This window comes from Lipophrys pholis, assembly GCF_963383615.2.
Source record: "Lipophrys pholis genome assembly, chromosome: 6".
In the NCBI taxonomy this organism is placed as follows: domain Eukaryota; kingdom Metazoa; phylum Chordata; class Actinopteri; order Blenniiformes; family Blenniidae; genus Lipophrys; species Lipophrys pholis.
The window spans coordinates 27,076,460-27,364,817 of NC_137629.1; the positions used below are offsets into that span (position 1 = coordinate 27,076,460).

General features: G+C 40.0%; 1 protein-coding gene across 1 annotated transcript; it reads right to left on the bottom strand.

The window, feature by feature from the left end:
- Positions 1-47,615: 47,615 nt before the first annotated feature.
- On the bottom strand, positions 47,616-172,516 carry pcdh11 (protocadherin 11). Its single transcript, XM_080466032.1, has 7 exons — positions 171,697-172,516; positions 165,460-166,038; positions 157,096-159,603; positions 121,172-121,231; positions 95,533-95,568; positions 89,658-89,856; positions 47,616-48,521 (listed from the first exon to the last, which is right to left on the bottom strand). Exons 2-7 carry the CDS (start codon positions 165,997-165,999, stop codon positions 48,058-48,060), a joined length of 3,807 nt encoding a protein of 1,268 aa, XP_080322158.1. The 5' UTR covers positions 166,000-166,038; positions 171,697-172,516; the 3' UTR covers positions 47,616-48,057.
- Positions 172,517-288,358: the final 115,842 nt, after the last annotated feature.

Genomic DNA, 288,358 nt, shown 5'->3' on the forward strand with positions numbered 1-288,358 from the left:
GCCGAGCCAAGCTGCCTGCTCTTTCCTGTTCGGAAGCAAGAATATTTTCATTATCAAAAAGTCACTGCACTATAGACACGATAACTAGTATTGGTTCTGCGCTGCCACTTCATCCGCCAGTATGAATGACACGAGCAAACACAAACGTGTGACTGGCAAGCAATAAAGGTGCGGTGATCAATCAGCCTCGTGAGTGCTTCCAAATAAAAAAAAATAATTGTTTTACATTCTTTAGAAATAAAAATAAGTAAAGAAGCTGCTGACTTGATTGGTGTTTACATCGCTGTCCACCAGTCTCTGATATTGGCTTGCTGAAATGTTGTTGACTTCTATTACAGCCGAGTTTCATTCAGTTTCAAGATGTTTGAGGGTGCTCTTGCATACACTGCTCATTCCAAATCCCCCGTGACATTTGTATGGACTTCAAATCGGACTTTTTTCTGACTGAAAGGAGGAGGCCATTCCATAATCCTCTATTTTTTATTTTTTTTCCTCTTTGACTCATTCCTTGGTGAATATGCAAGCGCTGCTTAGGATCATTATCCCGTTGAAAGGTCTGCTTCCGTTTCAACTTCAACTTTCGGAAAGATGCCTTCAAATTATCCTCAAACACTCTTTGATATGATGCAGAATTCATGACTTTAAGCTGCCCGGTCCCTGCGGCAGAGCAGCAAACCTCAAACGACAGCATTCCCACCACCATCGCTCGCTGTTTTGCACATGGTTCTTCTCCTAAAAAGCTGTCTGTGGTCTGCACCAAACACATCCACCGTCACTGTGGCCAAACAACTTGATGTTTGGCCACAGTGACGGTAATTGAGTCATCTCAACAAGATGGACCGCTCCAAAAAGGCCGACTCCGTGCCTTTTCAATCACTGTAAAACTGTAGTTATGCTAAAATGTTCTTTTTGGATGAGAAATTCCTTCTTCTGATACGGATCTTCAAATTTTTTGCAGTCTTGTTTGCTTGTTGTAAACACATTCACTTCAGGAGTAAGTGTTTCCTGTTGACCTTGTGATGAATTCCTGTAGTTTGGGACTTTTTTTGTTCTAATCAAATGGTCTCAGTTTGACTTCACTTTACAGATCGTCCCTAATCTCGTCCAAATGTAAATAGTTTGGTTTTATTTCCCACAAGAGAAGAATATATTATATCAAATGTTTTCAAACCCACCCACTTCCAAACTCATATTTTACAGCCTCAGAGACGTCTTGGTGTTGACACTTAACACTTAACACGACTGCGAAGAGACCCTCCGACTTTAAATGTCAGCGATTTATCCAAGACCAGGTTCCACCTGTCGCTCCCCGGAGAGCTTCTTACCACTCACCCAGTCACCTTCTCTTCACCCTCATTTTCTAAATTTGTCCATTTGAAAATGAGGCAAGCCTCGAGGTCATCATCAGTTTGTCGAATTTATGAAATAGTGTCGTTGAAATTTGTGTTTAAACTTTTTCCCTGAAATATCCAAAAGGAATCAACACACACAATAAAACAATATATCATTTTTTTTCTTCACTGGATTTTACAACACTTGTTGCATATCCCCTGCAGTTGTTTATATGTTCACGTCAACAATTAGTATACAGTCTTTACATTTTGATTTGGTACTTTGCGGCTGATAAAATGGCTAAATATCTAATACCAATGATTGTGTCATACCACAGAAACTGTATGATTGTACAGAATGACACATTAACAGTATTAATATTTACCATATTCAATTGTGTGCTAACTTTATTCAATATTGTAAATATGATGTGTCATCACAGGTTACTTGAGGTCAAAATATCGCTGCATTCAACTGAGTGGACACCAGACTGTTTTTCTCTCCACACCGCTGTTTCCTGGGGTTCAAATATCGACCACGAAAGGTATTAGATTTCAATATTTTTAAGTTGACTGTTGACTGACTGATGGTATTATTTCATTAATGATTTAGCACTGAACTTTGCATTGTGCTGACACCAGAGATGGGGTAGCTAAGCTGTGAATTAAGCCCCAAATCCCTTTGATTCCCCCTGGCTGGCAGTCTGCTCATCACCATTACTTATTCACCAGAATTGAAAAGAAAATAAAAAAAATAAAAAATAATAAATAAATAAGGGACTTCCAGTGGGGTAACAGCCCTCCACATACACTATATCCTCCAAGTCCTACCTGCCTGTTATAATCCTGCATAATGGAAAAGTGGAATGTCACCTTGTGTGAGAGGCAGCTGATATCTCTCAGCGAGCAGAGAAAAAAAGTCATTTAGCACAAGTGCAGATCACATTTAATTAGACGAGAGGATTTAAATTGCCATGCATCAAACACTGCGGATGACCAAAACGGAGAGAACTTGGGCCACGGGCCAGATTCCATGAGCTCTTCCATAACCCATCAAAATCCCCTGAGCTACGGGGGTCAATAAGTCAGAACACAGCCGCCTTAATTAACAATGACCATAGCTCGGAGCTGGCTGGAATTTCAATGCAGGCCGACTGCAATCTAGTAAAAATAAAAAAATAAAAAAAATATGGGGGAAATTTACAAATTAGCGACATGCTGCACCGAATTTCCACGATTGTGTTGTTCAGTGTGAGATTTAATACGGAACGTCTGTCCAGGAATGTACCATCAAAAATCCCCGTGTGGGGAACATCATCAGAGGATTATACTGCAGTAACTCATTACACATGCAAGATTGATATCTCCATGAGGCATCTCAGATAAAAATGAGTTTGATGTTTCTGGAGCTCTAATGACTCCGGTCCACGTATGGCGGGGTAATTTTTTGATACATGTGAACCCGTCAGGTTGGGTGAATATTTTCACCATTTAGCTGCCACCTATTGTTGAGGAGTGATTTCACTTTCATTATGCTTCACGGGGACATCAATAATAGCCACACAGCTGTCAGAGTCCATTAAGACACATCTACATAAGGATGGGAGCAAATATTCATGGGCATATCAGTTTTCCGGGAAGCGCTCGGTGAGATGGATTGGAATGACACAAAGATGAACTCCCTTTTGAATCCATTGTGAGACAGGAACTGCCACATTGGCTCAAGGTAAAATATCACCCACGCATGCACACACATATTGAACGGCATCCACTTGTACACACATACACACCTTCTCCCTCACAGAAACTTATCTTCAGGAGATGTTGACCAGAAACACAGCTCATCGATTTTCTAGATAGTTTTTTTTTTTCTTTCTCTTCTTCTTCTCCTTCTTTTGGCAATGATAAATTCCAATTTCATGTGTTGTCATCTGCAAATACAAAACCTTTAAAGTAATTAGAAAAATTGCAAAAATTGGCATTTTTTTTCTTCTTCATTTTTATTTTATTATACCAGTCTGCAATGGACTGCATTTTAATAATGTTGTTTTCTCTGCTTGGGAGGTAGTTAATTTCACTTTAATCCTATGTCGTGTCAGTATTGTTATCATCAGTCGTTGCCTCATTATCCAGCAAGCAAGCCGGCGTGACAGGTTAGTGCGGCAGCAAGCAAATAAATAAATAAATAAATAAATAAATAAATAAAGAATACATACACCAATTTATTTGCTCAGGTGAGTATATAAAGCACTTCCCCCTGGCAAACATATTTAGATTCAAAACACAGATGTGCTAGTGGTGAACAGTAGCAACAATTTATATGCTGCTTTTTTTTTTTTTTCAAACTACTTTTGCATTCCCCCGTTTTACATTAAATGTCCTCTCCCTCTCTGTATTTTCTGCGTTCCCCTGACAGATTAGGGAACCTTACTATGTCCAGTCTAATTATAATACAATGCCAGTTTAGGAAAACACTCAGCGGATACTACAGAGAGACGAATTGATGTGACACTTTGCATTAAGCATTTATTGCTTATTCCCTCTTTCAAAAGCTGGAGCTCTGACAGCACACAGTCACCGGCTGGGGCGGAGCGGTGCCCCTGTGGCGGCCGACGGTGTTGCTCTGCATATAAGTGTGGCAGAGGTACTGCGACCAGATTTTATTCGACCAAGAGATGCGGGAAAGCATTTTCAAATTACTGAAATCTTTGTGACAGATTTCACCTGAGATCTTCACAACGCGCTTGTAGCTTCGGTCTCTTTGGGGCTTGTTGAAAAGGACCCAGATGCCATTGCTGCAGGAGTGTGAAAGATTTGCGGAGCGGTGACGTTGCTCCCCGTTTCCTGGCACACACCAAGCAAGTGGACCAAGCGGTGTGTCATGTCTAAAGGGAAAGGGAACGAAGGAGAAACCAACTAAAAGTCCCCAGAGTTTATGAAAATTGCAGCTGAATATTTGGAGTTTAGACACCATCGTCACAAATTCTAATAATCACAATATCACAGATAAAAATCCGATATTTACCAGTCAAAAGCCATTGCCAAATTATTTCAAAGCTTCAGTCATTCTAAGCACTTCAGCCAGTGCAACAGAGGAGGTAAACACTTTATTCCTTCATAAATCACCCACGTTTATTTGCCTGTTGACAAGATATCTCAAAAACTAATGAGCCGATCTTCTTGAAAATTGGTTCACATGTGAATTTTATTCAAAGGAAGAAGGCATTACATTTTGGTGGTGATTCAGATCAACATTACTTGTTACAAATGTTCATTTCACTATATAGTGTTACATGCCTGTCACTTTAAATGACAAGTCGTGGCTTTGGTTTTGGGAAGTGTAGTTGGTCTCCCTGTCTCCCTCCATCCAACTCCACATCAGAATTCGGCCCGACAGACAGCCTGTTGTTACCAGCAGACATCAACCACAAGTTAGTGAGTGAAGCTCCATAATAAGCCAGGCCTCTCAACTACGGTTCAGGTGATAACGCGGTACGAAAGAGAACAAGATTGTTTTATCTTGTGTTCTTTCAAATTGTGAAATCAAATCATGGGCTCACCAAACTTAATAGACAAATAAAGGCAGTTGATCTGGATGTGGAATAGGTGTCATTTCCCTGCGTCCATGTCGACCCTTGGCGGAGGTCAGAAATCTCCAATGACTCTTGTTGTTTCTGTTATCGTCACTGGGATATGCGCATTTTCTTCATTTCTCCCTTAAAATAACCCAAAAATGTGTTGATTGGTTACAACTGGAGGGATATTAACTGTGTATATTTTATGCTGTAGTAGCCAATCAACACCTTGGTGGTGGTGGTGGTGGGGGGGGTGCAGTTAAAATCCCGGTTGCGACAATATCCGGCATCCAGCTGTGAAACTGGCCAAGTTTGTGGTGCAAGTTGCAATGACTCTGTGGTGACCCTTGTAAAAAGGAATTGTACAAAGTGAGCAGCTGAATAAACTGGATATGTTATCAATTTACAAGACTGTTTTTCTTTTTTGGTGCTATAAATTTGTGAAATCCTATTTTCGCAAAATGATGTCTATTCATCGGGGAAGAAAAGTTATTCTCTGTTATGGCAGTCAAGCTGAAGAACCTAATTGGTCTTACAAAATGTGATTCTTTAGTAGTACAAGCTGCAAAATGCTGTCATGAACAAAAAAGACACACGTAAGGTAAAGTGAAAATTCCCCCCAGCGTCGTGACAGTGCAGCCATCCAACTTGTTAGGCTCTTATTCAACCAACTCCCAGTATCGTTTTGTCACTCTTCTCAGTGTCCTCAAACAGGTCATTTCACTGTTTGGAAACATTTAAGACTTCCAAGTTTCTTTCAATTCGACTTCTTAAAGACAAGGGAAATTAAAGTGTATTGATTGAGATACATAAGCTGTGTAATGTGGCTCTGACTTTTGATACAGGTAAGTTAGGAAATGGTGCATCTCTCTGACAAGCAGCCACGTTAACAACAAACAGTCTGGTCTCACTTTTTGCTTATGCCAGCTTTAAATGTGTGCCATATAGCTTTATAAAAAAAAAAAGAAAAAAGAAATTTAAACATTAAACATTCAACCATCCACTGTGTATGACTGAAGAGGATATGTCCTTATGGGTAGGGATTTCCACACTTCACCAGCTGGTTGCTTTTCATTTATTGCCTATTATCTATGCAAGCAGTTATCTGGCAAACAAGAATGTGTTTTCTTTTGTCACTTTAAGCATCACATGATAGCTAATCAAACCTTAATTATTGGAACTGTGAAGTGTCAGCACTGACAGTACAGTACATCTAGAAAAGAAGTTTCTGTAAGTATGAAAAAATAAATAAAAAAAGGATAACAAGACAAGCACAAAGAATTTTTCATTTCGTATAGTGCTTTGTACATTTAATGGGAATTTGATTTTGGAATACAATGAGAAAATGGAGTTACCATGCTCCGACATTAAGGCCTTGATTGTTCCATAGCCCCCTGCGGTATCTACATAACGAGTACAAACTGCTTGATGGTCTAATGATTACCACATATTGCTTCGCATATATAGGACCTCGATTAAAACACACATGCGGGTTTACATGCTCTTGCATTAATATCTAAAGGCTGAACTCAACGACTTTCCCATGCAAACGCCCAAATCGTAGAAAAAGAAAGAAAAAAAAACCACACACAAAAAGAAACGTCTCTTTCAGTATTGCTCAGACTGAAATCCCAGATGAAGCAGTATCGTTACAGTGACCGAACATCCCAGCCCACATCCAGGTGTCCCTGGAAGCACTGGTATTGACCATCACAACAGTGCCGGGGCGGGAACAAGCTTCCCTGTGGGGCCCAGATGAGTAAGGAGCTGTCAAGCTTGGCTCCCCTAAGTGTTAATAGACCCCCTGCCTGCACCTATCTCCAGGTCTGCGTCTACCCTTGAGCCGAGTTCTCCAAAGCTCTGGCTCCTACTTTCTACATTAACCGCCGCCTCTTTTCCAACTCACACGCGAAGTGCCAGATAAAACAAGTGGCGCAGAAATTGTAGCCAGCTCTTTGTTCATCTTCATTGCACCGCACGCTAGCTATGACACATATACTGCGTTAATAATAAATAAATTAATACGTCTGAATAGCAGTTTGGCAAGCTCGGACCTTTTTCAAAATGTGTCACGCATATATGAAACATATAATAAATACGGACTATCTGTTGATTATTTAATTAAAGATAGGGGGTCACTGATTAGGATTACGGTGTAATGACTGCAACCAAATATAATGTAATAGTTATTAAATAAACTACTTGTTACCTATATAGATGTATTAATAAGAAGCCATGATGCTTTTTTTAATATTATCTTGTATTGGTAGCAGCCTAAACATGCAGCGTTCACGGAGTAATAAGAATCTAGCTGTACGTTTTAAACACTGTTTAGTGTCTGTTATCCTACTGAGTCAGAACTAATGTTGTACAAACGCATTTAATAGGTGAAACAGAGAGTGACTTTTATCGTGTAGATGTGCCAGTAAAAACCACCGGTATAGTATTTATTACTGTTTGTTATTGTCTGTCCGAGCCCCGAATTTGCCCTTTCTTTATTTAAACCAGCGGACCAGTTTTTAATTTTACTAGAAAATGACAGCCACCCCCAACAAAAACCCCCCAAAAAAAGAAAGAAGGAAGCAGCCTCGGTGAGAAAGGAACAAAGGAACTAATCTCTATCAAAGCAGACTGTTTTGATGCTGATGCTGAAGCTTAGTTTTTTTTTTTTTTTTTCTTCGTGGTGAAACTGGGTCACCAGTGAATTGTATCCACCTGTTAGCTGCATGTGTTTCTCCCTACGTCAGGCTGCACGGTATTAGGTGAACGTGCAATATGAGTTTTCATAAATACACTGTTAATTTTCTTGTGCTTTGAGATCTCTTTTTGTAACTAATTTACACCAGCTGTGACTGAGCATTTTTTTTTTTTTTAATTTCATGTGCATCTGCAGGGTTTCGGAAGCAGAGCTTCGTGTTGAATATGCAGTTTTTGGTTGATTTTCCTTTGTTTTGTGTTTATTTCTGCCCTTAGGCCAAAAGATATGAAATTAGATTTTTAATTAGTTAATCAACCAATTTAATTGCAGTAAATCATGCTTTTATTTATATTTAAAACCCTTTTAAAATTGGCAAAGCGTGAGTGGCTGGACATATAATTCATCGCAGTTGAGTCATTCATTTGCGATATCTGTATTTTGTAAATTGACATCACAATAATGATATTTTTGATATATTGTGCAGCCCTACTCAAAATGGTCATGAGGTTACGATGCTTTTTACTAAGTATCAAGAAATTCCTGTACTTAGTAGTACAATTTTATGAAAACAAAGAAATGTTGTTAAAGGTATATTTATAGCAGGTGTGTCAAAACCATTTTAGTTCAGGTGTCAAGTATAGTCTAATTTCTTCTTGAGTTGGCCAGACCATTAAAATAGTGCCATAATAATCTAAATTAAGGTTTATCTTTGTTGTGGCACACAGTGTACATGAGGAAAATGTCTATTTTCCCAAAGCCAAATTATTACTACAACAAATGACTGTAATCTCAACATGGAGCCAATTTTAATGAAACCTTAAAACTGTTCCAGAAAGAGGGATTAAAATACCTATTTTTTGCTTTGTTTACAAATGGGTGTCTAAAAGTTCATGAGAATGTTTAAAAGTGCTTATATGTATTTAATTTCATTCATTTTGTAAAAGAAACGTTAAATATTTGAGAGCTATCTTTCTAAAGAAATGTATGCGGTCACGAAGGCCGGTTACTTCACGTTGATTGGACACTGAGTGCGTGCAGGTGAGTGCGTGAGGCGCACGCGCAAGCGTTTGCCTAATTGGCAAGCAAGCACACCTGTGTGAGGAGGCGACGGAGCACGGAAGTCCATCTCTTAAGCAAAGTTTTGAGAAGTTGTGCACTAAAGTGAGTGTATTAACTTGTGTCTCTGGATTACTGGAAAATTAATCTGCAAAAGTACATATTTCTGGAACTTTAGCACAAAGTTTCAGGGCATTTTGGACTGAAACAGCTGCTCGTTTGACAAGTGAGCAGAGCCGCAGCTGATCCGTGTGACTGTTTGACCCGTTGTTGGATCGTTTTCGAACAGAAAAACAAGACACATTTACTAGATAGAGACACCCTGGATGCTCACAGCTCCTCTGGATACCTGCTGGACACCTGCTGGACACGACACCACCTGCATCCTGCTTCCTTACTCCAAACCCAATGCCGACGGAGGAGTAATGTTTGGACCTCACATCCATGGAAAAGGTACTGCTTGGTTCTCTGCTTCTGTTCTCTGCTTCTGGTTCTTGGTTCTCTTTTGCTCTTGCTTGTTTGCAGATCGAGTCATATTTGGTTTCTATGCTCTCAAAGGAAAAGGCCTGCAACAGGGTCGATTTTGATTTCCAGCGCCTTATTCTGGTTTTGTGTTGAAATTGTTTAAAAGTGAAAATTACTTTGGTAAATGGATTCCACTGTTTTACTTGAGCAGGCCCAGAATACTTTACTTTATTAGTCACATTCACACAGCAATGGAGGTAGTTGCCATGCAAGGCACCTCATCCATCGGGCATTATTTTGGGTTTAGTGTCTTATACATCATACGTAATATTCAGCAAAACCCAATAGTGATAAAGTTGTTTCCTAGTGTTTACATATTATTGTAGTAATTTAATAACATCATACAGTGAGTCAATGACTTATGTTTTGGACTTGAACTGCTTCAATTTGAAAAACACTGAAAGAATGAGTTCTAAAAGTTTGGTTATTTGTTTATATGTATATCTATATACAGTTTATAGTATTTATGTATGATTGCTGTTGGTCATTTACAGTCTTCTGTTCTCTATAATCTGTAATCTATTTCTCCAATCATCACTACAAAGATAATATATACACCAAACATATCAAGATCACATTTAAATTTTTGTTAAATCTTTTTACATTAATGACCAGTTATTCCATTTTGGATTTTTTTCAAAATTTTTGGGCTATGCACTTTTGTTCAGGTTTTATTCCATTCTATTTTGGAACAATTCATGTCGTCGTTACATATCAGGACCCCTTTTCTACTAACTTAGGTGGTAGTCGGGCTACAGGTGTCTCAGCTCGGGTCTCAGTGTTATTTTGTCTGCTACTCTCAGGTAAATTATTAAATAAATCAATGTTTGAGATGGGCGATCGGGGAAATGTATATCACGATTTTATGGGTTAATTTCCCATTGTGGAAGTTGCATTGTGCCCTTTGCTGTTGCGTTGTGGCTTTTGCTATTGCGTTGACCCTTCTGGGCCACTGTGCCATTCCATAAAATATTGGAGAATACACAATTGAGGAAACGATCAAAAAAATTGAAAAGCGCAGCAACTTTCATCTCGAGAGGCATCACAATCCTCGATATTAGAGGTTGTGTTTTAGTAAAGACCTTGCCATAAAATCTCACAATCAGTAACACTTGCATTTCTTAAACGTAATTACTTTTATTGGTTTCAGGACAAGTTCAGCAAAGCCACTGTAAGATGTTGAGGTAATGGCAGGATTTCGCCGCAGGGATACTACCTTTTCCCAAATTATAAAGCTTTTCTGACTGAAGAACACATCATTTAATCTCATTGATGTTAAGGTGAAGGTAATACTTCTAGTAATTAAGTTTGTTCTGAGATTCTGGGTTTCTTATCCCCACACATCCTTCATTACTTAATACTTGGCCTTAACTTCAGCCAAATTTCTTCCCTGCCGTACCTTCATTACAAGGACCTCATTTCCCCTTCCCTGCCACCTCACTACAGACACCGATTTAAACAAAGGATTGCAGTAGTAATTGGAAGAGTGGCTCATACTTTGGTCTTCAAAACTGTGAAAATCTTACAGTTCCATTGCTTAAATTCATACCGACCTGACAGCCTTGTTCATAGCAGCGGGAGGAAATGTCTGCTCAACTCAATCAAAAGATGTCAAGTGTGAAAAATAATCTGGAAGGGAAATTACTGAATTAAAGCTGCACTGGCCAGAAGTGCTTTGGGAGAAATACTGCAAAACCAATACAAGACAGGGAAGCTTTAGTTTTTGGTTAATGTGGGCGTCTGATGAGGGTTTTCTTCTTTTCATTTCTTTTCATTATTTCTTTTTTTTTTTTTTGGACTAGTTACAAACTCGGTGTGACTTTGAAAAATAGGAGTGTCTGAGACTTTTCCTATTCAAATGTATTATACTATATAATACATTTGAATTACAACAAATGTTTTTAAAAGCTGCCTTGTTCATTTTAGTGATTCAACACTTAAGAGTGATTCTACATTTAGTCCCAATATTTTTTTCAAACTGAATTCTCATATTTACTCTTTTTTTTTTTTAATTTATTTATTTTTTTAATCAATTTAAATGTTGGTGATATAGCTGTGAGCTAAAAGTTAGTGGAATACCTTTCATCTAATTAAATAGAAGGCCTGTGGAAACGGTAGATTTTCTATGATAGATTTTGGTTCTGGCTCCTGGACTTTCCCTCCTGCTGTCTGACCGGTGCATTAATGTGAGATGGTTTTCACCTGGTGGCTGTGGTATACATCGGACTTCTTTTTCTGTGTGTTCTTTGTCTTGTGTTTCTGCGTGGCTTGTGTTCTTGTGTCTCAGTGTTTGTTTATGTGATCTCCCAGTTTTGTGTTTTGGGGAATTTTGTTCTTTTTGGATTCTTGCTCTTAATGAGCGTTTGGCCAACTGAGTTCTCCTTTCAGGAAACCCTGACATCGGTACTTCAATGATAGTGGAGGGACCAAGTAAAAAATGGAATACAATGAAATGGACTGAGCAGAAAAAAAAGGTTAGAATAGAACCTTTATTTTTTTTGCCGTTTGCAATGTCACATATTGTAGTCAAACAGGGTACAGGTAGAAAGATTAGTTGCTCGATGGACTGATAGATAAACTTTAGATGTAATTTCTTAAGCCAAGGTCCCACCACGTCTTACTTTTGTATTTCTATGAGTTCATCAGCTTTACCAACCATTTTCAACCGGTCTCCTGGTAAATGCCTTTGAAACTCTGCTGCCTTGAGATGGACAAGTGCAAAGACACAAGTGACAATAGGAAATGTAAAGGGTAAAATGTTTCCATGACAACAGAGAATGGCTTTGATACCGCTTGGCATTGGATGATAGAGATAAAGAGTCTGCATGGATTTGCATCTCAGTCCTGCACTTTGCGAATAGGCCTGCCATTAGAATTCTCATCATCCATGCTGAATCATTCAGACCTGTCGAATATGAACTTAAACATTTTCCATCTCTTGAGTTTTGACTGAAGAATAGGGTGACACTTGGGAATAATCACATTTTACAAGGAAAAAAAAAAAAAAAAAGTCTTGCGTTTCCAGCAAACAGTGCCTGTAGCCGAGGATATTGACATTGACTGTATCTGTAGTGTCTGGAATCCATTACTGATATGCCCTCTTTTTGACAAAAATGAAAAATAACCTTCTTACCAAATTCATTTAAAATGTATATTGCCTTTAACTCGCCTTATCTGGAGTCACGGCAAGTGATTTCTCTCTTTTCATTCGTGGAAAGAAAAACATGGCATGCAGTGTTGAGATGTAAGAGTGTCTGCCACAACTGGAGAGTCGGGCTGTCAGGGTACATTATTACAAGCCTTATTGGTTCCCTGATTTTCATTTAATCTGCCTCCGAAATGCATTATTGCTCACCTTTTATGATCTCATATTGTTTTATTGAACATGCACTGGGCTTCTCTGGAAGAGTTCGTTTTTATGGTAATGCAGTAAATTCCACTCTTTTAAGATGAAATCTCAAATTACTTCATAAAGTTGGGGTCTGATCCCACTGAGGCGAGTGGCTAAATTTGGAAAATGTTGTGTGATGAGCTGTATTTTAACGACTCGCTCAATGAATGTAATGGCCAGCTCTGCTATTGTGCCTTATATGCAAAAGTAATTTTTTATTTATTTATTTTTTACAGCAAAGAATGGAAAGGAAAAAGACCAAATCTGTGCAATATGATTTTCACTCTCTTATTCTTATAACTCCTTAGGTAGAGTTCCAGTGTTGTGACAGAACTGCTGTTTGAACCAAACAACTTAAGAAGAATCTTTAATAAACCTAAGGGAAATTGTTGTGCCACACAATGCTTCTCCTTTCATTAACAACTTATTATAAAAAGCAAGATATGAGAAATGAGAGTGCAAATAAACGCACAGATGGCTGAATATAAATATAATAAATCAAGTATGTCATAATTAAACGCAGAGTATCAGGGCATAACAATGTGTAAGGTACATTAATACGCTTGGGGTGAAATGGGAACAGGAGAAAACCCTAACTGACCCCATTGTGATGGTAACAATAGAAGCACCATGATATGGACCACCAGATACCTGAAGTTTGACAAAAACTTTAAGCAGAGCGTCCAATGAGCTCGGCTGTTATCAGGCCAGACGGGAACACGTTATATTTCACTGCATTAAACATCACATCATACTTGATGTCAAACGAATGAAAGTGAAGTTTGTCATGATATTTATATTGTGCGAAATGTTTAGTCGTAACATGTTTGAGAAACACACATAAAATTTTCCAGTGGCAATAAAAAAAGATTGTTAGTCTGTATATGAACAGCATCTAATGGAAATGAGATATTTCTAAAGTAAAGTGGTATTGATGCATTGCCATATTGATGATACTTAAATATTCGAGTGCGTTAAAGCATAATGAGGAGTAGAAAGGCCGTAACATTCATGATCAACACTGATAACAAATACAAATATTGCACATGAAGATGAACCAGCGGAAAACACAATTCCTCACATTGAGAGCCAGTGGTGATGAAACACATTGTTACACGTGACACTGAACGCACCATTGCATTTTCATTAATGCTACAGAAAGATTTCCACCCACAGCGCCTGTGTTGTTTTGGCATCGTTTAACATTTACTTTGCTTCGTAATAGATGTCAGATGCTGCCAGCACGCTCAACTGTGTTTCAGCTGTTTTTGTTTAGTTAGTAAATCTTTTTTTTTTTTTTTTAATAACTAATAGCGTGCAGTGTGTTCTCTTGAGTAACTATACTCTAGATTTTGATAGTACTGAAAGGAACGCCTCCACTTGAAAAGTAACTATTGAGTACTCCATTGACAATTTCACTTAACAAACTAACTTAACAAAACCAATCAAGCAAAGCATTGACTTTTCACACCAAGTTGTGAAAATGAAAAATTTAGACTTTTTGAATAATCTGAAAAAAGGAAAAAGATCAGGAAATACTTAATATAGCATAATTTATTGTTTTTAATGTTTTTACTTCATCAAAGTTATGTATCAACGTACCCTGTAAAGCCATTCTTGTCTAATTGCTTTGTAGCCCCAACTAGTGGCAGTGACCTGCATGACAGTGAAGCAGAACTTTTTACATTGGGTGGGGGGGGGGGGGGGGGGAACAAAACAGTAATAATTCTGCTACCAACTATGGCGGACGCAGGCACTCAATTGTTTATCTGACGAGTAAGTGACGTGTATTCCAGTTATGATGGTGCACTTTCTTTTTTTCTAAATTGTTACTCAGCTATTTCTATTGTTTCGAGTGAGAATACCCGATGTGGCTTTGCTTTCACTTCAGAGACGCGATGACACTGAAAAAACCCAAAACAAAGTGGTTATCTTGTGCTGGCTTGACATATCGCAGAGCATGCAAACATTAAGTACAAAGGTTACTACGATGTGTGTGGGGTTTTTTGAAAGAGTGGGATGGGCCGATGACATTTCATCTAATGTCATAAATGAACACGTTCCAAATTTTGATGATGACAGTTCTGTAAATGACAGTGGTTAATACGTGAGAGGGCATCCTCGGCAAGAACAGGGTTTTTGTGGCGTCGGCAGCTCAGGCGACAGGCCGCCCATATTATCATCAATGATACGTTTTATCCGCCGTGAGAGGACTTGAAGAACGATGGAAATAAGATAAACACCTACCTCTCTTAAGAACATGTTACAAACCAAGGTTATAAGGTACATTTTAGTCTGGGACGTTTATAATCAGTTAATGTTTGAAAGGAATTATTACATTAATTTAAAGGCAATAATAGAGTTTCATTTTAATAAGTGAATAGTTTTGCCAATTACTTGGACACTAATTTTCTTCGAACATTTGAATTCGATGGGGATAATTACCTTTTCTAGTTTGACATGTTAGGCTTTGCATTTGAATTTTCGAAACAAGTCACACGACAATGACGTACAATTAAGCACTGTAAGATTGTTAACAAATTATTTTGCAGCCACTTCACGTTCTAAATTAAATTTGTGTAGCAAGAGAAAGATAACTCTTTGGCAATTTAACAAAATACATATTACAAGCTGTACACATTCGGTGGAGTGAATAAGTGCATAAAACTTCTCTTTTCTTCTTACGTGCATGCTATTTATGACCAGTGCAATAACTAGTCATGTTACATGCAGACACACTGATATTTCACTGTAATCTTAACTCATAAATTAGCACATTTCTTATAACGTGTGACACATAAAGCCACAGAAAAACATCGTATTTGTGTAAACCTAAAGCAAAGAACGCCGTTTTACGGATAAGCAAGAGCAATAGCTGTATGCTAAAATAGGTAGTTTTGTCGGGTGCTGTGGATCCAAACACATGTTCGGCTTGAAAGGAGAGAGAGAGAGAGAGAGAGAGAGCACAAACACAAAATGGAAAGGAAAGCATGAGAAATATCACTAACAAGCTCTCTGCTTTCCACAAGAATTGGCATGGAACCAATAAAGTGTGGTGGCTGTTTGTAGTTTATGGAAATTATCAGCTTAACTGGAGCACATCTTTGACCAAAGTGCTCGCCTGAAACTACACATTATTTAACAGCGTATTAACCACAAATTGTGAGTCAGCATCATTTGGGATGCATTAATATTTCTGTCACTTGTGAAATGCACCAGTTCATTAGCCTGACGGTGCTCTGAGATAAGTTTAAAAAAAAATGCTACGGTTCATTCAGCCAAAAGGGATATCCACCTGATTTCAGGGGACTGAAACTGGATCTGGAGCAATCTAAAACATCCCAGTCTACATCTACAATATGTCGACAACCAGTGTGTGGGTTTCCAACTAATTTACCAGTAGTAATGTTATGGTCCTCTGCTGGAATCCTCTGTTGACCTTGAGATACCTTGTCTAAATGCAAATACAAGTAATATACATATGTTTCCATTTCACAGCATCTAAAACTTGATATTTCCAAGCATAAGATGCTCCATATCTTAATCACTTCTCCTGATGTCTGCAAGAACTACTAAAGGGATGCCATTTACATGGGTTTGGCAGAGACCTCCTGTTGGTTTTTAGTGAGACATATTCATTGCAACTATTCCTCAGCTTCCCAGTGCTGGAGGAATTCTTCACAGTGAAAAGAGTCATATGGACGTATAAATCAAAAAGTGCATTCTCAACTGATAAAGAGGAAGATAAATAGGCTCAATCCAATAATGCCTGTGGAAGGGGCTGTGAGCTTGAGGCATTCAAAGGCAGCCCACCCTCTTCAATAAGCCATGAGCAGATGAATGGACTGTTCTCCCATTCCAGGCTGATCGGTGCTGACAAACTATAGATCACCTGTGAGGGAGCAGCACCCTATTTCACCAGGAGTTGTCTCACTCTATTCCTCAGCCACAGGAATCACTCCAGCCAAGACAAAACGGCAACTCCAGCCCTTTGTGGACTTTGTGATTTCCACCCCCCACAGCCACTTTAGGACTAATAGAAGCCACTTTTTGTGGATACAGCAACAACGGTGCCAGGGTCAGGCTTATGCGGCTTAAACCCTGAATGTTTTTGGCGAGCTATAAATCTATCACTGTTCATCACTTGCAGCATTTTTTATTCCAAGCCTCGATCATGGCTGCATTGGAATCAATGAGTTTTAAGTCACATTGCCACAGTGAGGCTCGGACAGAATGAAAAACAGAAGCTCCGCTCCAGTATTTTTGCCTGGCTCTCCTGGAACACCAGCTGGGAGACTCTCCTGCAGGCAGCGTTCACAGTATGCCCCGTCTTTCAGTCTAATCTTAAATGTGTAAAAGTCAAATAAGTAAACGATGTGAACTGTATTAATATTAGAAGTGTGTGTTCAGCAGTTCCCTTTTATAGCAGATCAATGCGAGTTGCACAGCAGACCTGGTTAGCTTTGATGCTGGATGCCCTTCCTCCTGCGACAGGGATTTTAACACTCAAAACATAAATATAAAGCAGAAACGAATGCACAACAAGCACGCAAAATGAGATGTGTGCCACCATCTAAAACTTAATTCAGTGTTTGTAGGTAAAGGCTTTGTAGATTAAAGAGGCTTCCAGTAAATATTTCCATCAGAGCAATATTTGTGACGCCTGTGTTTTGTTTTCTGCCCCGTCGTCACATCTGCACTTATTTGGGAAGCTCCAATCTGAATTGGCTCTTTGTTGTTGCGTCTGTGTGCTAATTGGAGGGAAGGTGCGGTACTGAGGGAGCAGCTCCATCACTGATCTCAGCTGTTTTATGTTGGGCATTGCTCTTTGTCTGCATGGGAGGCGAGAGCCCAGCGATTAAAAGAAGCAGCACGCGCTGAGGCTGTAGCCAAATTACACTGATTTACAGTATATGAATCCCAGATGTATCTTACAGTGTAGAACATTTGACAAATGATGTAATGAGCCCACGCCCACAGTGGCTTTTACATTCAAAAACATCTCATTACGGACAGGGAGAAGTGTGTATCCCTCACCACGGCAAAGGACAGCTGCTTTAGTAGTTACTGGAGCATGTGAATGATGAAAATAGCTTGGGAACTACAGGCAATGCTGACCTTATCAATTGAATAAATTGCATGATTTATATCCTGTTAATATATCCTTCAAACTCATTTTTAATACATCTTTTATCGCCCGGGGCAAGACTGAGTTTCTTTGATCCTCTGCAAGTCTGTGCATAAAGGATCATAAGGAATTGTGCCATTAGGATTAGGGGAACAGCTTCTTTTATCAATTACATCAAAGTTTCAGCTGGTGCCCATTAAATGCATGCTCAGACCGACACAGTCTCACAGATACACATCCGCACCATTTCATTCTCTGGACATCCAAAAGATTGTTGGTAAAAATAAGGAGCGCATTTTTTATTTTTTTTTGTACTCGACTTGACTCCGTGTCTGCATAGTAATCAGCTTGTAAATTTGGGTTGAATCACAAGTCAATCCTCAAAGCATCATGCTTGTTAGACCCATGGGCTTGAGGCGAGAAGCTTGGAAGAAAGCCAGGGGCATTTATAAAACACTGTTCCATCCAAAGACGGGATGAAAGCTCACTTTTAACTCTTGCTCTGCTAGCAGTGTTAAAAGTGCACTGCTATGACTGTGCTTTGTGCAAACATGCTGAAACATACACCAGTTGTATGATAGTAATGATAATAAGCAGCGGGGAATGTTTTGTTATGCCCAAATAGTGTCAAGACTCTTATGAGCAACAGGAAATTCTACTTTTATGTAGAAAATGAATAGCAATGAAAAGAAAACCGAGCTCACCCCAAAATAGAAAATATATTTAGTTATTTACGATAATTAGAGGGGAAAAAGTTGAATTAGCATTCAGCCGTGGAAGGTAAAAAGCACAACCTCTACAATGCCCTTGTGAGACAGTAAATTTTATGATCGAGCCCCCTGTGTTGGGCATTCGCTGAATAAAATCCCTCATGACTTGTTATGTGGCAGCAAAGAGGAGATGGATCACCCGCTCAAAGCAGATGTTGTCGCCACACACGGGGTCCTCTGAAAACAATGTGATCCTCCAGGACTAACTAAAGCACATGCAGAGGCAGACACAAATAAAAGTCAGACTCGCGCGCACTGATCTTAATATATTACACAGACTTACCTCCAGGTTGTGGGCCATGCTCATACCCGCCCAGATGCACCAATATGCTCCTTTCATATATTTTTTACAATACACCGACACCCCAATGCAGGTGGAGATGCTCCACTGGATTCCGAGGACATACAAAGCACACAACGCCCAGGCTTTATTTGTTTGCGTTTTATTCTCGGAGCTGCTGTAGCAGAGAGGAAATCACACTGAGAACAGCTGCCAATAAATGCAGTGTGCCCTGTCGTGTTTATTTTTAGGATTAAAAGGTTGAGGTCGCACTATGTCACGGACGTAAAGTTCCTGTAAAATAAATAGATCCTATAAACCGGTAATTTGATATTAGCGATACCATTATCTGGATCATGATTTTTTTAATATATTCATACTAACAACTTCACATATCTACAGGCTCAGCCAGTGTTGTGTAACATATTCAATGTATGATGGAACTCGTCGATCCAGGCTGTGTTTACAAAGATTCATAGCGAAAAAGTGTTATTTAGTTCCAATGTCGAATGCCACTTGTTTGTTGGAGGCATATTTTGGATCATAAATGCCACACAAAGCTAAGACTTAAAAATCACGCACACTTGAAAATCCTGGTAAACCTAGGAGCTTCTTCCTAATGATGAGGAAGCACACCAGGGACCTTTTTTTTCTCCTTTTTGATACCCATTTTGCTCAAGAAATTCAAATGCTTGCATGTTTTCTAAGTCACCATCGTCATGGGAATAGAAACGGAGAACATTCATACACCGAGCTAAATGCCAACCTGCTTCCCCTGGGTAAATGACTCCTGGTGTTTCAAGTAAAAGGTGTGTAACAGACCCAAGTTGGACCAAAGCTAAAAGTTGATGGCAGTCAGCTTACAAAACCAAAAAAAAAAAAAGGCACCCCAACATCCAACATTTCGTTCAAAACGCTCCATTCATATTTAATGTGTCATTAGAATATTAGCCTTGCTGTCTCAGTGTTTATTCTGTACAAACAGAGATGTAATATGAGCCCACAAGATGTAAGCTTGCACTGCAACAGTAATCGTGTAATTTTAGGTGAAAGTCCAGCTCTCTTCAGCAGCAAGGACAATGTCACAAACTCTTTTTTTTGTCTCTTTTGTCTGATCTGTAAATGAGAGACAATTTGCATTACGTGCCATTGGTAAAGGGATTAGGAGACATGATTTATGCTTGGGAGACATTTATCGTTCAAAGCAAATGAGTTTCTTTTCTCAGAGGAACAATGGAGGACTGTCTGACTCCTCCCTTTATCTTTTTGAACAAAAAGGGCTCACCAAGCTAGGAGTCAGGGTCCATGTAATTCAGACTCTTGATTAAGCCACTTCTCCTAATTTTACATTAGCCTTGCTCTCTATTCCCCCAGTTATGAGCATTAATCACAGTTACACAAGCCCATCAGCAGCCATAACAATCTGATGGTTACTTTTTATTACTGGTTTTTGAAGAGACTGGCCTTAAAAATGTGACGTCTTTGTCTTTGAAATAGTAAGACATTTTGGGAAAAGCCAAAGTAAAGAGGAAAAAGGGTTTTGTGTCCTTTAATCTTCTCTCTCTTTGTCCACTCAGCCATTTACAGAACATGCACTGAAGGTGCCTTTCCTTTCTCTGGGGAAAAAAAAAAAGAAGCTTGCTGTTTATTACTGTTCCTTTTGAAAATGATTTGTTGGAATTGGTTACTGACACAGCTCCAGGATATTTTGTCCTTAACATCCCACGTCACAAATATTTTTCCCCCCCCCACCACCTCCTCTACTAGAGTGCACACCTACACCACTGAAAAGACGTACTGTAACTCCAGTTTGATCCTCAAGACCAATAGTATCTGACTGACGGTGTTGAATGAACTGTTTCCTCCTGTGTACAATACATTAAGTGTTTTCACAGTTGCGAGACGTTTGTCCATGGATGAGCCCAGGGGAACGTCAGAGTCAAAGAAGTCAATATGATTGGCATGACTTTCAACCTTGGTGGTGTAGCTTGGCGGTGAAGTGGGGGGCTAGGGGGGTTGTTGGCTCTTAACACATGGCATAGTACTCAGCCAGGGAGATTAATGGTTCTGACTGCATCAGCCCCATGACAGGGGATCAGAGGATGTAATTGGGTTGAGCCCAAATATGGGCATTCTTGACAGCTGCTCATAGCAGGAGCCAATCACAAGCTCTCATCTGTGCCATGCTTCCAGTTGTTCATCACCTTAGGTAAAGATACTCAAATGTCTGACGTGCCGAAGATGCTGTTATGAGACCTTGATCTTGATTACTCATCTTACTTTTGAAGAAGTCCTTTCCAAAATCAAAATCAAACATGTATTATTTCAGACTCTTAACAACAGCAAGTCAGAGAATGAACCACTTATGGAAACATTATGACATGGAGTGTGAATTGTAACTTGGATCTTTCTTTTCTTTTTTTTTTTTTTTAACATGTAAAACCTATTTCTGATTCAATCGTCCACACTTCATTGAAATGATTGTCTAACATTTTGTTTTGGTAGCAGCGGTGTCTCGGTTAGCAGTCCTCCCTCGTTGCGTCCCTGGCACAAGTCTGGGTTTGGTTTGAGGGTCACCGTGTGTGCTGTTCGCATGTTCCCAGTCAATCTGTCCAAAGAATACCCCATCATCACCACCGATAACCGAGATCGGCTTCAGCATCCTGGAACCTGGATTTGCACAAAGCTGAAAATTGATTAATGCATGTTTTCATTAAACCTCAATCAAATGTCAAGTTGGTCGAGGTGGTATGGCTGAATTATAAACACGTTATTGCTGCATTCTAATGTATGACCTATTTTTTCATTGTTTGGACAAAAGACAAAAAAGCTTGCAGCACAGTTTTATGATAGAGGTTGGCATTCATACCTTAAAATAATATAAATTAGTTTGTTTCTGTGCATTTTCTGTGTTTGCATGCTCTACCTTTGCATGCATGGGTTTTTGTCTGGGTCCAAATATGTGCTTTTGAGGTTAATTGCTGACTCTGAGTTGGCATACGCATGTACATGGTTGCTTGTCTTTCTGTGTTGCTTTAGCAACCTTTCCAGGGTATTCCTTGCCTTTCTTCATTGTCGTTTGACCACTGAAGTGGAGAAAATGTGAATCAAGGAGAGTTTAGGTTAGGGTAGAATAATATGTATAGCTTCAAAAGTAATGCCAGCAGATGCAACGTACTTTTCTATATTCATATTGGCACATTAGTGACATTTTCTTTTTGTGCAATTATTACCTTATGTAAAATTAGGTAATAATCTCCATCTCAAAACTAGCCAACTTGAAAAGAGCCGGTCCTGCTCTTTTGACATTGTCGTGCTCCCCTAATTCTTGCAAAGTCCCCTCTGTGATCCCAGCTGTAGCAAGGAAGAAATCATGTAAATTTATTGGTGACATTGAGATGGTTCTTTGCTATTCAAATGAGGCCTGCCTCATCCGACGCTAAACTGAACCGCGTATTGGCTTGTAGCGGTAACCTCCTCGCAAACAGCTGTGACCCCATGCAGGAAGTCAGACATCCCACTTCCTGTGGCAAGCTGTGCCACTGGCTCTCTTGGCCGAGGATGGCTTTCTAATTGGTGTCCTCTCACCCCGTTACTTTGAGATGCTCTTGCCTGACAGGTCCTGGCAGCAGGAGGAGATGTCCTTGGGGGGGTAAAAAAAAAAGTCAGATCTGAGAAAATGCCAGAGCACAACATTTTAAAAAATGTCCCTCAAAGTCTTTTCAGAAAGTAAACTAAGGAGGTTTTTTATTAGTAGTAGGGAACAATGGGAAAAAGAATCCATGTGGGCTTGTCGCATGTGACAAGATATTGGTGCTTGCAAGATGCTTTGTGTGAACATCTTTGTTGTGGTGCCCGAGTGCCGACTGGTTTAAAGGATGGCACTCAGTCTATCAAATCTTCTTTGTATAAAAGAGTGAGTGGAAGAGTATGTATTGTGAATTGTTGATTGATAGAACCCATCCAAGGATTTAGCAAGGTGAATATTAAATGTGGAAGAATTGGTTGTGTTGAAGTTGGAGAATAAAGGGAAAAAAATCCTTTCATCCTGAAATATTTGAAAGCAAAGTATTCATTTCAGATTTTTCTACAGAAATTGCAAAGTTAAATGTTGAATAACAGATAAAAGGATATGTGAATGGTGTACAAGTAACTTTAGAAAAATATGATGGAAAGTAAACTAGAAATAATACACGGCACATATATACATTATTTCTAAACTGAATAAAATCCATACAATAGATATTTTGTGAGAGTGTCTAAACTCGGACTCAAAGCGTATATACATATAACAACAAACATATGTACAGCGTCACCGCGTACTTTCAGACGAAATCGACTGACTGACTGGTCCGATTTTTCTTGTTAACTTCCGCATTCCGCGACGAGTATTTGGGAGTATTTTATTTGCTCAGGTGTACTGTTTTTCATGATCAATGAACCCTGTTTACACCAATAAACTGCATCAAATAACTTGTTTTTATTATGGACCAAGGACCTAATTTAAAGGATAGAGCCAAACATGCACTGATGCCGTTACAGTAAATCTGATCTTATTATATGTTCAACTAATATAGTCACAATGTAATGGGCAATGATTAGTAAGTCATTGTGACTTTACTCAACTGACTTGATAGTTTATATGAGATAGTTTAAGAATGATCAATTCAGTGTTTTACTTGATTTTTTTGAAATTAAAAGTATGCTGTGCAGTATCTGAGTGACGTCAAGGTCCTGCTGATTGACTGATCAACTCTGTGCAGTAGGTTAAATATCTGCCACTGATTATAGTAAACCTGGTTGCCAAAAAAGCCTTCTTAATAGCCTAAAACCCCAGAGCTTCCGGGGGGATTTGCCCCCTGGAACCCCCAACAGGGTGCTGCCCCTGTACCCGGTCCGGGAGCCCGAACACCCAGCCTAACTTACCTCCACGTTGTCAGAAAATCCTAGTGAGAGCCCTGGTGTACCAGCAGTTTTCTATAAATCCAGCTGTGGGTGTTGTAAGTAGGATTAAACACATGGGGTGAAAGGTGTAATCCCACTGCAAAACAACTCTTGTTGAGCTGTTTTTGCCAATTTCCATGCTTATTCCTTTCATTCACACCGTAATCTTTAAAATATCAATCAAAGGCCCATTTATAAGCTCAATTTTAAATTACAGTTTGTACGTGAACTTTATCATTCTGTTAATTTACATCCCAGCCATTGTTTCTCCATCAGTGATTTTTTAATTTTACCCTCAACTCCGAGCGAGTCTAATTTGTTTCTAATTTGGTGTCTGTTTCAATAAAAGGACAATAAATTAAAGGTAATTAACGATCAACCCTTTCTGATGATGTTGGATGAGATATCACTGTCCCGATGCTTTACAGGTGTTTGGAATAACTTAGTGGCATGGGCACTGAAAATAGCTCAGTCTTCTGCAACTCATTTGCATAAAGATGGTATGGGTATGCTTGTTTATGTGTTAAACTGCCCTTCCCCTTTACATTTCGTCTCTCTGACAGGTCTAATGAGAGGGGAAACAGGCACATGTCTTCATTGCAAACCGATGTTTATTAGTATTCCTATGACCAGAAGCAGAGTTATGCCTTTATCAATTTGACAAAGCTATGCATTTTTCTATATATAGTTTAATGCACTAATGATGATCGAATGTGCCTTTGCCGTTATTTCCAGAAAGTTAAAAAAAATTTCCAGTCCTGGAAATCATAACAAGCAAATATGATAATAAGAATAGTGAAGCCAGGCCTGATGTGGTATGATATGATGTGCTTTCAGCATTATATATGTGTATATTTGAATATAATGACCAGCCAGTATGCTCAAAATATCTGGTGCTGCTTAATTGGCTGTTCTGGTTGCATTAAGCTGTATACATCAAAGAAACAAATACTACCCACATAAACACAGGCAAGGGTCACTTCCTTCATGATTCTTTCATTATACTTTTGACTTCAGGTTCATTTCTGGATCATGCACCCTCCAGCAGTTCTTTGATGATGTTTTTGCTATATTGAGTGTCTGGTGTAGGAAAGATAACCATCTGCAGCTAAATGTCAGAAAGATCAAGGAGTCGGCGATGGATTTCCAACAGACCGCGGATATACAGACACGTCATCATTTAAGGTGAAGAGGTGGCGATGTTCTGCACACACAAGTAAGTGTGTATGCAATCAAACTAGGCTTATTTTGATTCTGCATTAAGAATCTACAATAAGTAACAGACCACTAATCGTGCTTTTCCAGATGTCAAGCTCAGGATGTTGTCCTCTCTCCTTCCAAATGTAAAAATTAGGGTCAGAGGTTTAAATACAAATCATACATTTGAGAAAAAAAATGACATTATTTTTATACGGATCTAAAGGAGATCAGGATTGAATAGCCAAATATGTAATTTTCTAAGCTCACATGCTCACCTGAGCCACACTCACCTAAAACTTTATACCAGTCGCTCTCCCATCATGTTTGAGATTTGATCTATATTGTGGGCCAATTTGATTTATCACAACTTGGCATTCAATGATTACAGTATAGTTGAGGATCTCCTGCAAAAGACTATCACACTATCACATGGTGAACAATGTGTTTTATAAATAAATTGACGGGACTGACTTAAAAGAAATTCCCATAACTCATGTGACGAGCTCGGAGATAAATCAAAATCTGGGTTTTTTTCGGTCCCGCCCTCCCATGCCTCTCCCTGTTTTTCTCTTTATAATACATTACCTGATTTCCGACATTATTCCCCTCACATATCTTATTGGCATTTATAAAATTATTGCCCCCTGCTCACACTGCGCCTTTATATATGATAGGCACAAAGACATCTTGATTCGTCCCCGTTGGAAAATTGGGTCTGACTACAGCTCCTCCTCATGCTTATGATGACAATATAACCTATCCTCTAATGGCTTGGAGGATGCTGTTGTGAAACTTGCCTGTTTATGCATACCAAGCCACAGCTAAAATTGTCTGTTATGTATCTTGTGTATATTTAAATGATGTAGTTTTGTTCTACTTTGATTTATTCTGTTGCTATTTTCCGCTGTGAAGTTGCGCCCGCCCCCATGGCAATTATTAAAATTCCATTTCCCATTGCTATTGACAAAACACAATATTTCACCTCAAATGTCTGCGGCCCATATGGAATTGAACTGCATAGGTAAAGATACTGCAGTAAGAGTTAATAGAATAGAAGAATCCTGAGAGTGGAGCATGCACATCGCTGATATCCATGGTTTTGATATGGAGTACACTAGCTGTGCTTTCAGACTTTATCTGATGGTGCACAGAGGAAAGAAGCACTATCTATATTGTTAAAGCCAAAGCCTGTGGGCATCAAACATCGAAATGTCAGAGTTGGGCTAAATTCAAAGGATAAATTATTCATATGGCCCTAGTAAATGCTGTGCATGAGGTCACCATCGGGCCTCACAAGCAAAGGAGAACTTGACAGGGAGCAGCACACAAGTAGTCTTCCAACCCCTGTTAGAAAGAGGGGGGGGTCATCACTGAAGCAGCTGTTCAAGCAAGCAGGGGAAGTGACCTGCTCAGTAAACCATAAACAACTGTGAAGAATATGCAAAAAAGGCTTCTGCACTGTACGCCGAGTTGGATTTGGCAAGATAGCGTGCTCACCTTGGGGAGGTGATGAATTGAGATGAGAGAGGCATGCCAAGTCAAACGCACTGATGTCAGTGCAGATTTAAGGAAGCGTTTGATCCTGCTGATGTACCAAACACCATGACAGGAGTCTTTGCCACTACCCATCAGATGGCATGAAAAACAATCTGGGGTCAAATGAGAAAACAACATTTTTGATTGGGTTTCACTGCGGGTATGTAACGACAGCAAAAGAAACCTTCAAATGTTGCTCTTTTCTCCTGACTTAATTTAGATAAATAAAAGTTCAGATGATTACAGGCAGAACTGGCAACATATTTGATGTTACAGGGCAGCTATTGAAGGGTAATTATGCAGATATTTGAGGACTTTTAAAGGATGACGCATCTGTTTAGAAAGGAAAAGCAGCAAATTTTAACTGGAATCCATGAAACTTCGATATATATTGGGGAATATTTAGATTATCTATATGGCCATAGAGATGACTAAAACAGTTTCTCACTGCAGATTGTATAATTTGATCAGATTCATCCTAATTGAAAACAAACCATTAAAAATATGTTTAAAATGCACAGATAGTTTGGAGCCTTTTTTCATTGATCCAATCCATATATGTCTTTTATTTAAGAGCAGCAACAGACATTTTTCTTTCTAGTTATTCATCCCTTATTCACATACTGTCTTCACATACCATTCACATGCAGAAAACGATGTTCCTCAGAAGACAGAAAAAAAACCCTACTGAGCCAATTAATCCCTAAAGACAAAAGCAACCTCTTAACATCTTGCGAGATCTTCTTCTTTCAAAAACACAGTTTGCTATATTTCTACTGCATCTCTGTGGCAGAGACAAGGAAACCAATGCTGACCTTCATTTAGACAATAGAATGACAATACCAAGGGGGGATAAGAAAGTGAAGCGGGGGGGAGAAAAAAGAAAAATCAATAGCTCATTTTCTGCTTTTTTGTATAGGGATTCTGATGTTTGCCGAGATAAAGGTCGACAAGCCTGAGAGATCTTTTGCAGCGTCTCAACTTCACAACCATGAAATTGCTATTGTCTCCACGGCAATTTAAAACCGAAAAATCTGATTTTGCCCCTATAGCCTCTAATGCGCAATATGGAAATACCTCTCTCTGTGGACTTTTGTGCATTGTCTTAATTCCCTTGCAGAAAAAACAAAAAAGTATGGCGTCACAATACCTGTTGTCCCCGTAATACATTATATTAAACAAATAAACTAAGGGCCTTTTTTTTTTCTTCAAAATTATACTTTTAATGTGGCCAGTCAATCACAGGACTAACACAGAAATACAGGCAATAACACAATTGGTCAGTCATAGAAATGACTTCACTTTAAGTTGAGTGAATAATATAATTTAGAGGAGCCATTCGATTTAACAAACATGTTTGGAATATGAGAGGAAAACAGTAACTGGAGAAGGGACGGGAGCAGGCACAGGCAGAAGATGCAACCACCAGCAAAAACCAGCCGGAAATCAAATTCATGGTGTTTTTGCTGTGAGTCAACCGTGCAAACCACTTTACAGTCGTCGGTATTCCTGAAACCATCTGCAGATGGTGCAGATTATATGAAAAACATGTTAGAGAATTCAATAAAAAAGATTAAATTCAGTAGTGATCAGGAGATGATACGAGTTAACATAATCCAGTGGTATTACAACGGAGATGGATCACAGCAAAATATATAGGCATCAGCTGGTAAGGTGTGGCTAAGCTTTATACATCACACAGGATACATGAAGCAACACATGCAGAGGAGTGAAAACAGCTTGTACGGGTGGACCACCAGATGTTTAAGTCTGATATCATGAAATTATGACTGATGAGGGGATGTCCGGGAAGCAAAGCTACGGACTCAAGTGAAACAGTTTGCTCCTTGGCTGACGGGATGCTGTGCGATTAGAAACGTATACAAATCTGTTCTGTGATCACAACAAGAAGAGATTGAAGTTGCGCAAGGGATAACTGCAGCGACTCGATTTTAACGTCATCAACTGAAAACAAAGGACACTGCGACCGAGAACCGCCGTTATTTAATTAAGGGAAAGTTAATTAAAGCGAAGCTTTCAAACCCACATAAAGCAAAGTAATATATACATGTTTACAAAATGCACCAAAGCCACAAATCACCCAGAAAGAATTTGCTTTCTCGCTTATTGGAAATCCTCACTAAAAAGGTTCGGTAACAACGCTCATCAACCTAATGTCAAAATAAATTCCTCGCTCCCCATTTAGACCGAGCTGTCCATTCTTCATCAGATGTTCCCCGTTGTGTGTTCTCACAATAATTTGTAGGTTCTTACGATGCTGTGATTATGTCCACAGGAGACTTCCACATTCATCCACCCTTCATCATTTGCCCTATTCAAAGAGAACAAATGTCAAGTTCACAGCTTCTGGTAGTCAAGATGTCTCTTCCCAGCTGGTTGGGCATGTTGAAATGGTTCACAAATATCTAACCCGACCTGTTTCAGCCAACCATTCACTGGATGACAGAGGCACTTATAAACATGGTTGGAAACGTGCACTCGATTGCCATTTCCGACGGTCAACTTGTACAACGTAATGCGATCCTGTACAATATCTCTGCCAGAAATTCCGTTTGCTCAAAGGAAACAACAATTTTTGTTTGAGATTGAATTTAACGCCCTGTTGTGGGGTAGTGTATCGGATACTTTATTGGGTGAGCATATGCAGCGATTCGTTTCCAGTTTGTGTCAGAACTGCAAACTCCCTTTGATTTGCCCGAGCAGCAGGGATAAGACGGCTCCTGGTTCGAAAATGCCGGCTCACGTGACCTTTCTGAAGGCAGATTGCACGGTCTTGCTGAGCCTGCATTAGTTTTCTCTGTGTATTGCTGCTTTCTTACAATCCAATGACATGCTTGTGCGGTTGATTGGTAATTCTAATTTGGGTGGGTGTGTGTGTGTGCGTGGGTGCTTGTCTGTCTGTCTTAGCACTCTCTGTGATGGACACTCAACCTGTCCAGGCCATACTCTGCATCTGTTTGCTGCAATCTGCTACAGCCTCCCATAAACCAGATTGTGTAACGGACATACACAATTTCAACATTAGATACTGAATACAGTACTGGGGAAAAATTTGATTTCACTGTTTTCTGAATGGGGGAAGAAATTGTCATCTATCTTATCCTCTTGAAGATGCTCAGTTTATTCTATTTCTTAGTCCTTAAGGGACTGATGTATGGTTAATGCTCATGTTCTCACAACAACCATACATCAGTTACGGTTGCTGCTGCAGAAGCGAGCCAATAGGCAGTCAGCCAAAGGTTTATAAATTTTCCTACAATATACATTTAGGAGTTACCTCTAAAAGCTGATAAAATGGTACAAGCACAAAAAATGTAACTTATTCTTAATAATCTCCCAAAATGACGCCACATTTAAAATCCACATAGTCCTAAAATGTATAAGATAATGCGGCAGGCTGAACCTGTAGCTGTAAACCACCTGTTGTATGAGATTATTTGTGACATTGATGGCATAAGGACTGGAACCAGATAACAGATGCTTCCATCTAACCAGTCTGCTGGGCTACTAATGAATCACAAAGTCCTTGAATGCTAAGTGGCATTTGAGAAGTCTCAGGGTATGCTTGTTTTTTTGTTTTTTTTCTTTCTTTCTTAGTCAGACTGGTTTTCTCAGTGCACCTGTACTATGGCAGTTAAATGCCTCTCCAGTGCCTGTCTAGTTTGTGGAAAGGGATTTCATTATGTAAATCGGGAGATTTTAACCAATTAGATATTTTATAGAGATTTACCATATCCACAATCACATATCGGTACAATGTAGTCATATGCACTTAGAGAAAACTTCCAAGCTGATTTTCTGTCAATCATGTTGCCGACCTATCAATGAGAGTGACTTGTGGATTGCTGCAGGTCCTTTATCTGAATAAGCAGCATCCTTTTGCCCCTTACAATTGACTTGCACACATCAGCTGTTGTCTGCTGTGATCAATTACCACAGATAAAAGTGACAAGGCTACTGCACCTTTACAGTGAAGCATTTCCTGTGCAAGCCTCAATCCAAGGAGTGATGGGATGTCTCTGTCAGCAAATCTATCTCTTGAAATTCAGGCCTCTCAGCTGTGACACGTGCTCAAACAGCAACAGAGATGTGACTACGGCATGGAAGAGAGGTGTCAGTTATTGAATGACCCCCTCGTATATTGGTGGAAAAGAATGAGGTGTCAGAACAAAAGTGGTAATAGACTGGAATACATTAAATGATGTGGAGAGTCCATCCAGCTGGAACCAATTCTGTCCGTTTCTTTAAAGCTCAGTTGCCTGAGAATCAGCGGTGGGGAGCGCGTACCTGCGTGTGGCTTAGGGGATTACGAGATGGAAGCAGGGGAGATGAAAAATGAAATGTAAACAAAACCTGTGTGAGTTCAAAAATTTCTGTTATTTTAAATCTGTGTTTGGGTGTAGAATGACAAAGAAAAAAAAAAAGCGACAAATCTTAAAAATTTCACCTCAGTAAACCTGATTACAAATTCATGTTGCAAACACTGAATAGTATTTGGTGTGACTAAATTATTATTTACACAGTTACCTTTATTTCATAATTGTTCTTAATAGATGTTTTCTTTGACTACAAACGTGTCAGTAATTTAGCACAATTCATAAGCTCGACACTTCAAAGTGCTGCTGTGAAAGGGGAGAAATGCTTTCATCCCTTTTTCAAAGCCTTAAAAAATGGCATCACTTTATTATCTTGAGCATTTGCATGTTGACGCTACACCTAAGCTTCACTGCATCATCGTTATGGTAACATAATGCCTCTTGTGAATCTTATTTGTTTGACATTTCGAATGATTTCAAAGTACAACCCTCCCCCCCCCCCTTTTCTATCTTTCTCTCTCACACACACACACACACACACACACACACACACACACACACACACACACACACACACACACACACACACACACACACACACACACACACACACACACACACACACACACACACACACACACACACACAGAGATATTCTCGTACTTCAACACCCTCATCTCCACTCTACTAAATCTCATAGCATCGGCTATGAAAGCTGCTGGGATCTGCTATTTTGTTCTCTTTGGGATTGCTGCCTCTTCCCACTTGATCCAAACAGTCAGCTTAGGGAGCTTGTGGCACACAAGTGCAGAAGTTGCCAAGGAGCTGTCACAGAGATGTCCGCACAAAGGATTTCTGCAGCAGACTAGTGGAGTTTGATACACAGAACAGCACTTTCTCTCCACATTTGAATGTACATCGCAGTGGTGGTGGGGGGGGTGGGGGTCCAATTGCAGCCATAGGTAGTGTTGAATTTTATACCTCCAACCCACTTCACCAATATGACAGCTTGAAAAATAAATGTATGCCAGTGAGTTACAGGATGCATCTAGGTAGCACTGTCAAGAGGAGTCTGTTATAATGTAAACGCAAATAGGAAAAAAAATCAATATATGGTGGCATGCAAATACAAATTTATGTTGATTCAAACGGCAACATGTCCACTTTGTATTTGTCAAGCTACTATTTCAGATGTGATAAAATGAAAAGCAATAGAACAGCAGCACATCGAGACAGTATTTTATTTATTTTTTAAATACTGAAATTCATGAAATGTCCACTCTAAACAAATATGCACTCTTTCTCTCTATTTGATTTTATCGCTATTTTCGGTCTACTTTTTTCTCCCGTTATTAATGATAACACGGCCCCGGTAATTGCTGTTTATGTTGTTCCCGCTATTATGTCCTGATGATTACTGCCACACCAGTGCCATTTACTGTGGACAGTTTGGGTTTAAGTGTTGAAAAACTCCAGAGTGAATCTTCAGCCGCTGTCCATCTAATGGCATCAGAGGCTGGAGCGAGCCCCGGACCACAGACAGCACTCAATCAGTCTGAGCCTTCAAACTGACCTTGCTCTGCAATCATCTAGCTACAGGGGATTAGGCAATCACTCAAACTACCTGGAAAGAACTGTTTGTTCACATCCCGCTGCCTCCATCATATCACAGATATACGTCAAAGCCTCTTTTATTTTTTTCTTCTTCTTCCTCTTCTTTTAACCCTTTGGCCTTGTCAATAACTCTCTGATTAGGACGCCGCCCCCGCGTTTCATACAGACACATTTTCAGAGCCAATTCGTCCATTATCGGTGACATTTCTTTTTTGGGGGATACACGTGCCCATGCACACCTAATTGGGTATTGTTTCTTGATGATATCTATTATACAATCAGTATAATGAGGAGCTGCACTTGAGATATTCAGTGTTGCAGTAACAGCAAGTTTTCTCCTTGTATTGTGTCTCTTTAATTCCCCCTTTGTTGTTTTTTGTATTCTAAAGGATCTTAATTGTTTACAAATGTATTGCCATTGAGGAAGAAAGACATCAAGGTCCCCGCTTCACCCTGACACAACCATCACTAAATGTTTGGCGTGTATAATTGTAATGTTTGGTGTCTGTGATTACTATATTTCACTAAAAACACTCAAAATGCAGCTAAATGAATGAAAAATGGATAAGGTTAAAATCCTCGATAAATACGCTGTTTCTAGGAAGCCGCCGTTCTTCTGGCACCAGCATTTGACATGCACAGTGATGTAGAACTACAGGCTGTCTTCGCTTGATGTCTGGACTCTGCCTCTGGGTAGCAAATTAGTTTGCAGCTCACAAACAAGAGCGACTCTTTCTCAATATGTACCGCAATGAGCTACACTTCCGACACCAAAAAATAGCAAACCAAAATAAGTGGAAAGCACGCTATGGATTGAAAGTATAGTTTGCAGGGCGAGTCAAATACTTAGCCATGTTTGTGTGAGTATAAGGCTGAAGAGACGCAGCGGAGTGGGGCCAGGCTATGGCTGCTGGCGACCATCCAGAAACCAGGCTTGAAGTTGGAGCGGCCTTTGGTCACATTGCAAACCAACACCAACAGAAACCGACTCATTATTCTACATTTACTTTCAGAGTCGGCACGTTTTGATTGATGCTTTTTGCCATCTGCGACTCGGGAACCTGTGCAACCGTTGGAGTCATTTTGCATGATCACATGATCAGAGGAAGTGCCTTTCATTAGTTTTGCCCCCTCCGGACCAGGTGCAACCAACACAGTGCCGGCAGGCACCTGTTCGTCTGCACCAGCGTTGTTATTAGCCTGCAGGACATTTTGTAAATGGAGTAGTTTGTACAAAAAAATGATTTGAAACTGAATTCTTTTAAGAAGTTTCTAGCAAAAAGCAATTTGTATTACAGAAGGAGCTTTTAGATTCATAAAAGCTTGAGGACACCTGCTCTAGACAATATCATCCATCACTGTTTGCATATTGAATGCTTACTACAGAAGAGGGGAGCGGGAGGATTTGTATCGCAAGTAAACTTGCCATGTGTGCTACTCAAATTAGGCATTGACGACAACTCAATCAGTTACACTGGAAGTCAAATCGTTTGAAATCTCTATCAGCTTCATCTTTGGTTTCTTGAATGCGAATTACATTTGACGGGGAAAAACCAAGATCTGTGTATGTCAGAACTGACATGTGGCTATCACGCTAACACTTAATTAGCAGGGAAAAGCGTGGCTGGGCTTTTGATTAAGTCCTTTCATTAAAGCATTTGCTCACTTGTTGCAGCGATCAGCGAGGGATTACTGAATGGCAGAATGAAACCACATCAGGGCCAAGCGCATAGCAACACTGCAGCTCCATGAAGCGATGCAGCATCAAGAGCGACTGACACTGTGATATGACAAAGGGCGATGTTAAAATAGATTAAGTGCTTTCATAGCAACGCAATAGTTTACTTTTCTTTTTTGGAATATTATTTTCTTAAAACAAATTTTTATTTTTTTGGCCTGCCAGAGTTTTTCCATTAGAACGGAGTGTCACTTAGGAGGTAAAGTGAACTTGCAGTTCCCATCAAAACACTCAATGATAAATGTCATGAAGACTGCGATGCATATTCATTAGACTCTGATACCAGCTGTTGGAAAGGGACACCTAGAGTACCTCAACTCAATGTCAAGGCTATGCAGAAATGCTAATGCATGTGGTAATCATTTCTTCATGAACTACGAGTCGAGTTCATTATTTAAGTGTATCAACATGGCCACCTTCTTTGATAATTTCCTCGTATGCTTTGAATTATCTCCCAAATATATTCCTATTTCAGAAATGTATGGAATAACATATTTTCTGGAATGACTTTAATACATTAAGCTACAATAACTTTTGAATGCAATGCTGGCGGACTCAAGGGAATGGACTTAATGTTCTAATTCACATGACTAATTCTATGTGAAATGATAAACTTTTCTTCTTCTTCACCACAAAACTTTCAGGACTTCTTTTCTTCAAAATAAATCCGAGATGTGAGGAACCAAGGTTGGGCAAGGCAAAGTCATGTCAGAACAGACAGGGGAAGTCACCCAGAAAAAGATGACACCAGTCAACCCCCATGTTGTCAAATCTACTAAATAAACTTGGACTCTAAGTGGGACTTGCCATGATGTCAGTTATATAAATGTTGCGAACCCATGCACGCCCGCTTGCACGCACGCACACTGCAGTTCTTAGCCACAGTTTTCTTTTTTTTTTTTTTCCCCCCCGCACTCACCAAGTCATTCTTGGTTGATCATTCACTCATTCAATCAGACCTCCTTTTCTCTCTCACTCATTTTCCCTGCCACTGTTAATCACTGACTCACTCATTCCTTCTGTTATTCACTGAGTCCTACCATTCACTTGTCCAGTTCTTCACCCATCCTGCCATTTGCTTATTTTCGGGCACTTTCTACTTTTTGTATTTAATGTCGCGATTTGTGTTTAGTGTAAAACCAAACTGTTTTTATTTCAGATGTACTTTATGTAAATTGCTTTAATTTAATTGAATTCCACATGAAAATAAAAGCATTGGAAAGTGGAGATGCGTTTAAACGCAATTCTGTGTAGAAAATAACAATAATGGTTAAAACATTGCCGGAGTGATTGACATGCATTGGGCATCACAAGTGATGATATGTTCTTGTCTTGGCGGCTTACACGGCTCAGTGAACTGTTTTTCTTTTGATCTCTCGTAAATTTCTTTGGAAAAAGTTTAAACTGATTTGCCAGGTTTTTTTTTCTGCTGTGAAGTCGCTATATTACACACTCAGTAGGGCACTGTAAATTAAAGCAACAGCCAGACACCTTTAATTGGACTCATTTTCCATTGATGACAAAGCTGCTGTCTTTTTTGTTTTTTTTTCAACAACTGCTCAAAAAGAAGAAGAATAATACTCACATTGGCACAAGATATGGTGTGTATGCATAAGTCATTGGAATCGGGTCTATGCGTGTGTGATGTGAGCGAGCCAGATATCAAGTGACTATTCAACTCAAGATGCAAAACATTGCCTCTGCTCGTCCCTGGGTTAGCTGCTAAATGTCAACGTGTTGCTACAAATGAGAAGGATTTGCTGGCGGTCATTTTCAATCTCGCTGCGGCGTCACTCTCATCATCTCTCTAGTGTTCGCCATAATAAAGCCTTGTTCCAGGGGTAAGAAGCTCCATCCTGCTCGTGCTTTACGGGATACTTCCTGCATCCAATTACGGGCCCATATTGGCGTCATTTTCCCACAGTGCTGCATTTGCATTCTGTATGAGACAGGTGACGCCGGGTGTCAGTCATTAATCATGGCGCAATGAGGGCTGTCAGAGCATTGTCATGCTTGTCAAATGTCTGCTCTCTAAACTCCCTCCGGTTATCAAATCCAGATCTCTGACCCACCTGCATAGCTTGACAGAGCTGGAGGTGACCTCTTTTGAGAAGGTAAAAAGGGTGGCGGGGGAAGCGGAGGGCTTGTGTGTGTTTTATCTGCCTCTCTGTCCCCCCCCCCCCCCCCCCCCCCCATGTCATTCTCTCTGCGTATTTGTGTGTGTACGTGTGTGTTTTTATTAGAAGGAGGGCATTTGTGGATTTTGTTGTCTAAAATCTCAATTAGCTAATCGCTGTTTTTTGTTGCTGGAGTTTTCGGGCTTTTTGCAGGCGATTTAAAAACATAATGGCCGAACCGAGTTTTAACAGAGGCTGGTGACCGTGTGCAAACATAAAGAAGGAGATAGATTAGATAGTACTAAACAATGCTAATTCAGCTGTGGCAAAGCAGGGGCGGAAAAAAAGAGAAAAATGTTGGTTTTCTGGTGACACTAAATCCATGCCAGGAACACCAGATTTGAGACGATGTTTGCTCTATTTGAATTGGCTTTATGTCACCTCTTCTTTTCGGTCACTTCAAATAACACCTTGATGTCCATTATCTGCACACATAATTGCTATATTGATTTTCCTTGTTGCTTCTTTCTTTTCATCCCGCCGTGCTTTCACTTGCCATTGTGCAAAAGATGTTCTTGAGAGAAAAGGTTGATTGCTTAGAATAACATTGCTTTGAAAGGATTAACCATAACGGTGCTGTTGCGTATTTGATGCAAAAATTTATATTGCAGGACGTTGGCATTTATTTAAGCACACTGGAGTATCTGAACAGGTGAGATAGACGGATAGAAGGCATAAGCTAAGTAGACAGTGTTGCAGGGTATACTATCTTACTCATTATCAGTTTGCTAATCTCGCAACAATACAACAACAAATAAAACCCCCAACCATGGAAATTGATTATATATTCAAACCACAAACACAACACAGCCTGCGTCAACACTGTTGTTTTGTTTGATCTCCCGGATTTCAAAGAGGAGGGAGAGGCATCCTACCATCGGATAGACTCTGACAATAAACTCCATGGAGGAAGAGCTTCGGGGACTTGCTGCCTTAACTGCAGGAAAGCTGCGTGTGTGCCGAACATGAACAGGCTTGTCAGGCGCCGTGGCTGCCCTATGATACTGTCTTTAGATTCACACAAAGAACTCGCAGCAAAAGCACTTTTACTGATGTACTTGCATACGGCAAAAAGGACACAATGTTAAGTTCTTTGCATGACCTCTCAGTGAGCCAACAGTACAGTACATTCAGTCTATACATTCATCGACTGTTTTTTTCACTGGGGCAGGAAAATCCTGAAAGAGAGTAGTTAGTTGTTCATGACATTAGGGCCACCGACTAGATAATGCTGTTTATACACACAATTGCTGCCGAGATGCTACTTTCTTAGTTGTGAAGCAGTTTCTTTTTCGATTGGAACTGTAAGCTATTAGTTTTAAAAATATATATATATTTTTGACGTCGAATTACAGATCAATCTAGAAAGGGCACTAGGCAGAGCGCACATCTTCGCCAATGTTTGTGGAGCCGAATTAGCGTTGCTGGCATTATAGCCGTTAGCTCATATCAATGCTAAGGAGGTAGGTCAGATAGCCACATCACTGTGTGAAACACTATGCAGTGAGCGTATCCATGGCAACAGGCGCTGATCTCCTTTGATCTCCTCCATGAGGTGCCTTTGTCCATCCGCTTTGTATGGGTGATTTTTTTCTGCTGTTATTTATTCAAAAACGTTTAGCCATTAACGTCCCAAAATCTAATTTATTGGCCCTTTGATAATGACAAATCATCCCTGAAAATGTCCTGCAATACGAGTGAGCCTCTGTATTGTATTTAGAGGTGACTGAAAACTAGATATTAGTATATTAATATGTTGTCATTTCTCGGCTCATTTGCCTCAGGTACTGTTAAGTTAGTTTAAAAAAGTTAAGTTGGGTCCCTTGGTAGTTGAATTCCACAATTCCCTTACTTTTAGTCCACAGAGGTCAAATTTTAAATTTTTTTTCTCAAAATCCCCCCAAAACCAAAAACTTTTCTTTTGATATTGTGTTAAGCATGCTGACTGCACTTAGCTGATAACCACATTGAATATGAAATGCTTAACAATGGGAATCGGTTTCATAACCAAGATAACTTTTTTTTTTTTCAGCACAAGTAGTTTGAGTTCCCATAAGGTCTTAAAAAGTCTTAAAAGTATCAAATTTACAAATTTTTTAGAGTTGTGCTCTACTTGACAAAATTGACAATAAAAATCCGCTGATGGCTCAGTGTGCCGAGTTAAAGCCACTCCTCTTTCTCCTCCTTCACCGTTCTGATATTAAAATCCCTCGTCAGGTGCGGCGTGTCCACGAGAGCGTGCGGGGCAGTGCGTGACATCGATCTACACACTGCCGTGTGCCGCCGTATGACTTCTGAGCATGTCGCATGTAGCACGGCTCGGAGTGACATGCTGCAACTGATTGGTGAGTACCGGCAGCATTCTCTAATCTGATTGGTTAATGTCTATGTGGGCCTGCAGCGTGAGGGCCGATGAGCCAATCAGAGGCAGAGGAGGGCGAGTCATTGCAAAGTTTGGCTAACTGCTAAATAACACCATTTTGTGACAATGAGCAAATATTATAGACTGATTTTCACTAAATGGTCGTTTCTAGGCTGATTTTAAAGAAGCCAAAACTGAGCATGTACCCACTTCTCCAGGATCAATACCCGACTGAATGGGTCTTATATGATTATTAATGAAACTGCGAGATAGTTTGTACTTTTTATTAAGTCTTCAGAACAACGACTGTCTGAATGATAAGCAGGCTACTTAGACTGTTTAGCAGTAGTGTTTTAAGAAATGGGATTATTTTATTGATATACAATATCTGTATTTATAAACTTTTTTTTTATGGTTTCCATTTGTCATGGTACAGATGAGCTTTCATGTTTTGGCTCCTGAGTTGTATTCAAAATAAAATGAACACAAATAAATAGCAACTATTTGATTTTTAATCAGTCGTTGATTAATCGGAAAATTAGTTGAAAGATTAATCGTTACAAAAGTAACCGTTGGGGGCAGCACTCAAGTTTTGTTGCCATCACAATTTTTTTTGCTCTATATTGTGTTTAGATGTGTCTATGAAATGTCCAAGCTGCAAAGAAAGTAACATTAGTGTGCCGGGTCAAATTAGAAACCAACTTGCTCTGACTGTGAAAAATGCTTTGAAATGGGCAATAAAATCTAAGTAGTTTTAAAAAGCTCTTCAAAGTCTTAAATTCAACTTGTTGAAACCTACAAGAACCCTGTATATTTTATGAGCTGCCGACAAAATGGCAAGTTATCACTGACTACTAAACACACTATCAAATAGTTGTATCGTTAAAAAACCTAAGAAGGATCTAAGTAAAAAAAAAACATCAGCACATCAGTGATCCATTTTAATGACAATAAAATCCCCAGTCTTTAACTGTGATTCTTGGATCCCAGAAAGAGTTTGGATATCATCGTTTGTCTCCCATCTCTTAATGATCACCTAAAATACTTTCAAATAACTCTCCATAAATGAATATGCTAATAAGATTTGGTATCCTCCAATCAGCTGTTCATAAGTGAATGATTAGTATTTGAAACGATAACCCGCATTGCTGCATACGTTTTATCTCGCTGTATAGTCCACTGTCTCCTCCCTCTAATTGCTCTCTAATGGCAGCGAGATGGGCAAACTGGCATGGCTGCGGTTCTCTAATGTCCAAGAGAACAAGGTCACTGTTAATTACTACCAATTACCCCAAATTTTGACTAATCATTGGGGTCTTCTACGGTGGCAGTGAAGAGCCCTGTGCTGACCCCCTTTCAAAATATCCCCATAAATACTCAGCCGAGATTGGACTGGATGTGGTAATTCAGAGGGCCAGGCCATAGAGTTAATGTCCGTGTCATGGTGCTCAGTCCATTCGGGTGACTTTTTGTGCCTCACGAATAGAGACACTGTAAACATGGGCTGAGCGACTTCTGCCGGGGAACCTGCACTTTTGGTCATTCTGCCCCTAAAATATGAAAGTGGCAAAGACGGAGCCGTGCAGGTTTTCTGACTCTTTGTCTGTTGTCACTGGAGATCTGCCTGTTCGTGGCGCTTTGAGGACTCGGCTCCCTCCCGTCCTTGTTTATGTATTTATGTCACACAGAAAAATGGAAAAGAGTTTGTGCAAGGTCCCGAGAGTAATTTCAGCAAAGTGTCCCTAAAGGTTGAGCTGAGATGGGAGAGAAAGTCTTCGAGACCTCTGCCCTCTTTGTGCCGAATACCCCACAGAAACATGTGGAGCATGAGGGAGTAGATGCTGTTAGTGTTTCTGAAAGTCACCGCAGGCAGAGGAATCTGAAATATCTCATCACTGCTCTGCTTTTTTTTCTTTTTTTTTTTTTTTTCTTGATTCTTATTTCCTCTCTTTTATGTAACATAGATTTCTTCCAGATGAAATTAAGCACCTACTGTTCTCCTGGAGATTGTTTTTTTTCTCAGTGTAGTCAGGTAATGATCAAATAATGATAGAAACATGGTTATGTGTGCTTTGAGACCCGTCTTGATTTGAACTATGTTTAAGATTTATTTCTAAGGTTTGTGGAATCCGCTCTACTATAAAGAATTGTTCACTTCCACAGCAGAATAATATTCGATCTTAACCCACCCTGAGAGAGGCTCTCTTCTCTCGACTAAAATCCTTTATTTTATCTATACATGAGTCTATTTTCAGGTGTCCAGCATGCATTCCTGTACGTGAAAAACTTTTATTTTGTCTTTCTAATACAAAGAGCTGCAGTTCCAGCCGTGTGGCCGAGCTGAAATATTTGTGTATGTGTGTGTATGTGTACACAGTTGTCCCTTGGATGTCGTTGGCATGTCTCTGATGCAATTTTCACAAGTATGAATAATTCACTAGATATTATTCCAAAGGTCATCTTATAGTAATTAGTACCCTGCTGTTGACTAAACAGCCTCTGGGTACCTGATGGTCAGTTTAATTACAATTTGAAATGAGTATAGTATTTGACAATCTCTATATGTTCTCTTGACACTGCAACAGATGACACCTTGAAAACTAAGTAGGATACAATAAGTTGGGCTTGTTAGCAGATGGGAATAGTGTGTGTGTGGCGGTGTGTGTGTGCATGCGTGTGTGTGTGTTGTTGGAATCACAAAGTCCTTTCCGTTCAAATATGCAGCAATTACTGGAAATGCAGATCGGTGTCATAGGATGTGTGTTTTGACAGTGTGGACATCCTTGGGTCTGTCACTGTCTCGTTATTAGCCAATTACCATAGAAAACTAATGGGGCAGGTCACAGCAGCCTCTTAAAGGGAGCAGGGACAGAACATATGCTGGCGATGCGGCAAGATGACACAGTCCAGCAAGGCTTTGCCGTGTAACGGGCTCCAGTGACACGGCTCTTTGTGTCACACAAGTTTAGGAGTCGGCGCCACGAGATGCTGTCATGTCCTGTTGTTGTGAACATCAACCCCTGCGCTGCACTGTATGCCTGAGGTTTCCTCTCTGAGGGCTTGTACGTATTCATAAAAGAACAGTGGATAACGCATTAAGCTGAAAGGGCCGGAAGGAAGGAAACATTGCCCAGGGGATTGTTGAGGCTTTCCAAGAGTTGGTGTCTGAGGCATCAAAGCTCTCAAGGATGGACGAATGGATGGAGAGAAGGATTGACGGATGGGTTTTACACACACACACACACACACACACACACACACACACACACACACACACACACACACACACACACACACACACACACACACACACACACACACACACACACACACACACACACACACACACACACACACACACACACACACACACTGTGTTCGTGTGTATATATGTGAAGATATTCCAAATCAGCAGAGGTAAAGTGCTCTAAATCACTTCACAGCTGTCATGCTGAGCAACAATAGCACTTGAGTAAACTGATTCCTTTCCCTGTGCTCAAACTTGCTTCAGAAAAAACCCATAAAGCTTTAATATTGTATTGTATTGTCTCAGTTCAGGCCGTGGGCTACTTCAGTTTATGACGTGTCCTGATATGATGGTTCTGAACTGGCTGGTAAGTAAAGTCGTGACCGTATAATTTGAGGCACATTACCTTATATTCTAAATAATATTTAAAATTAAAGAATCTATTCTTGAACATGCTGCTCTTCCAATGAAAAGCAGTGGAGCATTTAAGACTTTTAGCATTCAGTAATTTTGTGAGTTATGAAGCGCCATAAAATCCACAGTGAGTGTAAATTATATTAACATGAACAGTATGCAATTTATCTTATGGGTTTCATAATAGTATAGATGCCACATTCCTGTTACAATGAAAGGAGGATACATATACATGTACAGAAATAATTAAATGACATGTGATGCCACTGTAATCAACATCTGTATTTTAATTGTGAACCCAGTTTGACAGGAGCCATTTGCGAGGAAAGTGTCACCTCATATATTTCCCATGGATTCTGCTGAGCTTTTAATCAGCTTGCAGCTCATTGTTTGGGTTTCCTGCTTCAACTTCACCTTGCACTCATTAATACTCAAACAGTTTTGTGAGGTTTTTTTATGTGCATTCGGTATGTCTAGATGTGTACACCAATGAACAGCAAGTTCAGCGAATGCCCCTATCTATTAATGTGAGATCAGTGTCCCGTGCATTGTGATTTCCTTGGTCTGCAAACTCTTGCATTTATCGTTATTGTTACTGAAGCATTTCCTCAGCTGGCTCGCCACCACTTTTGTTTGCAGACTTAATTATGGGATGTTTTCTGTGTTGTACCTCAAAGTTTCTCTTGTTTCTCTCTCTCTCTGTCTTTTAAAAAAAAAAAAAAGTATTTTCTACCATTTGCTGTAACGTTCCAGTGTATTTAAGAACTACTTCAGCCAGCGCATCCAACTCCAGATTGTTGAGCCAAGTGGAAGATCAGCACTCCATTCAATCATTCCATGGTGGCTGCAAGCAAACGAACACAGAATTGATGCAGTTTCCAGGAGATTGTTCTCATGTTAACAGCCTAATGCATACAAAACTCTCATTTGAATGCACCTGTTTGCATTTTTTCCCAGTAAATCACTAGTAAAATGCACAGGAAGTGAAAGTGCAATCTATTGCATGAACGTGCAATTTAGTGTGCTTTATGGGGGGACCTTCATCATTGGGGCTATTTTATTTTTATTTAAATGATTCTCAGTTGAGAAGATGCTTCACAATCATGCCAGAAGCAACCATTTTCTTGGAATAATAACGTTGTGATAACTTTGATGTTCAGGGTGCAATTTGTGGGCTGATGGTGAGATAGACCCTCTTCTGGTAGTAAAACTACACCAAGAAATACCAGACCAAAGAAAACGTCAAATCCGTTTAAAATCACAAAGTATTGCAGAGCTTTCACATGCTCTGCATTGAAAAGGACACCTGTGGGTTTGTTTCACACCAAGAGGTGAAGGTCGACTATCGGGTGATTTCAAAAGAAAGATCAGAAAAGAGGCGTTGCAACTGCTGCATCTGTAACGTTTGTTCGCATTACTTCATTGCATTTATTGTATGTAGTTTTATAAGGTTGTACATTTTTGTTTCAATGAAATCAAAATTTTTTTTTTATAGTTACTGTCTCCTATGCGTGTGATTGAGTGTGTGATCTTATTTCGTACCTGTTATCACTGAAATACTGTGCTTTCATTTGTCATTATGAGAACAATGCTCTCCAAAAAGAAACCAAAAAAAAGTTTAAACCAACATTGATGGACATTAAAGGACAAGCATGATCCACTCCTTTTTTTTTTTTTCAGGACTCAATATTTAATGGCTCAAGTAAAATTCAATGACAAGAAAAATCACCATATGGAAGGTCTTTTTTTTTTTTTTTTTTTTTTTTTTTTTCTCATTGATTTGGGTGAGATATCTTACAAAGGCATGACAACACAGACTGTATAGCTTTAACTGACCAATACAGATTTGCTGGCAAGCACTGAAGCCACCTCTCCAAGCAAACTTGACCCGACTCACTGATGACTAATTTACAAGCATATACTTAAGTCTTTTATCATATTTTGATATAGTTTTTGTACAAGATACACATTTGTTTACATAAAATATTCTGGCAAGGTGCATGCCAGTGTACACACCCACGCATTCAATGCGCACACACACGCGCGCGCGCACACACACACACACACATGCAAGGAAAAACACGCATACCCTCCTGCTCACATACAAGTTCACCTAAAAACACATTCAGACACACTCATCAACATTATGCATATTTAGCCATTTACAATACAACAGAGATTGTCATCTCATCAGTTCTCATGTTATCCCTTTTTCCTTTAAAAGAACATTGTGACTTCCCGTGTATAATCTGTAGCCTTTATTCTTCACTGTATGTGTCTCTGCAGTTTACGACCATTATGATTAGTTCTTCGGGGTACTGCTATGTACAGTTAAACTCCAGTTACCTAATAGTATAAATATCCAATATTTGTATGTATGCAGAGGCATAAGTGGTATGCACATTTGACAAGGTTTGAACGTGTACACTGTGAAACATTTGCTTTGTTCCGTAAGACGGACAAACGGGTAGGGAAGTAAACATCGTTACTGACACTGATTCTAAATGATGGATGCATGAGCCACATAGTCAAGTGTAAAAATGCCTCGTGGAAGTCCAAACAGTTCATGCAATTCATGACGTGGGCTGACATGGCAATCGTGACACACATTTTGAATAGAACAGTTCAGAAAACGAGGCGGAATGCTTACTTGTTTGTATAATATCGGCTATATTTCTGTTATTGGGCAGAGGGACGGGAAAATCTTAAAGTAACCGTGAGAGCAGAATCATGCAAAGTGAACACCTGTGATAAATCTGAAGGTTTTTTTTCTTTTTTTCTTTCAGTTTTTTGTTTTGCACTGTGTTTTTGAACTATGACAAACTTTGGACAAAGAGTATTGACTAAGAGAAATTTCAGTTAAAAGAGGAGACGACATTCATATGGTATTCTCTTTGTATGGAAAGATAAAATGACAGAAAAAAATATTGAAGAACATACAAACACAATAATAATATTGAAAAAAACAAAATGGGAAAAAAAGTTCAAATCAGTATAAAAAAAATAACATCCTCCTGGTGTACATTCATGCAGTTTAATACTCTTCCATCAATACATGTCTTTCATATAACGTTGCTGATGCAGAACACGGGGGTGATGTCAGTAAGTGAAAACATGGTCAGGGTTACAGATGGGTAATATTGTGCTTACTGTACACATGGAATGGAATGGAGTATGTGGAAATGTGACAGTGAATCAATCATCTCAACATATTACACAGATACTCTCTCCCATCAAGATTCGAGGACAGACACAGTGTCATATTCATAGACACTCACCCAGCATTTAATATCTGTCCTTATTTTAACAAATGAATGGGAAAATGTCTTTTAAGCTGAATGTTTTTTTTTTTTTTTTTCTTTTTCTGTTTTACTTGAAGCGTTCAGCCGAGGATCTAATTACCGTGCTCACACACATAGCTGCAGACAGAAACTGATGGGACCTTTGAGAATTTAGGCCACTTTTGGATGACATTTTATGAGCCAACTGTTGGATTTGACAGAGTGATAAAATTTCAATTTTCAGTGACACCATGATGTATGTTCCCTTTGAAGAGCTGCCTTTGATTAAAAATGTATTGTTTATTCTGTGGTGGGGTGCGACGTCTGCTGTAAAACAATAAAACGAGATGAAAAGAGATGGAGAGGGAAAAAAAACCCAGCCAAATTATTCTTAAATGAGCTTAAATTAGATTCTCTGAGACATTTTTCACGAAAGGATGTTTATCTGGGGGTTTATTTAAGTTGCTTGTTTCTGAATTGAATTCATTTTCATAATTGACTGGGGTGGAAATTGAATTGCACCTCTCTTTGTCCTTGACACACTGTTCCTTAAAGTGATCATTTTACTCAGTCCCAGATAAATCCTCTTTATAATGATAAGAGTCCTGATCCGAGAGAATAGGTGTTTCAGCTAAGAGCATCCAAACACAATTTGCCTTGGACCTTCCCTTGAGAATACAACATGCATTATAGATTTAGGCCTGTTCCCAATTTGCAAGATGGTGCAAGAAAATGAATCGCATGAATCATATACCTGATGATGTGGACACCTGGCTTAGATGTTACTGGAAAGAAAAATGGATATCAGCAAAGTCACTTATTGCTGTGGCAATAGATTATACTGCACCCAATCTGTTACAGCGGCAAGTTCGTCTGAAGTAGTTATTATCAGAACAATTTACACAGTCAGGCAGTGATTCAGTGTGTTTATGGAAACCATGTGAGAGACGGCCTGCAGGGAGAGCCTCCCCAACACTGACTGCCAATGTCTGTTTTTATAATAACTGCAAAAAAAAATAACATTAACATCAATAATTCAGTTAGACCCAGGGTCTTGAAGGAATTTTCTCACCCTGATCTTGTGTTGACTCAATTTTTCCTTGAATTTAATTCTTGTGTTGTGTGTTTAACACGTAGAAAGAAAAAAATGTATATAATGGAAACTTTGCAACTGGGCTGTATGAAAACATAAAATAATAATGAATTGGAGCAATATAAGTGATAATTGTCAAAGAAGCATGTGAAGGATTTATTTTTTATTTTTTTAGTTCTTGTATTACCTCCTGTGAACAAGCATATGGTATTTCTGGACTGTCGATACAATTATTCCAAACCACAATTTCGGTCGCAAGACAAAGTAATTACACTGAGATTTCATAATTGGCTCCGAAGCTGTTATTACTTAAATGTTACTGCGCAACATAATGTGTAGCTATAGAAACAAAAGAAGTTGAGCAACGGTTACAGTCCCAGCGCAAATCTGCCTGTGCCTTTAAAGGCTGAGCTATGCAGATAAATGCTAGGAGTGAACATGGTGTTAAAAGCCGGCTGGGATTGAACAATTACAACATGGAAAACATATTGCAGACGCGTATCTGGAATCATATTCCAATTAATTGTGTGTGTGTATATATATATATATATATCATTTTTTTTGTTTTGTTTTTTTCTGTGCCCTTCTCCATGGTGAAAATGTAGAATGCAAAAGATTAGGATGCGGTGCCGTCTACCGTTGGCCTAGTTGTTTTGTAGATTTTTTATTATTTTTTTTTTTTTTATCCTTCCGCAGTCCCCTGACCAAAATAGACTTCTGAAACAAGTTCAGGCAAGACAAAAGAAACATCTTCTACCACCAAAGGAGTTTGTGCCACGTGTTATACAGAGCAATACTTCACAAGAACTTAAACAGAAACAGCATCCACCCAGAGCTCATAATTAACATTTAGCAAAATTTAGCTCACTCGACACAAAGTACCGCATTTGCATTTTTTATTTTATTTTTTTTCCTTTTCTGCGCAAGGAAATGGTCATTCAGGGACACAGATCCACAAAGCTTGAACCCAAACGGCTTAAAGGTCCATTCTGAGCACTGAACATCAAAATGAAAGCAAAGTCACCTATTTTTTTTTTTTTCTTTTTTTCTGTGAATATTCTACTTTGGTATAGAACTACCTTTTGTATATTACACATGGGTCGCTGCTATGTTAAGACTTGCGTTTCCTTCCAAATGCTTAAGCTGTCAGACACACTGCTGATGATTTTGTCTGAGTAACATCCCCTCGGTTTGATCCTTTTCCACACGTCTTCATTAGTAAAACTAGGCTTGAGCTGGTCGAGGAAATTCAAATTATGCATACTTCCACACGGACGCATACACACTGATCATAAAGTCATAAACCATCTTTAGATGGTGTCACATGTACATCAGGCCAATGAAGATCTGTCTTTTGCCCTTACAACTGGTGCTCGTGTAAGAAAGAGCCGCTGCCCCCACCAGTGGGTGTTTGCTGCCCGGGAGAGGAGAAGCTTGCCAGCGGGATGACCTTGACGGGGTCCTCCTTCTTACTACTGCAGTGTCTATCCAGAGTGTTGTAGAACTGCGGACGGTTGATCCCTTTGTCCAGCTCGTCTTTTTTGGGCACAGACCTGCCCAGGGTATGACGGCCATCCATAACCCCCATGCTGACCATGTTAGCTTTTACTCCCCGAGCACAGCTTTGCTGGAAGCCAAAAGAGGCGAGGGTAGGACTGAGGGCGGCGGTGACGGGGGTGGAGGTGGGGCTGTTGCTGCCAGGACCCTGGAACTGGGCCAGGGCCGGGGGCATCCAGCAGCTATCGGAGTGGCCCAGTATTAGACACTCCTGGGTACAGGTCTCGGAGGCCTCAGCCAAAGCTTTCTGCAGATTCACCTCGATGGCTGTGAAAGGGAGGGAGAAAGAGGGAAAGAAACAGATTTAGCACAACAGGTCAGAACATGCAAAAAGGTGTTGTTGAAATGCAATGATTTTACAACAAGGTGATTTAAAAGCACACATTGAACTCATGAATCATAATCCAAACAGAAGAAAGTTGTCATCTTATCAGTTGTTGACCCACAAAATGTCAGCCTTTTAGCAAAATGAAAGTCGGTGATAAATGTTTCATTTCATCTTCTAATGAGAAAAACAGCAGCAGAGCATTTAATTTCCATTGGTATTCCCATGACTCTGTCTGTTTACCTACAATATGCAATGAATTCCCAGTAGCTTAATTAGAGTTTGAAAAAATATGTCTTGCTGTTTGTGCCTTAGATTGACATTACGGTCTTAAATATTTAATGAACATCTTAACAAAGTAGTGTTTATTTTAGTCACTGTCAAGGTGGCACACCTTAAACCCTTTGATCTTCAGGAATCCTAAATAAGTCTCGTGAAGGAGGAAAACTTAAATACAAAGCACTGGGGGGGGACCCTACTGCCATTGTCCCAGGATCTTGCCAGCATCATTAACATATTCATGTAGCATCAACGCACATTGCAGCAGCATTTACTTTGCATGCATAGGACAGAGAGAAAAAAAATCTAAAAGCTGAATGAAGAGGCGAGCGGGCAAGGTTAGGCACTCAAACTATCTTATCTCATTATCCCTGTACTGACAACACATGTGGAATGAGTCTGAGATGAGGCCTCGGCATTGAGCCTTTGCGATATAGCCTGTCATGTTGGATAATTAGAATGTGAAACAGCGTGCACCAAAGCAACCCTGCGCCTGCAGTGTTATGTTTCCGAAGCCATGCAAAGCAAAGGAGGGTCCTCATTCAAACATCACATCACTCCTCTAGGCCTCAGCATCAAGCTGTCATGTAGAAATTATTTAGCATATTTGCATAAGTAAGAATGCTATAAATAATTAAGCAGTCTAAGACCCTAGTACACGGGAGCAAGTATTTCTTTCACACACAGTTCAGCCACTACATTGCCCTTTCGATAGCCATCTGCTAAAATCTCCACAATCTTGTTCATTTTTTTTTTGTTGCTTTCCATAAAATGAAAATAAATCTTCTGATTACACCATCTTAGTGTGGGCTATTCAGCTTCCCAAAACTATCTAGATTGTTCCCCAACGGTCCAGTGAACACTCTATTTTTGTATTTCTGTAGTACCAAGGATTGAATACCACGGCATCAACTTTAATGATGAGAGCAATGTCTGAAAATGAATCGCCGGGTATAAATTGTGAGGATATATTTGGAGTGCCCACGTGGAGTCAAATCTGTCCTCTCCATATTGAACTGAGCTGTGGAGCCGGAGTGTATAAATCCCCTGGGCGGTAAATGTGTCACCTTTCAGAGGGTCACTAACTTCATTAAGGCAAAAATGGATGCCGCTTTCTCATTCTCTGAGCTAGCACAATAGGGCCGAGCCAAGTCTTGGCCGTGCCCCGACTCAATCTTTCTCCAAGTGTTTTCCGTCGTCGGTGGGACTGTTTCAGGATGCTGATGTGTTTATTGAGGTAATGTAATTAGCATAAATGTCCTATTACCCAAGCATGCACCCAGACACACAAACAAATGTTGCTTGTGTTTCTTTGTCCTCCTCAGATTTAATTGATCCACAACAGCCAAAGGTGACGCTGTCTTTAACGCGGCTCACATTACGAATGAAAGAGGATCTGTGGCCCTGTGCCTCTGCACAGCTTCAATTCATAGAAGCTCTGTGTCAACAGCCTTCAATGCCGACAAATTTCATATGAAATATATCCCAACCAGCCTCTCCGAAAGACATGGGCCTGTACTATTTTCTATTCCAGCGGGATAGTTCGGATAGGCGTCGGGCTTGGGAGGGAGGGAGCGCGGCGTGAGTGATGTCGCTGACAGCTCTCGAAGCTTTCGTCAGCTAGAGGTATGCCGCAGCCTGCTTGTGATGCCGCTGTCTTTTGTATTCAGGGGAAACAACTGTACCCCACGGAGCTTTCGGTAGAAATCACACATCACTGACGCCACAGATCCCCCGATGCTGTGAACGCTCCTCTCCACGTTCCTTTCAAGGAAATTTGAATGGCAGACAAGTGGGGATAATGGCAAACAATGGGGTGTAATAGACGGCATGACGGAGATCAGACCCACTGTTCTCATTTGGAGATGATTCATTGTCACTGCGCAGTGATGATGATTGAAAAAGAAAAAATAAATCTTAATACCTGAGTCACTGCAGAGAATCAACTGAACATCTTGAGTTCAGCCACAATTCAAAACTTGTGCACAAGTTAAATGATCTTCAACTCGAGTTGAAAACTGTCTGTTTGCAGTCTTTTATTCTATTGTAAGGTCGTGTTATATCTTCAAAGGCAGATTGCATTTACGCACACAGAATCTGTTTTTCGGCTTTACAAGATATGTATGAAGAACTTTCTCATGTTTGCTTTTGAGCATTTGCCTGAATAGCTCTTGTGTCGCCACACAGTCAGCTTATATCCATGGAGCTTTGCTGCCCTGCTGGTCGGTCGGATGGAGAAATATCAGCACATCGGAGTATAGGGTTTCTGATTAGCCAGTATTACTTAATGACGAGGCTATTTCCCAGAGGTTTTAACCTGAACTGAAAAAAAATATGGGATTTTTATATATATATATATATTTTTTTAATTGCAACACACTTCTGTACTTCTCCATACTTGTACTCGCTGCTACCGTTTCTTGGCTCCTCGTTGATCGTATGGTCATAAGCAAGGTCAATACCAGCGGAAGCCTACGGCGGTCTTGTTTTGCAACATCAACACATCCAATGGCCAGCCGCAGATCGAACACCACTGCATCCACCTCGAGCTGACCTTCTCGTTTATGTGGTCAAACCTTACGCCCTCTATGAACATTAAACATATGTAACAAGTATGTTGGTTTTTTTTGTGTGCTCTCAGTAAAACAGAAGGCTAGTACAAGGTGAAATGGACAAATAGAGTGTAGTGTGGTGTGGCCACGTTTTTAGAAACATCTTGTGATAAAATACAGTCCAGTTCAATATCACAACAAAAAAGATCTCAATTAAAAGTAAATATCATTACTTTCGAAAATGTAGAGTATATGACCAAACTGCTGTACTATATCACATAGGAGCGGTCGTCTCCTAATAGGAAGGTTGCAGGGTCGATTCCCGTCTCTGGCTGTCCAAATGCCGAAGTGTCCTTGAGCAAGACACCGCACCCAAATTGCTCCCGATTGATTCGGCGCCTTGAGTGGTGACTGGCTCCATTAGAGTGTGAACGTGTGTGTGAATGGGTGAATGTAACTAACGGTGTAAAGCACTTTGGAACTGCTCAAGTAGTTGAAAAGCGCTATACAAGTGAAATTCATTTACCTTTTTTTTTTTTTTTTTTTTTTACCATAGAATTGTTCAGGGGTAAGCCCGTGAAGTAGTCAGTGAGTGTTTTTATAGACACTCATGTTCCTCCCATAAAAATACAAGTTGACTGGCCGCTCTACAGCATACAGTTGATCTTCCACCCACTTGTTCAAATGCATTTTTCAGTCGGCAGGGTTGCAGGTGACAGAGTGATAATAATGCCATTCGCAGTACAGCTTTAACACGTAACCATCACGGACATGAAATGTTTGGATAATTGAAGCACTTAACCCGCATGCATGGCACATCAATGTTTTCCCTACTGTGATAACTACAGGATAACCCCTATGCTGGTTACATTTGTTGTGTTTATGACCTGGTATAATCCTGTTTTGATCTTAAAACAGCTTATAATTTGTAAATAATGGAAACGGTTTTAAGCCCAAGCTACTGAACTCTGAGTTGAATGGTTGATTTACACAGTACAATGACAATTGGTAACATTTTGGGAGCACTGTGACACCGTCATACCTCGACATGCTATATCCTCAATTTTCAGAAGTTTTCAAAGCAACTATTTTGCTAATTAAATATTTGGCATTTTGTGCATTTAGTGTGTTGTGTGTGTGTGTGTGTGTGTTCGCGTGCGCGTGAAATCTCCTCATCTCAACTACGAGTGTTGACAGATGAGACAAAAGCACTCGTGCACACTCAGGTCCAGGATGCATATTAGCCAGCTGACTGGGGCTTTTCAGTACAATGGTATGAGATATTTAACATGACAGTTGATGATATTTACTGACAGAGGTTGTTACATCTTGATGAGCTTCACATTAAGGTCTGCACACATACCACAATTCAACTCATTATTTCAGCATGCACAAACTCATTATTGCTAATTAAAAGGATAATTGCATGCATCTAGGACATTAAATTCGTTGAGCAGCCATCAGGAAGGTGGACTAGGCCCCTGACTCATCCTACTGTGTTAATTGGTACAGTCTTTTTTTTTTTTTTTTTTTGCCTGAAACCTCCGTGCATCTAACTCATGTATTGTCAAATGAAAAATAACATCTTGCACACTACTCTCATTAAAACCTGCATGGTCATGAGTACATCTAAATAATCATATTTCTATTCTTCTTTTCTGTTTATTGTCCCTGTGGGTTGTTACAAGATGCAAAGTAGTTATAATTTTACCTCCAATGGTTTTTTTTTTACTCAATCAATGCCGTGATAAAGCCAAATGCAGTCATAGATATTGGAGAATTTAAGGGCTTATGGAACAAAAATCAGCTATCAAAAGCAGCATTACCGGGTGCACTGCCTCTCCATGTCGGTTAATTTGAGATCAGGTTTAATTGTGCCAGTTAATAAAAGAGGCTCAGAAAAAGTTGCCCTTGTTTTTTTTTTTTTTCCTTTTTTCTTTTTCATCAAGAGTTTCAGGATGTTATGAAGTAGTACAAGTGATGCTGCTATGAAATGTGAAAAAAATTGCATTGGTGCTATTATCATATTATGCTTTCTGGTTTGATAGGGATGAAAAAGAGAGAGAGGGGGGAAAAAACCAGAGGGTACACAAGCACACGTCCTTTCTCTGGAGGGAAACCAATAGATAAAAATACAAGAATATGAAAGAATCTTTCAAACAAATAGAATTTTACTTGAAATAATTGGGTTTGTAATTACCCAGACTTTATCACTTCACTTGGCCTTATGCCCACTCCAAACGTAAAATCTGGATAAGCAAATGGATGGTCATTAATAATAATAGCGCTATTAAGACGCCTTGGTGTTGCTCTGAAGAGAGAGACGCCGTTGCTTTCATCGCGGCTCTGGCAATCATCATTTGAAGGGGAAACGGTTGTCTCACTTACACAGAATTACAAATACACGGCATCTCACTTACATGCTGGTTGCATCTCACCGCCCTCCCTGTTTTCCGGAGGCCCATAAATATGATGCACACTTGTGAGTGATTCATGATATTGATGATGTGCACTCAAACATGGACTCCCGTTGTATTCCAGAAAGAGTTTTCTGAAGGGGAAAACATTGCATACCTGTAAGTTCTGCACTTAAATGACTTTGGTAATGAAATAAGGATATGCATGCTCTGAGAGGTCTGTGGCCCTGGGCGATAAAGCCTGCATATATGACAATCGCACTGAAAATGAAATTTTCAGTGCACGTCAGTCTCAAATGCTATTTGCTTTCTTTACTTTTCTCTGGAAGAGGTGCAGTATAATCCCCGGTGAAGGCAATAAGAGCTGTCATTGTCACTGCTGCCAAGGGCATGGAGGATGAAGTAAATATTCTATTGTAGCCATAAAAACTTGGCATGAGCTTTGGAAGGCAGATCAGGTGTGACACAGAGGTCAGCGGTGTCATGTAGGAGGATGACGTGCATTAAGATCTATGAAATGTGCTGAGGTAAACATTTTGTCCTGGCCTCTTTAGAACTGTATTTAAAAACAATTTTCTCATCGAATGTGTGATAAAAGCCAGGCTGCCTCTATACAACTTGCCTTTACCCACTGGCCATTCTCATCAGTGATTATAAGGCTTAAAAACTGCCCGCCAATGGATGTTAATGAGCGCCTTCGACAATAGAAGGGTGGATTTCTCCCCTGAAACATAAATTTCGAGCAATTCTTTGTAGCGGCGATACAAAGTAAGATATAAGAAACGCCACAGCCTTTGCTCACCCTTTTTACTTCTGAAACAAATTGTGCCCGATGTAATGAATGGCCTTTTTTAAAAAGAGACAATGTGACGCAGATAAGAAGCCAGCGAGGTTGTCTATATATACTCTAGACTAATTACTTTTGATGCATTTACTGAGACGCCGCTGACAACGGTGAGTCTCTGAGCCACATACGTATTTATCAGCACTTGTGGGACCTATACAGTTTCTCGCCTGTAATCCATCTAGCCTTGTCTTCTCTCGACCCCTTTTGCTTTCCTAGTGTTTGACCCATTGTAACAGAAAGTAATTGCAGGCAGAAAACAACATCTAATGATTACTTTATCTGGGAGTCTGAGAGAGAGTGAAAAGTCACAGACAGGTACTTTCAACAAAAGGAGGAGGCCCTTTTTGTTCCCGACACACAATTTCAGACAACAAAGAATATTATTGACTTGGCAGAGATTAGAACACCAAAACAAATAACAAAGCACAGCGAGAGGACAAAGTGCACAAAGAGAGAAAGGATCTCTTGAACAACCAAGTGCCAAACACTTGCTTCTTTCTTTTTGTTGCCATTGATTAAAAGTATGTTGTAGGCTGAAGCACCAATTTCTCCCCCGAGATAATCCAACACACACACACCGAATGTACAGGCTTAATTTAATGTAAATTTATTTATTTCCAAGTCACCTTTGTTGTCAGGGAGACAAAGAGAAGAAAACATCTAAATTTCCATTGTGGCCAAGCATGAAATGTTTACAAATAAAAAAAAAAAAAAAAAGGGCAAACCTCGACATCAACCACCACAATTGTGTGATTTCCATCAGCAGAGAGCACAGTTGGGAGGCAGAACACAGAAACAGTTTTCTTACACTTGACTTTTTGTGTGTGACATTGGTTGATTACATCTCCTTCATTATGTCTGGACCGCTATTGGGCCTCCCCACCCGAGGACAAGATGCCGGTGTCACCATCAACACAATCAGGCCTGGCCAAATACCCAGCGTGGGCCAGATAGATGAGAGGTGCAAACACCATAACAATCTGCAATCAGCGCTCATCACCACAATGACACATGGAGGAGGAGGCACAGAGCTGCTGTGGGGGGTGGAAACACAAGAACTGCTTGTGTAGGTGTACACACACACACACATAGACTCACTCATACATACACTGATGCTCTCCGCATTAAATCTCACACAAGGTTATCCATTTGTTCTTTTTTTTTTTTTTTTTTCTTTTGTAAATCAGTTTTTTTGCAGGTGCTTTGTAAGACCGCAACTATACTGTGCAGCTGTGTTGTTACAGACAAGGAAGCAATACATAAATGTATATTTATAAGGCCAAAAAAATAAATAATCCACCTTAAAATTCATTGCACATCGATGAATGCCTGGAAATTTCCATATAGTGCAGATATTGTGAGGTCTGGGAAATGAGAATAATGAGTGAGAGGAAGTGAAAATATTTTAGAGGGATTAACAAACAAAAGGAGAATTGGCTGATTAGGTGGGACCTGACGTGGCAGTCTGATATTTGCAAAGAGATTGGATTGTTCCAGCAGGGATACTATCTAAACAATGATGATTTTTAGGAAATGACTTTGATGTAAATATGTAAATGTCACTCATAACGGTCTTAGCCCTCTTTTTGAAATCAAATTAGAAGCTTATTTCTGGCATAAGCAGGTCTTCAGAGAATAAAAACCTGTTGCACCGAGAGACGGTAACAACTGGATATTTGCAGACAATGAGCAATAAGAACGATCCCCTTGGTTCATATGATGGAGACTATAGAGACACAGTGTACAGCAGCTACCAACACGTAACATCCTGTGTCATGTAACAAGCGAATTCATCACACTGACCCATTGCCCCCAATTATTATGGAAAACAAGAATGAATCAAATTAACATTGAAGAAGCTCTCGGAGCCGGCGGCCTGTCTGTATAGCCGGCGGATACAGCAGGAGGAGAGGAGGGTAATAAACAAGGTGCCACTGTATATCCTATATATCTTGCAGTCATTGATGATTAGCTCTGTTTTCCCTTAGCCATACATTACTGTTATTGCCTCCACGGCCAGGCAGATAGAAAGTGGATACAAAGGCATCGTGAAGCCCATCTTTCAACTGATAACTGGCAGGCTGAAAACCACTCAGCACTGGCGGCAGCATGGATCCAGAGCATGAGTAATCTGGGCATGGCGAAAATTGTAATCTCTTATGTGACAGTGCTGAAAGGGGACCTGATGTACAGTTTTTGTGTTTTTTGTAGATATATTTTTTTTTCCTGGGATGTTAGTTTATTGTACAGTGAGATTTCTGTGTTAAATCATTCAGTGTTTCCATAAATAAAAAGGCTCTCTTCAGATGTCAACAGCCCGGGTCCCGGAGTTCTGTCCTGCTTGGCAATCCTGAAAGTGTGTAATCTGTGTACGGTGTCGGTGTCAGAGGCAGACACTCATGCAATCCCTTTTGGCTTTTCTTCTCCTTCACCCTCTTCAAAATATTTTAGCAGACAGCTTAGGCATGAATGCAGACTGTATACGGTATTAGTCACACTCATTAGTGATGAGCAAACTTACATTTGCAATATCAATGTGTAGCGTAGCATGGTAAAGGTTTTAATATGAGGGGCAGACTCTCTCCAGATCCCCCCTGAGCATGTACACTTTAAAGGTTTTCCTTTTCCAAAGCACCACAGACCCTCCTCCGGGGACAACTATTAATTTTTCACTGAAACCTCCCCTGAATAATGAATTCTGTCCTATTTATATGCTGTGATAAGTCCACTGAATGTCTAAAAAGGGGTTATCGTGAAAAGGGTAAGGCTTTCAGAGAAAGACCTGTTCCTGCTTAACATGTTTAATTCATCCGCGTCGCCATGTTCTTGAAAGCAGAAGAAAAGTCATATAATGTATCTCTGGCAAACATGAAAGAAGACACAAGCGGCACATTCAATAAATCACAGCTTTACTTTTACTGTTTTGAAGTTGCCTGTCACAATCCTCCACCAGCCGTTGAAAGTTCAGATGTATGCGTTTTACTCCTCTAGGCCCCGGCTGACAGATACGCTCCCGCTAAAATCACAGAGGTACTCAGTGGCTCGTGTTAATGTTTCTGTCACGATGCACTTTATTTGGGGTGTGTGGAGTGCAGACATTGTCAACTAACATTCATAACGGAGAGAGTGACGGATTCAGACACACGATGGGAGGGAGCGAGTTAGTGTGTGCAAAATGGCTGTTACTGAAACATAGGCATGGGGGGGGGGGGGATACGTGTGAAGTTAAGTCCATAAATAATGCAATAAAAACTGGGGCATACTTCAAAATCTGTGAGGAAAGAAACAACTGCTCAGGGAGAAAAACATTTTTGATACTTAAAATACTTTGATACTTAAAATAACTGTTGCAGTTGTGACTTCATTACTCCGAGATAGAAGACGCCTCATTTTACTGCTGTTTGCATCCGCACTCTAAGCAAACCAAACCATTCATTACAGTTTCCCTGTCAGACCAAATAACCATAAGGCTCCACATGAAAAAATAAAATAGAACTCCTTCGCTCACGTAAACACAATTAATTGGCATCGCATACAGTATTACCGGTATCACACAGTGCTGCTGACATAAATGAGCTGCTGCACTCTGTAAATGTGTGTGGTGATCTCATTTTAAAATTAAACCACCATTACATTTGATCAAAATATAAACCGTTCTAACTTTATACTTCATATTCAACTGTGACACTTCAAATTTCCACACATTTGCCAATTAATGATAATCATAATGGCCAATTCAGTGTCATAACATAATTTTTTCAATTCTTATTATTTATTGTTTTTAATGTAATATTGTTTTCTTCAGAGAAAGTAAACCTGTTGGTCTCAGTTTTTAACGCCGCTTCCATTTATATGGCAGCCTTACCTTTTCACTTTGGCTTTGGAAGAATCGTATCAAGGGGGGAAAAAAACAAAACAAAAGTTTTATAATGAAATAAAAGGCCAAAAGCAGAAAGTGGGCTCACTGATTATATTCTGTCTGCGGTGATGAGAAGAAAGCTCCGGTGGTTACAGCTGTCCAAAGAGCTGGAGACAGTGAAAATAGCCACGCAACAACTTTGCACCACAGAGACCGCCAGCAACCCAATGACCTCAATGTCTTTTATACTCTTTAGCCCCGAGCGCTAACTATCAGACATAAACACCCAGCATCTTTGATTTTTGTGTGCCTGTCATGCCCCGAGGACATCTGTACACATATTTTATCCCATGGTGCCAACCTCTTTGTGTCAGTTGTTGCGTCCTCTTCTAGCACAACACACACACACACCCACACACCCACCCTCATGAACAGGCGGCGGTGGTGTCACATTTCTTCTGCCTGGCGTTTAGTATCCGTTCTGCTGTTGACATGTCTTAGCAGAGCTGAGCAGTGGCATGGAGAGGCAGGAAATTTACAATAGAAAAGACTGAAGGGACAAATAAAAAAAACACAACAACTTGTCACTAAAACCACGTCACTAAAATGTCTGGGTTTTGTAGAATTGTGGTAGAAAATTGCTGCCACCATCGCTGCTGCTATGATGACATCACTACAGCCAATTTCACCCTGCACTTTGTTTCACTCACACACACAGTAGCTTAAAATAGAGACTGGCTGTAGCTCTATGTAATGCAGTGTGTAAAGGCACCAATACCCATCTCTATGATAATTTCCTATTCACCACGAGCAAAGACAGCAACACTGATACAATTCATTTCCTCTTTATTAACTGGTGCGGAAATGTTGGGCGCAGCAGAAGTGACTTTTGAAGTCTTTCAGGGTTGAAGGGTGGTCGAGTTTGTTTTACGGGTGGGAGGAGAGAGCGACCAGTATGGAATAGATGATTTTCACAGCCGTGTATTCAGAATAAAGCGTCTGGCAGATATGGTAGCATCGGTTTCCTTGAACATCCGCTGACCTCTTGACTTTTGAAGAGACACGCCGAGTAAAAGTCCATCAGAGTCAAGCAAATACACGCGTTTGTTAGAAAAATAAAAGCCTCACCCCTTTCTCTCAACCTTTGGCAAAGCTACCGTATCCTTTATATTTTTGGTGCTGCTTGTTTGAGTCTCACGCGTGACGTCCGTTGTCGAGTCCAGTCAATCACAGTGACATCCAATGCACTAAAATTGATGACTTGTCACTTTTATCTTGAGTTGATGTCCTTTATATTTTTCCTCCTTCCCGACTCTTCCTCTTTCATTGCTAATTATTTCAACCTATCAGGTAGACGGTTTCAATTTCAATTAAATCTCATCTTGTCGCCTGACCTTGGGGTGGAAAACAGGGTTTGCTCTGTCGGCCCTGAATAGTTCCTCTGGCAGTTATGGGTGCCATTTAAGATTTAAACTCAATTTGAGCCTGGCATTGGTGAATACACGATGAGAGGCAACTGTGGTCAGTATATGTATTCTGGTAGGGCACTTAATGTGGTAATTGAGAAGGGCCCAATTAAAGCTTCAAGGCATAACTGACGTCTCCAGCACACCCTGGAAGGGACAGATTTATAACCATATGTTGCTAATCATGCTGTCTGGTGGGCTGTGAATCTTCATATGTGAATGTTAACATTAGGTGAGGGGAAATATGCACTTTGAGTTTGGGTTATACCTTTAACAAAGCAGTATATTTAAATAATAGTAATTGCAGGTGCGTTGAATTCTTAATAAATCTTAAAAAAAAACACCTTCTTGAAAGACAGATTTCACAAAGTAGCTCTACAAAGTGATTGGAGAGCCTGCTGGAAAAAGTAAGAGGGGGCACCATGTATGTAAAAAAAACAAAACAAAAAAAACAATTATGTGATATTGACAGCAAGCGCAATCAAAGGCTCCCCTGCCAGACTCAATGAGGTGCCAATCAAGTGAGTGTGTCTGCCTCACGTTACTGCTGCTGCCGCCGCTGCCTTTCATTTCAGAGTCTGAGGAGATTCTGCCGTAGTGAATCATCAGTCAATAGTTCAGAGCTGATGGTTAATGCTGATTGATGACATTCAATCCCCCACCACCCCCACCCCTCCCAAACATTCCCACCACCCACTCAACAGTGGTTCTCGTCTGCAATAAACCGTACAGGGTACACACCAAAATCAGGAGAGGGAATAAGCCAGCGGGTATTTCTAATTATTATTATTGTTGTTATCAGAGCAGAGTATAAGTCTTGTTTTGATACATATTGTTCCAAACTATAGCCTTAAAGTCCCTGTCACTAGGTTTTGAAAGCGTCATTGTTTATCTTTCAAGAAACAAGTTGCTCATCAAATGTTACCAAAGGTCGCATGTGATTGATTTAGGCCCTAATTAAAATGATTATTAAAATAAGTGATTAAGCACGGCAGGCTTCCTCATCATTGTCCCGTAAAAGCACGTGGATCAATATGCCATTCAAAGAACACCCGCTAAAACAATGTGCGGAGATTGAGGAACAATTGAGCACACGCATGTAATTAAAGCGATTCTATCAAAGATGACATTTCTATCATCACAATACTGATCGGAGCTCCTCACTTCCCTCCACTCATGGCAGCCTGCTCATAACCTGAAATAATAGAACAAGATCCGTTCTCCGCTGAGAAAAGGAAAAAAAAAAAGAGGATCCTAATGTGAATTTATGTGAAACATGACAATAGTAACCTGTAACAGGCACTTTCTAACCCAGAAATGTCAAGCAGGAGGAGGAACTCAAAGCAAAACACAGGTATGATATTGAATTGGCTCGGAGTGTCACCCTCGAAAGAAAATCAAAAAGATTCTGTCTCCCTCTCCTTCTGTGTCTACTGTGTCTCTAACCTCCTACTTTGTTTTGCTCTGACTGTTTGTCTTTATATTTTTCCCCAGATTGTACTCTGATCTTGAGATAATGGCAGAGTATTGTGCTTTATTAAAGCACGTTAGAGTTTGGGGACCATCCACTGCTATCTGTCCACACAACAAGAAGCAGGCATTGGGGGATACAAAGTAAAAATAGACCTTATGCTACACATCATCTGATGATGGCTTCATACCGCGGGGTCTGCTGCGTTTGTAGCTTCACCTCTCTTCAGCTCTGCTCCCACACATCGTATTACAGTTGGAATCAAGGATGGTAGCTATCCATCTCTTTGAGAAGTCTAACAAACTCGTTTAATGTTTTGCGCACTTGTGGCCCCGTCAATTCTATTCATAAATCATTATAGAAAGGTAATCAGAATTCATGCTTCATATTAAGTTGGAAGACACTGCACAATGCGTGCTGCATTATTGTTTGAGAGACCTTCAAACAAACTGAACTGTTTGGAAAAACCTCTACAATTTGTTGAGTGGTTAGATTAAATCTCCTTTATTTTGATTACTCTTTTAAACAGAAATAGTTTTTTTTAGAAAGTAAAGTTGGACAAAAAACATTTAAAGTGGTTTTACAAGCTGGTATTTCTTAATATTTCCATTTGAATTTGTATTTGTTGTTATTGATAAACAGATTTAGAGTGTTTCTCTGAGTTTATTGGTGATAATTTAATCCTTGACCTGTAGTAATAATAAATAGGCTGTCAATCCAGAGTTGCTGGAGGTAAACAGTTACAAAAAGAGAGAGGAAAAAGAAACTTGAAACACTCACCCATCAAAACAATTATCAAAAGCTCAAGTGCTATAAGGAACAAATCAGGGAGATTTGCCATTAATACCAACCCCCTTTCTACTCCTCAGTCAGTCTACACTTCTCAGTGAACACAACAAAGAAGTGTAAACTCCACTGGCAGAAGAAGAAAGCGCATTAATTTTTCAACCTGAAAACTGTAAACTGAAAATACCTGTGAAGTGGATAATTCTGTCTGGGGGAGACATGTATTTTCCCCTTCGTTGTGTCAACACAACTTCTTTTGAGGTGTGCAGCGATGTCTGTGTAGGCCTGATAAGTCTCTTATTCTTAGCGAAGAGTAATTTGCAAAATGCAGACGGCTGTACACAGACTCTCCACATTGTTAATTAAATCATTCTGCCTTTGATGTTTTCTCAGGTTTTAATGGGAATATAACCAAATTAAACAGGATGCTGTCTTCCCTTGTTGTGAAAAGAATGATCCTTGGATGCTACATCAATTATTGAAGCCGAAATACTGTAAATAAATTAAATTAACCATAAATAAACTGCATTCTTTCCTGCTGTGAATAAAGTATTGTTTTCCTCTCCAAAGCTGTCAAACCACTGGCATGTGAAGGCAAGCATACATTATATCCGTTTTCCCATTTTATCGAACAATCACGAGTCGCATATCTGTATAAAGCGTAAAAACACATGTGCGTCTGAGACAAATGACATGATGCATTTGCTTTACACCGTATTCTTGTAGGACTTGAATCAACAACTCTGTGACAGCCTTCGTATAATATAGCAGCTCCCACAACCTGGACGTGCTCCCACACGCTTTTAAAATTTCAATATATTTTCCGTAAAACATTTTTTTTTTTGTGTTTTGCCTCTTGTGAGTTAAATTTCCACATATTCCTCTCTGAATAAAGTTTTTTTTTTTTTTTTTTTTTTTAATAGGTCACACATGGCTCAAAGCTTAATGATTAACATTATATTCATCAGAATACACCTCTCAGCCTTTTCCCTCCTCCTACAACCTGTCTTTGAATGTAATCAATAAAGATGAGTTTCCTTCCATAAAAAATTCAAACACTCAATCACAAGTTCGTCAGTGGAAAGGTCGGGCAATAAAAGATTTTGTTTCAGAGGGGAGAAGAAAAAAAAACAACCCCAAAACTGTTTAATTAGTTTCTTCTGTGCAAAACGTGGTCGCTAAACAGCAGCCTTGCCGAAAAGTATGATACAATCCATTCAGTTTAGTCAATAACTTCCTGGGCCACAAATATGCTGCAAGTATAACATGGTGACCTTTGCACTAATCAATCTACAAACGCTTTGTGTCTAAAGAGTCTGCAACTCAGGCGGTGAGAGTGCGTTCCAAGTAGGGTCAAGCTGATAACAGAATACAGCCCCTGAGGTGCTAATGGCAGGCTGATTATCTGAATGGTTTGTGTTTTTACTCCGACCTCTAATTACTTCCAAGGCTAGTCTTTGAAAAAGCAATTATGAGCTGGGCCAAAATGTACATCTCACTTTAACGGTTCAATGCTGTTATTATTTATTTGCTCCAGTTTGCAGAATGTCTGCAATATGTAGGGCACAAAATAAAAGAATTAATATCCTTGTACAGTGTGCCTCAGTCCGCATGTCCCATTCAAATTAAACGCCTTTAATAATTGAACCCAATAGTAATTAAATGTACTCGGCTCAAAATGTACATTTGCGGTCGCCTCTGCAAATCCAGTAATAATACATACATAATACATGCAACAAGAAATATGCAGATCGAATATAAAGTATACAAGCTTTAGTCAATCAGAAATATCAAGCACAAAGTATCATAACAGTCTTGTCCAATCTCTTCTGATTTATTTGCTTTTGGCCGCCAGTAGAGGGCGTATAGTCTCCCTCAGTGTTTCATTTTAATGTCTGGGTGTTTTACAAAATAAAAATAAACAAAGTTACCCAAGACCTCTGTAATACTGTTAAGCCCTCTGATGTGGTCTGTGGTACTTTCAGAGGTCTGTGTTGTGATGCATCCAGCCTGCAACATATCTTAGTTTGACTCTGCACAAACAGTTAAACCCACAGTGAAGAGATGTACAGCCTCTGCCTTTTGTCTTCGCTCAACAATATGTATACAATTGATTTATCTTTTTTTTTTTTTTTACTGGCGTTGTTCTTGAACAACAAAAAGAAGGGGGGAGGGGGAGGGGTAGTGCATACTATCAGTTATAAGACACATGCAATGAGTGGCAGTCAGCACATGGACGGAGAAGTTCAGCGGTGCAGGTGCTCTGAGTGAGGGTGAATGAATCACTTAAAAGATGGCTTGTGTGATTGCGAAGGTCTGAGGCACTAGCTTAAGTGATATGTCCTGCTCCAGTCTCACCACAGATGTCCAAAGGCAACTTGACAGTGTGGCCCCACAGACGGGCCCAAGATTAATGATTTGTGACAGCTCCAACAAGCCAGGATATGAACAGTCATCCTGCAGCCATTACATAAGTAGAAACAGCTGTTGTTTCGACAGAGGCTTTGATTTCTTACTGTAGCGGCTCCTCATAGAAGTGTGGCAGTAGAGGGGACCCCCCTGTCACATTCGAAATAAGCTGAGCAATTTAGTGGAGGTAGCAGGATTTTGCAGGCAACAAGCGGCTGGCTGCAATTTCAGTGGAAGAGGACAAAGAAAATTACTGATGTCCGTTCTCACTCGCAAAACAAAAAAGAAAAAAGTCCTCGCACAACTAAGACACCAATGAAAATAACAAGTTGCATTCATGCAGTTTATATTGGCAGCTTTGGGGGTTGCTGCCAATGCCTTTTGTGTAGTTATAACAGCCTGAGTTATGTTTGGCGGTAATTCTGCTGCTCACACTGTTTTGTGATTAGCACGGGCATGAATGGAGCGAGATTAAACCCGGTTGGAAAATATAGTTAAGAAACTGCAATTGGATACAACATTATTCTTTTTGTGGGTGATTCTGAGAACACTGCCTCGTTCCGCCACAATAGGATTTAGATGGTGCCATTGTGATGAAAGCCTGTTTTGAATCCTTGTGAATGTATAGTACATGACATACCACTTTGTTTCAGTGGGACAAAAGGCAGGCTCGGGCTTGGCATGTGCTTCTGACACCTTCTGCTTTCTATTTTTCTAAGTCTTTTCTTTCGAGATCACCCCCAAAGAGCCATACAGAGGGGCTCTGAATGGATGAAAACAGTTGAGATTGCTTTGTGTTGCAGGTACAAATGCCAGTTTGAGTCCTTTTGAATGGGTATCTAATTTAGTTTTGTTACATCACCATCATTCTTTTTTTTTATTTTTTATTTTTTTTTCTCCCTGTCAGACGTTATTCAGTTATAGCAATTCAGAAAGAAGCACCACTATGTACCACCACGCTGAATGCACATTTTCCAGAAAAGCTACACGTCATGACGACAATTAATGACTTCTACACAGTCACGTCTTGGACAATTTCTCATCGCATTTGCGAGACGTCATTGTCTGGGTTTGCATGTCTGCATGCGCTGTCCTTGCTTAGGATTCAGCAGATGGAACCATGGGATGGAGGTTATCAGCCATCCCATTCCCCTCTGGACTGTAATTCGTTGTCGACAATGTGCTTTGGACCCTAAAGGCCTGCCATCTGCTTACTTTCGCTCCTTCCAAAGGTGAGAAATTTCAAACTCCCACCTGGTTGATGTTTTCACCTGACATGCCACCTATTACAGATTGTGTTAAAAAGCATTCTTTTCAAATGCAATAAAGTTACACTTATATATTCATTGAGAAATCATAATTGGCTGTGTCAAATATTAAGGATGGTGATTTTTGTTTTTAAACTTGTCCTTTGACAATATCAATGCATAAATTCAAAATCCAACATAAAAGAAAAAAAAAAAAAAAGTCCAGCAGTGATTAAGAGATTATACATTTAGAGAAAATGCTACAAGATTAAGTCAAAGATAATGAATTAGTCTTATGATATTAAGATCTCAGTGTAATTTTTTGACTTGTCAATCTGCAATGGTGTGTTTTTTAGTCTGTATCTCCCATTCAAGTTTAAAAGTGAAATACTATCGTGATATCAGCCACCAAAACCTAAATGAGCCTGGAGCGAGAATACAGGAAAAGCTCGTTATCTGAAAGCCTTAAAAAGCCAAGTAATGTTAACCTATTGTGGTAATTTGGTTTAACACAAGTACATTTCTAAAACAGGACTTAAATTAAGTGAGTGGCACGTTGAAATTGTTCACTCACATTCACTTTATGTTTGCCCACTCATTCATATATTGCATGTTTTCCTCTGTGGTCACAGATTTGCTCACAGAGGAGCGAGAGGCTTGGAAGGCACGTCTTGTAGTTTCTGAATCATCACTGTGTTCGAGGCTTATGTTTTGACACACAAGCCTTTTTTAATCCCTGGTCAAATCAAACTGCCGAGTCGATGTGACTAACTTTCTCCTCACTGTGTTTATTACAGTGGGCACATTTGAAGCTGGTCACAGGTGGGTTGCAAAGCATTAGAATCCAATGTTTTACTGAAAACCTTTGATCTTTTTGGACTTTTCTTCATTTGATAAATACATGTTGCTCTTGAATAATGAATGCTATTCCTCCAAACAATGTGGTAACTTGGCTTACTGGGAACTTCGTTATGCTGCTATAACCCTTATTTATTGCTATTTAAATAGCCTTTTCTCAATTGGCTGTCTCAAACTGGAAGTCAGAAACTGCACACGTCTGTAGCTCCTGGTTATCTCATATCTTTCCAGTTAACTTTCAGATTTAAGCTGCTTAAGCTGATTTGAAATATGTAGAAAACAGAAAGGTGACTTCGCAGATACACTGTGTCCCACGGGTCTCTTTACACTTAGATATTGAGCTCTTATCCCGAGCTTCCTGCATTGCTCTCTATACATCATCAAATTGATCTAGTGAGAGAGATTTAAGCCTCCGCTCAGAGACAGAAATCTCGTTCCAAGGTCAGATAGTGGGAGGCAAAGGTCATGGGTCACCTGTTCATTCACACCTGCCCTTGATGCATCCCCAGCCAAACTCCCCGAGGACCCGGGAGATTCCTCTTCTGCTGATGAGTTAAACCTGCTTGAGCCATAGAAATCCACAGGATTTCTATCGGCCTTGTCTGCTGCAGTGTAGGACAGCAATCGTACCGCTGAGCTACATCAATCAATATCCACATAACATGGGCACGGCATGCAGCTGCTGATGTGGCCAAACCATGACGCCCGAAGTTTGCCCAAAGTTCACCTCGCAAAAACTCTGAGTAATTCATCATGAAATGGATTATTCCAAGAAACTTTGACTCTGCATGGACACAGGGATTCCTCAGGAGGCATAATCTCATTACACTAAATCATTCATTTCCTTGATGCAGAGATAGGGGGAGTGCTGAACTGTGTTGCTATACAGTATGATTCAGGGTTGCTAAGTATAGTGCATGCCGAGCCCATAGAAGCTGTGGACAGAAGGTATCCCCTGGGCGCTCAGAGAAATGCTACGTATGAAATGGAGCGGCAAACTTTCTCTTTTTTGAAATGGGGCATTATGTATGCATGTGAGGATGTTTGTTAAAACCCCTTGTCTGCTGTCAGGCTTCGCCTCCTTTCCTCTAAGCTCGGAGTAGGAAACGTAAGCTGTTTACAAATACAGTATGACAGGTTGGATACTGCTAACTTAAGTTTTCATGTCAAAACCTGTCAGTGACATTTAACAAGAAGAAAAAGCACGTCAGATATAAAAGGCTCCCGGAAAAAAAAAAAAAGAGAGACAAACCAGCTGACATGTGGATGAAAATAGCGGTTAACCTGGGATATACAGAAGTTTATCTGCTCAAAATTTAAAGCTCTCAGTTCTATATGGGACACACAGCACAGGACATAGTACATTTATTGTTTTCTATGGTACTACCGTGTCAATGTGATCATTTCAATGCATAACAAGGACTTCCAACAAGGACCTTTCAGAGTTTTGCGTGCGGCTGAATAGTGTAATATACTGTATGTGTCCGGCTGTAAGTTAATATTGCAAATACTACAGTTTCTTTGATTTCATTCATGTTTGTCGTCCTCCTATAGCAGAATGTATACAGGAAAAATATTGAGTTTCAGGTGAAAATGGCTTCGGGCTGTTTTGAGTTCAACTGGGAATAGAAATTTCTTCTTTTTTTTTTTTCAAGGGCAGTGTGCAATCATGGAGCTGTGTTATTCCCTATGATTGCCAGACCACTGGCAAAATGCCCCCCCCCCCCCCCCCCCCCCCCCCCCCCAACACACACACACACACACACACACACTGTTGCACAAGTGACTTCACAACATCAACAAAATATTCAGGGAGAAGATCAGAGCGAAGAGACATCAGACGCCAAAGTCCAGGTGATATTACCATTTTGAGCATCAATCTGGCCTTTTCTACAGCCCAGCAGGCTCCTTCGCACTATGGATTAGCAAAGTCTGTTGTCAAGGTAACATGATGTGTATATAAATGGCAAAAAAATAATAATTAAGAGGCTTTTAGAGGTACTAGAACGTCTCAATGTGATATTGTAGCAAAACAGGTCACTGTAGGAAAGGAAAGAAGGGATTCCGGCTTCAACGAGCCGGAACATGGATGTCCTGTTGTATAAAACATAATGTTGTATCTAGTGTTATTGCTCATTTTTACTCTTCATTGTTGTGATAAAAAGATAAAAAAATCAGACTCACACATTTCCCCTTTGCGTTCCTGAATTTCTACAAACATCTTGTTCAGGTGACAGATTACTTCATTTAATTAAGTGAGCATAATTCATAATTCTCCTCTGTGCGTGTGCGTTGCATTTTGCTTGCTTGTAAAGTTTGGAGGAGGTTGATGGGAAACCACAATAAAAGAGAAACTTCAAAGCGATTAACTCATCGGCTTTGGATAATAATGAAACATTGTGTTACTGCATTATTTCTTCCTCCTGTTACAGTATGAAAAATCTGAGGACAATATGAAGAGTAATCTCATCACATTTTCTGCTTCCAACTCGACTTCTTTTTTATTTTTAGTAGGCTTTTATTAGGAAGAATTCAATTCGCCGTGTACTCGCTGACAGTTCCTGAACTAGACTGTGGCTTTAGTCGAACTCCCATAACCGAGCCCGAGATCAGAAGCTCTTGTTCTTCCTCCACTGCAAGCAACAGTGAGAAGTCACGGAGCAAGTCGGGCGAGATCATGAACTCAACTGCAAGGAGAAATATTTGTTTTCCATTATAACTTATAGCGGCTGCCAAGTTTGTTATTCAGGAACCCTGCGAACAGCTTATGAAGGCAAAGGATATTAGAAAGTGATACAAATGTGCCTGGACTGTGGGTGTACTATGGCTTGGAGCTTGTTAAAAGGGCCCGGTCAAGTTATGTCAGATTTTAACAACCATTCGCACAGATTGGCCTCGCCGGCATTCTGAAGGCCCATAAAGCCTGATTCATCACCCCTACCGCTTGCAGAGGGCACGCAGAAGGCAGGGAAAGAGCAGCTCTCAGGTATGCTAAAGTCATCCATGATGGAATCTGTCAACTCTGCAAATGGCTCCCTTTCGCCCTGCTGCCTCGTGCATTTTATCAGCTGAAGGAGTCGATGACAGAAAGTCTATTGAACTCTTGACTGTCTCTCCATACAAATTATTTCTTTCTGTTGAGCAAAAATTTGTGTTAGGACAGCGCCGGAGTCGAATTCAGGCCTGTGCTTGATATCACAGATATGACCCAAGTAGCTGATACGATTCAAAAGTCTCAGAGCCATTGTTTGCTGGGAGGATCCCCATTTACCAGCTCAGCTCTTCTTCTTCTTCACCTTCCCTCTAGTAATCGTAATTATATTGGGAAATTCTGTTTGTTACATGGCGGCTGACAACCCTTGAGAGTGAAAAACACAATTTAATAATTTGCTGCTGCCGACACATCTTCAAACACAGCAGGATTTGGGGGCAGAAGACGACGGGTGGGCTTTAGAAGAATTATGAATGCTATTGGATCATTTCTTGAGTGGCAGATAACAAGCTCAGACCCCCAGTGAGGTTTTTTTTTTTTTCTCCCCCAGATGGATTTTGAATACTTAATGCTAGTTAACGTCCCCATTTATCTGTTTACCCTTGTTGTTCAAAAGCATTAACCAATTGCAAATGTGGAAATAAGATTGAGCACAACACAGTGCAATTCATTATCAATTGATTTTCAAAGCATTTTTTTCTATGATTTTGTGAATCAATAAGCGATTTCTGCATATGTTTTCAAATATGCATGGACTATAAAACATTTATTCTGTCCCCTAAAAGCTATTCCATTTTTGTGCCAGATTTAAACTGCAGATAGTCTGAAATGTCTTGCAAGACTGTATACTGTATGAAGAAAGGCCCTGAAAAGGTAGAGTAGCCCGAGGATTTCTATTTCCCTGAAAAGTCTACCCCTGTTTTTCTGTGGTGGATAATGCAGTGTGGAGTGTGGATCTGGGCGCACCGGCTGCTGGGCTGCCTCCTTGCATTTTGTTTCCCTCCACTCGTCCAATTTCATATTGATGAGCTCTGCAGCGATTCAAATTGCATGTCTTCTTTAAACATTTAACTAGCAAAGAGAGCAATCACAGTCTTTGCTCAAATCCGCCCTGTGTTGAAAAATGCAAATGCTGTGAAAGAAAAAAATCACCCAGTCGGTACCTGAGGAAGTCCAGATTTTCCACCAAATAACAATGGGCTTTGTGTTACGTGCGCGACCTGGACACTTGCTTGAAACTGCAACTGCTCCATGCATTGGGACCTTTTGTAATCCAACATCCACCGAAGAGCAATTCTATAACTGAATTGTAATGTAAATATCCGTTTCAGTATAAACTTACAACTTGCTCTACAAGAATTTGCAAAATTGCTTTTGCATAGCTCCCTATTGACACTGTTCAAAAATGAAGAAGTCTTCCCTACAATCTATGGGTCACATGAGCGCTCACTTTATTGTACGTTAGATGCGACATCATTATTCCCTCATTAAAGCAGAAAAAAAACCAAATGACTAATAGATTTTCTCCAGAGTGCTCTGATGTGCTCGGGCTGACTGAGCCACTCCCACCGAAAGCTGAACAGGTTCAAGGTACAGTCGCAGTCTCACAGTCGACACACCAGACACGTGCTTTTGCTTTTAGGCTAAATGAGCAAAAAACTTGCTTGGTTAACTGTGAGCAGCAATTTTTTCGCAAATCATATCAAAGGAAGTAAATTGGTGAAATAACTAAATTGGTAAGTTCTGTTTTTTTTTTTTTTTTTATGTTGTCTTTTTTTATTAAATTTTTTTCAAAGCCTGGCTTGTATAATGCCCATTCTGGATGCGCCTAAGGAAGCTGCTTATAAATGATAATCCGGGGAGGAAGGGAGAATCTCCACAGACCTGCCTCAAGCCTGCTTTCAACCCTAATAAGAAATATTATACAGTCTACCAAAGAAACTCTTCCTCTACCTTTTCTAGCCTCTTCTTTTATTTAAATTCAGCAAGTACCCAAATAAAACAAAGCACCTGTCAATTTTAATAAATAAAAATTGTCTTTTTTGACAATTTCACACAGTACAACATAGCTGTAAAATGTATATTGTTATTCTGGTTAAATATTTCCGAATATTCTTTTTATTTCTACAATCCAGGCAACAATGGACTTACGATTATACAAGTTTAATTTCTCATTGTGCATGTTGCCTCTTTTTTTTTTTACCCATCAAGTGAAATGTAACTTTCTTCAGTGGGTTATGAGATTATACGAGATCAACAAAATGTCTAAAAAGTTGTTGTGGTCCTCGATGTGCCTCCTGAAGATCCGAGGCTTTTCTTCCCACCAAAACCAAATCCCAAATCAGTGCAGCACAGTGGAGCACTCTGTCTGACTTCCAGCTATATACGTGAGCCTGCCTCGGGCAGACTGTGGGACTCCACAACAATGCAGCAAAAGCTTCACACTGGGTCAGATTAGATTGAAAGTGTTTTTTTTGTTTGTTTTGGCTTCTTGTTTTCATGTCTGTATATGTGCAGAGTGGAAACATCTTTATAGCTCTAAACACGATGGAAGTAGTTTGGGTGGTCCGATGGATTCAGCCGCTAGTGACTGCTGATGACTTGTGGAAAAACCAATGTTAATATTAACAACATCCTCTCCTGCTCTCCACCGTTACCTTCAGGGGTCGCCCCAGCAGATCGTCGGCCTCCATTTCACCCGAGCTGCCTCCTCTACTGTTACGACTATCTGTTACTCTATATCGATGAGTCTTCTCTGAGATTTGCCTGAACCTAAGCAAACGGCGACTGTTTTGCATCTTTCACAACTATTTATCTCTGCAGACATTAGCAACACCTGCCGCTACTCTCTTGTGGCCCCATCTGTTAATTTGCAGGTGTCAGAGGTTTGGTTTGAGGACAAATTAATGCTGAGAACGGTGTAAAATCCCTTGTGTGCGCAAGTGGGAGTCAGTGGGAATAGGTTTATTTGGTCTTTTGTTTGAGCAAGTGTTGTATCTTATCGATGCTCCACAAATAAGACCTAAGTATTTCATTAGATTTATTGGAGATGCTACTGTTCTTCTATTTGGTGATCATTTAGGTATAATTTAGTTTTTGTTATAAAGTAATACTGAAAACTAGCACGTCTCTTTCGCATGGCGACATGATCCCGAACAGAACTCTGTTATGGATGATTGTCTGTTGCCTGCCGACTAATCATAAGGTTTTAAAAGTATGAAGCGATACTTAAAAATTGCAATGAATATGACTGTTTTTCTTGTTTGAGTTCTCCAGGGGGAGAAGAATGGACAGCAGGTGCCTGACACCTTATGGTCAGTGATATTTTGTGAAATTACCTGGTCGGCATGAACCCTTGGTTTAAACACATTGCTTTGTCAATATCCATCAGGGGCGAAATCCTTATAGTACATGCAGTGTTCAACGACTCCTTTAAAGACGGCCTCTCTTGTGGCGTATATGTCAATTTGTCTGGTGATTTATTCCGCCGAGTGAGCTGGTATCACCTAACTCATTCAGGTAGACGGTGTATGTGTGTTTGGGTGAGTCATAGAGGGACAAAGAAAGAGAAAGAGAGCGAGACAGACTATGCAATACAATCATACTTGGCCTGCATCCACTCACGCTGTAATGGGAAAGCAGCGTACAAGCATAACTCTCATGAGAAAACAAGGAAAGATGAGAAAATAAGTGGGTCAAGCACCAGGCGTGAGGGGCAGGACTGGCAAAGAGGACCCCACTGAAATCAATGCACTTCTCCAGGCCTGCTTTGGTGGGATATCGAACAACAGGAAAGTGTGCTTTGGTGGTAAATGACGGGCTAAAAGCTGGAGGTGCCCTATCTGAGTTTGATTATCTCCTTCCCAAGGCATTCTCTGTCATCGTATCTTGTGAGCTCAGTGTCATAATAGTTGTGTATTTTTGCTGTTACAGTAAATGCTCCTCAAATCGCCGGCCATTATCACACTTCCGAACGAGTCACAACGCATCACAAGTCTTCTGGTGTTAATGAAGCTAATTGCGTGTGTCGGCTCTCCCGACAGTCACAAGCTGACCTTCGCGGTCATCACAACGGAAATAATGAAAGAAATATATCACAAGTGTTACGTGCAGTTTTGTGTTCATTAGTTTTCTAATGCAGGCGGAGCTGATCAGTGAATGATGGCACCTGCAAGAGGCTGGCAGAGACATCTTTTTGTTCGTTTGGCCTCTTCATTATGAGAATCGTTTGTTTCAGAGCAAATATATTAGATGAAGCCCTGTCTCGTGTCCCTCTTGTGTTGCAGCTCACGAGCCAGCTTGAACAAAATGAAAGAAAAAACTATGATGTAACTCATTACTGTGGAACCCAATCATCCTGGTTTTTTTTCCTAAACTGATTTGGGCTTATTGTGAATTTAAAGAATAATAGAATATATTTGGTTAACAAAAAATTAGATCCCTTTGAGGAAAATTGGCAATGTCCTCGAAAGACCGCACTTTGGTGGTCATTAGGTAGTCAGGAAAGAGTAGTTAGTTGCAGCCCACAGAATGATCAGTTACTATTAAAAGCGGCCTCATCAATTTTAAAACTGTCCCGCACAAATGCAGCCAATTTAGAAAATGAAGCCAGTTATTCATGGAGGCAAAGGGAACCGAGCAAAGAATGTGGAGGGTAAAACACAAGTGACCTTTTCCATCAGACCGATGTTTATTTGATGGATGTTTTGATATTCTAATAGGTTACACTCATCTAATTCAATTGCTGCTTTTGTTTTATAAAAGCCTGCTGAAGGAAACAAGGATGTAAGTAAAGCTTTTAAGTTGATCATTTTCGGTTCCGTTTCAGTTCCCAAGTTTCCCCAACTAAATTTCCAGAACTGACTTTTAGAACTGTGTTTTTAGAATGGGGTTAAGTCCATTGTATGGTTTGAGATGTGAAAATACTGAATTTGGATTGGTCTATGACATAATTAGCTATCTATCCATCCATTTTTCTCTTTCTTTCTTTTTGCATCTTTTCATCCAACATATGTTTGTGGTGCGCTGGAGCTGGTCCCAGCTGACTATGTATAAGAGCAGGGTACACCCTAAACAGGTTACCGCTCCACCACAGAGACGCATATATCTGCCCACTGTATGTCAGTGCTGGATAACAATAAGCCAATAGTCAGTAACAAAGAAAGAAAAATCATGTAACTGGAGCACAGAAAGAAAATTGTGTTTTTCCCTGACATATCTTCACATAGAGCGTGAATACAAACTTCAGATGTGTTTTTTTAAAATTGTAATAAATCAATGATTAAGACAGCGAACCTTTGATGAAATCTTTTCTTTACAGCAAACAAAAAAAGATTCAATTTGATATTAACAATGCCCATAAAATATTGTTTCTTTAGGCCTTTTGAGCAAGCCTGATGATACAACAGTTATTTCTCTTCATCGTGACTTCCAGTAGTTGTGGTAATTATGCTGATGTTAACAGAGAAGGTCACATGATGGAGGTCATCCAGTATCGAAATGCACATTGGGTGGTTGGAAGGATCAAACCGTAACCTCAGCAATATAATCAGAGCTTAGGACTTGTGTGAAAATCTTTATCTTTGCAGATGTCAGGTAAACCTGCTTCGTAGCCATATATGTATTAGCATCAGTATATTAGTATAGGCATTTGCGAGGGTTGTTTTTGGTCGTTGCTTTTAAAGTGTGTGGAAAAATACGGTCATAAGAGTCAGTAGTAAAAGATGTATTTTGTTGAATCTGTACCAAAATGTTGAGTCTCCACACAAGATGCCAGTTCATAAGCAAATGAGTAGATTACAGAGAGCTGAGTCACTTCTTTCATATCGTCATGACAGGGGAAAGTTAATGGTATAAGCTTTAAGAGAAGAGAGTCCAGACAGCAAGGGATAAACAACACAGCAGAATGGATTTATCAGATAGAGACTTCCTCACAAAAAGACATTAAAAGTATCTGCACCCAAATGCTTAAAGAGTTTAAGTTAACATTGATCAGAGAAAGAAACGTTTACTTTCTGACGTATAAAAGCAACTATAGAATATGGATCTTTTAATATAGGAGGATATACTAAACGAACAATGTCCATCAATAAAATCTGCAAATTATAGACTTTTCCCAAATGTTATGTGTTCACATAAAAAAAACATACATTAAATCACTCTGCAATTACATTAATTGTTCAAATTTAAACTTCCAGTTCAATGGGTTATGAACTGTGATGCTCTGTGTTTAGCAGAATTGCTGTGAGGGTCTGATAATGACCTCAAATTTGCCAACACTGCACTTATCTGTAATTGTTTACATAACCTGGCTGCTGGTGGCTTTGGTGACATGTTGAAACCCTTTTGAGCTTTTGGCTCAATTACCAGAGGTGCTGCTGTGGGAAATTACAAAGTGCCCTATCACAAAACCCTCTTCAGACAGGCAGCATTTTTGTTGATAAAAGAGGATCAACATATGGAATCCTTTATGCACACAACATAAAATTGGCCATAATTGGAGCCACTTTAAATACAAAATGGGACACTTTCTGAGGACAAGCCAGTAATGATGAAATCGCCGGGCTCTTGAGCTTGTCTCTCTTTCTCTCTCTGGTGGTGTATGTGTCCTTCTTTCCTGTTTTTCTTTCTGTCCTGAATATTACGCTATAAATGCTCCATGAAGTTTCAGCTACTGTCAACCTTTCATATAGACTTTTGCAATTGCAATTCATTATTTATTTTTTTTATTTTTTTATTCCAACAGCCACACAATTAGCCATCAATGGTTTTTGGCATTCTTGCCCTTGAGCTACTGCAAAATTGACATAAATTATTCAAATAAAAACAGACATATAATAGAAGTTGTCCACAGTCCTCAGGGGAAAATTCAACATTTCAATGTCACGTCTTCTTTATATAGTGAATCAGTGTGATTTTAGTAAATGCTCGCATGTGATATAAATCACTATGGGTCTAGATCAGGAGGGGAGAGGGGGGGAAGAAAAAAAAAAAAAATCCCATTTACAAATTGTGTCCTCGTTTGTTAGTGGCACAGCACCTCAATTACCCAGTGAGCAGGTTTTTATTTATTCATGCAGACAAAGTCACGTATTCATGAGGATTAACCCAAAACTCGCTCATAGACTGGCAGGCACAGATTGCATATTTTACCATATGAGGAATAGCTGACGCGTGTACCCTCCGAAGATTGAGAGAAAGCATGAGAGATACAGGACCAGCAGAGAGAGCTTGTGGGTCACTGCGTGGTCAGTTTCACTAAGTTCATTCTGGTTTGAGTTTTTTAGGAATATACAGTATAAAGAGGTATTATGAATAATATGTTTGCAGTGATGAGTGTACTTGCTCGAGAGGAGTGAAGGAGCATATGGTACTATAGCAGAAAACGGCAAATGTAAGTAACCTAAATTTCTGCCAAACTACTTCTTTTTTTTTTCTCCTCTTTGAAATGGGCCTGGTGTCAGAAAATATGCAAACCATTTAAAAAGATGCATTGCCTTAACCAATCCAAAAACAACATTCACAACTACATTCGCAAATTAACCTAGAAACAAAACAGACAATATGAGCCTCCATTCCCGTAACCCCCCTCCCCCCCCAAAAAAAGAAAAAATTAAGTGTTACTCTGCATGCCAACAAAATACATTCTCCTCAGATCAAATGTACTCTCTCCGGAAAATATCAAATCATCCTAATAGCCAAACTTCTCTTCAGAAATTGTTAGGGAAATCCTCTGTCCCCTGTCATATTACCCACATTTATCAGGATGCAGCATAGCCATTACGTCTGGAGGTTTATCAAATTATCTGCTCGCAGAATGGCCGAAAAGGGACACATTACAACCAGCCGACTTTGTCTGAGCTGCTGCAAAGCAATATTCCGGGATGCAGCAGCAACCAAAAGCAAATTATGGTGAACATAACACAGAGTTCAGTGGAGCGTTACCAGAATGGATGGCCCTATCCCGATTCTCTATCTGTTGGGACAGATGTCGCGAAGTCCATGTGACTCGTGAGGTGGACGGCCCTGTAAGCAATGGCAGATGCTCCAAAGGTAAGACAGATGGATTTTTGCCGGGCTTTTGTCAAAGTACGCACCATTTTCATTTAGGAAAAAAAATGAATATTAATCATTTACAACATGGCGATAATAATTGTTATGCTTCGCTGCAAATGATTAAAGAAGTACAAAAGTATTCCTTCTCGAAAGTTATGCGAAAAACAGATCGGCCTAAGTACTTTTCGGGCTTGGAAAAGAATTATCTGCGCAACACAGAAACTAACATGTATTTAAAAAAAAAAAGAAAGAAGAAAAAAGACTTTATAAAGGTGATGCAGTTTATACCTATCGTTGAGATTTGTTTGTCTTGAACCATGAGGATGGAGCACAAAAGAGTAAGTCAGCTGCCCTGAACAATCAACGAAACAATATAACACAAGAAAAAGGCATCCATTCACTACTTTTGCGTGCGATTGTTTTTTTTTTTGTTTTGTTTTTTTCTCTCTGCATCTCTCCATTGTGGACATGTGGGTGTATAAATATATTAAAGTAAATGAATGCCTGCTTTAGAGCACACAGGCGTGTGTCTGCTGCACATGTGCGCGTATGCCTGTTGTATTTAAACCCTGGCAGCTGCAAACAAGTAACCCAAAACACAGTATTTCACAAACACCCGGCCTCCTAATACACTGTGATATCAAGCTCCCATTGTCGGGTAATTGCTGCTGATGGAAAGAAAAAGAACAATATTTCATTCAGCACAATCTGTGGTAAACTGAAATCGATTAGGCTGAATACTGTGATTAAAATGTGATCGGATCACTGGCGATCAACACCGACAACAAACATGGAACGGAGCTCCTTTTTTTTTTGAACAGACAAAGCGACTGCGGTTTATTTATTTTTTTGTTCATTGTAACCGGGGTAATGACACGCTATTGATCTTTTCTTTAAGATTGAGAGCAAAACTGTAACTTTGTAAGTGTTTCATGGTATTTTTTTGGGGGGAAAATCGCAGTAACATAAAGTGAAATCTGGCTGTTGGAAAAACCCTGAGAGGCTTCTTTTTTGTTTTTGGCTGGACTTTAGGACGGCTCTTCTGTTGGGCTGCTGCGTTTGTGTTTGATCTCCTGCAGCAGGAGATCCACATTGAAGAAATATCTGCGATGGAGAGTTTCAAAGACCCTCAGGTTGTCAGTGGTGGTGCTTTGTGCTTGACCCCTCAGTTCTTATCTCCAGCGGTACAACGTGGGAGGCTTTTAAAGCGACATGCAGATCAAGGTGAATCTGTATGCATGTGCTTATGTATGCATGTTTTCTTTGTGTGCCTGGTGTGTGAAACGTCCGCGTGTACTGTGCCTCTGAGAAGAAAATCGTGATTGATCAAGTCACCAAACACCACATAATAATTTTTTTCTAAACAATAAGCAAATACACAGAAGAAGAGGGAAAGTAGGTCAGGGTTTAAGCTTAAAGTATGATGAAGTTGGACTTTAAAAAGGAGTGGATTTTTTTTTTCCTGCCATCCTAAGAAACCCTTTTCAGAAATTCTCAACTTATTCATTAAAATGGACAATTAGGAAACACTGAGTTCCATTTACCAGGACATGAATGCTACACATGTGCGGTCTGACAGTATGTTTAATATCAGACATCAAGTCTTTTTATTCCTTAATATGTTGGAATGGTCAACTTTAAAAAGAAAAAAAAGAAAGATTTTGTGATTGCGTGTCCTGCAGGCCAAAATTCAGCTATGATTCAACATTTATGAGAAGAAAAATTGGTACAAGAGAAGAATTTCTTTTCTGTGTTATATGGATTTGTATTCCCTGGATTGTTCTTTATCCCACATGAAATAGAAGTCAGCATGAGACCCCATGGCACCTCTATCCACACCGCCATGTGTTGCATTAAGGTTGTATTATAGCATGGACCAGTGACTCCCAGATGCGACAGCAGGGCTGATCATCAATTATTATACCTCAGTGGATCAAAATGAGCATATCTGCTCATTCCAACATCCCCAGTGCTGGCCCGGGGCGAACAAGCTATAGCTCAGCGCTCCTCCAGCCACTCGTCCACCATCCCCTCTGCGCCTGCAAGCGAAGCAACACCAGCCGGAGCCCTCAAAAAGGCAGTGGGACATGCCTCGAGACAACATCTGCCTCCCCTTGGTGACCTGCCGAGTTAAGCCAACTGCAGAATCAAGAGCACGTTCACAGAGGTCCCTGATTTTATCATAACAAAGACATTGCTGCCGCGAGTGCCTGTAACTGGCTTCAGGAGATGTTTGAGTCTATTTTCTGCTAACACTCTGAACTCACTCTGCCTAACACCGTGTGTCTTTGACTCACTACTCCTTTTTTCCCTCTCTTTCTATTCCATCTCAAATGAAAACTGAGGGTTACATCCAAAGAGCTCAGATTTGCGTCTGTAAAGAGATCAGCCACTACTCTCACGAAAAAGAAGATAAATATTTTAGATGCTGTGAGAACAGTAAGGAAAATAAAACTTTGAAAGAGAAAATATATATAAGTTGCACACCATGGTATTGTTTTTTTTATTTTTTTTTATTAGTTTTTCTTTTTTTAGCTTCTTTCGGATTCACAGTCATTTCATTATTTGCATTGTAAAAAATAACTGTGTAGAACGGGAGGATATTTCACAAACTCCCTGTAATTGTGTGACGTGTTTGTCCCCGTTCGTGCGGCACGTTCACAATCAATTCAGGGCAAAAAAAATTTTTTGCTCTCATAAGAGCTCTGAATTAGTTAGCATCAAGGAGCCACGGCATGACAGATGTTTGACACTTGAAATCCGGCGGGACCCCTGGCTGAATGGAACTGGGACAAATCAATGCAATCACGCAGGTGTCTGGGGGAAATGGGGACAAAGGGACACAGTCTATCCGCCGTCTTGCAACAGCCACTGGCAAGGATTTTGAGCACCAGGTCTGCTTCCGCATGCATGGATTGGCAGACAGCTGACTGACCTCACGAGCGCTACATTTGCCTTGAGGTCCCCGCAGATGCCTCGCAAAGAGCTCGGGCAGAACTGCAGCACAAACTTGACCGCCGTGGATGTGATGAATGCCGCGACTTTCTTGCCGAGGAGGGTGCACAGCAGTCGGGGTTTATGTGTTCAGTGTCAAGCCCCCTCCAAAGCCCTCTGTCATTTTCTGTTAGGCCGAACATGTCCTAGAGGGCCTACCTGAAGATCTACTCCCTCAGCATGTCTCATTTTAAAACCTCAATCTCTTCCTGCTTTCATTCCTTCTGCACTCGTGCACCACAGCTCCCCCTTCCTTCTCTCGCCGCACTCCCACTCCATTTGTCAGCATTACCAACCAGAGAGCGGTTTCTAAAGTGATCCATTTGTTCATGAATACTAATTCATCAACCAGTCAGTTTATACATTGATCGATTGGGGATAGGGCTCTATACAGCGCAGCGGGAGTAATCCTCTTCATGCCTGCACATTCAACACTCGGATTAAGTGACAGTAGTAACTATGGATGCAGATTAAAAAGAAACTGACTGTAACCTGCATACTTTATAATATTTCAACCGATTGATTTAACTGCTGGTAACTTCATCAGAATTCAAGAGCGTGTGTATGTGTGTGAACTGTTATGCATGAGATTTATTGCGATTTTATGCCTGTGCTTGTGAAATTAATGATTTCACGGGAAAATATTACATTTCTTGTGAATGACACATTTTAGCTGAAATATGCTAATATGTGAAATATGGACAGATGGCATCATAGTTGTAGCCGTCTGTCATCATATCATTGATGTCATTGCAGCAATACCGCAGCTATCACTGTAAATTGAATCTCATCAAATCTGCAGTTTATCTCGTAGTGTTTTGTTATTGGAAAATAAGGCAGAGAAAAGCAGCAATATAATTTCCTATTGGTCGCAGAACGCCATTCTCTCTCGTTCATGTTGCGCCTTCTCGTCTGTCAGCAAAATTTGTAACATTCAATCGGCCCTGATATATTAATCATCGTGCTCTTTTTAGGACAATGAAGCTTTAAGATGGCTTCGCCATATGTTTCTGGCCCGACGTGCTGTGCTGCAGCATATCAGGACAACCCCGGTCAATAACATTAAAGGCTGAGAGAGTCGGTGAAAATACAACCCCTGTGATGCTGTGGTCTGCTCAGCCTTCAGGAGACATATTGATGCACAGTTATTTTGGTCAATAAGTCCTTCTGAGTAGAGGCCATCCTTATCCTTGAGACCGACTGTATGTGAAAAATGAGAAAGGGATGAGACCATGCATTCTAATGTGTCGATGGCACAATATTTTAACGGAAGGAAGGGGGAAGAAGACAAGAAGAAGTGCAGGGAGGGAGAAAGAGAGCGGGGGGAGAAAATGAAGGGATGGAGATGCACTTCCTCTCACCCCATCTTTGCCTCACTAATGCAGTTGTTAACAATAAAGCATATCATTGGTTGTATTGAAATACAACACCTCCAAGCAAAAGCATAATGGCCATATTGAAATACTACACAGTCTGACCTCTAAGATCGAGGCAGAATTTACAGACAAACATAAAATCCCAAATGAGGAAATTTTGTATTCACGCATTTCATATTCACAGATGTTACCATTTCTCGCTGAGTGAACGGCAAAGAAAAAAAAAAAGCCTCATTTCAAATATATAGATGTGTCATCAGTGTGTGTTGGCAAGACAATGTAGATGAAATGGGATATATTCATAATGTAGTTTGTACATCGTGTGTGTGTGGTAGAGTTGGTGGGAGGTAAAGAAACGGCTTAAGTAGCAGGCAAATATGTTAATACTGGCTCAAGCTCTGCAGCTAAAAATAAAAAGGATTGGGATTTTTGTAAAGGCTATCTATAACAAATGATCTTGAATAAAACATCAGCACATCTATATTTTATGGCTTCCATGTTTTCCTGCTGCCTCTGAAGAGAGTGAAAGTTTCTGCTTTTCCAGCCAGGTGTATCTTTTCACGTTGCCACACTGTGGATTCTGGAAGGTTCCAGGTCTGTGGTACTAGTTCGACAAAGTTTTAAAGTTCAAATAACGTATTACAAGAGGCAGAAGGTTGTTCTGTTTCAACTATAAGAAAAAAGGTAGAAAGAATGGTATCTGATTTATAGTTGGGGTTTTTTTTTTGGTACCATCTTCCCAACACACTATTGGCATCCAGTGACTTGCTTTTCAAGTTTTTAATTTCACAATTGTTTGTAGTTTGTGGATGATTCATGTTTGACATTTCTGGGATCAAATCGACTATATGCAAGGGAGGACTCAACCTGTTCACAGCTCTCCAGCAAAACGCTTCACAGGGTTAATATGCAGTCCGAGCCATTTTCTAGTTTAGGAATCACAGAGTCAGTGAAATGGAACAAAGTGAATTGCTGGCCGGGGCCTTTGAGCCTCTATCCCTGTTTGAAGTCTCTGTCTGGCCGTGCTGAGTTCAGAATATATTGTCCAGAGATACAATCAAACTTGGCAGCTATCGATCCTTTCCCAAACCATACACAAGACTTACTGAACATAACAACTTAGGAGCACCGATTTTAATACTTCAGGCCTTTAAAGAACTGTAGTCACAGTACTGCAGACTGAATTTGAAAGGGCAACATATAGATAGATGGATGGACACGGTGAATTCTGACAACATGACTGTTTATTCATTCATTCAACAATTAAACGTGTTTATTGGTGACTGTAGATGGGAGTGTGTGTGTGTGTGTGTGTGTGTGTGTGTGTGTGTGTGTGTGTGTGTGTGTGTGTGTGTGTGTGTGTGTGTGTGTGTGTGTGTGTGTGTGTGTGTGTGTGTGTGTGTGTGTGTGTGTGTGTGTGTGTGTGTGTGTGTGTGTGTGTGTGTGTGTGTGTGTGTGTGTGTGTGTGTGTGTGTGTGTGTGTGTGTGTGTGTGTGTGTGTGTGTGTGTGTGTGTGTGTGTGTGTGTGTGTGTGTGCCCCCTGTGATTTACTGGTAACCTGCCTTCATTCATAGTCAGCTGGGGTTGCCTTCAGCCCCCATTACTCTTGGTTGGATTAAGCAGCATAGACATTAGATGGAATGTCTAAGTTAAGTTTCAGCTCTGTTTTGTACAAATCTACAGACTTCCCAATGAATTTACTGACTCTTACACTAATCAAGCCATGACAGAGATTAGACAGGTTTGAGTGTTTCAGTCCCGTCCCGATCAGTTGTACATAATTGCATCTAAAAGCCCCCATCTCCTCAACTTCCCAAAAGTCTCTGGCAGGACAACAAAGTCAAGGTCTTAATACTCTGGAAAAGAAGGTTTCTAACATGACACTTTTCAGTTGTTTGAAGGAGAGTGAGGAGAGATTTTGGCGAGCTGAGTTGACTCCTCCAGATCAATAGCTTGTCTCTCTCTCTCTAAGACAACTGGTGTGGCATTTGAACCAGATAAAACAAGGGTTTCCCTCCACCTCACCTCTGAGAACACAGCACTCCCACCAAATCCCAGTCGGTTGAGAAGGATACAGATGAGTCCATTTAAATCCCCTTCTTACTCCAGACCCCCGGCGGTTGAAAAAGAAAGGGGGGGGGGGGGGGGGGTAAAATAATCTTAAAAGGAAAGGTCCAATCTATGTAGGTTAATATTCACTGTTGCTTCATTTAGCTCTGTTGCAGGCCCACTGGGGCAGCTGTAAAAAGTTCTGGGAGCCTAAAGGCACAAAGGCTTTTATTTATTTATATGAGGGAGAATATATAGCAGAAGGCAAACTGGTGCAAATGATGTGGAAAAAAAAAAAAAAAAAGGAGTTTGAAGAAGTTGTCTGGTACGTTGTGGGATAACTGTGAGCAAAGGAATCGGCTGCATTACCATTTTATGTGCAGCATGAATTAAATATGCACACCGCTGCCAGAATAACTCTGATAACATGACAATATGTGAGGTCATGACGTGAAATGAATGAGAACGACTTCCTCCCATCCTTCAAACCACCAGCTACGTACCCTTAAGCAAGGCACTTGATTCTTAATTACACGAGCGAAGCTGCTCATTTGTCAGCAGCAGATGATGAGATGGGCTGGCATAAGTAAAAGGTTGCACTGGCAGATATTCAGTGTTGCATTGCAATGAAAGAGAATGAATGCTCAGCCAACCATGCACAGACGAAAGTATAAAAAAAAAGAAAAAAAAAAAGCCCATCAGTCTTACAACAGTTCATCATCTTTGTAACCTGTGGTCAGCCAATTATCTGGCTCTTGCTACAATATTGGACTTTTAACTCTCTGAACAAGGGTCCTCTTCTCCCTCGCATGTCAGCTTAGTCTTTCCCCCTGGTCGCTGATGACATTGTAACACTAATTACAGCTAATTGTTCTATGCTGAATGGATTTAGTCACATTGCAAATGATATGCCATTGGTCAGTGTCACAATGTTTCCACAGAAAAATTCAACAGGGAATGGAAATTTGCACAAATGAATGTAATTAAGAAGCACATTCATTACTTCTAATTGCATATGAGAACCCTCAAAGTGAAACTGAGATTGGACTCATATGAATAATTAATGCAGCTAACTGTACTGAAACACTACAACATTGTTGCTGTCACATAATGCTGTGCCAAACTATTGACATGAGCGATAAGATGCGGTGTTTTATGATGCAGAGTTCCGATCCCGTTCGGCAAACTTTTGGTGATGAAATCTTTTTTTATTTGTTGGCAGATTGTCTTCACATGACTGAATTCTAATCTGAGCCCAGTCTCTGAATTGTCGGCCAGACACACTGAGCAGAGTTAGAGGTTAGAAAAGTATTAAAAATTCAAGTGGTACCAACGTGGTTGGCACACTAGATCAAGTCAAGTGGCCTTTTCCAAAGACAAGAAAAGGGCAGTTGTAAATCAGCCAACTGGAAACTCTGTCTGAGAGCCATTATGAAAATTTTGGAAACTACAGAAATCAAAGAGTTGTGCATGTAACCCGCCGAAAGCATGAACTCTGCAATCCTTTAATCTGATTATTCGTCTGCTGGCATCAGGGGTTGTATAATGTGCAATAAAATGCATACAAATGCACAAAAAGAAATGAAATATATATATATAAAGCATACAATTTGTTATTCGAAGGAAGCGATTCTCTTTTTTATAAAAAGTCTGTAAATGTATAATACAGCATATGCTTTTTAAAACTATAATCTTATTACGCTCGCAGTATTTAAAAAGGATTGGCTTATTTTAATAGCAGATTTAGATCTTAGACAGACGAGGTGTAAGCTGGTCATTTTGAAAGCCATATGCCAGAGATTAAGATAGAGTTCTCTATCGTGGAGCTTTTTCATGTGTCTTCCAAAGACTAATGCCCGACGTCCGAACTGCCTTGAGTGAGCTGCTTGTAAGTGGGCAAAAGCACCGGCCCCTAAATCCCTCAACTCCGACACGACAACAGGCCAAAGAAATAAGTATATTACGAATCATCCAGGGAACAAAATTGTGTATTGTTTGAAACACGTGAAGGATTTGGACTCGGGGATTTGCTCCCACTTTGCTGCACTTTGTCTGGGGGCTTAACATTGTTTGCAACAGGAAGATTCCCATCATTCTGTAAAATCCACTGGGGACAAATTCAGAACAACTATTTGTCATTATTATTATTACTATTATAACCACAAGTGCATTTAAAAAGGACCCAAAAGTAGGACGGGACCCAAAATCTAAGCCAAGATGAGTCAAGAGTGACATTTTTATCTACTTTTAGTATTCCATGTAAAACAAGTGCGCGCTCAGTGGTTCCTGGAAATGTCCGACACAGTCGATGCCCAAAGGGTGGACCTCAGTAAATCTACGCTGGAAAACCTAATATTTCACAGCACTGAGTCACAATGAAGGAGAATGTCAGCTGAAACACTGATGTGCATCCTAATTATCGGAGGGAAGTGGCACATGGCATGCCATTGAAAATACACTTGAAACCACTAAGAATGTGTAATCTATTCGTGGAGACAGACAAGGAACTATCCAAACCTTTGGAACAATGTGTGACAAGAAAGCTGACAGCGCAAGACGGATGGCAGGGTGGCGACGTAAGCCTGGAAGGGGTGGCAAGAGCCCATAAAATGAACAGCCACCTAACTCATAAATAATAGAAGCATAAAATGTCATATGAACTTTATTTCAAGAGATGGTGGCCTAATAAAGATGCAGGTTTAAAGAGGAGTTGAGAAATTAATTGTCATAAGAAGGCCACATGGCTTGCCTTTGGCGAAGACAATTATTCAGTTCAAGTTGACATTCAGGTCCGAGCTGAGCCACCTTTTACGAAACACCACTGCTTTTGACTTTTGAATCCCCTCCCGACGTTAGTATCTCCCTATCGCTCAGCTCTATTTCTCCCTCTTCACTTGGAGTCATTCCATCACCTCGCTCCTCTTTCCTCTTTTCCTTGTTCTTTCTGCTTTACAAATTGAGACGGCATGATAAGAGATTACCACCGCCATGCCAGCCTGGTGCTCATTGATAAAACCATATCTAATCCATCTCAGGGCCCCTCTGTCACCAACGCACTCATCTCTGAGACCGTCGGCGTGCTCGGGATGCTGCTTTCTCTTTCACCGGAGTCGCACAGAGTCAAAAGTTTACCTGACTTAACTTCTGGTGGGAGGAAAATAAAGACTCACGATGACACGAATGACTTTTACTTCGCCTTGAAATGACGTGTGAGTGCAAGCGTGTGGCAACTCAGTCGAATCTAAGAGCAAATGTTCACATGATTTAGTAGAATGATGCAAATATTCAATCTAAAGCAAAGAATTTAACATCAGAAAGGGGTAACAGAGTGAGTCATTGTATCATTTTTCATATAAGGTGTAGACTACCCTTGAAAATTGTTGCAATGTTTTTATCTTATATAAAAAAACAACACATTCACTTTAATATGATTTGGGGTGTTACGGTGACAAGAGACGATTACGAGGGAGAGTGTGGTCAAATAACTTAAAATGGATTTTCTAATATCCAGCTACTAGTCTGAGGTATTATAGACAACCTCGTGTGACTTTTAATGCAGCAATTTGTAAAAGTACACATGCATTTATTATATTAGCATGGTCCTCTATCTAAAACTAATGCACTTCAATAAATATTACCCCAGAGGGAAAGTGGGTAATAAGTGCAGTATTTGAGTAAGTTTATGAAGTATGAGATGTTTATGTCTCTGAATATTAATGAATTGATGAGCAATTGCTTCTGTATGTGAATGAATCACATATATGAATCACTGCTGTCGCCCTGGTGAATACATTAAAGTGAACAGCTGGGGAAGGAACGGTTTGATCATCAGAAGTGGGCATTAGTGTGAGTGTGTGTGCTCACAGATGGGTGCATGTGTGAGAAGGGAATATGGAGCGGTCTGTGGTAAAATATAACCCCCAAAAAAATTTAAAATAAAGAAAGCTGTTTTGTAAATATTGCATTGAAAAGAAGCTTTCATGTTGTAAATTAAAAGCGAAAACACAAGAGGTATCAAAGAAGAAAAATACAAAGAGGGGCAGACCTCTGCATGTAAATTAGCAGGAAGCCATCACCGGGATGTCACCCATTTTGTCTAATGTCGAACAAAGGCTTTCGCAATCACACCCACACTGACACCCTAGCCTTGGACCCGTCAGCCCAGCTGCTGGGGAGGCGCCAAGAACTGTTGTCTCACTTACAGCAGTGACACAGTGGCTACGCTGCACGTAGGTGTATGCAAAGCAATCTATTTTTCCCCGTCCTGTGGATTCAAGCCGCGGCATACGGAACAAAATAAAGAAGTACACTTGTTGTTTTTTTTGGGGGGCGGGTGACAGGTAATGCACAGTAACGGCTAAAGCAATCTCAGCAATGATGCATACGGGACACAGAGGGAGTGAAGGTCTGCACCCATGCTGTCTGCATTATAGTATGATGCAGAGTTGCCTCCAGAAAATAACATCCGATTCACCGGGACGACAATATGCTGCCGGAATAGGGTTGGGTTGGTGACAAGGACACATTGATGGGGGACTGAGAATAGCCTTGTTCATGTCGTGTATTTTCTTGGCAATATAACTAGTATGCAGAATTTGTATCCGCGCCAGAACAAAAAGAACAGTCAAGGAACATTCATCTGTGCTGTACTCTCGCACTATTTTTCTGCTCAAGAAGTTGTTTTAGTTTGAGGAAAGAAGTGTTGAAAATGCAAGAGGAGGGAGTTGTGTATCCCTTCGTTCAATTAAGCTTTTTATGGAGGAAATCATTGGGCAGTAAGCCATGTTGTGACAGCTGTCTTGTGAATCATTAAAAAAAAAAAAAATTCTGAAACAGATTTCCAACTTCAGAGGTACAAAACTGCAGTCTTAACAAAATAAATTTTCGATAATGAAGGCGCCATTGTGCATATTACACCCTCAACATAATCCTGCACTTCTATGACGGATTTGCCGCTTGTTTTGATCAAGCCACTTTATTTGAATATCTGAAATGACTAAAACTGTTTTTGATTTAATCTCAACACAAAGAAACTGTCAACTGTGGCTGATGGAAGGAAGGCGATTCCTGTCTGAGCTGTGAAAGCCGCCTCCCTGGTTGACTTCTCGTACAACAAAGTGCTTGTACGTGTCTCAAGAATGATTTCTCCAAAGCAGCATGTATGGCAGATCTAATTTCATGTGTAACCAGCCTGTTTCCAGTTATCTGACAGTAAAGGGACGCTTGTTAAGTGTTTTGCAAGGCTGTGTTGTTGCAACCACAATCACAGCTGTAATCCCAGTAAATCACTTTGCCGTCTCAAATCGCAGATGGCCACTTGTAAATGATGCTGTCAACCTTAAAAAGCCGCAATGGAAAAAGAAATATTATTGAAATGAAATATTTGCCCGCTGTCTGAGCAGAGCAGGATTCGGTACTCACTGGATTCAGGGTCTGAGTTTCCGTCTCCCTCGGTGCGGCTGTTCGGTGACGTTTGCTCGTAGTACTCCTCGTGGGGGAAGCTAAGGGGAAGAGGCTGGGTGGTACTGGTTGCGCTGTTTGGCTTCGGGTCCCCCAGCCCGCTGTCACTGCAGCTCTCCTGGGACCCGTCTGGAAGATGGAAGGTCACGCGGCGCTGGGTCTGGAGGAAACCAACACACAAGCAGTGCTTCTATTAGAATCATATTTGCCTATATTTTTCCTCTCATGAGCAAAATTGAAACAATAAATACAACAAAGACAAGAAAAAAAAAAAACCCAAAGCAATCGAGCTCGTCAGCTGACCGATTAAAAACAGGCAGTGGGGTCATTTGTTTAAGAAGTGGTCCGTTATAACTCCCTGACTGTAAAGACAAACTCTTTGCAACTTAGATCAAACGTCAACATTTGCTGTGGTTCATTTTCATATTATATGCTATATGTTAACTTGGTCATACATTATAACATTTTCATCTTCGGGGCATGAGCTGTAGTTTCAATGAATATTTTACTCACGGCGAGTTTTCTCCAGAGAAACAATTAGAACAAATCTTAGAAGCGTTGCTATTGAATCTTTTAAAATGTAATCCATCAAAGCACCACGCACTACAATCAACACGGCTTTCCATTATTGTGAGATTAGACAATTCTTAGATAATTATATCTCCACTCTTTTGAAACTTAAACTGCCAACATGGTGACATCCCGGCACCTCATAAAGTTGTGTTTTTTTCTATTCTGTTCTTATGTAGTTGATAGACCACGCTGTTGTACATTTTCTTCATGAGGCTATTGTGAATTCCAACATGTGACCCTTCGTCTTCGTCAAGAAACATTTAATGATCATAAAAAGAATTGTTTACATGAAGCTTGTTACGCACGTATAACTTGCTGGTAAACTTTGCCTGTGTTGCTGAGGAAGTCCTGGAAATGATTGAGCTATAAGTATATACCTCTCCTGGTTATAAGAAGTATTTGTGCTAAACCCTGTTCGAGGTTGTTTCTTTTCTTTGAGAAACTCCTGCTGCATTAGCACTGACAAACAAAATTGATTAGCATATTCCTAAGTGGCTGACGGTAATGTTTGTTTATGAGCTAATGTGTACAGTGAGGTGGCGTTTAAGAGAAACATTCCTTCCGAGTGTTGCACGACGGCGACTGCATCCATCATCCTCACTCTGCATTAGCAGAACAATACGTCTAAATCGCATCCTATCATTAGAGGGACTAATTGAGACAGTGGCCTCATAACCCAAAAATGTTTCTGGTCTGTTGAGTCTTGTGATTTACTTTTCAGATAATAAAGTAACTGTGACGTTTGTAATTGGACTTCCCTGATTCGCATCCCGATAATAGATGGGACGGGTATTATCAGGTTGAACTCCGTCCTCGATCTCTTTCTCAGCCATTTCAGACACAAACGGAGTGGAAGTGTGTGCATGGAGGCTGGGACTTTGATCCGTAAAGTCTCCGGGATCACAGCGGAGTGAGCGTTACAGATGTTTATGTTGCAATCTTCCTTTCAGAGCAACATGCATCCTGGATGTGGCGACGCCTGCTAACATGTTTGCTGGTTCTTCAAAGAGAAAGCCACACGGTTGCAAACAGCCACATTGTCAAGCACACTGGGTAATTTGTAGGCATCTTTTTCTTTTTTTTTTTTCTTTTTTCCTTCTCATTTTTTCCTTTCATTTAAAAAATATCTTCTCCTTGCAGTTCGACGAAGAGACAAAGAAGTGAGGAGTGAAGAGATCTGACTGAGCTTTGAGGTAAGACTGGTAAAAACAGAACACGGTTCTCGGTGATACAGACCACGGCTTGAATTTATGCCTTCACATGATTCCCTGTGTAACATCATACTGCATCACACTGTATGGAGGCATAAAACGCATAAAATATAATTACGCCCTCAGCTTTGGTTATTGCTGTGAATTTTATTCAGCCCATTATTCAAACTGATAAGATTTTCTTTTCTTTTTTTTCTTTTTTTTTTTTTTTAACAAGAGCAAATACAACTGGTGCACAAATGACTATCTTGATTTCCAACATCACTATAGCAACGAAAGCAATATGCATGTCCTGAATTAAAAACATCATTAACACATGCTCCTTTAAGCTCAGGGGGAGGGTGACGTCTCTGTGCGCGAATATTTTTCCTTCGCCACTCCAGTGCATAGATAAAGCACTTATTGTTCCTCGATAAAACCCCCCCAAAATACTAAAAGAGCGGAAAAGAAAGAAGAAAAAAAGTGGAGTAAAATAAAGTCTGGCTCTAATGAAGGACAAACTGCCAAAAAGCAAGTGCACAAAAAGCTCCATTTAACAACTATCAGAGAGGGTTGACTAACCTAAATCCACACAATTAGCACCCTGAAAGCACAACTGAGTGGTTTTCAATGCTGTGATGTTGAAACAGCCAGCTAAATATTCTATTTACTTGATTCATCTACATCCTGAGGCCACAACTCTGTGTACTTGTGTGAGTGAACGCTGGTATGGAGACAGATGAGAAATAGAGGGAGAAAACAAAAACAAGATAACACACACACACACATACACACACACACACACACACACACACACACACACACACACACACACACACACACAACACACACACACACACACACACACACACACACAGCCTTGAACTCTTGTATGAAATTACAACTCCAAAACCAAAGGTTTTTGTTGCCTGCTGTTTCTATTAGAAAAATAAGGGAGGAAAATGCATTTGTCGCACTGCATGCACTGCGGTAATGTCTCAACCACATAAAAATACTCCTTAGAATTAATCTTGTTTTATACGCACGTGGTGTGCCATGCTCTGCTGGCAAACTATGACAGATATTAAAAGTTCTACACAAGCATGGGATGTTTTCCTCACTCTCTCATGATTTTATTCATTTTCCAAGACAGAGACGAATACCTTGTTGGCAAAAATTGTATAGCGCCGTGTGCCATGTTTGCCCACGGCTTTCAAGTAGTCTAAATATCTACTTGTTCTCAAACAGCGTTGGCAGCTGTTTCTCAAATTACTGGAGGATGCATGCAAAAGCAGCGTCCAGGTTCCAGCAAAAGAAAGAGCCCACTTACGGGAGGCTGGCAGCGCTACAAAAAGCATGCTTCCTCTCCACATGATTCTAATTATTGGAAACTTGCTCCAACAACGGTATCCAGAATCTATTAGAACAAACAGCTGCCTGTGACAATTAGAACGTAATCATTTTGCATAAGGGAGTGTCTTCATTTTACACTGCTGTTTATTCAAGCCATTCAACTTGATGCCAGATGTTGAGAAAAGACTAATTTGATTTTACCGTTTAGAGTTGAAATATTAATGATACTTAAAATACAATGAATGAACTTTGAAAAAGAAAAGACAAAGTTGTGCCTTCACTGGTGATGACTAATGTGAATAAAACATTGACGCCTAAAGACAAACATGACAAACAGAAACAAACATTCACTAAAGAGTCAAGGTGAGTGTTTTGCTAAGCATTATCACTTATTTAAAGAAGCTGCCAGAAATCCATAAAGCAAAGACAAGCTGCGGTAAGAGATATCAAGACCAAACAAGCCCGTTCAGCCAGATAAAACACTGCCTTGAGAAGTATGTACACAGAGATAAAATGAACAGGAGACATGCATGCCAAGTTCTACCATATAACAAGCCAGAAAATCCCAAACCCTCCCTCTGGTAACCGCCCAGATGGGGCCGGATCTGCGGGTTACTGGATTAGAACTCTGTTATATTTAGATATAAAGGACGGGAGGCCAAGTGGCTACCACCTAGTCCCTTTGCAGACTCCAACTCGTTGTGGTTTTATTACTATATACTGTATACCTTTCCACCCAACAAAAATCCTCTCAAAAATAGCAAAGGAGCCACTGCTTGCACAGAGGAGGACTTTGCTGACAACCAGCTCACTTTGAGTGATAAACAGGGACCACTTTGGAGTGAATCAGGGGAGATTGGCTCTGCCGTTTCAGATAAGGATCCCGCTCGCGGGCACACCTAGACCTGCATAAATCTGCTCAGAGGAGATGGCGATTTTGTCATGTTGCACATGTCTTATGTTAGAGAGAGAGAGAGAGAGAGAGAGAGAGAGAGAGAGAGAGAGAGAGAGAGAGAGAGGAGAGAGAGAGAGAGAGAGAGAGAGAGAGAGAGAGAGAGAGAGAGAGAGAGAGAGAGAGAGAGAGAGAGAGAGAGAGAGAGAGAGAGAGAGAGAGAGAGAGAGAGAGAGAGAGAGAGAGAGAGAGAGAGAGAGAGAGAGAGAGAGAGAGAGAGAGAGAAATACGTCGATGGAAAGATATAAAAAAAATGCTGTCCCACATGCCTGTGTTCAAGTTGATGTCAAGATTGTACAAAATTCACAAACAGTTCATTTTTCTGCTGTTTCAGTGCGGCCTTTCAAAACTGCCTCTGCGTGTGCGATGATGAGTTTAGCGGGAACATGCAAGAAGGAGGTGATTGCTGCGAGTAGGCTGACTGATCACTGTTTTTTGTTTTTTTTTGACAAATCAGATGAATTTTGATCAATCTCATCCGTTTATTGACTCATTTGCTGGCTGACAATCCTCATGTACAGCGTGACCAAAGTCAAAGCAAAGCAGAGTCCTGCTGAAGTGTAGTCATAGTCTGTTCAGTGCTAGAAATTGAAGAACTTGACATTTATACCGTAATTATCTCCTTATCTCAAGAGTCTTCGGCAATTCCTATACATCTATATATAAATCTAGATTTTTATCAATCAATTATTGCTGTTGGTAAATCCTCACCTCCTCCAAAACTGATTAAGATTAAATCTGATTGAATTAGAACTAATTATATGATCTTAGGGTTTTTAGATTGTGTGCTTGTCTGTCTCATGAAAAAACAAAAAAAATAAATGTTTCTCCTTGATCTAAGGACTTATCAGCAGTATTTGTTGAGCGCTTTACAAATCTTGCTATATATTTGATGTGACTTAAATCTGGATGAACTCTGTTTGACATCAGTCTGTCTGCAATCATCAAAAAGCAAATAGATGTTAATCTCACTGCTTTATCCAGGATACTCTCACATTCACACCTATAGGGGCAATTTAGGGTCACCCATTAACCCCAACTCGTATTTTTAGACTGTGGAAGGACAGCGGAGTACTCTGAGGAAACCCATGCATGCACAGGGAGAACATGCAGGCGCCACACATTTAGTTATATAAGCAGAAGTATCACCAAGCTTCTCGCACAATGACATTCCAGAGTTGCAGAGTTTCATACAGAGTCAGATGATGAATGGAATCAAGTGAAAGCACCTTTCGCTCGATGGATTTATTGTTCCTGGGTGTCGGCAGCCCATTCTAGTCTGCGCGCTAGTCGAGCTCCGCGTCTTTAAAAGATTACCATCTAAAATATCATGCAAGCACATTTAAAGAAATCCAACAACTTGTAGTAGCACCATGTAACGTGCTGCTTTTAATGAGATGTAAACGCTCATTGCCTCTAGTCAAAGCCATGCTTTCTGTCGTACAACATCATTATCGTCTCGACTATCTTGAGCGCCAGGGTTGCCCAGTTGTGCGGACAGCAACATTGCGACAATACAAAAGCAATCATTATTCCTCCGGAGTTTTAAAATTGTTAAACGGGGTGAATGTGCTCCGCAGATACTTGAGTGTCATAATCGAGTAATAATGTGTTTACTGGTTTTGTTGTGTCGTTCGGATTACAAGCACATGCCTCCTAGGTCTATTTTCTGTAAAATACTTTCAGGGATCAAGCGGGAGTGGCGCTTTGATGGCGGGTGTAAGGATGAACATGCGGGAAAGAGCAAAGAAGAAACTGTAAGACTTACATTCACAGAGGTTATCTTGCCAAGTTGACAGGCCTCCTGCAAGGACAGAAGAACAGTCATTTCACATCACTGACTGTAGCTCTGCAGAGGATTTGCAATGGAAATGCATATTTGGATGTAACAAAAAGAAACTGTGCTGGAAACTTATTTTAGTCTTCTCAGAGTCAGTCAGAGTTCATAATTGACAACCTCATAGATTTGGGAGTTTAGAGTCTTTTTTTGGGGGTTGGAATGGAGAAGAAAGATACATATTGATTTCTAGCTCAGATACAGAATTTGAACAGCACTCTCCCATGCTCAATGGGCTCACCACCAAACTGGGCTGCAGAGTACACACCCTCGCCTCAGAAATGTAAAGAATAGGGCAAACCTGACATCCTGACAACACAAGCCATACAACTGACACTTTGATAAAGATGTTTTCTCTGCATGTCAGGGAGGAAAGTGAACAGAATATCAAATCAAGCATCAAAAATTAACAATAAACAGCGACAAGCTTCTAAATTGGGAACAAAAGACACCCGCAAGCCTGCAAAATAGCATCCTCCCTCTGGGGACTGAGATAACTCACAGAGAGATAAGAGTATTTAATTTTTAATCACCAATTTTGTTTTCTTTGTACTGTGTATAATAATCTGAGTACGTGACTTTATTTGCAAAGAAAATAGAAGAAATCTGGCAGTGAGGAGGCACTTAGACAGAAGAGAAGAAGAGAGGACTGCTGGGGTGGAACGGTAAAACAATGAACAGGAAACAAGTTCATGTCAACAGATTATCCTGCCATAATTGTTCACCAAGGGATGTTGCCACTGACTGAGCAATAGAGCCGTGCACCACAAGCTTTCCCCAAAAACAAAACATTTATTCACGGTGGACAGCTGAGTTGAATTTTCAAAAACGTTTTAAGTATTATAACTCATAATTCATCTCACAACCAGAACATCCCCAGTTTGAGGTACGAGGACTGGGAGAGTTTAAAAAAAAAATGAATTTCCGCTGCATAAGTGCTCTAGTTGCACATCCGGTTGAGTCTTGACTCTGGTTTGTGTCTCTGCTGCAGCAGGTAGGACATCCTGCATGGGAGCTAGTGAATCTAGAGCAAGTTTGTGAAAGAGAGCAGCTGAATGAACATTCACATTCGCACTCTATTTTGAAAAGGATCACTTGTAGTGACTAACACAGCTAAATAATGACAGAACTGTGCGGTTCATACCAGGTCTGCACTGTTTTTTTGTTTTTTTTGTTTTTTTTTAAGTCTTCCACCTCAGTTTTATGATTCGACATCCAACAAATTCACTGTTTTGTCTTTCTTTTACCACCCATCATCCTGTTTTACCGGGAACCACCATGGGCAGATGTTTCGCCACAGACAACAAACTCTGATAAAGCCATTACATCAGGTAGAGAACAGACAAAGATATCAGCAGGGTGATTAAATTTAGCAGATAAATAGCCAGATATTTCCCACAGGAGTTAGTGGAGACCAAAAGAGAGCTAATAGAGTAAACATTTGCTCAGTTACCCAGATGGACAGTAAGAATAACATTCATTGAATGACCATGTTGCTTTGTGTCTGACGTGCAAACAACAAACTTGGGTTTCAGAACTCTTATCAGGTCTGATTTGTCCGCATTGTGTTTATTTAAAACGCCTTATGCTGTGACAAACTTTTGAAGAAACAGTTTAATGAGCTTTAGGAAGAGATTATGGGCAATAATGAGAGTGGAAAAGACCGAGTCAGCTGAAATGTCCTGCCTCGTGTTGTTATGAATCAAGAAAACTCAACTCTTGAATCTTCGAGGGTTGGGGTTACAACACGTGTGGTAAAATATCTTGCTCAAGGACACAATATCGCTAACCCTCTGGCCCTCAATTTTTTTTTAACCTTTAACCTATGCTCTGATCTGTTGACCACTAAAACAAAAACATAAAGTCACTTTCACGCCCCAAAAAAAGGAAGGAAAAAAAAAAGCTGCCTGAATAAGTCTCTAAAAACACTTGTGTGTCTCTGAACTGCTGCCCGTTTGTAGAATCCACACTGTTTTTCTCGCCTAATCATAGCACATCATTTGTAGTACTCGCACCTAAAATCGCAATGATAATTGGGAACAAGGGGCACAATTTGTATTTCTTGGGAAAACACACCTTACTTATCAAATTAATGCAAATTATAGAAAGTTTTGTCAGTCCTGCTTTTTTTTTTTTTTTTTTGCTTGCTGAGGCTCACCGACATTTGTCAGGTCTGTCTGTCGACTTACTCATTTGCATCTAATGACTGGTCACTTAAAGCAGAATCTCACTTGAGGCGACCGTCAGGCAGTTGTTTCTTCTCCAAGTAATGTTTTATTCAGCACCTCGTGACACATACTTCAAGTCGCGAGACCCTGCCAACCAATTAAATATATGATAATGTACATGTGGGATCTGAGAAGGTGACCTGTATGGTTGTTTCATATTTAGATGACATTCAAAACAGTAGTCGAACATCTGATTGCGAGAGACCATAAGCGTGTGAGTTTCTTTTCAACTCCTCGGTATGGATTGGTCAGTGACCTCCTCTCAGTATGCACGCCTCTCAAACTAGCAGTTTCAAAGCATTCACATGCGAGCCTGGGAGAGAGAGTTATGCTTAAGATAAGTGCATTTGTTGGTGAACCACATCAAAGTACAGAGGGGTGTCTTAGCGAGCAAAGGCAGTGGAGCTCGAACTCAGCCTTTGATCACCCCAGGCACTCGGATCATTAAAATATCGGATAAATAATTGATTAAAACTACCAGACCTTATTGTGCTCTGTTTCTGTATCCAAATGCATCCCAATTTTGAGACACAGTGTCGGCAGAATGAATAAAAAGTGAACACCGGTGAAGGGAAGGGAGCATGCGGTGAATATTTTAGCAGCGTGCGGCATTTTGAAAACTATTCATACTAATTCAAGTATCCGATAATGTTACAGCATGTCCGGTGGACTGACCGCAGTACAGTGCTCCAGTTCCCCATAACTGATGTACATTATGAGCTGGAGACATGTGAAGTGCTGCAACACTCCCTCCTCGACACTAAAGGGAATGAGCTCTGGTATGCCTGGTTGCTACAGAGGGAGAGGGACTGAGTAAAAATCAAAAGGCACAGACAGAAGGTAGGAAAGAGTCATTCCAGTTGTGCGTAGGTGACTGGTGGGCAGCTAATATTACATTTACTGCAGAAACTGGGCCTGCGGTGTGTAAAAAAATAAAAAGACAATGAGTCCTCTGTGTACATATCATGGATATTAAAAAAGACACATTTCTCTGTGCTGAGGAGTTTTTGTGGGATGGTAAATCGGTTTCCCTGGGTACATGTACATATACATTCAGAATATCCTTTCAGTTTCAACTGAGATCACCTGGTCAGTGGAAGAGTTTTCACCCATACATCTGGTATCCATTTTGTGCCCCACTCATTCTCTGAAGATATGTTGCAAGGTTAGTATTCATAGTGAATGCTATATCTAATTATCCATACTATACACAAACAACCAGTATTCTTAACATATAGTGAGAATCGACATGATGTAGGGCCTTATTTATTGAAGATTTGCATGTATGAAAAGGAGAACTAACTCGATCTTGGACACACACACACACACACACACACACACACACACATGTCCACATTCAATACACACAAAGAAGCTGATCTTGAAATATGTACCAGGGATTGTGTCTAATAAATGTGCAAAATACTTGGAGATGTTGATGCTAATAGAATAATGTACAGCACACAATGCCATTAACTATGTCTGAAAATATTTGTGTTATTAGTGCTGTTTTATTGTGTTTGAAAAGCAGATGCCACTCAGCCCAGCCTTCATATGCTGTCATTGTTGTTAGAGGTATTTCCTTTGCTGGCCTCCAAGACTTTTGTTTGCAAACTTTATTATAGGGTATTTTCTGTTTTCTTTGTCCTTGGAATCATATTTGAATCTCTTCTTTTGCTCATTCTGTCCTCCAGATTTCATATTGCGTCTTCTTTTTTTCGCCAATGTCTTATTTATTTGCTGTACGTTTGGAAGCATTGAAACGAATATGGAAACATCACTTCTCAATGCAAATTGAATCGTCAGGTCAACTGGTTCAGTTTACTTTGAGATGCATAGACCGAAATGATACCATTTCCAGCACATTGTTCTCATGTGAACAAGGCCTAGTGAATCAAGTCTGAGCTGATCATGGTAAAAGGAGAAACTACAATGTCTTTGTGTAAGCGTATACACTTTATAATAGATATAAGCAATTCACTCCACAGTAATGAAAATATTATTCACACATGCAACATGGAGGAGAAGATGTAATCCAGTTTGAGTAAACACCTAAAACATCACTGGAGTCATAGTTTGATAGTGGACATAAAGTAAAATGATTCATTTTATAAAATCAATATTTACAATAAAAGATAGTAACAGACAGTAGCCCATATAGAAGCTGACTAACTGGTCTTCATAGAGGGGGCCGAGAATTTTGCATCCAAATTATTAAACATTGTAGTGTTGCTTTAGATTTATTTTTATCAATAACACTGAAAACATACAGTCCACACCATGTCTCAACGAAGGAATCTTTACGACAGACTCCTTTAACATAGAAGTAGCAGTTAGGATTTTATTAAACTGTGTAGAATTTCTTGCGTTAAGCTGTAACGCACTCATTCAACTCGATGTCTTTGGAGCTGTTTATTTAACACAAAACACTTATGTTTACCTCTATACTAAGTTAAAGGTCACAACTCATTACAGTCGATGTGTACTGCTGATACATTTAAACAACAAAATGAATGCCTTTTTCATTTGATAACAATGACGGGTGTAAAGGTGAGTTTTACACTGACTGTTAATAAATACTGACTTACAGAAATCACATCATTTGACAAAGTTTGGCGATTACTTTTCATTCATAAGAGGACAGAAACATTTGGCCTTGAGGTGCTTTTCTTTGTCCTAACTACCTACATATATATTTGTGGAGTTAGACAGTGTTTGTGTGATTCTGTGGTCCACACCAAATTTGAAAAGGAGAAAAAGTAAACACTTGCGTCAAGTTCACTCCTCACCCGTCTTAGATACCGCTTTTGACAGTTCAGGGTCACAGGAGGCTATAGTCATTCCAAAGCTGACCATGGGTGAAGGCAGTCCCTCACAGGACAAACAGAGGAAGAGACAACCGCACGCACTCACACCCACAGGCAATTTATGGCCACCAATTAAACTCACGTTTTTTGGCCTGTGAGGGGGGAAAATACTTCACTTCTTCACAGTGTTAAATACAACAAAAGCCAAACTAAAACCGCTGCTTTGACCTTTATTTGAGGATGTAATTACAACAACGCAGTGTGCTGTGCTGAATTTAACTGTTAGAAACTCATCTACAACCCATTGAATGGTCAAAGGCATCAAAACTCTGATTGACACCTTTCTGCACGTCAGTTACGACAAACATTACACCGTGTACTATGTTTGGTCCGTTAATAACTTATTGATCCATGCTGCATTCGGCTGAATCTACCAGAGTATGTTTGCAAGTGGATCGAGAACGCAGACTTCAGTGCCCACCAAGGTGGTCGTGCTCACACTTCAACCTAAGAACTGAACTACGCTAGTCCAACAGTTGCACTGGTGTTCATTTTAACTGGACCAAACATCCAAACAAATGTCAACAACACCCTTAAACGTTCATCCTACTTTGGCACCTTACTTCATAAATGACTCCCACAGTCATGACTAAAACCAGTGGAGCTCAGACTAAACATAAATACATGTTTATTGTGCCAAGGCTTTTTCAGGGAGAGAGGAACAATTATGTATGGTTCTTATGTAATGAGAAGACACTGGATAATGATCCTTATACAAATCCACATAAAGTTATGAATATAACAATTCAATATACATCAAAACAAATCGTTTGTGCCAAAGTATGAAACTAACCAGAGTTGGTGTTTCCACAGACGAGGATTGTTCAACACGCAGTTCTACTAATCAAATCAGTCTCTTAAATTCCAGCACCTTGTTATTGCAATCTTTTTTTCTTCTACTGTTTAGCGAGATGACACAAAGGTCCCAGCTCAGTTGTGACCCAAACAAGCTCCCAGTAAGGCTCCATTAGCCAGACCTTCAAAGTAAACAAAATAAATAAATAAAATGTAGCAACAAGCTGTCTTACTTCAATTTGTGAAAATTGTTTTAAAGGGTATATGATCTGATAACTTCAGGCTACACTGAAAGCCTTAAAGCCCCTCATCCCCGGGGTCCTCATGCTTCTAATAGTTTAACACTAATGAGATCTGCTGCTCCCATCTCTACAGCCTCCCACATAACGCTTTATTTCATAGTGTAAATACCTTTGGAGGTGGGAAAAGGCACAGAGCAAGGCAGAGAGGCAGCCGACATCCTCGCTGACCATAGTGTCCTAACTTGTCAGAATTGCTGTTGCATATTTGCCATTTGTTTTGACTTCCAGTCAGGGTTCATTGGCAGAACAGTCTGCTGCAGCTCAGCTCATCGTCCTGCATAAAGTCTGTGAATATAATGATCAAGAAGGACTTGGCAGGACTGCAGTCTCAAAAAATGCCAGGGAACTGACCCAAACTACTACTTAAGCTGTTTGGAGATGTTCAGGGATGAGCATGTGGCCTTCTATCAAGCGCTCTCCCCCGCGTGTGAGACACGTGTCTGAATTCATCAATAGGGGGCAAAAACAAATCGACAACCGCCTTGCCGCCGCAGCACAAACACACACGTGCAGACATATGCGGGCATAATACAGATACTCACGGTGGAAAACTTGCGATGTGTGGTGCCATCTGCTCATGTGTGCGTACACAAGAGACGTTCATGCCTCAGCCAAGAAACAACGAGCGGAGTTCAAGTTTACGTCGCCCATATATATTTCTGGTGAAGGCAGCTTGTCTTGGGCAGTGTGATAAAACTGTTAGAAAACAAAACACCTCCTCATCAAAAGGAGCTAATAAAGTCTTCAATATACTTAAGTGTAGTCTTGGATAAATAGAATACCCATTTACCTCTGCATTGGTGTTCAGTTGTCCAAAGTGTATTGATGTACTTATTGACATTCAATAAAGGGAAACCCTCTCAGCAAACCACAGAGAGTGGTGTAAATCCCGTAAATTTCTTGAGTGTGCACAAGTAGCAACTTTCCTTTAACGCAATTACGAAACGGCAACGATGTGACTGCGTGTTCAAACCGGTTGTGGTTTACACATCGACATCATGTTGCCTTTTCATCAGCTTCTTCTTCTTATTATTATTATTAAGTGGTATGTTTATGTGTGTTTTCCCCTGGACAATCCCCCTTCTCGCTCCACTCTTAGTGAGGTATTGATCTTCCCAGTGTACCAGCCCCTCCTCATTTCATTAGGCGCACTGCTGTTAATTACTCCACACTCTAACCTTTTGCTGTTTCATTTGGACCAACAAATTGGGTGAATTAAAAAAGGGGATGTAGGCAGAAGAAGGGCGAGAGAAAGAAAAAATAAGCCGAGCAGCTGTTCACGGTGTCCTCCCTCCCTTTCTTTGGCGTTTGTGTCACAATCCCAAGCGGCATAATAATTAAAAAAGTTCATCAATGTTCTCTTTGCTCATCAAATTATGCAAAAAGAGGCTACTCCATTAATTGTTGCAGCGGATTCATTTATGAAAACCGTATGAGCTAGCATGGCTGTTGAGGGAGTTGCTAAATTATGCTTCCCCCCCCCCTCCCCCAAATTCTTGAGGTATTTGTAAAAGGTGTCCTCAGATTCAAGCAGAATGATCATTAAAACACATTTTATTCATATATGCACATTTATTTATACGAGTGTCATGTGACATCCTCGACGATCTTTTAAATTTTGTTTCACACTGAATTAAAATGCGCCACCCTGCTCTACTGACACACCAATTTGTCTTCTTAGGGAAGGTATTAAAAGAGTATAATATGACACATCGCCGCAAAGTTATAATTAGACTTCATTTAATACCTTATGTCACTAGATTACATGCGCAGTGCATGGCATCTAAAGCATAGTTAAATCGCAGGGGATCCAATTGATTAACCATATGAGGCCGGAAACCAGATGATGAGGATGATGGTATGAATCCATGTTAAATCAATATAGTCACTTCCTACACATTGAGGGATTATTGACAGAAATTACCACCAGCTGGGGTTATGGACTTACAACACGCATTCAGGTGGGGCGGAGGGGGGCGGCACGCGCGAAGGTTCCCAAATGTGTTTATACGTACAAGTGAGTCGAAAACCTTTCACTACGGTGAGTGCTTTCAGTAATAACCTGCTTTAAAGTGGGACAGTGTTTCAAGACGGATACATTACCCACCCAGCAAGTGACATTTATAGGATCTTTTGGATCCATCAAATGAGAGATGCCCTTTTCTCAAGGTTGAGTACATTCTTGTTGAAAAGATTTTCCATGATGCAGGAGGAGCCATTCGGAGAACTCCCTTTGGCTGAGATAATAACTTCATCATAATTAGCTTGTGGTGCTCAGGAGTGTTGAATTGTCGGCTGCAGTGGGATCTGGTCTGATTTATTGCTTGATTTAATTACGTATCAAAATTCAATTAGACACCCTTTCAACCAAATTCAAAGTGAGTTTTGTCAAGCTGTCCCTTGAAATCAGGTGCAGCTTGAAGGACATCCTTCATAACGCAGCGACATCGAACTTGACAATTATCTCTTCCCAAAAAATCAGTCATGTGTGAAGAAAGAAAGAAAAAGGAACAAAGAAAGGAAACTATATATATTTTCTTTCTTAACGGTTCATGCTAACAACAAACTTATCTTTTATCCAAAACAAACATTTATCCACATTAATGTGGCCCTTCTTCAGCCAGCTATTGAGACGAACTCCTTGACATTGTCCGAGAAGAGAGCCGATGTTGAGAACAGCCAGCAAGATCCCAGACTAACATACACGTTACGCTAATATGGTATTTTACGCTGGAAGTGCTTCGGTGAAGGGAAAATAATACTTTATGTCGGGCGACTGTTCCATCTTTGGTTTTTGTACTCAGATTCTCCATCGAGAGGGCCAATGAGCTGTTTACCATCTTTATTATCCAGTTGCGCATGATCTGCACTAAGTCTACTTGGACAAACTGCTTGAAACGCAATGCCAGAGACGTATCATGGATTTAAAGTCATTCTGCACTGCAAATGGGCTAATTGTGCTAAAATGTTTAATTTGATTAATCACTATATATATATATATATATATATATATATATATATATTTTTTTTTATGATTTATTTTTTAAACTGCCATTACTTTTCTTACATCTCAAGTGACATCAAACAGCATCAAATAGTGTGAAACAGACCTTGATTCAGTCGTGATGTGAGGAGGGTTGCAGGTACTTTACCAAGTGAAGATACATGACAAAATGCTCTTTGAGGTCGACTACGGCTGAGGAGGAAGTGTCTGGCTTTCTTTACCCACATCACTCACTGCCTGCTCACCCACTTTTGCTCCAAACTGCACTTGGGGGGGGGGGGGAATAAAATAAAAAGGGGGGAGCTGTTTTGAATATGTGTCACACCAACCTCCAAGAGCTACATTGATCTTTACTACTATGCAAATTTTGGATGTCATGGTGTCTATCCTAAGAAGCCAAGGATGGGGATGAATATTTCAGCCGGAGGTCTCTACGTGAGGAGCAGTCCTTTACCAGTATTGTAAATACATCCATTGACTTTATATCAGGTACACCTAATACATGTGGGAGCCTTCTTTGACCAGTCCCTGTTTTTTTTTTTTTTAAAGCATTAAAACAAACATAGTGCAACAGATGTTATGTTGGGATTTTGATCTGGACCAACTTGACAGCAGAGTTTTTACAGGTTTTTTTTCCAGTGGCACAACATCCCACTTCACCTCAACGCCGAAGTGTTTTATTAGACTGTGATCTGGGGACTGTACAGACCACTGGAGTAAAGTAAAGTAATTTCCTGGAACCACCTCGAGACAATGACACATTATCTTGCGAGAAAACTCCCCTTTAAAAAAAAAAAAAAAAAAACTGAACGAAGGGTTACACCTGGTCAGCAATAATGTTAGCTGTATTTATAGAGGCAGGTCCATCATAAATATCCCAGGCACTGGCAGACACAAGGCATTTTTCTACTCTCAGGCTTCCATTTGTTTCCTGCAATATCAAGTATTCATTGCAGTTCAGAAATAAACACATTGTCCTGTCTTACCACCAACAGTCAGTGTTCCACCCACAACATGTTCACCTTGGTTAATGTTAAAACATGCAGGCATTTTGCTCTGGGTTTATCACACCCATACAATATTTGTCGTATTTAGGACAGCACTCTAAGGTATAGCAACCAAAAACAATTGTTGCTGCTGTGGTAAGCTGAAGCAATGTCCATTTACACATATTCCTATTATTTTGGCTGGAACCTGTTGCAGGAAGATAGTTTCATAGTCAATCCCAAAACAGTAGCCATGTGTCTCCACCTGCCATTGGCTGTTAAATTTGCATTTGGTGCGAGTAAAGCAACAACATCTGTGGGCTGTTACAGTCATACTTATTGTTTTCTTTGTAAAATCAAGAACTGGCAGACAGCCAGTCATCTGCTAACTGGAAGCATGTATGCGAGGGGATGCGCCACTGATTCATTCTGATTAACACATTCCACCTACTCTACCTTGACATGACTTAATTCTTGTCTTGTTTGTGATAGCATGTCAGCTGTAGCTGTCACAATGCGTGATGATGATCGCACTTATGCATGACAACACCCAGACCTTTACAAGTGACAATCTTTGCATTATGAATACAGCACTGTGGACAGGAGGAAATTAAGATTTTCCACTTGGCTGAGATGCTGCTGTTGCAGACATTAACCATACGAACAGACAGGCTGCAGGTATGGTTCTGGAGACACTAGACCCTTAACCGTTTTGTTTTGTGCACCCAAATTATGCACCATGTTTTGCTGAGAGGTATTTGGCATCAAATAAGCAACTGAGCTAAATGGCAAAAAATATTCTCGCCCTCATTTTCTTTTTGTATATTTCCGATACAGCTTAGAAGTAGGTTGTCATTCCCAAGGTGTTGAAGCCCTTTGCCTTCTCAGAGATATGCACTAGATGCCGTGGGAATTGTTTAGAAATGGCATCAGAACTACTTAATGAGATTAAGAAAAGGTTATGGTTCAGTCTGGCATTGAAAGGTTGTGATATTTCAGTAGGTAACACACAGTAATACACCCCCTCCACCCCCAACACACACACACACACACACATGCAGAATAAATGTGGGTGAATGTGAACACATTTTATTGGGATGCCACGTTGGCAAGTATTTTGATTCAAGAATTTCTCTCTGGGGATGATAAAGTATTTCTATTCTATTCTATTTTATTCTATTCTATTCTATTCTATATTATGTGGACTGTGGCTTTAAGACTACTGGACATAATCGAACTAAGAACGTTACCTCTTACTATTACCTGAACACTACAGCCGAATGACAATAGCGTGAGGTGGACAACTGTCCAGTATGTCTTTTCATCCTCTTTGTCAGATTAAGTTGTGGCAGAGCACTTCTACCAGTAGGGTATATCAAAATTACATCTAGAAATTTATTGAAAATGACTCACTCCAACACTGTAATTTAAATACAGTAGAACAACATGTCTGAATGTATCACCTTAAATAGATTTTATAATACAGTATTTATAAAGTCTGGTGTAAATGTTATCAAAATGATCATCCTGTAATCATCTGTTATGCTAATAATCATAGATTTTTGGAAATTGCTGCATGGGTTGCTACAAATGGGTACATGACCTTTATCTTACAGGGATTTGTAAGATAGTTAAACTTTTGTATGCTGTTTAGAGTTTCAGTCACATTGATTGCATCTCTTCTGAATGCTGCTGCAATAATATGTTATGTGCAAATCAGAGCCCGAGCATCTCATCTCCTTTCACATATGCACTTGCTATCCAGATTTCCACATTTGTGACGTAAGAAAATATGCAATATGTCAAGGACAATCTGCATCAATTCAAAAAAGAAAAAAAAAAAGAAATACTCATAATGACAAAGCAGGTGCAGTTTTTGACGGGACTGAAGTTAAACACACTGTAAATACTGGTGACACACGTGTGCTGCCTACATATGTAGCTGGCCAGCAGCTGCATTTCTGCAACCTGTCTGCTTGTACGATGAGTCACAAAGGCTCGACTCACTGTCTCTGGGACGAATTTGCATTAATAGGAAAGTGCATCCAACAAAGTGGTCACTAAGTGTGCTGTCGGTGAAAAAAACATGGATGACACGGTGGAAAGCCCTACTGATGTGTCAAAACTTTATTTCATCGAGACTCAGCCTTCTGTGAATCATTCATCTGTTTGATCTCGCTCCCACTGAAACGCTTGACAGTTGTCTTCATTGAGATTGGCGGCTTCATTGTCCATAGATTGTGATGTGCAGCGACACGCTGAATTTTAAAGCCCGTGTTTGCAGCAATGAGCCTGAATCATTGTCAGTGGCAAACATGAAGAGCAGTGATGCGACTGATTAATGATCCCTGCAACGTTTATGGAACTGATCTCCTCGAAAGTGCGAGTTGCCACTGTCTTTAATTTGAACACAGTTGAAAGCCAAATGGTTCGCTGTAAGGCCATTCAGCAGATGTCATGTGGCCTCACGCTCAATCTTCACTTATTACCACAGGCGCATGGGATTTGACAAAGAAGCTTGTGAAACATTAATTCAGAGGACTGTGGCCTTGTTAATAATTTCAAAAAGAACCCAAGAACAAGGAGTGGTAGCACGTTACTAATGTCTCTAAGAATAATAGTATCGTATCGGATGAAATGTTGACAGGTCCCGTTTCACAAAGACTTCATCTGCTGCGATACAAGTTACATGTAATCTGATCACTACACAGGAATCCATTCCTGTCTCAAGAGATCAAATTTAGCATCATGATAACTGTGTTATTTGTAGTAGAAATCCACTTATTGCTAGTAAAAGAAACCTTGCTCTTACCTGCAGACTAAATCACAACAGTAACATATGAATATATCGCTGTCTGGTCGACTGAGGGCAAACTTCCAGTCAATTCCCAGTTTTATATATAAATAGGCCTTTTATTATTACATCATGGTGACCATTTTTCAATGACAACCTAAACATTTTTATTCTCAAATACAAATAAGCCCAATATTAGTTCTCAATAACCTTAAAAAACGCTGGCGCAGCGATCATTGATGTCATTTTAACTCCAATACAAGAGTCCTGATTGTATTTTTCACACCTCATAAATGCCTTTTCCAAGTGCTGAGCATTACTGTCAAGTGAGAAAGAGTGTGAATGTCAGAAGGTTTTTTTTTTTTTTTTTGTATTTTCTTTTTTATATTGTAAATGAGTTTTTTTTTTTTTTTTTTGTCCTTTGTGATTCTTTGTCATAATTTTCTTTTACCACCAAGAAAACAGCTTGAAATAGTACAGGTCATAAAAGCTGAGGCAATGTGTTTACTTCTTCCAGTCAAATAGTAATAAAAGCTAAAGAACAGGCAGCTCAATAAACATTTTTTTAAGGAACACAACTGTGTTAGAAAAAGAGAAATTGCAGCATTATTACAGTAAAATCCAGTGCGGCTACCCATCAATTCACAAACAAAGGCTGTCCATCACAGAGTCCTGTATGGCCACACATGTATTACTTTGTCCATTTTGGTTAAAATAGTAACTATTGCCCTTGGTAAGGATAATGTATTGCTAAAGTTTTGGGGTATAAAACAACCGCTGCACTGGCGTTACAGTAGAATCCATCACCACATGTCACAATACTATAGCACTGAGTGAACAATACAATGAAATGTATCAAATAACGATGACTGACAAAGATATACATAGTGATTTGTATTCCATTTTCTCCATTAAATATCAACATCTTAAAGGAAAACTAGCGGCTTTAATCGAGAGTAATAAAAGTGCTTCCACCATCTGTGTTATTAACTATCCACATCCACTTCCTCAACAGAAGAAGTCTTTAAGACTGGACTACATAATGGCACCCAAGGTTAACGAGCAACATGTGACTCAACTGGAAACCATTCAACTACAGACATTAGTCCAAATATCACTTAAAAAGATGTAGATCAACACTATCAAAAACATTACTGGAGGAATAAAGCCTGTTTTTCCCCTCACACCCATAAAGCTCAATACTAAACTATTTTGCATGGCAAGTGTTTTCAACCAATGCCAAGTTCATTATTGTTTTTAAGCTAATCTACAGCAACATTAAACGCAAATAAACCACCATTATAATTTTTAGTTGTTAAACACCACTGCCTCTCCTACCATATTTCTTTTTTCTTTCAGTTTTTAGAAGTCAAGTATCCCTTGACATCGTAAATACTTTATCAAGTTCAGCGGTTTTTTTTTTTCTTTCTTTTCTGCCTTCTACCTTCTCCATACACTGTCAATACTTGAGAGGGAACACCGGCAATCCTTCTCACGGCGCTGGCAGCACAGTCTTGATAAAACAGAGACAAGGTTCAAAGTCATATCCCCATTTGCTCCATGCATAGCTTCCTCAAATATGTTGATGTCAGTTTTTTTGTTTGGCGGAGCAGACACTTAGAAGGGTGCCACCGACGCGAGTCAAGAGCTGCCGAGCACAGAGCTGTCTCTCCTCCCTAGTCTGGCTGACTCAATCGGGGTCCATCACCATCACCAAAACAAACTTCTCCCCGCTGCCAGGGTGATTTTCATCCTCTTCCACCACTGAGCACCGGCCATATTAATATCATTGTAAAAGGCAAATGTGTGCTCCAGGAGGCCAGTCCCATGCGCTTTTTTTTCCACACCTCTCGCTGTTTCTCTGGCCACAGCCAAGAGCATTAACATATGTTCTCGCGGCGCACAGTGTTACTCTGCATTGGTAAATGCCTTATTACAGCAAGACTCGATCTGTGCTCCTCCATTTAATATCCATAAGTAGTAAAACACCGCCATATCTGCCCACTCAAAACAGTAGGGATGTGTCTCAGATGACAGGGGGTGCTCCTTAACATTTAGTCAGAGGACCCCTTTGTCAAATTGATATTCCACCCACTCACAGTAATAGCGGGTGGTAATAATGACAAATAAAGGCAATATTGCTACTGCATGGTACATACTGAGTGTAATAAGGTCATCTGCTGGTTATGTTTTTACTCCTGTATATATGCCTTTTTAGCATGCAGAGTCAAATTCTCTCAGTATGACTTGCATCTCTAAAGACTATGCCTGTGTGAAATATGCAGAGGGTGAGTAACATATCCTGAGCGATGCAGCTTGTTCTAGCCTACAGAGTTTGCACACTTCCAATCATCTCCGAGTTGTAATGCCCTCTATCTACTGTATTGGGTCACTTTTCTCTTCGTCTGAAGTACCGGGGAATAACTGAAAAAGTTGGATGTTAAATGTAAATATGAGTAGGATGCAGTGATTTACAAATCTCACAATTTATTTCCAATAGGATACTAACAACATATCAGATGTAGAAACCAAGATTATCAATTAATGTAAAATATTAGCTGATTTTGAATGTTATAGCAGCAACACCTCTGGTAAAGGTTTGTTTTTGAGCAGAAAATCCTGCTGTCTTCTCTCGGCCAAACTTTGAAATGGTTTGAGGCTAAATGCAAGAAAGTTCAGTGGTCGGATGATTCAAAATTAGAAATAATTTTTGTAAAATGTGAACGGAGATGTAGCTTACGTATCTGGAAAAGCACAGTCGATGCTGAAAAGTCAAACAGGCTCATCCGGACGTCTCCTTCAGGACAGGTCTTGCTTATTTCAGCCTGACAATGCTGTGCTACATACGGCATCAATCACCGCAGCGTTAAGAATCCACATCTACAACTTTAACCCATAGAAAACATTCAGTGCTTTGTCAAGCAAAAAAAATTAATAAATAAATAAAAATTCCAGCAAAGGTCAGACACTGTTAAGGAATATTTCTCTCTCAAAACTCCCAACTGCTGGTGTCCTCACCTCCCTGAAGTTTACAGACAGTTATTAAAAGATACTACAGGATGGTAAAAAATGGCACTTTCTCAACTTTGACATCTGTCATGTGTGATTTCAATCAATGTGTGGGCATGTACTAGTTATGTGCAAATCACGATAACCTTTTCACTGCGTAGAACAATAACGAAATGGCATGCAAGAAAAATGCCCGACATATTGGCGTGAATTACAAATGCAGCTTGATTAACACCTACAACCAGTGTTGCTTGTATGATGACTATAAAATGTGAGACTGAAGAATAGACAATGCACCCACTATGCTATCTGTGAATGCAGCTTGCTGGTGATTATATTAACTGCTGAGTATTATGTGTCGAGTATAATGTGTCTGCCGAAACTCAAAATGGTCACTGAGATCATTTAGCACTGCGATCATGGGCTCCTAAGCACTCATTTTTAATTTCTAATTTCAGCAATCTACATTCTTTGTGCCGGAGACGCAGTCGTGCCGTGTTGATCTGCGGACGTATTCTGAAAAGATACGAGTACAGCAAACACTACAGAGAACTTGTCTTGTCCTCCACAAAGAACCGAGGGCTGGCATCCATGTCATCACACTGCACTGATTTATAATGGTAGGGTGAAAAAAAAATAAGAGACCAGGATACATCACTGAATCATGAAGGCTTTGAATAATACTTTGCTCATGAATAAAATCATTAAAACAACCTGCTTTTTTTTTTTTTTTTTTTTTTTTTTAACTTGGACCATAACCGTGAATTTTGAGCCATTTTTTTTTTTTGATTAATGCCTCATCGATAAATTAAACATATTACAGTTTGAGGGATTTCTGCTTATACATTTATTTCTGTTTTTTTTTTTTTTTTCTTTCTTGGGTATTTATTATTTAATTCCAGCTTTGACAAACCCGATTACCTGAGGACACAAGTTCTGTTTGCTTTAACTTTTGCGATCTATTACCCAGACAATCTAGTTTGCACCATTGTGGAAACTAATGAAGCCTCAAAGGCTTTGCTTAAGTCATTAAACATGAAAATCTAACTACACAGTTTTCCATCTAATGGCAAACAATTACGTGACAACATTTTGGCCAGGTTGTTGCTTTAGATTTGCTGTTAGAAAACACCACTAAACTTAGCACACCCTTGTGCAATACCACTAAACTGTTAAATGATTAAAAATTGCATCATCTCGGACTAATTGCGGAATAAAGCAAAATAGGTTTGTGATAAGAGACATTGCATCCAGATGCACCAGTGATTACATCTGTGACCATCCCTGCAAATGTTTGATTGGTTCAGATTGCTGCAACAAAAGTGATATCATTCATATTTCTGAGTCCATTTAAAGCGTGCGAGTAAAGCAGCGTTCTCAGTGTTTGAAATGTGGCACAGTACGGAACAGCATGAATAGATTAAAAAAAGAAAAAAAAAATGAGATTGACACTTTTCATATCAATGGAAAGGAATAGGAAGTGGGAGGCAGATATAAAACCAATAACGTGAGGTGCAATGGCTGTTCCAAAAATAATGAAGCCACATAACATTTTCTATCCATGCACAGATGCATTAATGAGTAAGTGGTTCTGATTGCGCGGAAGGATTATTCATGGGAACTGCTGTTTAAGTGGAGCCCAGATAGCGTAAAGAACACCATGAAGTGAGTCTGGGTGGACAGTGTCCAACAGGAAAAGCATTAATAAATGGCATCAAACTGCTTGTGAGAACAAATACTCTTTAGTAATTGCAGACATACAGGAATGGTTCAGGTATTTTCAAGTACGATATGTTTCTCTAGTCTTTTGTATATATATATATTTTCCGTACCACTTTACTCCACAGCTTGAATATCCGTAGTTGTGTGACGTTTTCATGTTCTCCCTGCACATGTGTGGGTATTCTCCGCAATGGGAGATCACAATCCCAAAACAGGGGTTTGAGGTGACTCCACAATTGTTTGTTCGTGTGCGTGTGACTGTGATGCTAAAAATGGAGTTGTTTAATTACATAGTAGTGCATATTACTTAAGAAGCTGCAAATGTTTAAGATCACATTCGTAGGTGTAGTCGTAGTTCTTCAATCAAGTTGTAAAAGTGATTATTGGAGCATCTGTAAATGAGGCCATTTTGTTTTTTTCTCTTCCTGCACTGCAATAATCCTGACTGGAGTGCAAAATAGTCCCCCTCACTTGCATTTAAACGTCGGAAACTGTTTTGCATGCTCTTTTTTCTTTTTTTTTTTTCTTTTTTTGTCAGCAGATGAGAGCACATTCCTGACTATAATACCATCTGTCACGATGTGAAGATCTTTCAAGTGGCTTTGCACGTGCTATGACTTCCAGTCAGTTATGTTAATGTTTCAGTTCAGGGGGGAAAAAAAACCGGATAAAAAAATTGTGGAATTTTTCTTTTATATTGCGCCCTCCACAAATGTAGAGTTTTGTTTAATTTGTGTCAACTATTGCAATCACCTTAATTGGAGTGGCTATATGGCCCATTGTGATAAAGAAGGGTAGCAACAAAGCCTCATCAAAAATAGTATGATTCATGCCCAGGGGCATTAAATCTGCCGTGATGTATAAAGGTGGACATAAAATGATGTGAACAATAAATAAATCTCACTAATTAATGGCACACTGACTTCTGTTGCGATGGGGTTTGGCTTCAGGACCTGTTTTAACTTTGAAAGAGAACACAGTCTATAGCTATTCTGTTATTCAGCGTTCCATATTGGATAACTTTTATTGACAGTAGACATACATATGACAACTATTTCAAAATATTTTCGCAGCTTAGCTTTTACTGTCAATGGCTGCATTTTCACATATCTGTTTTCTTTCCCTGCTGTTATTAAAAACTCTAATATTCCTTCTATAACCTCTACAGTGATGGTTCAGAGTTACAGTGAAAGTAGCTGAAGGTAACGACAAAGACATTGTAATGGAGTTTCATAAATAATGTCGGAAAGGCAAGACCTTTTTTTTCCCATTTCAAATATAGAAGTCCTTCCAAATCTGATAGTGTTTTTTTTTTCTTTTTCTCCCCTATAACATACAGCCTTGTTATAACGATTTACTTAAAATTTTAAAACACATCTCTTTCTGAAAATAAATTTTTCCATTTTTTTTTTGATTCTACTACGATGTAGGGTTTAATATGGGACACTTAGGACATTTCGGACATTCGGTGACTATTATATGCCATTTCAAGGTTTTGTAGAACTGTAAAATGTGACATTTCTGAACGATTATTCTAAAAGACAGATTTATTTGTAAACCGTATCACCCTGGTTAATTCATGCCAACTTTAAAATGTTGCAAAAAGTCAGCCCTCGAAATTGCCTTCGACGCCACACATTGTTTTCAATGACCATCCTGTAAAGGGTTAAATGAAACAGTGCGATGACTTCTGCCGGCTCTGCAGTTGCCTCACAACAAGAAGATCCACATTGTAATAAAGCATGATGTTTGTTTGGTTCACGTGTACAATGGGGATGTAGAGTTGTGTAGCGGTCAGTGCTTTCCACTGATATTGACGTTGGAGAGCTTTCTGTGCGTGGTTTGCATGTTCTCCCTGTGCATGGGTTCTCACACAGTCCAAACACATTTGAGGTTAATTGGGGCCCCCTACATTTTCCTGTGGGTTTGAACGTGACCGTGTGTGATTGTCTGTCTGTGTTTACTCTATCTGAACTAGTGACCTGCTCAGTGTGTTTCTACAGTCGGCTGGGATGAGCCGCAGCAACGCCAGACCCCCCAATTTGATAAAACAACACCGGGTGGAAGATGTGATGGGCGGAATATGTTATTTCAGAATTTATTGGTCAAACAAACAGAGAAGTTGGAAAAATTACAAAGAAAGTTATTCAAATATTGACCCAAAAAGTTCAAGATCTCCCCTTGGATTTCCAATTTGCTTCATTGCGTTCGTGGCGGATGGTGCAAGTTGACACTGTTTGCATTTCATCTCATTTGTTTTACATCTGTCATTCTCCTATCTACACCCAGTTTTATATTTAATATGTTCGCTTCCCTGAGATTGGAAATTTATTATAATGGATGTGTGCTTATTCAGATTACTGCGGAGGCATTTCATTAATCAGAATTGGAAGAAAATTACTTATACTATTCCTCTGGGAAAAGTGTTGGCGGTTCGGCTGCGGAGAGGAACTCCTTAACTTAAGTTACAACTCCATACCTGTGTTGTTCACTGCTTGAAAAATAATCAAACAATATAAAACATCTATTCATTTTCAAAACCAATTGAACATGTTAGCAACTACAGCACAATAACAAATTACCGGTAAATGTCTTTTTGTTTTGATTAAAGCTTCAATTGTTCATCAAACTTGATTCATATCCTATGATGTTTTTAAAACATTTTAGGTTTTGGCCATTTTATGAACGCAGTCCAGATACTCTTCCTATGGTACTCGTGAAAACCATATAACACCTGGAGTTGGATCTATGAAGCCACATTTTGCCTGCCTTAAAAATAGCCAGAATCATGGTTGACTCTAGGGTTTGGTATAATCCGCCGGTCAGGCTAAGATGCTTATACATTAGCAATCTAGGGGACCAGGCAGCTGGACTGGAGTCCTAGAGCACACAATGACTTCCCATTAATAGGTTGGGGAGCATCAGGAGAGCCCACCCTGAGCAGAGATTTCCACATGGATATGGCCTGTGGCACAGGGGTACCTGCCCCAAGCCAGCTGCACTGATTTGACAAATGATTCTATATCAAAGGCCTCTGCACTGATTTGGGTGGTAATTGATTGGAGGTGAGGCCCTCAAATCCCTGATTGGTTTAGCTGGATGTGGGGGGGAGTTATGCGGTGGCAAGTCAGAGGAAAGGACAGCCAGCAAGAGAGAAGGAGAGAGCACAGACCAGGAGAAGTGGGAAATGTACTGCTGAACTCTGCTTTATTTGCACTTTGAGAGAATTCAGAATGAAATTTATGAGATATGCAGTTTCTTCACGCAAGTATTATTTTATGGAACAGCCCATGTCACCTCATTGTTTTCTTTTTTTTCTAATCCACTGCTGTCAGAATATCCTAACATGCCCATGTGTCTATGATGATTAGATTTAACCATTGGAAAGATGAATTTGGTGAGAAATGAAATATTATTGATTTGTTTCACAAGGTGTGGTATGAAGCAGATATACGAGCACTGCTAGTAAGCTGAGCGGGAAGCATGGATTATATATTCTTTTTTTTTGTTGTTGTTTTTTTCAATTTCCTGAGACTTTTTGATGCCTTTCTCTCCGGTTGTGAGAATCGTGTGACGAGGGACAACATCAAACACAAAGATGAATTTTATTTTTAATTTATATATCATGTCTCTTCCCAGAAGGAACACCTAAACCTCATAAACAAATATAAAGACTGCATGAGGATGCATATTAAAAATTGATTATCGTTCTACAACTGTACTAACGCAAACATCTTTTACCCGTCTGAAAGCAAGAATCCAAAGTCTTGAAATGTGACTGAAGAAATGGAGATTTAAAAGTACAAGATTGTTTTCAAGAGTAGATTGTTCATATCACTTTATTTTTCTTACCAAACAGCCTGAACCAAGATATGTACTGTATCATATTTATTCAATTCATGTGACATTCCATGTGTGACTTTAAGAAAGTGTAAATATTTAAAGTGTCTGCATAATGCCACTGCGCTGTGACCAGTTTGAGGTTACCCATCCATTCATGTATACAGAAAGCTGTGTTGCGTGTTCCTGGATAAGCCAGGATACTGCAGAAGCCTGTTAATGCAGCTGTGACAATGGTGATACAGCCCTACTGCCCTTATTACATGGCAGGCTCGCTGCACCGCATACCTTTTGCCATTTGACACAGACATGTGGTGCTTGCTAGTGACAGATGCTGCACAGTTCTGGTCCCAGAGGTCACAAATGACCTTTTGGATTGTCTTTTCTCAGTCACAAAGCATTATTTGTGTGACGACGGCCACCAATGCAACCCCAGGCACTCTGATGGAGCCGTGGGTTGTTGCTGCTTGTCGTCTGAGATCACATTTACTTCAAATGAATTGCGCGTGTCTACGGGTGTGTGTGTGTGTGTGTGTGTGAGAGAAAGGGGTGGAGTGAGTGAATGTGTTGGTCTGTGCAAAGGCGTGAGTGTGGACCTGCTTGTCCAGGAAGATGCCTCAGTGGCCACCCATAGTCTGCTTCGTGGCTATAACTAAGCCTAATTGCTGCATGACTAGCCTTATGTTTGGACGCCGGGGGGGGATTTCATTTTATTGTACAGAATGAATCATCATCAAGATGTGCTTATTTAGTGGCCTTTCCTCTGCTTGAAATTGGTGCCGCACACAGGATCCCTCAAAGGTCTGGTGTGTTAGATTTAGGAAGACTCACTGGCAGGGATTGTCATGGCGTTGGTATTTATATTTTGCATATTCTTTCATGTTTCCGTGCATTCCTTGTCAGTATTGCTTTAGTTTAGTCCCTGTCTGTGTTCAGGTCAGTTTGTTTTTGGTCCTCGCTCACCACCTCATGTCACATACAGTATATATGCCTTTCCCAGGCTGCTCTGGTGTATAGTTAATCTTTGCAACCATGGCTATCTGTTTTATCGCTTCTTGGTCAGGTAATTAATTTGGGCTTTGGATATTCCTCATTTTAGTGGGAAGCCATTTGTTTTTCCGCTGTTTAACATTAAAACGGGCCTTTCGGTTTGGAAAGCTGCTCATGATTTTGGGTCCTCTCTACCAACAAGAATGAAATAAATAACTCCCGTAGAAATCGTACATTTATTCGAAATATATTTTTCATGTATTGCGATTTTTGCGACCACCTTAGGTTGTACTCATGCAAAATAGTGTTCACTCAGCTAATTGCAAACTTCTATCTCAGTGCAATATTCCACCGTTGCTTCATATATTTCATCAATGAAAATTGTTCTGTATCCAAGTCAAAGTGCTTTCAGAAGCAAAAATGTGCCGAGCACGTTCATCGCTCAACTTCTACAATGTTATGTGACACTTGGCGAGAGGGATACTCTTCCGTGGAATATAAACCTGTAAAATGTGTGAAAAATAAAACTGTGAAATGGTATGCTGGAGTTGCACAGCTTTAGTTTACCATAGTAATTTCAGAGCTGGCAGGAACAAGGTGCAGTACAGGCCCCGTAGTGTCAGAGGTGCTTGATCCCCACCCCCATCTCTTGCCCTCTCCATCTGTCACCTATTTAGATTATACTGTTCGCACTGACACATACATGCTCATGACCACATGTGCACACATTCTTACACACAAAAGCAAGCAACCACAATAGCCAGAACGCTGTCTTATTACATGACAAGAAACACGTAAGCAGCGGCGTACTATACATTTTGTCAAAAGTACCTCTCTGTTTACCAGCTGTGTTACAAATGTATTCCAACAGTTGTTGTAGTGAAACATGGCTTTCTGCACCCCTGTTCACGGTTTATTCTTATCCTGTTGTGCCGTAATGAGACACTGTTATTCATACTGTGGTTTCAGATGAAAAACCTCGTGAAAAACTGACACAATTTTCTACCGCCTGAAGCCTAATGTCAGAAATATGATCTTACCCTCACCTCTTACCCCGAATGCCGTACTGTAATGATGCTCTGAGGTGAGCCCACTCATCAATTATTCACATAATGCAAGATTTTCACTCTTTATCTTTGTGCCAGCTAGAAAAGATCATTTAGGAAAAAAATAAAAGATAAAAAAAAGGAACTGTAGGAAAGGAAAAAGCTCCAAGATTTTTTTGGCAAATGAATATGAAGGTTTGCGGTGGACAGACAATGCTCTTGATGTGAGTTATAATTGTAGTTTAACAATGTGTGGACCTCTGGGATATTCACTATGCAATATATGGCCTTTAGACCAGGATCACTATGGAAACCAAAGGCCCTGAACGACCTGCAGTGCCCACCCACTTGGACAGCCGTTAATCATCTTCGCTCAGATCCTGGCACTGCAGAATTTGGCCAATGTGTCAAGAAGCAATTATATATACTTAGTGCTCGGGCACCCGATCTCCTCCCTCCCCTCTCTTTCCTCGCTCTCACACTCTCACACTCTTAATATAATCACAGAGTAGTCAGTTTAAAAGCCCTCTGTTCATTTCACTATCTATCTGGGGGATGCACACAATGCAGATGAGGCGAACTTTAAAAAAGACAGAGGATATTCTATTCTGAGAGCCATTATAATCAGAATATTCTTTACATATAAATCATATCCCGCCATTTACTCATTTTACCAGCCTCCTGAGCTGACTGACATACTAAATTACCCCAGCTGGCCCATTGCATTCGCTGCACATATTGGGCTGGTGTGGATCATGGAGACTAATGTGAGCTGACTAGAGGGAGATTATGTTCCGCTGCTAACAGCTACAACGTGAATAACACTATCCTGCAAACCCACGGTGTTCCCCACATTACATCAGCCCTGATCAGCTGAGTGAAAATCTGAGAGGAAGTCAGAGAAAAAAACTAATGAGACAAAACTATGACAGGCAGTCATAACAGGCCTCAGAGAGAAGCCTATAGAAAGAGACCTATGGAAAGTCAGAGGCTCTCGTCTTAAATATACTGCAGCAGCCCAGTTTCCTTTACTGGAAACTGTCAACAAACTGTACTTTCTAATCAAGCACACTCTAAATCTGAAAAGCTCAGGTGGGAATTGAAGAAAAAGCTGTATTTATGTCCTGGAAGAAATGGAAACTAAGGCTGATTGCCGTCCTTGTAATTTTACTATGGACAAGCTAACAGAAGGGGGATCACATTTTGTTATTATTTACTGTCCTACCACTGGCTGCACATTTCAATGCCACTAAAGTCATTTTGGACAGCTCGCTGTGCATTAGGGATGTGGAGCGGTGTTCGGCTTTGAACAGTTGATGACAGGCTGTCAGACAGCTTGCATGCATTGGGCTGCTTTTTACCAAGATCCACTTTTGCAATAAGCCACTCTCCACCATACCGACCATTCATCCAGAAAAGGACAGAGGCATTTTTGACACGTTTGGTGCTAAGTGAACTGAAATTGTGTGAATTTCACTACATAGCACATTATCACATTTGCAAGAGGAATGCACCAGCGTAGGGGTTGAAAGGGGAGAGTTACTTCAGTCAGTGTGCAGAGATGACTTGAGAGTGAAGTGAAGACTTTGACTGTGCATGTACAGGACTAATTAGCAGTGAATAAATCTGCCCTTCTCGCCTCATGTCAGATAAATCTCCAATGATTAACAGAGTACATAGATGAAGAGCCAAAAAGATGTGGAACCGTTGTATTTGAAATGAAAACATTTTACTTAACAATCTCTAACGGAAGAATTAATTGGTACGTCCTTTGGCAAATACCTCTGCAATGATGGGATGAACCGATCATCAGGTACATGAAAACGCGAGAGGGATCAGAGTGTGATATAGAACTAATGCACAACAACTGAAAAATGCAAATAGACACACAAACCCAAACTGATAAATCCATTACGTTTGGAAAAGTATCAGCAATTATTCCCCATAATGTTGTTTATCCTTTGCCTGAGAGCGAGCTGGAGCTTACCTTATGAGGACAAATGGGGGGCGGTGAGTTAAAAGACTTCTCCGGCGTCTGGCTCGGGTTCTACAAGAAAAACACATTATCGGGGACATGTTTTCTGTAGAGGGCATCTCACAACAAATCTTCAGTGACAGAAGTTACAGCTTATTTCTGGTCCTTGCTATTAGCATTTTTTCAATATATTTTAGCGGGGTTAAGTGAATCACAACTCCCACCCTTTGCCACCCGCTAATCCAAGACCACAGCTTTTGCTGACAGTAATATTTTAAATCTTTATCTTGACAGCATCATCTTATCGAGCATCGTGTGTGTGTGGGAATAGTGATGCATTTTGTTTTGTTTTCCAGTTTCCCCTTCTTTCCATCCCTCCACAAAGATGATAAATCCTTCTTTGTCAGAAACATATGCTCAGACTTTTGCATACACGCCTGGTTGTGTTTTTTGAGGTTAAATGATTATCACGTTGTTAATACACCAATACATCACTCAGATACAAGAAAACACCATTAAAAGCAGACACAAGGTAAGTCAACAAGCCAACAGCAGATGGTCCCGCTGCTTGTGATTATGCAAAGATCCAAAGTATTTGCATACTCACAATGCCATCATAAAAAAAAAAACCTAAAACACAAAGCCATCTTGAGCTGACCTCAGTGAGAATTGAAAAGAGCAATGGCTGAGGCAAACCCAGCAGGGAGGTGGATGGGCTCTGCAAACTTCTCTGGGAATGTACCAAGGGCCAGCCTCCTGGGAAGGCCCTGTTGATTTTCAAGCAGGTGCTTTCAGTTTTGTCCTCATATCCAATTATGTGCCTGTGGTATGTCTGATGCTTCATGACACTATTAATGGCTGCCTTATGGTATCACCAGGACAGATGAGACTCTCGGCTCTCCAGACTACTAACATCTATATTTCATTGCTACGTAGAAGGAGGAGGACACCTCTCTGGCCAAGGAGGGAGAGAGAGAGAGAGAGAGGGGGCGAGAGAGAGAGCGAGAGAGGGGCTTTCACTGTAGCATAAACACCGACTCATGAAATATAAATGAATAAATGGGTCTAGCTGAGACGATGGAATTAGCAGACAAAATTTTCCCTACAGATTGAGTAGGCAATACAACCATGATATCTTAATTGATGTGACAAATAAACATGAATTATTTTCTTTGGGGATAGGAGCGGGAAATGGAAGCCGCTCCTCTGGTTTTTCCAGCGCGGATGAAATCCAAATGACCTTGATTCAAAACACAGACATCACAACTGTGAATCCTGCACTTTATCAGATATTCTTGATATTCTTATTTAAAAAAAATATATATATATATAGTTCACTGAATTATTACTCGCTGAATTAATGACATTGTTATCTGAAGCATTTTACAGTGCACAAACGACTCTACACAGGGCAATCATTAAAGGTGTATCCAAGAAGAACAATAAAAATGAAAAAAATACATTTCAAGTGCAATCTGAAACCTTCACACCACTGAAATAGTGAAAAACCGATCAAATGTGAAATCAAAGCACAAAATCATATAAAACTAAAGTAATTAATTAGCAGAAATTTGATGTTTAGATTTCTCTTGTCTGTTTAGAATTGCATGTAAGCAAAAGCCATTCTCACAACTATGCTTGGTGTTTTAGTTTTATTTGTAGAAAATAGCTTGTTCAAGCTTGATGCCCATCATACCGGAGATTGAATGTTGTTCTTTTCTTCTCGCACATATGCACAAACCCACACACTAACACAAACACATCAAGCAATAATCATCGCGTTTTGTTTTTCTTTTTATTTCAACATAATCTCTTCTTATTCTTATACTAGAGGAAAACACCACTTTCCATTTAGGCTGTGGCCTTTTGTCACAGCGTAATGCACACATGCAACAGGTAATTATTAATCATTAGTGCTTCATCCGGGTGGAAAACACGCAGCTTTTGTGACAGCTCGCAGCTTATCGCCACATTTTTGCAGAAGACAGAACCGGGTGTATTCTGGTGGGAATTCAATCAGTGAAAGAAGACCAGCTGTCATGATCCAACTCACCTTCAGCATGGGACATTTTGCATCTGATAAAGAAATACTATTGACAAGGCTTGCAACAGAAGGCTTTGGATTACACCGCATATTGATGTTTTTGTCTTTTCAGAGTGCTCAGGGTGGTGGGTGTAATCTGATGAGACCCAGGGAGCACAATGCTATGATATGTAACAAAAATTATTTTCAGAGGAAATGGAAAGATAACTGAAACATGATGTTTCTTTATCTGATTTCTCGGAGACATGCTGATTTAGTAAAAAAAAAAAATAATCATTTACTGCTTTGCCTTTTGTTTTTTTGTTTAGTATAAATCACATGTCTGAAAATGTGTTATTATAACACACATATATGTATAAATATAACCAGCCAAATTGCTTGGAAGAATTATCAGGACAAACTTGTGCTGTGTTTTTATGCGCCAGATGAAGTCGAAAGCAAGTCTATTCACATTCTACAAAGCAACCTCCCCAACAAACTCAGAAAAACACAAGAGTACTATTGAGTTGTGAGTGGACGGGGACTTGTGGCACATTTGTGTTTCCAGTCCCATTAGATCAGACCTCCATTTTCTGTGCTCACAAGGAGGCTTTTTACTGTCCTCCTCCCAGCCTCCCTCAAACGGACTGTGCCACATTTAGCGAACTGTATTTCTACCATTTAGTTGCTGCTCTTCCAGCTCTGTGTGCCACCCTGACATTGTTTCCACAACCCACTTACAACCACCACCACCACCACCCACCACCTCCACCCCCAATAAAATATAGTTCCCTCACTAGGATTAAAGGAGCAATGTAGTTCAAGGATTATCAAATGCCTTTGATCATGTGACTGCCATGTTTTTGATCTGCTGCACATAGCACCAAATATATTCTCTTTTTCTTGCCTTCTGTCTCTATCCCTCTCCGTGGATTTCCCCTGGCTTGCTGGTTTTCTGCACTGTGAGAACAGTTCTTGACAGGCAGTGAAAGAGGAGAATATAACAAGCTTAAGACATATTTATTTGTAATATTTTGATGGAGGAGATCACGCTTCCATGGCTTATCATTCTACATATGTAAGTGCTACACCAGATGAAGATGGGTTAGTGCTTTATTTCCACCAGTACTATCATTCACGTGGATGTGAGTTTTTATGTTATCCTAAATTATATGTCATTGCTTATTTTTCACGGGCGCCCACTGAACATTTAGGGCCTTCCTGGTTTTGAGGCAATGACACAGATGTTTGGAGTATAAAGAAAGCCCCCTAAAGATTATTTGCCTTTCAAACAGGAAGTGAGGTTTCAGATTCCTTTATCTCCCACTGCAACCCGAACTGCACCCCACTGCTGTTCATTAGCAATTTCTCAGCCTGGGGCAATTTTGCAATGTTTCAATTCCTGCATTATTATTATTTAGTGGCTGACTTGGACATGCAATCAAAGGGACACGCAATATGTGCAACACTTGTATCGCAAAGCATTGCCTCTTCCGTGATGCCCAGGCTGAAACGTATAATTGTGAGCCAGGGGATCCGTGGCTCAAATTTAGTCAGCATACCTCAAAAAATGTGCTTCATCCTCATTGTACAATCACCTCCTATTAATGTCATTGCCAAGGCAGAAACGGAACATATCAAAACAATTATTTTGATGTGGCTTCAAGGAACGCAGCATTTCAATGTGAATGGCACTCGAACCTTGAATCATTATGAGGCGTGGTTTCAGGCAAAAAAAAGCCCATCAAAAAATGATTGAATATCATTTTAATGGGTAGAAACCTACAAGGCTCTCATACTGTCTACCTGCCATGTTATTAGATAGGCTGTGTCAGTCAAGCTGAGGAACACAGAATCAACATACAGACAGGATGACAAGACATAAGCATACTGCCTTCCATCTTCCTCCCAGCCTGGCATGTTTATCCAGTCTGTGAGCTTAGTGCGGTACTGTGCATATGCATACAGAATGATGAAGGTTCAGAAACTAGAGCCTGAAGGAAGCTGCACATATAGCACAAGAGCTTTGAAACCGTGCCAGGGTGGGCCTCATTTGCAAAGCAATTGGACAACAAAAGTAAAATGCTCTGCAACCTCAAACCAAATTCTCGAGATGCCAACTGGTAAGGCTTTGGAGTTTGCAGAGAGAGGGAATTCAAGAGGGTTACAACCAGTGTCTTGTGCGTGTGCGTCTGACATGGCTTATTTGCAGACCTAGCATTGCACCAGTGCAATGTCATGATTGCTTTGGCACAGAAAGGGGTCCCTATTTGCATGAAGGGGAGTCCTGAAAGCACACAGGAGCTTGCCTTTGACCAAGGTGCCAACAAGCCTGGAGAAAAACAATGTAATTACAACCTGCGAATCTGCTGTGTTTAAAACAAATCCAGAACGACCAAATACAACGAAACAAGTTCGTTTTCCAAGTAGATGCCACAGAAAAATGTGGCGATGGTTAAATGTGCTGGATTATTTTTTATTTTGAAATCAGATTCTGGCTGCAGAGCCGACTGAATTTAATTAGATTCATTATTTCATGTCTGAATAGGTTTCATGCAAAACTCAGAGTGCATTGTATTCTCCTCAGGTAGACTGTAATTCCGTGCAGCTTCAGCATTAAACCAGCCGCCACTAGTCACCCCATTGCCATTCCTCAGTCAGCAGATGTCTTTTTTATTTCTCTCCTTGTGCTCGTGAGCTGTGTGTCTGCTACCAGATTGTTTTTACAAATGCAATATTGCTGTGGATTAACTAGAGCAGGATTTCATTCTATGTGGGTTTGTGATAATCTGAAATATGTTGTGGAAGCTTAATATTGTTTTTATTGCCTATAGACCTCTGCTGTTGTGACTCTGCATTAAGAGATTTCCGCTTCACAACTATGATACCTGCAGAAAAAGGACAGGAGACCAGAAGTCCACAAGCTGATTTCAAACTGAATGGCAAAGCTGCTTTAAAGTAGTGAATATATGACCCGCGTACCACATTTGGCGACTAGACAGAGGTTTGTGTATCAAGAAAAACATGCAATATTTGTGTCTTAGAGGGCAAAATGACTCATTTACAAATCCTGCTTCTACTGTCACTGAAGTTCAAGCTTCATCTCACTTCAAAACACATAGCCCAACAATAAGCAGTGTTATTTGATGGCTGCAATCTGTTTGTGATGAGGGAAAATATGGAAATGATCAGTTGTTGGAACAGTGATTAAGAAATGCATTCTGAATCAATAATTCATCAGCCAGAAGCCCATTAACATCTAATATCAAAATCGAGTCTTGTAATTTTTCCATTTTCGGCCGTAAAGACAGAGGTCTCTTTTGGATTCAATTGGATGCAATTACAATGTACATTGACAACATTGTGAATATTACATCTGTGTGTAAATCATGAACAAATCATATACAATCATTGTTGTGCTGTCGCTTTTCGAGGGGCGGTTTGATACAAATTGAGGCCACGAGACGAGAGACTGCAAAGCTCTCTAATCCAGTAATATTTTGGGTGACTTTCTAAAGTAAATACTTTGGCATTGTCTTGATGAGAGAGCCTCGCCTCATTTAAGTGTCTTTGGGATGTGGATCAGTCCACATGGTGGGAGTCAGACTTGTACACTTGACCATATAATGTGGCACGCTTGTCGAAACCCGGAATACATTTCTCTCTTCAAAGTATATTTCTTGGCCTGCACTCGTCACTCACTCCCTCTAACCAATTTGTCATTCTAAGCCCAGACTCGCTGCTGCCAGCGCCCGGATGATAGCAGTGGGCCTTTCTGATCCAGGCAGTGGCTAGGGAGCAGGCCAAGTGTTACACGCGCCACCCTGGGACACCAAGCAGGCGCTTCTGCCGGCTGATGCACGCCTCCACGGCCGAGAAGAACAGGCTTTGCAGATGCTTTCAATTCGACACAGAGTGGGGCTCATCTACTTTGTGTGAACATTCGCTTTGTGTTTGTGTACCACATATGTGCTTCTCTCTGTCTTTTCTGAGCAAGTGTGCATGAGCATGCACACGTTTGTCAGAGAGCTTAAGAGTGGCCTGTCTGAGAGTTTCTTTTTAAATATGACTGTTTATGCATACGTCTATAAGTCTACGTGTCAATGCATTAGATCCCGCTCATTAAAATATGCAGAATTATGCAGATTTTGTTTCATTTTCAGTTTTGCAACTTCAGTATTTTCGACGTTGACCTGTACTACTACTTCAGCGCGGTCCTTTAGAAGTCAGTCTAGTCGCTGTTTTTCTGCACTGGGAACAACACTGCCGTCGTCACTTCATTATTCCCGTTTTAAACAACCATTACTGCCCTCATTCAACTGCTCAGATGCGGCTTCACTGTTCAGCTTATCAGCAACAGTCAACCAATTTATTACTGCAGTTCTCTCTCTAGTTGGGTGAGCAGAGCTCTAAGTGTATTCTGAATAACATTAGCCACAGATTGTTATTGACTTATTCTCATGGTCAGGAGAAACTTTTTTGATAAATGGATAGAAATGACATCTTATCCAGTTCAGTAGGTTTTAGTGCATGTGTTATAACATTGAAAAATCACCGAGCAGCGTTCTTTCTCTCTTTAAACAAGAGTGTGTCAGAATCGCTACTAAATTCATATATATGTTTAGAACATAAAAAAATGGAACAACTTGGCAATAAAACTGACAAGCATATGCAAATCATGCTGGGTTTTTTTTCAATAAGAGACACGGTTCTCTGTTATGATGAGCAGTTTACTTTCCCTTTGGCAGATATGCTCAATCGCAACCTTTCACACCCTCATGTTTTTATGTTGCTGGCTTTTTTAGCTGTGTTTAGGATTAAACTATGCATGGCTAATTGTATTTCAACAGGAGAAGATGTATTTATCTTGGCACATAGATTGTCACCCACCATTTTGCACCCAACAATCAACTCCCTGTAAATAGAGCCCTTCATTTGTCTGAGAATTGAGAACCTAAGTTGCTCATCGAATGCCCAGCCCAGGCTTTCTGGTTGGAGTTTGATACCCATCTCACGAAGCGACAGCCGCCTTTTATCTGTCTGTGAGTGCGATTCAGTATTTGATTGGGAATGAACCTAGAAAGCTCCAATCAGTTTGCCCTTGTATGAGCACAGTTAACATGTGTGCGACTGCTCCTTGAACACTGATGGCAGCGGCATGGGCGATTAAGGCCCGAGTCCAATCAAACCAGCTGTATGGCCCCCCAAACCCCCCACCCCCACCCATTGCGGTGGTCGTGCCAGCCATGTGTTCCACACTTCGAGCAGGCAGAGGGGCCTTGACCAAACTCCCAGTCTGGGGAGTTACGGCCACACATGAACCAAGACATGTGGGCAGATTGGGGTTTTAGTGATACACACATTTTGCCAGAGACAGAGCTGCTATGCAAGCAGAAATAATCTCATTTCTTGCAATAACCCTCAGCGGAGACCTTTTATGGCACGCAGCAGTAGGCTGATGTAACATTCAGGGGTAAAACAGGAGGCATGGCTCCAATTTTTCCTTGGTGGAATAATGTAATTAGGGACTGATGATCAAGGACTCCAAAGAGTTGTAATTTTGATTTCTGCTCCATCCAGGAAATACAGTATATCATCTAAATAACTTTGCAATGCCAAATGGTGATCCGACTAATTCTGGTGTCTACCTCCCCAATCAGTAATCAAAGCCCACTCCACACTGATATCCAAAAGACAATGGCGTTTACTCAAACCAAAGCCCAACCTAAAATGGAACCCTAACTGCAATCTCTCTTCCACTTATTCAGTCAGTTGTGATGGTTCATTAACAGAGTGCATATTTAGGAGTGGATACTAGGATTCATTTTTATTTTCAAAGACACCTCGACAGCAAAACAAATATTGCAAACAAAGTTCTGTTTTTAAACTTTTAACACATTTATTATATAGAGCAGCACCTACATGATTAAAAAGACTAAACATAGAAGTACAGAGTTATGGTTTATTTATTTATTTATTTATTTATTCAACCCTCAGACAATAAGCTCCTGTCACTTACACTTAAATACTGTTTTAAAGACAAGGTTAAAAACAACGATCAGTCTGTAATTTTGCAATAGTGCATTATGTCTTTTTGTCAGTTGCAACAGCTTTTGTTTCGAGTGAGAATAAAATAAAATAAAATGTTCTCCCTCTTTTGAATTATGCTATTCTCCACATTCCATAATCAGGTGTAGATGACTTGTCCTCGGGGTGGTCGCAATAATCATTCTTGCTTTGTTTTGGAGCCACATCAAACCTCTCAACTCAAATCATTTGCTCTCAATGACACGTCAAACCATCAACAGGCTATCGAACAAGGCCTTCTAGACACCTATTAGAGCCATTGATGGCGAAGTCAGAGGTTATGACCATGGGATGGAGAGGATATTTGTGTCTCCCACTCCACATTACCAGTATCTTTGGAAAAAGCTTTATAGATTTGGACAGCAGAGAAGGCAGGCTTTATCAGCACCAACACAGAGGAACACATTAAGAGATCACAACCCCAAAGGTCAATTGTGGCTGTGGGCAGTGCTTTGTTATGGTGCCCTCGCTGTTTATGCTGCACCAGAGCCAAGTGACACATGTGAAAACAAGTAATGATAGGGGATGGTTCCTGTGCATCCTACACTTTAGAAGCCGTCACACTTCGCAAAAATTGCACATTATTTCTGATCCTTAATCGACAAGGTTTTACAAGGTATATTATCTTTTCGGTATACGTTATTTCTTTTGCAAAAGATAGTGAGAGTGCTATATGTATATACCCTTTTGACTTGTGTTTCAAAATGAATGACAGGTAAATTACTGACATAGAAGTGTGTGTGTGTGTGTGTGTGTGTGTGTGTGTGTGTGTGTGTGTGTGTGTGTGTGTGTGTGTGTGTGTGTGTGTGTGTGTGTGTGTGTGTGTGTGTGTGTGTGTGTGTGTGTGTGTGTGTGTGTGTGTGTGTGTGTGTGTGTGTGTGTGTGTGTGTGTGTGTGTGTGTGTGTGTGTGTGTGTGTGTGTGTGTGTGTGTGTGTGTGTGTGTGTGTGTGTGTGTGTGTGTGCGTGTGTGTGTGTGACACACAGAAAGGCCTCTGATTGACCCCGGATTTATTCCAGCAGATGAAAGCAACCCCAAACATTCAGCCGGTGTTTATTAAAAAACTACCTTCAACATAAAGAGGAACACTGCCCCCCTCCGCCCCCCCCTACACACACAGAGCACCACATAATAAAATCTGTCTGGATTAAATGGAGAAACCAGAGGAACCAGGTCAGCTTGAGCTAGTCCACAAAAAGATCTGTGCTCAGTTCTCCAAGATGCTTTCAAACTCTGCAAGTTCTTCCTACCGAGAAGAACTGATGCTGATCTGAAAGCCTGATACTGCTTACTCTTAACTTTCAGAGTCTTGTTTTTTTTTCAAAAGCACTTTTGTACACGCACGCACCGAGAAACAAATGTGACAAATCTTTAATCCCTCACAAGACAACAATAATAATAATAATGATAATAATAATAATAATAATGTAATCCTTGTTCCTACATGCAGCAATTTTCTGAAAATACAGTTTTGGGAGCCAGAGAGATTCTATTCAGAAGAAAAGCAATAGGGAGTGATTTAAATAATACACAGCAATTAAAACAAGACACACTGTCCAATCCCCCCTACTGTGCTAATCTTCTCTGATACAGATGTAGCTATTGTGTACAGAAAAATGCCTTCTCATTTTACTGTATCGGTGCTGTATCTCCGTGAAATGATTCACGCTCACGTTTTCCCCGAGGGTTTCTTCCGAAAAATTACAATGGATTATTCTCAGTAGCCAGTAGGTACAACCAGTGATCTGACTATCTGCCATTGAAAATGCACAAGATTCCAGTTTTTTGAAATAAGTTTAAAACATGTTTGGAAGAAAGGCAAAGCAAAATATGGCTGCAACAGCTGCTGCAGAGCCGCTGTAGACTAAATGCAGCACAGATGAAAGATGATGGGTGCCTTTTCATTCCTGGACTTCACAAGTGTCTAAGAGCAGACACACACACACACACACACACACACACACACACGCGCGCAGGCGCTCACAAAGCGAAACACAACCAAAACTGAAAAAACATGCAAGACTTTCTACTGCAAAAAAAAAAAAAAAAAAAGAAATGTGAAAAGGATTGACTCATTCTCCACTATGGAAATTGTTTACGACCGCGATTAACGACAGTGAATAATAATAATGAATATTAAACATGTTCATGATTGTCGTCTTGCCATCTGGATATAGTCCTGTAATGTTAATTATTATGGTAATCTTTGAAACAGTGATAACTACAGATGAACAAAAGTGCACGTATGAGGCACATTGTTCTCATCAATATTGCGTGTTTTTTATTTTTTCATCTTTTTGATTATTTATCTCGGTATTTCTGTTCTATACTTCTTTTTGTCTTTTATTCTCTGGATTTTCTGTTTGAAAGGCCGTCTCTAAATCCAATACAGTTTCTCGCAGCGTGAGGCAGCTTCAAAGAGCTGCTCCGTGGTCAGGCACGTCGATCCTCTCACCCACCTCCTGGTTGTTTAAGAGAGCAAAAGCACAGCGGTGCAGTTTCTTAAACACACAGATCCACCCAAGCACCAACAGAGGGACCGCTGTTTGGCAAAAGAGCCTCTCTTTCTCTCCCTCTCTCTCCCTCTCCCTCTCCCTCTCTCTCCCCCTGTGTCTCTCGCTCTTCCTCTATCTCTCCTCACTTTGGACTCTGACACTCTCCCCACTCTCTTTACCATCCTCCTCCATAGACCTCATTATACCCTGATACTCCTCTCTCTTGCTCTCTCTCTCCCTCTCTCTCTCTCTCCCCCATCTCACTGTGCTGCTCCCTCATTGTACAATTTATCTTTTATTCCTTCTCTCACACTCACTCCATCTGTCAGGTACCTCACTTTCTCCATCTTGCTACCATCATTTACCGTTCCTCCATCCCCAGCTACTTCGGCTGTCCTCACTCTTCACCCGGCACTCCATCCCGGTGTCCTGTGCCTCCTCTCTATTTTTGCTGCAACTCAATCCCTACCGCCGCCTCCGCCTTACACCTCGCTCTTGATGTAGAGTGATTGATGCCAAGCTCAGGCTCTGGGCCATCCTTCCTACCACACGGCCAGGGACATCACACTGAACCCAGAGGGGATGCCATTACCTCAGACAGGGAGTTGGAGTGGATGGTAAGCTATGGAAGAGGGTTTGGTGAACAAGTTGTGCCCACCCAGGTCTGAGCAGAGGCGGGCTTGGGGGGGGCCCTTGGTGGGGAGCACGAATTGGTACACTGGAGTGCTCATTATGGCTCTGTAGGGACTGTCCTGCGGGGCAATCTACTGCGTGGCTGTGGAGCTCATTACACCAGGCAGCCACGGCGCTCAAGGCACCCAGAAGCAGCAGGGCTTGCTGCAAGGAGGTGAAAAAAAAAAAGAAAATGGGGGGAGGGCTACCCAGATTACCCTTAATCAGAGGCACCTGTAGACAGTCGGCGCCTCCCTCTTCATTCGCTTCCACGAAGCCCCTATACCCTTCCCGATGTGCACATGCACTTGTTCCTGCTGCAGTAATTACTGCAATTGCTTCACTTGACTTTCATTCCCGAGCACGGAGTTGCACAGTTTGCCTTCTAATGAGAAACCCGAGCCACGATCCAGAGGTGTTATTTATTTATTTAATTATTTATTCAGCGCAGCATGTATAATGTCAATTATTTAAATTAGTGTGATTTTAGCACACCGCGCTCCGCTCAGCTCTCCCCGCTGTGCGTTATCCGCACTCAACTCACATCACCCTTCTGATAATGGTAGATGGAGAGTTAATTAAAATTTAATATGACATGTGCACCAAAATATATAAATTTGAGTCAAATAAACTAGTACTAAGCATGAAACACCCAAAAATGGTTATGTCCATTAAGAAAATCTAAGGAATTTCGACGGTAAATATATACTAACGTCAAACTAAACATGCAATCACTTTTTGGGTTTATTTTAAATCGGGTGCAGTGGATCTGACGTTGTTCTTATCAGCAGTTAAAATGATATTATATCACACTCACCCAGTGGATCACTTTCCCTCCACCTACAACCTCATGCAAAACCAATCGCAGCATACCCAGAGAACAATGAAAAGTTCTTTTTGCCTATTTGCATAAAAAGTCTTGCTGTCAGTTGTTTGGGCAAATGTCTGTTTCTAAAGATGACACAACAAACAAGTGTTGACTTTGATGTGAGTTAGAGGGTGCTGGGTAAAGTCTGTTTTAAGTGCTGCCGAGATGTACAGTGGGGATTAATAAAAAAAAAAAAAAAAACGAGAACAATGTGATGTGCATGACTGAACCACTTTTGTGATTCTCCCCTCACTTGCACACCTCCCTTCAGGTGCCGAGACGCTCTTTGAAACCAACTGTCAAGCTGTTGTCTGTGCAGGCAGCATACAAAGAGTTTATCCAAAACCTGCACTTTATGTTTCCTAAGTACTCGGATGAATATGCGGCTCTGCTTTTCTTAGTGAAATCATCTGTGACGTGTTTAGAACAGCGCTGATCATCCTTTATCGGTGTTGTATGTTTTCAAACAAGCATCATGTGAACTGTAATTATTCCGCGGCATCCCCCCCCCCCCCCCCCCCCAAAAAAAAGAAAAAAGGAGAGCTGTTATTCAAGCAATATTCAAACAGTCATGCATGCTGCGGGGGAAAATACGACTTGATATTGAAATGCTTAAATCAATTTTTAAATTACATTATTATACATCGCTTATTGGGTATTAGGAATTATAACAACACAACAGCACAAACCTTTAAACTCCACCCACATTTCTCTATCATGTCAAACCACAAAATCTGCCGTAATTAAGTTATTACGCCCACTTATAAAGCGGTTTGCTGAATTTCTGACTTCAGCCCACTGTATGCAGGTTTAGGCTTATTTTGGTTGGTTGTTTCCTTGTTATTCCTTTCGATACCGTGTTTTTTTTTTTCAGCCTGTGTTTGAATCAGTAGAGCGTATTTAGCAGGAACACAGCTTTGTGGCAAGATAGTCTGTGGTTTGCTGTATGTTGTGCGTGTAAACAATATGTGGGAATATTTTTGTCGCAAAGGAAACTGCTTATTGACACACACATATCTGAAGAGTTTAGTCACTAATCACTAAGCAATGTGGCCTCATTATTTCAGCCTGATGAGCTGCCACACCTGACAGAAATATGCCATGAATAACAAAAACAAACGGTTTGTGTTGAGAGGCTGATCATCTCATTCCCTCGGTGCCCAGTAAGAAGACTTACTTCATGGGCAACACAATAGCTGCACCATTGGGGGAAAAAAAATAAAAAAAATCTGGTTCAAAGCAGTTGTCTAACACGCTGGAATAAAGTGGCGAGATGTTCACAAAACATCCAGTTTTATACATGTTTTATCTCCGAGTTTAGTTGATGAAATGGAACCGCCACACATTTTGTTTTGCCTGAAGTGGAAAGGCAAAAGGTGAAACGAAGAAGCAAAAGCAGGAAATAGAAGAAAGAAAAAAATGTTCCTTTCAACATGGAATGATGTATTTTCAATCTCTGTCATGGACACAAATCAAAATCCCACAAGTTTTATGAAAGATGCCGCCCCGCGAGCCTTCATTTGTACTTCTTTATTCTGTTTGTAGTTCTGCAACTCTCGAAACTAAAAGCTAAGAGCTCATGACAGAGTTACTGGAACGAAATTGTCACAAATTCCTGCTACTTACAAGATGATGGATTACATTCATCAGCGCGAGGCCTCTAATCTAATCTGGAGCTGCACTCATCAAACTCCGAGGAGGAGGTGTGCTGATCTGGGATCACTAAATATGTCCTTGTTTTTCTTCCATTTTCGACATGATCTGAAGCAAAATGTGATGTTAGATCAGCATGAGCACTTTGGAAATAATAGTCTTGATCTTATTTGTGTTGTGATGAAAGAGCTATAAAAGACACTATCGTTTGTGCACGTCCATTCAACACACTCCCAACTTCTGATACTGCGACAGAGTGAGAGTTCCCAGCAGATAAACCAGGTGATAGATAGATAGATAGATAGATAGATAGATATATGTGCTTGGAGATTCTAATAAAACATGACTGCAATCTGCTTTTCACTTGCAGCAGAAGTCTGCCATTAGGACACTTTTTGGCTTTCCCTCTCCTCTGCCCACACATAATGACACACTTGAGTTGTTAAGCCTGCCGTTCTGAATAGACCCGGGCCACAGTCCCCATACAAAATGACAGTGGAATGTTAACTGCAGTGTAGTGTATTTCTTTTCCTTGGCCTGCCAGTACATTTGTTTTCATTAGACAGGATTGGTCAGCAGTCTGGGCCCTTGTGCCCAGTAATGGAGCGTACGATTGCAGGCCCATTATAGACTCCCAGTGAAATAAATGATATATTGATCTTAAATATTCAATGCTCCCGTGTCTCTCAGAACAGCTGTTACTGCCACTAAACAGAAATCTTGTTACGCATCAATATATATACAGTGTATATATATATATATATATATATATATCTCCAGCAAAAGTGGTTCTATATCCGCATGTTGGAGCTTTTCACAGCTTTTCTTAAAATATCAGGACCTTAAATACCAAAGTAAATGGCCTCGTGAAGCAATCATGGGTAATGTAAAGCACTAATGAAAACAAACTGTATGCAGAGGTGCAACACTGAGCATTAATGAAATTACAGCGCTGGAGCTCAGCAGAGTCCTGCCTGTATTGTGAAGTGAAACAGAACCGGACAGGGAAGCAACTGATGCATGCAAGTCACAGTCACAATTACTATTTCATTAAGGAGCTGCTACCATTGGCAGGCGTTCTCTGGCAATGTTGCGGGGAGGCTGGCATGCTACCGGAAGGGGGGGCGGACGGATCCGAGGAGGAAGGGGGAGCTATGGGTGGGAGGAAACATGCTTTAATTTGGGTCATCTCCCAGTCTGCACGAGGTCGGGTGACAGAGCCTCCTCTGCACCTAATCTGAAAGCACATATGCTGTAATGGGTATCCACCTGATTTAATTGCCCTAATTATTCTTGAAACAAGAAGGAAGGAGAGAGAGAAAAACAAAAATGATGAAAAAGAAAGTGCTCTTGCGTGTTGGTCGTACGACTTTTATCAGTAGCATACTTGCATTTAAGTGGATGGAGGCTACCTGTCAAGATGACAGGGTAGCCCTTAATTGCAGTAAAAGGGGGAACATGCACAAGCTTTGAAGAGAGCAGGAAGGGGACCTGGGGGGGGGGGGTTGTTTCTAGATCTGAAGCAGCCTGGTGTCATGAGTCAATGCTGGCTCAAAGGCCACACTGCACCAAGCTGAAAAGCTCTCATTGGATCTCATGGCAACTTTTCTCACCTAGCCAAAACAACAACAGCAACAATAATAAAATAACAACAGAAATGTCTAATCATATGAAAAATAAAACAAATGGAAATACATTTCTTGTCCAAGGTGATCTGTTTTGTTTTGTTGTACTATATTTCAGCAAAACATAAGTTGTCCCACAATAAATAGAAAATCCAGTTAAAACAGTCGCTGTCTTTGGCTTTGTTTCACAAATTGCTCGAGGGTGGACTATTAATATATATAAAAACATTTCATACCCAGAATCATATTTGGTATGGTGAAAAAAAACAATAAGAGAACTGTGTCTAAAATGCCAGTACAAGGACAACAAAAGGGTAATTATGGAGCAACTAATTGCACAAATAGCTGGAATTATGGTTCATTACTGTTTATTTTCCAATTGCCTTCAGTTAGCCTGACCACCTCAACCATCACAAAACTGTGGCTGATGGTAGCTAATTTTCGCAGGTGTTATACTGCACTTTATTCATCTCACTTTATGTGTAACTGGTTATGTTAATAGGATTTCAACTCAATTTATTCAAGTGCTGATCAATGGCATGCAATCTCGGCACTTCATGCATTATGTATTTTAATGGAACTCTCCTGCTTTATGGCTGAATGGCTAAAGGTTAACAGTCCCAATAGGTGGGACTCCCTGAAGACTAATCTGAACTTCAAACACAGCTTTGGCTTTTGTTTTTTTTTTCCCCCTTTATCTTTTTTTTTTTTTTCACTTCACAAGGCAAAAGGCACACAACAACAGAAAAGTTGTTTTTTATCACCACTTCTTATGGCTCATTGAGAGAAAGAAGCAATTTATTGCCCACATCCCTTGCTCATATTAATGTGATTATAAATGCCCGTGGACATTTTACTCTCTGTAGGAAGTGAGGCAGAAAAAAGGAGGAGTTAGAGGTTGGGGAATTAGTAAGAAGAGTGCTGCTGCTGCTGCTGCTGCTGCTGAGGAGGGGCCAGGGGATAGTGGTGGTGGGGGGAGAGAGTGGGGGGTTATGAGAGGAGTGTGTAGGTGGGGTGGAAGTGAAAATGAGAAGAGGGGAGGCAGTCGGATAGTACAAGTGGGACATACAATCTCAGACTAACAACCGACATTGATATGTCACAGTTTCTATAATTATGCCACTTTAACTGGCATTTCGATATTAAAAATGAGTAATTTCACCGGTGAGATCTTAAGGCTTGTTCTCTTCAGTTTAATATGAAAAACATCGGCGCGTCTCTGAGGGCCCTTGTCTCTCTCCGCTGCCACTCCCTGCTCAATAAAACTGGCATGCTATTCCCAAGATGAGAGTCCCGGTGGACTGCGTGAGGACTGTGAGGTAAAAACCCCTCCAGTCCCTACTAAATCTAGAAGCTGAAGACAGAATGTGCTCCAGACATATCCTGTGAGGGTCACTTGGCAGTTCTCACCTTATTGTCTTCTCAGTCATCAAGATTTGCCTGTGGCTTTACGGAAAATGATGTTGAGCTGCCTGTGACTTTCTTTCTTTCTTTCTTTTTTTTGTGGAAACTGTACATTTTAACGTGTCCTTTTTGTCACCTTGCCAGAGAGAGGCTGTGTGGAGAGAGTTTATTGTGCGTACCATGGAATAAAGGAATTGATAGATGAAAAACAAACTGAAAAGTAAGCAATGCGATTGATGGTTTGAAAGTAGTTAAGCTTGGATCAGTGGTTATTTGGAAGTTATTGAATGATAAAGGACCAAAAATGCAATCTGGCTTTTTCAAGGCTTAAATGGACAAGTGCTGCAGCAGGCTTCACAGCTGGCCTACCTAAGTATGGATTGCACTGCTGGGACGTTTTACCCTATTGTTAGGTAAACAAGCATGAATGCATGAATCAATTCAGAACAAGTTAATGAGTGCGAATCTGACTTGTGCAATCAAAATTTGGCCGCATTAGCTGCCATTATCATCCTGTCATTGTTTTAGTTTCACGTGGATGAAAGTGGATTAATGGTAAGATGTATGATTGCTTAGGGAATAGGGGTATTTGGTGAGGCGAGTGGAGGCTTAAAGCTGTCAGAAAATCACTTAGTCGGCAAAAGATTCCAGTCAGAAACATGACGTATAACCTGTAAAGAAGCACTTGCCCTCAACACAGCCCGAGCTGGGGCCAGCCATTTTAACTGGCGCCATCAGTCTCCTCCAGGTAATGCAATTAGATGCCACTAATATCTTGGGATGCTCTTCAAACTGCAAATGCACTTTTGCTAAATAGCACGCGCTGTAATAACTAGTGACAGCACTCAAGACGGCGGATTGAAAAAGGCCTTTGCGCGTGATTGGCCCAAGTAATTGTGGGTACAAGAATGCTCCAACTGATAAAAAAATCATCAACTGAAAACGGAGGTTAACCCAAAACTATGTTTGTGCTGTTGCCAGGAAATAAATCTCATGTTGGGTCAAAAGACCCATAGTAAATTTGTTATATGGGCTCGGGGAGCCCTATAGTGAAATGATACCTCTGTGGTCTGTTTTGCTGGATTATTGCCTAGTTCAAGTCACTAGGTTTGTCATCCTGACCACAAAATGTTCAACCAATTTCCTGATCAGTCTCGAAGGCTCAGAACTGAAACAGTGACTCCAAACAGAAAATAAGCTTCTTCCAACTCATTCTTCGCAGACTGACAGTGTAGATTCACACTTAGGCTTTTAAACAAAATTAGGGGAAATGAAAATCTCTGAGGTTACGTCTGTGATCTGTCATTCATGTTCAGCACCATCTACAGTCGTCCCTTAGTGGCTCCAGGGAAGCTGTGAAGCTGTCAGACCATCAATGGCAGCGCTCTTGCTACTATATCTTGGAACAGTCAACATCGCCCACACGGGAGATGAAGACAACCACCGCACTCAACACACACCAGTACAAAAAAAAAAACTAAACACAAAGAAACCCACATACAGTGCATCCTGAAAAAGCTATAGGGCTGCAGACATGAGTAATCAAAAGTCCATCGAATCGCCGTAATCTGAAGCTAAATCTTTTCACTTGACGGATTAAATGGAATATCAAAGAACCCAGTGCAATATAACTAAATAGGGCTGATCAGGAGCTGAGATAGTGCCTATGTATCCAGAGAAACGGCGATAGAGAGACAGAGAGGAAGGGGATTGGATCTTCTTTCTTGCTCCTACTATTCCCCTCAAGGCAACATCAGGATAAATCTTCTAAGGGATTATCCCAGCTACACAATGTTCTCTGTTCTGCCCATTGTATGCCTCTTTAAGCACAATTGACAAATTAGTTATTTATATTGTGGAGGGATCAAAGTCAAACACTGGATTTTCTTATGATTTGTCTGGATTGGGAGGCATTACAAATAATCAGCCGTGTGTGTTCTTTTCATTCAGCCTGCAATACGCAGTCACAAAGTCGCACAGGATTACGAATGGTGGGCGCGGAAAACGTGAGCAAGCCAAAACTTTGGAGATGCGATTCCCAAACCCGGGAGCGTCTACAGGTTGACGTGCTCGGAAAAAAAGGCAGCGACTCAGCAGGAGCTACCTAATACTGTGCAGCTGAGCTACCGAGTTGTTCTGCGCTACCTTCAGTTTGGTCCGCCTGTCATCTCAATAGGAGCCTGACACAGTCTTAAATGAGTTACACATGGGATCAGATAAAGCTGTGGGAGCCCATCTGCTTTTAATTTAAGGTAAACCAATAGCTTCATTTATTTGTAATTAAAAAAGAAAAAAAAAAGAAGACATTCTACTTCAAACGTATATTAGCCACTTCACTTTCTATGGCAGCTCACTCCTCAGTAGTTCATGAATTTTAATTCATTTTGGTGGTGAGGCCAATCCCCCAGTTGTATGACGCGACGGAGATTTTTAGTTAAATTGAATTACCCTTCCTGTGTTTCACTGCTCTTACCCCCTACTGTCCTTATTTCTCTTATTCCTCTGATTCTTCTCCTCCCAGAGTATTTTTCTCTCTCTCTTATTTTACTTCTTTTCTGTTGCCTTATTTTACCCATCCCTTACAACTTCCTCATTTGCTTCACAGACTGCCTCTAGACAGCAGTAAGTCGTACGTCTGTGTTTTAACTCTGGTTGCCCCCAGCTCATGTAGATGACTTTGGCACTTGATGTTTGAAGAGAAAAGATGAAGAAAAAAAAAATCCCTAAGTGCAAAATCAAACAGATAAGAGGCATGGTTTCCAACTTTGCTGGGGATTGTGTGTCTTGACATACACTGCCTTTTATGTGGGTTTTTTTTTCTTCCTTTTTAAAGTAGTCAAGGACAGCTAGTTTTGGAGGTGTTCTAATCCTGAATCTTAAGGATACATTCATGGATTTACAATTCTCCAACTATTTCCACGAGTCTATTTTCAGTGTGAGTCTTGGAGAAGGAAAACTGATGTCTGTGTAACTTTGACACTAAAGTAGCCTGATACGTGCGGGTAGGTCCTTGTGTTATCACCCACCACCAGATGTGTGGCCCTGCACTCAGGAAGAAGTCTTCAGAGTGATCATCTGAATCCACACAACCAGTCAGAGACATCTAGTGGAAAAAAAAAAACTGCCAGCGCTGAAAAATCTCACATCAGTAAGTTGTGTCCTCGGTACGTTTGAGGTGACCCACATTACACAAAGTCATTCAAATGACCTCTGAGGTGTTATCTCTGAAAGGCAAACATGCCAGCACTTACTGCTCCCTCCCACCTTGCCAAGGATGTCAGGGAGAAAAAAAAAGAAAGAATGTCTGACTTTGCAAAGATTCAGTCGGGCTGCATCTGCAACATTAGATTTTCAGGGTCAAATGTTACATTGAGAATATGAGAGATAATGGTGTTAGAGTAAATTATGGGAATACAGCTCTTTCACAGTTCCAGTCAAATAAATTCACGGTTGATTGGCCCTTAGACAGCCAACGTATACTAGTCAATGGTCAGCAGCCACTTTGGCGAGATGTAGAAAGCATGTTACACACAAGAGGGATATGATTTCATAGGGGGATGAGATTTAAGGTAAAGAGTGAGATTAACAATTATGCTGTGGCCAAACAGAGGTTGAGAGGTCACGACCTGTCGTGTGACCCATCTTAAGGATCCATTCTTAACTTCCATTGTGGGGAACTTTGTCCTTCTCTGACCTGGATCATCAGCAGTAAACCCATTAGAAAGAGAACACCAGATGACAAATACCCGAGGATCATGCTGAGCATTCATCTGCCACATTTGTCTGAGTGACAAAGCATTTCCTGCTGGCAGAGAGGGTCATCTTACAGGGTTACCATGCATGCAGCCATAGATATGCACCGTTCATAACTCAGAATCAACTCCCTTGATCTTATTGGTGATGTTCATCATCTATTAGGAGAGGAAAAAAAAAAAAAAGATAATCTATGGACCCATCCATCCGTTGAATTCCACAGGGGCTTATTTGACGTTGTCTGAAGGGAGATGCTGGCCTCCATTTCTTCCCAGCATGTGTTTAAACCCTGAGACAAGCAGTGTTACATTGACAAGTGGATAAAACTCCATAACTTAACCGGAGAGACTGGACACCCCTGGCAATTTCTTTGTTGTGTCTAAAAATAGTGTGTCCCAATGGTCTCTCTCGGGAAAAGAAAAAAAAAACAAAAAAACAGCAGAAGCACACTTCATTATTTCATTATATCCCCTCACTCTGATTTGCATACACACCAGAGGAAGAGTAATTTTTATCTGAGCGCCATGGCTGTGGCGAGGAGTTGTGTACAGATCCCCAGCAGAATAGCAAGACACAAAAACAAGCTAGAAATCCACTCAGTGCATCCTCGCCTCAAGAGGCAGACATGATCTCATGTTATCCATGTTTCCCCCGAAGCATTAAGACATGTATGCACCATGTCACTGAGACTCCAGCTCGGAAAGTCAGCCTTTTCAGTCACTCCTTTAAATAATGCATCATGGAGTTGAATGGAGTTTAATTTCAGAGGAATCCAAGATTCAGTGCCACGCCATCTTTTATGATGAACTCTTCTTCGTTCGCTTGATGTTGTATTTTCCCTGCATGTGATGCATACTTAAGAACTTGGATGTACTCTAGATTCCCTGAGAAACATATATATATATATATATATATATATATATATATATATGTATACTGTATAGTACATTGGCTCACTGACATTGCTCTGCAGTACTGTGCACCTGTGCTGACAGTTGCCTTTGACCTATTTGTGACCTTAGCGGGTGTTACTCTGTGCAGTCAGCATCAACAGCTAATGCAACACACACACAGCAATATTAGACACACACGCTGGGCTTCATTCATTGATTATACTCCATATTGTTTTTCTTCCAAAAATAAACAAGGACAACTCGCGTGTGAAAAATACAATAAGCGCCTTAGATGTTGGAAAATGAAGACACTTTACTACTTATGAAGTTAACTTTGATTGATTACAAAAAAAAAAAAAAAAAAATCAATAGACCCGTTGTTCTGTAAGAAGGCAACCTGCTTTCTTTTATCCCAGGACAACAGGCTACCAAGAAAACATGGGTTGGTTTCAGGAGAATTTAATCACCTGCAAGTTTCCTAAACACGTCATCAATGCTGAATGCTTGAATTGTGCAGGAGTCTTACAAAAGACCCCCTAAGGATTCGCAGGCACCGGTTGATGAGAGTCACCGGGGGAGCAAGGGTGGTGCGGGAAGGCGGGTCAAACAAACGTGGTGAGCCTTGGTGACCTTAATCACTTCCAGGTTCATCCAGACTCGGATTTCACTTGTGTGCCTTATTTCAGGTCAGTGCCTCAAAGTCAAAGTAGGGCACAGTCATTATCTGAAAGAGCATAACACAATCATCCACACAATACAATAAGGTCGGCACAATTCACTGAAGTCATTGAAGTGTTGTCCATTACCTCTGGGTTTGCGCACATGTGTGCTCCATCACAAGCTGGTGCTGTCTATATGTGGGGATGAGGTGGTAGAAATGGCTATTGTGCGTTATGTCTGAATACTTCTTACACGGGAAAGCAGAGAAAAGGTAATATCTAGCGAAAAGACAATAACATAAAACTGAAGTATGGCACTATGTGTATGCAGAAGCCTTTAGAAGAGAGAAGTAAAGGAAGAAGAAGGACACGATGGGATCGAGGTACTCCGATCTAGTTTAATCACAATAGATTAGCTAAAAAGTTATTTTGTGGAGGCGATGCCCTGAAAGCAAAATGATCAGCAAGGTGGTCAAATTTTACCCTGATTGGTTTTTCTTAGTAAAATGCAGGAAATGGCCACATTATCCCATCAGAAGTAAAAAAGGCCATTTTGGAAAGAATCACTCTGTTCTCGCCTATACGGCTGAATAGTATACATGACTGAACTTGGTGATGAGTTGCTGCTCTTTTTGAAGAAGATTGCGTACACATACATTTTTAATGACCAGTGCTGAATATTACAGACATTATTTAAGGAGAGTCTTCAAAATAGCCCAGAATTTTTATCCTTTCATGTGTGAAGCCGTAGCCATCTTTCCAACTTATTGCGGGATTTGTTCCCAGGCGATGTAGCCAAAATTTATTTGAGTTAATACTGTATATTAAAAGCAACTTCTTACTTTTTAAAGAAAAAAAAAAAAAGATTTACCGAAAGCATTTAGGTCAAAACCTCGTTAGTGGCTTATGCTTTGCAGCACAATACTGTGGTTTTTGCTTCATCGAGTCTTAATGCAGGTAAAGATGAGCAGCGGAATGTGTGTTACAAATAACATTAACTTCACGTGGTTCTTCCACCCCCACCCCCCCACCCCAACAAACGGCTCCACACATAGCTGTAGATATTACTTTTCAAGCTCGATATCATGCGGCGCGTGCATTTAAATTCCGAGGACGCACTCGAAAAGAGCAGCACTGACAATGAGACAAAACGCTATAACGGCATTAATCATGGTAGGTGTGACACAAAAAGATCAGGCTGTGGCGGCATTTGCAACTGCAGCGACTAGTGCTTGTTGTGTCTCATGCAAACAGTTCTGAACACAAATTATTCCGCGCAAATGCTTGTTTCAGAGTTTTCTGCTTGACCCATTCGAGAGACAAAAAAAAACAAATAAATCAGCTTGTCGCTGTGTACGTGTGGATTAACTTTTCTCTGTATATATGTTTGAGTGGGATGCATTTGGGGGCTCTGCTTTCCTCTGTGTCTCTACCCCAGACGGAGCCTGACAGCTATGTTACAAGATCCTGTTAGCGAACACAACCGCATACACAAAGACCAGAATGGATGCATCAAATTCTTTCGTTGAACAGCCCTTCTCTGCATCCAAACCTTTTCAGTCAGCCCACTTATGTCATGCACCGCTTTAATTAGTCAATACACTGATCTCATTTGTTCAAATGCTTTAGATGCAGGTGTCTAGTCCAAGCAGAGAAGATTGCCAGGGGCATTAGGTTATGGAGGTGGGCTTAGGAAGCCAATATAAACGACTTAGTGGCTTACATGTGGTCATGCTTACAGCTTACATGTTATCAGGGGTATTGCATTTCAATAGTTTGAACAGAATTCATGATAATATAACCTGTAGCTGTGACAATGGAATGCTGTGTATGCAGCTTCAGCCCAATGGGAGAAACTGGAAAACAAGAATGATATTCAGCGTGGATGATGCCACATGCAACTGAAATAGCAACCACTTTATTTCTCTTTTTTTTTTATATATATATGACTTTACGACATTGATGGGGAGGAACTTGTTTCCATCTATTTTCAGAGTCGGTCAACACTCTCCTTGTTCAGTCCTGAAGTGTTACAATCACCCTTCAGTCGATTTCCGGGTTCTTTTGCTCTCTCGCTCTCGCTCTCTCTCTCTCTCTCTCTCTCTCTCTCTCTCTCTCTCTCTCTCTCTCTCTCTCTCTCTCTCTCTCTCTCTCTCCGTCTCTCTCTCTCTCCCTCTCTCTCTCTCTGTCTCTCTCTCTCCCTCTCCGTGTGTGTGTATGTGTGATAGACCCCACTGAGAAACAGGCGTCTTCAAATGTAAGCATTAATGGAGATATCACTCTTGGGACGCCTTCTTACAGCTGGATATGGTATTTCCACGGCACCGCAACGGCTCGTGTTTGAAATGCAGTGATTAGCGCAGTGTCCAGTTAATTTTAACAGGGTTGGGACTGGGACTAATCAGGAATTAAGCGTTGGCATCTACTTTAAATCGCCTTCTTTACGCATTCGTGAGGGGATACTGTCAGGGTGGAGGAAAAAAAGGCAATTGTCTGCCGTCTCCGATTATCCCCTGCGAAAGCCTATAATCTGGCTGAAAGTACTTAAAGAGTCAAGCAGCAAAATAAACAACATTGATTATCATCCCACTGTTCTTTTTTCCCCCCCAAAGTGGACCATGCAGAGAGGGAGGGGTTGCAGGCTAAGGTTGGGCCTTCCCCCGTCAGCGCCATCTGCTTGGTCAAATGTTAAGGCAGGCTAAATACCCTCTGAGTCCTCTGTTCAAACCAGATTATCAGCTATTCTAAGGAGGCGGAGGAGCATCTTATCATCTCTCAATCTCTTTTACAAAGACAAATCAAGAATTCTGTCCAGGGATTACCAGGATTAAGGAGGACACAGACAGAGCCCTCCTTGGACAACGTCTTTAAATTGTTGCCTTCCAGACTGGCCTTGTCCCGCGTCCAAACATGCATGTATCTTAACATGACATCGTCCTTAAAAATAGACAATCGTAGCTGGAATAGCATTTCCAGGAATTGTTGTCTGTCCTGATTTGAGGCCGCTGACGTGCCGCTCAGTGTAGGGAATAAATTGAGGAACTTTGCAGCCTAAAAGTGGGTAAGTCTGCATAAGAAACCATGTGAAGACAGAAGTCACCCTAGACTGAGATATGCAAAATCTTTTCTGAGGTATTCATATTGAAAACGTGCTTTAACTGATGTAGATGTGTGAGCGACACATCTATTCAAAAACAAACCCATTTTTTTTTTTTTCCATTGCCAAAGGGTACTTTCTATCTGCCTGAATTTTTTTTTTGACAGAACGGCAGGTTTTTGTGCCCTGGCACTGGGAATGTGAGCAAGTCCACGAATGTAGTCAAGTTTTGACTGCTGGAAGCTGATTTACACATTTATTCTTACAGCTTAGTAACACGCCAGAAAAGAGCCTCAGCGTTACACAACTTTGACAGCATCACGCCGTTTTGAACAATGACCCACAGTGGGACATTGTTACGAAAAGCACATTTATTAGTCCCAACAGCATGATAGATGACTGGACAGGTTTCCACCGTGTGCTTAAAAGAAGGTTGAATGAGAGACGACTTTCAGTACAAACAACATCTACGTGACTGAGGCCCTGTTGCTGATTTTCAAAGAATCTCGGTATTCCAATAAGCAGTCAATGGACCATGATAATTTCAATACTGGCTTTTTGTTACAGTCTTTGTGTCCACGGGGGATTACGGTTTAATGTGCATGGGCACAACTAAGGCTGAGACCACGTGACGACTTCAAAGGGAGGTGGGGTGAGAGGAATGGGGAGGGGAGCATACTCTGGGAGACACTTGTAATGCTGTGTTATCCCTTCCGTTACAACGAGAGTAACATACATTCAAAAAAAGACAAAAACAATCAAGAGCAGATAAAAACCATGTCAACCCGCCAGACACTACATCTCTGAATATTTTATTTGGTTGTTAGTAAAGAGGTTGTTGTTTTTTTTTTTAATCCTACCCAAGAGACAATCTTATATTCGTCTACCTGGGATCTTTGAGGGGAAGACTGAAGTACACTGACCGTCTCGTGGGCACACCGGCGAACCGCATGCCCCTCGCACACCATCGGCAACTACTGTTTTAGATCACACTTTTAACAAGGAACAAACAATTGTACAAGCAATCGATGTTCTTCAGATTCCTGCTCCACAGTCACACCTCGTTTAATCAACAGAATTGTTTTCAATGAAAACAATCTCCGGGCTGTAGAGCTACTCAGTGTCTCAGAAAGAACCACTCGGCGGGCTTCCACACTGATTTGATTGTTGCACACACAAAGGTAGCTCGACCACCGCAGCTATGGGGGGGATGATTGAATTATTCAGTTTGGCAGAGATTTGGCAGCAATTGTGTGGAGTGTTGCCTTGAGTGGAGTGCAACAGTAAAACAGCATCTTCTTGTTTCCTGCACCGCTGCACAGCCCATGCATAAATACCCTCTGCTTAGACAGGCGGTATAGCTTCAGGACAATTTCAAAACATAGCCCAAACATGCTTTCTGTTTGCTAAATTGACTACGCCTCCCGAGAGAAGCCTTCTACGTTTGACGTCTGAGATTCAAAGCGTTTCTTTTATTTCAATATACATCTGAAAGGGCGGTATAGCTGTAACTGGAAACACAGAATGTAAGTGTGATGAAGGTACGTTTATGTATCTAATGCGACCATTAAATATACGCGAGTGCATAAAAAATATATGAAAAGACGAAGGGCTGCCACCGTGATCAAAGACAATTTTTGCAAGGTACCGGGACAGATCACACGAATAGCAATAATCTTTTCTGGCATTGTTTTCATATAGATTTAAAGAAGAAAAAAAAAAAAAGAAAGTGATAAAAGAAGAGATGTGCAGATTACTGAATTGAAATTGATTTCATAAGGAAGCTGAGACACCAATCACCGTTCAAATAATCTGAAGTCATTGTATACCGTCTGCAGTCAATGACGGTGATCTCAGCAGAGTGTAAGTGACTTGTAAAATCAATGTGACGCAAGCAAAATACCTCTATCCTGTTATCTCAGGATCTCTTTTGCATTTGAGAAGTTGTGTTGTATTTTGTTATAGGCCAAAAAAAAGAAAGGAAAAAAAGACAACAGGGGCGAGGTACTGATTACACTGATTGCGTACTCAAGGTTAAACCAAATCACTGCATCAGTCGTGCAGGCTTTTCTGGGGATAACTGAATACACATGTGATTTTTGATTAATATCTGAGCTCATTATTCTTAACTAAACACACATGCATGATTATTTCAGTCCAACTAAACATTCTACGTTACATAAATCTAAAAAGCCTACAGCCACAGTATAGATGACGAAATGCAACTAAAAAAAAAAAAAAAAAGCAATTAATGAGGACCATATGCACCACCACAACACAATGGATGGATTCATGCTTGTGTGCGCTCTGGTGTGTAGGTCTGGATAAGGTACTCCATCTGTAGCCGTATCATTGCATTATATGTAATCAAAGTCATATATAACTGGCTTCCTGGCCTGTTAGATGAAATTGAATCCCACGTCCTCATAAATCATCAATCAATATGTCAACAAAGAGAGTCCGGAAACATTTCCCTCTGTGACATGCTGTAATGAAGCCTCGGGACAACTTGGAGATCATTTAATAGCTATTAAAAATGTTCTGGACTTGTGTTTAGTGTGAGCTTCGGTAGAACACAAATTTCGACAAAAAGAATAGAGGAACAATTGAAAGGTTGAAAGACACATCAAAGACATTTTCAATTAGAAACCAGAAATCTTCCTCCTTTCTTAGTGTTTTCTCATCTTTGACTTTGCACTCTGAAGCAGAAGAAAAATCAATTTATCGCCTACTCTATGTTCATGCGCAAATGTTAAGACTCATTAATGCTGAGGCTTTGTTGGAGTATGTTTTTTTTTTTTTTATTCATGGCTCATTTGAAAACATTTTATTGTCTAATTATTCATAACATGAAGAATCAAACCATAATTCATCTACCTCAAAGAGATCCAGCTTATGATCCACCCATGCTCTCTATTTTTAAATAAAGATGATGCATTTAGAAGGTTTACATTTGTCTATTAATGGAAAGCTGACATTTATGCACTCTCTCTATATGAGATTGCTCTTCTAGAGTGCGTACCATTTTCTCAAATCACCAAGGACACTTTTCCCAAGGGAACTGATTAGCTCTCGCTCAGTTTGAAAATGTGAAGTAACTTTGATAAGCAATTAAACATTTTCTGTTGTCTCTGTGCAGGCTTTGTTTTATGCCTTTCAAGTCTGTATTTTTGGATCAAATCCGCATAAATACTGCATAACACAATATTTGAGACGTGGTTATCGTACCCTCTAGCATCAAGCTCTCTCAGATGTGTAAAGCCTTGTGTTTGTGCACTATTATAGATGATAATAGCGGAGTTATCATTATCATCTGATCATTATCAGCTCTAATGGTGGGGAAACCGAAAAGGCAATAACCCAAAAAAGGTGTTGGACCAAAAAAGCTTCTGTTCTGCTGTTTTCTGTCTACACACTTCAAAGGATGTGTTCCGCTGAACATATCCAACTGTTTAAAAAAAAAATTTATATTAATAAATCTGTAATCTGTTCCTAATTACTGATTGATATCTCAATTATTTCTATTTCATGTATTTTATAGCTGTACTTAAGCAGAATATTAGGTAGGTTTCCCTTCTTTTTTTTTTCTTTTTTTTTTGGGCAGATTCTATTTTGTGTTGATGCATGGAATGGGACTATCAATGGTGACCCAACCAACACAACCACATATAATCCCCTCTATTGCAGTCTGTTTGGCCAATTCACTTCATATGGGTCAAAACACCAGATTCATCTCCCTCGTTCTGCCTCAATTCTCCCTGGTTAACCAAGCAGACACAATATAGTGTGTAGAAAACTGAACTGAGTGATGCAAGCTCCCGGTAAATGCTCAAAATGAACAAGAAGAGTCGTCAAAAATATGCAATACAATGCAAAAGACTTTAATAAATTTCAGAAGCGCACACATACATAAACAAACATTTACAGTTTTCTCCACACTGGCAAATCAAAGTCAATTACAAAGATCATGTAAGGTGCATATTGTACTTCACATTGAATAAAAGTGAGGTTTTCTGTCTCCCTTACAAGGACGAAAGCTCTCCCCAGGTTGGTGTTTTTTTTTCTTTTTTTTCTTTTCTCCAAAGATCAGGCAAATCTAATTATTACACAGTGCTAGGATGCTATGTATAATTCATACTGGGGCTCCTACGCAGTAGTGAATACATTTGATACCATAATTACATGAACATACCTCCTTAAATAATATCAACCTGCCTCATCACAAAGAGGCAACACACATAAAATTAAAAGCTTTAAAATAGACATAGTCTGTACAACCATAACATAACATGACTGGGACAAAATCAAAAAGGCTTCTGGTCCGTGCAGTAATTTCGTTTAACTATATATAGTTTCTTACAGGAGAGGAAACAGCCTCTGGTCCAGTCCATCTGTACATTTCTAATTGACTACACAGGCTATGTCCATTTTAATGACTCTAATTCTATGGTTATATGTATGTACTGAAAGTGCCTTTTAGGCCTTACTATCAAAGAAGTCTTTAACTTACCAATTAACAGGACTATTGAACAACAATGCTGCTAAACCATCAAGCCAGGTACTGATGTAATGCTGCAGAAATGACACTATTGAGGAGACATTGTGCCATGATGATTATATGGGTTTTCAAAAACTGTAGAGAAAACTGATCCTATGCTCTGAGAAAAAAAAGGCCAACAAAGCATTAATTGCAGCATCGTGGATTTACTGTCAAATGGCAACTTATTGCTGTTTTTAAATTGAATCCTGGATTACCTTTTCATTTTGGCGTTTTTGTCATCAGATTTTTTTTTTTTTTTCTTTTTCCTTTTTTTAGATTTCAGTGTAAATAAGTGCACAAAGTCAATTTTTTGCTTAAACCCACCAACCCATATTAAAAACTGCCTGAGGATTATTATTATTCTTGATTTAACCATCTGGAGTCATTTTAATGTGGATCTCACAGGTTAAATCACTTCAGACTTGGGAATCGAAAGCAACACACAAAAGGTTAGGCTTAGTGCTCGTCAAATCTGCCCTACATAAACAGCTTTTGATTATAACCCCAGCAGTTAGTCCCTTGTGATTGTGGCTTAGCTCAAAGTATTAAACTTGTCCCGCCATTCCGCCCAGTGTAATAACAGCGCGGCGATCAGTAGCACGGCTGTAAAGAGCCGCGAATGCAGCCGAGGAGGTCACGCAAATTTCTGCAACGGCCGCCACACTTGTCTCTGACAACGCTGTCAGCGGGACGGAAAGAGGTGAATTTTGATAGTGGATGATGCGCCGTGTGTGTGTGTGTAGGTGTGTGTGTGACCTCATTACTAATGTAAGCCCTACAGGTTGCAGGCCTTGCAGCATAAATACATTGTACGTCATTAGTTCCATGAGCAAGCTCAATTAGAGCAACGTCAAAATGATACAAAAAAAAATTGTTTTAAATCTAAAGTAAGAAAATAATATGGCCACCAGGCAGTTTTGAAAAACAAGGCAAAGAAATGCAATCAATAAATATAAACACCATCAACTCTGTGATAGATATACATACATACATATAAACATACTTTACAGATCTACTGACTGTATTTGACACCTATTTTACAGAGTGGGTGCTGAAGTGGGACCATTTTTGAGGAGGGTTCAGGGCATACAATATCATCCTCACTGACACAGGGAAATAATAGCATCAGACTTATAAAGCATTTCAAACTTTGAACAGATTCACAGGAGGAGCTTTGTCAAGTTTCAGGCAGCAACAAGAAGAAGCGTGTCTCCTTTTTCACGAGACCCCCCCGCCCACTTCCCAAAATTCATCTTTTCATTGGATTGTACGAAGAGGTGGGGTTTGAGGCTGTAGAGATAGTAAAAGTACTTGTGTCACCTCTTCAGTTCTTGCCTTCCTTCTTTTCTTTCCTCTGCCCTCTCTCTCTTTTCACTCTCTTTTCTCTCTTTAGGTAGTGGGAGCTAGAGATTGATTTTAATCCTGTGGGAGCGAGCTGTACCTGTGCCACAGAGTGTGCCATAGTGTGGTGGTTTCAGTGCCATCTCCTGAAATATAGAGAGACAGACAGATATAGGGAGATTGTAGTTACAATATCATTGAGCTCTGAGCAGCCTAGGGTGTGAAGCCTTATCAGTGTGAAGCTACAGTTGAACACTGAATAATAATGGAAAAAAAGGAAAAGGAGAAAAGAAAATCTCGGAAAAGTATATAGATCTTTTAATGAATTTAGCATTCTTCAAGGTGCGGCTGGCAATCGAGTTATCTTGTCAGGTTTCCTTGAAGAATGCTACAGGTGTCACATGTCTGTGCATTTTCCTGTACTTATCAGAGCATGCAATCTTATCCAATTATCACTCCCAATTTGTGTCTTTTATTTATTTTTTTTCTCTCCCACCACACTAGTGCAGCACTCTCCATTTCCCCTCGAAAAACATTTGGATCAATTTAGGCCCACTCTTTCATTCATATCCTTGCCAGTGGATCCTCTGATATGTACAGAATATCACATTTTGCTTGTTCCACACAAAGTTAGCAACACCTCTGTGAATGTTGGTACCGGGGAGCTGACCTGGATTTTATATATATTATTTTTTTTTTTTTTTAATGTTTTGCACCAGCAAGGCAAAGTGATTCGAGATGTAATGACAAAGCAAAACAAAACAAAACAAAAAATAATTCATAAATGAAAAAAAGCATAATGATAAATCACAAACAGCAACTGCTAAAAATTAATACCAAAATAACTGCATCAGACTAGACCAACGTTCCTAAATAGGGCTGGCTTGGTGGAAACGGAAAGAAATTATGTTTAAGACCAAAAGGTTCACCCACATATATAAATATCAAAAAATAGTCTAGTTTAACAGTCTCTCACTATAAAGCACCTCCCTTCAAGCTATTTGATACAAATTTTGCTAAAGTACCAGCACAAAGGAAATATCAAACTACAAAATATCGGCAAGTCAAACAATATTCATGTCTACGATGCACATAACTGAACTCCAAAGACGATGGAGATGAAACCACCAAACAAAACAAAACAAAACACAAGTCTCTCCTCTATGGCGTCTGTAGAGGATAGCATCATTACACAGCTGTCCTTCCTGCACTGCGGCCTCAGACTGATCGGCCAAACAAAAGCCACTTTTATTCTCTGCATATTAATGGTGATGTCGAAGATCACTCAAGCATAGTTAGTCATTTGATCGGCCTCCTCCAAAGCACACAGTCTCACAAGAGCTCCTCATCACTGGAGGCAGATTGACCTCTAATATCAAGGGGGCTAGGGGTTAAAAGAAAAATGATGAGATACATTAAAAAAAAGAAGAAGAAGAAGAAAAAAAAAAAGAAAACGGGAAGAGATGGGAGGGAATAGAGGAGGTTTGCATTTGCAAATACAGCTCCCGCGGTGTAATGAACCCATATGGTGGCGCAAATCTGAAGTCTCTGAAGTATTTTTATACGCTTTACTCTTCATCAGCTACATCTGTAAAGTCCCTGAAAACATTTTGGTGACCTTCAACTAGAATTATCTTCTCCTGTGCTCCGTCCCATTATTATTCCACGGGTGGGCTTTTTGTCTTTGCTTTGTTTTCACCCACTTTAGGTGTGTGGCAATGAGAGATCAGTGTAAAGGCACTAAAAGCACTATGTGTCGCTTTTGAGGAAGAAAAAGAAAAAAAACTCAACATCCCGCCTGTGATCTCAGCTTTTTGGAGTTTGGTATTATGATGAAGAGAGACAGAAAAGCTAGCACTTACAGACCAAATGCAAGTTTTGCTTTAAGAACCACACTTGAAGTAAAGCTTTACACATTTGACTGCGCTCAGATATTCCGTCTCTCTTTTTTTATAATTTTTCATTTTTTTTTACCTCATCACATGAAAGCAAAATCCACACCTTTTGAAGAAGTGCTGTTTTTAAGAGTTCTTCTTCACACTTTGAAAATGGAGTCGTTTCAAAGAAGCACAAAGATTAAATCAAACGGATGATATTGTAACACGGCCTCAACAGTCGTGGCTGCTGGTCATCTATTGTCACTTTGGATCTGAAGATCGGGACTCACCCGAAGATATTTTGTGGCATCCCTGATAATCTTAAAGGACGGCTGCCTTTTTTTTTTTTTTTTTTTCCCTTCACTTATCAGCCTCATTCGCAAACCTATTACAGTGATTTTAATCATACTGTATTACGAGTGATTAACCCTTTAGTGCATTTAATTAACCTTTGCAGCCACCGATTCTCATCAGGCAAACCTTCCTGCTATTTTTTTCCATTACTCAGGCTTTAAATAAGCACAGTTTAAACTGGTGGGAAATCTAATGTCTAAAGTGGGATGAATCACTTGTCAATTGCTTAAGGGGACAGAAAAAAAAAATGGGTGTATTGTCAGCTTAACATCAATGAAAAATGTGGCTCTTAAGTGGAATCAATCAGAACCGGCTTTTTACATATACCGAACAATCAAGTACTGCGAGTATGGGGCACAGAAATATGAGCATATTTGACATTTTAAACCTGTCATCTGTTAAATCATTGAATAAATATATCTTGGAAGAAGACTAAAGATTTGAGGCAATGTTTAGTAATCATATATTCACTGATCTTAAATTATTCACCCCAAAATTCCCCCTCTGATCACCAAAATAAGTGAAAATCAATTTAAACCCTTAATGCATACAATTCATAATGGATGATAATTCAGAATTGTTGAATGCAGACTGCACATTTTAGCATATTTCAGGGAATTCACTGCCAGTATGGTGGGAAAATCTTTCTGACAAGTCGTCAGTGTGTCGTATAAACACATTATGGATTAAATCTTCGGTACCAGGGGCATGTAGTAGGCTTATGGGTAATGCACCATGGCAGAGCATAGCTTTTAACTCGGGTTTCAAATAAAAGGTGGATGAAGGGAATGACTATCAACTCTGTGTGGGTGTCTTCATAAATTAGCTTAAGTACAATACTTCACAGGATCAACAGTCATTTACTCCAACTATGATATGAGGAATTTAAGCTGGCTAGATGTCACACAGTATCATACTGGGGGCAAAAAAGGAAGCGCTGAACCAAACATCCAGAAACTCGGTGCAACATGAGGCTAGACACAAACAAAAGCGGGCACCTCATCAAACACAATCAATTATTGATGCAATATCATGAAATTGACCCAAAATTGGATGAATGGCAGTTGTGATAATCATGATCAAAACAGTAACGGAAATGAAAGGCAGTGCAACAAGGAAACAGCCAAAATCTTTCCCCCCAAAAAAATCTTAAAAAAAAAAAAAAAAAAACATTAAAAAAAATGAAAAAAAAACAAACAAGAAAATGGTTATAAACAAATCAGCTGGAGGTGTAAATTAAGGCGGCACTTGCATCAGTATGAATAAATTGCTACACCACACACAGACTAGTCAGCCTTGATTAATTCCATTGTGTTGTGTGTGATGGCAGGTCAAATATCAACATGAACATAGTCTGTCACACGTTAGGGAGACAACGATAGCATTTTTTCATTGTTCTGTCAAACACAACCTGTGACACATTGACGTGGCTAACCTTTGTTGTGATGTCGTCACATGCTCTTTGTGGGCTAATTTAAAGAATGTAAAAAGTGTGTATAAACATATGCCATTTGCACCAATAATTGGGGACATTAAAGGAGAGCATTTATGAGCTGAATGCAACATTGGCCTGCCAGGTTTTTTTTTATGGACTACGGCTCCCTTGGTGTTTAAGTATATTGGTCTCAAGGCTCTGCGTCACCTTGATCTCTGCGACCCCTTCCCCCCCGCCCGGAGCAGTAGTCAGTCTTCCCCACAGCGCTCTGCTCTAGCTGTCAGTACTGAGCAAGGCCACCTCTCCTTACCTCTGATTTACATTTATTTCCCTTGCCAGCTTTTATTTATTGGGGCACTTCGCATTTGGCACATATCTCTTAGGGAATCATAAGCCCTTCGCTGTACCTTGGCATTCAAATGAGTTTCCCTCCCACAATGCCTCACTGGCACAATTAAGACGGCACTCAACATTTTGAGCAGAAAATCCACCAAAAAGTGAGCTTTTTTTTTTTTTTTTTTCATGCTTTCGCACATCAAGGGCACTTTTTTTTGTTTTTGCTTTGCATTATTACCTTTGCACATTTTGCCTGAATGAATACCTGATGAAATGAGTAGCGTCTTAATGCTTTTTGCAAGCCTTGTTTAAACACGTTAGCCAAATGTTCAAAGGCTTATTTGCCCTTGAACTCAATTGCGTCATCAGACAGTTCAAATATTGTTGCCTCTTTTTAAAGTCAGGCTACATTGTCATTTACTGTTTACAAAGAAGTTTAGGGATTTTAATCATCATAACTGCACTGGAGACATCACTCAACCTTTTAATGAATATAAAATGAACCTACATATGTATTTTGGTACATGATTAAGCAATGATGATTGCTTGTAAAGGAGAATTAGTACAAGAATTAAACTGAGCCAAGTGAAAAAGTCTGTCGTTTTAATTGTGACAAAATATGTTTTATTCATCTGTTTTGTTTCTTGAGCATTCCTACTTTTATGTGCAAATGACATTCATGTAGACATGATCGTGATCTGTGTTTGAAAATCCCCGAGCTTTATGCTCCCACCCTCCCCTTTTCACATCACCTACCAGGGGACTGCGAGGGGAGTGTGAGGACGGACTAGTGTGGGTGGGTTTAAAAAGGAAGTCATGAATTACCTGTCGGGTGGTGATTTGCCCCGTAGTCTTGAATCCCCCCTGACAGCTGCACTCTGAGACACTGTATGGGTCGGAACTAGTCGACGAGCACTTGGAGAGTGAGTCACAGCCCACCACGAACGTGTTGTCCAAGGGAAGCTCCTGGATCACATGGTGTTTCTTTGGGGCCACAGGAGTTTCCGGTTTAATTTGAAAGGTAGGCTGAGGGGACGCAGACTTGTAATGCTTGGCTAAATCTGGGCTGTCGGGTTTGAAGGTTGTAGGCGTGGTCGCCCAATTGTACTTCCCCATGGTTTGCTCCTCAAGCTCCACAGGGAGATCCAGCGTACCATTAACATGCTCATGGGTGGGGTCGTCAGGCTTGGATTCATCTATGGTCACAAAGTTCAACAGAAGGCTCTTGGGAGATCGCTTCTTCCTCTTCTTTTTTTTCTTGATCTGGCGATTCTCTTGGTTGGGTGACACCCACTCCCCACTCTGCTTGCCCTTTTGTACTACTTTGTGTCTGGGTGTCTGCCGGCAGCGCACCAAAGCAGTCACAAATATCACCAGGATGACGGTCATAGTTCCTGCTATGATGGCTATGACAACAATCACATATCCATTAGCTTGAGGTGTCACCTCACTGTCCCCTATGTTACGGTCCAAAGGTGTCTCCATGCTTTTCCGCAGCTGCTCTTGGATGAAGGTAGCATTTGACACAGTGTCATTGACAAACAAGTGAATGAGTGCAATGGCATGTAATGACTCAGGCTGACCTAAATCTTTGACCTTGACAACCAGCCTATGCAGCCCCTGATCAGCTGCTACTATTTTCTCCTGCAGTGTTATGTTACCCGTTGTTCTATCGATGGCAAAAAGACCTCGAGGGGAGACCCTAGATGTGATGATGATGCTGCTGATGATACTGTACTGCAGCTCAGCATTCATACCTGTGTCATTGTCAATGGCAAATACTCTGGTTACCACAGCACCAGGGGTAATGGTGGTTCGTACTAAGTCATAGGAGTAATTGGAGGATGGGATGACGAACACAGGGCGATTGTCATTCACATCGACAACATTGATGGTGACCTTGGCATAGGAGGAGCTTGGAGGTTGCCCTCCATCAACAGCCTTGACCATGAAGGTGTAGGAGCTTTGCTGCTCCCTATCAAAGGTGATATTGGGTTTGATCACGCCAGTTTGAGGGTCAATGATGAAATTGTCCTTCCCGTTCAAAATGGAGAGAGTTACAACCGCATTATCTCCAGCGTCTGCATCAGTTACTGTGATTAAGCCCACGGTTCCATAGAGAGGCAGGTTCTCAGGCACATAGAAGTTGTACTCGGGGTGTGTGAAAGCTGGACTGTTGTCATTAAGGTCCTGGACGATTAGCCTGACAGTGACATTGCTCTGCAGGGATGTAGAGCCATTGTCTCTTGCTATGACAGTGAATGAGTACCTCTCCTGCTTTTCTCTGTCCAGTCGTTTGCCAACAGAGAGAATTCCTGACCGTCTGTCTATGTTAAAACCATCAGGTGCATCAGGGCCAAGGGTATAGATAATCTCAGCATTACGTCCACTGTCTGCATCAGTGGCGCTGATTTTTATTAACTGTGTCGAGGGGTCATTGTTCTCCGGTATGGAAAGCTGGATTTCCGGCTGGGGAAAAATGGGCGCATTGTCATTTTCATCCTTGATTTTGATTAAGACCATAGCAGAAGTGTTCAAAGGGGGCGTCCCCCTATCCGAGGCAACTATCTTAATTGCATATTCTCGAGTCGTCTCAAAATCTAGAGGGGCAGCTGTCTCAAGCAGGAACTGATCATTAAAGACAGGTTTCAACCGAAAAGGAACATCATGGTCAGTGTAGCAAGCTACTTTGCCATAAAGCTCTGCATCCTTGTCAGTAACAGTAATTAGAGCTATTTTGGTGTTGAGAGGTGCATTTTCAGATAGGAGAACAGTCCCATTAACTAGGTTGATAATGTAGCGAGTGTCTATCGAAGGAACATTGTCATTAATGTCCGTTACATTAACAATCACTGTGGCTCTGGAAGGGGTGGAGCTGCCATCACTGGCCAGCACGATGAGTTTATGAACAGGAGTTACTTCTCTGTCCAGAGGCTGCTTCACAGTGATCAGTCCCGTGGAACTGTTGATGGCAAAGTGACGTTTGGTTGAAGAAGAGATCTGGTTGCTGAAGGCAAAATGGATCTGTGCATTGGAACCCAAGTCTGCGTCCGTGGCATGAAGCTGAGCGACCGACGTCCCCATTGGAGCGTTCTCCGGCACTGACACCTCCAATTCGCTGTCCTTGAAGATGGGACGGTTGTCGTTGACATCAGAAATGGTGACCTGGAGAATGGCAGTGCTGGACTTCGGAGGGTTGCCACCGTCCTCTACCTTTATCTTCATGACAAAGGTGTCTTTCTGCTCACGGTCCAAGTTCTGCTGTACGATAAGCTGTGGCCACTTGTCACCTTCAGGGGTCTCAATGATGTCTAAGCCAAATTCATTGACACTCTGCAAAGACAAGACATTATGTTTAGTTAACTGGATTCTATGACACTCACACACAACAGTTAACAAAAACACGATACCAATGAATTCCATGAACTAAGCTTCACATGCTGTCATTTTTAAGTGAAGAAAAGAAAGGTATACTGGTGTGGTGAGAACTGCCGCATAATATAGAGTGCTTTATTTTTCTGAACAGCTTGTATTTTGGAACAGCTTGTTGAGACATTTCCTTAGGTTATGCAGGTTCACTTGAAGCCCTCCTCATGCATTCTGATGAATTTCGAGAACATGTTTAACAGCCTGACACATTCTGTTATATGAGTGCTCCGCTCATCTTATACTGATCCCTGTCAACGTGCAAATCATTAGCGCGTTTCAAGTTTCAGTTTTATTTGTTTTCTGGCAAACTATAAAATAAACGCAGCAAACAATATCAAATGTTAGTTAATTAATCCTTTCAAACCATGAACGATCATTGTTATGAATGAAGTCCCTCCACCTCTCCAAGAAACTACCGCTTGAGGGGATTCATTTGCCTCCTTAACCTCCTCATGAGATTGCCTCTGTCTTTACTAAAATGAGATTTCACTCTTCCTTCCTATCTTGTGTCATGTTCGAATGGAGCAGGAAACCTTACAACATTTCGACTTTATAATAGAAGAAAGAAACCGCACTCTACAGAGACACACCAACACGCTCCTATTTAAATAGACCACAAGACCAGATCGCCATAGATTAAGGGAAGGAGAGTGAAGAATCCTGCATATTAGAAAAAAGCTTTTTGCTCAAGAAAAGCTAAAGCAAGGCAAAAGTAAAGCCTGAGGAAAATGAAAACAAATGCATGAGTAATCCACACGAGAAACCCGAGGAACTGGCACTGGCTGTTAAGAGTAATTGCTTCCCATCCAAAAAACTAGCACTAATGTTTACAATTTCGAATGGAGTACGGTATGGATCTGTGCAGGGGGGAAAAGTAGAGAGAGAGAGAGAGAGAGAGGAAAGGAGGGGAGAAGTAAGTGACAGAAAAGGAGAGGAGGAGAAAGAGAGAGAAGGGGGAGGAAATAAGAAGAAGATCAAGCCTGTGAATGAGCTGCATGCACATTATGAAACAAAGAAGCCCTTTGAAGCTCTTTCAGTCAGAAGCAGTTTCATGGTAAAACAAGAAAAAGCATCCTCTTTAAAGAGATAAGCTTCATGCTGCACATAATGTTGGAAGAGATTACTCTGTCTAGGCACAGCTATCAAATGAGATTAAGATATATACATTCTCCTTGTTCAAGGGATGAACATTTCAACCAAATTCAGAGCACAAGAGTCCTGAGTGGGTTTCAAAATCTCAAACTGTCCTTGTGCCAACACGGCGTTGTAGCCCTCACAAGGAAACGTGCAGCTGCAGCATGTAAATTATTGTGTACTCTGAAAAATTGCTTGCTGAGGGAATGTTGTCGACATGTCAGTGATTGACAGAACTACTTAAAACAGCCAACACTGCAGCAACAATCTTTCAGACCTTATTTTGTGATCCTTCTGGCAAGCACAAGTCATGTAGGGATAAACAGACATGGCGTATAAAACTCTGCGTTACAATATGAAGAAACTGCCCTATGGATTAACTAATCTAAATCTTTATGCACAATCCAGAACTGTTACTGTTGTAACTGAAAGGTTCAGGAAAACATTGTGGGAGCTGTATTGTTATGAATTACTCCATCCGTACAGAGCTCCCCAATCCTCAGCTGTTTGAATAGTTCAGGGATTCGGCACAGTAGCTCAGTATCTGCCCTGATATTTGGCAAAGCCTGATGTTAATAGTAGGATGTTGAGTTAGAATGTGTCAAAGGGAATGCTGCACAATGATTTATGAGCTAGCATTTCCTCTATGCTTTTGTCTTGGTTCCACACAATTTTACAACTGACAAGACAGCACTCACCGCATTTCAATAAGTTGAAGAGAGCTATCTCTCAGGGTGTGCATCCTCCTGAATGCAGAATTAGTCTGGTGGATTGTGATAAGATCTAGGGCAGGCTAAGAAAAGGCCAAATAGTAGCATGAATCACTTACTGCAAAACCTTAAGGCTGAGCAAGAAGGACAAAGCTCCCTAAACGACAAAGTGTGCACACAATACCGTTCCTCACTCTTCTGCCTCACCCGCACTGTCCAGATACATATTTTGTAGGGTTTATTTTTCTTTAGCCAAGATAAGTTGCTTTTCATACCACATTGCATGTAGGTCTCAGTGAGCAAACTGGAGGCGCTGCATTGGAGATATTGGAGGTCTGTGCAGTACACAATTCAATCAGAGTCAGCTAATTTAGATGAAAATGATTGAGGGACACTGACAGAAGCAGAGGTGGCTGACGGTGGGGACAGGTTGATTCTGAACCCCATTTTGTAGGCAGTGCCTCAGATTATCTGTGGAGGCATCTTTCAGTCAAGTTGATGACCTTATTAAAACTCAGAGGAGACTCAGATTGGGCTGTGAATATACGAGGGCGACTCCAGTCACGGTGATGCCCAAGGATGGGACTAAATAGGGAGTAGTATTCATCACAAGCTATAGCACCGCTTTATAGTGCTGATAGAAACTCACTTTCTTGCTCTCCCTCCTTTCTTTCATTCTCCCCTCATTCTTTTCTTCTCGATCCCTCACCCACTATTGCCCCTGGCTATGATCTCATGCATATAATTAACACACAAGAACCTGGGAATTGTTTGCCTCTTTTGTCAAACCCAAGAAAAAGATAATGTGTCAAAATAGGATGCTAATGAAAAGTGGAAATGCTTGACAGTGAACTCTCTGCCTCAAAATGTAGTGCCTATAGGCAAGCATGCGATGAATTAATCAAATTATTCTTGCTACTTTGGATTGAAGACGGAATACATTTTGCATCTTCAAATTATTTTGGGAATAAAATTGGTCAGAACAACACTTGAAGCACTTTAAAAAAAAAAGTGCTTCATCTACTCAAAAAGCTCAGGTATATTTCGGATACAAAAAGTGGATTGCCCTTAGAAATTACTGCAGAAAATGCCTAGAAAGGTGGCAGAAGGGTGAATCTAAGAGCTCCCCAGACTGTCCAGCCACAACACAGATGTCCACTTCATCATCTTGACTATCAGTCGGGCAAAGTACAAACTCAGTAACAGAGCATTTATCTGAGTGGTGTGATATTAACAAGTTGCCCACTTCAATGTGCTGAAAAGACGCTGACACTGGACTAATGTGATCCTTCAAAATCCGACACCGCTGGAATAAAGAAAGAGATCAATGTTTGCAGAAAGCAAATCTATAAGCCAAATCATCAGCTGAATTTATTTTCGGACTGACTTGTGTTTTCACTGTGTTGATCTGAGCTATTATTTGAATGTATAAAGCGACTGAATCTCCTTTCCAAGCAGCTCCTCCTCCATCCATGCATGTGATTGCTTTCTCTGACCTTGACTATTTCTTGGGACAACCTTTCTACAATTCAAGTGACGTAACACACTGCTGCACTGATGGCAGTGTTTCGCTCAAAGAATGATTACCAGCCATTATGTGTAGAGCTGGAGGACTTTATAAGATTAAATTACCTGTTGTCTCTCTTAGCTTTGGAAAAGGACAAAGTTTGTCACTAAGGTTACCAGACTTCTTTCATTAGTCACTTGCGACGACAACTCAGACAAGCTATAACTACGGACAGTGACAGACCATGGACTATGGCTTCTATGGTCTTAAGCAATTCGTAGCAATTTAAGAACCATACCCAGCACAACACAACAAAACTGGCCAAACTATAATTCTGAGGGAGCTTTGGAGACAAATCTCACAGGACCATACAAAGATAGTCCAAGGGTGGCTTAGCGGCCAAGAGCTATTCTAGGAAATGCTTGCACATTCCTTTCCCACTAAACCCCTTGCTTTCTCCTGCACTTCTGAAATAAAAGATACCAAAGGCTGTAAATGTCTCTGGCTCTTTAAACACTTCTCCCTGTGTTTTACTCATATGGAACATTGGGGCACAAGGAAATTAATCTCGAGTACAATGAGAATATAATGAGAAGAACTGAATCAGGCACGCAGAGCCAAGTTTGCTGTAAGACGAATTTCCTGCAAACGATAATACAACCACCGCCTAGGCACAGGTTTTAGAAAGCTATATATTGTGAAAAGGGCAAAGAAAATTATTGCAGATGATCATCATTATGAGCAGAACATTTGGTTGGTGATTTTCCAGGCATGAACAATTCAGGACATTGCACTGGAGAGGTCTTGGCAGTGGGTAGACTCTTTAAAAATGCAAATTGGTATTCAAGGCAGACGCGGACAGCAGTGATTCTTTTCATTCCAGCACAGTGTTAACTTCATCTGAGATTCCAAGACGGACTTGTCATTTCTGTCTCACGCTGTTATTTCAGATACAACAACTTCTCTGTATTTATTGTGTTTTGGGTGTCCTCCAGAGGGCTTGCATCTCCCTCTTTGATTACACGTCATGTGTATAAACCTATGTCATCCCCAAAGCTTATCTATTCCGGAAGCTTTAAGTGTTACGTCGTCTGTAAACAAACGGTGCGCGATATTATCTTACGTTTCTGAATTTAGGGCAGGGTCCATTACGTAGCAGCGAGTATTGCTATACACCATATTAGAACATCAGAAAAAAGCTTTTCCTGGTTTCGTGTGAGACACATATTAACATAATACTGCTCATTTCTTCTCACTTGCATTAATCTGCTGTTTTCAGTCCCTGTAACCTGTTGCTCGAAATTGGATATGCAATATGTGCTGTGTCTGCACTTTCGACTGTATGCCCACTGATATTACAGTACAGGGTGAAAACTTGCTCGCTTTTACAGCCTCCTCCCATAATGAAATCAAGCGTTTGGAAATATTAATGGCTGGCATAAAGTATTTTAGGCTTTGCAACATATTCCACATTATGAAAAAGTAGGTCATATTTTCATTGCAGGGTTTAAATTAATTTCTTTTGTTTACACATACATTGCAGCAGTACCCTCACTATGCACCGCAGTCTGTTGTTGGTTTATGGAACAAACAAATGCAGGGTCTAAATACTATTATCTGGCATCCTAAAAAATCCCAAACAAACAAACAAACAAACAGAGTCGTGAAGAATGACATTATACTAATTAAGAATAGTCCATGAATCAGAGCTGACATAGACGGGCGACATGCTGCAGGCACAGCAATGTCAGAGCTTAATCAATATAATGTGTGCTGGATATTCTGCTTGCATCGAACACAGCCATCTAATTCGAAAGAGACAATTAATTTTATACTTATTATCTTGTTTTTATCCTTTGTAATTGTTTCTACAAGATAAAATACAAAAGTCATTTAGTACTCTTTTTTCAATTAAAGGTCAATTAAATGTATGACTATAATAGTTTCTGTTTCTAATTCATACTAGTCTTTCAAGTAAACCAGTAACTTGCACACAGTTTGAGGAACCAAAAGGCCCCCCTGTGCCCACATCTTTCACTATCACAGTCTCTATCACTAATTCACTCTAATTAATTTGTACGAAATGACTTTCGGTCTCAACATGAGATTGCAGACATGCAGTAATAGAATCTATCAACTTTAATTTCAATGGAGTGGATCTTCTCTTGGGAATGCATCTCTTCAGATACTTGGATGTTTTTGAGATTAATTTTCGAATTACAGCTAGCAGTTCATCAATTATCGAACAGATTCAGGATACAGACAAGGCGTGACAAAACTGCCTCATCAGAATAACATTCCACGTTTTACAATAATTGCTTTCTCTTAAGGTTTTTCCTCCATCCCAACAAGGTCTCCATTAGTGTTTGTTTGTGATGCTGAAGAAGATGAACCAGGAGTAATTCTCACCTTGACGAGTTCGTAATGTTGGATCCCATTGATTCCTACATCAGGGTCAAATGCTGAGGGCACCGGGTATCGGGTGTTGATGGCTGTGTTCTCTGGGATGGAGATGTTTATTACAGTAGATTGGAACAGCGGCGCGTTGTCGTTCACATCCTCAATCAGGAAGCGGATCTTGACCAGCCGGAAGATCTCGTCTGGCAGAACCGCTACTTCGATCTCGTAATAGCAACGCTTCTCGGTGAAGACCCCCGAACACAGCTTCTCCCGGTCAATCTTGTGATTGGTGGTAAAGATCTCCCCCGTGTTGGCCTCCACCCTCACCAAAGGCACGTCACCTGTCTTGTACACAGGTTTGAACTGCAGTGGAGAAGAGAGCCTGATGTTGGGGTCCAGGTTGAGGTCCAGGTCCTTGCGAAGGTTTCCGATGCGAACGTTCTCCGGCTGCTCCTCCTTCACCGTGTAGTCCCTCTCCTGAGCCAGGCATAGTAAGACTGCACAGGTGAGCAAGACCACCAGCACATGAGCTCGACTTGCTAAGTCCATACTCGAGTAGAGGGGAAATTCTCTTCCACTGCAGCAATTCTACCACAGGAGAAAGACGAGACAGAGAGAGAGAAAAGGAAGAGACACAACATGGAATGTCAGTAAAGAAGATTATGTGGCATTCAGGTTCTAATGTAATTAGTACTATTTTCTCCGACGGAATTTCTCAACGTGACCTCTTTATCCCAACTAGTCATGAGCCATCCTCCTTCCCGTGTCTTTGAGTACAAATTAATGACGGTTTTACACAATTAACCTTTGATGACATCCACCGAGCGAGCAGGCACGTAAAGGTTAGTAGTTCATGCATTCCATCGATCCGTTTCATGGCCTTAATAAACATTTTCAGGTTTTTTTTTTATTGAGAAGCATAAAAGTGACCGAGTTCACTGACAAAACTGCGTGCTTTGAAAAGCTTGTTGACAAGCCACCTTCCTTGAAAAACACTGGTCTGGTAGAAGCCTTGATTCACATTTAGAATTAGACTGAGTCAATATGGTGCATTAGCATCTTCCTAAAGTGCACCTCACATTCAGACTTCAGCTCACTTGTAGGAAGCAGAAATGAGCCTTAAGCGTTGGCGCTTGCATGCATGAACACACACACACACACACACACACACACACACACACACACACACACACACACACACACACACACACACACACACACACACACACACACACACACACATACCGTCCTACTGCTTGACAGCAGCTATTAATGGAGAGCCTCATTTGTTCTGAATGTAAACAATTGAGCTCTCAAATATTTCATGAACGCCCATGTGTGTGTGTAAACTAGCACAGCATGATAAGAGCACTGTTCATAGCAACGGCACTGAAAGGAGAATTTCAAAAAAATATTATTCATTGTTGGCGCCACCATCAGTCAAATGAGCGACATTTATTTGCGACTTCATTACATCCTCACAGATGCTTTTTTTCCCCCCACCAATATCAAATTTAAACACTACTGTTTGCAGTTACTACAGAGTGGTAATAAAACCCTGAGGAGAAAAATCCAGCACAGATGGGTTAGCCATAACTGAGCATTATTCATTAATACGTCCTTGCGTGGTGAATACCAGTTCATTTGATGCTGTTGCACAACGAAGTCATTTCAGTGTTTTATATGTGTGAAAGCTTGCCAAAGGGCAAGAACCCCAAGTGCCAAAACCCAAGTAGGTCACTGTAATATGAAGAAGAAATCATACTCTGCAGTACTTGCCCTGGCAGTATATGCTAGTATAAAATATTGACTGCTCTCCACCAGTTAATTAGTAGGCTATATAGTCAGTTACAAGGGGAGCTACTTCAAGTGGTTTGTTAGCTGACTTATTCATTCATTTAACTCCTTTTGAGATCTATTTCACAAATGTGCTACTTTACTTTTCACCAGACTTAAACAAATCCTTGTTAAGGTCTGGCCACACAGGCATTAATGGGCTTTTACATTCCGTTTGACTTTTTTTTATTTTTTTGAAAAAAGAATATAATTTAATTTTCTGGTTTGTTTTTAAGTCAATATTAACACATCAGAGCTATCACTTCATAGGTGCGTGTTGTTTACTTTTCAAAGCAATACTGACTACCCACCTGTACTCAGTGCAATTTATTTAATAGCTAATATTTCCATTACTCATATCCTACTGTGTGTGCTGTGCGTAGGTCCACCAGCTCCCGACGTGTTTGTTAATCTCTTGTGATTTTCCCAAAGATATTGGGTTTGTTTTCACAGGGCGGCTTCCTTGAAATCCTGCATCAATTCCCTTCAATGAATGGCAAAAGTGTGTGACAGCCATTACACAAACAAATTAAAATTGCTGAATTAAAATGCATACATTCCTGCAGCAACAAGGGACCACAAATAGTTCTTTGGGAATCATAATATTTGCTACTTTATGAAATTTCCATCCATTTACATGAGTCAAATAGTATCTGGTATAAAAGGTATGACTACCTAAACTGCACTACAGGGGTCCAATAAATTGGCAAGGCAACAGCGCTCATAGCCATTGAAGCTCTCGGCCCACTGACAAAGGGGGAATTGATTAAAAATAAGAATTTAATTAAGCGGGTTTTTGAATCTGCAACAATTGCAAAGCATTCATGAAATGTGTAAAGACAGGCTTCACACATTTCATAAAGCAGTCACATGAGACTCATTAAAGAACAGTTGGACGGAAGAAAGAAGAAAAAAAAAAACTAAACATGGCTGACATCGATCAGTGTGAGGGTTACTCGTTCTACGCATGCAGCATAGGCAGGCCCACAATGTCACGTCAAAATATTGACGAGATATATCCTATTAGTAACTGCGACACACTTTACTTTGAAGTGTGCATCTTACTGAGAGTGAGCAGCAATTGCTTTACTGTGATGATCGCCAGGCAGTCCAAGGCTGAGCTCGCACAACGCATAATGAAGTTTAAATTACATCCTTAAATGGGATGTGATTCGCCGGAGTGAAAAAACAGAAAAGATCAAAGCTTGATCTAGATTTCCTCGCCCTTCTAAGTGACAATAATGTTCTGCGGGATGAAGGGGTGTAGTATGTTTTCCACTCGGAGCACACGTCGACGTATAAATGTAGTCACAAAAAAACCACAATCTTGTACTACCAATGTGATGCCAGAAAACAGTATTTCACTAGTTTTCACACATACATTAGGATAAAGAGATATATGAAGTGTTTTAGTTCCCAAGTGGAACTACAATGTTAATTAGTTTATGAGGGAAACATGACGCCTTCGACTATCCTGCAGCAAAACACATTTAGGTTTCATATTCTCTCAACTTTCATTGGATTATTTTCTCTTAACATTGATTTTTCCTAACATTAGCACTGCTTTTCACAAGTTACAACTGCTTAAAAACCTGTCCATGAGGAATAAGTTAGGCGAGAGAAGGAATTGTGCTGGAGGGGGGGAAAAAAAAGTAAGAGGGGGGGAGATTCTAGGTGTCAGTCAGAGTGTCTCCTTTGCTTACATTTCACTAGTCTCCTGAAATGCTATTTTGAGCCCCAGACAGCAGCTTGAATCCAGTAGGCAAACTCAAGCATCCCTGCTGGGAGACACGGTGAAGAAGAGCAGGCCGGCCCCGAGATCACTTTACATGACGGTGTGATGGACAGGTCTTTTCCTAGTGTTTGGATCCGCTGAAGGTAGCAGTGAGAGGGGAGACATACAACGAGTGTCAGCCCCCAGCTTCACCCCAAAAGATGCCCTCACTGGAAACTTGCAGTTTAGCTACTCCGAGGCTATGATCCAAGACATTTGGAGTCCTTTAACTGTCAAAGCCAGATTCTTTTACCACGGATGTATCTATCAATATTGCCTGTGGATTCAGACATTTTTAAAAGAAGGTATTTCTGGATTTAATACAGCTGATTGTCTCAAGATTTCTCTCTTTAAACAGCTTAAGGATCACTGACAGCCTGACAGACCAGGTTTCTCTCTTGATCACTCACTTCTTTTTCATTCCACATAGCAACTCCAGTTCTCTTCAGACGGTGGAGAAATGAAAGTTGTTCTCTCTTGGGAAACTTCCACAATGGCTTTATCACTAAGCCATACTACAAAAGGAAGCCGGGGGATAAAATTGATGTGTCACATTGTTAGTTATAGATTGAAAAGGCTCAGTATTCAGATTTAAATGACTATGAGATTTGATCTTTCATTGGTGAAAAAGGGCCATACGCATCAAAGTTTGGATTCACATTTTGCAGCATACAGTTTGTATAAAATCTGGCGAGATGAGTAACAAACTGACAGATCTCAGACCATTCTCGTGACATGGACTAAAACAAAAAAAGTTACTACTTGGATTGTTAAATATTTTTTTTTGTGTTGCTTTTTTTCTTCACCCTTTGCAAAGTGACAAGATAGTTTTCATCAATGTAATTATGGACCTCAAGAGGGCAGTCCATACATGCAAATGTAATCCTAAAGCTAAATATATAAGCGTGGTCCTTTAAGTGGAGCTTTACTTTCTTAAACTTCCTTTTTCCCAAATGAAAACACGTCAAAGTGCAAAATTAACTGAAGTACATTAAAAAAAAAAAAAAGCGTGTCCATAATTCAAACCATTTGTGGTGAATTCAAAAGTGATCTAACACTCACATGACTCACATACACAACTGCTAATATGGGCATTTCACTTTCAACAATACAGGACATAAACTCACACAATAGATAACATATCAAATTTGGATATTTTAAAGTTTTCACATTGCAAGTGAATATTATTGTAGTCTTCATCCCTGACTTTGAATATAGGCAATTGAAACATAGTGTAGTGTGATTTATGGGATGTGGAAACTATGATTAATGGAGAAATATTAAGGAAAATATCTAGGTTTGACTTAAAATATCATGGGTAAACTTATATGGGAGTTTTATATTGACTGTACGTGACTGGGATGGGACGTTTGTGGGAGTCAGACTACAGCAATAACACAAACTCAGCTTGAAAACCCATAAATCAAAGCAGCAGTACAACAAGTTGGGATCCTGGTTTGAAACTCAATGAACTCTTCTTAAAACTAAACCTGCTCTACAGGTTAATGACGCCAAAACTTGTTTTCACTATATAGTTCAATCAATCAATGGCAATTTAACTAAATTGGAAATACATTTGAGCTCAATATGCTGCGTTTGTGTCGACCTGGATGTGTAATGTAAATTGGAATGTGCAAGTGGTGTGATTGCACTTTGCAAATCAAACAAATAAGAAACGTGCTCCTCGATCAGGCTGAAGCCAAAACACACGGCTCACCTTGGGAAAGCTCCCATTAGTGTTTGATTTAATTCTCCCGCACATATTGAGTTCAACAGGCCTTTGGAAACCAGTCCAATTATAGTAGATCGCATACAGAGCAGGTATAGCATATTAGGTACCCAAACAACCAACGGTGCTGGTTAATCCTGGGGCCAGGTGGGATTTACACTGACTATTTGAACTGCTATTCCTATTGGCATAGCATATATATTTATATATATATATATTTTTTTTTTTTCCTGTGGAGTCGCAGCGTGAACAGGATGATAGCCCCCGAGGTTATGGTGTGTGACAGCTGAACCGCTTGACCAGGAGCGCTCCGTTTGCGCGCACCCACGCACCGAGATTAGCGGCCAAGCGGCTGCGCTGAAAAAGTCCCTGCAGTCGGCTGCTCTTGGAAAGTGGGCCTATCTACCTAACGATCAGTGGCGAACAAGACTAAATAACCCCCCGAAGTCGTGACCAACCGTGCGGCACACACGCGTAATGCGACAACTCATCTTAGATTCTCCACGACGCACCGTGTAAACGGATCATTTCTATTTACACGAGATGCGCGGCAAATGCTGGTGTATCTCCAGAGCAGCTCTAGGAAAAAAAAACAAAAAAACACGAAACACCAGAATGACCCACTATAGTAGAGAACTGATTTATCCAAGTACCTTGTAGACTGTCGCTAAATTTCCGTCCGGGCTTATGTTGCTGTCAGTGATTGTAAATATCACACAGTTCCTTTGCCAGTGTTGGGACATCAATTTGATTTTATAAGGAGCACATAAATTAGGCTGCTGGGCGCTCTCCAGCGTTTCTAAATGCGCGCAGAGGACTGACCAGTGATGTGCGTGCGGGTAGAAATCGCTAAAGTAAAGCACGTTTCGGTCCCAACAGTAAATTCTGAAGAAGGAGCAAACCTTACCTTTTTCCGCTTGGATGGGATGAAAAATCAGCCGTGTGTGTTGCCGCGCAGAAACATCACCGGTTTACAAAAAAAGAAGTGCCTTGAATTAGTCTGAAGGGGAAACGGCGAGAAAGGATCCTTCATCAGAAGCAGCAGAAAAAGGCAGTGAGAGTAGGAAGGGGAAAAAAAAATGTTATCCACTACTTATCCATGAGCTAAAAAAAAAAAAAAGGAAAAAAAAAAAAGACTGTGGTCCTTGCGTACAAGACGAAAAAACCGAAATAAAATTAAATAAAAAGAACATGAGCAACGATCAACTTTGTTTGAAAAGGACGGTGTAATTCCTCTTCGGGTGTCTTGGGCGAGCAATCCCACAGGCGGAGATACGCAGTGGTCCACGCGTGTTTTACATAAACTTTGTACCAAGAGCTAAATTTGCCCTAAAACAGTATTTTCGCAGCCGATCATTTCTGGCAACAAACTTACACGCGTGCGTAAAAAAAAAAAAAAAAAAACACCTCTCAACACGCGCGTAAAACTTCAATCCGACAGGGCAAAAATTAAGAAGAAGAAAAAAGGACTTCTGATGAAGAACTGCAAGCTTTTACCTAATTGATCATATAACCACTTGTTTTGACTGACTCAAGGTTGTGCACGCTGCCCCCCCCCCACCAAAAAAAAAACACTCTTAAATGAGTGATGCGGAGAGCGCATCGCCCCCCCAGTGGAGTTGGATCAAAGTGTGCCTCAGTGCAGCATCACTTACAGGAGCCGGGATAGGCGGTTCACCGTATCTGTCTGCTAAGCTGTAGATGTCTCAGTAGTATTGTATGAACTCAGTTCCTCAATGCTGCCCACCTCTCTCCCTCGCTCTCTCTCTCTTTCTCTCTCTCTCTCTCTCCCTCCGACTGACATCATGGCTGAAGGAGGAGCCTGCCTCAGATTTAAGAGCGCCGGTCCTCTTAAAGCCGCACTGCGTTGGAGAGATGCGTGCACCGAAACTTACAGTAGGATGTCGGGGTGTTTGTGGACCACAGATGCTTCTGCTGCTGGCAGGAACCAACGGAGCTCCAGAAATCTGCCTGAAAGCAAGAGGGGGGCACTGTTCTCTTTTATACCGAGCCTCGTTCCTGCTTGCTCTTTATTTCTAGTGGGGTCTCATGTCACACTGGCATCTCTCAGTCATGATGAGCTTCAGATCCTTTCCAGACGTTCCTCTGCGTGTCTAAATGTAATTATTGTTCCAGTTGGGATATGAAATTGTCCCGATTATGAGATTACTTCCTATTTTTGAATAGATCCATCTTTGAAATATTTCCTTACAGGGGCGGAACCACAATTTGTTTTTTTGTTTTTTTTTTAAGGGGGGGCAGGCGCACAATGGGTGCCTTAAACCTGAAGATCTTGGGATCTCTTTTTGATATTCAGATGTTGAAGTTTAAAAAATAAAGAAAAGTAACTTTCAATTATTAGTTTATTTAACTAGTTATTTTATTGTTTTATTTTTTATTTTTTGTAAACCGGGTGCATGTGTCTTCTTTATTGCCCATGTGACATATCCTCTTGGATATATTGTTCTCTTCAACATCTGCTTCTTCAGCGCAATTAATAAGATATTCAACAGAATCCTAAGCAATATAAGTGGTTCTAAATGACAAAAACACCATTTCAGCATTGTTTATTTTCACATGTGTTAAAGAAATAAATATAATTTAAAAAACAAATAACTCCGCCTGAATGTCCTCAAAGTGAAATCAAGGACATATTAAGTCTCGCCATCTCTGTCAGTAAATAGCTTTCAGGTTTAAGTTTTATTTTGTTTTTCGGTGGGAACTTTACACGATTGACGTTACTTAGAACCGATGATAATTCGGGGGGGCCACAGAGTGGCTGATCCCCCACTTAAGTTCAGCCGCTCGTACCTCTGAGGAGAATTTTCAAGAATTTGCACAAATTTCACAAAGTGATTAGTTGTCAAAAATTAGGTGGATGACCGACAGGTATTTTAATAGTAGTGATCATGCATTTGGCACGGACAAGGAATAAATATTTATTCATCCACCTAAACAAATGTCTTGCAGCTTTAGAGCCCACTGTCAGGCGGGCCTCACTGCATATTGATTGCTTCAAAAATCACTAATCACATATTGTCAAGCTGTCACTTTCCTGCTGTGGTGAGCTGCATGAGTGTTTAGCCTTCAAACACCCTACACAGCAATCTAACGAGCGCTTTTACAGGGGTCTTAAAGGGCTGTGGTCACACAAGGTCGAATCCCCATCACGGACATTGTGTTCCAGCTGATTACCTTTGCCCCTCCGACACGACCGACCCCCCCCCCCCCCCCATCCCGACAACAAATAACTGTAACTTTGCATTTTAACAAGTTTCGCCTCTGGCAAGGTTTCAATTCTTTCCTCACCTGTTCAGTATTTCCCTTCACATTATGTCATGTCACACCTTTCATCCCCAAAGAGAAAGAACGAGGGCAGCAACTCCACCAGACGAATGTTTCTGTTTGGCCCAAACCGGACAAACCATCTGTCAGTCTGTTTCCACAGTGTGAGCAGCACAACTCTGACAAATCTCAATATCAAATCCAGGCCAAATCACATTTGAACAATATATGAAACTCCCACGTTGCTCCTGTCCAGAGGAGCCACTGAAAAGGACATAATTTAAAAAAAAAAAAACGTCCTTTTTCTTAATTATCTTCTTCACATTATCATTTAGTTATCATTTTGAAAGCTCAGATTACAAATCCGCTTAATTTGATGCGCACACACTGATATGGGTAGCATACATAGTTACTTTCATAACCACGGTGGGTCGCTTGAGGTGTCGTGTTTCTCTTCCTCCACGTTACTGTATACTGATGAGAACAATCGTGCAAAGACAAATTGATGTCAGGAAAAAAAAAAATCTGAACTGATCATAAAGACCTGCTGTGTGAATGGAGCCCTTGAGATGGAAAAAAAAAGAAAAAGAAAAGTTAATTAAAAGGCAACTGCAACACCGCCAATCGGTCTTCAGGAAAACAAGAAGTTAAGTTTTCTAGTGAGTAAATGGAATTCAAAAATTTATGTTATCGTAATTTCATAGCTGGTCTCTCAGGATTATTTACAGGAATGCAAAAAGTAATCTGTCAAAGTTATCAGTCAGAGGGCAAACATTTTCCTCATGTTTGATGCATATCGCTGCATTGATTAGTTCAAAACTACATTTTAAAAGAAAGTTTTGACTTTCAAATGGGCTGTGAGAAATCTATTGACTCAAATGTGCCAAAATTAGTACAAAAGATCAACAAGAAATATCAAATCTATTTGACACCGGTGGATAATATCACAATCTGCACAGTGTTGTAGTGGTAAATACTCTCGCCTCGCCGCAAGAACGTCCCTGGTTGGGCTTAAGGGCCTTTGTATGCGGAGTTTGCATGTTCTTTTGTTTTAATGCAATGGACACACACACACACACACACACACACACACATGCACATCAATTCTGGGAATTTGATTATCTGAGAGCAACAACACATAAGTCCTGGTACGTGAGCACCAGGCAAAGCGCAGTTATATTTCACTCCACAGGTTCACTGAAAGAAGACGTCCTCTGCAGATGCATAATGAGCCTTGACCTCAAGGATTGCTTAAATTTAAGAAACACTTGACTGATCCTCCGTCTCCGATCGAATGCAGCACATTCACAATTATGTTAAAGCTCCATATTCTACTAAAATCTTGGAAAAAGAGAGGTTGATTATTCTCCAGATAGGATCAACGTTTTTTCAAGAACCCTCCCTTTTAATTATCTCCCCTATTAGCTTCCCAGTGAATTTCTGACTTGTTCCACACACATGTAAAAGACATAAAAAAAGAGGACATTTACTAATATACCTTATCAGCCAGACACAGCTGGGCAAGGGATGTGTGAGGGAAGGGGTTGCAGAGCTAAATTGCAAGGTCACCGTATATTAACATTGAGAGGTGTTCTGAAAGGATAACTTCTTTGCCGGTTATACTCGGTTCAATGCCACGCTGTGGTTTGTATCATCCTTTACAAAATGACGTTTTCACAGTGACTACAGTAGCTGCCGTATCACCTTTTTTTTCCACATCACTCACAGTTGCTATGGATTTATTTTTCTTTTGTATATGAACTTTAATTGTTAAGATTGAACTTTTTAAGAAAGAAAATCTACAGAGTTGTTGACAGCATGTCACCCAGAGAGACATCGATGCAAACATGTCCAAAGCGCACTCTGTTGAAGTACAGCCGACTTTTATTTATTTATTTTTTTTAAAAGTTGGAGACATCCGAACAAAACCTTTTTTTTTTTCCATACAGGCTGGGTTTGTATCCATGGCAACCTTCAAGAACCACTGAGATTTACCACAATGACTTGACACTATCACGATTGCCTCATTTCTTTCAGTGTCTTTGTCTCCCTCCTTCTCAAGGATCTCTGGAGAAAGGAAAAAAAGATTTGAGAAAGATGGAGTGGACAGAGCGAGGACAATTCAATATTTGCTTTTACCTTATTGCCAACAGAGATAGAACTTTTGAGAAAGGGTGTAGAAATACCGGAAAGATGAAAAATAATTGAATTAGTATCTGAAGTTTTTCATGCCGCATGAATTTGCAACATCCATGAGCAGTAGAGAGGTAAGACGTCCACCTGATGCTGATCAATATGGCTGAAGACTGAGATAAATGCGAAGGCATTCTGCTGAGTACAATGTATGTTATACATGGAGTTTTATGTGAGCGATCTTGTTTGTACTAATGTAACTTTTTATTCCTTGGAAACTGAGCTAATTGAGTGAAAGCGCGTCCCTTTGATTGCATCGAGACAAAAGTCGCAAAGCACTGAGATGTACACAAAAAAGAAAAAGAAAAAAAAAGGGATGGACATTAAGCTTTTTTTAGAGGTTGTAGTCAAGTTTAATGTCAAACCTTGAATCCCTGAGAGGAATGCTGGCCGCAAAGCAAACTAACCAAACCAGATCCGAATCTCATTACGAGTCAACATGCAAACCACAGACGCGCCACAAATTGATTTGAAAGATTTAACTTCAAATAGTTTAACTCACGAGTGTGAAGAAGGCGGAATGCTGTTGATATAAAAAACAAAGTCATGCAATCAGATCTGAAAACGCAACAAGTCAAAAATAAGTGATTCAAAAGAATCGAAAGAAGCCATTTAATTCCAATCTAATCACAGCAATGACGAGAAGGAGACTCAAGACAGTTGCCGTTGTAGTAAATCCTGACAGTTTGCGTTCGGTAAGTCTTCAATTCTATTCCTTCGCTCCACATCAAGACTGAAAACCTGAAAATCCCCCAACATGATATCACAGATGTGAACTTAGATATTTCTCATAACCTTTCATTATTTTTTACAAATTGTAGAATAAATTAATAAATACAAAAAAAAACAACAACCTTAAAGTGATTAAGGAATTATTGATGTGAGATTGCTGTCTAAACCTGTTTATAACCTTAGTGGAAATCTGATCATAATGTTTTATTGTCTTTTAATTTTGCGTGTTTGTTTGCAGTCAGCCTAAGCTGATGTCAATTTTTACTGCTGACAAGATTCCTGTCAATATCTCCTTGTCGAAAGAAACGTTGAAGATGAATGACATGGAATTAATCAGGAATGTTGGAGACTTCTGTACAGCATGACACTGACTGGCGTGCATTCGCGCTGCACCAATTAGACAGCGGCTATTTCAGGGAACCACTGTAATTGTCAGTTTACTTGCCTCATAATCTGCTGGCAAATGGAACTGTGTGAGAGTGAACTTCTTCTACCCTTTCGCCCGAGTGGGCGACTTGAGGCCATCCCGGCTGATCGCTGAAAAACACACACACACACATAGAAACCATGCAAACTCCACACACGGAGGCCAAACGCCAGGATGCAAACCCGCTGGAGTGGCTGGAGTGCGCACCGCCATGACCACTCAAGTAAAGCAACCGCAGTGCAGAGGTGTTTGTTTGTGTTTAGAATGTGTCCTACCATTGAATTAAGTAACACTCGACCACTTTCAACAAGCTTCCATGAGAGTAATCTCATCATTATGTAGCTGTGCTTGATTTGTAAAAAAAGAAAATAAGGATATATGCGTTTGCGTATTCTGACCTTCTTGCTTGTTTTGTTTGCTTTTGTCGGGTCAGGGCGAGCCTTTAAATGTGAAAAAACAGCAACATTGATTAATAATTCATGAATCACCTATTTACCAGGCAGATGTATTAAGGTCTGTTTGCTTAGGGATGCTCCACGTTATAAATAGTTCAAACTGAAAGTGATTATTGTGCGATGAAGCACAGGTGGGAAGAAAGTGTCAGTTAATGACAACAAACCCTTTGTGTACAAATGAATAATGAAAGAGCGGTTGTGTTGCGCTGCGCCGCTCCGTCTCCTGTACATCACATGTCTTTTGTAATGAATACAGTACAAGATCAATTTGTAGTGCAAAGGAAGAGCACATGTTTCACCTACTCACTTTAAACTGTCAGTTTCATCTCAAAATAAACACCCGTCTCACAAACGCTCGGAAACACATGCAGAACATCAACAAATGTGACAGTGTTTTGTTTTGTTTTTTTCCCCCAGACAGATGCCGAAATTATATCAATTCTGCTTTGTAGAAACGCTTCAGCTTCTCCCGAGAAGTAACTGACTGTTAAAACGCCCTTTGTGTGTTGTTTGATGAAGGCGATTGGACATGCTGTGGTGATGCTTCCTTCCATCTGTCTGCTGTGAAGGAGAGCCTGGGGCAACACTGTCAGAGGACGACGGTTTGCTGGGCCGTGTGTTGAACATAGTCCCTCTTTTTATACGTATGCATATTAGTTTGTTTCATAATGTAAAGAAGTAAATAAACAGGGCTCAGACATATTGCTCCAATATTAAATTTGCCTCTGTCAGTGCAGTCACGATGACCTTTAGCCTCTTTGAATACTAATAAATACGTGCGGCTTCCGTGAGCCTCGCGGTGCCTCGAATCAGCGATCCCGTTGACCCCGTGTTTGCCTGAGCATGGTCAGTGGATTGATTTCAAATAAAATTTTACGTGGTGGAGATTTCTATCTTAATGACGAGCCTTTGTGAGGTCACAAACCAGACGGGGCTGGGCGGCAGCAAAAAAAAAAAAAAAAAAAGAAGAAGTGGCAAAACAAATTGCCTCATCCTAAGTTCAGGGAGGAGGGAAGGACGGGCTCCAATCAATCAGCTTTTGTGAATTAGAAGCTTCATTTAACTCCATATCAGATCTTTTCCATTGTGTCCCTCACAAGAAAGCAGACCAATGTCACCAGAACACATGGTAAGATTGATGTGCGCACATTTTTCTTCTTGAACCGCTGTTTTTTAGGGTGTGACAGGCGAGAATAAGAATAACACTTCCATGATCACTAAGGAGTGATTATTTGGCACTCTTCCTCCCCAGATGGCCAAATGCTTGATGTTCTTGTCACGTTCTGTTGCATTTTCACTGCCTTGAATGGGCTGTGTACACAACCATTGTTTGATGAGTAAAATTGAAGGCAAGCCTTGTAAACTGTGGATGCCCCCTTGCCAAAGACATGGCACTGCAAAGACAATGTGTGCATACATCTCCTTTTGCACTCTAGAGACTTTATGCTCCTTAGCTCAAGGCTTGAGAGAGGAAAAAGACTGTATTGTGTGGAAAAAAAGAAGACAAACTTTCATACGCTGGAATGGTGTAGCGTGACGGAAGGATAAATATTCCTTCACTGCAACATGTTCAAGTCAAACTAATAATATTTCTGATCACATCATATCACAGCTACAGGAACCTCCCAACTCACAAACTGCATTCAAGTTCGACGCACAAATTATAAATACAACTGGAAAAGTGATTTTTTTTTTTTATTCTAAAATTTTAAGTCTCCAAATTCAACTTTTAGGGAAATAGATGTTGGAATCTGTCATGTAAAATTGCTCCGTATATGTTATGTTCATTAGTGAATATATGTTACACAAATACACGTGTCCTTCTCGAGTCTTATTTTTTTTCTCCTTTCGATTATTGCTGCCCAAAACCCCCCCAAAAGAAATCCCTACAATCTTTCTGATTCTGTTTACGAGGTCCGAGGATTATTAGTTAGTGTGAGATGTATTTGGCGTGTACACCTGTACATCCTCAGCGAGGTTACCCAGACTCACTAGTGCCGTTAAATCCAATGATTATTTACTTGTCTATAGTTTGAGGAACTGTTGCTAGTGTGACTTTATCTTTGCTGTGTAATAAAACCCAGATTTGGAGTCAATGCAGATAAACTATGGTTGTTGTTTTTATTCCTTTTCAACAAATGAACCCAAACCAGGGCATCGGCTTGTTTTCGGAAGAAAAAAAGAAATCCCATAAGGAAAACAACATACTATCTTCTGAAGGAATTGGATATATCAAAGTAATGATGAAACTTTAAGATTGTCAAGGTATCCTGGTGAAGTTCTGTGGTTTTAAAATACTGGATTCCAGGTGAAGGACTTGTGTGTGTCAACAAGACACACTCAGAAGCATAAAAGACTCATTGTCAAGGAAAATAACCCTAATTTGCAAAAGTCTTATTAGAATTGAAAATCCTTCAAACCCCAACAATCTCTGTCAATATTAAAGTGAACTACAAGCTAATTTATGTTGTTTATACTATAGTCCTGCATGATGGCCATTCACAATGTGTTTCATATGCAGACGAGAACAGTGTTCTTGTTCTTGTTCCAACGAATATAGGTTTTATTTTTCACTATTTCCTAACATGGTAACAGTGAGCAGATGGACTGAGAGCCGTTTTTAGCTGTCTGATAACCTTCTGGCACGTGAATGTATAGTTATTTCCCTCACCCAAGGCATGATACGAACATCAACCAATATCTGAAGACATACTATAATGTCATGTCACACTGCATACATGTTTTTATTACTCCCTGTGCTGACAGAGATTTTCTTTTGCATATTTTTCATGCATCTCTCACAGTGCCACAGAAACAACAAAGTATATTACGATTTATTTGTTGTGTTTTATATGTGATTTACTTTTAAATATATATATATATATATATATATAACACTGCACAAGACACACATTAAGAAGCAGCTTTGCACACATTGCTTCAGATACTTTGGCAAGAGATTCTGTGGGAAGATGTGATCAGATGAGATCGGAGTAATTTCATATCCACGCAATGCTCTTTTGTCTTAATATGACATCGCCAAAGTCCATAAAAGGAAGTTCAGAATCAGCTTATAATGTCCAGAGGCCTGTCCTCATTCCAATAAACCATTTTGACATAAACTGGAATGTCAACCAGATTTTTCTTATTTTTTTTCCCCCGTCCAACATTAATAACCCGACCTTACTAATGCTCTTCTGACTAAGTGGAAGCAAATCTCTACAGCGAGATTATCTTTAGGAAAGTATTGTCTGAGCACTAGGGCATTATGGCAGTGCTTGAGTGCTGATAGATGAGTTGCTGAAATTGTGTTGGAATTTGTTTGGTGGTCCACATACTTTTGCCCTTGTAGGCTTGTAATCCAGAACTGGACATGTGAGTGAAGGCAGAAAGACAGCATCATCTGCAAATAGCAAACATATTGATCCAAACATTGCTGGGATACAGATTCTCCAAAGCTCAATTGTACTTAACATTCTGACCATGAGCACCCAGCTCAGAGCAGGTCTACAGCTCTGTGGACAATATATATATATATATATATATATATATATATATATATATAAAAAAAATTAATATATGCCTCCACCGTTCAGAAAGTAAACATGGATACAACATAATTTTGGAATACTTGCTTAATGACACAATAAACCACTACAACAACTTAAAACAATGTAACTGAAATTAATTTATAAGAGACTCAACATTATTTGGCATGCAAAACGTACCTCCGAGCTGTGCGTACATTAGAGTTTGTTCACTTGTTTTTTTTAACCCAAAGCTTTTGTTTGGTGCATAATGCGGTGATTCAGTCATGTTCTCATCTATTTGGACACTTTGAAAATATGGTTTCTCCGTACATTCAGACAGTCATAGTTAAAGGTCACTTTCCTGCTCTTTCGGTCCACATGAGTTTTCCTTGAGGAAGTTGTGTTTGCATGAGTGATGAAGATCGCTTTTGATTTGCCGTGTCATCATTAAATAGCAAAATATGTGAAGACGCCTCGAAAACGACTTTGTGCACCTTTCGACAGTCGCTTCAGGTGGTGTCGTCTTTTGCGCCACGGGGAATATGTTGTGGTATCGAGTCCAGGTCAGACCCTCGCAGTGAATTTGGCATGTTCTCCTTGTCGTGCATCGGTTTTCTCCCACAGTTTAATAACACAGAAGTGCGTGTGTGTGCGGCTGTCTGTGTCCCTGTGTGACTGTTTGTGACTGTTTGCGACTGTTGATCTGTCCGGGGTGCACCCCGCCTCCATTGGGACGGGCTCCAGCACCCCTGAATTGGATAACATGTTCTAGAAGATGGATGGATATCACTACCCAGCAGTAATCACCCTGCTGCATGTCAGCCAGTTCCCATGGACTTTTACAAAAAAAAAAACTGAAAAAGAAACCCAACCGTTTTTGTGAAGGAAAGTGAAAAATGAAAAAAATGCTGAATGACTTTGAAGCAGAGGGTTTAAGACGGTTGGTCAAGATGGGAGAAGTATGTTTAATTTTAAGTTATACAACCTTTTCAGCGTGGTTTTTGGTGCTGTGGAAACTGGGATGTATGACTAAAGGCACACGGCTTACTTGAACATCTGAGTGTTAGAGGTGAAACACATTTTAAGGCCGGTTCTCTGTGTTTGTACATTTTATTATGAGCACTTTGTTTATAGCATGAATTTAAAGCATAAAGCACCCAAAACATCACTATAAAATGTCATAAAAGACTATTTTACTCCCCCTCACTCTTTAGACTGTCAGTGAATCATTGTATTTCACTTGGAACTTATTTAATTTGTAAGAGTGGAGGCAGAAACGTCAAAGTATATAAACTGGCAATTTTCTGAATATGTACAAGGGTTCATGCTCTCCTACATAGTTTTTATTTTTTTTTTCCCTGCCACAGACTAACCACCGACCAGCCATGGAAACTCCTGCCTCTTGACTTTTAGCTCTGCTTAGTTTAGGTTTGAATCTCCAAAATGAAAGAAAACAAATTCCATGTCCATCGAGAAGACTTTCTGGGGTTTTCACAGGCGATTCTGAAGAAGTATTTACTTTCTGTGAATTGCACTTGATCTTTAGGGTTCAACATCCTCTTGTATGGCTCCGTCTATGATTGCTTGGTTTGTTTAACTAAGAGTCAGTTTTTTATTTTTTTTCAGGAGTGCAAGCACTGACAAGGGCTGTTGGCAAATACAGTACAGAGGACACAAGATATGGTCGATGTTTTCAAACTGAGCAAGGACATAGATTTGTGATGTTAGATTGGATAGATACTGCAAGTCAATTTGAATGGAGCAACTTTTGCGGTGGTGTCAGATAATTGTGATAACACTGGAATAGTTCTACCTTTTGAGTGATATTTGCTGAGGACATGGCAGAGCAAACAGTTGTTCTCTGCAGCCAGTGAGTTATTGTTTGAGGCAACATGCTGGACAGTTGGAAAAAAAATAGATCATTTAAAATGAATGTGCTTTCATTAAAAAAAAAGAAAAAAGAATCAAATGATTACAAGAAATAAGGTAGTCCTCCTTTGATTGCGTCGCCATCAAGTCTCTACTGTGAAATCAATGTGTGCCGTTGTGTAAGCTCTGATAATAGCCAGTTGATTCAGAGATTTCCTTCCGCTACTCCCTTAAACATTCGGGAGACCGATTCACTTTTCCAGCAGTAAGATCTTTTCGGATGGACCTGCCCTGAATTGTGACTGCCAATACAAATCCTGGTGGATTATAGAGATTGTTGATGGAGGACAGAATACCTTGTAAGAAATGTTTAGGCTCAAGCTTTCTTGAAGAGCTAAAGGATACTAATATAACATCTTCTTTCATCCTACAAGAGTCTGCGTGTGGAATCTGTTCTTCTTCTTCAGCACACCCTCTTACAAATTCTGCACAGCCTTAAACACCCACCTTAGTCTGCACCACATCATTTTCAGTCCTTCTCTCTGAGGTGCGTGTGTGTTCCTCAACATGTTCAGCATTTTCTTCTCTTTTTTTACTTTTTGCCAACCCCTACAAGCAAGATAAATTGACTTGTAAATGTACAGTTTACACTTGATTTGCTTTTGTTCGTGGGATTTGAACAAATGAGCCATCATACATGGAGGCAGCTTTTCACTGTCTCCCACAGAAGGAACACATATGCATGCGACGCTTGATTGACAGCGGTTAACCATTACAACACAACTTTATATTAAAGGTTGTTACTTTTCCACTCTTGAAACACAAGTTGTTTTTTTTTTTAATGCCTTTTCATTTCATAGTAAAGGCACTTTAAATTTCAAACCGTCTGTGCTGAGCACTTGCCTCACAAAATACACTGAGGCCTTTCTACTCCAGTTCTTTGTGAAGCCAACCTCAATGAATTTGTCTTTATATTTGCGTTTAGAAATCACTCATCACACTCAGTGTGGTCAGAGGGCAAGCGCAGGTAAACTGAACTGTCACCGGGGTTGAGATTTATTCACAGTGGAGGGAGGGTGGAGGGATATACACCGAGAGAGAGAGAGAGATGCCACATAGTGAAATGTACAGATAAATGTAACACTATTTGTTTAGGAAAGTTAATTCACAAATATGTTCCACATTTCACGGTACAGATAGCTTGAGAAAACGGTTGCTCGAGTTGTTAGTATCTTTTTCTGCCAGAGCCAGAACGTTGCCGGCACGGTAGACGAGCTTTGTGCATATCCATGAAAACGGGGAATCTGATTTGCTGTACGGAGTCTTCACACAAAGCAGAGGCGAAGCGATGAGACGGAGTTTCTGTTTAAGACCAAAGGCATGTAAGGTTGCCGACGAAAAGATGAATTTACCAGCAAACTGAAGATAAGTAATGCGCAGTTGAAGTGCTTGGCTGAATAACACTTTCCATTTTAAGTGTTGCAAAGGAGGATTTCAGAACAGACAACTTCAATGCATTTAAAAGGAATGAATGATGAAGGCGCACTTCACCGGGATGAGAAACAGACGATATTGGAAGACAAGTATGGTCTTGTGCAGGAACGCTGTGTCTTGGCCATGGAAGTGTTTCATAAGCAGCAAGTTTCAGCCTCCTCCATCTCACACCGGGAGAAATACGCCGCGCTGCCTGGCAGGGGTGCAATGGGTGAGCTATAGGCAGACAATGTAAACGTTGGGAATGTGAATGGACGGCCCTGTCGATTCTCAGCTCCGAGAGCAAAACCTTTTCCATCAAGGTTGATGCTGGTCTCGTGGAGGATGTGAGAGCACCTTTCTTCAATCTTTTCTCTGTTGTAGCAGTGTGAGGTGGGTGTAAGGGCACTGGAGTCTGAAGTGTGAAGACGCCAGTGAGCGTCTCACCAATGCACACTGCTCCCGAAGTAAAGGAAGAAATTTGTAATCCCAACACCTTGAATAGTGGTGAACCAGCTGCCACAGCAAACATCGCGAAGGTCGCCCGATGGAAGAGGAACTTGATGTGAAAGGGGGCTGGCGTTGCAGTTTATCAATAACAAAAATGAGATAGCTATTGGGCCATGATCGTCTACACAAAGTCAAGACATCCTCAGGAACTGCATTAAAGCCAGCCTTGATTAGTTACTTTTGTACTCACATTTTTCATTACACTTCTTTACAGAAGAGGCCAACACAGGTCATAGATGTTGCGAGGCAGTAAAATAGAACAAGTTTTTTTTGTTTGTTTCATTACTCTGTCTTTATTGACACCTTTCTGTAAATCCAGTGTGTTTACATGTAATGCTTTGTTGTTTTTATATTGTCGTCATTATTGTGATAAGACTACACTTGAGTAATACTAAGCCAAATGTTAGGAGCATGTTAAAAATATACAGACTGGCATACTTCTGGCATCAAAATAGGATTGTCTTAAGGCTCCCTACAAACGGCGTGATTTTCAGCCGTCGGGGTCGTCGAAGCCTTCACAAGCACTCCACGAGACGAATTTAAATAATCGTTTTCTCCGACCGTACGAGCTGAATCTGCACCGACTCGACGTGGTTACCCAAGAATAAAACGTCATAAGCGTTCTGAGCGTGTACCCAGTGTACGTCATGTCATACTGCATTTCTATTGGTTTGTTTTGGCCTGACGGCCAATACCTTGGTCGTCCGAGCACCGTGCAAAGCCGATCTGGAGCACGACTCAGGATTTTACGAAAATAGCCTCGCTTGTGGGAGCCATCATGACTGGAAAGTGACAGAAGAGAAAAACTGCAGACGAATTAACGTACTTTAATAGATAGAGGACTGAAGGCTGCAAGGACATCGATGACCAGATGAGCAAAGTGAGGCTGTACCAATGGAAGTGGAGATTGCCGTTATGCCAGACAGCCTTTCACTTGAGGACGCGGCTGCCATCTGTATTGCTTTCCTTCATAACGAGTGATGGTATGCTCTGTAATTAAAGTCTAGGAGTCATCTCAAGGGTCATCTCTATATTCTGTGTGACGGCACCGAGTAAAAGCATATTTTCTTGTATATTTTTTCGGTCTGAGGTCAAAAACATCACTACACCAAACGCAGAATGCAAAACAGTATTCAAATACCGGCGAATGCAAGGTATGCACAAATTAAAATGAACATCCAACAACAAGCCTGCTGACCTGTGCCATAAAACTGTAACCTTGTTGTGTTGAGAATAATGCAGTTCCCTTTTAAAACAAAATAAAAACAAAAGCTATTCTTCTAAAGCAGCATACACTAGTTCAACACATGTTTAAGAGGCATATACAACATCTTTTAAGCATGATGTCGCATTGACTTTTTGTGAATTTGAATTTTTACCAACTATCATTACATTTGCAGGAGCAAAATATTCTGTTGAAGGAAGGTTGAAACAATGCATATTAACTTATCCCTGTTTTACTCAGACGACGTTCTCACATGATGGATAGCATCTGTTTAAGTTTAGATCGTTTGCTTTCTTATACTCAGCAAATTACCGAGGCCTGACGAGACGGAGAATCAGGCCGTTGCCGGTGGTGCTTTGGGACTATTGCAGGTAGTTGGGTTCAGTAATCGTGTGCAGCGTTGATAAAGTTTGTGAACGAGAATCCGTAATCTGTGCTTTGCAGCAGTGGTTTTGTTGATTAATAGTTTTTTTTTGTGTTTTCTTTTGTTTTTTTAGTGTGATGATTTTCAATTCGGCCCAAATAAAGTTGTTTCTACTCAGTAGTTATTTGTTGCAAGCCTTTGATTTATTATTGGAAAATGAGTTAATTATGTATCTGTTTGCCTTTGTCTTTTTCTACGCCGGTGAAATGTATTTGTTATTCCAATACAAAATCATCCACTTATCATCTGTGGCCGTCACAGGTTAGCATTGGCATTTCTTTCTTTCATTCATTCATTCATTCATTCATTCATTTTCTTCCGCTTATCCGTTTCCGGGTCGCGGGGGTGACAGTCTGAGCACCGTCACCCAGATCACATTGCACCATTTTAAGAACCTTCCTGCAGGTGGTGAGCCCAAAGGAAGGTGGCGCCCGGCGTGGGACACGAACCCACTACCCTGAGATTGTGACTCTCATGCTCTACCAACTGAGCTAGCCGGGGGACTGGCATTTCTTTCATAAAACACAAAATGTGCAAAATTGCTTTTAAATGTAACTGGACAGATTTCACAATCTTTATGGCAGAAGTGATCAAAATGTAGTGTTTTATCGTAGAAATACAATCACAGCATTGTGGAGTGGTCGTTGTCCTTTGGAGGAACATACAAACGATTAATAAAGTTCAACAAACACTACAACCCCAAAACTCTCACCCTTCCCCGCCCTCAGTGTGGAGCTTCCATCTGATTTTACAGATAGAGTTCATTATGGTCATGAATTTGTAAAGTTGTGAAACAAATTGGCTTTGATTGGCAGGAGTGTCAAACATGGCGGAAACAGTTTTGGAAACACCTTTAATATCAAACATATAAATGAAGATGAGAGTAAAGGAGATTAGTCACTTGTTCAATGTATTTCTTTTAGGAAACATTTAACTATAATGAGTTTAAAAGAAATAGAATAAAATAAAACCACGAGTTTCTAAATAAGCTTTTGAAATAAAGGTTGCTCAACCAAGGAGAAGGACTGAATATGAGCCACAACAAATTCGAATATCAGTCTGTTGAAAATACTTTGGGATGGTCAGCATTTGTCTGCTTGTTGGGACAATGCAGGGTCTCTGGTCCTGGTCCACGTTCAGGGTCCCTGGTCCTGGTTCGGTGACTTCATCAGTCAGAAACAGGTAACTCTGATATTGAGTGTAGTACCAGTTGTAGTATTTGCTGGTTTGATCATGCCAACTGCAAAATATCTGAGGAGATCATTTTTTTTCAATCAATAAAAATGAACCAATGTAACCTTGTAATATTGTGAAATTGTAATTAGAAATATGATTCCAGAATTCAAAAATGCACAAACAACACAGACAACCCAGAGAAAAAGCAGAGAGCTTTATAAACTCTTTGAATTACTGAATGAGTGAATAGTACGATCATTTTGCAGTATCTGTCTGTTCTCTAACATGGCGCTAAAGCCACAGCGAAATTGAATCACTTGTTGGTTCGCAGATAAATATGCTCGAGATATTTCTTTCAGTTGGAGTCCCGGGATGAGCTTGCGCTGTGGCGTTGAGCCCATTTCCAGATGTGAAGTTGATGTCGGTATATTATCTGGTGATGAATGTGTTAGTGCACCGATGCTGATCGAGGCTCAGTAGATGTTCACATCATGTTGTGTATCACGTGTCTGATTGTTTCAGTTTCATGCCGTCAAGTGTCGCATTGTGGATTTGTCTGCTGGGAATCAATGTGAATTTCAAAATGTAATCCTGATATCTAATATATTAAAACAAAAAACAAACTTGTAATTGATTATGCATTTTTTCCTATATTTACATTTTTTTGATATCTTAATCACATAATGCTGTTACATGTAATCTGATACTCCCCAAACCCTGCTCCTGGTGTATTGTTTTAAGAATAAATACAATACAGTAGCAGTCAATTTGTTACGCTGGAGGATATTTTTGTATTAACCTGCAATTTCTAGATCAACACGTGGATAAACCCACAGAAAATTGCTAAAAATTTTCTTAAGAGTGTCTGCATACCATGTTAAAAACTTGATGGCCTCATCCCACACTACCAGATGCTGCACTTAATGAGCACCTGAAACAATGGATTTTTATTCTGCACTTCACATTCTTCACTTGAGTTGAATGCTTGTATTGTTTGTCTGTTGCATGCTGTCAATTCACTGTTGGATTCGTCCCCTTATTAGAGAGTTTTGTCTCTCGCGTCTTTTGTTTCAATGTGATGATCGGTTAAGCACGTGGGGGGGATTGGAAATATGTTTATTCTGATTTTAAACCAAATCATCTGCTGCGACATAGCATGGACAGATGTGGAACAACCAAACAGTGGGAAGCACAAAGGCAAAAGATTTAACATTGTTCAAATACATTTTCTTGCTGTCAGCAAGGCACTGCCACCACAGATCACACAGTAACTTCCCGTAGAGCTGCCAGTGTCAGTCCATCAGTCACATTAGCAATCTAAATGGGGCTCAATCAAGCACAGTCTTGCAAGGAGGAATCCGTCTGTCCCCAGTATGTGTCCATCAGAAGGAAAATGTTGTATTGATTTCATGTCTGAAGGAGGCTAGGAGCTGCAGCTGGAAGTGACAGCCAGTGACTCAGCTCTGTTCTGGTGACAAACAAAACCTAAAAGAGAAGCGGCTTTGAAGGCGCATAACGAAGCGATCAAGCAGGTGTTTATTGTAAAGGCAGGAAATAATTGAGGTTTTTTTTTGTTTTGTTTTCTTTCCCCCTGACAATGTCATATGAACTCTGGGTGCCAAGCAGTTAACACGGCATCCGTGAACTCATAACTATCTTTGTCTAGATAAGGAGGATGACAGAAGTATGCCAGGTTTATGGCCGCCTGCCACAAATGTGAACGGCAAGACAGCAGCTTTTGTGTGAATTCTAATTCATCTTCTTGCCAACGAATCACCGAGAAAACAGCTAAGAATAATGAAAATGATCATATCAGTTTTGTCCTCTTTTCATGTTTGGTATTTTGCCATCCATGTTGTTTTCTCGGTCCTGGCGGGTCAGACCGTCATAATGAGGGCAAATAGAGAGGCCGTGGTGTAAAAACACAGTCCAGTTTGAGTTCTGGAGTTCAACTGATAAGTTTTGGCTGCCAAATAGAAGTGATGAACATAGCTTATGGCAAAATGTGGAATCAATTTCTTTTATCCACAGAAAGCCGACAAAGCCCGGACTCGAACGGGAGATTTTTTTTTGCAGTGCTTACCACTACACCACTGCACGGTAGCTATCCAGCCGGTATTACTGCGTATTTTCATAATTCACTTCTACATGAGAATATTTACACCCACAGAGTTCATTTTAGTCATTAGAAAACGTCTTGAAAGTTAATAATTTAAAAAGAGATGATATTTTCTGCAGGCTGTTCCAGTACGTTTGCAAAAATAAACATTACATCCTCCCATCAGCAAGAAGTTGTTAACCAACTTTATCAACTTTGAGAAGTTCCTTCTCTGTAGAGCAGCGTGGATGAGACGGACTCGCTCCCTCGTCGTTGGCTTGTTTATGGATTGTGAAAAAGGAAAAGGAAAAAAAAACCAAAACAATTCTCGGGGACGGCAAGCTTTTTCATGCTCACTCACTGAGAAACAGAATATTTAAAGCACCCACAACAAAAACAAAAATTAGGACTTATATAAAATCACATGACAAAGTTTGTCCACATTGAAGCTGCTTAAACATCAGAATGAAGGGAGGAAAAAAAAACAAACTGCTTTAAAACTAACTGGAGATATTTACTTGGGGGGAAAAAAAAAAAAAACAACCAAAAAACAACTTGTATTCAGTGTTTATTAACAAGCTCTTGGAGTCCCTCCCTCTACTTTGACCAAGCTACAGTGCAACACCCCCTTCAATTTTATTATTTGGAGACTTAAACAATTCTGTTTGAAGTGTCTCTCTTTTTTGTTTTTTGTTTTTAAAGGATACGGATTTGGCTCGTAACCATGGCTTCACATTTTTTGTGCCACAAGATTTACATAAAAAGCCCGCAGTCGGGAAAGTTTTGAACAGATTCTGGCAAAAAAAAAAAAAAAAAAATAGACTAAGGATGAGTGACAAAATGAAAGCCTCAAGGACCGGTGGGTGGGGGTGTCGTGTGTGTGTGTGTGTGTGTGTATGTGAGGGGGTGTTGGTGGCGAGAACGGGAGGGGAGAGTGGGGGTGGGGGGGACACTGGAGGGGGTTGCTGGGTAGCTGAGCTTTAGCCTGGCTGCGTTAGAGAGCAGAAAATCCGACTTGGTTGGTAAACAGAGGCTCCAGGGACACTTCTTTTGCATGCAGGCTGCTGCTGAGTAGATGGAAGCCCTCTGTGATTCTAATAGAGTAAGCTCATAGAAATCACCGTAGAAAATGCCAATAAGGCTGTCTGCCAGCACTACAGCAGAACACAGATTCACACTCAAAACACATCAGCACTGAAAATTATACGACGCGGAGACACGCCGAAGAAGCCCAATATGCATTAACTTCTGAGCTCTCCGGCTTTCCCCGAGTGGGCATACGCATTCCTTTCTGAAGAATATCTCGGTTTTAGCTTAACGTATCATAAGGGCGTCATCTCTCTTTAATTTAACCCCCATTGACTTTTACAGACAAGTTTGAAGACCGCATAGTGCTTTTCAACTATACACAGCAGCTAACAAACTAATTTTATGGTCGTGATTTTCAAAGGGGAATGAAACACATTTTAGAAATTCCCAAGCCGCGTGTTATTCTTTTGCCCTTGGACAGTTGTGTCAAAAGCTGACTTTGAATAGCATCGGCGACTTTGTGCAGTGGTAGGAATTTTTCTCTCTTAAATGAGGTTCACATTCAGCTTCACAGTGCTGGAATTTTAATTTCATTTTTTCTGTGAACTTAGCACAGCTATAGATGGTCAGCACCCAAAAATCAGCAGCCCCCATTTTTTTTTTTTACCCCCCCCCCCCCCCCCACACACACACACACACACACACTAACATCACAAATTCAAGAGGTTCTGCCTCTGATGTCTAGCGTAAGAAAAGGCTGATGTAAGTTCACAGACATCGTCCAAACTGTCCCGGGACACTAAAATAATCTATGAAAATGGAAAATGTGTGGCATTAGCCTTTAATGGGTCTTTATCCCTGATCTATTCTTCCAACTGTGAGCACTGTATGGGCAGTCTCCGTCGACTGTATAAGAAGATGAGAGGGAGACCTCCCCCGAGATCAGTTTTCCCCTGCTTTCTTTTTCTTTCTTTTCCGTTCGAGGCGGGCACCTGTAATTTGTCTTCATCAACTATTATGGACATCCTCAGGAACAAAACCCGGACCCGAAAAGTATCAAATCAACAGCACATTTTTCAGAAAATGGCAGATCCAATTTTATACATGTCCCTGAGGCTTCCCTCTAACTGTTGGTGTGCTGACCCTTCACTCATTTGACGCTGCCTCTCGCTGCCTCGAAGAAGCTTTTCAAGATTGTTTCTGTCTTTTGCAACCTGTGAAATGAGCCTCGGCTCGGGGAAAAAAAAAAAAACCAAAAAAAAAAAAATGCTAACAAGATGTCCCGATGATGTTCAATAACACATCTTGAAGACACGCAAACCTGCCTGGCTAAATTGCAAATAATCTACATGAGACAGAAGGGATAGAATTCCGTCTCATTTTGACATCTGGTGAGATGGCGCATCTTGTTTGTCACCTAATAGGATGTGGTTTAAGAGAAAATGGTTGTAAATGTTGATTTGAACCTTCAAAGAGCTGAGGGCATTATCTTTTCCCTTAAAGCTTCACTTTACGGACTGATGTGTGGAGAAACGGAGCTGAAATCCAAACTGCTGTCCTGTTGCTGCAGATGATTTAAAGTTATCACGCAAAACACCAAGATGCGCTTGACTTACAGACACTAAATCAGTGTGTTTAAAATGCTAAGTGTTATTCACTCTGACATTCCTGGCGTTCACAACCATTTCAGCTTTTCTCGTGCTGCAGAACCACCGGCTGTGCCTCATCTTCCCTGTGAAAAATACTGAGAAGATCCATTTCAGTCCCTCAGTATTCCAATGAAGCCAATTAGGATTTTTGTCAAACATGAAACACGAAAACAGATATGCATCTGCCACAGCATGAATGGTGAATAAGCATGAAGACATGAGCATGAAACATTGAACATGATGTGACAAAAGCGACGGCACGACATGGTGAGGCAACACGAACAATAACAGGATCTAACCTGACGACGTGGCACGATGAAGATTTGGCTCTGCATGGATACTTGGCATGGGCACCGAAGGGAACGTGAGCGACAGAAACCTTCAACCGTGACAACAAACCAGAACAAAACACGACATGCTAGGAACACAGAATACAGACAAAGCATTGCAATTTGGCGCCGTTTGGTTGTTTTTGTAATGAAACCGATAAGCTGTGAACGTTAACACAATCCAAAATGCCCCGACCGTCGTATGGACTGTATGTGCATTTACTGCAATGCTCGACAGCAACTGATGTTTCGTGTCATAGGAAAGTTTAAATCCATGACGGAACTGTAAGATTATTTACTAAGTCGAAAATCAACAAATAACATATATAGTGACCACGGCACCCAATATATGACTTTTGGGTTTCAGGGTAGTTTTGTGTTCCTCGAGCAGTCGGAGTGGAAGACATACAGCCCAAGGTTCAAAATCGACTTGCCACTTTAGAAATTGCAAGAAGACATCAAGTCCAACTTTTGCATGGGAGTAGCTCCTGTCCCTAATTTGTGCTGCGTGGGGAGTCAAGGTTCATAACCGTGGGGAGATTGAGGGGAAATCAGAGAATTCTGAGAGCCTACAATCAATCATGTAACGGGCTTGTCCACGTCAGTCTCGAGAGAAACGCTGTGGCAGACAGGATTCATTTTCTACATATTTTTATTCTTTATGTCGTTTATGCTTGATGAAAAAGAATGTAGACGTACTCGTCATTCATTCCTTGTACTAAAATTGAGGGGGAAAAAAAACTGTTGGACTTTATAATAGGTTGTTATAGCATCATTTTTCGGTTCGGGCTCCACTGATATCACCCCAAACAAAAAGTCTAAACGTGTAATCCATGATTGCTCTAAATACAAATTTGCTGGTGGAATTATAGAAGAAGTTTGACTGTCTTTCCTGCTCTTTAATGTAATAAGGACCATTTTGATCGCCTGGATCTACATTCTCTGTCACAGCTAAGAGTCTCTGCAAATCAATACAAAGTGTGGATGAGTGATCAGTCAGGTCAAACATCTTTTTATTGTTTGGTTTGAAGAGTGTTAAAAAAAAACTAAAAACTTGTGAATATGTGTGATTTTTAAGGGTTTCAATCACTGGAGAATGTGGGACATTTACAAAGTAATTGAATTGAATGAACATTATACGTCTATTGTTTCCGGTCACAAAGTAGGACTCCTCAATACTTTCACTGGAGCAGGAATCGACTCAACTTTGCTCACATTGATATTCTATATGGAAAACCTTACAAGTGCATAAACAAACGGGGTTTTTTCCACCGACACTAAAAAACACATTGCTGCAACTTTGATTGGAATACTTTATGGGAGTGAGCCAGCGGTGGTATCAAACAATATGGATCGGGTCCACTCAACATACTGCAAACTGTCAAGCTCAAATGATAAAACCAGACTGAAATTGGCCTCTGTGCAAAGGATTGCTGAGGGCAAGGATTATAAAGGTTTTTCACCCACCACCTTTCCCCCTGTATTGATTGAAGAATAACTAGGAGATTTATCAACAGAAAATGTTTGACAGGGAGTTCAGTAACATTTAGAATTAAGTTGCAGCTACCAGTGTGGAATAAAACTGCCACAGCAGCACAGACCCAGGAAGGGACACTCCAGTCATTTCAGTGTCTCAATCACTCTCTGCTTAATGTATACACTTTTATTTGTGTTTTGAGTACCTGTGTTGACTAAAACTACATTTTCAAAGCAAGACAAGACAAGATAATGAAACTAAGTCAAAGTAATCTCACTATAATATGATTTTATCTGTCATTTTACCAATTTTGTCTTTTTTGTTTTTGTTTTGTTTGATCTCCAGAACAATAGAAAATGGCACACAGTTTGTTCACTGCTTTTCTGTAACATATGCTGTGTTATATGAACAGGCTTTTGAAATTCTGTTTCATTCCATTGTGTCATGTGAAATACAGGCGTTCAATTCCCTTAAATTAGTGCCTCACCTCCCGATGTGAAACTGATGAACGGCCCCACAGAAACACTTATAAATTGAACACATTGTTTGAACAGTTGGTGTAACCAAAGGCGCTGTCATGAAGTCAAACACCCTTCGCTGAGAAGGAGCGTCACCCTATAAGAAATGTAAGCTCAAATGTATTACATTATGCACATGTCCAAATCTCCTACTGTACTCGTGATATCACGGTATTGTTGAACATTCAAGACTTTATGAAAAAAAAAAAGAAATCTGTGTGTGTATCTAAGGCAATACTTATCACTGAGAGAACATTTATACCCCATCTGTTTAACTCAGCAATGTTATCTTTATGGAAAGCAGGCTGTGAGCCTTGCGTTGCCTAGAAGCACATGTGGGATGAGATAGGAGACGGATACAAGAAGATGGGAGACAACACAGTGCACAGAGCATTGAAGCAAAAAGGCAGCAAGGGAATATGTCAAGAAATCAAAGCTCAGACAAGTTGAAGGGGAAAGGATTCAGATGCACAAACATACACTGTGTTTTTCTCAGACCTGGAGGTGGGAGAGTGCAGCTCAAATCAAATTCCACTTAGCTATTTTCATACTTTGGTCGGCTCTCGCTGTTTCTCCCAGCACCTTGTTCTTCCTCTAAATGGGCCGGTCCAGCCTGCATACCTGACCCACTTGTGTAAACCCGCGGCGTTAACTACGAAGGCACATACACACGGCGTGTCCCATTAAAGACCGAAAGATAAACGAGAGAGCATCACAGCCTTAATTGTTTTGAGCAGATGTCATTTGATGGTTTGCTAATTAAAATTCTGCTTTGGTGTCTGGTTTGAACAGGATTTGCCAGTGTGGAGATTATCTTTCAGCGTGTACTTTTTCCAGGTAATTTCCTTGTAGTGATAACGAGGGATCCACACCTGATCTTCGCTTTGTACCTACTCCTTCTGGGAAAGCCGTCTTCATACGTTGTGTTTTCAGTTCAAGTGATTAAAAACACAACAGTTAACACATTTTAAATGTGAGATCCAGACCTAAAGAGAGACATGCCTCCACTATTTGCTTCTTTGTCGTAATCTTTTACGCCCCTGCCACCAGTGGTTCAGAGGTGGGACTTTGGCTGTCGTCTGGGTTTGCGCATGACTTCACTGACGCCACAGACGTTTGAATTATTTAAAGTGAACATCTGCATTGTTGTGGACTTGTTTTCTTCACTGCATGATTGAAATGTCCTCGAGCTGAAACGCATCTCCAAAATGTAACCCGCCGCATACTTTTCTTGGATTTGTTTGTATCCTAAGTGTAATTTTGGTGGCAAAATGGTGAATCGATGATGGACACATGTGACTGTGTCACACACACATATACTGCATGCTGTTGTGTTCAGGTGCTATGATTAAAACGTGAACAAAGAAAATGTTAACATTTGCAGTATTAAACAAAGTAAACTTTGATTCAGGTTTCAGGTTGTAGTGATCAGCAAGCAAAAGAAGTGAAACAAAGCACTGACACAAGCAAATTTGTTATTTCTTATTAGACTTTGCTAATTATCACATTTGGGACGACATGTACTTTTGCTTCAGCAAAACATGCTTGTATGTAGAAGTAATTAGACCCGGGGACACCAAAAATCAATCATTTATCACTGGTTCTCTCAGATATTGTCAACATCATTTTGATGCTTTTGCTGATATAGACGCAGGGGGGGGGGACACGAAGGTCAGTTACTTACTGAAGCGAACACCTACAATTAAGAAGCACAGGCGAGTATTAAAGCTTGGTGAAATGAAAGTTATCTTTGTAATTACTCTGCACTTGCTTATCTGTGATGATGCTGGCACATGGCAGCATGATGAGACAGGATGACATTTGGCTATCCTTCTTTAGTCCTTTCCTCACTTCAATAAAATGTATAAACATTGTTTACAGTTTGTCCTTAAATGCTGGTTAAAAAAAAAAAAAAAAAAAAAAAAGCCTCGAGATGAGAATATTGATAGGTTACATCGGTGCGTGGTGGCAGACTGTTTAAAGGATAAAGTCAAAATAAAACTCAACTCATAAATAAAAGCCTGCTGTTGCTGAATAGATTTTGGGTTTGTGAACACAGTGACAAACGCAAGTCCATAATCACTGTCAAATATGTCTTATCTTGCTTGTTTAATAATATGTTGTTGCTGGCTCGTGCAGTATTCACATTCATGCGGAGTACCTGCTGTTGTCTTTCGCACGTTGTGTCTCATTGCTGTGTTGAAATGGCGCTCCAGACCCAGTGGAGGCTCCATAGTCGTGCACAGGGACACCGGTCCAAAGGTTTAGCGGCAAATGACAATCCATCATGGGACTACACAGCACCTGCTGGGACCCAGATGTGCTGTGGCACTTTTTTACAGGGTGGCTGGTGGAGCGCTCCCTCGGGGACCGGGTCTGCAGCTGTGACAGTGGCTACAGTGCATCTGCTTGATGTACACAGCCCAGCCCTTCCCTGCTGTTTTATGTACAGATATGCAAAAGCCAGTCCAGAGCACTCATGCATGTGCCCCGGCTTTATGAATATAATATACACGCAGGAGGACAAAAAAAAAAAAAAATCCGAAGAGTGAAGACAATGGAGAGGGCACATCATCCACACTGCGAGATTGGAGTGCAGTGTCAGACACTGAGTAGCTGCAGGCGGGCGATAGGTGATTCCCGGTTTAGCTACAGGCTCTGTGACGCTACAGTAGAACAGGAGAACAATGATCTGACTAATCTCATCCATCATTTCACCGTACTGCCACACGTCAATCAACATGCTTCAACTGATTAGTTCAGTGAATTCATCTGGCTCGTGACTTCATCTGATGTACCAATCAATCCGTTCTTCTCCACTCAATTCATTGCGATCATTTCCACCACGCAGGGGCAAGACCTTAGATTTAAAATGTGCATCCGCAGAAATAGTGGCTCCTGTGATGGCTGTGCCGCACAACAGTTACACTTGCCTATACTTCCTCTGAAAGTGCATGGGACGCAAATTGGGTTTCTGTTCACTGGCTCTGATTTGCTTGGCAGGATAAAAAGGAGCTGCCTCACACCTCACAGTGTTGTGAGAGATTATGCCAAAGACACATGCTATAAATTTAGTTCCAAAACCCTGGAGGCTCAAACATGCTACTGCTCAGACGGAAACTTATAAGACGGGTCACTCAGAAATGTTGGCTGTTTTTTTTATTTTTTTATTTTTTTTATTTTCCTCTCTCGCTCCTTTTTTAAAATTACATTTTTAGCCACAGGGTGAATCTCACTGCTGATCTTTGACTTTTGCTCACCTTTTTTTCGCCTACCAAACAATAATCACATCAACTTTTCTTGACCCATGCCAAGTGAAAGACCTGGATAGTGCGCTTATTTCCAGCATGCTATCTTCTGTAATTTTGACATTGTTGCTGGCATTCCGTTTCTTTTATTCACTGTGTCTTGATTATTTCTAGATAAACTACATAGTTCCCCAAAAGTGGGATTAAAGCATCGAGGATAAGCATCAAAAGCCAGGGTTGACTTGGCCTCACCAGAGCATGCTGGCTTATTGTGTTTCAGAATTATCGATCAATATCAATAAGCCCAAGGTAACTATACCTGATATAGCCGGGCCTTCATTCTAGGACCTGCAGAATTGATCCCAGGTTTACTAATCGTACATAGAGAAAAGCCACGTTACAGAGAAGTAATCTGATGTGCAGTTTACATGCTTTATATTTTGTACAGTGACTTGGCACAGAGTCTGATGATTGAACCAGGTTACCTCCAAGAACACATTTTATTATTGCAAATGCTACCATGCAGCAGCAGGAAGGTTTTTTTTTTTTTTTTCTTTTTTAAATCCTGCTTATTGCAGATAGCACGGGTGTAAGTGAGTCACTGGAGGGAACACATTCACAGAATCTTTGCCAGGTCATAATATCTTGTGTTTGTCCCAAGAAAGACAGAAGCACAGGAGCAGAACGAGTTTCTATGTGGAACAATGCCTCTCAGATTCCATTTTTTGCTCGTGGATAGTCACTGTTGCTGCCTAGATTGTCCCATTTAAACACTGATATTGGCTTTCTTTGGTGTTTTGAAGCATTTGGACATTCGTGAGCGCAGCCTTGATGTATCCTTTGTGAGAATCCGTGGCACCGTATGTGCTGTGTTTATGTCGTTTTCAGTTTGTTCGATTTGAAGAACGAATTGAAATGTGTTATTCAATCTGATTTAACGGAACCATTATACAAATTTCGCTGTCATAGAATTTGGATGTTTTACTAGTTTATTACTTTAACTAAATCCTGCTTTTTTGTGTGTTCCTGCAGTTAAATGTTTGAGCTACATTGTGAACATTAAAAATTAGGTGAGTAATTTGACATTTGTCTATTGAAGAAGGAAAATTTCTCTGTACACTCTGAAAATCTCATTTTAGAGGACGGTGAATAAAATCCTCATTCGTGCCTTCATGGAGTTGAAAATGCAGCCCTGTTTCAGTGATCAAGCTTTGAAGGCTACTGTGAACATGCACCATGAATAGACATAATAACATTGGAAAAGGTTTATATTTGCAAAAGACTTCATTGTGCATCTTACCCTTAATTTCACAATGGATAATGTCTTAAAACAAAATGATAGTGGTAAAATACAGACAAGAGCATATGATAGATGTAAGGTATTTGATGAAAAAGGTTCACAATTTGAGAGAAGAAATACATATACAATGACTCGAAACAAAAGGAACAAAATGCTGGAAATGTACATGGTGCTAATAACATAACCACACATGGAAGAGTATTTTGCAACCATTAAATAGTATTACAAGGAGCAATAGTTTGGATAGCATGCAATAAAATACATTTTAACCTTTCAGGAAAAAAAACTTTCCTAATGTACAATTACAGTGTTTAAAGATCCCGCAATCCGCAATTTAATGTATTTACATTGATTCTCCTTCAGGTGTTTCAGTTAGTTAAATGCCCTTTTTCTGTTGCATCATTTCAATATTTTGCTCCCCCCCCCCCCCCCGAGTATTCTTTTGGTTTCAGGTTTAACATGAAAAATAACAATAAAAGAAACATTAAACCCTCAGTTGTTCAGGTGACACTCCATAAGCTCAGAAACACTTTCAAAAATCATTGGCTAGAAACATAATTTACGCAAAAAATCCAAGAGTTCAGCCATTTTTAAATGTCATGGAGCCACTTGCCTCATTGGCACACAGTAGGTTTTCTTTGAATCGGTGTTTACATGAAAGGGTGGTGCAAATGTCTCTCTCTCTCAAGTTTGTTTAGAGCGTTTTGAAGTTTGTCACTACATATAGATTGTTTTCATTTCCATGTATATAAAATGCAATCGGGTAAGAAAAAGAAAAAAATATATACGTTTTTGAATGCTGCTGGAATATTTTGATTGGAGGTTGTTTGTTTGTTATTTTGTGACGTTCAACTATTGGGTCCTCCTCAGCTCCATTGAAGGGGCAGCTTGAGATCTGCTGATGGCAGAGCTCTACCTGATTGGCCAGCCAATCAGAAGCAAGGGGGGGATAAAGGGACGTGAGAAACTTGGAAGATTTTATTTTGTCTTTGCAAAGCAACAAATTAGTGCTGCTGCTGAGCAAAATCAATAATCAATTAGTACATTTAAATTTTTTTGTCACTACTACAGAATCCAGGAGCTGTTTTACTTTTCTCCATTCAAAAAAAAATATTTTATGCAAATATATAGGGATGTGAACACATCCTCACTATTATCTTTATGATGTAAAGGTAAAATGTTTTACTGCAACATCATGGCCTATTCTTAATAGAATATGGGTGTGCTTAATTCTCATTTTATACTTTCAGTTTAATTTGTACAGCATGAAATACAGCAATCATTCCAAAGCACTTTTACAGAGACGAACCTAACAATTCTACTTTAGCAAACATAAGCGACAGTGAAAAGACAAAAAAACCCCTCCTTCTTCAAAGGAAGAAACCTGCAGAACCAGGCTCAGAGGTGGAGGCTTACTTCGGTTCCGGTTGGTGTTAGGGGATAGAAGGAGAGAAAAGGACAAGACAGACAGATTGTGGGGAGTGAATCTCCCTTCAATTCTGGAGACATTGTCTAAACCTTTTTGGAATTGGAGCTATATGGGGTTGAAGTGTCTTTAATGGGAGGCTGAACTGCAGGCGGCCGAGCTGTGGATGACCAGAATGGCCAGGATTAAGAAATGTCTATTGGAGAGAGACAACTCATCTTGAACATTTTGATGGTGACGTAATAAAGACAAGGTTGTGATGGTATGGCGATGGTAGGGTATGCAGGCTTTATAGGGCGAGAGGAGAAGAGGAAGGGCGGTGAGGAGGCTCATAGATGCAGGACAGGACACAGAGGTGACTGGTGTGAGCACAGAGGATAAACCAGACAAAGGTTTTTTGGAAGAAGATGATCCACTTTGCTGCTGACTGCTGACTGTCTGATGGCGGCTGGAGAGAATAGACGAAGATAAAATTGCATTTAAAAATACCAAACATAAAACATCTGTACGGGTGTCTTCTCACCTCCCGCTGATCGTGCTAAAAAGACAGCTTATATCCAGTTAATTCTTGAGCGTGTGGAGAAAGATACACAACCTGTCACATGAAGGCAAATGGCCTCGAAACAACCAACCAAGTGCTGTCATTTGTCGAGTATCTTGCCAGCAGCGACCCACAGGCTCAGCCTGTGTAAAACAGACATTTGCCCGGAGGCCTTTTTCCCTTCTTCTTCCTCTCTTTTTCTTTTTCAAAAATCTCTCTTGTATCATATGTTATGGAATTTACTGCTGCTGTTACACCTGGTCTCTTACAGAGTCTGAAAGCATCTGCTTTCGTTATAAACCAGGGCAGGACGAGCGCAATGAAAGATGACCTCAGCTTCAGTGATGCTGAGGAGTCTATGTCTGGATACAGTCCTCCTGCTTTCTGCATTTTTCAAAGAGGCTGCAACATCTTAAAAAAAGAATGAAAGAACCAGAAAAAAAAAATCACATCAGAAACACATAATAAAAAAAAAAAAAAAAAAAGAAGAATAAACTGACCTCTATGTACAACAAAAGCAGTCCAATACTATTCCTCTTACTTTGTGGATGGTCAAATCTTTGCCAGCGTCCTACTTGGAGAGGGAAAGTAGTTTGTGCTTCAGTAAGCATAAAATAAACTGTCTGGCTTTGGATTAAGTGGCAATCATGTTTTCTTGTTTATTTAGAGACTAACAATTTTGAGCAAGTTGAACTTTTCGGCTCAGGTTACTCAAACTTTGTAAATATGGCACTATTTTTATTCATTGGCTGTGATGGACATGTTCAGGGCAAAACCTATTGCCCTCTTAACTCTAAGCTGGATGGATGGATGGAGGGAGGGATGGATGGATGGAGGGATGGATGTTAATCAGTAAATGAAAGCAGTGCTGACTACCGAGGGCCTCATCGCCACCATTTTACACCGGAGCAAATTTACTTGCTGTCACTTTGAATCTCATGTCATTCAAAAACCTATTTTTGTCCCGGTGATGTATCATCTGGCTGAGACGGTGTTTTGTCACATGAAGAACAACGGGAACTTTTGGGGTCCCTTGGTTTTTGTTTTTGGGGGGGGGGGGGGTTGTGACTGGTGTTAATTATGTGTTGTCTCCAGAGAAGCCAGACGGAGCTCCAGTGTTACTGGAGGATATTTAATTTTTTTGCCAATTTAGCATACTGCTGTGTGACGACAGCTTTTCTCGTCAATGGCAAAGAAAAGACATTTATAATTATTTCGCCATCACTATTTTCTCACTAGTGTCTGCTGTGTAACACCTGTATGCCTGTAAACAAGACCAGATAATGTAGCCACACATTTTCCCATATGTCCCCTATTGTCTTTTTTTTGTTCTTCTTTAAAGCGCCAACATCTTTTGCTAGATAAAGGAGAAAACATACACAGTCACATCAAGAAAAAAAAAAAGTCGCATCCCCTGCTCGCCACGGTTTTTTTGTTCAGACGACCAATCGTGTTAGCTGGAACACAGCCGTCACCTGGGCAATCAGAGAGATGAAGGAGGAAGTTGCTCTTGCTGTGTTTGTCGAAGCTATGATGCGTCCGGTGGAGGCGATCGCGACAAAGACAGAGAAGCTTTTCGCTGGAGCAGATCGGGGCGGACACACGGTGATTTAATATGGCTGTCGACAGTTGTTTCATGCCGTATCAGCCAGCATTTTGTACGCTTTTTATCGCCTCAAAAAAAAATGGCATCATGAAAATGACATCAAACCGAAACGTATGTGCAGTATTTTGTTGTTTCTGACATTACCCAACAATTCTCCGAGCACTTGTGAGTATCAAAAAAACTATGTCTACGCACACGAGCTCTATACACAATTGGAATATTTTCAGGCGCGAGCGAGCTGCAAATTAAGACGCTATCATCTTATACATGAAGACAATCAAAAAAAAAAAAAAAAAAAACACATTTGAAATGTGATCAAAAGGAGTCTCAAACATTCTCTTTTCTGCCTCTTGTGCTCAAAGCTGGCTGCTGACACATCCACAGGCTTTTGAACATGAGAGGGGGAAAAAAAGTATTTTTTTATGACAGTGTAAATTTGTGTTGAATCCGTTCTGATTGTGATACATCTTCTGGTCTGATACAAACAACGATTCCAAAAGGACTCAAAGCACATCAGCTATACAAAATCTAAGCCATCTAAAAAAAAACGGCAGAAGCCATAAGAACGTGGCTGAGGTCACTGATTATTGCGTGCAATGAACTTGCCAAGTTAAAGTTTCTAAAATTAACTTTCTGGCCGACTCACCTGCCAAAAGCTAGTAAAACTATCTGCCAGGAATTTGGGCCAAGAAGATTCTCAGTTAATTTATTATTTGTTCATTAGCTTTGACAACATATTAAGTTCACTATTCAGAATGAAGCCCTGTCCTCGTCGATAAAAATGAACCGTTCAAACATCCCATTCTGACTTCACAGCCGGAGTGGCAGCTGAGTCTTATTGATTTTTCTTTTTTTTTTTTTTTCCCCTTTCCATCCTCTCTCCCATTTTTTAACTGCACTTAGCATTTTGTTTTGCACTCGGCCCAATTACCACTCCTGCACTTAATCTTCCTTTGCGCCTGCCCATTTCCACTGCTGCATTCACCCTTTTCTGCTGAGTTACTAAGTTTCACTCATTTCTTTTATTTTTTTTAAAGAAAAAAGGAAAGCAGTTGTTGATACATATTATCCTTTTTTTTTATAATTTCTAAGATTTGCTTCTGACTGTATGATTGCTCTTTTCCTCCTATTAATTGGGCTCTCAGGCAGCGACTGCACTGTAGAATTACATTTAGAGCGAAGTTGTCAAAATCTTTGATATGATAGCTCAAAGTCAGCTAAGCATAGAGCTGAAGTGCACTTTAATAAGGTGTCTTTGAAAACTATTACAAGACAGAAGTAAAAAAAGAAAAAATATGTGTTTTTCTCTCTGAGCCTGAAATAAACGTCCTAAATACTGTCAGTTTACGACAAAAAGAGGCCAAAATATGTTAGAGATTAGTTGTACGCTGAGACGGCATGCATTTGACTATATGCCGGACTCAGAACGGCACCGTATTAACTGTCAAAAAAGTTTCTTCCATAAAGGAATAAAAATAAAATACACCAACAGTGGCATTGAAGCCGTTTCATTACAGCTCATAGATGAAACTCCATCAAACGTTCACGCTATGGACCGCATCGGCGGGCAACACTTAGCACTTCCTTCATTATGACCTTATCTGGGAGAAATCACAGGAAAGTATAATTGCTTTGAAAATAGAAAACATATGGAGAATGCATCACTTTTCATGTATAAATAGTGCTGAAATAAAAATTTGAAAATAAATAAATAATGTTAAAAAAAACAAAACTAAAACATCTGTGCTTTTATTCATCCTTGAACGTCAGCAATGCAGATAAAAAGCCTTGGATGCTTCGTATTATACGCCGGCTAGAAGTCTTCTGGATTGAGAAGTTCAAAAACTGTAGTTTGTTTTGCCATTTTAATGGCAATCTTTGCAACTATACCAACAACCGCACAGAGGGGGAAAAAAAAAAGGACATAAATGTGAAGGCCGCTTTGTTTTACAGGCTTTTGCTCTCATGGGCTTACGGAGACATGCGGCTGCTGTTTTTTTGTCTGCTGAATTCTCTGTGTGGATCTTCATCATTATAACTGACATGTGATCTGAAAACAGGCAGAAATGATTCATACTAGTTGTTTTTTTTTTGTTTTTTTTAGTGTAGTGGGTAGAAGAATCAAAGATCCCAACTGTATTCAGATGTGCCCGATGGCCCTATGTTTGTAATTGCCGTTTGCTGTGAGCAGTCTGGCTGAAGACAAACAACTGCTTATTGAAGATCAGAATGCATTGTATCATCAAGTCAAACATGCCGCCTTGTCATGGCATCTGTGATCTAAGTTGGACGAGAACTTTACTGAGTACTTTGCTGTCAATATTCAAGGCTTATTAAACAAAAAATAATAATAAAAAAAAGTGGTTGAGGAAAATATTTTCTTTTTCCATGTATAGAGATGTTGCATTATCGCTTACCTCAGAATAAACCTATGCCCTTAAAACTAACTTTTCACTTACAGTTAAATTGAAATCTATAAGGCAGCAGCATCAGAAACCATGGGAAATATGATCACTGGGTCCAGTTATTCTTATAATGCTCAGGATAAAATGTCAATGGGCATTAGCTAATTTCATCAGTGATGCTTTTTATTAAATTCTTCTAAAAGCCATTCCAGTTTCCTTGCCAAAGATGTCATATTAATTTAAGGCGGGAGACCTTGAAAGAAGGATAACCCAATTTGTACATTAATATGGTAAGTCTATGATACATTTTGAGGGAATTACAAACACACACAGCAAAATATTGCCTCTGATAGTGCGAGACTTGATGGCAGAGTAAAGGCTTTAAAACTCTCCATTGCGAAGAGCGATTCATCTATTTCTTTACAATGACATTGAAACAATACACGGTTGTGATGTAATGAAAACTTTTCCCATCGAAAAAACATGGCCGTGAGTGTAGAGGCTTGTCTTTCTAATTCTATAGATTTCTTGATTTGGTTGTCACATAAAAAACATATCTATTTATTTATTTATTTATTTGTGACAATGGTGGTCATGTTTAGGTGGCAATCATACTTTTTTAAATTGAAAAAAATATATGTCTTTAAGTAGGTTATTTTTTGTAACTACAGTATGTATCTTAGTTTTGTAATGAAACGTTTCATACTGAAAAACCATCGATCAGTTGTGCCCATCAAAAATCTACCAAATTTCTTTGCTGTTTTCTTTCGTTTCATTTTGCGTGATTAGTTGGACCATTGAAGTCTGAAGTCACATTTGCAATATTTAACCATTACATGATTTCACAAAGCATAAAACCTGTCCTTCCTTTTTGTGAATAGTTCATATGCAAGTAAATGACTGTCAATCACTGAAAGACTCCACAAAGCCTGATCTGGGTCCCCCGGGGGTCGGGAGCGAACCCTGTGTTTGTGAGAGTTTGGGGCCACCATAGTTCAGTGATTTTAATTCTGCGTGTTTCCAAAGAAAGCGTGCTGGCTCTGTGCTAACAAGGCGATACACCACATTACCAAAGTTATGATGATCGCTGTGGTCGGCAGCGACTGGAATCGGGACGAAATAATTACTAATAGTTCATTGTTATCTCACGTGATTAGCTGGTTTACTTTCACTCACGGTTCAATGTGCTAATTTAAGTGAATCACAACAGGCGTCTGTTTGTAAAAGAGCTGTGAGGAATGTGGGAATGAAGTGAGGGTAATGGTTCAAATGAATTCCAAGTACAGCCACCCGATAGGGTCAGAGTAAAATTCAATATTGTGAGCTTGCCTTCACCCATTAAACTATTTTTCACATTGTTTCCTCTGATGATTGAGGGATTTTTTAAATCTCTGCCAAGGAGAAGTAATAGCACGTCGACTGTAGCGGCAAACACTTTTCTCACCAATCGTAGCTTGTTGGGATGACGGTCTAAGACGGTCAAAATGTCCTATTTCCAATGGGAAACACCGTACGTCTGAATGTGGTCAAACTGGGAGTTTCCCACTGGGGGAATTAGGTGGTCTGAACTAGTGTCATTCAACATGCTGGTGGGTTTGGTGTAAGTTAAATAACGTGCTTGCCCTGCGTCACATTCATCATTTCCATCTTAATTTTGCTCGTGTTCAGGGTCCTGAATTATAACACCTCCTCTTAACACTTCAGTAAAACAGACTCACTGATTGTAACGATGGAGATTTACAGCAGTGGTTGTAATTAAAAGCTATGGTAACAGCAGAAGATAAAATAACTGTTTCGCATATTTTTGTAAGTGTAGCTTTAAAATACTTATAATGGCAGCAGTGTGTATTTCATTGTCATATGACAGGAATCATGGATAAACAATCAATACAAAAAAAAAAAGTACTTTCTATGATTTGTCTGGTTCGGGATCTATATGGATGATTTATTATCACCACACACACCAATTGTGGGCAAACATTATAGGTTATTTTATATTACAGTAGGCCCGAATGGATGGATAGAATAATGTTTGTTTACTGCATTTTGGAATTACAAACCAGCTCATGCAGAATATTTATCTCTGAAAAGGTTTTCAAGATGCATGACTTGCTTTGCCGGATAAACAAAGTTAAGCGGTTCATCCTGAGAAAAAAAAAAACAGCAACAAAAAAAAAAACCCAACTACACACACCGCAGCCTTAGTTACAACTTTTCTCAGTGTGATTACATATTGCTCACTTCAACAGATCATGTATAAATCATTTCATATATATATTTGGGTAAAGGTTGTTCGTGTTTATATTCATGCTCTGAGGTTCCCGATACAGCGGGATTATTAAGGCGGTGAGACATTGAATCACAGCTGGCGAGGCTGCAGCAACTTACCGGGAAGAAAGCCCGTCGTACTAACACACTCGGAGTGCGCTGCTCACAGACTCGCAGGAGCAGCGGTCACGGCTGTTTACTGCTCCAGCAACAATCCGCCTTCCGTGCCTCACTCACGTGTGCGTTTTCACTACCTTTGTAACTGAAATCTGTGGGATATCTTACCGCAACCACACATTAGCTGTCTTGGGAGATGAACCTTGCACGGAATGAACTTAATGTGAAGTGAAGATGTTCCCAAAAAGAAACTCATGTTTTTTCATTCAAAAAAAAATGTAATAAATAACACAGAAGTGCTGTTTTGCTACACTTAAAACAACAACAACAACAACAACAACAACAACAACAACAACAACAACAACAACAACAACAAAAAAACCCAACCTTTGGGTGACAAACAAGATGAATAAAAAGTTGAATTTGTGATGTTTGACAGCATTACAAGCATGGCATCATTCATAAAGCAGGTCCCTGGGTTTTAAGTCAGGGATTCGTATGAAGGCCTGTGCCCTCGGGGTTGATGCTTACATCAATCGAGGGTGAGCTCTGTGGTTAAATAATCTGGTTTCAAGCTTGATTTTTACATAAATGTCAGTCTCTATCACACTGAAATATGAGTATGTTTATTACGACACAACAGAAGTTTTTTGCTGATATAATGTTGTTGTTGTTTTTTTTTAATCTCCCAGGTAATGTGTATTACCTATATTGATGACCCTCTGTGATTATTCTTAGTGTATCACCCAATGGAAATAACCAAAGATATCCGCACACATTTCATGGTTATAAAACCATGTAAAATGATGAAGCGGATGACATTTTCTGTGTCGAAGGAATAATTTAAGAAGCCATTCAGATGTACACAATTGTGTCTATTACAATTATGAAGTCAGTTTTTAAGAGTGTAATCTGTTAAAAAAATCATTAAAGAGATAGAGCATTTGGTATGTGTTCCTCACGGTGCATCATGGTGCACGTATAACTCTTATGTTCAATTTAAAGAAAAGCATTGCAGTCCTCATTTTGTTGAATGGTTAAAAATAATGTACGCCTAACTAATTATGACTGCGAAGAAAAACAGATGTTGGAGAGATTAACTTTCATGTCAAAAGGTTAAGGACTTATGTTCGAGCGCATGTAGACAACCTTCTTTTAAAATAGTTTTGTCACCTGATCTGTCATTGCTGATTTGTTGCAATTTGAAAATGACATTTTACATGTTGTAAGAAGATATAGTAACACTTTCTGTGAAGATGAAATGTATAATGGAATTTGAAGACGGGTTATAAATGTCTTTTTTTTTTGCTTCTGTTGCAACTCACACCGTGGGCTTGGCTTTGCACTGGAAACCCTTCTTACCTCAAGTGGGATTCGAACCAGGGTCAAACACAGTCAAGGTCTAGACTTAGCCTGGAGTGCCTGCGGCAGGACTGCTTTATAAAGTTATAAATGTTGTTTTTATCACATTATTGACCAGATGCATATATAATACTTGGTGGAAAATGCTTGTTTTGTAATGCAATTATTATCTTTTTCAGCTAAGGAACATTATTAAGAAACCGTGCTGCAGCGATTGCTTGATTTGTGCAAAAAAAACAACTTAAAAGGCTTTACTTTTGACAATTATTTGGACTTACACTTCCAGCGAGTGAACACTGTGTCATTGTGCTGAAGTTTTATTTATGTGCCAATAACATTTTAGAGCGCTGTCACTTCACTTAGAGCTCACAAAATAACACTGGTCTACTCGTGCAGGCAAGTACGAGTTTCAGATTGTAACACATGATTTGACTTTTTTTTTTTCAAACTTTTTTGATTGTGAGTTTTCTTTTTCAATGTGATAGAAATTTAGATTATATAATATTATAAACAGATATAGGTATAACATTTGCAATCCAGGACTTCAGTTTCCTTTATGTAAAACTGATCAGCTTAACTTACATTGTTATAACTCTTTATAATCATTTTATAAAGCATTATGGATGTGCTTTAAGTCCTTATGAGTTCCTAATGAATTGTGATACAGAATGTGCTTCACCTTTCTTCAATACTATGCCCACTGTTAACAAAAACATAGAGAATAACATGTGTCTTCTAAGGCAACGCTGTGTCAGGATTATGACATACTGAAAATTTAAATAGCTGTGTTTTTTCTCATTCAGTTAGATTTGTCTTTCTTTTTTCCAATGGGTTTTGTCTCAATCATTATCGTCAATTAAAATTACAATTAAATTGAAAAAAAAAAAAAGAGAGAGAGTCCTCACCCCAGAAACCAAATTGTTATTCTGAGCAATGATGGACTTTCTTTGTGTTAAATCGTGGCGAGACTGAAGGTTTATAAAGGGGCACTGTGTGGCGCTCTGAAACAGACACTGATCAGTCGAATCAAAGCACGAACAGGTAGACCAGGTGCCAACAGAAGATCAATAGCTTACATTTGTTCAGCAAGAAACAGAGAATCAACCTCATCACCTATGCCGTCTTTGACAAATATAGAGCACAAGACTAAACACCAGAAGCACTGTCAGAACAAGTGGGCTGAGAGCTCAGAGTTGGTCCTTATAAACCATTTGAAAGGCCTGAGAGCTGTAAGTATGTCAGCAGGGAAGAAAGGAGAAAAAAAAAAAGAACTGGAAAAAAACAATTTCAATTTACTGATGAATTAAAAATTTCAGATAAGTGTCAATGACGGAAGAGTGCCTATTGGGGAATGAACAGAAAGATGTTACTGCTGTGCAGAAAACTCACAGTGAGACCAAATGATGGGAATAATTAAGTCTGGGTATATTTTGCCACTCTGGAGTAGACATGTGGACAGGATCGGCTCCACCCCCACAACGAAGGAGTATCTCTCCAGGAAATGGTCACCGTGATACTGCAGCAGAATAATGATGATAGAAACTCCCCATTGCCTCCGAGAAACTATTTTAAAAACCAGAACCACAGAGGGCCGAGCTGTGCTGACAAGCTTTTCATTACACTTACTTGATCCTAAAATTAAATTAATTAAACTGATTCCGAGTCATATTTGATATATTTTATACTTGTATCACATTGCTAATCAAGCTTCCTATTTCCCCTCCCGTATCAGCCCAAATCCAGGGGAGACACATGCAAAGCTGCATATATACTCCATGTCCCATACACAGCCCTGTTTGGCCTCACAGCTGCGGGTGACACCTGAAGCCATCCTCGTCACATCATCAGCTCCACTCCTCCACCATCACCAGAATCACCTTCTCTGGCAAAAGCATCACCCTCTCCACATCCATGTCAACCTGGGTGTTGAAATGGACCCCCAACTCTCCCTCAACAATCACATCAAGACACATCTGCAAGACCTCATTCTTCCACCTCAGAAACATTGCCAAACTCCGCCCAACACTCACCCCGGCTGATGCAGAGAAGCTTGTCTATGCCTTCGTCTCCTCAAGACTAGACTACTGCAGTGTCTCCTCATCGGGATCTCTGGCAGAAGCATCCAGAGACTGGAGTATATCCACAACAGCTGCCAGGATCCTGATGAGGGTGCGAAATCATGAGCACATAAGCCCCATCCTAAAATCTCTTCGTGCACTTCCATGCCCCCCCCTTGCCTTCCGCTCACCCCCTAGAACTCTTCCCAGGCCTGCCGCTCTACAGCCAAAAATACCCTCCATGTCCCGAGAACCAACCTTCACATGATTGGTGATCGGACCTTTTGCTCAGCTGCCCTAAGACTCTGGAATGTCCTCCCTGACCACCTGTGGGCCCCACAAGCTACGGATATTTTAAAACAAAAACTAAAACCCTACCTGTTTAGAAAAGCCTTTTATGGTGTTCCTTTTTCACATCAAATCAAATCAAACTTTATTCATATAGCACATTTCATACAATCTGTAGCAAAAGTCTTTTACAGACATTATAAACAAAACAAAAAGATACCCCCCACCCTTAAATTTGAACCTTTTATATTTTGTTTTTTTAGCACATTGTGATTGTTTAAATGTGAAGTGTATTAATGATAATAATAATAATAACAATAACAATAACAATGATAATAATAATGAAAAAAACATAGATTGCCTAAATGTTCACAGTTCATTAACTCGTTTTCAACTAAACCTATTGTGAGGAACCTGAAAAGTCTGGATAAGCTCAGTGTGAAATTTCATCTTCCACAATGTAATGCAGATAAAAGCCTGTTGCTTCCTTGGCTGCACGATAACTTCAGTATGTTTTATCATATGAGTTTCATGCTAATTCTATTTCTCTAGCAGTAAAGTAGCTTTTACTGCCGCATTACTTTATTGCTGCTATCCGCTGTTCAATTTTGGGTCCCAGTGTTATTCCCCATGGGCAAGTTAAAGAAATTGTTTTATTATCTTTACACAATGCACGGTCATCCTGTGGGCCAGATTAGACCGTTTGACCCACAGGCCATATATTTGATACCCCTATGTTGAACTTTATTATTGATATGACTATAAAATGCAAAGCAAGTATGAGAAGAAATAGATATTTGAATCATAATGTGTGAATATGACTATTGGTAACAATTCTGTAATTTCTCTGCCAGGCTTTTCTTTTAATATGAATCCATCTTAATCTGATTTAAGGCTTCTCAATGCTCTATAGATGCATGGAAAAGAAGGTGTCCATTTTAAACAATGCTTTTGTCACTGTTTCTGTAATTCTACACATAATTTACGATAGCATGGATTTCATGGTATACTTAGACGCAGGTGCTGAGTTACGTCTCTGACGATTTCTATGGCAACAGAGTAAAGAACATATCAATAACAGACACAGCGACTGTTGAAGAGACCGTGAAATTGCACTCTTTTTGAAAAGGAGAAGAACACAGATGTGTTTGCTGGATGGATCATTATTTTCTCTGCCGTTACCAATGAGGGAAATTGATGACATCTGACATTTTCAATAATTCAGAATGTTTTGGCTGAGTTGACGCTCAATCTCAGATGTGACAAGTCGCCCAAGAGTGAGTTTGACCATGTTGCTGACACCCTTCACTTCCTTGTTACGGGACTCAGGCCCTGTTTACTGGACAAACTTTTGAAGTGAAAACAAAACGCTTGTGTTGAAATTTGGTTGCCTATTCACTCGACAATGGTGCTCTGAGTCTCTGAAACTGCAACTCTTTGAAAATGGCTCCCAAGGTGAAACTTTTCGAAAACGGTCAGACTGTCTCCGCAGAAACGGGGAGAAAATGCAGCATTCACACCACAACCATTGTAAATAGTTCTTCTGCACATTTGGGAGTAGGTAGACAATAACAATGGCGGCCTCCAGTGTGGCATTACAAAAACAACCAACAGTCTCAAATGTGCTAAATACATAGTTTTTAGCATTTCCGCCATTTCTGTGTAAACAGATATAATATTCCAGACGTTACCATGTAAATGCAAAACCTTTCTGAAATGAAAAAGCAAAAACATGAAAAAGATATGCATGCACCTAAAATGTTCTCATGTCAGCGGGGCCTCAGCCAGCAAGTTTTAAAATGGGCTTTGCAACTGTGTAGAGCAAAAGGACTGTGCCTTTCCCCCCAGGGAAAACAGGTTTGGGGAGATTTTTGGAATGATTAAATCATCTAAACAATCCAACTCACACAACGTGTCCTCTCAGGGTTGCGGCATGTTTGTTCTTCATGTCTCAAACACTCAGTTGCCCTCAGTGGCCCCACTGCCCCTACCGTTACTGATGATATGAACAGAAAGACTAACATAGTGTGCACATGGAAGGCTTTGTATGTATCCGTGTGCGCATGTAACCTTCAGTATGAAGGAGCCTTTATTGTTGCCCGATGTTAGAGCAAAGGCAGTGTGCACCTTGAACACTCGTCCAGTAACGGGAAAACATAGAGAGACGGTCCTACCTACTCACATTCACATCAACACGCAATTTCAGAGGAAATAATTAACCCTCAAGTGTGTGTTATTTGGTTGTGTGACGAAACCAAAGTGCCGAGAGAAAACCCGCACACAGTGAAAACATGCATCCCTGGTTCATCATTACACTAATCACAATATAAACACGGTCAGATCAATGGGTAATTTTGTACCATCAACATAATAGTTTTTAATATAGAACATGTCACAGCATTCAGGTAGCTCCCTCACCCTGCCGTGAAATTAGGGCATTGTGGGTATATTGCAGGTCACACATGTGCGTGAACATGAGTTTAAAGGGCATGAGCAGATCGCTGACACAACTGGTGAACTGTGACCCGAGTTCCAGTTGAACATGCCGGTGTTTGACAGTAGGGTTTTCAGGGTTGTGCCGGGTGGTCACAAACACAGCAGCCAATTTGTGCCGGGCTGTGTGTGTGTGCGTGTGTGTGCATGTGTGTGCGGATATTGGGATCCAATGAATTCAGACCACAGGCTAATTAATGCAAAGTGATATTGGCAGACAACTGACATTTATTCACACGGCGCACCAACAGGGAAGAGGGTGCATCTTCACTCAAATAGCTAATGACTCTATTGCTACAAGGCACAAACTACTGCTTGACAGCCGGATTGTAACTTTTAATTTAAACGAACTGCCGCTAAACTGAGAATGCTCTGTGATACACAAGTGAAATTATGGACTTTACCGGAGCTGGAGGGTATGAAGACGGCAACAAAAACAGGAGACAAAATAGGAGATGTAGGAAAAAAAAAAAAAAAAACTTTACTTTTAATTTCCTTGGGTTGCAAAAATTAAACAAGGAGTCCAATAAGGAAGCTGGTCTCAATACAAAGTCTCAAAAGATTTTTTTTTTTTTTTTTTTTAAATGCCTCCCAGCAATGCACGAGAGTGACGAGTATTATGAAGGCTTATTTTTATTTTTAGCTCCTTTTCATTGTCTGAAGTTATAAAAAGAAGCATTTAATATTAAAACACAGAGCCTGGCAGGTTTCAGTGGAACACATTTGATAATTTTTATGTAAGTAATAATACCAAGCTGTGCAAAGCCTCCTATGCTCCATATGCTGAATCATTAAACTCGTTTATCAAAAACAAACCTGTTAGTGAACGTTAATGCCACATAATGAAGACATTGTGTATTATTATTATTACTATTATCATTATTATAGCTCCATATCAAATGATCGTGTACGTTACTAACGTGAATTCAATCCTTGTCAGACTGTGATGAATTCTGCCGACACACACCTGTATATAATATTTAAAAGTCATATGCAGCATGCTTAATGGCCTGGTTTAGCTGGGGGGAGGTGAAGGTGCTCTTAGCCTGCCACATTCCCCCTAATTGTTTTTTAATTACACCTCAGACTGTATCATCTGCAGCAATTTCGGACAGCAGGTCAGTTTCCTGATAGAGTGATGAAACATTCATGAAAAACTAGTTCTTGACATCTCCCCTGTTCACATCCACACGGTTTGTTTGTATTAAGAGTTTTCTCATTTTCACATTGCCATTGAGAAATTATTGCATTTATCAAACCTGAAATAGTTTAGAATTATAGTCAGTTTTAATAATGCAGCCTGGGTTTATAATGTAATAGATTATAGTACTAGACTATGATTGGAATTCTCCACCACAGAAAGGTTCAACCAGGAGGCAACGGTATGTTTTCCTGTGCATTTCTCCACCGCAACGTTTTTCCTGGAAAACCGTCGGGTGCAGAAGTGGAAGGATTTTAAAGCCGCAGATTTTATGGCATGATGATGACGATGCTGAATTCCCAGCCTGTTTGTTGGCAGCATTCGGCAACATCCGACTTCAGAAGATGGCGACCTTGAAGCGGGCACAGAGGCACCCTTCCTTTTTCAGTGTCCGTTAAATATTTCTGAGAGCTTCCCCAGGACTTGCTAGTACGAATAATCTTCTCGACCCCATGGTTGGCACACTATGCCCCGCGTGTAGGTGACTTTATACGGACTTCAGAAATGTCAGTGTTTTATGTTTCTTCCATCGCCATGTTTTTGGAAGCTTGACAAAAACGTCTGGCAGGAGATTTTTGCAATAAAGATGCCAATTCTTTGTGACAGCAACACGATGAAGTCCCAAAAAATAATGCCCCTGTTTGATTGAATTCATTTATTGATGATATATTATTTCCTGCTATTTGTTCAAAACAGGCTGGTATCTGCTGCCTGGTCATTTAAATGATCAGCTCTTCCCCAGCAGGGACCTTCACATATTTGTGTATGCTTTTTCTTTTTAGCCGGGGACGCTTTTGTGTTTAGTCACCTCTACTTAGCTATTCAATCCTATCCACGGTTATATAATCTTCCTTTTGATCTCCTCCTCCTCTTCTTTTGATGGTCACTGCTTTTCTTTCTTTCTTTCTTTTTTTTTTTTTTTTTGATTCACTTCTAATATATTTTTGCCAAATAGATGAGATGTGATTGCAGTGACCTGGAGTTACCCGTGAATACTTTCTAGCCACCCCCAAAGATCTGGAACAAAGATGGTCTTTTATTTAGTCTTGAGTAAACAGTAGTCCGGTGAGATTTATCCTCTGTGTTTAACCCATGTGGAAAGAGCAGCCACTCCGTGGTGCCTGGGGAGCATTCAGGGGTTTTGAGACCTTTTTCAAGGGCCTACAGTGGTGGTGATTAGACTGAGAACAAGCAGTGGTCCACACTGAGGCCACATGTGGCTCTTTAACTTCTTTGTAGTGACTCCCTGTAGCTTTCACCAAATAATGTATGACTTTATATATATATATATATATATATATATATATAAAATCAAATTTTCATTTTCTTTGTACAGCAGACAATTTTTCAAGCGGACCAATGTGAGGCTTACATAAATCAACTAATTACTTCAACAAAACTAATATATGCTTTGCATCCTAATATTACACCTGCTCTCTGTCTCTCATTTGCTTTTTCTGCCAACAATGCTGGTTTGCCGGAAATTAGGAAACAAATATTTGCAAGTAAATTGAAAATGCTAATCGACGAGACCAGGTAATGTAACTAAAATGTTTGTAATGGCTAAAACCACTGAATGTTGGTAAAACAGCTGGGAATAACAAGTGACGGACAGGCTAAAATCGGTTAAAACGGGTAAATCTGCCAAAACAGCTAAAACTACTGGAGAAACAAAAGCCAAGACAGGTACAAGTTGAATTACATAAGACAAATAAATACTGAAAAAACAGTGAATAATGATGATAAAATGTTATTTCCCGAATGGCAGCTCTTAACCTTCATACATCCAACGATTTTCAAGATGGTTTGAAAAATGTTTTTATTTTTATTTTTGAAGGTTGAATATCACAATATTTCTACAGGATATACTCAAACTGTCCCGGTGTAGTCTGATTCTTGTTTCAAATCAGTATTTATACATCTATAATCAGTGCATGTGTCATTACTTTGCAACGCAACCTGGAAACATTAGCTGCTCTACATGAACGTGTACAGGAAAGTAAACCGTGCTTATAGAATCAAGGTTGTCTAAGGTACAGTGCACCAACAAAAATAGCGGAGAGATTTTAATGGCAGAGAAGACCAGCGTTTGGAAGCCCACAGAAAGCATGTATACTTTTCTCCCTGTTTTCTCCTTCCTGCTGTGCTTTCATTATATGTCAATCTCGACTGACTCCACTGAAGTGGAAGCAGTCAATATCACCCTGTTCTTTACCATGTGGAGGGTGAACTCTAATCGGAGGCTGCATTGGGTGCACTGGTTCTCTCAGGATTGGTTCATCTTCCAGATAAAATGTGTTGAAGCAGAAAGACTGAAAGTCCTGATTGCTGTTAAAATACTTGGGAATTGCTTCTTGCTTAATATAGAATGCCTCGGCTCTGCAGCACCGCAGAGATATAATACAGCGTAAGCTTTTCTGGTTTTGTTACATTACATTTCAATTTGGAACGTTTTAGAAGTGACTTCCTGTTCATGTGCGTTTACCATGTTTGACTCACTAAGTATTAAGTATGGGGAAACTCATTGGTGAGGCAGCATAGCTACAATGGCAAACCCATTAAAGTACACTGTTAAACGTAATAACCAAGTGATGGTTGCTGCTGGTGGTAATAGTGCCTTAAGGTTATAGCTGTCAGTGATCATCTCGAGCAATGAGCATTACAGGCGAGGCCCTCCCCACGCCCGTCTTCCAGGATCCATAAAGGCCACCCTGAGCTTTTGTTCCGGCAATCGAGATATGCATGGACATTAGTTTTGAAAGCCAAATGGTGCAATTCAACCCTGACCTGCCTTCAGCATAAAATGAATTGAGACTGAATTATTCTCCCCCAGTTACTTTCCTGTGTGGCACCATCATAAAGAGCAGTTCGCTCTAATTTCCTTTGACAAATCGTTAAAGAGCCCCGGCACTAATGTGTCAATTCATCTCCACTCAGACTACTTTAGCACAATATCTGCACACAGTATTCAGATGTAATATGAACTGCAACACAATACACTCTTTTGTTTATATAATTTACAATAATGAACTACAGTGAACGATTTTTTTCACATTTTAATTTTGCCTGACCTGCAAACTAGCAGCACCAACCAGAATGACTAGACAGCACTGCCCTAGTCATAACAGAACCAAACACACAAAACTGTCTAAATAACATGTTTTTTAAATAAATTGATGAATGAAACATTGTTTTGTGACAAAAAGTGAGTGATTTGTTGAATAAATGTTGTCAAATTATGTCAAATTAAACGGGAACTGTTCTCACTCCGGCATGTTTTCCTCTGTTGTACCGCTGACTGATGAATTAACAGTGATCAAATGGAGCGACGGGGTTTGCTGAAAACTGAAGGAACCACAGTTTCCCCGGGCTTCGCGGTACATACAATAAATTGACATCAACTGATAAAACAATGCAATAGGAAGTGACACCATCCTTTTGATTCGTCCCTTGGTTATTTGCGAGCCTCACAAAATGGCTGCACCTCTGAAACCTCCCAGGGAACGTTTCATTGACAGCCTTTAAGTCAATTTTAACATTGGAGCAGGTTTTGGTTCTCTTGTGAGTGCAGGTGATCCTGTTTCTGCTCTTCCTTTTTATTTATGTATTTTAGGATTCTGTCATGTTGATAGATATTCAAAAAAAGTCCCACACCTCTTTCTGGAATGAGAGTGACGATATCCATTTGCTCACGTGTGTGTGTGTGTGTGTGTGTGTGTGTGTGTGTGTGTGTGTGTGTCTGTGTCTGTGTCTGTGTCTGTGTCTGTGTCTGTGTCTCTGTCTCTGTCTCTGTCTCTGTCTCTGTCTCTGTCTCTGTCTCTGTGTGTGTGTGTGTGTGTGTGTGTGTGTGTGTGTGTGTGTGTGTGTGTGTGTGTGTGTGTGTGTGTGTGTGTGTGTGTGTGTGTGTGTGTGTGTGTGTGTGTGTGTGTGTGTGTGTGTGTGTGTGTGTGTGTGTGTGTGTGTGTGTGTGTGTGTGTGTGTGGGGGCCAACCCTACACAGACAGACCTTTTTGTCGGGTTTGCTTGTTCTCCCATTGTCTGCTTTTTCAGACATTTCATATTCGTTACATCTCTTGTAAACCCGCCTGTTAATTTCAGTTAGGAAAGATCATTAAAAAAAACAAAACCAAAAAAATGTTAATTGATGCAATACAGTAATAATGTTGAAATTTCCCAAGTTAACCACCAATCTCAATTGCTTGATTTATTTTTTTTTTTTCTCATTATATTATGGGTCAACAAATTTGTGACACACGCACACAAAAAAAGAAAAGAAAACAACCAAAAGCTTTCATCATATTGACATCATAGTGTAATCCGGTCTGTAAGAAAAAAAAAAAAAAAAAGGTGACTTTTAATTTTTAAGGTGAGTAATTACTGTTCATGCAAGATCAGGGAAGTAATACCATCTCTTTCGGAGAAATCCTGACTTTAATATGCTGCTGTGAAATTCCTCTGTTCAATAAAACAGGCACACTCAGCATGCCTCACCTGGTTCCGACGTGCAGTGGATTTGTGGCATGCCCCTAATCTTTTTTTAATTGTGGAGGTGGAGAGTGTGATCTTCCTTTTGTAGCTCTTCTCAGTCGAATGCTGCTAAGACTATTAGGATTGAACCATGGCAAAGGCTTTGGGGAAGTCCTTTGTTAAGTAGATGTTGGTGCACATGTGATAACAAGATTGAGTTGCTTTCATGTTCAACAATAAAGTTTTGGATTATCCAGCAGCAGTGCAGCTGCAATATGGTGTGGCTTCGAGGAGAAGGCCTCTAAGCTCATCTTGTTTGGTTCAGCTGATCCTGGAAAGGCGTTCTTACTCCAGTCTTAACGAAACATGCATAGATGACTCGATTGCTTCTAATCCCTTCATAAAATGCTCTTCCCTTTAGGGAATATCTAATGAATAGCACTCTTAAATGGCTTTCCCCCAGTACAGGAAACATATGGGAGTGAAACCATAGAAACCAGCTTGTGTGTTTTGTGTTCAAAACAGGTCATGAATGGAACAAAAAAAAATAAAAGATTTAAATCAATGCAAGGCACAAAAGTCTGATATGTCCAGTAACGGTGACCTCTGGACAAAGCATCAATTCTACCACAAGCTATCTACAAATATGCTGAAAATAACCAATGAATAACAAGAACTTGCTGGCATCAGTAACAACAAGGACTTGGCAATGCCTCAGTACAATCTACAAATGTCTGAATATTACAGAAAATATGAAGCCAATATGAAACATGACTGTAATTACTTGGATGAGGGTGTTGAGTATGATAAGATAGTGACTAATAAACAGATGGGCAAAAAACCCCTGAAATAATAGGTGCTACAGCATGATTCACAATTGTTAACACCATTATTTCACAACCGGAAGGGTTGGGTTTGAATATGAACCAGGGCCTTTCTCAATGAAGTGTGTATGATCTGTAGATGCAAGTTTTGGTTTTTCTTTCGTCCAGTGTCTCCTGTTTTTACCTGATTTACAGGTATAATTGCTCATTATAATTTGGCTGAAGGTGAATGTGTGTCTGGGTGATTGTTTCTCAGTCCTGTAGTGGACCCTGGTCCTGTGATCATTATTTTACATATTAGACCTTTAGAAGAGCAGCCAAAAGATTATTATTATTTATTTTTTTTTTTTATAAACAAGTCAACATTTCTCAAGACCTCAGCAAATTGTTGCATTACCTTGTTGAAAACACAAATCAATCAATGCGTGAAGACAAAACCAGGTGGCTGTGAGAGAAAAACAAAGTTTTATTTTGTCTCAACATGAACCGTAACGCAGTGCACAAAACCCGAAGCACAAATGAATGCAAAAGGTTTGCAGACAATGTGGGGGAGTAAGGGATGTGGCAGTTGTGCCAAATGAATGAAAATAATTTAACAAAACAAGGCCCAGACTTTCTGCTGTTGAAAAGAAACAACAAAAGAAAACCCCTCAACCTGGCAGTCGAACAATACTCAAAATATAAATGGGGCTGCCAATAAACTACCTCATTTAATAAAACAACCTTAAATGGTCCAGACTGTGAAAGTGTACCCCAAACTTAAGTAATCCACAACCTCCCATCACAAACCTTTCATTTTTAACAAGACCAATCAGAGTCATCAAAAAACCGAGGCAAAAGAGCAGCCCTATGGACTCCTGCTGAGCTCTTCTCCAGTCTTCAATAGGCAACGGCAACAGCATCCTTGGATCCCATACATGGACATAAATCAATCATTAACACACCAAAGGCCTTTGCAAGCCTTGTATGTAACATCACAGTAAAAACTTGCGCCTTATAAAGAGAGAGGGTGAACCAGTAAAATTAGTGGTACGCACTACTAGCTCCAGCTTGGTCCTGCCTTCATTAAATCCGGTGTCCTGTCATGACATTTGGTGCTTTTTCTCAGTTGCAGGTCCATTAACGAGTGTTTCTCCTCCTTGATCCTTGCTTGACCAAAAGGTTTCTTTTTCTCTCTTTTCCTCCACGAAGGCAGTGCTGATGTGCTTATTTCTGCTCTGAAGAGTGTGAATCAAAGAGCCAAGAGACATCCCAGAGAAAACTTGAGAAAAATACAAGTCCTGTCATTGCAGAAGTTCACCATTGGCCACTGTGATTTTCTTTTCTTTTCTTTCCTTTCCTCTTTTTTGTGAGTCTGGCTCAGCAGTCAATCTACTTTGATCTGAAATAACAGCACAATTGTCTGAAACCACTGATAGATGACCCAAGATCAGACTCAGACTTAAGAAACTTCGATCTTTGATAAAGGAAATTGTTCAAAAAACCCCCAAAGAAAACAAAGTTCAGAAATAATCAAACCGTGGAAGAGACTGTGGGAGCAAGACCTTGAGGACAGACAGAATGGATCATCAGCAGGTCAGTCGACAGGAAGGAAAAGGTGAATTTTCATATATGTTGTATATAGTGGGGAAGAGAACGAGACACAGTGGGGACAATCAAGGACGGGGCCAAGCAACACAAGCAAACAAACACACGACCCCAGGGACAGAGAGGAGAAGAAGACACAGGAGTCACACTGGGTGATCAGAGAGAGAGAGACTGAGCAGTAACTTACATGGGAAAAAGCAACATTATCGAAACATGACAACATGTTACTGCACAGAATGAAACGGGAAAGGCAGGGGGAATGACAACACAAGTTTCCTGCTGCGCTCGCAGGGAACACTGGGAACAAGGTCGGTAGTCAAGCACTGGGGAGACATTCACACACCCAGAGACACAAAGCAAAACACTGAACTAAACACCAGGAGAGAGTGGAAACAATGTTGATGCAGTTTTATACTGAAGTTCAGTCAATAACAAAAAGAACCAGGAAAAAAAACAAAAAAAAAACACTAAACAGTATTAGTTGCAAGTATGCTTTGAAACAGCTTTCTTTCAGGCGAGGGTAATACTTGGTTTCTGAGTTAATAGAAAGGTCCCATTTTCCACTGGGAATACTTCATTTGAAATATGGTTACGGTGGGAGTATTTTTAGAGCTTATAATATGTGTGAGGTGAGATAACAAGTGCACAACCATGTGAATCAAAAAAAAAGTTATTTCCATCGTATTTCTAATCAGACTTATCAGCATAAATGAAAATACCCCCTCTGACCATTTCAATGAAATACAGTTATCTTGGAAAGAGTGAAGCTTCACAGTAACTGTTATAACAATAAGGGACATTCTAACAGCAGAAAGTTAATGTAGCGGCTGTCCAGCAAATGTACATAATTGTATTTCCCAAGCTTTTCTAAGTTTGAAATACCCTTTAGCATTCATTGATCCTAAACTTTGTGATCTTCTTGATGCATAGGAATGCAATATATGCACTTTACAAAATACAGATAAGAATTAAGAAATATCAAACAATTTAGCCAAAGGAAAATTTGACTGAAGGTGAATGAAAAAGGACTCATTGATCCCCAGCCACGAAGTGCAGCGAAGTGCAAGAGAAATACTCCTTAAGACTATGAAATGGCAAACCTACAAAACAGATGGATAAATAACACTTGTAACTGCTGTGTATGCTTATGCTGAGAAGAATACCAGGTGTAACATGTACCCAGGGAGATCAGAAGCAACTTACCATTGAAAATAAAGGATAAAACAGCTGTGGCCATCAAAAACGTTTGTATTTGTAAAAACTAGTGCTGTCAATTCTTAAAAAAAAAAATACTGCGCAATTATCTGTAATTAATTACAATTAATTGCATTGTTTTTTCTACTGAAGACTGAAGCTTGTAATGGATATTTATTCAAGGAAAACCACGTAATTCATCTTGACTCAACACACAGAGATTATATTTAGATTCAAACACTACCTTTATAAAGTTAGCAAAAATAATAAAAACATCAATTAATTAATAAACATCTAACATAAGTCTGGGTTTTGTTAGAGTGCAGGTCCACACACACACACACACACACACACACACACACACACACACACACACACACACACACACACACACACACACACACACACACACACACACACACACACACACACACACACACACAGTATACAGGAGAGCCAGGGAAAGAGAGAAAGAGGAGAAATTAATATTTTACCTGCAAGTATTTCCTCCAGTTTTAGCAGTTTGGTGGCTGCTGGTCAGCCAACATGGCAACCTGCTGCTTTGCTGCAGAACTACTTCTGTGGTCGTTAAATTCGGCTTCACAAAGCAAAGCTAATGACTTTCACTTTCTCAATCAGCCGTCAGGAAACGTTGTAAAGTGAAACTTTCTGCCTTAATATTATTCCACTTGGTATTGTGCTGCTCTGTAGTCACAGTGCTGCACCCAGAGATGCTGCACATGCTGCTGCTCTGGCAAAAAAAAACGAAAGTAAACAAAACTGCATTAATTACTATTTGTTTTTTTTTTAACTAATTCAACGTTTCAAATCAGTTGATTTAACGCTTAATTATTGACAGCACTAGTAAAAACATAAACATAGCCTCAAGCATTATCTAATAAAGAAAGGTTTACATGAATAGGGTAGCACACTGTCTTTTTTTAAACTCAGACACCTTTAGAAAAGCCATGCAAGCGCAGTGAGAATATACAAACTCCAGACACCATCAACTAACTGGACTCAACCAAGGAACACAATCACTGCACCTCCATTCTCATTTCTTTTGCACATGACGCTGCAGCTACAAAAGATCGATTTCTTGAACAGGTAGATATTTTAGCAACAATGACAGTCTGCTTAAATAAACTACTCTTTCAAAAGCAGCTGGGATCGATAGATATAAACATCACTTAACCAAAAGTGTATTGGATCAAATTTTAGTTTAGTTTTTTTCAGAGGCTGACAATATTTAGAGACTTCATGAAAGTCACTTATGTATAAAAGTGCATCGAATTGTTTGTGCCTCGGGCAACTCGGTTTTTAAAACATTTGATTCCTGGTTGGCTGGGTCTTTGCTGCATGCCATCCCCCGACTGTCTCTCATTGCTTCTCTGACTGAATCCAGGCAAGATGGGAATTAAAGATAAATGCATAAATAAATAAAAATAGTTTGCATTGATTATATAATGTTGAAAAGCCTCAGAGGGCTGTCAAAACATTGAGTTAAATAAGGTTTTGTTGCATTCAGTTCATGTGCGAAGAACCAAGGGAAATCTGATTCGGTCCACTGGTGAGATTGATAAAGAGCTAAAGTTTGCTTTTCTACAAAAAAACACAGGAATTTTTACTCCAGGTGCTTGTCCAGGGCCCAGGCTAGAATCACCTCCCCGAGCCCCAGAATCTGTGTGTCCCTGAAGAAACGCCTGAGACCTAATTGGCTTTTGTGATTGGCTTGTTAGATAGCTGGGGTCCTATCCTGAAATTCCCACTCAAGTCATTCATTTTCAGCGTGAGGCACTGAGCCTTAACAAGATGTCCGGTCCTGGAGGCAGGCTGCTATGATCCTCCTGAGGGCAAACAGAGCACTCTCTTACTTCCAGCGTCTTAGAAAGGGGCTCCCTCAGGTGATGACCGAAGGCCAGGGATCAAGGAGGTTGTCACCATTACACTCTCGCTCTTAAACACAAGTTCTTTCCTCATACTCGGTACATCCAACTAATTAAACTGGATGCTGAGAAAGAAACCTGACTTCAGCCATCATGTCAACCCCCAGTGATGATTATTGCCCATGAAAGATGCCACACAAGACGACAGAAAACTGAGGTTGTTGGAATGCGAGGGTGTTTCTACACTTAAAAATCCATTCGCACACGTTTAGCCACTCGGAGATGAGAATTTCAGACCATTTGACAACGTATCCATGGAGACGCTGCAAAAATTGCTATTAATATTGATGCGGTGACAGCTTATCTTTCTTAATATCCTGTTTAAAACATCGTCTTCTTATTGATTGTGTAAATGACTTTTAGAATGCAATATTAGCAGGCGGGGATCAAAAAGAGAGAGTGAATTGTAAAGACAGAAAATTGATTCACCAAGATGTCATTCAGATCTTCACCGATAATGGTGCAACTCGTGAACTTCATCGAGGTCAAACTTCACCAGGCACATTATTGGTCTGCTGAGGATCCCATAATAAAGTGTGTAACAGTGAAAGCCTGATGTCTTTTAGGTGAGGTAAACCCATCTTCTCTGAAAGCTGTCCTGTGAACTGCATAGCTGCCATGATAATTAGTTTACAGAAGACTTATTCCTAATTAACTTCATCTCAAAAAGATGCCTTCAGAGCATAATAGTAATTTCCCAGCATTCCAGGCTGCAGCGTTTCTGAATGATGGTTGTGCATGGTGCATATTTCTAAATACCGTTTTCTCAGGGTTTTGGATGAATTAGCTGAAATAAGGAGATTCAATGGCCCAAGACTCCGTGGACTTAGTGGCTATGCATGAAATGTTTTGGAAAATTGTTCCTCGCTCATAACAATGGTAATGCACGTTGTTTTGGTATTGGAAAACATTTTCGTCCTCTGGGGTAATTGCCTTAAATAGCAGCTTGTTCTAGATGAGAGTGAAATGACTAAACACGAGTGATATGTGGCAGAGGGCTGGGCAGCAGTTTAATTTGTAATGGGATGATTTGAATTTTATTTATACAGAACATCAAATAATATGGATGGATGAATCAATGCCAAGGGATGGATGCATGGATAGCAGACAGACAGACAGACATTTTCACAATTAAGAGGCTACAATTTGATAAATTAGAGCAAGGCGGGCGTGTTTTACGGTTCCCTCATGTCTTGCCGCTCCAGCTGTGTGTTTTAGGAGGGACTGTTGATCATTAGTACTTCCCCCACATTGTGCAGTCTCTGGCATCACTCCCTACTCTGTCATTGGCACACTCTCCCATCTTGTGTTTTAAATTGTAGGAGGAAAAGAATGGAGCTATGCGGGGCTTGTTTGTTAACGACACAACACCCTCATGAGTTGGTGCTGGCAGCATGCCTAGCCACCAGAACTGTGGCGCACTTCACTAGAAAACTGGAAGTGAACCCACGCTTATTTTTAAACGTGCATATTTATTTAGTCATTTACCCAGCAGTCATTAGGGCTATGTGTGAAGCTTTTTTTTCCTGTGATCTACTCAGAGTAATTATATCAAACTTGCTCTTTGGGCTTTAATTTGTTTACAATAGATGATATAAATGAGGCCTTTCCTCTGATGGCTTCACAGATTATTGAAGTGTTGCGCTGAATTGCAGCTGCACAAGGTCCACGGCTCGACTAGAGTGTCTTGGACCACCACCTCAGTTATTTATTTTGTTAGTTCTTTGATTGGAATTGTACAACAGCTTTTAAACTCTGGCCTTTTCCATGACGCTATGTTATCAAAGTGGGTAATTAACCATCAAAACCATATATGCTCAGATGTTTCCAGGTTTTCCTTTTCAGTGCCATTTAAGTGTTCTTTCATATCATGTCAATCTCAATGGAGCCCTCTCATCGCACTTTCAATGCAAATAAACTGTCATGAATAGCACTCGCATCGCGCAGAGTTAGTGTAGTGGCTTCAAGAATACAAGTCAGGACTTCAGAGACCCTCTGCAGCAGGAGGCGGCTGCTCGGTCGCTGGAGTGGTCGTCTCTCAATCGGAAAGTTGCAGGTTCAGTTCCTCATGAACATCAAAATGCTGCTAATGGATGGATTGAGCATCTTGTCTGGCCGTCGCTTCCATTGGCATGTGAATGTTTCTGTTTATGGTGAATGAGATCAACAGTGTTAGGAGCGTCGGGCATCACTCAAACCATGGAAAAGCACTAAATATGAATATCTGTATGTACTGTATATATTTAATAAGGGCTGTGGTGGCTCGAATGTTGAAGGAGGAGACTTGGGATCGAGAGTTTGCAGGTTTGAATCCCACAGCTGACGGGGTCACCAGTCTGGGCAGGGTTTGCCAGATCTGACTCACTGTTTCCAACCTCTGTAGAAACTGGTGTGTAATAAGGAGCATCCCATGAGCTACAAATAAAAAAAGAAAAACGATAACACAAGCAGGCTCCCCAAAAAGCCCTAAAGGGTGGAAAACTGCCCAATCTGGCAACACTGACACTGTGTTCCTGAGCAAGATCCTTAATCTCCACAAGCTCCCCGGATTTACCAAATGTGGCTGAACGTCCATATCCTAGAAATCAGATTTGTCAATGTGCACAAAATAAAAAAAATATCCAATGGATTTTAATAAGTATGAATAGTTTAGTTTAGTTTAGTTTAGTTTAGTTTAGCAGGAGGGGATCAAGAGGATCTTTTCTTTGTTTCATCATTATTTATTGAGACTATTAAGACTATCTAGTTGAAAAATTAGACTCTGCAAGAATTTCAACAGTGTTTAAACGCTGTGTTATAATGTGTGGAAAACGTCTAGCAACCAAAAACTGCTTCGTTGCATGAAACAGAGCGAGAGTTGCAAGGAGGATTTGTATCGTGATGAAAATTCAGTGAGGTTGGCTTATTTTTAACAAACGTTCACAAAACCTCATAGGTTTGGGGGTTTCTTTTGCAAAAAGCTATAATTAAGAAAGGTTTGGGACAGATGGCAACAGCGCCCTAATTTTATACAAATTTGTCAGAGGCAAAGAAGAAATGATAAAAGAAAGTCTAAAAATTCTTGACGTCAGAGGTCAAGCGAATCCACCCGCTGCAGGATTGATGGAGGCAGTAACACGGATCACAAACTTCCAGGTCTATAGTTATCAAACTGCTGTCCTATCTCCAGTATGTGAGTACAAAGTGAGAGAATATATAGCTGTTTTCATAAAAATGCACATTATTTCCACCCATCAGAGAAAGGAAATGATAGGAAAAGCTTAAAATAAAAACAGCCTTCCGATTTTTCTTTTATCCTTGCCTCTCCTTCGAGGACAATAAAATGTCCTTATTTCCAACTCAAATTGACCTAAAATGGAACTAAGACATTTTCTCTTTCTGCCTCCTTCACAGTTTTTACAGCGCTGAGGAATAAAAGATGCAGAGATTTCTGCATGGCTGGTTTCTGCTGGCTCTAGTGAGAAACCTAAAGCTAAAAAATAAAAACTCAGAGTTCAATACCTCACATGCGAGGGGCATCAGATGGACACATGCAGCCTTGTGGTGTGAAGTTGATAGGCTCTGCTTTATATTGGTCCCTGGTATTGTTTAAATAATCCATGAAAGCTTTTAAAGTGGCCACAGACAACTGTAACAGACTTATAAACTTTTCATAACAAGCGGGATGATAGTGTATTACTCTGATGGGTTCCTGGAATTATACATTAATGATTAGATCTTCATCTTGTCCCGAGACCATTTCCAGCCAGCTTGAGTGTGCGAGGCTCTCAGTGGAGCTGCCTCTGCAGGCACAGCATGCGAGTTGAGAATGGGTGAGCCTTGTCATGCATGCCACACAACTGTACTGTGCACTGCCGGGGAGAAGTGAGAACCTTGATTCATCTTTTTATTAGCCCTGCCAGTACAGAGTACAGTGTTTTCACTCTCATAAGGATGAGTCGAGACGAAGACAAACTGCATCAAATTATCAAGATACTGCCAAGGGTGTTCATGTTTGTACAAGGTTTAGCAGTGGGGGTGGAAAACAGTTGTAGGTTGTCAGAAACCTTTGAGGATGAATAAATATGATGAAGGGCCTTAATTATGTGATTGCTGGCTTGGAAAGCTTATCACTGAAAATAGACAAGAGCTCGGCGGGGTGGTAAAGAACTCCCACACCCTGCGCAGAGGGAGAGCGCCAGGTACCCCTCTACCAGGTGTTTGAGTGGTGCAGACCTGCATTTGTGTACACCTGAATTGTATTTTGTTCCAGTGAACAACTTTAAATATATGAGTATCTACACATAGATGGGGGGGAAAGAAAATGTAGAGAAGATGAAAAGCTGCTTATTTTTTCTTAAATATCTGCTTATGATCCATGTGTAAAATAGCATGTCCGTTTTTTTAACTGTTAAGATTTTAAATATATTCAAAGGATTCAAAGTTTCGCTCAGAGAGTCATCCTATCAGCTAAACCTTTAACTACTTTTTCGCTGAAGTGTTCTCTCCAAGTAGAGGCACCTCAGGTAGAAATAACTACCCTGTTAATTGGTTTATTCATAGCAACAGAGCTCCTCATCACCGGATATCAAAGGCACGCGTGTGTCATTAAACTTGAATCAGACTCCAAACTGCGGATCTGCGCGTGTAATTGTATATGCCTGACGCGGCCGAGGTTTAAATCAAGTGAGAACAATAAGCACATTTTAGTCAACCTCCGAAACATATTCGGCAGTCCCACAGCAGGTACATTTAGGACTCCCAGGTAACATCTCTCAATGGCAGACAACACAAATTGAATAAATGTGTTTATTTCCACACTTTTGAAGCACTGGGATGATGTTATGTTTCCTTTGCTGCGGATCAATAACTTCCGGGACTAAGATCATTCACCAGATAGTTGTTTTTTGGGGGGTTTTTTTTCACCTTCAATGCTAACATCGTTTAGTACCTGATGAGATAATGGCAGAAAAACTCTTGTGGGCAATTTTTCCTGGAGAAACAAATATACCAATTCTAAACTATGTTCACACAGAGTTGACTTAACACGGAGCTCCCTATTGATTCTTTTTCCCTACAGCTCTTTCACACTCTAATCAGACTAACAAAACAACGGGACAGGTGCTCCTTGAAGATACTGGCAGCACCATTAAGTATTTAACAACAATGGTGCACCGCAGAGGATGTATTCCTATTCTAGGGTAACCTACTTATCACCACAGTATGAATGCAAATGCTGATGTTTATTACAGTGTGCCTGCATGTTTAAAACATTAGTTGAAATTCACGTCTTTTCAAGGCACATATGCCTCCATTTGGGAAGGGGGTGCGATAACAAAGGAAAACACACACACACATACACACACACAAAACCGCCAAAAAGAAATGAAAAAGAAAAAAAAAAAAAAGATTGTATTTCAATTTTTAACAATTGCTTGTGCGCTCCTTCCACTTTTTTTTTTTTTTTTTTATGTGGTAATTGCATGTCTTTCGGTTTCTCTTCTTCTATGTCCGCGTCACCCGGCGTATTTACCCTGTGAAATACAAACACGGCAGAATACATATCGGTGCATGTTTATTTCATGGAAAAACGGCGTCAGATCCAGAGATCATTCCATCTCCATGCACCACAACAGATGAAAGATGTCTTTACAGTGAGAGCCAGTCTGCGCAGTTGTCACATTGTTCAAATGTGTAACCTTGCTCTCTGTAGTCCCACAGCAGCAGGAGCCCTCCTCGCACCAAACAGCCTCCATTACTCCTTTTTCTTGTTGGACCAAAACACCTCGGGGTGAGAGTTTGGTCTGGCCCAGTTGACTGCCAATGATGCTGTTTAGCTTCTTTTTTTTCTTTTTTTTTTTTGGTTTTTCCAAAACCTGAGGAGGAAGAATAATTGAGAAATCAGCAGGGCTTTCTCCTCCTCCTCTTCCTCAAAGTCATTTGCTTACATAGTGTGTTCCCACACCAATCATCAGCTTAGCGGCTTAGCTGTATTTGTACTTGAAGATTGTATGGCTGTTGCCGTTTGCCGTCTTATCCTGGCAGTGACTGTGAAGGAGAGAAGAAACTTTGGCTTTGGCATACACATAACACTGATCCATTTGTTGTATGATTTCTCTCAATGAAATCCGGTGATTGAAATCACTTGCAACGTCTGTGGATGAATTACCGCGGAAAATACAGACACAAGCACTGCAAGACAAAATAATCTTATGGAAGTTGACATCCTGAATAACAATGAAGTCTCTTCAGTAATTGTTTTCACCAGAGCAGATTTTGTTAATGATTCTGATAAAGTCCTTGCAAAAAAAAAAAAAAAAAAAAGCTGAAAATTGATTCTAGCTAAAACCAGTGCAGCAGTCATTTCATCCTGATTAGAGAACGATGGATTTATGGGGCGTAAAACACCACTAATCATCTGTCAGAGAGAAGTCCTCTTCACCTACCCTAAGGCCCGGGACACAGTCAAAATACATAATGGAGGAATAAACAGCCAAAAATCACTCTGAACAGCATATGGACTTGATGTTTGAGGCTCCAGATATGTAATTACATGGTGCTCCTGGATATCTTTAGCCTGCTGTTTTTCATAATATACTGTCAAAGTAGTCTTTATGAAGGGTCATTAAAAAAAAACAAATGAATTACTTTATCGTTACACAACAATTTAGGTCCAGAGGTGTCTCACTACAACTGCGAGAGGCCATTAAACCCTTTCTCCTTATACCTTCATATCTTATAGAGTACGTCCCAGCTGTAATATTGCTGTATTATTACACCATGAAAGGCGACCATGCTGAGGTGTGGGATTTTCAATAAATGAATGTGTCATCATTTTGAGGAGTTACAGTAGAGAATCAAACCTTTAGACGCTCCTCTTTTTAAAAGTGAGCGGTCCTCTTAAGCAGCGAGGCCTCGTGCTCATGTGAACCGTGTTGTCAATACATTCTGTATAAGATTCATCAATGTTCGACTCAAAGAGTCCGAGACAATAAATATAGCTGGTGTATTTTCATCACATCCATCTGTCCATTTTCTGTGAAGCTTTTTTCTGAGGTACGGTTGCAGAGGGTCCGGCGCCAATCACAAACGACTTTTGGCGATGGCAGCGAATACCCTGGACAGGTCACCAGCCCACCACGGGGCAAACACAGAGGGCGCGATTAACTGAGATCATGCATGCAAATTGTATGCTTACATAAATAGATTGCTTGTTCAGTTTGAATGCACAGTTTGGGTCATTTACTAAGAAAAAAAACAAAAAACTGAGTGGCATAATGTGCAAACACTGACACTGAAATGACATTTTGCATGCATTTTGATCAGCTGGGGGGAAAAAAAACTAACAAAAAGCACTTTATGTGATCATCTGCGACAAAGTCAAAATTTGAGATACAACACAGGAAATGCATTAACATAAATCTGCTAACAAAATTGATGGAGAGTCAGTGGAGAAAAAAATTTGTCTCATGTCTTTAATGGCAACAAATCTGCTGAAAGGGCTGGTTTTACCTTTTCGTATGCGATAAAAGGAGATGGAATCATGAACAATGCAAGATTTGTCAGAAGCAGTAAATCGCATTATTCATGAGCTTATTGTCATAAACTTGTCCCAGTATTTTGCGTGATCTGGGAGACATGTCTATAATCTGATATGCCATTCTCATGAGGACAAACATCATAAATTGATATTGTGTGTTATTCCCTGCATACATTACCCTCATTCCTCCGGCAGCTAGAGCAGCTTCCACACGGGTGTGCATACAATATCAACATTTTCACATCTGCAAAGCTTTAATAGATCAGGCCCAGACAGACATACAGCCACTCACACCTCTGGTCAATGTGGAGACACTAATTTCACCTCAAGAGCACATTTTTAAAGAGCTAAAAACCAGAGGACATGGACAAAGAAAGAGTCTTAAACGTGAACCAGGGACCTTGTTATGTGACACTGTGCTAACCACTGCAAGACCACGCAGTCCAATTGTATTGTCAATCACTGAAAAATAAATTCTTAATACATCTCACATACTACAAGATCACTATTTATTTTTTTCAAAGATGGAAGTCGCTAAGCTTACATTATAAAACTGGTACTAAATGCCGAATTAGCAGCACCTACGACTTGACAATTTGAATGATATTCCTTTAATATCCATCTGACTTGCTCCCAATTGAAACATGACTCCCCTGTCAAGATTTTATATGCTGACATCAGAGAAACCTATCTGAATTAATAAAAGACATACGGCAATATCAGAGCGGCTCGCGCTCGGAGAGATGACTAATTAAAATTGGCAAAGGGAATTAATGTTTCATGTCAGCAGTTGATGAATAACTATCAAAGACTGGCATGTCTAATTGTTATGTATCTCACCTATTATGCAAACTTGCACAGGTGCAGCACTTGCAGATCTCGCTAATGTGAGCGAGGTTGGAACATTCCGGAACAAACCCTCGGAGCTGGTTTGAATGCTGCCCTTCATGGTCACGAGTCCTTTTCCCTATAGAAACACTAAGCTCAGGGTTATTTGAGACGCCCTCCGCCTGCCATGCTGTTCTCCTTGCCATCCTCACATACATTGTCTGTAAGGGTTGTAATGGGAACATAGTGATGTTATTTAACTCGGGCTTGCTTTAAAAACAACCGCTAATCTTGTATTCAATTACCTTTAAAAAAGGATGTTTGCTTTCCTCGCCCAGGAATTTGTTTAAATATGTTGAATAATGCTTGAATCATGAAAAAAAGACTGATCACTGTCTTTCCATTCCCATTTCCTTTCCTTTTATAAGAATTAATATTCATTTTAGGTCATTGCTTTCCTCCTAAATTAAGTCAAACAACATTAAACCATATGGATCCTATATGTTAAACACCTAAAAAGTTCATCCGTTGTCTGTTAATTTGTTGGCTTACTCGATATTCCTTAGACCCAATTCATTTCTTCACTTTATATTTTGGTTTCTTTTATTTTTTTAGCTATTTTTGGCTGGGTTGTCTGTAGTGTTAACATATAACACATTTAATATGGTTAACTCAGTTTTTCAAAGTTATGCTTTTGCAAAATTTGTTAAACAATGTTCACATTCCACGTTTTCACCGCTCCTGTGATATCTTATTAATGAAGTGTGAAGACGTTATTCCAGACGTTCTGCAATAATTCAGAGCAATAACAGAATCGAACTCGCATATGCATAGTGCTTTATAAAAGCTTCAGAAAGCTCCGAGAAAATTACTTTGGGGTTCATCATGGGATATGCGCATTAACAAACCGGCATGTACCATCAACTTGGGGTTCAGCGTCCTACCCAAAGGACAAATAGAGAGGTGGGTATTTTAAAGGAGACATATCATGCTTTTAAATCCTTCCTTTTTACATATAAATCATACAGTTGTGGTCTATACAACGCGAAACTGCAATGCTTGGGTCTGAATTCCTCATTATTAGAGCTCCACAGGCCCCTTTTCAACCCCTTTTCTGATGCGCTTCTGAGAGCAACTCGTTTTGGGGCGGTCTCTTCAAATGCAAATGAGACACTTCATACCCCTCCTCCTCTCCAGGTTGCAGAGGTGACACTCGGTTCAACGTCACCCTGTTCGGCCATCTTTGTAGTTTGATAGAACAGATACAATTATCTAGCGGCGCAGAAACTTTATATTCACACATTATTTACAAAATGTCAACAACGGAAGATTTGTCCATCCAGCCATACATGTTGGAGCCAGAGTCGGACCCGGCGGAGCGAGATGAAAATGACGATGATGCACCTACAGAACAACGTCTTCATATGGATGTAACGCAATGGTGTGTTACTATATTTACACTAACTTCTCCATCCATGCCCACTACTACAATACTGCCTGTATTACAACGACTATTTAACACAGAAGTTACATTATAATCTAAAACGAGCACACAGCGCTAACTTATGAAGACGGTGCAACTGCTAATGCTAACAAAACAATGACAGGGACGTCTTATCATCACACTTTTTAGCGTTATATACAGCTTACCGAAGTGCTCTGTTCGTCGTCTCCATAGATAGAAGGAACTGACCGCTCAATCAGACGAAGTCTTTCGGCAAATCCTTCTTTATACTGGCGGAGGTTGTTGAAGCAGTCGTCCTTAAAGTGATTCGCGCACACAAAAATGACCTTACCCACAGATGTGGGTACATTTCTGTGAAAAATAAAACTCAACCAGGCACTTCGAAAAGGTTCTGATGCTGGGAGACGGTGTAACGAAACTTGTGGGTGACTACATCCAACAACCGAACATTTCGACTTATCCTCTCGTAACTTCGGTTGGACTACAAAATCGCAGCGAGAAACAAAAATGGCGGATTGCTCGAAATGTCGATGTCCTAATTTGGCAGTTCCGCTGAGAATACTGTGACGTCATTGTTCAAAAAACGTAATAGAGAATAGAAAAATCGAAACCGATCGCAAAATATGACCAAAACAGAATATAAAGATATCAACGGAGCACCTGAAGAGACTACTTTGAACTTTTCTGTACTTCTAAACACTCTAAATATACAACAAAATGCATTTAAGGGCTAAAAAAGTGGATTTAGCATGATATGTCCCCTTTAAATGAACCATCAGCTTTGGGATTGGATGAGGATGAACACGAGCAACTAAGCTGCAGCGCGTACCCTCATCCTGCCATTTATCGCCTCAAACTGCCCTTGTAATATTGTACACTTTGATGACCCTAAAGTAAGGCAGACTGTTGATATTTGGTAACGGCACTGATCATTCCAACATTCTGTCCTGGGAGCATAAAAGTCTGGAATGTGAAGCATTTGACTAAAATGTTATTCTTTACCTGACGATGGAATGAACCATCTTTCGTAGGCATTTCTCGGCGGCAATATCCTCGCACAGTTATTAAATAAAGTCCTTATGTTAATTAGGCGGATCATTAGGCAAACCGTCGCGTTTTGTACACAATATTTCTCCCAACACGTCCTCGAATAACACATGTGGTGGATGTCTGAGGAATTTCAAGGTCTCTGCTCTGGACTTTGTTTATCAGAGGCCACCATAAGCAGCAAGGTGATGACACTTTAGAAGGAATATTGAATTCGCTTGTATTTAGATGCATTTCATTCATTAGTTTTCTATCTAACTGAATAAAATGTTTTATTAAGATTTTGCGAACAAAATCTTCATCAAATGTCCTTGGAACCTTTACAGTCAATAAAACTCTTGAACTGGTTCTCTTTCATTGGCAAAACATCGTTGCTATTGTAGCCTGAATGTTCCCAGCTTGAAGTTTCAATCAAAATGAAGAATAATATTTCATTTGACTTTCCACAGCTTTATTACTTTAATCGCATGGATTTTGTAGAAGTCAGGCCATCATATCATATACCACTATTTAAAGACATTGATTCTGAAAATGTTGCTCAAACTTGTTTCCTTCTCCAACAGTTGTAGGAAAGAAATTAACAATATTTTGTTAGTCAGCCAGCTCACTGGTGCCATGCAACTTGAACAAATGAAAGCGCCGGCCGTGTGGATTTGTCTTTTCTTAGAAGATTAGACTGTGTAAATCTAGCACGGGCAACTGGCGGCCCAATTCGATATTCTTTGCAGCACCCAAATATCCAACCGTCATCCATTGTTAGTTTCATGGGTTTTACGAGAGAAAAGTCATTTTAACTAGTTTTGAACCTGATGTTCACTTCTATTATAATATGAATGACACGAATTGAACATAATTGAGCTTCTATTCAAAAACGCAAGGACATTTTAGTCATTCCACCACATGAGATGGAAAATAAATTTCACTGTTTCAGCCCCGTGGAATATAAAGACACATCAAAACATTTTAAAAGACAGTATAATAAAATAATATATATTAGTAAACATGGCATCATGACAACAAATTGAGCTATAGTGTAAATGGGTCTAAAGGACCAGTTGGCCTGTATTGCACATATGTGGTTCAACCGTCTTACTGCTTCAGGAAAAAAAAAAAGCTGTTATTGAGTCTGGTGCTCCTGCTCCTGATGCTCCTCTGCCTCCGACTTGAGTTGATTGGGGGCAAACAGTGTGTGTGCAAGCAGGGGTGTCCCAATGGGGTAGGCAAGATCGGTATTTGCCTAGGGCCCTCAGCTGAAATTAGGGCCCCAGAGACAGCCGGACAAATTCTCTATCAATGACAATATGATCGAACTCTTTTACTTGGACAATGTTTGTCGTGACAACATCTCGGAAATCCCTCTAATGGGGCATACCTTCTGGCGTCTGCTGTTTATTTTGCTAGAAGGGGCCACCCAGTTACAGCTAACGTTCGGAATAATATCAACGGCCCAAACCAAAACCCCTTTAGAAACTGCATAGCCACACTTGGAGTCTCCCTAATGGGGCCCCCCTGCTGATGCTGCTGCTGCTGAAGAAGAAAATGAGTTGAGAAATGAAGTGCACCTATCCATCAGGGCTCGTAAAAGCAAAACATGAGGAGGATGAAGAAGTATCAAGACAGGGTTAAGTGAAAGATTGTTACATTCAAAAGTAGTTATCCTCGTGATGTGATTTAGAAGAATGATGGGGAGACACTCAGCAACCATTTGCACCCAAACTAAACACAATTCGGCCCCTAAACACTTATAACAACACGCTCTCGTAAAACAGAAAACAAAACGGTTGATTTTACTTTTATTGAAACTGTTATTTCATCTGTCTGGTCAATATAATGAGTGAAATGATACAACTAAATGCTAAAATTATAAAAAAAAAACCACATTCTAAAAATGTCAAAACTCTATTTTAACATCCTTTTACAGGGACTTCAGTTGTGATACTCAACCCATAACAGTTGACAGTAGAGTGGTAAAATGATTTGAATACATCATATTTTTAAAGGTTCACCATTCAACATATTTACAACATACATATTATTATTAAATACTTATTCAGCTTTAGATATTTCCATTTATGGTTGATCTATTGTACATTAGGGGATTAGAAAAACAAACCCTGTACAGGTACTTGGAAGAGGAAAAACTGTTATAGTCATCTATGTGTATTTATTTAGTCTCACTAGATTAATGTTAAGAATGTAAATGATTTAGAAATGTATCATAATTATACATTTGGGAAGAATAAAGGTAATGCTTGTTGAATGTCATATTGGGGATGGGGTTGGATTTGAGGCCCACAAGGGTTTTTTTTTTTTTTTGCTCCCACAGTATCTCAGAACGCCCCACGTGCAGGATGGGTGGGCTCTTTCATGATGTTGAAAGCTCTCCTCCTACATCTGGTGTTGTAAATATGTATATATATCGTTGGTAAGGAAGTTTCCCCACAATGCTCTCAGTGCAGCTTACACCACTCTGCCTTCACCACAGAGCAGCTACCATACCACAGGGGGCAGCAGGTCTGAGCTCCTCAGTCCGGTTTCATAAGAAAAGGGGCTTGTGGTCCTTCATAACAAGACTGGAGGTAGTATTCTTCCAGGTGAGGTCATCGTTCAGACAAATGGGAACTGAAGCTGGAGGCAAGTTCCATTGTTGATCCCCTGATGCAAAGAGAGGAGGGGCTGTCTACACATCCCCAAAGCCCACGACAGTCTCTTTGATTTCTTCACATTGATATATTGTTTTCCCAGACACCGATGTTCCAGGTGTTCCACCTCCTGTCTGTATGCAGCATCGTTGTTATTGTTGCTGATACAGCGTATCACTGCTGTCTCATCTGCAAAATTCATAATATGATAACTTCGGTGCCAATCAGTCATGGGTCAGCGGGATGATAAGGAGGCGGCTCAGCATGCAGGCATGGAGGGAGCTGGTGCTGAGGGGGATAATTTAGCAGAAGACTGATCTGGCCGTTAAAAAGCCGAGGACCCAGTTACAGATGGGCGAGCTCTGTCCGATTGCCATGAGCTTGTTAATAAGGGTCTGTGGGATTATGGTGTTGAGTGTGTAGGTGAAGCTCAGGAAGAGTAGCGTTACATGAGTACTTGCTCTTCAGGTGGGCGAGGGCTCTGTGGATGAGGATCGATGGTTCCCTTCCTGCGGTGGGCATATTGGTGTGGGTCCGCAGTGATGTTTTTTTGTTTATGTGGGCCAAGATCACAATGAACATTTCTGTGAAATCGCAAGACAAACAGTGAGGCCAACACCTAACAGTCAAATGTTCAACTGCCTCGGAGCAATGGCAGTCCACCAAGTAACAGTCTCTGAACCATCCTTTGTTTTTTTGTAGCCACACAGTCTCCCTGTGAGTCTTCCTACATGATTTCAGTCTACCTGGAAGAGTTGCAGGCCTTAAATTGGGGCTGTGCAAAAAATCTATTTAATCGATTTATCGAATTTGTAGCTAAAATCAATTTTCAATGTGCAAATTCGAGTTCCCCCCCCAGTTTTTCAGCATTTTTCGCATTCTGTTCTACCAATCCTTGTGGGTTTCCGTAGTTGCTGTTGCACTTTTGCTTTTGGTTAAAGCTTGAATCTTTTTTTTTATTATTTTTTAAATAGATAGATAGATTGATATCTATCTATCTAGCTATCTGGCTAGATAGATAGCTAGCGAGGTTCGGTTATGTGCTTTTAAATAAGTATATTGTTCTGAGGACAATTGCAGCAATAAAGTTGCACTTTTGACAGTATATTTGATGTCTGCAATCATTTTCTTGGCCAAATCACTCAGCCCTACCTTCAATCTGGACTTCTAAGTCTGGCACGTCGTCGTTGAGCCAGGTTTCTGTAAAGGAGAGCACGGCACAGTTCAGGTCATCGTCTCCTGGTAAATCCCTTCCCTCAAATAAATCAAGTCCACTTTTCCACGTTGGAAACGTGAGTGGATCAGGCAGACTGCAGCTCCTGCTGTCTGCCTGTCATACACCCCAGTAATGCAAAGCTGTTACTCACTAACGTTTAGCAGTCTAAAGATATTTTGACACTTGAAACAACACTTGGCAGTTTGATCTCCGATCTCTACCTGTCCATATATTTTAAATGTCTTTGGGTAAAACACTGAACTCGAAGTTGCTGTCACTTGCTGTGCGAGCACCTTGCGTGGCAGCCATCATCGCTGGTGAGTGAGTGTGAGTGAATGTGTGAAGTTGATGGAACATGTGAAGCATGTTGTGACTGCTCAAGCATTAAAATGCGTTATACAAGTAAAGTTAAGCCACTATTTAACATTTAATACATATGCTCGGTCACATTTTGGCCCCTTGGTAATGACTATGACATTATTGTGGGCCTCGCAATCATTAAAGTTGTCCAACCCCAGTGTAAATGAACTGTAAATGTTCTTTTAAGGTTGAATAGTGACTTTTTGCCTCCCAACAGCTTATGTTTAAGTTGAAAAAGTAGGTTTTGACAGTATTTGAGCCGGTAATAAGCTTCCCCTTATCTCCACATAGGAAATTATTTCAGTACATTTATTCTTTTTATGTTCCTGTTGCTTGAAAACCAGTTGAAGCTCTTCTTCATCAAAGTGAAAGCACCGTCATTCTTTGCTCACCGTTTCTCGAATAAAAATCAACCGAGTTCAAAATAATTATTGATTCTGAAGTTCAGAATGAAGATATCTTGTTAAAAAGTTGTTACATAGTCAATAAAACAGGCAACGGATCTGTGACTCAGATACCGGAGAGCTTTTGCGAAGCTTCAAATCGTTTTTGTTTTAGAGGTAAAGAACAATCAGTCTGTGCAGGTAAAATAGCTTCATACAAAGAACTGCTGATGAAGCAGTGACTGTAATCCTCAGGCGTTAACACACTAATCTTCCCATCTGAAAGGTTTGAAACATGGCATCGGTGTTTCCTGAAGTTAAAACATAGCACGGTACCTTAAGGCACCTAACAGCCAAGGTGGTTGTACATAAAATAGGCAATAGTAAAGGTGCTTTGCTTTACAGATTCATGGGGCAGATGATAGAAGTCGCCTGAGGGTTTGGTGGCTGTAAAGCGTTGGCTTCATTTCATCCACCGACTTGTTGGTTTTTCCTTTTGATATTCTGTTTTAGTTAAGCAAAAATAAACGATCTATAGTAATCATCTCTATTTCATATTGGAGTGTTCTTCCAATACTATAGCCTAAATTATTCCAAGAAAACTTAAAAGAAACAAAGAAAATAGCATTTGCACATTGTACCAGTGCTGTCAGTGTTGTTTTTACTTTCTAAAATCAGTTCTTAACAATGTTTAAGAACCCATATGAATGAAGGTTTTGTCAGGTTTTTTTAGATGGGGTCTTATGTGACGCTTGGAGTTGGAAAAACAAGGTTAAATTGCGATACATGGAGGTCACAGGATGTGAGACAGAGGTGTCAAACATTCAGGGAGTGAGCCAAAATCAGCCCCTGAGACCATTTAGTCCAGCCTGATTGATGATAATGCAAAGTCTCAAAGCTCCAAAGGAGATATAAACTGCAATTATTCAATAGGAGTCACTTCCATTCCTCAACTGACCACTGTTATATTGAGATTAGCAACATGGGTCAGGAGTTATCTGCTACAGAAGGATCCCAGGCAAGTCCTTAGGGTGTTAGTAAAACCAGCATGCTTAGCACTGACCAAAATAGAAGAGGCTGAACACAAGGTGGCAGAGCTGAAGGTGCTGAAGTTAAAAGGGAAAGATGAGTTTGAGATGGTTTGGTCACGTGTGTAAGGCAGAAGATCTCTGAGTAGGGAACGAGATAATGAGGATGGAGCAGCTAGGAAAGAGGAAAAGAGGGAAGCCAGTCATCCTTTATGCAACTCTTAATGGGAAAATACCAGAAGTTAAAGAACTAGAAGAAAGAGCAAATTAAATCCAACCAAATTTTATAGAGAAACAATCTGGCAAATATTGAAGATGGCACTATTTCTTTTTTGTGGTTTCTAGTTCGCTTTGTGAAAAGTGTATTCTCACAATACACTTGGAGATCGTCATATTAAAACAAGTGAAATTATAATTTTTACTGGTCAGGCATAACAGAGGTTTAACTCGGCTTTAAATGACTTCTGAATGAACCTCTGATTGACACCCCCCTGATATAACAAAACCACAGGAAGATGCTGGCAACCATTCGGGACATAAAGCAACTTTTTTTTCATTTTTTTGGTCACATTCTTGAACATATGCTTCATTTATGTATTTTTGTGTTATGCGATTTAGTTTGTTTGCTGTTGCCTCTCGCTCAAGCGGCCCCTCGGTTTGACTGACAATGACTGAGACAGGAACTCAGCCAAAAGATGAGAAGGAGGGAAGAACTAAGTAATAATACACATCACTGCTTTCCAATGAGAATGTCATGCGAGAGATAGACACATGTTTATTATTTGCATTTGATCAGTTCAGCAGCAGTGAGGCATTTGTACACTTCTCTTCTACACCGCCCCACCCCCACCCCTCCCTACTCCTCCCCAAATTTCCATTTTGTGGGAAAAACAATTGAAATGGATCAATCTGTTGGAATAAATCACTATTATTTAATTATGGATTAATTATGGATTTATTTAAATCATTCTTTACGTTATAATCACTCAAAGGAGCAGCATAAATACTAGATGTGATTTTGAATGCAAATTGAGTCATGAGACTTTAACATGTGCTTGGGTGTTTTTTTTTTTTTTTTTTGTGTGTGCTTGCCTTGTTTTTATTGTAATGCAGCAGATGGGCAGTTTCAAAATTGTGGTCTTTAGATTTTAATGTTGCAATGTTGATTTTATTCCTCTTTTTGTCCAAACATACAGCTTTATAGGCTTTTTGCTGCAGGGAGTGATGGTGTGAGTGCATGGAGAAAATGTTAAGATTTTCAATCCAAACACACAAAAAAACATTGTTGTTATTCTCTCACATGCTTTGGTTATTTCAGTTAGTTGTTGTCAGTGATTGCAGGATTGTGTAGTGATTAGAGCTCTCACCTCACAAAGACAACATGTCCGGTTCCAGACCATGTTTCCAGACAATGTTTTGGATGAATGTTACCTCTTAAGGGATTGTGAACATTTTCTTTTATCAATGGGAATGAGTGAGGGGGTTCTGAAATGGAAGAGCGGGTCTTCCAGTAATGATGCATTCATTTGCATTAACATTTGTTCTGAAAATACACCTGTTTCCATCTCAGTATTATTATAATGTCACACAAAGTCAGCTGCGTCACATATAGAATTTGAAGCAGTTTCCGTTGTCATTTTTCCGCGCTTATCATTGTAACTTCCAGGTCCTGTATTGCGTTATGACCGAGGTCTGCATGCAGGCTGTAGGGGGCGCTCCGCTATGAGACGCCGCACAATTTTCTACCCCACAGAACTCCTTTATAATGAAGCGATACTTTTGGTTCATCAGTAACTACAAAACAGACTACATACTACTGTAAATGAAAGGTGGGAATTTTTTTTTGTGCCATAAAATGTGCCTTTTAATGGCGCTTCATGTGAAAGCTTTTGTTGTTGTCAATCTGCGTGTGTTTACGTAGGTTGCCATTGGAAACGGCTGGGTTCCACCATTGTTCAGCGCCGTTCCTCCCCGATGTTGAAGCTTCTGATTCAGGCACATCCGGAAATAAAGTGGCAGATAAATGTTTGGGCAGGGCCGATTTTGGAGCTGCTGAGATTTAAATCCTTTTTTTTTTTTTTTTTTTTGGCCAAGATGAATAATACATGTCTTTAATTCACATGGTTTAGTTAGAAAACGGCAATATCTAATGTGGTCCACATCATTTGATCTCAAAGTGTCCATAACAGCAGATAAGAATGATATAACGCGAGGGAAAGAGATAATAAGTCGTTACCTCAAGTTAATAACGTGAGGGAACGAATTACTATTTCCTGGCCACAGATTAAATTATGTCGTTCCCTCGCTTTATTAACTTGAGGTAATGACTTATTATCTCGTTTCCACGCGTTTATATTTTTCTTTTCTCTCTGGCCACTCAGGGGCTCCGTAGTAATGCACCATTTACACCATGTTTTTATTTATACATTAAGCCAACCTTTTCAAAACTATGGTTTCAGCACTCATAGGGGGGTTAACGAGGAGGGAAAGTAATCAGGAAATAAGGCAACGTGATATGAAACAGGCAATAGGGGGAAAAAAAGCACGTAGAACAATAGATTTCACTGACGCACACTTACCTTGCTACATATTTAACTCAAGACTCGACTGCAACCTGCATCAAGCCATGAATTCACGTCCTGATAAATCTAACTGCTCTGTTTTAGATTGTACTTGTATTCAGCCTTCCACTCCTCTTTTGGCTGTGGAGTGACTGAGAAAAACATCTAAAAAAAAACAACCTAAAAGCTTCAAATTATCTGAAACTGGATTAGAAACAAAATACCATGATACATCCGTCACATGAGCCCACAATTCTACAGTCACTCCCCCATTCCCTGTGAAATGCCGGAAAATGTGGCCGGACAAATATATAAATAAATAAAGAAATAAATATAGCAGGAATAAACTTTTACCATGCATTATTTACTCCAGGTTCACCTTGGCAGCTTGCTGTACGAGATTAAAAGAATAATTTCAAAGCTGTAAATAATCTGCGCAGGCACATACCACATCCTCTGAAGGGCAGTGAATTATTTATTGTAATCTGGCAATGCAAGGTTGTTTATCACATATTAATGTGATACATCAGGGGAGTAATTCTCCTCTGGCACACCACAAGCAGTTTCACTCACTCCGCGTCAGGGTACATACTCTATCTGTGAGGATTCATGAGGCTGTAATCTGAGAGGGAGCTAATCTACACCTGCAGCTCCCTGTCAGGGACTGATGCTGATTATTTGGAAAGATTTGTGTGGCTACATACAGATAACCCGCTCAGGTGGTATTCCCAGTAAAGACTTTGAAGTTAAGTTGTACAGATTGGGGACTACACCCCTTTTGCATTGTTCTTGTGTTAGTTAGCAGTAATGAGGGCGTATATTCTTTACTTACACAATGAGAGACAGGGCCATGCTGCATTAAGCTTTTTCAACTTGGGGATATTATTCAGAGAGTGACTTTATGTTCTCATTCATTATGAAGAATGCCTGACATCTATGCTGGCTTTATGGGATTCTGCACCAATACACATATTCTGTCTCAATATGCCAAGGTGAGCTGCTTCACACTGTATAAAAATCCACACATCATTAACTTTTTTTTTTTTTCTTCTTCCCCGTCCCACTATAAGTGATTACTGTGCAGTTATGATGGAGCCCTGTGTGCTGGATTGTTTCTCACATCAAAAATAAAGCATCGCGATTAGGAGCCAAACCGCAGTTATAAGCCTAATTCAAAATAATCATCAGAAGCGCTTCCAAAATCTTCAAGAATGTTAAAAACTAAAACTAATCCCCAGATGGCTACTTTAATTAGAATACATTTGAATAAATCCACACCGCTTGTGCCTGGGAATCAGTTTCGAGGACTACACCATACCTCTCGCTGCCTGCTTCAGTAATACTCAAGGAAAACGTGGGCAAACTGGCGGAGACAACAAACTTCATTTTCTGGGTCCGCACTCTGTGGGCAGATGAAATGTCACCAGTTGCACAGGAGACGTGGCTATAAGTTGGAGAATGAGAGATTGCCTTTAGGCTCATTAGGAACAACAGCTGGTTGGGTAATGAAGGGGAAACAGCATGTCAAGAGGTTCCCTAAACTTCCCAAGAGATGCATTTGCAGAGTATGCTATTGAAAAAAAAAAAAAAAAAAAGATTAATGTTGATGCATCATCACTTTACCACACTTAAATGACTCTGGGAGTACAGCGGTCTCTGTCGCTTGTTATTATTGTAATACAAAGTGTAGCACATATTGCTGAGATAATGCAGTTGCAGTGTGTTCACAAGAATATGAGGAACAAGTTGCTTTAGTACGGGACAGAATATTAATATACAAAATGCGGCAGCAAGGAACTGTGCTGAAAATAGACAAAGAAAAACATGCAAATGGGGATAGTATCTTTGATGAAGCTAATGTAAATTTGAAAATACATGTGTGCCATAAATAGAATAAAATAAATCAGTATTTGGGAGTGTTTATATGTTTGTTTAGATTTTTCTTTTGCTGTACCTCTCAGCATGATCAATAATATATCTTTTTTTTTTTTTTAAAGTTTGCTTTTTGGTTTGATTTCCTTAAAATGTCACCTACCTGCTCCACTGCATTTTCCGCTTTGTTTTACATGTTACAAATCAAGACAACTTAATGAAAGAGCTCAATATGTGGAGTAATTCTTTCTGTCGGAAAACACTGATGCAACTATTTTGCCTGGGTGGTAAACATGCAGCCAAAGGCAATGATTAAGTAGCTTATGGCTTAGCACAAAGAGCTGAAGCAGCGGAGCTTCGTTTGGATTCAGTCCATCAGAGGAAAAAAAAAGCATTTTATTCAGGTATGTGCTACTACATCCATATTCATGAAAACAAAAAAAATATATTTTTTTTTCCGTTGCCTTTTTCCCCCCATACTAGCTACCAATTGTGTACGTTTCCTCCCTATGGATATATGGATGGTAACAACACTGAGAAGATTGTATACATTTTCAGTCGCACCCTACTTTTCCCATCATCTCAGTGTCAGATTGTTAAGTAATAACCTCAACATCTTGTCAAAGGGTTTTTACAAAAGAAAGTCAGCCAATGTTGACTTCAGTGCTTCCCAAAGTAGCATCAAGTTGACTTGAAGTAGATCCCTACTCCAAATGTTCAATCTCATCCCGCAGATGCTCAATTGGCCTGAAATCGTCTGACTGGGCAGTCTATCGCGGTTCGAGTTGAATTTACTGTCATGTTCATGGAAGTGTTCCTGGACAATTCTGTTCATGTGGCATGGGGTATTACCCTGCTGGAAAAGTCCCTCCACAGCCGTGCGTCCATGCTGTCAGGGAGGCACCTGATTGGCAGCCACACTCTGCGATCCTGTGGCAGGGAACCAGCGCTCCTCTTTTATCAAGGGTCCAAATGTGTGTCGCAGAGAAGAAAAGACCACACGTCACCGTGCCATGGCCTGATGCGTGGAATGATTCATGCATGTACTCATGTGGATTTTTTTCTCCACGCTCGGGTCTTTTCATCAGTCTGGAACAGTGGGAACCTGCACTCATCTGTGCTTCCAATAGTCGAGAGCGGTGTTTTTGTTAGTTAGTCTATTGAATCCACAGCAGCTGTTAAAGCTGCAAGAAAAAAGAAAAAAGAAAAAAAAAAACGGGAAAGGTTGCTTCACTGTAGTGTGTCACTGGTTTATACAATACTGTCAAAACCTATTGTTTGTGTAGAAAACCTTATCAAAAGATTATGGAAAATTAATATTGTGATAACCTTGAACCCTTGGTCTGGCAAGTGCATCTGCTCAAAATTGGTGTGAGTTATGGGTTTCTAAACACCCAGCTATAAGATAATTAGATAGGTGTTTTTCCATTTTGAATGTAATAAAACCAATAACATAATACAATCCTGATTATATAGAGTTACCAACAAAAAAAGAAAAAATCACAATGTTTTTTAAATGTCACTTCAAAACCAACCAATAATGTAAGAATCTCTTAAATTCTAGAAATTGTAATATGAGACTGGCCCAAATATTGTATTTCACTACTGTAAAGTAATTCCATTATTTGCTTTTACATTTGAAACAGCAAGACATATTACTATACTGACTAGAACTAAACAAGACCGTTCTAGAGTTAGATTTGGTGCCTGGCCGCCCTTCCCTCCCTTTCTCCTGTCGCCCATCAGTGCAAAGCCCCGCTGGAACCAATCCGGAGGTACAGGTTGTTGGCAAATCGATTGGCAGGTTGCTATTGTGGTATAACCACAACGCTATATATGGTAGCTGTAGTAGCTTATCTAAGTGAGTAAGCTTATTCATATCACCAAATTAACATCACATGCATGTTTTTGGACCGTGTGACAGATAGGGTTATAGCGCCAACTCCACACTCCGCAGCAGATTTAAACACAAGCTTCTCACTTTGAGACGTGAGCATTAACTACTGCAGCGCCATCATTTCCTAGTCTAACCTGAAGATTTTCAAAGGACACTTTTATCGGTTCTTTGGGTCCATGCACAAACTTTGTTCACACTCATTATATATGAATTTATTTCATATTTGTCTTACAAAATATCGATTTAGGTTGTTGTAATTCAACCTATCATAGCATTGTAGTGTCACACGCTAAAGACGTGAGAAGTTGATGACATTTAGAGAACAGGTGATTGAATATAGCGAACAAACAATTTCCTCTTGGAGTCTTCTCTGCGTTTAACCCATGCTATTGAAAAATGAACCTTAGTTACACATACTAATAGCAGTGGGCTGCCGTGTTGCGGCACCCAGGGAGCTGCTGGAGGTCAAGAGTCTTGCTCAGGGAACCAGCAGTGGCATTGGAACCTGTAAAACCCCAAAGTCCACCTCTCTAACCTTTAGGCCACTTCTACCCATAAGCTTCAGTATGTTGGGATATGTGTAGCTTGTAAATAATTGAGAGAGACAATATGCTTCGCTGACTTTTATGAATAATTTGAAAACTGTGACGTCGGTTTTGTCCGTTTATCTCACAAAAACATGTTTTACTTCCCGTTAGCACACCAAATTCATCCGTTTAAGGCAGGAACGTGAGTAGATAAATGTCCCACTGAAACAGCTTCCTCTCTGATTCTACCAGTTGTAGAACTAGTACAATTGACAGCAATTCAATAATTAACATGCACCCAATTCATTACATTAAGTTATATTTATAGGTCTCCAACCTTGGGCCCAGAACCCTCCAGGGAGCTCTGAGGCTTTCGAAACTAGATTTACATGTAGATTACATTAGAATCAGGAGGCGCATTAGGAAGCTTTTATCTTGAAGGTTTCTGCTACTGTGTCTTGGTGAGAGTGAATGTGCACATCAGGGTTTGAATTCACTATAATGTTTTGACAAAGCCAGAGGTCAGAAAGGATACCGCAGTCTTTCCGAGAGGTAGTTTAGACAGTGGCCACATGATTAGCTCCTTTAGATAATTAGTGTTTAAGCTTTTTAGTGCAAGCCAGTGAGGATTGTATTTCATATAGAAATGTTTTACATCTCAAAAAAAACACCTTACAACTGAAATGTTCAGTGACCAAGTATTTCAAAGGGAGGCCTACACGGGGTTTAAGATGCGTTCAAATATGGAGACATGTCGGCGGATGGTTTATGTGACACAATATAAGACTTTTACACACTTACAAGAGACAGCTGGCAATCTGTGTTCACTTGTCATTATTTATGTCACACGTGCGGCCATCAAATCTAATACGAATTATTATATTTTGCACCGTCTGTGATTCATGTGCCAGCTGGAAAATTTCTGCCAGATATCAAAAATCATTGCCTGAATGGCAAACCGTTCCACACGGCTACAAAAATGGAGCACTGTTCACAGAGCATAGATGAATTATGGCCCCAGAGTTGACAGGGATATCTATCAGCAGGATATTTGATAAAGGAGAACGGTATCACACTATATGAGAGGCAGAGGACAACAGAAACTTTACAGGCGAGCTCTCATCTATAGACACGTTGGCTGAGTAAATGTTATACATGAGGCTCAAGCAAAGAAATAATATTGGCAGACCCGCTCACTGTCGTCCTTCTAGGTCAGCCCCTCTTTAAGCCCCCCTGTAATAGCTCCCTGTCGCTTTCACGAAATTAAATTTGAATAAAACTTTGGATCTTATTTTCTAATTTTGTTGCATAGCAGACAATCTTTCAAAAGCACTCTAACTCAGCAGTCTGGGGTGACAGATGTGACACTTAAATAAAAGGTAATTCAATAGTTTGCCATCTAAAATATGCATCATATCCTAACATATCACCTTCATTTTGACTTCCACTGTAGGTGATGAATGTCTCTAGGCCCACTTCTCAGCCAGGCTAACCATAGATAAATCCAAATATAAGCTCATTTGCTTTAACTGCCAATGATGCTGGTTAATGGAGAGAAATTAGCACACATCAAAGATGTCATGTCACAACAAAAAGCTTTAAAAAGGTTAAACCTTTGCAGTTTTATGTCATTGTGACTAATTATAGAATTGGCAAGAATAGCACATCTATGGGTTATGTACACATTTAAAGAAAAAATTTGAAGGTTAAATTTGTTCCTAATAGCTTTATCCTATTATCTTTTTCTTACTCAGGAGTTTGCAGGTTTTCTCTGTGTGCCATGTTTTCTCCAGGTACTCTGGGCTTTTTTACTGCAGGGAGAGCTGATGGGGGAAAATGTTAGGTTAAATCTGCAATCCAAACACAGAATAACATTGTCGATATTCCTCCACATGTTTGCGTTATTTAAGTCAGTTAGGATGGTTTCGTGATTAGAGCTCTTACCTCACAAAGACAGCATGCCCAGGCCTTTGTATGGGAGTTTGCATGTTCTCCCACCATTTCTTCCCACAGTTGGGGTGATTCGATCTGCAGCTTGATTGTGAGTGTGTGTGATTGTCTCTCTCTGTGTTTTCCTTGCGATGGACTGGCGACCTGTCTCAGGTGTATCCTGCATTTGCCTATAGTTCAGGTTAAGGTTAAGACCGAATCCTTGACACTAACTTTGATAAATCGTATAGAAGACAGGTGGACAAACATGTTTTTCTGCTGCTGATTTATTTATTTTTCTTTACTTCTCATTCTACGTACAACAAAACTGGTGATTAACGGCAGGCTTTTCTTTGTGGCTACTAGTTCAGTGTTTAAAAAGGTTTGTGGTGCATTTCCATTATTTCCAAATCAGATTGTTTCCTGTTTATTTAAAGGGTCTGTCAGCAAAGTAAGTTCAGCTTCCTTGACATAAAATGTTTTTGGATGAAAATATAAATTTTTCTTTCAATCAACAATTGATTGCACATTTCCCTATGTTGGAAGATGAAATTACCAAACAACCTTGACAGTTTTGTATATTGTTCTTTGAAGAAAACACATGGGATGATGTTGTTCCTCGCAGCCTCCTCACAGTCTGCTGCGATGGGATTTAAGAAGCGCTTAAGCACCCCAAGAGATTATGTGTGAAAATGTGTCACTTCTTTTTTTTTTTTTTTTTTTTCTTCCTACTACAAATAAGAATATACTCTTTTCAAAGAAATAATTTACTCAGATATGCCATATGTTGATAGTTGCCATAGGTGCTTTGCAAAACGGTTCAGGGAGAGGCTCCGGGGCAAACGAAGGGCAGATCTATGTAAATCATAGCAGGAAGATGTCATGTTTCCCTTATGTTGATGGATGTGCTGCCACTTTTATCATGCCCTATAATACTAAGCTAAATCGTACTATGATTACATCATTTTCACACTGGAAATTGAGACTCTAAAGTATGCGCTACACTGACAAACCTGCTTAGCGTAACATTCAACAAGGCCTCGGTGTACGTGTCACTTCATGTTGCACAAATTGCTTCAACATGTCTATTTTTATGTCGCAAGTTTCCAGAGTTATGTACTGTATATGGAGCTGAATTTTCAAATTGTGACACGGTGGCTTATTAAATGGCGTAAAAGTACATGTGTTAATGGGCTGTCTGTCCAGAATAAATTATGTGTTCATGTATGGGGGGCCTGGCAGGTACAAATGTCTGTTCTAACCTTTCTCAGCGGCTGTGGCCGTTGGGTCCACTATTGAATTTATAATTAACTTGTGAGGAAATGTGGGCATTTTTCTATTAAAAGAGACATCTTGTCAATTACAATCCTTGCAGAGATATTCAGTGAACTTCCTGTTGGAAGAAAGGTCAATAGCTGTGTGTAATGAGTAATTGACTCAAGGCAGAGAGCAGCTCAGGCTCAGACTGTGGTTCTGATCAAGCAGCGAAATGTGATTTATTTCCATATCATTTTCTCTCTCATTTTCGAAACGTGTTACAGAAAATCAGGCTTGATTGAAGTGCCACTGTTGGGGCCAATTCATCACCAAAAATGACTTGGGAAAATGGTGCTTAAATGGGCTGAATGATGAAAAGAACATGGGTTTTTGAAAATGAACAATGGCACAGACAGGGACTAATGACCTGCGAGGCTGGGTTTCAGACTTAAACAATGGGCTGATGTTTGCGGTCCACTGAAGATAGAGCACAGCAGTAACAAGCAAACAGGAGCGGGAGGATTTCAAAGGGTTGACATATTGTTGACGGTATTTCTACATTCAACTGAGGGACAGATGAGCGTTTTGCTTCGTTATTCCTACAGTCATTGCTAAATTAATCGTGAAATAATGGGTAAACAAGTACATAAATACTAAGAAACACTTTAAAGCCCAATGCTTGCCTCCTACTTTGGTATACCTGATATAATACACCACAATAAATTATTGTTTTTCCTCAATTTTCACGCGCTCCTTTGGAAATCAAATGCACGCAGCAGGGCATTGCTTCCTGTGTCCCAGTGAAGCAAACATGTCGCTGTGTATATCAGAAAGTTTTGTAAACTTCTGGAAGAGAAATTTCCATTAAGAGGCAAAAAAAAATAAAAATCCAACAACATGAATTTATGACTGAATTTATAAACTGACGCATGCCTTAGATGTGCCTTTTATATGCTGGGGTTTATTTCAGGGAAGTAAAACATAAAAAATGAAAGCATGATAGTTGAACAAGAACAAAAATAATTCATAAGAGGGTACAGAAATAAATAATGTAAAGGGTGGTGAGATTGTATTTTGGAAACTTGGTGTTCTGCTGCTAGTCAAGCTGATTGAATATTTATAGAAATGTATGACTAATGACAGGGACAATACAGTACACGCAAGGAGTTTGATTATGGCTTATGGGCATATGAGACAATGGAGAATTGTGTTTGCAGGCAGTTCGTAAATACACACAAGCTCACACAGCCGTGTGTGCACTTTAAGCACACACTGTTGCTGACAGTTACAGTTTTTCATGAGCTTTAAATTTGATTATAAGGATATAAATTAACCAGTCCAAAACAAAATCATTGCCCTTTTGAAAAGTTTCAAACGTCTCCGTCAGACGCTGCCTGGAGGCAAGATCATTCACTCTGGCCACAAGTCTCCCAGATATCATAAAAAAGAAAGGAAAAAAAAAAAAAGAAAAGAAACTGGGGTGTGGGGAATTCAGGACCGTGAATTTCTTGAGGAAAAAAATGAAAGATTTGGCAGTTTTTCATCAGCAAGCAAAGGGAGTTCCCCGGGTGGTGGGCAATATCCCTCAAACATCACAGAGTCACACAGTGAGACCTGAGCTTAGAAGTTCCTCTTTCAGCTGAAGGCAAGATATGTAAACATATTTGGCAGTGTTAATCTTGACAGCTGTTTAACATGGATGTATTAGGTCTGTATGATGTTGAGCCTGCACTGTTGAAAACCCCATGTATAATTCCCTGTGAAGTGTAACAGCTAAAACTCTAAATGCTTCTGACACATCCCAGCAGGTAAAAGTTTGGAGAGCTTGTGGATGTGGGTTTTAGCAGCCTCGCTGAAGGTGGTGGCACATTTCCAGACTGGATCATAATGCAAATGTTTCCAACACCATCAAAGGGCTCCACGTACGGAAGAGCCACAATCCTCTGATATTCTAAAATTATCATTATTGAAATACATGAGCTCAAGCTTTATATCCATAGAGACCAGCCACCATCATTATTAAGATTTTTTTTTCCTCTTTTGCATTGAAGCTGGAGGAAAAGTTATGATTGTGGATTGTGAAATTAAATTAATGAAAAAAAAAAAAAAGAAAAGAAAAAAGCTTGTGAAATTTTCTATGAACCTTAGTTTCATCAGCACTTGCTATTTGTGACTCGTATTATTTGATACCCTGATTCCTTAGTTTGATTTTAGCTGCGGGTTTTCAACAGGAATGAGCGTTTCGATCTCTAGTGCAGAACAGAGGCAGAATTAAATGCATTGTGAGGTGTGGGAGTATTACAATTTAGAAAATGTGTTTGTGTGAAGGATATGAGGGTCATCCGGTGTTAGCTCACAGGTCCTCCACTTCTAAATGAACACGAGATCTGAGGCTTGCTATAAACTTTGTTCTTTCTTTTTAGGATACATTTTATTATTATTATCAAACAGTTTTGACGCTTTCGTGGTCCGTATGTTTTTCTCTAATGTGTTTCTTATTGAGAAAATGTCGTCATGGCTTGACTCGTATAATGTATTCGCTGTCAAACAATGACAACCAGCAATCCCTCTTGTACTACAGCTGCACTATAAAGTCCCAGGGTCATACACTGACAGAAAATCAGCATGACATTCAGAGACATTCCCCTCTTCAAACTGATTTGATGAAAAGCAAGTGGATAGAAAAATGAAATCTCAAAGTCAATCAAAAAAGGCGAGGTGTGATGGAGAATATATTACTTTTGGAGTGGAGTGCTTGACTGCGAACTTAACTTTTTTGATCAAGAGGTGTTTTCTTCCAACTTTCTTCCAGTCACTGTTCATTTGTAGCACCAGTCAGCAGTCTCACAATCCTCCTCGCAGGTTTAACACTTGTCAGCAGCAAATGTCAGGACAGTCCAGATGACCTGAGCTGTCAAAGCACAGCTTTCCACGAGGACACTAAAATGCCATCACATGATCAAGTCAACCAAATTCAAGCCAGACAAGTGGGGTATTTCCATAAATGCTGATACCTGACAGATCGGTTTCCTCATGGAGCAAAATTCAACAGCAGACCAGAATGACAAGCGGACATAAACTCACTAAAAGCAACCAGTAGTTACAAAACATGAACATCACCCCAGAGAGAATCCTTCCTTTGCTCCCAGCCAATTTCAAAATAGCTTTTTATGGTATATAATATTGCTCTACGAATGACTGCAGACAGTGGAAGTACTTTAAAATCAATACATTTATGTGCACTAAGAGCCCAAAAGGCAGATGCAGTCTGCAATCTCACTCTCAAACATGCAAATACACTTATGTGTGGAGGACGCAGGGCGATCTTTCGTGGACTTTTTGCTCTCTGCTGCCACCAGGTTCTGCCGTGCGATTCAATGGAAGCACTAAATGACCCTAATGGCGGTGCACAAGAATGTGGTGGAAGGTGTTTGACATTCCTCCAGAAGCGCTCGTCTCCTTTTGCAGAGCCATCATGGCGGCATCAGTAGAGCCTCATTAGAGCCGCAATCTGACTGGAGAAAGAGAATTTTTGCAACATTAACCTTAATGTCGCCAATCCAGTAAATAATATTCTAGTTATAGCCGAGATCACCTGCTAGAGACGGGGAGAGAGAGACAGAGGGAGAGAGAACGCATGTATGTGTTTTGTTCAAAGCTTCTTTTTTTTCTTTTTCCCCTGTGAATTGAGAAACAGTTTAAGAGAAGCGCAATAATATGGAAATTGCCCTTTTGGTTGCGTGGTGTTACATTTTTTTTCTGCTATAGAAAATTGCACTGCAATGAGGACGTTTGCCCTAACATATTGTGCATTGCAATGAATAAATACTTCCATATATCACTTTTTGAACCACTCCTTTCTGTCAAGAATTCAGGAATACATTACATCTCTTCGATACATAAACTATTTGACTTTTTTTTCTGTGTTAATGCATGTCAATGTCCACTTACTAAAACACCAAGGTGATTCAGCCTGTATTTTTCTTGATAGGAATCTCTAACCACAGTGAAACTGCTGCATAACATATAACAATAGCTGAAGTATATATAGATGGGTTGGGACTATTTTAATAGTACACCATAAATACCTTCTGATGTCAATATTAACATTTCTGCCGACTTGACAGGCTAATAAAACAAGTTTCCGCAACTGAATGAAACTAAATGAAAGTCAAAACTTCCCCTTTTCTATTGAGAATCACGATGCGTTGTGTCTGCAGCTGTGAGTAAGCCATCACAATAAAAACAGACGTAATGTGTGATTTTCACTGCAAAGGGAGAGTTGCTTTTCCTCTGCGGTTAAGAGGAAAAATATCTGCTGATCACAGTATTGACAGCGACAACTGGCCTTTAATGTCGGTGTAATGGGTATCTGCAAAAAAAAATCTATCATGCCTCTCGATAAAACAACAACTGGATGTTTAACAAGTCAAAGCTGTTACTTGTCTTTGAGGCAGAGCTGCGACTGCAGTGTCACCTACCACAAAGTAGCATTTCAAACATTTTGGTTGCTCTGAACCAGAATTTGAGTGAAAATGCAAAAATAGAATACTGAATTATCGATGAATATTTCATGTCAGTTATTTATTTATTTTTCTATTGGTTAAACATACAGTTAATCACTAACACCCATATCTAAATAGACATCATTTAATTAAAGTAAAGTGTAATTTGAAGACAATAGAACTTGATAGTAGTTGTTGCGGATATTGTGCTGCTTTAATTAGAGGTAGAGTGCTACATGTTTGTTAGTTTATTGTTGTCAGAGCAGAATGGATAGTAATTTGAATTAGTCTTTATCTCATTAACTTCGGTCAAATCAGGTCTGAGAATGTGTGTTTTAACAAAATGATAAGTAGTTTTACCTTTCTTTTCTGTCTTATTACCATGATTCCTTCCCCAAAATTGAAATAAAAAAATAAATCCTGCTGTGTAAAGGTCCTGAGCCACTGACATGGTAACCCTTTACCTAATAAGCATAATCATGCAGTTTGATATGATTTTGCAATTTGGTTAAAAATACGCCACAAATAGATGTGATTTTTGTAGGAAACATCTCACTACAAGAAATCTCCTGTTAATGTCTTCATTGTTTGGATCTGGATGCTTCAGCGCAATTGACGGACACATGGAGAAAATTTAGATTGCATATTTTAAATACAATCCCTGAGGCCACCACCACCTTAGGAGGGCAATTACTTCTGCCACTGTCTTTAATGTGAATGTTATTATTTTGTTAGTAGGCATGCCAGTGCTTAGTGTGATTTGATAGTCGCTGATTATTGAAACAATATGATATTAGACAATTTTAGGTAGTGATAGAGCAGGGTTGTTATGAAGTCAAGCTGGACAGCCTCATCTTAAGACTCCTTTCAAGCCCCAAAAATTATATTCACCCTCCCACCAAGGCAACTCTAGTTAAGACTAACGTTTCCGAGGTAACGATCTGCGACAGCCGCTCTCTTACTCAGTTAGCGGTAGCATTAGCGGAGCTAAACCGCGCTGATTGACTGAAGCGTCGCAGAGGAAAGCGCTCTCTGTTGACAGAGTTAATGCCAGCAGGAAATAAAACGCTACTGCCAAATGTTTCCTGCGTTCACCTCCTGACTGTCAATAGCGGCCGTCTGTCCCTGTTGACCCGCCGCCGTCACTGCCAGCAGCCCCACAATGTGAGCAGGGGAATGCTGTCAGAAGCAACACTGTTGACCCCATAATCTCAGCTTTCCTGGGCACAGCGGAGGCACCTGGCCACCGCGCAGCTCCAATTCTTTCTCTTTTCTTTTTTTTTTTTTGTGTTACTATTTTATGATCGTATTGATGTTTTGCATGGCTCTGATGTTTTTGGTGAAGCTATGATTAAAAAGCCTCATTGATTATAGCATTTCACACACCCGTTGACATTTTTTTTTTTTTTTTACAGTTTAACCCGCCGGTGGGCCCTCCTGGTGCTAAGGGGGAGCCACAGGCCTGCATTTATTTGGTATCTACCTTCTTTCCGCAGAGCTTCATGATGACACATTCAATAAATTATGATGTATTGAAGCTGGGAGGCATTACAAACATGCAGGACTGTGGCCCTTTAGTACCAAGACTGTCTTTAAATCTTTTTGGAAGCACAGTTCGTCTCTGGATTTTAAATGAAACAGTCACACAAAAGAAAAGAGTCTTACTCTAGGTACCAGAAAGCCAAACAGCTCCCCGCAGCACAAAATATTTAGTTTTCTCTCCAAGATCCAAGACAAATGCCTCTATTAATACTACAGATATTGCTGCTGTCAAAGTGGTCCGAGTATTTGATTTTAAAAGATGGCCTTACTCTGAATTTGAAGGTCAGGTGGATTTCTAATGAGTTTTTAATTTCAACAGTCAACAAATTCTCAATATTCATGCTGTGATCTTATTTTGTCATTGTCTGGATCAATATTATGGAGCGGCAATTACAGGTATTATTTCAAGACATCCTGCAACCAGACATTAAATCCATGCTGACAGAATAAACCGGCAGAGGAAATTACTTCCTGGGACAAAATGCAGGTGTGTAAGCCTGGACTGCACGCCTGAGTCTAAACGCCCAAAATAGAGGCAGAAGTTAATTCTTTTATCTTTTAAAAGCGTGCCCCTCTGTCTCTGTTTTCTCCTCTCATTTTGTGTACGCCCCCTCCTCCCCGTTTCTATCCGTCCTTCGATCTTTGTGCTGAGGTGGCCAAAGTGGAGTTAACGAGGATAAGTGGACCACACATGGACAAAATAGTTCAATAAAGAAAGCTCGAGCAGATGTTAATGATTATGGATTTACAAGGATGGGGGAGAATGCATAATCACTCCTCACCTGGATCTATGGCTTCACTATATACATTTGGCTTTCCTGGGAAAGTTTAGAAAAAGGAAACTTAATGCATTGTTTTAAAGTGTTTTCAGTAAACAGACTGGATATCATCAAACAGTTGGAGAGTCAGGACTTTCTCTCATGGCGAGCTTCATATCATCTTCTGTTGTGCTGTAAGAAAATGTTCAAAACAATCCCCAAACTTTCATCACTTTATATTTGGTATTTTTTTTCCCCCCTCCTCCAATCTCAGTGCCAACACATTATAGAATACTATCAGTTCCACTACCTTCCCTCATATTAATTTTTCCCCTGGTTGGTTTTATATCCCTTTTCTCACCCCTAACTCTTAACTCTCCCACATTAAAGCTGCATACCAATCATTCCAGGTTTAATACCCCGCCGAGATTAGCAGGTACAATATTATGGGAGACATCCACAGTGCGGGAGAACAATGACCAGCAAAGTATTCAGTTTTGCATGTAGTATATTAGAATAGAACACATCATTATCAGAACACGAAGATTTGGGCAATCGTCTAACTTCAGATGAAAATTTAGCAGACCTGTGTTGATTATGAGAAGGTAAAAAGCTACTAAAAACAGATTAAATTGTATTTTTTTTTGAGAGAGAGAGAGAGGCATGGAAAAGGTTATACCTTTGGGGGGAGGTGGGGGTGAAAGAATCAGAGTGGTCCAACCTTTCCACAGTTGAGCTACTCATTAAGTAACAAAACAGGTCATTGATTTTACAGCTTTGTCCAGGGATTTTATGGGACATAAGTGACTCTCATAAGATTTCACTACGCATCATTAAATCAGAGATGTAGATGATCCCCCAAACATTTTTTCCCACTGTAATGACAATCAGCCAAAGTCCTTCACATTTCCGTCAAAGAGGGTTTTACATAGATCCAGAAGGACAGGGCAATGTCAGTCCCATGTTCCCTGTTCATATTCTGCCAGCCTGGTTTGGATCCAACAACTGCGATGCTCCTAAAGTGTTCTATAACATTAAGAGTTTACCTGTCAGTGTAAAAACAAGTAAATGTGGCAATTCTGCAACTCGTCCAGTAAATACTGAGACATACGTGATATGCAATTTTTTTTAAATTGATTTCATAATACATGAAAAGGCTTTTAAAGCCCTGCATAACTTAATGGATGACTTTCTTATGAGACAGTTGCAGTGAAGTGCAAAATTGTTGCTTGATCCCTAAGTGTACTGGTAGACATGCAAATGGTGCCATCTGTCCACTTTGGAATTAATATCCTAATATGGGTACAACATTAGACTAAGCAATATTGATGAGGTGCCCCATTTCCACCGTCATGTTCCTGCATTTTGTACTAAAGTTATTGGCATTCATGTAAGCCATTATGCAGGAGAATATTCAAGTTTTCTCTCTAATACAAGCTACTTATTGCAATTATACTATTATATTTTCTTTGCTGTGATGTATTCTGAATATAGCATCGAGGTGAAAGCAGCAAAGACAGATGTCAGCTTTTCACGATGCTGCAATTCTCCTGGCTTTGTCCACTCGTACGTATGATTACCGTACATCTGTTTTAAAGATAATTGCGTCATTTTGCTTTCAAAGAAGTACATAAAGGCAAATATAATTGTGTTGTTTTTCATTGCGTACATTTTTATTGCAGATATGATGCTTCTTTTTTATGGTGAGAGGGATTTTTTTCAGCTTTTTGCAGGCTGTATTATACAACACTTTCTCTTTTGATATCTCAAACTTTGTGACCGGTTTTTTTTTTTTTTTTTTTTTTTTAGGGCAAATTCAGATCTATTTGTTGTAATGATTCAACATATTTGATAACTCCTTTCCCAACACACACAAACTCGCTGTTAGCACATTTATTTTGTGCTTGAGGGGGCTCAATACTACATCCACTCACATCATGGGGAAAAACAGGTAACAACAAATACTGATTGTGAAAATTACAAGGCCACACCGTGGAAAAATGTTCAGAGGTGCCAAAAAAAAAAAAAAAGAATAGTTTCAATACACAAATGACACAGTAATTACTGAACCACTGAGCTGCTGAGATGATTACAACTTTTGCAAAAAATTCAATTTTTCAGGTCGAGATGAACATAACATATGCAAATCCATTGTAGAATTGCAGAAAATTGGTTTTAAATGGCCAAAATGTCTCTGGGGTAGGACCCCCAGAAACCTATTCAAAGGCGACGCACTTTTTAACCTTATTAAAATTTTGGTTCAGCCTTTGCTGACACACAGGAGGGGTGACACTGGCAGACTTGCAAATGGATATGAAAACACGATCAAGCATGCAACATAGAATTATCTTTGCAGCAGCTGGGATAAAATTGCATCTGTAAATAGGCCGTGCATGTGATGAAGTCTTTGCCCAGATACTGAATGTGACCCAGAGGGGACATAAATGAGATGAGGAAATATTGTTTGGCTTACTGTGCTTTACAACTGCTCAGTACAAAAAGGGTAACAAGCCAACTTAAAGTAAAGAATGCAGTGATAAAGTCTTCCTCGTCTGACACATATACTTGATTGTTTGTGTACATCATGACTGCAGACTATAAAAATGAACGCTGGAACAAATCCTAAGAATCAAAAATGCATTATCTTTCAAATCACCGGCATATGCATTAAACATTTCGCCTATCCAGCATTCTAAGGGGTGTGAGGTGCTAAGGATAAACACATTTTTATTTTATTTTTTCCATTACCTAATCATAGCCTTCTTTGTTGTTCGGTTAGAGAGCACAATGCACTCAACTCCATCTTTTATTCTCATGAACATGCTTGGTTATCCACTTGTAGTGTATTCATTATATCCCCACTTTTGTCAATTACTTTGATTTGGGCCTCTGCTTGATGAGGTGTTCTCTTGTCCAGAGGGATTACATGTCTGGCTGGTGTTGCCAGTGGCTACACTGGTGCGGTAGGAGTGGCAGCGCAGTTAGTCAGTGTAACTGGGAGATAGCATCTAAATGTTTGTCAGAGCCACTGCCTCCTGTTTAGGGCAGCCATTACTTTTATTCTGCCAGGATTGTCACTTCAGATGGGGAGCTGCATCAACTCACTGTTGTCCCCTAAAGCAGAATGAGTACAGGAGACCGTGTTCTCCTAAAGATACAACACATCTAAGCCAGGCAGGCTTTCTGCTGGGGACTCTGGGTAATGTATCTTAGAGCGAGATTTGTTTGGAAGTGGAGCACTTAGTAATGATCGCTATTAGTGGAGAGAGAGAAAAGTCTCTTTAAGTCATTTTAGAATTTAACTTATAATGAAACCTTGTTAACCGAACACTTTAATTTGTAAGGCGAAACTTGCATATTTATTTTGGGTTTTGTATTATAGCTCTGTAACTTTACAAAGGCCTCTACAAACTAGTGAGAGTTAAATCACAATGTCACTTTTATAGTACTTCATTTAACTCAACAATGATAATCATGTAGATATTTTACATTTAATGATTTATTACTGACTGGAATTGGTAATAATACTCGTATGTCACCAGATAGAAACAATCATCCACTGAAAAAAATAATGCTGCTTCCCTGAAAAAAAAATAATAAAAGGATTAGAACAGAGATATATGACAACAGTGCATTTTGGATGCGTACAGTGAAGCTGTTCTGGCTCAAGCTCTTTTTGAGGAATAAAAACTTTTCATTCCAAGATTCCAAATATGCAACGTTAAAAACAACATGACGACACTGTCTCACGTTGCACACAGCTGTTGCCACAGTTACCTTGAAGAAGTAATCTGATTACTGATTACTCATTTAAAAAGTAACTTTGTCCCTTTACTGATTCCTTGTTTTAAAAAGTAACTAGGTTAGATTACAAGTTACTTTTTCGGTTACTTTTGCCAGCTGCCAATCACTGCATGTTGGGAACTCTAATGGCCGAAGTTTATCCTTGAGATACCGACGATATGTTGGCAGGTCTTTTGTTGCATCACAACAGAATCACACAGTCCATAGCAACCGAAACTCGAAAAAACTGCAACTAACCAAACAAAACAAATGCCAATACGCCATTGTGAAGTCGGTGCCGGATGGTGGAAATGTTCAAACCCCCGCCTGTTCGTCTGACCTCGAGTGTCTCTCATTTTCTACAACGTCCCACAAGAAAATCACACAGAAAAACCATAAGTCACTCAGATCAGGGTTATCCTTTGCTTTTTTTTTTTTTGTTGGTTCGAACTTGGACTGTTCCATGTTGTCATGATCAGTTTTCTAGTATCTTGTCTCACAGGACCTGCAATTCCGATGCTGCAGGTGATGAATTATAACGAGAACTCAATGACGTCACTTTGTTTCCTCTGTAGTTCCTCTGACCTACAGTCCATTTCACACTTTATCCTATCTTCCCAATGTGTACACTGTGTATAAAATGACTGACAGTGGTTGCACTTACAAGTTGAAATTTGTTTTGCCTGCCAGTGTGGTGTTTTGTTCCTTCATGCACAAGCGCTGGAGAGGAACAAACAGCTTGGTGATGTAGGTGGGAGCTCTCTTCCGTTTAGGCAGTGCAAAGCAGGCTGTTGATATTTTGACAGAAATGGGTCTTAGATATCTTAAAACTACATCTGTTTTTGGCTACTCTGTTGGTTTCTTGGTGATTTTACCCACAAAACCAAATGAAATATTCATGGAGGAATGCGCAACTGCTGTGACTACAGTTTAAACGGTGCAAATCTGCATGCAACGATAATAATTAATAATTTTCAATGTGGTTAAGGCAGAAAAGACAGATAAAACAGTCATTAAAAAGTAAGAAGTTCATACAGTATGTCTCTTCCTCAGATGCTTTATGCTTTTGATGCTTTGAGCTACTTTATTTTAGTTCATTAAGCAGCAGCAGCCTCCAAAGGCAAAAAGGGACAGAAATGTTGATAAATGTGCAGTCTTTGATTTGATGGGAAGTGATGTGCCAATGCACAACACTATGCACAACTGTCTGCTCTGTTACAGCATTAAATCATGAGCGTGTGATACCAAGATGATATAAAATAACTCCACATATCTCCACACAGATCAAGCATGTCACATACAACTTGTTATTCAGACTGTTATGGTAAAGGTGATGGATGACAGGGGTTCACTGACTCTCGGCATCAAAACCTACCCGGTGATTTTTGCTCCTGTTTTTAATGGAAATGTAAATGATGTGAAGGACCAAACATGTTTTAACTATTTGGAATTTTTTTTCAAACAAGATCATGACAAGTAAGTCTAAACACAACTGATAAAACTGTCTCTTTGTCATTAGTATCCCCAAACCATCTGCACACTTTATCTTGTCAAGCAGTGGGGACAAATGGCGTTAAATTGTTTTATACACTTATCAGCTATAACATTGTGACATGTGAAATAAATAACAGTGACTGTCCTTATCTTGGCATCTGTAAATGGGAGGAAACATTTGTCCACAAAGATGATGAGTTCAAATCAGGAAAAAAAAATGACAGACATAATGATTTTTAGTTTGTTTGAAAGGGGCTATGTTGTGATGGAGAGAAGAATAAGTCAGAAGATCACGTCAAGTTCAGTTCCCAGTCGTCGATGGCCAGGTTGTATCAAAGGTGATCCCAGGAAGGAAATGCACTGATCCGATTCCAAGGTCATGAGCGCCAAAGGCTCCTTGATGCACGGGATCCTGTGGAGGCACCACCTCGAAACCTCTGGGACTTGAAGTATCTCGGTGTCAGACGCCACAGCACAGAGGGTTCGGTGGAGGCATGCCAGATGTGGGACCAAAACAATATTAGGCAGGTGGTCATAATGTGTTTGAGTCTTTAATGCAGGCACACGTTGAAAGTTATCAGGCAGCTCGTCCACACATGTAGTCAGCCCTCGGAAAATGTGTTGTTATGCCAACACTTTCTCTTTCTGTTTATAGAGTTCAAGTCAATTATTTTTGAGTGCTGATAGTATAGTCTATACGAAGGTTTATCAAGGAGAAATGTCCTCCCACACGGATGCTCATGCGATACTGTATGTCACATCTTCACAAAATGAAAAGGTGTTAGACATCATTCCTACAGTTAAAGGAACAGTTATCTAACGGCTTAACTTATTACTTTTGCCCAGTTTGCCTGTTCGTCATCTCTTGATGTTTGTGATGAATAACCTGAAAGACAGGAAGCTAATCCAATATGTATTATGATGTATTGATTTCACTCTATAACACCCAAAAAAAACCACATTTCATTAAAATCTGAAATATTCCACCTAGTTTTACTGACTTGTATTAAAGCTACCAAGACCTCCTGTATGTTGTACATGTTGACCTATTGCTGGATTTATATAATAAGTATTGAAACCCATTTGTAGTTTTAGTCAAAATAATGTTTAGCAGTGTACAATAATGTAATGAAATATGTTATGGTGATGACAATATATCGTCGTAAAAAAACAACACACAATTAAATACATTTTTTTTTTATTTCCTTACTCACTATAAAATCTTTAAGGGTTAAACAAAAATGGAGAAAGGAATAAGAATCATGAACTCCGCAGGCAGAGTTCAGGTTTGCAATATCCATTTATGTAGCCGCTAAAGGCTTGGCTACTGTAAATTAATTTGGACTGCTCACTTGTCAAGACTTTGTTAAGAGCCCACTCGTAAAAATGATTTATATTCAGTGCCAGCATAAAAATCCACGGCAGTAAACTAATAATATTAAACAGTGTTTTAAAGAAAGATAGAGGGAGATGAGAAGAGGAAGAGGGTAAGGTGAAGGAAGGGAGGATCGAGACAGAAGTTCAATGATCCCTCTATTGAAATAAATTTATTTAAGTGACAAAATGCATAAAGATGAAACTGATCATGAAGACATGCACCTGAGAAAAGAAATCAGCATTTCATATATTCTGGGAATTAGAAATATCAAAAAAAAACGAATGTGGATGTCACTTCATATTTTGTATTTTCATCATTACATCACAGTCTGATTATGAGACAATACAGCAAGAGGAAAACTTTGTCACTGAGAAGTGAAGGCAAAAGTAGTTGACTTGATCCAGTATTTCAGCTCTGTCAACGCACAGCCACCAAAGATGACAAGAATTAGACTTGACATGTTCTTCACTCAAACGGGTTTATCCTCAGTTCCTCAGTGAAGTCATAAAAAGAAGAAAAGAAAAGCAAGCAGCATAGAAGCATGAGACCTTACACAACACTGCCCTTCATAGTACCTTTGTTATTTGAACCAAAGCTGTAGAAATATGAAGATGTACACATTACAACACATAAATGCGATAATGGAATATTTTTTTCTTGGGTGTCAAACAAAAGGACATTTGGCTAAAACCTGCTCGCAAGAGGCTGCGGTTCAGCCAGTATGTCAAACAAGATGACCCCAAAACATCCACTGTGTGCCACGGGGTGTACCTTATTATTATAGTTTGGTAGTAAGAAAAGTCAGTAATAACCACAGTCTTTGTATTTATTACATGTATGTACATGACGTATACACTTTGTATATTATTACAATTTTAATGCTGTGATACTCATAAATCATTTATTAGGACTTTTTTTTTTTTTTTGACATTTGAATGCAAACTGTATAGATTTTACAGTTATTCAGAAATTGATGTATTAGTATTGTATATCTATGACAGTATTTACATTTATTAACTTTTTTAATTCAAACGCTGGTAATAACATTTACAACATCCAAGCTGTAGTTGCACATATAATATTTATCATATCACTTTATCATTTTTAATATATTAATATTACAATATTTTTAGAGTGAGCTGCAACATCTTCATCATCAAAATACCTAAATAAATATATGCCTCTTAACTGTCTCTCTTGAGATTGTGACTTCTGTACAATTTGGGTTAAGCCTTTGCCTGAGCATATGTTTTAGCCTCCTGCTGTTTGTCATTAATGCAAGGAATAATTACGAAACTATACATTTTTCATACCCTGCCTTCACTCTGCCTCCTCTATGATCCGGTACTGGACAAGCGGTACAGAGAAAGATGAACAAGGGGCTAACATAAAAGATCACAGCAAAATTGGAAGGGCAAAAGTCTTATGAAGATCAGATTGCGTGCGTCACCTGCGATAAATCTCACGCGAAATTATGAATCTCAACTCTTATTTCAAACAAACCCAACCTCCACTGCATCTTACGATGCAGCTATTGCCTCAATTTTTCATTATTGACATGAGAAGAGGCAAAAATATCCCACACCATTCAACCTGCTGTTTGATGACCGCGGCATCACACAGCTACAACTCTAATCTCCTGGCACCGTAACGATGCATCACGGCTGGTAGAAAGATACAGCGTGCCCTCTGTAACCCACAGCTACTTCACTGTAAAGTGAAGGAAGTTAGCCGAGCACCCAATATACACAGATCTTACCGATTATATGACCCAGAGATGAGGTCATCCTTGACTGGAGGTAAAGGGTCAATGTTGAGTTGCTCTTTCATTTGCTGGATGAAAGGTGCACACAGAATCAAATTGTGCTGAATCTTTTCAAGTTATTACCCAGGCGCAGGACTGCTGAGCAGATAGAGTCCAACTTTCAACAAAAAGTTCAAGTCATTCTGCCAAAGCCTGAGCAATTGTCTTCTCACTTTATAGATATTCCCACACCTTTGATGCTGACCACACCTGGTCCAAACTGGTCCTTCATTATGTTCAGTGAAAAAAAAGAAGATATTTACAACGAAATATTAAAATTTAAACCCTGTTTATTCAACAAATTTTTAAGTAAAGCATATTATTTGGGCATTTTTGTTATAGAAATGAAAGAAACACTTAAAATAACTGTTTTCATGTAGGGTTACCAGTTGGTGCCATTGTTGTAATGAAATCACATACATGCTGAAAATGAAGCGCTATTGACATTAACAATGTCGAGTACATGGACATTCGCATGGGCAGACTATTAAATGAAGTCCCATGAGTTTATCGACTGGGAGTCATGAAACCCTGGAGGCCGCCATTGTTGTTCTTGTCTACTTGCACATGTGCAGAGGAACAATTTACTACGGCCGTGGTGTGCACACACAGTAACAGCGGTTTCCATGGAGACGGAACCTGGGCGTTCTCAGAAAGTTGTGTTTTCAGTGGGTTTCTTTGTTTGTGCCTCAAGTTTATTGCATGTTGAATAGCAGTTGATAATCTAATGTACATTATTGCCAGGCTTTTATATGGAAAGTGATGCTCATTCCTCTTTTACTGTCTAACCTACCACTTGTATGGTTTTACATCATAGCTCACTTCATAGTCTTTAATTTGCCTGCATTCAATTTATGATAGTCATCTTACTTCAAACACTTAGTTCCAAAACAGTTAGTTTGATTAAACATAAATATCAATTATACTCTGCACTTATTTGCCATGATTTATTCTCAAGAAGGGAGAAGGTGTAATTGGAAATACTTGACTGTTTTTACTTTTTTTTCTAAAGTCCAATCATCTCTCTCTTTTAGAGACAACTCACTTACTCGTGTTGGTAGAAAACCAAATAATATTGCCATTTTGTTTATTCTGTAATACCTTTGGAATAAAAAAGATTTTTGCGTTTGTTATGGAATTTTGCTTGTGACAATGCAATTAATCATGATTAAAAATCTCAATCGCTCCCCAGCACCAGTGAAAACATCGATACTGAAAGTGACAAGCTTTCACCAGCTTTAGCCGAGGTCGAGAAACATTGTCACAGGAAGGATTAGCGATTGAGTGCAGATATAACTTGTTTGCATTTAAAACACGATATTAACTGAGATGTGTAAATGTCTCTCCTTTGCAAAGCTCACTTACGTACAGTATGTTGGATTATCCTCGTTTTCTCTCCATCAACAGTCACAGCAGGGTCATCAGTGACAAGAATAAACACTGCCGCAAGCACATTTCAGACAAAAACAGAGTCTTTTTCTGTGAAATCCACCAATTGCGTGTGATGCAATTAACCTGAAAGATGGTGAAAATGTGAAAAGTCTTGCTGCATATACCTTGTAGTTTGAGGTGAGTCATATGATCACTGAAATTCAGGTTATCTCTGTGGGAACAGGAGACACACAGGAGTACGCATGTGCACAACAAGGCAGGAGAAAGGTTCTCTGTGCCCTCCTTGCTCTGCTGAGCTGAGTCCAATTTGCCCTTCTTTGAATACTTGCTGCAGGAATAATGTTGCCTGTGGTGACCCCCTCCTCCCCCCTCCCCATCTACACTGAGAGGTGAGCATACTTTTGACTGGCAGCAGCAGCAATGCCTGAGCTGTGACTGAAATCCCTCGTCCTCAGAACTCACCTGCTGGCACGGCTTCCCTGATAGCCCAGTGGTAATTGACACATCCCTTTGTTAATTATCAAGGTGATGTGACACATGTACTCATAGAGATCAGTGAATCTGCTTTGTAGACACATTCCCTGCACAGCGTGTCTGCAAGGTGTCCTTTGGAAGCAAGCCTCTGTCTCTTTTGATTAAAGATCTTATCATGCTACATCTTCCAGGGCCAATAATTAAAACAGAAACATAAAGCAGCATCTAATGAACTGCAGCTTGATGATTATTTCATCAATAAATACATAACATCCGTGCCTATTTTTGTCCCCGAGTTAATGCCTCGCTTGCACTTTAGGGGATATGTCAAATAAGTCATTAGGAGCAAGCAACTTAATTACAGTGGATATCAGCATGTATATAGGTGTGCGTAGAGTCGGGAATATCATCACATGAAATGCTTGATGTGTACGCGGCTGTACTAAGAATGTATAGGGGAAGCACATTACTTCACACTGTAAGATAACCTGAGGTGGTAAGGGTACTGAAAACAACATTCCAGCACAGATACACTGATCAGAAGTAAAAGAACTGCTGTCTACTCTGAAAGCAAATCTCTCAGGCAAAACAATAAAATCTGAGAATTAATAATTAGAAATGTGTTGATGTAACAATACTTCTTTACAGTAATTCAGAATTCACTGGTTTATTTCTCCTTGAAATGGTGCCAAATTTGTATTGGAACATGCATTTGTGGGATGAGCAGACGAGTAGAGTACATAGGCTGTATACATGTGAAATGTTCCAAATCTTCTTTGCTGATAATAAACAGCTTCTGTTTGCAGTTGACGCCCGTTTTGAACCAGACAGAAGTTACAGATTGAACGGATTGATTATAAACTGAATGTATGATTGTGCTTAGTTCTGACATTTGATTTTAAAAGGTCTGATAAGATTTTCATGCACACAAAGTAACTTATGACTTATGTAAATAGTCATGTCAGTTATTTCTGTGTTGTTTTTGCCTCTTATATACAGTATATATGTAGATATGGCCATAGTAAATGCATAGGTTGATACCAATTGAACATATTTTCATTACCCTTGTTTTGTTTGCTTTTATATACCTTTATATATATACTATAGTAGCAATTCTGTTTTAAAATATTTACATTTAATATTTTATAATGTGTTATTATTGTCTTTCTTCCTTTCCTTATAGGTATTATGCGGTAATTACTGCTATTAAAACTGATATTACACATTAGATATCATGTATGTTTGTATGATCATTGCATTTCTGCTATCGATCTATCTGATTTAGAGGTTTTTTTTTCGCAAAATGTGATGCACATTAATTATCTAAATATCTTCTGGCATTGTCCACCTAACCATCGAGGACTAAAAGTCTGTTGGAGTCCATCCCAGCAGAACGATGAGTAGAACCAAGGTGCACAGCAAATAATCAACCAGTCACTCACTGAGCTTTTATGCTCCATTCATGAACCTTTCAAGCTTCCATTTATACCAATCAGTAAATGAGAATCTAACTAACCCGGCTGTTGTTGGACTGTGGGAAAACATCCAAACTTGACTCACAGTGGTCCCATCGAGCCAGATCGCTCAAACCTTCCTGCTGCGAGGCGACAGTGATAACCACTGTGCCGCTCTGCCAGCGTGCTCATCAGTCTAATCTCCATAAGTATGAGAGTGAAAGTTTTTGACATTGAGGGTTTTTCTTCTTTTTTTTTTTTTTTTTCAATTATTATTATTATTTGAATTGCACAAAGTATAAGTTTTCATTAACCCCAGCCTTGGTCACTGTAATACTCAGGGTCTGACTTGGTCATTTATAAAAGCAAGGAATTTGCAATCCTCACATCCTTGACACCAAAATAATTGAAAAAATAACAGAAGCGTTAGAATTATTTAGAAGAGTTACTTGTAATTCTCTTCATACTAAGCCTTTTATTATGAGATGCTCAAAAGGCTGTGAGGATTGGTGCAAATGTACTTGAAATGTTATTCTACCACGGATTATTGTCACGATGAGCAAATATTGCAGTTTGTGAAACTGACTCATTGTAGTTTTCAACATCACATTAGCAGCTTGTGAGATTTCACAGAAATGAAAGACTTTCTGAGGTACAAAATATTAAAGTCGATTATTCTGTAGCCGGTGTGTCAAATACTTGAAATTAAGTCAAGACCACTCTTAGTAGTATTGGCAATATCAAAATGAGCCCATCTAGCTCGAAATCTGAATTTTCATGTGAGGACATCCTAACGATGTGACCGTGGATAAATAAATGCAACGTTATACACAATATTTCATTCAGAGAGACAGTTCATTATTCACAAAACCTGCTCATAACTAACACTTTTCAATCCCAGCTTCAGCATGCATGCGGCCTCCCTACCAATCTATTATCTGCTGCATTGTCTCTCCGTCTGCATTTAAAGTTAGGCTGCCATGCTTAATTCAATGGAAGTCATCACATGGTAATAAGGTGCTGGAGAAGCGACTGGTAGCCTGGTGGCTGGGCTGGTGTCAGACAAAACGAGTTTCCTTCCTAATTAAGATCATTTTGTTCCCATGTCCCATCATATTGTTCTGGAGGATTAACACTTCTGTATAAGAGGGTCACAGCCATGCACACTGTCTTATATTTTAGGGCATCATCAAGCCTCAGGCACAAAGCTAACCGCCACGAGCATGTCCATTTCACTAATGATGGCAAGTCACATAAATTTAAGTCTCAGGCTTCATATCTCTGTGTATTGCGTTGCCTAGTCAGTGCCTGGCATTCAAGCGAAAGAGTAGCCAACAAAAACCAGGAAGGTGTTCCTCGAATGTTCCCAGCGGCAGATCCTTTGGTTGACAGAAATGGTTAGCCATGAGGATCCTGATGCGTTCATTAAATACAAAATCACGGCTAATGAAAAGACTTTTATAATCATGCAAGAGCAGTGGCTTATATTTGAGATAAAGCTCTTCGTGGTGTCAGCAGGAATATTGGCTTCAACACAGTCACAACTTTGTATTTATTCAGAAGCGACTGGCTGGAATATTAAATCTTTACTGTACATTTGAAAAAGGATTAATAGCAATAGAGAGAGGCAAGATTTATTTTGCATCCGCTGTTGTATTCGCCAATCTATATCTCTGTATTGGAGTTTGCACAGCTCTAGCGCCACAGAAGAAAAAACAAATGGAGCAGGTAAACATGGTGTGGGGGGGAGAAAAAAAAAAACAATGAAATAAATGAAATAAAGAAAGAAAGTGGGAGTCTGTTGGCTCTAGTGTGTATGCTCTACGGCTAACATGGTGCAGTGGTAAGGAAGAAAAAGATAAGGGCCGTGGTGTGTTCACACGGCTGAGGGCTGTGAGAAGGCTCAGGAGTGATATGTGGTGACAGCACAGTGCCACGCTGTTGACACAGCCTGCATCTCCTGGGTACTGAGGGGCGGGATTGCCCCAGGCTTGATTATTTACAGTCCTGCGTGCCTTCAAAAAATGTTCTGTGAGGACACCCTCAGAAACCCTCCTTTGCAAGGCCTTTTAATTGGATCAGCGCTATCATTTATTAATGGGACTGACTATATGCAAGTCTAGTTTTTTTTTTCATGCCCCATGATTATTAATGGCTGCTGGATCAAAAGACTGATATGACCTGTATGATATTCCATGTCAGCCTGAAAAAAGGAATACATTTCCATCACCAAATTGCAGGGGGTGGAAGACAGAATCCTCAGTTCACACAGCCAGGAAAAGCTCAGGATTTTTTGGAAGTATGTTGACCCTGTAAGACATGCATGGTAATTTCAGTGAAATCCCGTAAAATATTGACTTACATTGACTTGCATCATACGGAGAGTTTGAATGGAGGGCTAGACGGATGTTCATCTATATTGAAGGTTCAATACAGCCAGGCTGCTGCCAAAATCACAGAGAAGAGGATTGTTTCAAAGAATGATGGTCGGAATAGTTTTGGGAAAATCCAACAGAAAAGGCAAGAATAAACAAGCAATTTACATTTTATAAGACTCTGAGCTCCCTTTTTAAGCTGTCAAGCCTCTCATGATGATTATTACCATTTGGAAGTGTTGATTTCCATCTCATTTTATCATTTGACTACATATATTATTTGAAAGAACAAAATCTAGACAGCATGTAGAACAAAATCAAAACGATGTATGTTGTTTGTATCACAGCACACTGAGGCACAATTGACAGCATGTAGCCACTCAGCCGCTCATCGCCCACAGTATATCCGCCCCTCTACTACTTGGAGCTTCCTCCAGCATCCTCGGTGGCATATTTACATATTCTCATTGATTTACAAACTCAAGAGTCCACTTGAAACATTTAATAAATGCTTAATGTGAAATAATTAACAAAGTGAAATCAGTGCTTTGAAAGTTTGTCTTTACTCTGCGATTTAGTCCCACATCTGTGTCACCATGTTGTCTGGATGGCCTTCACACGGCACACATGTTTCCTCGCCGTTGTCACCCGGTGCGACCAAATGAGACGTGACACTCTCTTGACTGCTCACTTCTTCGATTGAATTATTTACAACCTGGGTGGAAGAGTGTGTACCAGCATGGAATCTGATTGTTATAGTCTCATGAAGCTAAAGGGCATTTTCTGAACGTCCTCCTGAGGGCGCTCATCAGCATATTCACCATGGCTAAAAACACGAATGCAACGTGCGCGCATGTGTGCACAGTCAGAAACCTTTGAGCACTTGATTTCTGACAGAAATGATTGTAAGTGACGTCATAATTTAAGCTTATACCCAAATTTTTACATTATCGTGCTCTAGTTTGGTAGTTGTAGTTACATCGGTAGTTGTACTTTAGGTTACAGTAGTTCAACGGGAATCCAATGTAAGTCAATGGAATGTCCTTTAGATTGAAGTAAACACTGATAAGCAGTAACATGTTGCCGTAATCTGATTACCTTTTTTAGTAAGTTCGTAACAAGTACAGTGAGGGATTACTTTTGTAAAAACAGTAATTAGATTACTGCGTTACTAAACCGTTATCTTGTCTGGTGAGACTGTCTCGTAACACTGACAGCGTAAACAACAAAGACGTGTCGTGATCAAGGTGACAACATGGACCGCAGGAGAAAGCAGGACGACCTGCAGCATTTAATGCTCGGACGTACCGACATATCTTTGAGTTCGACTCAGTGAAAGGTGAAAAAACATTACCGCCCGCTGTGCACGCTGCGTGGGAAAAAAAACTTGTATCTATGGTGAAAAATCCCACCAAGAAAGCCGGCACAGGAAAGCAGACTCCCCCACTGACATGCCCGCTGCAGTTACAACATCAGTGGTGAACCTCTGACACCCCCCCCCCCCCCCCCCCCCCCCCTCACCCCATACAGGTTAAAATACATCATTTGGAATTCAGTCAGAAAAGACTTTGCTTTCATTTACTTTAGTGCTGTATTTTATTCACATCTATTCAAATGAAGAAGCACATACACAAAAAGTTTGTTTTGTATGCTGGACTATGAAAATAAAAACACAAGTTAATGGAAGAAATACCTGCTTTATTTGATTAAAATATGGTGCAATGTGCAGAAAATAGGTTGTGTGTTCAACAAATCTGAAACCCCGCCACAGTGTTCCTCTTCAGAGTGAAGTATGTTGCTTACCAGAATACAGGATTTCTGCAGAATGTATGTTTTCACAAATCCACCCTCATTGTAATGTGCCAATGGTGATGCTAATAATTAGCTGACAATTAGCCTTTGCTTCATCCATTGGTAGCGTTGCGGTATTCTGCTGTTCACGTCCGGATCTCAGTGTTGCACTATGACTTCTGGACTGAGCCCTCTTGAGGGCCAGTTTTAGCCGGACGGACAAATGTCTGACCCTCCTGGGTTGTTGTGTATGTTCAGGTAAGACTTTTAGGACTAAGTGTGGAGATATTCTGTAGATAAAGGGCTCCAAGTGAAGGAAACGTCCCCGGGAGGTCTGAGTGCGCGCGTGCGTTTTGTTTCAACTGCTTCTTCGCAGGAGTGCTTCGTGACCAGACATGACACGCAAAATAGCACAGATCACCTCATCGTAAAACGAAAAGAAAAACGCTTCCATATGCACAACATACCAAGGCTGGCTATTGACCAAGCAGCTCCAGTTGGCATAGAAATGCATCAGTGTCAAATAGAGACCAACAAGGCGACAGCTTCCAGCCATGTGCTGTCCCTATTAGTTAAAAATGAAGCGTGCATTGAGACTGCCACTAGCCCTCTTTAGAATGCCACTGAGGATGATAACACCATACGTCAATCACTTTTATGAAAGATGCATTAGGGTGACAGTTACAACTTAAAAAGAAAAAAAAAGAAAGAAAAAAAAAGAAAAGCAAGCACTCTTCTTTGAAAAGCTAAACCATTTGTGTAACCTGTGTCATATCAAGATATTTCCATCGACACATTGCGGTGAGGATGCATCACTATATTTTTGAGCTTCTGTCTTGAAGCTAACCTTTTGTTAGCACACGCAAGTCTGACACAAACACATGTTTATATGTCCCTCACTGTTCCGGGCCTCTTTTTAGTCTCAAAGCTTGAGAGATTTTTTGAACCCTAAAGTTCAACATGATTGTTTGATGTGACAGATGTGAGAATAGAAGTGGGTGGACTTGACTGATGTTGAGCTCTCAGCATTGAGCAATGATTGAGACTGGAATTACGGCTGCTGTGAAGAAAGGACCCGTGCTGACTTTTTGACTGATGTGCTTTACGTGTATGTGCGTGCCGATGTGTGTATGTTTATCTGGGCACAGGCACCAATTTATTCAAGGTCTCGGTGCAAATTATTGTGCTTTTAATCTAAATCGTCAGCATGTGACAAAGTGAATGTGAACTATAAAACTGATTCTGGTTGGAAAAAGTCCTATATAAAAGTATCAAAGGACCTCTACAGAAAAGTGACAGAATTCCATTTACACATTCCCACAAGGGTGTCGTATTGAGCCATGAACTTAATAATAAAGGGTGTAACATTAATGCACAGTGACTGGCGGCCCTCCGTGGAGCAAGGCCTTAATGTGCTAATGAGTTCAAACACACAGTTTAACACACAACTGTCAATCAAGCCCGTGGCATTTTGGCATCTGACAGTTGGGTCATGTGTTCCTCTGGGGGACACGAGCACTTTAACCATTTGGCTCGCCGTGTTGAGCCCCAGAAAAGACAAATCATATGAAACCACAAAATTAACATCCATTGAAACAAGTGTTTGGGTCTGTTAAAGGTAATCAATTTGTTTCCAGAGGCTGGGTGGAATCTGTTTACTACCAGGCTGCATCATTGATACATCCAGTCCAATTGTGTTGGGCCATTATCACCACTATCTGAAGTGATCTGTCTATAATTGCTCTGATATGCAGTAGTTGCCTTGACTCACTCCAGCTAAGTGTGTATATTGTTTTAGTACCTTTAAACACTGAATTTACGAAAAATATTAGAAATATATTGAACTACCAATATTTCTGTTCCTCTGTGATGTTGAATATATTAACATGGTGCTCACGATACAAACCTCCCTTCTTTGAAAGCTTATCCGTCTTTTGTACCGCTTCCTCCAAATCCGGAGTTGAACCCAGCTGACAATGAACGAATACAAGTTGCACTCTCAAAGATGGGGTTGTCCATAAATATAATTAAACATTAATATTTTTACCACAGTCACTCTAACATTGCCTTTGAAAATGTCAAAAAAGCTGAGAGCAAAACAAGTGAGTTTTCACTCACAACTTCAAGAATCCAGATTTTAAATGGTATTTACTATCAATCAGAGAGGAAAAAGGTACAGTAGTATTTTTGGCAACACACAACTGCACTTAGTGTTCAGTGATTTTAGACCAGCACTTTTCTTGCTTGCCCTCCAACCTAATATGAAAGGCTTTGGGTTGTGTGGAAATAGTTTCTACCCATGTTGTGAATGCTAATTTCACGTGATGTATATTTGTGTGGTTAAATTTGTTCAGGCTGCATTCAGCTTTAAGGTGATGGTGAAACTGGTGTGAGGGTTAATTCTGTATAACATCTGGACTCCCTCGAGAGTTCAGGAAATTTCTGTGGTTAAACGTATTACAATTAAATGTAGGTACCAGTGTAGGAACTAATGTTGACAAGAGAAACGTGTAGCTAAAGTAATTGGCTCAGTATCGGGAATGATGATGTTGCATTTTTGGCGGATTCATATAAATTGGAATAATTGATCAGCCATATACGTATCTGCACAAAGCAAATGAATACACCAAAAATTAACTTACAATTGGGTAAAATTATCTTTTGACTGATGTATGCGAGTCCGTTTGTTTCATTATATATATATAATTTTATTTTTTAATTTTTTCTCCTGAATACTGAGGGGGAATTAAACAACTTAGTTAATGCTTTAACACACATATATATATATTAGACATCACAGTAAACTTAATCCCATTATCTGTTAAGCTATTGCTTTTGTTCAAATGAAGCCTAATTTAGGTATTTTTTTCTGTGCATAATTACTCACAACTGCTCTGTTAATTCTAAAGGTTAATGCTGTTTCTACCAGGAACATTCACAACATTGCCACAACAAATTCAGTTTCATCCATTAAATGTATTTGTGGTACTACCAGCAAAGTAAATAGTATCAGAAACCAGATGGGGAAAAACAATCCAACCCATAATTTTAAACGTGGAGGTATGGAGCTTCCTTTCAAGAAACTCACTCATCCAACAAAATGTTTCGTATCGGATTACATCACTGCTAATCCAGTGAAAGCCGTAGTTGTGAGGTTGTTCTCTTCCTTGCTTTTGGTCGGGCCGTTTTAGTGAAGGAGAGGCCAGGAGTTTTCGACAGGTTCCTCCCATAGTGCAAAAATGCAGCATTTCAGGTTAACTTGCAACACTAAAATTGTCCATAAGCGCGACTGCGGGATTGTTTCTTAGTGTTTACCCTGTGATGGACAGATGGACCCTGTCTTCACTCAAATTCAGCCGAGATCAACGCCGCCAACTAAATTGGAAAAAAAAAACACCATCGAAGATGGATGGATTGAACTACATTGTATTTCGAATGTTTCAGAGGTGAGATTTCTTGTCAATTTAACCATCAAAGCACAGCACAGTATCCATCGAGAATGGTTAATCGTGATTTATATAAGCCTATTGTACTTTTAATGTGTTTTCTTAATTAGCTCGGCTGATCTGGCTTTTACTTTCATCCACTTCCAGTGGTGAAAAGGCTTTACTTATGGAGCACATTTTAATGCTGAAGCAATCTCTATATTCTTCACATGATCAGTCACGTTCATCCATATACATACAAAACCATAAAACACTGGCAACAGCTACCATGAAAAGTTCTAGCATCTGCTAGATGTACCCGGCACAACTCGTAGTTTGCCGGGTACATCTAGCAAAAAGACAGCATGAGTAGGCATCATCAATATATTAAAAAGAGGACTTTTTGGGTTATGAAGAAAATGGGTTGCTGTGAAAACAACTCATTTCAAATGTTTACATAAAGGGAGAAAAATTGCGCAATAAATCTAACAAAAATAAATCATGCACTTTAAATAGTTATTGCAAGTATTCCAACAAAGGGAATTTAGAAAAGGTATTTAAATTAACTCAAATTGCAAAAAGTAGGATTACTCAGTGTTTGATACAAAGACACGAACAAGACAATTTCCCTTGTAAGAATATAACTGGTGAACAAACACAAAGAATATTGAAATCATCAAGGGCGCAGCAGGGATGTCCACACATTGATGTGAAGAGCAGGTTATAAGCAATTTATGCTCATCATAGATCAAGAGGGCATCCGCTCCTTTGTAAACATTATTGATGATGAAGTGTAAAAGAGACACACTAGACTCAACAACACAAGATAACCTTTACACTTCTCAGAATTTGTAGCCTTATTAACTAATGAATTTATTTCCCTGGTCAGTTCTTCATTCACTTCCATTGAAATATGTTACCATTGCACAACATTGAGCATTGTAAACACTGCTAGTATTACCACACCTCCGATGTTTCATCGTTAACCAATGAAGATCAAATCAGCTTTACAAGTGTTGTACCTCCATTCATTTCAATGTACTTTAACATATAGGAATGATCAAAACATAAGTAGGTGTGAATAAAAGTCGTATCAAATCAACTGCATGGACATGTGTTTCTGAGGCACTGAACCCTTCTAACTTGTCGGGGTGGATCCTGAATAGTGTACAACCAGGGAGGACAAGGCCATTTCTCATCACTTTAAATGACTCTAAAAACTTCTGTCCACAGTGAGATGGGAGTATCGGAACGAACCGGAAATCAGCAATGATCATTATGATAAAGCTTTCTGTTTACAAGCTACTCAACACCCCCTGCCTAACGTGATAAACCCAAGGTCATGACCAAAAACAGTCAGGTAGAAAAATCTCTGTTTTAAGTGCAGGCTTTATAGTTCATGAAAGGGGAAGGGGGGTGTGTTTAGAAGGAGCTCCAAGTACAGCCACTGCTCAATCAAATTTGGAGAAGCTGATTAAGATGGTTCCAGCATTAGATTAAGATGCCTTCTTGTCACCCGCCTTTGGAAGTGCACCAGGCATGACCAAGCAAGAGAAGACCACTTGGCCCAGAAATCACTGATGAGATTTTTTTTTTTTTCTTGGCTTGTCTGGCTTGAAACTACCTCTGAGCTTGAATAAGTTGCTGAGCACTTGAATGCCTGGGCTCCTCTCCTCTCCGCATTGTTGTGTTTACTCCATGCGGGCAAGGTGAGAAAGAAGATTGATGGACTATCATGCTGAGGAGAACGAGTCAGTGTGAAAAATGTTGTTCAACACATTTTGTATTTCCTGTGACAATTCCAAAAAAGTTTGAATCCAAGGAGCAAGTGTTCCTACCTTTTGGTTTAGTGTTTACCATATATTGCAGCTAAAATACTTTGGTGACACGGGATTAGTTTTGATACCACATTGACAAAAAAGAAAGTTTAAACTGCCACCAGTTCTTGTGAGTATGGTTATATATGATTGTTTTCTTTATACAATTAAGTTTCTTTTAAAGAAAGTGCTTCTCATGTCACATTATCCATCAATAGAATTTTATTTCCAAGGAAACAATATATTGTATATATATTTATATTTCCACTTCTAAATTTGAAATGCAATTTCAAGAAGTATAGACCAGTTAAGATTCTAAGGAACTTGGAGAGATAGACCTACACTTGTGTTTTTTTTTTTTTTTTTTTAAATAAATAAATTTAGAGGACTGACTCTCCTGCACTGACAGTGCGGTTTCATTCCATTGAGGCAATTTTTGACAACTGGCATTGCTTCGTCGCTGCCACTCTTCGACGTGAAATGGAAAATCCAAAAGGTGAAAATTGGCCAGAAGACTACTTTTCTTGATTTTATGAAAACAATAGAAGGAGTGCCACAGCAATCCTGTACTTTCCCATGTCACAAGGGTCTCAAGAGAGGGACCTTAATTTTATTTTTGGAGTCACTAACTTTTGACTTGTCAGATTTGTGCAACCCGCCATCACTTCAAATGTGTCGGTGAGCTTCTACTGCTACCTTAAAACTCAGACTCAAGTTCTGTATAATTTCCCCATCTTTCTAGCTCCCTCTGTGCAAAATTGCATTGGAAGATGGATTTTTGGCATCTGAGGCTGTCAGGTCTCAGCCATGGAAGACTTTATGCACTAGTACACCCGCTATGAGAGTGAATTCTGGAGGGAAGGAGCGGTATAAGAGCAGCGAGTCAAGTACTGCCACTCCTGCGGGTCTTTGGGCATTTTTTTTGCAGGGATTGTATGTATTTAACAATAATGTCAGTGCTGCCGATCTCCTTTCCCCCTTCTCATCGTTCCTTTCTCATTTTCTCTGTCTCTCTAAATCTATTTTTCCTGCATCACCTCGATCTTGCTCTCCGGTAGGTTTCATAATGATGATAGGACCTGGTCCAGCAGCAATCTGAAGCCCATCTTCACTCTAGATTGAACTATTATGTCCATTTTCATTACAGTTATTACAGCGTGCATATGCATGAATGTTGGAACATATTCTAAATTACAGCATGACCTGGGTGAATATGGTGCTCCCATTGGCTGAAGGGTTTTCATTAATTTAACGGGCCCTCTTTAACCAATGCTGGAGCTATATATGATGGAAACCCTAATCTAGTCACACAGACCCACAGACATATGCATATGAACATGTCTTAATGTTCTTTAAAAATATAGAAAAATCGGGTGAAGTTTGCGTAAAACAGTTCCACAAATCTGTTCAGATTCAAACTTCACTGCTGCAATGAAAAACTGAAAAACTTGACAGTTGTCCAGAGGACACTCACAAGCACCCTCCAAAGCCACAAAAGAACATTGCTGAAAGACTGCTCAGTGCCGCATCATGTATGAAAGGCCAGAGCACGACAGGAAAAGGTGAAAAACGAGAGCAGCATTCACGACTGTAGCCGTGAGAAGATTGTTGTCAAAAAGTGCTCTGAGGTTCATTCAAGAACTTGGATGGGCTCCACCAGGAGCAGGTGGGAGCTGGAATCAGTGCATCAAAAGCCACCACACACAGATCTGTCCTGGAAACAGGCGCCAAGTGTCATATTCATCCTCATAGTCGACTGGCTGAGAACTGATGAGTCTTGATAACAATCTGACAAACTCAAACTGCTTCGCAAAGAAAACAGCACCACATCTCGGCAAAAAAGATACACATGCTGCTGTCAAGTACATAATTTACTCTTAAAACCAACATGGTATACAGTATTTGTTCAATCTGACTCTGAGACCAAGAGAAATATTTCCTCCACCTAATGTTTCCGTCTCTATATTTACGTTTATTTTGGTACATTTCAATCAGTGTCAAAAAGGTAAAAGCTTTTATTTTAAATAATAAAAAAATAATAAAAAATAGGAGTAGATCTGTGTCGTTTTGTTCATGGAACAGCCAGTTATTTACTGTACCACTGCAGATAGTCAGAGCTGCTATACCCTGTATGCGTTGTATATGTACTGGGAGCTAAGACCTTTGTGTTTCTTTCAGTCACAGTACTCCACCAATGAATAAAACCACTGTGATGACAGGGCAAATTCAAATATGCTTCTGGGTGTGAATTCCAATCTCCCTTCACCTCCTTCTTTTTTTTTTCCTCTCCTGCATTTTATTGTGCAAACAAGACTCTTCCCATCTGCGCCTGTTGAAGTCCGAGATGGTTAATCTCATCTGGTAAACACACCTGTACAGATGTGAAAAGAAGTGTGTGCATCCCAAAGAAAAACCTGCAAGCAAAAGCTATCAGAGCAATCAAGCTGCCAATATTTGCTGACAGTAACATGGCAATATTAGCCCACCACTGTTTGGGAGGAAGAAAAAACAAACAAACAGCTGTTGATGCTAACGAAGCAGAACAGCATTTTTTGAGAGGTCAGAGTGCCGTTACGCTTTATTGAATAGGTGGATGCATTAAAGGTAGTTAGTGTAAACCACCAATTAGATTAACCAGTTTTACTTAATTTTATAATTAGGATAAAAATAAATAAATAAATAATAATACTGAAGGTACACACCATTCTGGCCATGTGGGGTTCGTATGAATTATGAGGCTTTATAATAAGAAGCCCTCACACCTGCTGTGTTTCTCCAGAAGAGATTTTAGTGATCATCATGAATTTGCAAGGTGTTTTACACACACACACACACACACACACACACACACACACACACACACACACACACACACACACACACACACACACACACACACACACACACACAGTCCTACAAGTGATTTCTCATACCCTACTTTTTATTTCTCTATGAGGGTCTGAGTCTCTATAAATGTTAAAGATAATGTTTTTTCATTGTTGTTGTTTTTTTTTCATGAATGCTCAGTGAGACTAGAGTTAGTCCGTTTATCAAACTACGAAGCCTTTGAGACTAATTTTCACAAAGTTGTACGTCTTGATCAGACCAGTCTGACACACTTTACTGTGGACACTGTTGGAGATGCAAATGGAATTCCTCAGGGTCTATTAGCAATACTAGCAGCAAGTGCTAAGGCTCTTTTTTTCCACCTCCATGAGGAGACTGTTTTGTTTAAATGTATTACTAAATGCTGGGAAATACAAAGATAGTTTTATGGCATGTGTTTTCCTCAGATATAAGTTTTTTACTGATACATTTCTGTGCGCGGCTGAGTTTAGGGACATTTTTATACAATAATACATTGTCTTACAGCTCGCTCTGATTTTGCTATACTTTGTACCGCGGGGAATTCATTACAAGCCATATGGCCCTCCCTCATTACTGCACAGCTTAAGCTCAGACTGTTTTTTTTGTTTTTTTTGTTTGTTGTTTTTTTTTTCTTTCTCCAGTTGAAGATTAAATGCTGTCATTTATTTATAAAGCAATTCCGAACTATTACCAGCAAGCCTACACAAGTAACTCCTCTCTGGTGTAATTCAGCAATTCACCTCATGTCAAAACAAACGCAGTTCATGAATAAGTCTTGGTAAATGCAATGAGACAAGGTGGTTATTTGATGAGCGATGCCAGTTTCAGGCGCAGTCCTGTTAGTGTTAGCATGTGCACTCGATAGAAATTCCTCCTTGCTCCTTTTGTTCCCTCCCAACACTTAAATGTCTCAGATTCTCACTCTAGCTGAGACTCCCTTGATGCTTTTAGAGTTGTTTTTTTTTGTTTTTTTTCCTTCCCTGACGCACACTAACAATGACTGATGGCTAACAAAGCTTGCTGGAAAATGTCACTTTCTGTTTTACTCATGTGTGAAGGCATGTGTTGTGCGTGAGGGAATAAGGAAGAGGGGTCAGTGAGGTCATATGGAAAGAAATGTATATGATGAAATGTAAAAAATAAGTGTAACCAGAATAGTATAGTTTTCTGAAATACAGAATGAGATGTGTGTTTGTGTGTGTTTTTAGTTTTTTTTATGAGGGATGAGTGATCTATATTACCTGCTTATTTGAAAATAATAGTATACTGTGAGTGCAGACGCGACATGAGATTAGACAATTTCAGATTTATGCACAATTTTTTATTGTTAATGTTGAATGCATCCTCCCTCATCAAAGATGGTAAAGTAATAATAACAATTTATCCTGAATGACTTTCAACGCAATGATAAAGACCATATATTTTAAAACTTTCTCCTGATTACTGTTTTTTTCAGTGGTTACGTTATAAGTCACATCGTGTCCCAATGAATAAAACGTCTCTCCTGAAAAAACAACAACAACAAAAAAAAAAAACAAGCCTGATAGAGTAAATGAATTGGGACCAAAGCGATTCAGTCAACATATATAAAATAGTGGTTTTTTTTTTTTTGTTGTTGTTTTTTTTTTTTTTACCTCCGGCACTGACAGGATTAAAAAACAAAAAAAAAGTATAATACAGTCCAAAAGTACCAAAATATCTCTCTGATTATCTATAAAGATTTCATATTCCCACATGGTAACAAAACACCCAGTTTGCTTGGTGGGTTGACTCGAACCTCGAAGTTTTGTTTGCTTTCTTGCAACACTTCTTGGAGCTTAAAAACTAGTTCGGTAACAGTGACCATGTTATCTGGTACCTATCAACACAATTTTAAAAAAAAACACTTCTGAGGACTTGAAGAAAAAAAAAAAAAGTAATTTTTTTTGTCATATTAAGCATCTTGCTCCTATTTCATAAGATCCTAAACAGCTTTTCTCTCCTGATATGATTTCAGTGAATTTCAGTACACTGGGTTTAATGCACTTAGTTTATTTTTGCTTTGACTTGCACAATATTCTGAGGGTTGTGTCCTTGAGACAAGCACTTTACCACATTTGTGTCTAGAGGGAGCAGGTGGTGTCCGGCTTTGAATATTCTATCTAGGTGAATAACAATAATCTGAATAGCACGCAGCCACTGAATTGTCATTGAGTTCCATTTACTGACCAGGTAAAAAAATAAACTGCAGCCCGGGAAATATTTTTCCTGGACATCAGATAGAGGCTTCAGGAGTTACGTGAGCTTGTTTTTCCTGATTGTGTTTTACTGTTGTAGAGCTCTGTCCACATCTTTAAACAAGCTGTTACCTTTAGCATGAGCCTTATTGATGTACAAGCTTGGATCTGGGGAAACAAAACATCATGACAGTCTGGACTCAGCTCACATTCCCAATTAAATGGTAAACGGTTTTGTTTCTAGTATTTTTTTTAATGCATTTTTATAATCATAAACATGTTTTGGATTGATTGAGTGACTGATTGATTGATTGATTGATGTGTTTGTTTATACTGACAGCAAAACTTGCAATCAGCTTCGTTGGGAAATTGTCATCACATTTGGAAACCAGAAACTCATTTATTTAGATATTTTCATTATTACGAAGCACTGTACAGCAGATATAAAATGCGTCACGTCACATTTTCTGTTTTGCTATTATTTTGAAGTGTCGCGCTGTCTCTGGTTTGAGGCTCCTTGACTTCCCCTCCTTGGGACTGATTGCCGCTCCCTGCCCTGATGTGTTTCACCTGTGCCTGAGTGTGTGATTGTCTTCACCTGGTGACAGTGGTCTTTATTGGGCTCCTCTTGTGGGTCTTGTTGGCCTGGTCACCTGTGTTTCTTACTGTGGTCACAGCATTTCTGTGTTGATTGTGCTCCTGTGATCTCTGTGTTTCCTTGTACTCCAGGTTCTCTCTGTGTTTGTTTTTGTGGGATTTTGCTTTATCTCTGGCTTTGCTGGATGTTTCCTTTATTTCGCCTTTCCTCAGTGCTTCCAGTAAAATGTGATCTTTTCTGCGACAGAACGACCACAAACAAATGTGATGAGAAGATAAACTGAAACAATCTTCATCTCGATATTCAGTCCGTTCTTTATTAAGGAACAATCTACCCATATTTGATGTAAATGTCATTTTTTGGTATAATTCATTTTTACTGAAGTTTGGTATTTTGTTGTAAAGTGTTGGCTGACAAGTTGGAAGTATAGCTTGGGTTACAATTATATTTCTTATTGACTTTACCTTTTCCATCAATAAACACTGTGAATCCTTTTTTTTTTTTTAATTGCCCACACCTTTTATGTCATAATGATAGGATTTAATGATTTTTGTCTGCATTTTGGTAGTTTATCTACATAGCTTTTTTTTTTTTTTTTAGCTGCTGTTTCTTGTTATTAGTTATTGAACCTTTTGAGTCATCCATGGTGAGTGAAGATCGCATTTTCCACATTGCCTTTCGTTGAGGACGCGGGACAATACTAATGATGCCTGATTAACTCAAACAGACCAATGTAACTTCAAACTGACAAAACTTCAGCATAACTTAATGAGTGAATCAGTCATCAGACTGACCCACAGAGTGCTGACAGCTCAGTCACACAACTAAGACGTCCTAATTAGGAGAGATAATTAAAAGTAACACACAAGGTACTTTTCAAAGAAAGATGTAAATTTTTGTTTTAGTAACTTGGAAATTACAAAGATAGTGAGCTGGAGAGTGTGACAGCTGCCTCCTTCATGATTCACCGCAGCAGACCGTGTAATCCACGTGTTTTGACTCAAGTTTGATGCTGGAAGGTGCTTGCTCATGGACCCACAGCAGAGGGTGACTCAAGCCTTAAAAAACTCGTAAACTAAATGCACTTTCTATAAAACTATCAATTTACTGGAGTCATATCCTACCGCTGGAAGCATTTTCCTACATTGTTGTGGGTGAAAATCTGACTTGGCTGAAAACCGAAATCATTGTGAGAAAATGCAACAGCACTGAGAACCATAAATGCCTGGATATATATTGACAGCTACTAATTGTGAAAGACCGGCTGTAATTATTGCAATATTCCCATTCATAACATTGTGTATTATAAACATAATATGCAACCCTGTTGTAGTTTGCCTGACCTATTAAAAAAACAAAAATAGGTTTCATGACAACATTTCCTATTACATTTGTCCCCAGACAAGGGTTAGCGTCACTGGAACAAATCAATAAAGTAGCTCATGAATTTATTAAATTTCCGTCTGGAATAAAGCACTGTGCATACTCACTTCTCTCACTGGAATCTGTCTGCTGATTTTTCTTCTATGAAGTTAATAAAGTCACTATTCAAGGAGATATGCTCGCCTCATTCTCCACTTGCTCATTTGCAGAGACGAATGCTTTTTAACACCCTTGGTTTTTACCGTCATCCACATTCAGCGAGGCCGAGACTACAATCTGAGTGTGTTGGTGTGCATGCAGGGGTCAGGCATGTCACCGTGCCTTTGAATGTGCAGACGGGAGTATAGAAATTAATCAAAATAAATGAATATGCTCAGGAGAAAACTAAGTTATACCAAGTCCAAGGTAAACACTTTGCTTTGTATATGTGCCTTACGGTCACCCGAGATTTGTATTCGTGTGAAAAGCAAATCAAAAAACTCTGAGCTGACCTGAGAGCTGCCAGAAGAAAAAAAAAACCCAAACAAACAAAAAAAAAAACTAAAAACTGAGGCATTATCATGGGTTGGAGCTCTTAAACACTCATTAGTTCAGTGACATTTTAGTGCAAGCACTGCTTTCAGTTAATTAGAAAATGATGAACGCTAAGAAATAAAATAAGACGTGATAAAGCTATCCTATTCTTTCGGAACTACAAAACTTCACCCTATAAGCCCGAACAAAGGTATGAAATGTTAAAATATAAGAGGAAAATAGTTGTGCTCATGCTTTAGGCCTTATTTGATACACTTTTGTGTTAACGAACGTCTCCCATTCCTAGTTGTTGCTTTTCAGGTGAGCTAAAGCCTATTAAGAGTGTTGATTATGCACTTGGCATGTAATGGTACATCTTTGTATTAACTTGGAAGTAGTAAATATATTTAAAAAAAAAAACCCACTTAACATAAAAAAATTTTAGTGTGTGACCTATAAAGTAAAGAAGCACATTGAAAGCAGACCAAATCTAAGAAGGCTTCTAGTTTTCAGTTGGTAAATGAACTATTCAAATACTGATGAAGTCTGTGCCATCACAGATATGTGATGTCTGGCTGTATTCACTCTGTCTGTCGGCTCTTAAATGTCCCCAGTATTGGGAGTCGCACAGAGCCACTGGGGTGATTTCAAAAAGCAGTGGTCTCCACAGTGGTTATCTTGAACCGGTGAAGCGGAGAAAGAGAGAAAAGGTTTCAATTCCTTCTCTTCTCACCTAGAG

Excerpts from the sequence above, each read along its gene's own strand:
- pcdh11 (XM_080466032.1), bottom strand. The coding sequence starts at position 165,999 with ATGGACTTAGCAAGTCGAGCTCATGTGCTGGTGGTCTTGCTCACCTGT. Across the intron at positions 159,604-165,459 it reads AACATTACGAACTCGTCAAG|AGTGTCAATGAATTTGGCTT; the intron begins GTGAGAATTACT and ends TTGTCTTTGCAG. Across the intron at positions 121,232-157,095 it reads GGCAAATCACCACCCGACAG|AACCCGAGCCAGACGCCGGA; the intron begins GTAATTCATGAC and ends TTTTTCTTGTAG.